Source organism: Pseudophryne corroboree, assembly GCF_028390025.1.
Source record: "Pseudophryne corroboree isolate aPseCor3 chromosome 3 unlocalized genomic scaffold, aPseCor3.hap2 SUPER_3_unloc_87, whole genome shotgun sequence".
Taxonomy (NCBI): Eukaryota; Metazoa; Chordata; class Amphibia; order Anura; family Myobatrachidae; genus Pseudophryne; species Pseudophryne corroboree.
Genome location: NW_026967582.1, coordinates 38,265 through 305,461, shown reverse-complemented (window position 1 = coordinate 305,461; position 267,197 = coordinate 38,265). Strand labels below are relative to the sequence as shown.

Sequence of the window (267,197 nt, the reverse complement as noted above, 5' to 3'; positions counted from 1 at the left end):
GTGTAAAGAGACAGGACAGAACTTGGTTATCACCTATACAGCATGCTGCCTGGATTCCCAATAGAACTGGACATCACATATTATTGTGAAACATTATCCCTCTGTCATATGTGTTTGTGTTTATCAGGGAATAATATGTCTAGCCTGATGTTTTGTACAGAATGCATATGAAGATGTATATATATGAATGTATTGGTTATTGTGTTATAGTTTGTAAAATAATGTCCCCGTCCCCCCGTCCCCATCCCATGTGACTGCTATGTTAACCTGTTTGTTTGGTGTTGGAGATACAGCCAGTCTCAGATGTCAGTCCATACACCCCCCTCATTCTTCCCCACACAATGGATTCCAGGCTACACAATCAGATTAATTAAGGTTCATTTAGTTAACATCTATTGTGTGCTAGAGGACATGCCTGGACATGTTAAAGTAGGTCTATCTGAAAGTGTTCTGTAGTCAGCCCCTTTAATGTAACCCACCCAATACAGAGTCAGAAGGTGTCGCCTTATGGTAGGACAGACAAAGGTTTGAGGATAACAGAGGCTATTGAAACAGAGAGTGCACGGAAGTTCCTGGCCTGAGAGGAGTGATGTGTTTGGCTTCTGAAAGCTACTGGGAAGATAGTGCTGCCAGTGTGCTGAGGCCTAGAAGCATTGTTGGGATCTGCTGGTTTCAAGAGGCTACTGGACGTGCACTGAGGGGGAGATCTACACAGAAGGGGACTTAGTAAGTAGGATACCATCCTGGCATGTAATAGTTACTGTTTTGTGTACTGTGTGTGTATTTTTACAATAAAGGGCATTTGCCACTTTACTAAACTGTTTACCTGAGTGATCTGAGAATCCGTATCTTCACAGAAGCTATGAAGGATATTGGTTTGCTGGGTTCCAAATCCTCAGCTATGGCAATTTTGGCTCGTAGAGCACTGTGGATTCTCCAATGGAATGCAGATGCGGAATCAAAGAGAAATATTGAGGCGCTCCCCTACAATGGTGAGGTCCTCTTTGGCGACAAGCTGGATGCCATGATTTCAACAACTACCTCAGGCAAATCAGCATTTCTCCCTTCTGCAGCAGCAACCGCTAAGAAAGCATATCATTCTCATACGATGCAGTCCTTTCGGCCCAACAGATACAAAAAGGCCAAAAATGCCCGCTTCTCCGCAGGAAGAGGGCGGGGAAGAGGTAGGAAGCCTACCACACCATCAGGCTTGCAGGAGCAGAAATCAACCGCTGCTTCTGCAAAAATCACAGCATGATGCTGGGACTCCCCTGCTGTATTATCAGGTGGGGGCGCGTCTAAAGATCTTCAATCAGGTCTGGGTGCACTCAGATCTGCATCCTTGGATAATACAAATATTATCTCAAGGTTACAAGTAAGAGTATCAAGAGCTCCCCATGCCGATTTTTCAAATCAGCCTTACCAGTTTCTGTTCAAGACAGAGGAAAGGTCCTGGACGCATTACACAAATTATGTCATGACAAAGTCATTTCCTTGGTTCCTGTACTACACCAGGAACAGGGATTTTATTCAAGCCTGTTTGTGGTACCAAAGCCGGACGGCTCGGTCAGACCGATTCTAAACCTAAAATCTCTGAACCTTTTATTTAAGAAGATTCAAATTCAAGATGGAATCCCTGAGAGCGGTGGTCTCCAGTTTGGAGGAGAAGGAATTTATGGTGTCAGTGGACATCAAGGATGCTTATTTGCATGTTCCAATTTACCCTCCACACCAAGCATACCTGAGGTTTGCGGTTCAGGACTGCCACTACCAGTTCTAGATGTTACCTTTCAGGCTCTCCACGGCGCTAAGAATATTCCCGATCTTCAGGAGTTACTGGTAAAAGATCCTTGGCCTCTTCCTCTTCGAGAGGACCTGCTTCAGCAAGGGCCATTGGTTTATCAAGACTTACCGTGGTTGTGTTTGATGGCATGGCTGTTGAGTGCCAGATCCTAGCCCAAAAGGGTATTCCCAATAAAGTAATTCCCACACTTATTCAAGCCAGGAAAGGAGTAATGTCTAGACATTATCATCGCATTTGAAGAAAATGTCTCCTGGTGTGAATCCAAGGAGTTTCAATTAGGGCGTCTTCTCCTATTTCTACAGGCTGGTGTGGATGCAGGTTTAAGATTGAGATCTATCAAGGTCCAGATTTCGGCCTTGTCCATTTTCTTTCAGAGGCAATTGGCTTCACTTCCTGAGGTTCGGACGTTCATAAAGGGGGTTCTGCTCATCCAACTACCATTTGTGCCTCTTGCGGCACCATGGGATCTTAACGTGGTGTTGCAGTTCCTTAAATCTGATTGGTTTGAGCCTCTACAGGAGGTGGAGTTAAAGTTTCTCACTTGGAAAATGGTCATGCTGTTGGCCTTGGCATCAGGCAGAAGGGTGTCTGCGTTAGCGGCTTTGTCTCACAAGAGCCCTTATTTGATCTTTCGTGAAGATAGGGCTGAACTGCGGACGCGTCAGCAATTTCATCCTAAGGTTGTATCTTCCTTCTATGTGAATCAATCTATTGTGGTGCCAGTGGCTTCTGACACCTCAGCTGTTTCTAAGTCCTTGGATGCCATCAAAGCTCTGAGGACTTATGTCACGAGAACAGCTCGTGTAAGGAAAACAGAAGCATTGTTTATCCTCTATGATCCCCACAAGATTAGGTGTCCTGCTTCTAAGCAGACTATTCCACACTGGATCAGAAGTACGATTCAGCATGCTCAGTCCACGGCAGGTTTGTGGTTACCGAGTGCCCAGGGGGTCTCGGCTTTACAGATTTGCAGAGCAGCTACTTGATCAGGGGCAAACACGTTTGCTAAGTTTTACAAGTTTGACACCTTGGCTGCTGACGACCTTCAATTTGTCAGTCAGTTCTGCAGGAACTAACGCACCTTCCCGCCCATACTGGGAGCTTTGTAACATCCCCATGGTACTAAAGTGGACCCCAGCATCCTCTAGGACGTAAGAGAAAATAGGATTTTAATATACCTACCAGTAAATCCTTTTCTCGTAGTCTGTAGAGGATGCTGGGCGCCCGCCCAGTGCTCCTTTTTCTTGCATTATGTTAACATGTGTTGAGTTGTTCTTCAGCAGTTGCTGTTATGTTATTCATGCTCGCTGGCATGTTTTCTGTTGTATGCCATGTTGTGCGGCATGGCTGAACGGTGTGAGCTGGTGTGAATCTCGCCACTCACTTAAATATATCCTTCTCTCGAAGTTGTCCGTCTCCTCGGGCACAGTTCCTATACTGAGGTCTGGAGGAGGGGCAAAGAGGGAGGTGCCAGTTCACACTGTTAAAAAGTCTTAAAGTGCCGAAGGCTCCTACGGACCCGTCTATACCCCATGGTACTAAAATGGACCCCAGCATCCTCTACGGACTACGAGAAAGGATTTTCCGGTAGGTATATTAAAATCCTGTTTTAACTAAGCAAGCCTTTCCTTGTACTCGTGTCTCTAGCCCTTTAATCAATTTAGTAGCCCGCCTTTGAACCCTTTCTAGTTCTCCTATATCTGTTTTATAATATGGTGCCCAGAACTGAACACAATATGCCAGATACAGACGTACCAATGATTTGTACAGTGGCAGGATTACATCCTCGTCCCTTGTCTCAATGCCCCGTTTTATGCATGCGAGCACTTTACTTGCCTTTTTGCAGCATTTTGACATTGTGTACTGTAAGCCTATTATCCATGAGCACCCCCAAATCTTTTTCCACCACAGTTACCCCTATAATTTCCCCATTTAGAGTGTACGATGTTTGTGTGTTTTTTGTCCCAAAATGCATAATTTAGCATTTTTCTATATTGAACCTCATTCCCCATTTAGACGCCCAGGCTTCTAGTTTAAAAAAGTCATTTTGTAGAGACTCCACATCGCTATCTGAATTAATTACCTTACACAGCTTAGTATCATCCACAAAGATTGACACTGTGCTTTCCAGGACTATTCCTAGATTGTTGATAAATATATTGAACAGTAGCGGGCCAAGTACGGACCCTTGTGGTATTCCGCTGACTACTGGTGCCCAGCTGGAGAACATCCCGTTGACCACTACTCGTTGTACTCTGTTATCCAGCCAATTACCTATCCATGTACAAATAGTATATCCTAGACCAAGTTCCCTTAATTTGATGATAAGTCTCCTGTGAGGCACTGTTTCGAAGGCTTTTGCAAAATCTAAATACACCACATCCACTGCTTTTCCCTGATCAATATTCTTGCTCCCTTCCTCGTAGAAGCTAATTAAGTTAATTTGACATGAGCTGTCCCTTACAAACCCATGCTGACATTTGCTAATAATCTTATTAACCTGCAGATAATCCTCTATGCTATCCCTCAAGATACCTTCCAATATTTTGCCCACTGTAGAGGTTAAGCTAACTGGTCTATAGTTACCAGGATTATTTTTAGTTCCCTCTTTAAATAAAGGCACTACCTCTGCTATGCGCCAATCCTTAGGTACCTTGCCTGATCTGATTGAACTGTGGAAAATCAAGTATAGGGGTTTTGCTAGCTAAACTCCATAATAACCCTAAGATGAAAACCATCTGGGCCTGGTGATTTATTAATCTTTATTTTGCTTAGTCTCTCCAGGACAACAAGTATCCAGCCAAGAGTCATTACCTTCACTATATTTATGCACTACTTTCTCCGACTGATCCTCCCTGGTGAATACTGAGGAAAAAATTGTTCAGTATTTCCGCTTTTATTTTATCATCATTTATCAAACCTCCCAATTCATCTTTTAATGGGCCTAAGTTCTCCTTCTTTAACCTTTTACTGTTTATGTATTTATATAACTTTTTAGGATTGCTTTTACTCTCTATAGCAATTTGCTTTTCGTTTACAATTTTTTCTGCGATCATTACTTTTTTGCATTTTTATTGCATTCCTTGTAATGCTGGAATGACTCCTCCCCTCCATTAGATTTAAATGTTTTTAAAGCACGCCTCTTTTTAACCATTGCTTCTTTGACCTCCTTATTAAGCCATATTGGTTTGTTTTTAGTACGCCTGCGTTTACTGTTCATAGGAATGAATTTGTGAATATTGCTATCAAGCAACCCTTTTAAAGCATCCCACATTTCCGTTGTGTCTTTACCATGAACCAAAACTTCCCAATCAATCTCGTTTAGTGCCTGTCTCAGCATATTGAAATTAGCTTTTCTAAGGTTAAATGTTTTAGTTGTTCACTTATAGCTGTTTCTTGAAACTGACGTTGAATGTGATCATATAGTGGTCACTGTTTCCCAATGTCTCCCCAACTTTAGTGTTTAATATAATGTCCACAATATTGGTAATAACTAGGTCCAGAATAGTTTTACCTCTAGTTGGGTCCTCGACTAATTGAGTTAAGCGTTGATCCTTTAATGTATTTAAGAACCTGCTGCTCCTAGTTTTTACACATGAAACGTTACTCCAATTTATATCAGGATAGTTAAAATCCCCTAACACTAGGATGTCCCCCATTCCCGCAGCTTTTTCAATTTGGTGTAAGAGTTGCTCCTCGTCGTGTACACGAATATCTGGTTGCTTGTAGCACGTGCCAATGACTAGTTTCTTTACCTCTGTGCCCCCACTTGTGATCTCACCCCATAGCGACTCCACGTTATCTCCAGCCTCCCCGAAAATACCCTCTATTAAGTTTGGTTTTAGAGATGGTGTAACAAAGAGACATACCCCTCCTCCCCTTTTGGTAGCCCTATCCCTCCTGAAAAGAGAATATCCCTCCAAATTCGCAACCCAGTCATGAGAGTCGTTCCACCATGTTTCCGTAATACCTCTAATATCATACTGAGACTTTGATACAAGCCATACCAATTCCCCCATTTTACCTGATAGGCTTCTTGCGTTCACAAGCATACATCTTAGCTTAGCCTCTCCATTACCTGTTTGTTTTAGTGGTATCTTATCTATATTTACAAGTGTCTTTCTAGACTTACCCATACTGACTGTTAGTCTCCTCCCTCCCTTTCCACCCCATCATGCTTAATACAGCTTTCCTCACTACTATCTCTATCTGACCTATTCAGACTTTCTACCCCCCCTGATGTTAGTATCCTCCCTTATGCTATGCACATTATTTTCTATATACCGTATTGCTGAGCCATATTCGTCATTAGGTAATAAATTGGGAATATCTTGGGCAATACCTGTGTCAGTATTTCCGGTGTCAATACCCATGCAAATACCCTTGCCATCTGATCTTACGCTCCCTCCTTCTCCACCCTCAAATTGTTCACTACCCCCATCCTTACTGCTCTCACTAATTAACCCGCAGCTTCTAGCTAAACCCTCCCCCGGGCTCCTAGTCTAAAAGCTCCTCCAACCTTCTAACCATCCAGCACCGCTGCCCCCTCCTCATTCATGTGCAATCCATAGCGACAAAGATGGCGCCTGACTGATAAGTCCGCCCAGTGTTCCAGGAACACAAACTCCTCCTTCCTACACCAGTCTCTAAGTCACACATTTACCTCTCTAATCTCCCTCTGCCTCCCTGGGCTAGCGTGTGGCACTGGTAATATTTTGGAGATTACCCTAGATGTCCTTGCCTTAAGTTTCTTGCCTAAGTCCCTATAGTCTTTCTTAAGGACATCACACCTACCACTAAGTTTGTCATTGGTGCCAACATGCACCAAGACCGCCGGGTCTTTACCAGCCCTTCCCAACAATCTATCTACCCTGTCCACGATGTGCCGTACCCGAGCACCCAGAAGACAGCAGACTGTACGGCGATCACAGTCACGGTAGTAGATTGCCCTGTCTTCCTGATAATAAAATCCCCTACCACCACAATCTGACTAGGTACCTCACTATCTTTTTCCCATCTGCACCGGAGGGACCGCTCCTCTGTCTCCTCCGGTTCCATCATTTCCTCACTGCCATCCTCAGAATCTTCATCCAATCAGGTGAATTTATTGGGGTTTGGCAGATCGGAGATGTCCTGTCTTCCCCTCCCCCTCTTCTTCCTTCTTACCATGACCCAGCTGTCTACCTGATCTTCCTCATCTACCAGTGATCCCCTCTGCAACTCCTCCACCATTTTATCTAAACTTTGCTCGAGATTGTGAATGCTCCTTAGTCGTGTAACGGTCCGCTCTACATCAGTTACCTGGGCTTCCAAGGCGGCCGTACGCTCACATCTCACACAGATGTACCCACACTCAGACTGTTGTGTCAGGTGCTCATACATCATGCACGACATGCATTGAGTGAGATTCCCAATTAGTGGTAACTCCCTGTTACCTTCAGAAAATCAAAAAGAGGGGGACAATCACTACATAAGGAATATATAAGGAACAATAACTAAAATAAAGGAATAAGGGACAATAAATAAATATATAAATAAATGGATAGGATAAGGATAAATTTGGTACAAATACAGGGACTCAACAATAAAATGCAGTAATGGACAAATGAAGACAATCAGTTATACAACACAGTGAGAAAAGCTAATAGGGAAAGTTAATACTCATCTGCTCCCTGCTCCGCTGATCTGTGCACAGAAGTTTTTCTATCTGGCTGCAGGCTCCCTTCCCCACCGGCTGCTGGCTCCCTCTGGCCGCTGCTTCCTCCTGGCCACTGTCTCTCCCCGGCCGCTGGCTTCCCCCTTGCTGCTTCATCCTCGTGTGCGCACCCAATGTCACTTCCGGTTCCAGTCGCTCAATGCTCTATCAGTAATATGTTTCTCCTACTTACTTGAAATGTATTTGTAGTTGATTATGTGCTCATATTGCTTATTATACTAATGTATAACCTGTGATTGCTGAATTTATTATAATTCTGTCAGTTTTTCTGTCTATTCCGATCTTCAATGCTTGTACAAAGCAGGGTAGGGTCGGATTTTATGTCACTCTAACAAAATTTAAAGTGATTACAGTCACAAATTGTGTAGCACAATGTGCAAGTGTGTGATTATTTATCATGTCTAAGAGCGGCAAGGGTGAGGAAAATACACTCACAGCAGCACCAACACTCATATCATGTCTGTCAAAGCTGGGTTAACCTCTCAGGATCTGGTTCAGAAAAATTGTTTTAGCTTTCACCAAAGTCTCTTGAAAAATCCAAGGAGAACACAGGTGCAAGTTGAACCACCATGGGCTACCTTTGTACAGACATTATCCAGTATAGCTGAGCGGATAATTCCAACTTCTGTACCAGACATAGGTTACACTATTAACCCTTACATGCAGCATTCCACCTGAGGTTTATCAGCAGGGGAAGCAGCAGCCTCTCAACAAAAACAGGCTGAAAGGACAGTGGTAAGTAAAGCACATAGACATGAAACAATATCTTCACAGTCTACACATGCTTCAGATGAGGATTCGTTGGAGAATGAAGACTCATTACACTCTGTTTCTGCATACAAAGCTGAGGAGGAAGGTCTCGGCTCAGGGGACATATCTGAGTTAATTAAGGCAATGAAAGCCATTCTATCCTTAGAAGAATCAGCAGAGCCTGTGTTAAAATCCAAGTCACCTGTGTGTAAATGTCCCAAAACAGTCAGGACTGAGTTTCCTGGGTCAGAACAGCAGAAGGAAATTATGGAAGAGGCTTGGGCTACTCCCAGTAAGAAATTTAGAATTCCAAGGAAATGGAATTCCAATTATCCTCTTCCCCTACAACCACTTTCTGCAACATCACAATGGGATCCCAAAGGGCCTTCAAGCCTTTGATATGAGACACTTTGAGACGAATATTCGAGGTGGGGATATAGATGGCAGTCTCCTTAGGTTTGAGAGCCAAATGATATTCCTAATGGGATGTCAACATCCAAGAGGTCTGAATGAAAACAACAGTTACTTACCTTTTTTGTGAGATTGAACGTACATCAGGAGAAAACATAATCCTGTTGTATACCATTATGAGATCCAGTGTGTATCCAGGAGTTTTTCCTTTTGAGTAAATGATTACCTGCCGGATACGTCCACCTACTCACAAGTAACCTCACCGCTGACCGCAAAGTTCCCACCATTAAAGATAATGGAGCGGCTATGTGCTATGCGTGTCTGACAGCTCAGACGCGCACAGCCAATCAGGAGAGTGCCACGACATGGCGCTCCCTGATTGGCTGAAAGGACCCTCTGTGACAGGAGTCACAGGGGTCTCAGAATTCGGGGAAAGGGGTCCCATGTGTAAACATGGGACCCCTTTCAGTGCGTGGTCCGGGTAAATGCGGTTTGTTTTTTTGCCAAGTACATGGATTACAAAAAAGAAGAGACCAGATGCTACACTGGATTTTGGTGAGTATAATTTTATTTTCAGGTACACCATGGATTCTACGTGGAGAAGGGGACCGAGGCTCGTGTGAACATAGGTAAGTATGTGTGTGTCGGTGTGCATGTATGTAATAAAGTTTTACTTTCACAGTGTGTGTGTACTGTTTTTATTTGGGTATTTTTTTTGTAGTAGAACTACAGGTACCAGCGGGCCCATTTCCCCCTCGCATGCTGGTACTTGTGGTTCTCCAAGTACCAGCTTGCGAGGGGAGGCTTGCTGGGACTTGTAGTTCTGCTACAAAAAACAATATTCTTTCTTTGTGTCAGTTGGCTATCAGCTTCCCATCCACAGCCCATGGATGGGGGGACAGCCTCAGGCTTCACCCCTGGCCCTTGGGTGGCTGGAGGGGGGACCCCTTGATTTAAGGGGTCCCCACTCCTCTGGGGTACTCCGGCCAGGGGTGACTAGTTGGGGACTTAATGCCACGGCCGCAGGGACCTATATAAAAGTGGCCCCCGGATGTGGCATTATCTCTCCAGCTAGTGGAGCCCGGTGCTGGTGTTAAAAATACGGGGGTCCCCTACATCTTTTGTCCCCCGTATTTTTTGCACCATGACCGGACGCAGAGCCCAGTGCTGGATCTAAAAATACGGGGGATCCCCTGTCAATTTTTCCCCCGTATTTTTACAACCAGGACCGACTCAAAGAGCCCGAGGCTGGTTATGCTTTGGAGGGGGGACCCCACACATTTTTTTCTTGATTTTAACCCATTCCCACCCCTTCTCACTGAAAACCATGCTCTCTATTTTAGTCAGTTAAAAAAAAAAATATTCTTTTAAAAAATATATAAATAATACTTGTGGCTCCTAATAGACAAACCAGGTACATAATCCCTTCTAATATAAATAGATATGCTATTAGCAATAAAAAAAAACATGTTTTTAAATTTTTTATTAGATTCCGCCAGCAAAGTGAGGCGGAATGAAATTGACGAAATGACTGTCGAAAAGCACTGTTGTCAAATCGACATTCTTCAATTGAATATACTTTTGTTGAAAAGCCGCATTTTTACCACTGCAGACATGTCGAATTTGACAACTGTCGAATTTCAAAAAGTCGAATCTGAAACGTCCGTTTTTTTTGTCGAAAAGTACTGTATTGCATTGTCGAATTTAAAATACCACGTTTTTTGACATTTGCGGCAATTTGACCACAATTACATATACCCCATCATTACAGTACTGCCAGCAGGAGAACTGCATAGCAACACTGTAACAAATGTGTTACACCGCAGCCTGCTCTCCCTCTGTGAAGGGAAGGATTTAAGCCGTATCAGCTACAATCAATGTCAGAGAATGTAGCAATTGGATAAGCACCAATGTATAAATAAATCGGCTACTGTGAGGTTCTTTTCAATCCACCTTTCAATAACATTTATATTTAAATTTTAATTCATTTATATTTAAACTATCTCACGATTTGAGTCATCCACAAATTAAATGATATGTTAAGGATGACTTATGAGCTGTTTATTTAAACAGTTCAGACAACCAATTAGGTTGAGAACCCCATAATGAGAAATGGTAATATACCCCAATATTAGGAGACTATAGATAACTCCTTGGCTGGATTAATCACTCAATACTGTAAAACACCATACATGAATGTGACGGTCACCCCTTGGTATATATAAAAAAAAATGGTATACCACAGGTGTACCACAAGGGACTAATGATATATTATAATCCAATCCTAAGGGAAGAGATAGAACAGTAAATGTAATATTGTGACACATCCCACAATATTCTATTGAACATAGAACTGCATAGGTGGTACTACTTGTGTCAATTCATATATTAAGTGTGGGATTGTGGGATCATTACTCAAGGGGTTTGGACTTACAGTACATTAATACAACTATAGCTTATATAACAATGATTACAGACATACTGTAAGGGATTTAGGACATATTGTGGGATCCAAATAACTTGCTCAATATTGTGACCTATCCCACAGTAATGTGTTGGACCTAGAATTGTATAGGTGCTATTACCTGAGATAGTTGATATACTACGATTGGGGATGATTAACATTAAAAGTTATATTTTTGTTATGCACACCAGTGCCTGCAGGAATGTACTGGTGTTTGAACAGAGAGGGATGCAAAACAAATGAACTCACAGACAGACTGGGAAATATGACATTACGTACACAGAAGGTGATAGGGTAACAAAATAAACACAAAGTGAACAGAGAAGCCCAGAGGCAAAGAAACTGGGTGTCTCCCTAGTATTAGGAATGCTCAGATGGAAAAAGCAAGATGTTGTGTTTTAATACGTAGAGAACCCGAAATGCTGTTGCTAAGGGCAACAGCAAAACCCTAAAGGGTTACCAACGGGTGTGGCTTGGTCAGGGATGGAATAATAGACACAAAGAGAGTCTCCACAATCCTAATCCTCACTTGCAGGGCACAGGTTCAGCTTACTGCCACTAAACTGACATATGGACGCCCTGCACAGTGAGAGAGGATTAAGCAGGCAGGTCTGAGAGTACAGCCGCAAACCTGCTGGGTTCACAGAATAGCAAAAGAACCTCAGCAGGCTAAACGACTGACTCCAGCCTTACTGCTAGGTCTGGATTGGCAGAGTGTAGTACCAAATCCCCAGGCCTATTTGCAGTAAGCAACAACAAATACAAAGCTACACAGTACTGGCTAACTTTCAGGAACTGACTAACCAACAAAGATTCAGCAGCATCTGCTTAACCTGAGAAGAGGGTTTATAAAGCAGGTGCTGTCCACGCCCCACTCAGACCTCACAGACTGTGATCACAAAAACCAGCACCGGATCCCCTGCCGTGCACAGAGCCTGTAACCACTGCACAGCAAAAGACCCGAACCGGAGTATCAGCTGCGCTCAGGTTACTCCGCTAGCACTTGTCTCCCGGTTGCCATGACGACGTGGCAGCACAGGGCAGGAGACCCTAACAGTACCCCCCCTCTGACGAGGGGTCAAAGAACCCCTACCACCGGGTTTATCGGGGAACTGCGAGAAGAAAGAGCGTATCAGTCTGGGGGTATGAAGATCACAACTCCTCCGGGCCATACCCCTTCCAGTGCACCAAAAATTACAGCCAACCCCGAACCATCTTGGATTCAAGAATCCTTTCAACAACAAACTCCCTCTGGCCACGTATCAGAAGAGGGGAAGGTCTTCCACTGGAAGAAGGATTACTAATCGCCCGTTTTAAAAGGGAACAATGAAATGTTTTATTGATACCCAAAGAACGGGGCAGATCTAACTGAAATGCCACCGGATTGATAATCCTGGTGATCTTATAAGGGCCAATGAACCGGGGGCCTAACTTATGAGATGGCTGTCTCAACTTCAAATTCTTGGTAGACAACCAGACGAAGTCTCCTAATTTGAAGCTGCAGCGTCTTTTCCGCTTATCAAAAACCCTTTTGGTCACTAATGACACAGACACAAGGGCTTTCTTCACTTTCCTCCAAATACCTCTAAGGACCGAAACCACAGAGGAACCACCAGGCGTGGAGTCCAGGGGGTCAAAAGAATTGGCCTTAGGATGATGCCCATACACACAAAGGAAGGGAGAGATCTCTGTAGCAGAGTGAGCCGCGTTGTTATAGGCAAACTCCGCCATGGACAGATGAGCAACCCAGTCAGTCTGACACTTGGAGACATAACACCTGAGGAACTGCTCCAAGGACTGGTTCACCCTTTCAGTCTGCCCATTAGACTGCGGATGGTAGCCTGACGACAAGCTGACAGAAATCTGGAGATCGAAACAAAATGCCCTCCAGAATTTGGCCACAAACTGGGATCCGCGGTCAGAGACCACATCAAGTGCCAACCCATGGAGACGCACAACATGCAGCATAAATAATTCAGACAGGCGTCTGGCCGATGGCAGCCCAACCAGTGGAACGAAGTGCGCCATCTTCGAAAACCTGTCAACGACAACCCAGATGGCTGTCATCCCCGAGGATTTGGGTAAGTCCACCACAAAATCCATTGAAATGTGGGTCCATGGCTTAGATGGAATAGAGAGTGGATGTAATGGGCCAACAGGAACCCCTCTGGGAGCCTTATTTCGGGCACAGATGTCACATGCCCGAACCCACTGATCCACATCCTTAGCCACCGAGGGCCACCACACCGCCCTAGATAGCAACTCCCGAGTTCTGGCAATACCCGGGTGACCTGCCGACTTCTTTGCATGGAATTCCAGGAACACTCACTGTCTTAACCTAGGAGGTACAAACAAAAGACCTACTGGAAGGTCTGGAGGAGCCTGCTCCTGTGCTCTAAGGACTAATGACAAGAGGTCCTGGGTAATGCCCACTTTAGTACATGATGGGGACACAATGGGCAACGGCTCCTCGGTAGTCTCCTGGATTGGAGCAAAACTCCACGAGAGCGCATCAGCCTTGATGTTTTTTGACCCAGGGCGATATGTTATCAAAAAATTAAAGCGAGCAAAAAACAAAGCCCATCGTGCCTGCCTGGCATTGAGACGCTTCGCTGACTTTAAATATGCCAAATTCTTATGGTCGGTGAGAATTGAGACCACAAACTTAGCCCCCTCAAGCCAGTGTCTCCACTCTTCGAGTGCATCCTTAATAGCCAACAATTCCCGGTTACCCACGTCATAATTCATCTCGGCAGGAGAAAATTTACGGGAAAAGTAAGCACAGGGATGAAGGCGATTATCAGACACTCCCATCTGAGAGAGCACTGCCCCAATACCCATCTCAGAGGCATCCACCTCCACCACAAAAGGACGCTCTCGATCTGGGTGTCGCAGCACCTTGGCCAAGACAAATGCCCTTTTGAGACGGGCAAAAGCCGCTTTGGCCTCACGAGACCAGTGAGCAACATCCGCCCCTTTCTTAGTGAGTGCCACCAAGGGCGCCACTATAGACGGAAATCCAGCGATAAATGGTCTATAAAAATTCGCAAAGCCCAGGAAACGCTGAAGCGCCTTCAAACTAGTGGGCTGCACCCAACCCAGGACTGCCTGTACCTTGGAACCCTCCATTTGGAAACCTTCTGGGGAGATAATATATCCTAGAAATGCGATTTGCTGAACTTCAAATTCGCACTTCTCCAGCTTCGCCCCAAGCCGGTGGTCTCTGAGTTTCTGGAGGACTAAGCGTACATGCTTCCGATGTTCCTCCAGGGAATGGGAGAAGATTAGGATGTCATCTAAGTATAGAACTAAGAATCTATCCATATATTCCCTGAGCACATCGTTCATGAAATCCTGGAAGACTGCCGGGGCATTACAGAGCCCAAAAGGCATCACCAAATATTCATAATGCCCTGAGTGGGTATTAAAGGCAGTCTTCCATTCATCCCCCTCTCTTATTCGGATTAGATTGTACGCACCGCGTAGGTCAATCTTAGAAAAAATGGTGGCAGTACGAAGCTGGTCAAACAAGACCGAAATGAGAGGCAGTGGGTATGAGTTTTTAATTGTGATACGGTTCAATTCCCTGAAGTCGATGCAGGGTCGCAACGAACCGTCCTTTTTACCCACAAAGAAGAACCCCGACCCAACTGGAGACTGTGAAGGTCTGATAAATCCCTTAGCCAAGTTCTCCTGAATGTACTCTGCCATAGCCTGAGTCTCAGGATGTGACAGGGAGTACAGCCTGCTCTTGGGAAGCTTAGCATTCGGCAACAAATCAATGACACAGTCATAGGGGCGATGGGGAGGTAGTACCTCTGCAACTTTTTTTGAGAACACGTCCGCAAAATCTGCATAACACCCTGGCAATCCTGGCAAACTTAGCTGCGAGAGCCTGACTGGAAGGCTCAAGCAACTCCTGAAACAATCAGTACCCCAACTAAGAATCTCCCCAGAGACCCAGTCAAATTGAGGATTGTGGGCCCTTAACCTGGGTAACCCCAACACCAATGGGGCAAAAGTACAGACAGTCACATAAAAGGACAATTTTTCAGAGTGTGTTGCTCCAATAAACAAAGAAATCTGGCTAGTGCAAGAGGTAATTTTACCCTGGGATAATGGTTCCCCGTTTAACCCACAAATCTCAATTTCCGACGCGAAGGGTACTAAGGGAACAGAGTGTTTCAGGGCGAATTGGCGGTCCATAAAAACCCCGTCGGCCCCACTGTCCACAAAGGCCTCAGTCTTGACAGTTTGACCGAGGATCTTCAAGGTCAACGGAATGATAAAAGTCTTCTTGGAAAATTCTGACTTCTGGCCTGACAGGATATTTCCCATCACCCTCAGGCCCTGAAGTTTTCCGGCTTTTCTGGGCATGATACTACCACATGACCCTTATTCCCACAGTACAAACACAACCCCTGCTGTCTCCTCTGCGTCTTCTCACGCGAGGAGAGGCGGGTAGCCCCAATCTGCATAGGCTCCTCGGAAAATTCCTCAGAGTCTGAGGTTCCCTTGGGAAAGAAGGAAACCTCGGTCTCCCTTTCAAGCCTACGCTCTCTCAGCCGTCTATCCACCCGGATGGATAACTGCATGAGCTGATCCAAGCTATCAGGCAAGGGATATTGTACCAGTTGGTCTTTTATCTGGTTAGAAAGACCTCTTCGGTACTGGTGTCTCAGGGCTGGGTCATTCCACTGGGTATCATGGGCCAACCTCCGAAACTCCATACTGTAAACCTCAACTGGCCTTCGCCCTTGCTTAAGGATCGAAATCTGAGCCTCGGCTGAGGCCGTCTTGTCAGGGTCATCATACAACATGCCCAGTGCCGTAAAAAAAGCATCAACACTTTTAAGCGATGGACAGTCAGGCTGCAACCCATATGCCCAGACCTGTGGGTCTCCTTGTAGCAAGGAAATCACTATGCCCACCCGCTGAATCTCCGACCCAGAAGACTGAGGCCTAAGCTGGAAATATAGCTTGCAGCTCTCCTTGAAACAAAAGAACTGCGAGCGATCTCCAGAAAAACGATCCAGAAGATTTACTTTCGGCTCCTTAACCCCTGAATGTGCTGCTGCTGCGGGAGCTCCGCCAGCGGCCTGGGAGGTGTGCATTTTAATGGACAAATCATTAAATTGTCGAGTCAGGACCTGCACCTGATCGACCACCTGCTGCAACGTATTTTGAGGGGTATGCTCCATATTCCCACAAAATTTCAACAGGAGTATTGGGCTGCTGAATATGTTATGCACACCACTGCCTGCAGGAATGTACTGGTGTTTGAACAGAGAGGGATGCAAAACAAATGAACTCACAGACAGACTGGGAAATATGACATTACGTACACAGAAGGTGATAGGGTAACAAAATAAACACAAAGTGAACAGAGAAGCCCAGAGGCTAAGAAACTGGGTGTCTCCCTAGTATTAGGAATGCTCAGATGGAAAAAGCAAGATGTTGTGTTTTAATACGTAGAGAACCCGAAATGCTGTTGCTAAGGGCAACAGCAAAACCCTAAAGGGTTACCAACGGGTGTGGCAGTAAACTCCTTGGTCAGAGATGGAATGATAGACACAAGGAGAGTCTCCACAATCCTAATTCTCACTTGCAGTGCACAGGTTCAGCTTACTGCCACTAAACTAACCCCTGACACCTAGCACAGTGAGACAGGATTAGACAGGCAAGTCTTAGAATACAGCCGCAAACTTGCTAAGTTCACAGAGTAGTAACAGAACCCCAGCAAGCTAAACAACTGACTCCAGTCTTACTGCTAGGTCTGGATTGGCAGAGTGCAGTACCAAATCCCCAGGCCTATTTGCAGTAAGCAACAACAAATACAAAGCTACACAGTACTGGCTAACTTTCAGGAACTGACTAACCAACAAAGATTCAGCAGCATCTGCTTAACCTGAGAAGAGGGTTTATAAAGCAGGTGCTGTCCACGCCCCACTCAGACCTCACAGACTGTGAGCACAAAAACCAGCACCGGATCCCCTGCCGTGCACAGAGCCTGTAACCACTGCACAGCAAAAGACCCGAACCGGAGTATCAGCTGCGCTCAGGTTACTCCGCTAGCACTTGTCTCCCGGTTGCCATGACGACGTGGCAGCACAGGGCAGGAGACCCTAACAATTTTATACAAATTAATAATCTTAGTGCGCCAACATAGAGACAATCTTCTCTTTCTTTCCTTTCCCTACACCATGAGCCATAATGGCTTAAGGAAAATAACGTAAACATATAGTATGTTCCCCACACTGACCATGGCATATGAAGATATAATGACACTAGGAATATGTACAAAATGATGTTTTGATAAGATACTGATGAATATGTACTTGAGCAGAAGAAGAAATATATCACTTATCAATTGAGACATGCCTACCAAAAGTATCTATTTATATCCCGTGGTTATAGAGCTAAAATACTATGATTTACAATTAATTTACTGTAAAAAAATACCCTTACTGATATGCCTTTTGGCTTACTATATAGACTTGTGATAGACCTAGGAAGTTTTACTTTTATGGACTAGCTAAAAATATAAAGGCTACAAGCACCTCTATAGGACTCATTAATGAAGAACTGAGAGACATTAGAGAATGTATGATTCAATATCAAGTAGCCATCCATTAGTTACTGCTCAGAGAAGGTAGCGGATGGGAACAATTTAGCAAGAAGAACCTCAACCTATAGCCAGGGTAAAGAAACCACATGTTCTGTCGCTACCTCTTCCATTTCTCTTATCTACACAAGTTTTCGGGAGGGTTGAGGCTTTTCGCATCGATACTCAGTGGACTAGTGCCAGCGATTGTATCCAGAGAACGGGTTTTCCTTATTCTATCTCACATCTCACACTACTCTACTCATCACCAGACAAATCATTTACACATGGTGAGTATTTGATTTATTATATGATAATTGTTTAGAGATTAAACAAAACAGTGGAATGTTGAAGTAACATCAAATATCCTGTATTGTCTCATTAATTGTGCTATGAGTCTTGCTATTATAATGTTCCCTTAAACAGTGTTTTCTTTTAGTATAGAGTTACTATGCACAGAGTAATATTCTCCCACAACCCTTGAGCATCATTTGATTAGGTGTTTACGTGGCTAGCAGCAAGGCCTTTGTGTAGATAACGAGAGCTCAATGATATTGTATGAGACTTTGTGGCAGAACAAGAACATATCATGGAATATCTGATGGACCTTCACTTTAGACAACACGGTATTATGAACAAGAATGACCTTTATGACAACGAAGCCTATTAGAGAACCTAATAGTTATATATAGGAGATTCAAGATTCATGGACAAGTCTGCCATCTTATGGATAAAACCACTCTCTATAATTAGCTAATCTGACCATATTTGGCATTTCCCCTTATTGTTCATCAACCAATGTATCTCCATGATTTAATCTATATGTACGCCTTGTGTGTAAATAAGCTCTGAATAATTGTATAATGTTATGGTATAAATAATGTAAAGTCAGTGTTCTAAAGACACAGGCTCATTGATGAATTCTGTCTTGGTCCACGCTCCTCTGCGCAGAATATTGGGTGTGGTTCCCTCTTTGGTAATAAATTCTATATGCTGAATATCATCACAACGGAGAACTCTTAATTATTTTTATAATTCATCTTTAACGCCAGACTTGTTGTATTAGGACTGTTTCCATCTCCTTTTCCTTTTGTTTTCCCTTGAGACGGAAAGGGCTGAAAAGCTGGAATTTTAGGCTTGAATTTGTATGTGGAAGGAAACTTCACATTTTTGGAGTCTGCTTCTGACTCCAAGATACTGATTCATTCTTTACCAAAAAGAATATCTCCAGTAAAAGGTAAAGACTCCAAAACCTTTTTGGATTCTGAATCAGCTTTCCATGTACATAGCCAAACCACTCTGCGAGCGGCTACTGCTGAAGCTGATGCCTGAGAGGCAATAGTACCCATATCCAAGGCTGCTTCTTCCAAAAACATTGCAGCCTGTTTGATATGTGCTACGTGAGATTTCTGCTCTCTAGATTCAATTGAAAGATCCCCTTCCAATGCATCAGCCCAGGCAGCCACTGCTTTTGCCAGCCAGGCTGAAGCCATGACTGGTCTTACGATTGTCCCAGACAGGCAAAAAATGTTTTTTTTTAGATAACCATCCACTCTCCTATCCATGACATTTAATGATGTTGGAGGCAGAGGTAATATAGATATTCCCGCTAATCGAATGACATGCGTATCTACTTTAGGGGACACCTCCCTCTTTAAACAGTCCTCAGCTGGAAGAGGCTAATTGGAATTCCATTTCACTGGAATTCTTAATTTCTTACTGGGAGTAGCCCAAGCCTCTTTCATAATTTCCTTCAGCTGTTCTGACCCAGAAAACACAGTCCTGTTTTGGGACATTTAAACACAGATGTCTTGGATTTTAACACAGGCTCTGCTGATTCTTCTAAGGATAGAATGGCTTTCATCACATTAATTTACTCAGATATGTCCACTGAGCCGAGACCTTCCTTCCTCATCTTCGTATGCAGAACCAGAGTGTAATGAGTCTTCATTCTCCAACGAATCCTCATCTGAAGCATGTGTAGACTGTGAAGATGTTGTTTCATGTCTATGTGCTTTACTTACCACTAGCCTTTCAGCCTCTTTTTGTTGAGAGGCTGCTGCTTCCCCTGCTGATAAACCTCAGGAGGAATGCTGCATGTAAGGGTTAATACTGTAACCTATCCCTGGTACAGAAGTTGGAAATATCCACTGAGCTATACTGGATAATGTCTGTACAAAGGTAGCCCATGGGGGTTCGACTTGCTCCTATGTCCTCCTTGGATTTTTCAAGAGACTTTGGTGAAAGCTAAAACAATTTTTCTGAACCAGATCCTGAGAGGTTAGCTCAGCTTTGACTAACAGGATATGAGTGTTGGTGCTGCTTTGAGTGTATTTTCCTCACCCTTGTCGCTCTTAGGGGGTAATTCCAAGTTGATTGCAGCAGGAATTTTGTTAGCAGTTGGGCAAAACCATGTGCACTGCAGGGGAGGCAGATATAACATGTGCAGAAAGAGTTAGATTTGGTTGGGTTATTTTGTTTCTGTGCAGGGTAAATACTGGCTGCTTTATTTTTACACTGCAAAAGAGATTGCAGATTTAACACACCCCACCCAAATCTAACTCTCTCTGCACATGTTAAATCTGCCTCCCCTACAGTGCACATGGTTTTGCCCAACTGCTAAAAATTTTCCTGCTGCGATCAACTTGGAATTACCCCCTTAGACATGATAAATAATCAGACACTTGCACAGTGTACTACACAATTTGTGACTGTAATCACTTTAAATTTTGTTAAAGTGACCTAAAATCCGACCCTACCCTGCTTTGCACCAGCATTGAAGATTTAAATAGACAGAAAAAACTGACAGAATTATTATAAATTCATCAGTCACAGGTTATACATTAGTATAATAAGCAATATGAGCACATAATCAACTACAAATACATTTCAAGTAAGTAGGAGAAACCTATTACTGAGAACCAGAAGTGACATTTGGCGCACAGACACGAAGGCGCACACAAGGATGGAGCAGCAAGGTGCTAGAGCCAGAAGCCGGCAGCAAGGGGGAAGCCAGCGGTCGGGGAGAGCCAGTGGCCGGAGGAGAATCTTGCACAGACTGAAATGAGGTGGATTTATAATATGGGCACTCTAGCTCCAAAAGGAAGGGAAAAATAGATACTGGTGCCGGCTGTTTCTCAAAATAAAGAACGTAAACAATTATACCAATTTAAAAAATCTCATATTTAATTAAATCTAAGAAATATGTAAATAGCACATAAATAAAATGATAAATAATAATAATAGCATATGAATAAAATTAGTAGCAATAATATCCTAATGGAAAATTGAGAGTCTCTCTGATGGCTTATTGACCACTTCCGTTTAAGTGGGGCAATATCACTGGTGATCTGGCTAGAGCTCTTGTCCTCCAAGTAATCCTCATGAATAAATGGTTGAAAATATTACCATGGTCTCAGTTGAAGGTCCCCTTGGTTCTCAGTTGCAGATTGAGGTCCAATAGCAGCAGGGGAGCAGATGGAGACGTCTGAAACGGTACCGTTTGAAGAGGTTCTTGAGGATTCGAAAAGAGTCCCAAAGTATTGCCAGAAAATGCCAGGTGAAGATCAGTGTGATGCCCGTGGTCAGATGAGAGTAATAGCTCAACGCGTTTCGCTGGTCTATGTCCACACCAGCTTCCTCAGGAACATACTCTTTGGACTTTGGACTCAAATGGTTTTTATAATAATTTATTGATATATATATTTTATGAAAATCTATTTATATGTTCCTTTAAGGTTACTTTTCATTTCCACCCCTGCCTTCATAATGCTGTATTTGTACACATATTATCAATAAGCATGGGGTTACGAAGACATTCTCAAAATTACTTTCCGGCACTATTTATGGTGTTATTTTCATATAACCTTTTTTTATACCTAAAAATTTTTTTTCATACTACTCATGATTATATTGCTATAAGGGGCCATTTTATTTCTTTTTAGCAAGTTTGTTTGTATTACGTCCTAAATGCAGGTCTGTGGAACGCATAATAACCAAAAATGCGTTCCACGATCGGGGCCTCCGTGAATGGAAATCCTAGATGCAGGTACACTACATCACCACGGCCAATAGCACGGGGTTCCGCGCGGAAATGGAAATCGTGTGCGTTCCAGACCGCGGGAGGAGTAACACAAACTGACAAGCTCGCGCCACAAATAGGAACGAGTAGCGGACGGAAGCGGAAGTCAGGTGTGCGTTCCACAAGTTGGAACGCACACCCAATTACGGTTCTTTTTAATGTTTTCAAGTATTTAAAAATAATTATTTTATGATTTTACCACCAAAGGGGTTGTGAAATATCTACATAAGACCCTCTAAAATAAGCCCTATGAGGTAACATATAGAGGGAGACGTTTACTTGCACTGCACAGTCTAAACCAATCACACCACAGCACTGGGTTTAAATATCCCCAGTTCTCTATTCCACCATACCTTGATAAAGGCTCCTTGTGAGCAGAAACGCGCTGGTATTGTGGGACAGACTGCAGCAGAATAAAGAATCTGTGAAGGTACCCAGGACTGCCATAGCCAGAGGAGAAACAGTGCTGAGTTCCTGGGAGGTACTTATTCACTATCTCACAAGCGCTATAGGGTAACCATCACTGGGGACCCCACTTATTCTGGCATGCAGATTTGCCCCATCAAATGTTGGTGGAATTGTTTTTAATACTATTTTAAATTGTAGGCAGTTTTTTTTAATAAAACTGTACTTCACTATATATTCCTTCATTTTCTGTTCTTTTGAGGGAAAAAAGAGGAATTCTGTTCTAATTTTTAAGGAAGGATTAAAGTAATTGACTATTTCCTACGGAGTTAATATTCAAGCATTAATCCCGTATTACCCCGGGGGTTGCGCACATCTGCATCTTGTGCATTGTTTGGTGGTTTTTTGGAAGTGGGGGTGACCACTTCAGCGGACGTTGCAGCACTGCTGGTTTGAAAAACTTTTCTTTACAACTTCTGTGCACAGATCAGTGGAGCAGATGAGTAGTAAATTTCCCTATTAGCTTTTCCCACTGTGTTGTATAACTGATTGTCTTCCTTTGTCCATTACTGCATTTTATTGTTGAGTCCCTGTCTTTGTACTAAATGTATACTTATCCTATCCCTTTATTTATATATATTTTTATTTATTTATTGTCCCTTATTCCTTTATTTTATTTGTTTATTGTTCCTTATATATTCCTTGTATATTGATTGTCCCCCTCTTTTTGATTTTCTGAAGGTAGCAGGGAGTTAGCACAAATTAAAAAATCGGGGTGGCTGAGATTGGGAATCTCATTCAATGCATGTCGTGCATGATGTATGCGCACCTGACACAACAGTCTGAGTGCGGGTACATCTGTGCGCAATGTGAGCTTATGTCCACCCTGAAAGCCCAGGTAACTGATCTAGAACGGACCGTTACGAGACTAAGGAGCATTCACAATCTCAAGCAAAGTTTAGATAGAATGGTGGAGGAGTTGCAGAGGGGATCATTGGTAGATGAGGAAGATCAGGTAGACAGCTGGGTCATGGTTAGAAGGAAGAAGAGGGGGAGGGGAAGATAGGACATCTCCGATCCCCCAAACCCCAATAAATTTGCCCAATTTGATGAAGGTTCTGAGGATGGCAGGGAGGAAATGATGTAACCGGAGGAAAAAAGATAGGTATCTAGTCAGATTGTGGTGGTAGGGGATTCTATTATCAGGACGACAGGGCAATCTGCTACAGGGACCATGTTCGTCATAGTCTGTTGTCTTCCGGGTGCTCGGGTACAGTACATCGCGGACAGGGTAGATTGTTGGGAGGGGCTGGTAAAGAGCCGGAGATCTTGGTGCATGTTGGCACCAATGACAAAGTTAGTGGTAGGTTGGAAGTCCTTAAGAAAGACTATAGGGACTTAGGCAAGAAACTTAAGGCAAGGATATCTAGGGTAATATTCTCCGAAATATTACCAGTGCCATGCACTAGCCCAGGGAGGCAGAGGGAGATCAGGGAGGTAAATGTGTGGCTTAGAGACTGGTGTAGGAAGGAGGGGTTTGTGTTCCTGGAACCCTGGGTGGACTTCTCAGTCAGGCGGCATCTTTGTCATGATGGATTAGAAGGTTGGAGGAGCTTTTAAACTAGGAGCCTGGGGGAGGGTTTAGCTAGAATCTGCGGGTTAATTAGTGAGAGCAGTAAGGATAGGGGTAGTGAACAATTTGGGTGTGGAGAAGGGGGGAGCGTAAGATCAGATGCAAGGATATTTGCATGGGTATTGACACCGGAAATACTGACACAGGTATTGCCCAAAATATTCCCAATTTATTACCTAATGACGGATATGGCTCAGCAATACGGTATATAGAAAGTAATGTGCTTAGCATAAGGGAGGATACTAACATCAGGGAGGGGGTTTACAAAGTCTTATAGGTCAGATAGAGATAGTAGTGAGGAAGGCTGTATTAAGCATGATGGGGTGGAAAGGGAGGGAGAAGAATAACAGTCAGTAAGGGTAAGTCTAGAAAGGCTCTTGTAAATATAGATAAGATACCACTAAAACAAATGGGCAATGGAGAGGCTAAGCTAAGATGTATGCTTGTGAACACAAGAAGCCTATCGGGTAAAATGGGGGAATTGGAATGGCTTGTATCAAAGTCTCAGTATGATATTATAGGTATTACGGAAACATGGTGGGACGACTCTCACGACTGGGTTGTGAATTTGGAGGGATATTCTCTTTTCAGGAGGGATAGGGCTACCAAAAGGGGAGGAGGGGTATGTCTCTTTGTTACACCATCTCTAAAACCAAACTTAATAGAGGGTATTTTCAGGGAGGCTGGAGATAACGTGGAGTCACTATGGGTTGAGATCACAAGTGGGGGCACAGAGGCAAAGAAACTAGTCATTGGCACGTGCTACAAGCAACCAGATATTAGTGTACATGATGAGGAACAACTCTTACACCAAATTGAAAAAGCTGCGGGAATGGGGGACATCCTAGTGTTAGGGGATTTTAACTATCCTGATATGAATTGGAGTAACGATTCATGTGTAAAAACTAGGAGCAGCAGGTTCTTAAATACATTAAAGGATCAATACTTAACTCAATTAGTCTAGGACCCAACTAGAGGTAAAACTATTCTGGACCTAGTTATTACCAATATTGTGGACATTATATCAAACACTAAAGTTGGGGAGACTTTGGGAAACAGTGATCACTATATGAACACATTTGACATCAGTTTCAAGAAACAGCTATAAGGGAACAACTAAAACATTTAACTTTAGAAAAGCTAACTTCAATATGCTGAGACAGGCACTAAACGAGATTGATTGGGAAGTTTTGTTTCATGGTAAAGACACAACGGAAATGTGGGATGCTTTAAAAGGGTTGCTTGATAGCAATATTCACAAATTAATTCCTATGAACAGTAAACGCAGGAGTACTAAAAACAAACCAATATGGCTTAATACGGAGGTCAAAGAAGCAATGGCTAAAAAGAGGCGTGCTTTCAAAACATTTAAATCTAATGGAGGGGAGGAGTCATTCCAGCATTACAAGGAATGCAAAAAAAATGCAATAAAGTAATAATCGCAGCAAAAGTTGTAAAAGAAAAGCAAATCGCTATAGAGAGTAAAAGCAATCCTAAACAGTTTTATAAATACATAAACAGTAAAAGGTTAAAGAAGGAGAATGTAGGCCCGTTAAAAGATGAATTGGGAGCTTTGATAAACGACAATAAAATAAAAGCGGAAATACTGAACAATTTTTTTCCTCAGTATTCACCAGGGAGGATCAGTCGGAGAAAGTAGTGCATAAAGATAGTGATGGTAATGACTCTTGGCTGAATACTTGTTGTCCTTGAGAGACTAAGCAAAATAAAGATTAATAAATCACCAGGCCCAGATGGTTTTCATCAGAGGGTTATTACGGAGCTTAGGTCATAGCTAGCAAAATCCCTATACTTGATAATCCACAGTTCAAACAGGCAAAGTACCTAAGGATTGGTGCATAGTGGAGGTAGTGCCATTATTAAAAAAGGAAACTAAAAATAATCCTTGTAACTATAGACCAGTTAGCTTAACCTCTATAGTGGGCAAAATATTGGAAGGTTTCTTGAGGGATAGCATAAAGGATTATCTGCAGGTTAATAAGATTATTAGCAAAAGTCAGCATGGGTTTGTAAGGGACAGATCATGTCAAACTAACTTAATTAGCTTCTACGAGGAAGTGAGCGAGAATCTTGATCAGGGAAAAGCAGTGGATGTGGTGTATTTAGATTTTGCAAAAGCCTTCGATACAGTGCCTCACAGGAGACTGATCATCAAATTAATGGATCTTGGTCTAGGATATACTATTTGTACATGGATAAGTAATTGGCTGGATAACAGAGTACAACGAGAAATGGTCAACAGGATGTTCTCCAGCTGGGCACCAGTAGTTAGTGGAATACCACAAGGGTCCGTACTTGGCGTGCAACTGTTCAATATATTTATCAACGATCTAGGAATACGCTTGGAAAGCACAGTGTCAATCTTTGTGGAGGATACTAAGATGTGTAAGGTAATTCAGATAGCGATTTGGAGTCTCTACAAAATGACTTATTTAAACTTGAAGCCTGGGTGTCTAAATGGGGAATGAGGTTCAATATAGAAAAATGCAAACTTATGCATTTTGGGACAAAAAAAACACACAAGCAGCGTACACTCAAAATGGGGAAATAAATAAGAATATACTCACCGGTAATTCTATTTCTCGTAGTCCGTAGTGGATGCTGGGGACTCCGTAAGGACCATGGGGAATAGACGGCTCCGCAGGAGACTGGGCACATCTAAAGAAAGCTTTAGGACTATCTGGTGTGCACTGGCTCCTCCCCCTATGACCCTCCTCCAAGCCTCAGTTAGGACACTGTGCCCGGAAGAGCTGACACAATAAGGAAGGATTTTGAATCCCGGGTAAGACTCATACCAGCCACACCAATCACACCATATAACTCGTGATAGGAACCCCGGTTAACAGTATGATAACAGAGGAACCTCTGAATAGATGGTTCGCAATAACAACCCGATTTGTGTAACAATAACTATTTACGAGTATTGCAGACAATCCGCACTTGGGATGGGTGCCCAGCATCCACTACGGACTACGAGAAATAGAATTACCAGTGAGTAAATTCTTATTTTCTCTAACGTCCTAGTGGATGCTGGGGACTCCGTAAGGACCATGGGGATTATACCAAAGCTCCCAAACGGGCGGGAGAGTGCGGATGACTCTGCAGCACCGAATGAGAGAACTCCAGGTCCTCCTCAGCCAGGGTATCAAATTTATAAAATTTTGCAAACGTGTTTGCCCCTGACCAAGTAGCAGCTCGGCAAAGTTGTAAAGCCGAGACTCCTCGGGCAGCCGCCCAAGATGAGTCCACCTTCCTTGTGGAATGGGCTTTTACAGATTTAGGCTGCGGTAGTCCCACCGCAGAATGCGCCAGCTAAATAGTGCTACAAATCCAGCGCGCGATAGTTTGCTTAGAAGCAGGTGCACCCAGCTTGTTGGGTGCATATAGAATAAATAGCGAGTCGGTTTTCCTGACTCCAGCCGTCCTGGAAATATACATTTTCAGGGCCCTGACTATGTCCAGTAACTTGGAATCCTCCAAATCCCTAGTAGCCGCAGGCACCACAATAGGTTGGTTCAAGTGAAAAGCTGATACCACCTTCGGGAGAAACTGAGGACGAGTCCTCAACTCTGCCCTATCCATATGGAAAATCAGATAAGGGCTTTTACAGGACAAAGCCGCCAATTCTGACACGCGCCTGGCCGAAGCCAGAGCAAACAGCATAACCACTTTCCACGTGAGATATTTCAAATCCACAGTCTTAAGTGGCTCAAACCAATGTGATTTCAGGAACACCAAAACCACATTGAGATCCAAAGGTGCCACTGGGGGCACAAAAGGGGGCTGAATATGCAGAACTCCTTTGACAAATGTCTGAACTTCAGGCAGTGAAGCCAGGTCTTTCTGGAAGAAAATCGACAGGGCCAAAATCTGGACCTTAATGGACCCCAATTTGAAGCCCAACTTCACTCCTGCTTGCAGGAAATGTAGGAATCGACCCAGTTGAAATTCCTTCGTTGGGGCCTTCTTGGCCTCACACCAAGCAACATATTTTCGCCAAATGCGGTGATAATGTTTTGCGGTGACATCCTTCCTGGCTTTGATCAGGGTAGGGATGACTTCTTCCGGAATGCCCTTTTCCTTTAGGATCCCGCGTTCAACCGCCATGCCGTCAAACGCAGCCGCGGTAAGTCTTGGAACAGACAGGGTCCCTACTGCAGCAGGTCTTGTCTGAGCGGCAGAGGCCAAGGGTCCTCTGCAAGCATATCTTGAAGTTCCGGGTACCAAGCTCTTCTTGGCCAATCCGGAAACCACGAGAATAGTTTTCACTCCTCGCCTTATTATTCTCAGTACCTTGGGAATGAGAGGCAGAGGAGGAAACACATAAACCGACTGGTACACCCACGGTGTTACTAGAGCGTCCACAGCGATCGCCTGAGGGTCTCTTGACCTGGTGCAATATCTTTATAGCTTTTTGTTGAGGCGGGACGCCATCAAGTCCACCTGTGGTCTTTCCCAACGGTTTACCAGCATGTGGAAGACTTCTGGATGAAGTCCCCCTTCACCCGGGTGGAGGTCGTGCCTGCTGAGGAAGTCTGCTTCCCAGTTATCCACACCCGGAATGAACACTGCTGTCAGTGCTAACACATTGTCAGATTGTGTTTGGTCTGTGTCCCCGGAGGGGGCGCTAGTGGGTCAGTGGAGGTGGAAGGAAGGAAACGAGGAGGTTGAATAACGTTCCTGCGCATGAGCGCAATGGTATTTTTATTAAGCAGATGTTATAACAGTTATTGCAGCAGAAATAATAATAACAGGTGGAAAAAGTCAATCACTCAGTAATGAATCTGAAAGTCTATGGCAAATGAATGATAAATGAATTGAGAAATAATATCCAGGAATATAAATCAGAGGAACAAATGTCTTATGGAATGGTTCTGGCTTGGAAACCAGTGCAGGGTTAAAACAGGAAACTTAGGCAGTAGATGATATGGCAAACCTGAGCATAAGCAGGAGTCCGACTCACAGTGCAGGTGATGGGGCACTGGCAGCAGCAAGCTGTGTCACAGGTGGAGGAATGAACACACCTGGAGTCAGTCTTCAACTGCAGGCTGAAGCACACGAGATGGTGATGAGTGTGAGGCCTTATGCAGGTTGCAGGTATTGCTGAGCCTTGAAGTTCCACGGAAGAGTGCAGAGTAACCAGGAGTACAACGTTCTTAGCAGAGAACCAGGAACTCAGGAGAGACAGGAAACCGATCCTTTCATGTAGGTCGCAGATAGACACAAAGTCCAGGATGCCTGTGAACCGAACCGGTAGCCTCCTATATACCCCATGGTGCGCAGGGATTGGATGAGTGCAGGAAAGGTGGGTGCGGCCACGCACCGGATTGGCCGCAGCATACTGGCTATTGCAGACTGTCATGGCGGCGCCCACGCCGCGGCCCAGCGGGGACGCGGCGCGCTACACGCCCGCTGTCTCAGCAGTGCTCCCAGGATCCTGATGATGTCCCATGGCAGGAGCATAGGCGACAGGTGACCGCAGGGAGCCAGGACGGAGTCCGCAGCGGCGGACGGATGTCAGCCTGGTAAGTCGATTCCTGACAGTACCCCCTCCTTTAGGGGTGGACACCGAACACCCACGTGGCTTGGAGGGATAAGTGCTGTGGAAAACACGGACCAACCTAGGAGCATGGACATCAGATGAATTCACCCAGCTTCTCTCCTCTGGGCCATAGCCGCACCAATCGACCAGGTACTGGAGACGTCCATACCGGCAACGGGAGTCCAGAATCTTGTTGATCTCAAATTCCACGCCCCGCTGAGTTCGAATCTTGGGACCTGCTGGAAGAGTATTCTGAAAGCGGTTTAGGACTAAAGGTCTGAGGAGAGAAATGTGAAAGGCGTTAGGTATACGAAGTGAAGATGGTAATTTCAACTTGTAAGCCACTGGGTTGATGACACTCTCGATAGGGTAAGGACCAATGAAGCGTGGTGCAAACTTCATGGATGGGACCCTGAGACGAAGGTTGCGGGTTGATAACCAAACCTTGTCCCCAGGTTTCAAATGGGGAACCGCACGTCTCTTGCGGTCGGCAAAGACCTTGTATCGACTGGAGGCTTTTTTGAGGGAAACATGAATTCTTTTCCAAATGGACGAAAACTGGGTCAGAGCAGTAGTGGCAGCAGGAACATCCATATGAGGGAGTTCTTGAAATTCAGGTACTCGGGGATGTTGCCCATATACTGCGAAGAACGGTGTCGTCTCGGTAGCAGTATGGTATCGAAAGTTATGGGCAAACTCAGCCCAAGGAAGCAGATTGAACCAATCATCCTGGGAAGATGACACATATAACCTTAAAAAAGTCTCAAGTTCTTGATTGACTCTCTCTGTCTGCCCATTCGTCTGAGGATGGTATGAAGACGAGAATTTTAATTTAACCTGCATGGCAGAACAGAGGGCCCTCCAAAACCTCGCTACAAACTGTACCCCCCGATCAGATATTATTTCAGAGGGTAAACCATGTAAGCGGAAAATCTCTTGTAAGAAGATTTGGGCAAGTTTCGGGGCAGAAGGGAGACCCTGGAGAGGAACGAAATGAGCCATCTTGGTGAATCTGTCTACTACAACCCAAATGGTATTATGTCCCTGAGAAGGAGGAAGGTCAGTGATAAAATCCATGGATAGGTGAGACCAGGGACGACTAGGGACAGACAAGGGTTGTAACTGACCTGCTGGAGATTGACGAGGAGTCTTGTGCTGCACACATTTAGGACAGGATGCCACGAAATCCTGGATGTCCATTTTCATCTTTGGCCACCAATAAGACGCAGAAAGGAACTTGAACGTCTTCAGGACACCAGGATGACCAGTGAACTTGGATTGATGGGCCCAAGATAGTAACTTGGGACGGAGTTCTGGAGAAACAAAAGTCTTACCCGGAGGAGGAGCTGGGGAGACTTGAGAGGCAGCGAAAACCACGGGACTCAGGATGGAATGTGGCACAGAGTCAGATGTTCCTTCTTCAGATTCCATGGATCGGGATAATGCGTCGGCTTTCACATTCTGTGAACCTGGGCGGAAATGAAGCTTAAAATTAAAACGTGAGAAAAACATAGCCCACCTGGACTGGCGAGGATTAAGGCACTGGGCTGCTTTTAAATAAAGCAGGTTCTTATGATCCGTGAAGATGTTAAACGGATGTTTGGCCCCTTCTAGGAGATATCTCCATTCCTCGAGAGCCAGCTTGATTGCCAGTAACTCTTGATCTCCCACGGAGTAGTTAGCTTCAGCAGGAAGAAACTTGCGAGAATAGAATCCACACGGGTGGACTTTCCCATCAGATCCCTTCTGGGAGAGAACAGCTCCAACCCCAACTGTAGAGGCATCTACCTCCAACTCGAATGGTCTGTCGACATCTGGCTGTGACAGCACTGGAGCAGACATAAAGGCTAGCTTGATTTTCCGGAAGGCTGCCAAGGCTTCTTCTGACCAGTTGGAATGATCTGCCCCTTTCCGAGTCAGGTTGGTAATAGGAGCGATGAGAGTGGAGAATCCTCGAATAAATTTTCTATAGTAGTTGGCGAAACCCAGGAACCGCTGGATAGATTTGAGGGAATTTGGAATGGACCAGTTGGCAATGGCTTCCAATTTCGTCGGGTCCATCTGAAGATCCGATCCGGAAATTATATAACCCAGGAAGGGTATAGAGGGAACTTCAAAGGTGCATTTAGATAGTTTCCCGTAGAGACGGTTCTCACGAAGACGTCGGAGAACTTCACAGACTTGTAGGCGATGAGATGGAAGGTCTTGAGAAAAGATAAGAATATCATCTAAGTAGACAACGAGGTACTTATACAGAACATCTCGAAAAATTTCATTCACAAAGTGTTGGAATACCGCTGGAGCATTACTCAACCCAAATGGCATTACCAGGTATTCATAATGGCCATCTCGAGTGTTGAAAGCTGTTTTCCACTCGTCGCCACTCCGGATTCTGATGAGATTATAGGCACCGCGGAGATCTAACTTGGTGAAGATGCGGGCCCCCTTAACTCTATCAAAAAGTTCGGTAATGAGTGGTAAAGGATAACTGTTCTTGATGGTAATGTCATTGAGACCCCGATAGTCAATGCATGGACGCAGTCCTCCATCCTTCTTTTTGACAAAGAAGAAACCTGCACCAGCGGGTGATGATGACGGACGGATGAATCCTTTCTGAAGATTCTCTCTGATGTAATTACTCATTGCCTCTGTTTCAGGAACAGATAAAGGGTAGGTACGCCCCCTAGGTGGCTTCTTGCCAGGAAGGAGATCGATGGGACAATCCCATTCCCTATGGGGCGGCAGAATATCAGCAGCCTTTTCACAGAAGACGTCTGCGAAGTCTTGATAAGCTGCTGGAAGACTAAGCTGTGACTTTACTTCGGTAGACTTAATGGGACACACTTGGGCTAAGCAGGATTGATGACAGTGTGAACCCCATGAGGTAAGCTGCAACGTTGTCCAGTTGAACTGTGGGTTATGTAGCTGGAGCCAAGGCATGCCCAAGACAATTTCCTGGGTGGCCTGAGGGATGACCAGGAACTTGATCAGTTCTGAATGAAGAAATCCAACTCCCAGAACCACTGGGGTAGTCTGATGTGAAATGTTCCCCTTAGAGATTCTACTACCATCCACAGCAGTAATGTATACAGGACAAGAAAGTTCACAGGTAGACAGACGAAATTTATTTACCGCAGCTTGGGTGATAAAATTTCCTGCAGCACCGCAGTCCACTAATGCTGACGCAGACTGGAGCCCAACGGAAGTTTCTAGCGTCACTGGCAGAATGAGGTCTTGTTGAGAAGGAGCTTGACTGAGAGATCCTAACTTGACTCCTCCCTTACAAGTCAGGATCTGGCGTTTCCCGAACGCATCGTGCAGGAGTTAATTTGATGGCCCGCAGCAGCACAGTATAGGCAAAGCCTCTCACGTATTCTTCTTGCCCGCTCTTCAGGAGATAGGCGGGACCTATTTATCTGCATAGGCTCGTCAGAAGAGGGAGACTGGAACTGTACAGGAGGTATGAACCTAGATCTGCGAGACTCACTCCGAGCGCGTTCATTATTGCATTCGCGAATGCGAGAGTCCAGCTTAATACACAGGGAAATCAAATCAGGCAGTTGAACAGGAATGTCACGGGTTGTTAGTTCGTCCTTGATCCGATCCGAGAGTCCGTGCCAGAAGGCTGCTACCAGAGCTTGGTTGTTCCACTGGATCTCTGCAGCCAACGTCTGGAACTGGATGACATATTGTCCCATGCTTCGGTTACCTTGACGAAGTTGGATCAGGTCTGCCGAAGCTGATGTTGCACGACCAGGCTCGTCAAAGATCCGTCTAAAGGTTGACACGAAGTCTGAGTAGTTGTTGATCAGAGGGTCAGCACGTTCCCACAGAGGAGACACCCAACTCAGAGCAGAACCAGAGAGCAAGGAAATGATGTAGGCAACCTTGGACCTTGGCGTAGGAAAGTTATGTGGCAATAACTCAAACTGTATTTCACACTGATTGAGAAAGCCGCGACATAATTTAGGACTGCCATCATATTTGCTCGGCACGGGCAGGTGCAGACGTGACACTGGAGCTGATGCAGCCGACGTAGAAGAATTTACAGCACTGGCAGGTGCTGGAGTAACTGGAACAGTAGGTGAGAGTACACTAGGCAGGGATTGCTGCAGTGTATCCAATCGGGAGGACATCCCTTGCAGAAAGTGAAGCATCTGCTGCTGCGCAACCTCTTGACCATCCAGACGGGAGACCAGATCTTGCAAGGCCTCTGACCCCACACTCCGTCCACCATCCGAGTCCATCGATCCTGGACTTACTGTCAGATTGTGTTTGGTCTGTGTCCCCGGAGGGGGCGCTAGTGGGTCAGTGGAGGTGGAAGGAAGGAAACGAGGAGGTTGAATAACGTTCCTGCGCATGAGCGCAATGGTATTTTTATTAAGCAGATGTTATAACAGTTATTGCAGCAGAAATAATAATAACAGGTGGAAAAAGTCAATCACTCAGTAATGAATCTGAAAGTCTATGGCAAATGAATGATAAATGAATTGAGAAATAATATCCAGGAATATAAATCAGAGGAACAAATGTCTTATGGAATGGTTCTGGCTTGGAAACCAGTGCAGGGTTAAAACAGGAAACTTAGGCAGTAGATGATATGGCAAACCTGAGCATAAGCAGGAGTCCGACTCACAGTGCAGGTGATGGGGCACTGGCAGCAGCAAGCTGTGTCACAGGTGGAGGAATGAACACACCTGGAGTCAGTCTTCAACTGCAGGCTGAAGCACACGAGATGGTGATGAGTGTGAGGCCTTATGCAGGTTGCAGGTATTGCTGAGCCTTGAAGTTCCACGGAAGAGTGCAGAGTAACCAGGAGTACAACGTTCTTAGCAGAGAACCAGGAACTCAGGAGAGACAGGAAACCGATCCTTTCATGTAGGTCGCAGATAGACACAAAGTCCAGGATGCCTGTGAACCGAACCGGTAGCCTCCTATATACCCCATGGTGCGCAGGGATTGGATGAGTGCAGGAAAGGTGGGTGCGGCCACGCACCGGATTGGCCGCAGCATACTGGCTATTGCAGACTGTCATGGCGGCGCCCACGCCGCGGCCCAGCGGGGACACGGCGCGCTACACGCCCGCTGTCTCAGCAGTGCTCCCAGGATCCTGATGATGTCCCATGGCAGGAGCATAGGCGACAGGTGACCGCAGGGAGCCAGGACGGAGTCCGCAGCGGCGGACGGATGTCAGCCTGGTAAGTCGATTCCTGACAGTACCCCCTCCTTTAGGGGTGGACACCGAACACCCACGTGGCTTGGAGGGATGAGTGCTGTGGAAAACACGGACCAACCTAGGAGCATGGACATCAGATGAATTCACCCAGCTTCTCTCCTCTGGGCCATAGCCGCACCAATCGACCAGGTACTGGAGACGTCCATACCGGCAACGGGAGTCCAGAATCTTGTTGATCTCAAATTCCACGCCCCGCTGAGTTCGAATCTTGGGACCTGCTGGAAGAGTATTCTGAAAGCGGTTTAGGACTAAAGGTCTGAGGAGAGAAATGTGAAAGGCGTTAGGTATACGAAGTGAAGATGGTAATTTCAACTTGTAAGCCACTGGGTTGATGACACTCTCGATAGGGTAAGGACCAATGAAGCGTGGTGCAAACTTCATGGATGGGACCCTGAGACGAAGGTTGCGGGTTGATAACCAAACCTTGTCCCCAGGTTTCAAATGGGGAACCGCACGTCTCTTGCGGTCGGCAAAGACCTTGTATCGACTGGAGGCTTTTTTGAGGGAAACATGAATTCTTTTCCAAATGGACGAAAACTGGGTCAGAGCAGTAGTGGCAGCAGGAACATCCATATGAGGGAGTTCTTGAAATTCAGGTACTCGGGGATGTTGCCCATATACTGCGAAGAACGGTGTCGTCTCGGTAGCAGTATGGTATCGAAAGTTATGGGCAAACTCAGCCCAAGGAAGCAGATTGAACCAATCATCCTGGGAAGATGACACATATAACCTTAAAAAAGTCTCAAGTTCTTGATTGACTCTCTCTGTCTGCCCATTCGTCTGAGGATGGTATGAAGACGAGAATTTTAATTTAACCTGCATGGCAGAACAGAGGGCCCTCCAAAACCTCGCTACAAACTGTACCCCCCGATCAGATATTATTTCAGAGGGTAAACCATGTAAGCGGAAAATCTCTTGTAAGAAGATTTGGGCAAGTTTCGGGGCAGAAGGGAGACCCTGGAGAGGAACGAAATGAGCCATCTTGGTGAATCTGTCTACTACAACCCAAATGGTATTATGTCCCTGAGAAGGAGGAAGGTCAGTGATAAAATCCATGGATAGGTGAGACCAGGGACGACTAGGGACAGACAAGGGTTGTAACTGACCTGCTGGAGATTGACGAGGAGTCTTGTGCTGCACACATTTAGGACAGGATGCCACGAAATCCTGGATGTCCATTTTCATCTTTGGCCACCAATAAGACGCAGAAAGGAACTTGAACGTCTTCAGGACACCAGGATGACCAGTGAACTTGGATTGATGGGCCCAAGATAGTAACTTGGGACGGAGTTCTGGAGAAACAAAAGTCTTACCCGGAGGAGGAGCTGGGGAGACTTGAGAGGCAGCGAAAACCACGGGACTCAGGATGGAATGTGGCACAGAGTCAGATGTTCCTTCTTCAGATTCCATGGATCGGGATAATGCGTCGGCTTTCACATTCTGTGAACCTGGGCGGAAATGAAGCTTAAAATTAAAACGTGAGAAAAACATAGCCCACCTGGACTGGCGAGGATTAAGGCACTGGGCTGCTTTTAAATAAAGCAGGTTCTTATGATCCGTGAAGATGTTAAACGGATGTTTGGCCCCTTCTAGGAGATATCTCCATTCCTCGAGAGCCAGCTTGATTGCCAGTAACTCTTGATCTCCCACGGAGTAGTTAGCTTCAGCAGGAAGAAACTTGCGAGAATAGAATCCACACGGGTGGACTTTCCCATCAGATCCCTTCTGGGAGAGAACAGCTCCAACCCCAACTGTAGAGGCATCTACCTCCAACTCGAATGGTCTGTCGACATCTGGCTGTGACAGCACTGGAGCAGACATAAAGGCTAGCTTGATTTTCCGGAAGGCTGCCAAGGCTTCTTCTGACCAGTTGGAATGATCTGCCCCTTTCCGAGTCAGGTTGGTAATAGGAGCGATGAGAGTGGAGAATCCTCGAATAAATTTTCTATAGTAGTTGGCGAAACCCAGGAACCGCTGGATAGATTTGAGGGAATTTGGAATGGACCAGTTGGCAATGGCTTCCAATTTCGTCGGGTCCATCTGAAGATCCGATCCGGAAATTATATAACCCAGGAAGGGTATAGAGGGAACTTCAAAGGTGCATTTAGATAGTTTCCCGTAGAGACGGTTCTCACGAAGACGTCGGAGAACTTCACAGACTTGTAGGCGATGAGATGGAAGGTCTTGAGAAAAGATAAGAATATCATCTAAGTAGACAACGAGGTACTTATACAGAACATCTCGAAAAATTTCATTCACAAAGTGTTGGAATACCGCTGGAGCATTACTCAACCCAAATGGCATTACCAGGTATTCATAATGGCCATCTCGAGTGTTGAAAGCTGTTTTCCACTCGTCGCCACTCCGGATTCTGATGAGATTATAGGCACCGCGGAGATCTAACTTGGTGAAGATGCGGGCCCCCTTAACTCTATCAAAAAGTTCGGTAATGAGTGGTAAAGGATAACTGTTCTTGATGGTAATGTCATTGAGACCCCGATAGTCAATGCATGGACGCAGTCCTCCATCCTTCTTTTTGACAAAGAAGAAACCTGCACCAGCGGGTGATGATGACGGACGGATGAATCCTTTCTGAAGATTCTCTCTGATGTAATTACTCATTGCCTCTGTTTCAGGAACAGATAAAGGGTAGGTACGCCCCCTAGGTGGCTTCTTGCCAGGAAGGAGATCGATGGGACAATCCCATTCCCTATGGGGCGGCAGAATATCAGCAGCCTTTTCACAGAAGACGTCTGCGAAGTCTTGATAAGCTGCTGGAAGACTAAGCTGTGACTTTACTTCGGTAGACTTAATGGGACACACTTGGGCTAAGCAGGATTGATGACAGTGTGAACCCCATGAGGTAAGCTGCAACGTTGTCCAGTTGAACTGTGGGTTATGTAGCTGGAGCCAAGGCATGCCCAAGACAATTTCCTGGGTGGCCTGAGGGATGACCAGGAACTTGATCAGTTCTGAATGAAGAAATCCAACTCCCAGAACCACTGGGGTAGTCTGATGTGAAATGTTCCCCTTAGAGATTCTACTACCATCCACAGCAGTAATGTATACAGGACAAGAAAGTTCACAGGTAGACAGACGAAATTTATTTACCGCAGCTTGGGTGATAAAATTTCCTGCAGCACCGCAGTCCACTAATGCTGACGCAGACTGGAGCCCAACGGAAGTTTCTAGCGTCACTGGCAGAATGAGGTCTTGTTGAGAAGGAGCTTGACTGAGAGATCCTAACTTGACTCCTCCCTTACAAGTCAGGATCTGGCGTTTCCCGAACGCATCGTGCAGGAGTTAATTTGATGGCCCGCAGCAGCACAGTATAGGCAAAGCCTCTCACGTATTCTTCTTGCCCGCTCTTCAGGAGATAGGCGGGACCTATTTATCTGCATAGGCTCGTCAGAAGAGGGAGACTGGAACTGTACAGGAGGTATGAACCTAGATCTGCGAGACTCACTCCGAGCGCGTTCATTATTGCGTTCGCGAATGCGAGAGTCCAGCTTAATACACAGGGAAATCAAATCAGGCAGTTGAACAGGAATGTCACGGGTTGTTAGTTCGTCCTTGATCCGATCCGAGAGTCCGTGCCAGAAGGCTGCTACCAGAGCTTGGTTGTTCCACTGGATCTCTGCAGCCAACGTCTGGAACTGGATGACATATTGTCCCATGCTTCGGTTACCTTGACGAAGTTGGATCAGGTCTGCCGAAGCTGATGTTGCACGACCAGGCTCGTCAAAGATCCGTCTAAAGGTTGACACGAAGTCTGAGTAGTTGTTGATCAGAGGGTCAGCACGTTCCCACAGAGGAGACACCCAACTCAGAGCAGAACCAGAGAGCAAGGAAATGATGTAGGCAACCTTGGACCTTGGCGTAGGAAAGTTATGTGGCAATAACTCAAACTGTATTTCACACTGATTGAGAAAGCCGCGACATAATTTAGGACTGCCATCATATTTGCTCGGCACGGGCAGGTGCAGACGTGACACTGGAGCTGATGCAGCCGACGTAGAAGAATTTACAGCACTGGCAGGTGCTGGAGTAACTGGAACAGTAGGTGAGAGTACACTAGGCAGGGATTGCTGCAGTGTATCCAATCGGGAGGACATCCCTTGCAGAAAGTGAAGCATCTGCTGCTGCGCAACCTCTTGACCATCCAGACGGGAGACCAGATCTTGCAAGGCCTCTGACCCCACACTCCGTCCACCATCCGAGTCCATCGATCCTGGACTTACTGTCAGATTGTGTTTGGTCTGTGTCCCCGGAGGGGGCGCTAGTGGGTCAGTGGAGGTGGAAGGAAGGAAACGAGGAGGTTGAATAACGTTCCTGCGCATGAGCGCAATGGTATTTTTATTAAGCAGATGTTATAACAGTTATTGCAGCAGAAATAATAATAACAGGTGGAAAAAGTCAATTACTCAGTAATGAATCTGAAAGTCTATGGCAAATGAATGATAAATGAATTGAGAAATAATATCCAGGAATATAAATCAGAGGAACAAATGTCTTATGGAATGGTTCTGGCTTGGAAACCAGTGCAGGGTTAAAACAGGAAACTTAGGCAGTAGATGATATGGCAAACCTGAGCATAAGCAGGAGTCCGACTCACAGTGCAGGTGATGGGGCACTGGCAGCAGCAAGCTGTGTCACAGGTGGAGGAATGAACACACCTGGAGTCAGTCTTCAACTGCAGGCTGAAGCACACGAGATGGTGATGAGTGTGAGGCCTTATGCAGGTTGCAGGTATTGCTGAGCCTTGAAGTTCCACGGAAGAGTGCAGAGTAACCAGGAGTACAACGTTCTTAGCAGAGAACCAGGAACTCAGGAGAGACAGGAAACCGATCCTTTCATGTAGGTCGCAGATAGACACAAAGTCCAGGATGCCTGTGAACCGAACCGGTAGCCTCCTATATACCCCATGGTGCGCAGGGATTGGATGAGTGCAGGAAAGGTGGGTGCGGCCACGCACCGGATTGGCCGCAGCATACTGGCTATTGCAGACTGTCATGGCGGCGCCCACGCCGCGGCCCAGCGGGGACGCGGCGCGCTACACGCCCGCTGTCTCAGCAGTGCTCCCAGGATCCTGATGATGTCCCATGGCAGGAGCATAGGCGACAGGTGACCGCAGGGAGCCAGGACGGAGTCCGCAGCGGCGGACGGATGTCAGCCTGGTAAGTCGATTCCTGACACACATGATTCTCTGCCCAACGGAGAATCTTTGTGGCTTCTGCCATTGCCCTCCTGCTTCTTGTGCCGCCCTGTCTGTTTACATGGGCGACCGCCGTGATGTTGTCTGATTGGATCAGTACCGGCTGGTTCTGAAGCAGGGGCCTTGCTTGGCTTAGGGCATTGTAAATGGCCCTTAGCTCCAGAATATTTATGTGAAGCGAAATCTCCTGATTTGACCACAGCCCTTGGAAATTTCTTCCCTGTGTTACTGCCCCCCAGCCCCGAAGGCTGGCATCCGTGGTCACCAGGACCCAGTCCTGTATTCTGAATCTGCGGCCCTCTAGTAGATGAGCCGTCTGCAGCCACCACAGCAGCGACACCCTGGTTCTTGCCGACAGGGTTATCCGCTGTTGCATCTGGAGATGGGACCCGGACCACTTGTCCAACAGGTCCCACTGGAAAGTCCTTGCGTGGAACCTTCCGAATGGAATTGCTTCGTAGGAAGCTACCATTTTTCCCAGGACTCGAGTGCATTGATGTACCGACACCTGTCCCGGTTTTAGGAGGTTTCTGACTAGAGATGACAACTCCTCGGCTTTTTCCACTGGAAGAAATACTTTTTTCTGGTCTGTGTCCAGAATCATTCCCAGGAACAGAAGACGTGTCGTCGGGACCAGCTGTGATTTTGGAATATTGAGAATCCAGCCGTGCTGTTGCAGCACTTCCTGAGAAAGTGCTGCCCCCACTACCAACTGTTCCTTGGACCTCGCCTTTATCAGGAGATCGTCCAAGTACGGGATAATTAAAACTCCCTTCTTGCAAAGGAGTATCATCATTTCGGCCATTACCTTGGTAAAGACCCTCGGTGCCGTTGATAACCCAAACGGCAGCGTCTGGAACTGATAGTGACAGTCCTGTACCACAAATCTGAGGTACTCCTGGTGAGGAGGGTAAATGGGGACATGTAGGTACGCATCCTTGATGTCCAGGGAGACCATGTAATCCCCCTCGTCCAGGCTCGGGATAATCGCCCTGAGCGATTCCATCTTGAACTTGAACCTTTTGATATAAGTGTTCAAGGATTTTAAATTTAAGATGGGTCTCACCGAAGCGTCCGGTTTCGGTACCACAAACATTGTGGAATAGTAACCTTGCTGAAGGAGGAGTACCTTGACAATCACTTGCTGTGAATGCAGTTTTTGAATAGCCACCAACACCGCCTCCCTGGCAGAGGGAGTTGCCGGTAAGGCAGATTTTAGGAAACGGCAGGGGGGAGACGTCTCGAATTCCAGCCTGTATCCCTGAGATACTACTTGAAGGACCCAGGGATCCACCTGTGAGAGAGCCCACTGTGCGCTGAAATTCCTGAGACGGGCCCCCACCGTACCCGGGTCCGCCTGTGAAGCCCCAGCGTCATGCTGTGGACTTACCGGACGCGGGGGAGGACTTCTGCTCTTGGGAACTGGCTGTGTGCTGCAGCTTTTTCCCTCTACCTTTGCCTCTCGGCAGAAAGAATGAGCCTCTAGCCCTCTTGCTTTTCTGGGGCCGAAAGGACTGTACCTGATAATACGGTGCTTTCTTTTGCTGTGGGGTAGCCTGTGGCAAAAAAGTCGATTTCCCAGCAGTAGCTGTGGACACAAGGTCCGAAAGACCCTCCCCAAACAGTTATACCCCCTTATAGGGCAAAACTTCCATGTGCCGTTTCGAGTCGGCATCGCCTGACCATTGCCGAGTCCATAACCCCCTTCTGGCGGCAATGGACATAGCGCTTATTTTTGATGCCAGCCGGCAAATATCCCTCTGTGCATCATGCATGTTTAAGACAGCGTCTTTTATATGCTCTATTGTCAGCAAAATATTGTACCTATATTTATAGTATCAATATTATCCAACAGGGAATCTGACCACGCAGCAGCAGCACTGCACATCCAAGCTGATGCAATCGCTGGTCGTAATATAATGCCTGTGTGTGTGTATATAGCTTTAAGGGTAGTTTCCTGCTTTCTATCAGCAGGTTCCTTAAGGGCGGCCGTATCCGGAGACGGTAGTGCCACCTTTTTTGATAAGCGTGTCAGCGCTTTATCTACCCTAGGGGGTATTTCCCGACGTGACCTATCCTCTGGCGGGAAAGGGTACGCTGCCAATAACCGTTTAGAAATTATTAATTTCTTATCGGGGGAAGTCCACGCTTCCTCACACACCTCATTTAATTCCTCAGATGCAGGAAAAACTACAGGTAGTTTTTTCTCACCAAACATAATACCCTTTTTTTTTGTGGTACCTGGGGTATTATCAGAAATGTGTAATACATTTTTCATTGCCTCAATCATGTAAAGGGTGGACCTATTGGAGGGTACACTAGTCTCATCGTCGTCGACACTGGAGTCAGTATCCATGTCGACATCTGTGTCTGTCACCTGAGGTAGCGGGCGTTTTAAAGCCCCTGATGACATTTGAGACGCTGGAAAAGGCACAAGCTGAGTAGCCGGCTGTCCTATGTCGTCAAACCTTTTGTGTAAGGAGTTGACACTGTCACGTAATTCCTTCCATAAGTCCATCCACACAGGTGTCGACCCCGCAGGGGGTGACATCACATTCACAGGCATTTGCTCCGCCTCCACATCATTTTCCTCTTCATACATGTCGACACAGCCATACCGACACACAGCAGACACGCAGGGAATGCTCTGACAGAGGACAGGACCCCACAAAGCCCTTTGGGGAGACAGAGGGAGAGTATGCTAGCACACACCAGAGCGCTATATACCACAGGGATATCACCTATAAAGAGTGTTTTCCCCTTATAGCTGCATATATATATAATACTGCGCCTAAATTTGTGCCCCCCCCCCCCCCCCCTCTGTTTTTTACCCTTTCTGTAGTGCAGGACTGCAGGGGAGAGCCAGGGAGCAATCCTTCCAGCGGAGCTGTGAGGGAAAATGGTGCCAGTGTGCTGAGGGAGATGGCTCCGCCCCTTTTTTGGCGGGCTTTCTCCCGCTATTTTAATATATCTGGCAGGGGTTAATATACACCTATATAGCCTCTGGGGTTATATATGGTGTAAGTTTGCCAGCCAAGGTGTTAATATTGCTGCTCAGGGCGCCACCCCCAGCGCCCTGCACCCTCAGTGACCGCAGTGTGTGGTGTGCATGAGGAGCAATGGTGCACAGCTGCAGTGCTGTGCGCTACCTTGGAGAAGACAGAAGTCTTCAGCCGCCGATTTTCCGGACCTTCTTGCTTCTGGCTCTGTAAGGGGGACGGCGGCGCAGCTCCGAGAACGAACGACGAGGTCGGGTCCTGTGTGCGATCCCGCTGGAGCTAATGGTGTCCAGTAGCCTAAGAAGCCCAAGCTAGCTGCAAGCAGGTAGGTTCGCTTCTTCTCCCCTTAGTCCCTCGGTGCAGTGAGCTTGTTGCCAGCAGATCTCACTGTAAAATAAAAACCTATATATACTTTCTTTCTAGGAGCTCAGGAGAGCCCCTAGTGTGCATCCAGCTCGGCCGAGCACAGATTCTAACTGCGGTCTGGAGGAAGGGAATAGAGGGAGGAGCCAGTGCACACCAGGTAGTCCTAAATCTTTCTTTAGATGTGCCCAGTCTCGTCTATTCCCCATGGACGTTAGAGAAATAGGGGTGACTGTGGTGGAAAAAGATTTGGGGGTGCTCATGGATAATAGGCTTACAGTACACAATGTCAAAATGCTGCAAAAAAGGCAAGTAAAGTGCTCGCATGCATAAAACGGGGCATTGAGACCAAGGACAAGGATGTAATCCTGCCACTGTACAAATCATTGGTACGTCTGTATCTGGCATATTGTGTTCAGTTCTGGGCACCATATTATAAAACAGATATAGGAGAACTAGAAAGGGTTCAAAGGCGGGCTACTAAACTGATTAAATGGTTAGAGACACTGGAGTACGAGGAAAGGCTTCCGTATACAGCGTATGGAAGGTTTCTTCACGGTAAGGGCAATAAAAATTTGGAACTTCCTGCCGGAGAAGATAGTAATGGCAGACTCTGTAAATGCATTTGAAAACCGATTAGACAAATTTCTAACTGGAAAGAGTATCCAGGGTTATAGCATTTAACACAGTGACATTAATCTGGGAGTGGTAAGAGTCATTGTTGTCAATTGGTACTAAGCATTACATCAGCATGTACATTATAATATGATCAGCTGATCACAGAATACAGGTTGAACCCGATGGGCATTTTGCCTCTTTTCAACCTCACTAATTATGTAACTATGTGACTATTACCTTATATAGGAGTTTAGCCATATTCAGACGCATAGCAAAAGAAACAACAGTAATAATTATTAGACTCGTATGCATTAGGCACATATCCAACTATTCATACTCAAAAGGTAGTTAGATACTTAGTGCTGTATTACCCAGCTCAGGAGAGTGGGATACGACAAGACTCACCTCACTTCCAGGACCGATCAATACGTTAGCGAATGCTGAGTGGATCCAGACATAATAGTGTACACACTCGCCCCGTGAACCTACAGTGAACACAGACGCCCAAGTGAACAAAGCCGCACCAGTCACACAGCTGCCTATGCTGCGACTGGGTCCTTTTAGATACACAGTGTCTCAGATGGAAGCCGAAAATGGTTCATGGGAGGGGTGAGCAGGGGAGCGTCTGACTCCCCACAGCTGACATCAATCCCAGGGATGGTGGCCTCATACTACCTCTGGAGCCTATGATCCTGAAGGCCTAGCACGGTGCACCCTAGGTGGCAGCAGCATCAGTGACTGGTAGTCTCCTCCAAAACAGTGCGGCTGTGTCCGTGTTCCCCCTCTAAGCAGAACCGATGCCTTACCTTCTCCCCATGCTCCGGTCACAGCCAAGTAACTTCTGCTGGACTTGCTAGTATATCCGATGCAGACTCCCGCCAAAACAGCACTGTACATGTGGGTAAGCGTTGTCATGACTCGGCGGGGCATTGTTGGAGCTACTCTCTCTAAGGTAGGTGTAAGACGCTTTTTAGAAAGATCACTCAAGAAAAAGACTATAAAAAAAAAATAAGAAAGCTTATAGCTGCTAAAAACTAGAAGCCCTCTTGACCATGGACTGGCTCCTGCCACACCAAACAAAAACTGATTTGCCTGAGCCAGGAGGTGGACGGGCCCACTGCATGCTGGGAGGCCAAAAGCTTTGACCATTTGGTGCAAATCCACTGTCGCATCATCATATCCCAATGTTATCCTGTGGATAACCTGTGGACCCTGCAGGAGAAAAAACTGTTACAGCAGCTGGGAGAGTTACATGAAATGAGGAGCTGGTGCAGCTGGTTAATGAGCTCGAGGATATCACAGGAACTATACAGCAGCTGCAGCTTAGATGTGGAAAGCTGTGGAGGTGGCTCTCTAGGAGAAGGTAGATCTGATGGTGGGTGAACAAGTGCCAGATGTGGAAGCTTCTAGGTACACATTGGGGATCTGGTGGTGGCTGTGGTCTCTCAGGGTCTGGTCTAGGATTGGCCATCAACTATTCATGATCAGGAATCATTGATGGTTCATATCTGATAACTAGTTTTACCATCAAAGGCAGAGAGCCAGGTAGTTATCCGCCATCGATAGTAGCTGTGAAGATACTGGGTTCCAAATCACTCAAGCACAGTGGTAGATGAAAAACCAACAGTGGTTTATTGAACAGAATGGGCTATAAACCGCTCAGCACACCTCTGTAATCCAATTCCACATGACAATTCCCACCACAAACTCCTGCTCTCTGGTTAGCTCTACTTATACCCCCAGAAGCTTCATATTACATGGAGTGTGTGTGACTTCTTTGTCTAAGGATCTTACAGCATTGGAATACAATACATATTCTAATCAAGGTGATTACATCAGCCAGAGAGCAACCATGTCTGGTCAGCTCACTGTTGGACAATAGGGAGTAAATAAGAAGGGACAATGGTACCTTATATGACGTATCCTTGAGTGTCCACTGTGGTGGTAGTAAACAATAGAAAACCAGGTCTAACATGAATACATTATCTAAAGTTGTAACAGATAACGTAACACAATTGCATATATTAATATTAAGGTTGATTTAAACACAATATTGGGTGAGCAGTAATGGACATGTTATGGAGAATGAGGAAACAGATGAATGTATAGGGATATGGGGATAAAAAGTACATATCTGACATAAGAAATGAGGCATAGCTATATTGTCACAGACCTCTCATTTCCTCACAGTAGCCATGGGCCAGATGTTATTTCCCATCATTTACAGACTTCTGCGGATGCACCGAGATGCTAGGCTGTCAGCCAGTAGCCCTGCTCCGCTCCGGCTCTTACAAATACTGTGCTGTTCCAGCTGGGAATGGGATGCCCCATCCACCTCACTGATGTGACAGGCTCAGCTGTCAGTCATGCAGCCCCACTGCGCCCACTCTCTCCGTACTCATACATACATGCCTTTCTGGGAGTGTCTCGTCCTGGTTGTCAGTGAGACAGAGTCTCTGGCACAGCTGTGTAATCATGATGTGAGTGTGTGTGCTGAGTAGTGAGTACTGCTAGCAGCAAGTCTCACAGCTTAACTGCAGTGTAGCAGTGTGGTGGTGGTGGGGAGAAGGGGGTTGCTACACCAATGAGTCAAGGAATGGAGTAGTTGGATGGGACTCACACAGCAGGTGGTGAAAAGCTTAAAAATGAGGAGTGGTTGGAAGGGGAAGGAACTGATAGGTTCAGAAGGGATTAGTGAGGGTAAGGACTCTCAAGGGAAATTGGAGTGGGATCCCACAGGTACCAAACTGGGTAAAGAGCAGCTTTTAGGAAGGAAATAGGTGAGCCAGACCCTGTGGTTGTCCCTTCTTTACCTCATGCGGGGTGGATCTTTGGACTCTCCACTTCCTGGGGAGTCTGGGTTCTTCTTGGCCACTGCAAAAGAAAAGAATTACCAGCGCTGGCTGATTATGTATGATTAATAGGTACTATACATCCGAAAGGCTTAGTGAATTAAAAACGACATTTATTCCACATGTAAAAACACATTAAAAAAAATTAAAAAAATTGGGAAATAAATTATTAAAAGTTAGAATATGCCACAATATGCCTGAGTTGATGATTTAGATGTCCACATCAACGGCTAATGACACTCAGAGGACCAATGTCACTGGAAATGTCCATCACTAGCAGTTCATGTGGACATCTAAATCATCAACACAGGCATATTGTGGCATGTTCTAATTTTTAATAATTTATTTCTCAATGTTATTTTTTTTTTTTTTGTGTGTGTTTTTACATGTGGAATAACTGTGGTTTTTAATTCACTAAGCCTTTCGGATGTATAGTACCTATTAATCATACATGATCAGCCAGCGCTGGTAATTCTTTTCTTTTGCTGTATATTTATCCACCAGGGGATTTACCACCCCTCTTACCAGCTGCTATTGACAGCGCTGCCCCTCTCTCTCCTTGGCAACTACCTGGTGGTTCTGTGGTCATCTCAGGCCATGAACCTCCCAGATAAACATGACATGGTCATGGAGATGGGCCTGGGCTCTGTGAAGTAGGTGGAACAAGCAAAGTTGTGTCCCTTCTGAAAGGGCAATGGTGGACATTGTGAATGGTGAAGGGAAGGTTTTTGTCGACAAAGAGGGTTATGCCATATATAGCAGAAGCATGGGTCCTCAGCCTATATGATGTGCCACCATTAATGTGGACACTGTCTTGTCCGACCAAGCTTGATTTATGGGCTTTGTCATTTTTTTAAGCAGGATAAAGGCTGAGTTTTTTTATTTCTGCAGTAGACTAGAATAAGCCCAGATAGTCCACTTCCATTATACCACCTGAATGTGACGGTCAGTGACCACCGTGCCATCACTTACCTGTATGCTTACACAAAACAGAATGATGGAACAGTTACAAGGTTTCTTTACATCTTCTGGGGTCCACTCCGAGATTAGACATTATGGCGTAATTGGAAAAAGATAATTTCTGTGCACCACACCCAGCGCAACAAGCAGACAATGGAGGGCGGCCCTAGGGTCAATTACACCAATGTAAATGCCTCTCCCCAGACACCAAAGTTACAAATAAAAAGGATGGATAGGAATAAGATACCACCAGGCGCCACAAATTTGATAAACAGAATAAGATGGGTATACAATACGTCCCTTATGTAGCTGGATTCAATTTCAGATGACCAGACTTGTCTCCTCATTTATTAATATATTCACATGTGAAATATAAAACAGAAAATACCATCATGTGCAGACAGTATAAAATTTAATAAACATCATGCAAGATGTAAACATGTAATAAGAATAAAAGACGGATGACAGCTACAGTGGAAACACGAAATAATTACCAGATGGTCTGAGAATAACCTCTGCACATCTCACCAGCCAGTCGATCCTGCTTAATAAGGACCAGATTCCTGTTCCCGGCTTCCTGATCCGGGTGGTCGTTGGTGATTTAAGAGCTTGTCTGAGAACTTCTATTGGGTTCTCAGACCATCTGGTAATTATTTCGTGTTTCCACTGTAGCTGTCATCCGTTTTTTATTCTTATTACATGTTTACATCTTGCATGATGTTTATTAAATTTTATACTGTCTGCACATGATGGTATTTTCTGTTTTATATTTCACATGTGAATATATTAATAAATGAGGAGACAAGTCTGGTCATCTGAAATTGAATCCAGCTACATAAGGGACGTATTGTATACCCATCTTATTCTATTTATTAAATTTGTGGCACCCGGTGGTATCTTATTCCTATCCATCCTTTTTATTATGGTGTAATTACTCAGACGGGAATATAAAACAGAATAAAAAATAAAAGCTTTAATGTAATAATTAGATGCAAACAAAAGCTTTTATTATGAAATACAGGGGAGTATCCGCACCATATAGATGTAACATACAACAAACCACCGCAGATGGAACCCGGGTGACTCTAATGCACATGGTAATGTACAGGGTATATATGGACAGGATCTTGTATCAGAAAACACTCGGCACTCCTGATCAAGATGAGTGTCTGCAACAAGTTAGGCAAACTAGAAGTGAAAACACGTTCCTATGGCCGCCATATTGTCGTGCAGCAATACAGATTGTGCAAACTGGTATTAGACATTCACATTTACACAAAGCACAAGATACAAAATAAACAGCAGAAAAAAGACCTAAGCATTTGGGATGTATTATTTAGGAAGTAAATATACAGACGGGTCCTCCGTTATCTTGGCTGGCTGAGGCATTAGTCGCGATCAGGCATACGCAGCGTACCTGGGCGCAAGGAGGCGCACCTAGTCGTAGGAAGGCACACAGAGCGTTTGGCGTTACCTTTGAGTGTAATACCTAAGATCATCCACCAGATGTCGCTTTTATAAATCACCAATGCCCAAGCGTGTGGTCTCCATTAGAATACAATACTAAACTACAGCGTAAGAACTACTTTACTGGTGCATCTCATTACTCTACATTATGCTACAGTATGTCAAAGTCTATGACAGTATATACAGTACAGGTGCAAATAGTACAGCATATACAGATGCAAATTAACGTGTTACAGATACAGTATGGTCTATTGATGTTAGGGATATGCGAGTGTCCAAATTCCGTAGTATTAAGTATAATGGGGAGAGATAAAAGCTCCTCCCTAAGTTTCTGGATGCCAAATCCCTGTGTGTATAGTTTATACAGATGCAAATGAATGTGTTAAAACACTTGTGTATGCAGACACAACTAATGTGTGAAAGGAATAATGTAGCTCATTGACTTTACAGTATGTACAGTGCACAAAATGAGCGTCCGAGTCCCCTAACGGCATAAACAAACACCAATGGGGAGGAATCGCTCTTGGCAGTACTTTTACACATGAACTTGAGAATCTTCCATGCAGTGCTGTGGGCTAGCGATGAAGACTCCGGTCTGCCACGCTGAGTACCGGGTTCGATTCCCAAAGTGTCAATTTTTTTTGTGTTCCAGTGACATTCACTTTATTATTTTTTCTGTGTAATCCATTGTAAAACATTCAACAGAAGGGTACACACAGGTTTCACACAAATCGGGGTAAATCTGCAGGAGTGACTCATTCACTATCTAAAATACACAGCGGTAATGAGCACGTATAGGCATACCAGTAAATATAAATTAGTGTATTCTGACGCAACTAACTGTTCGAGCAACACAGTACTGTAGATCGTCGGCGTTAGAGAATCTGTGTTGTACATTATAAGCTGTTCCTGCTAATTAGTACTCTAATAGAAAAAACTGTACAGAGATACTAAGGACAGTGATTTGGCATCCAGGAACTTAGGGAGGAGCTTTTATTTCTCTCCATTATACATAGAAAGATTAAACTTGCCACTCTACGTTACAAGCTGTTCGTGCTATTTAGTACACTACTAGTGTACTAAATAGCACGAAACCCATCACAACAGTTGCCCAGATCAAGAACACTCTCCAGGAGATAGGTGTATATGTGTCAAAGTAAACAATCAAGAGAAGACTTCACAAGAGTGAATATAGAGGGTTCACCACAAGATGTAAACCATTGGTGAGCAATAAAACAGGAAGACCAGATTAGAGTTTGCAAACAACATCTAAAAAAGCCTTTACAGTTCTGGAACAACATCCTGTGGACAGATGAGACAAATATCAACTTGTACCAGAGTGATGGGAAGAAAAGAGTATGGAGAAGGAAAGGAACTGCTCATGATCCAAAACCTACCAGCTCATCAGTGAAGCATGGTGGTGGTAGTGTCATGGCCTGGGCATGTATGGATGCCAATGGAACTGGTTCCCTTGTATTTATTGATAATGTGACTGCTGATAAAAGCAGCAGGATGAATGCTGAAGTGTTTTGGGCAATTTTATCTGCTCATATTCAGTCAAATGCTTCGGAACTCAGTGGAAGGTGCTTCACAGTGCAGATGGACAATGACCCGACGCATACTGCGAAAGCAACCAAAGCGTTTTTTTAAGGCAAATAAGTGGAATGTTATGCAATGGCCAAGTCAATCACCTGACCTGAATCCGATTGAGCATGCATTTCACTTCATGAAGACAAAACGGAAGAGAAAATGCCCCAAGAATAAGCAGAAACTGAAGACATTTGCAGTAGAGGCCTGGCATAGCATCACCAGGGATGAAAGCCAGCATCTGGTGATGTCTATGCTTTCCAGACTTCAGGCTGTAACTGACAAAAGGATTTGCAACAAAGTATTAAAAAGTAAAAGTTTAATTAAGGATTCTGGAAACAAAGGAAGAAACAAGAGAGCGACTATGGTGTAGTATTTTTCAATCAGTTTTGTCTAGTGATGAGCGGATTCGGTTTTACTCAGATCTCAAAACAGAATCTTATTGGCTATCCAAAACACATGACATCTGTAAGCCAATAAGATGCCGTTTTGAGAACAGAGTAAAACCGAATCCGCTCATCACTAGTTTTGTCACACGCAAGAATATTATAGCGTACGGATTACGGCTTGACACATGGCATATCAGTCCCCCATTCTTTAGTCCAGGTTACTACTGGGATCTAAATGCTGCTAGGAGACACAAAGAATCGCTATATAGCGTAGTATATTTCCGTATCTGGGATTAAATTCAGTTATCACACAAAATTTATATGCGTACCAGATAAATAAATATTTGCATATCAGTATGGATATTGTATCCAGGTCTTCATCTAGGAGATGGTAATCAGATCGCCCTTGGAAAATATGTCAAAGCTCAATTCACGAAAACACTGATCTGGGCTGCGACCACATTAAGTAGTAAAGTACTTTTTGTTGAACTGGACGAGCGCACTGATCTACTGATTTACAATATTTGATTTAGGATTGTTTAGTTTGTACCATTACTTTTGGTCCCTTAAAAAGTGGGAGGCACATAAAAAAACCTTTTAATTCCTACACGATTCACCTGATTTTGATGTATATACCCTCAAATTAAAGCGGAAAGTCTGCAGTTAAAGCACATCTTGTTTGTTTCATTTCAAATCCATTGTGGTGGTGTATAGAGCCCAAAATATGAGAATTGTGTTGATGTCCCAATATATATGGACCAGACTGTATATTGCATGAAGCATAGGAGATAGGATTGACCCTTGAGGAACATTGCATGACAGTGATAATTATACTCCAGAAGATTTAAATGGTTCCGTGCTTGGGTAATGTCTAATATGTTCAACAAGAGCGGATTTATTTCTCTCACAGCATGAAAACGGCTTCTCACCTGTGAAACCGCTGATGTGTAACAAGACCTGATTTCTGTCTAAAACATTTCACACACTCAGAACATGGAAATGGCTCCTCACCAGTGTGACTTCTCTGATGTGTAACAAGATCTGATTTCTGTGGAAAACATTTCATTCACTCAGAACAGGAATACGGCTTCTCACCTGTGTGACTTCTCTGATGTGTAACAAGATATGATTTCGATGCAAAACATTTCCCACACTCAGAACAGGAATACGGCTTCTCACCTGTGTGACTTCTCTGATGTGTAACAAGATTTGATTTATTTGTAAAAAATTTCCCACACTCAGAACATGGAAATGGCTTCTCACCAGTGTGACTTCTCTGATGTCTAACAAGATCTGATTTATATGTAAAACATTTCCCACACTCAGAACAGGAATACGGCTTCTCACCTGTGTGACTTCTCTGATGTTTAACAAGGGCTGATTTCTGTGTGAAACATTTCCCACACTCAGAACAGGAAAATGGCTTCTCACCTGTGTGACTTCTCTGATGTGTAACAAGATCTGATTTCTGTCTAAAACATTTCCAACAGTTAGAACAGGAATACGGCTTCTCACCTGTGTGACTTCTCTGATGTGTAACAAGATTTGATTTCGATGCAAAACATTTCCCACACTCAGAACAGGAATACGGCTTCTCACCTGTGTGACTTCTTTGATGTGTAACAAGATTTGATTTTTTTGTAAAAAATTTCCCACACTCAGAACATGGAAATGGCTCCTCACCAGTGTGACTTCTCTGATGTGTAACAAGATCTGATTTCTGTGGAAAACATTTCATACACTCAGAACAGGAATACGGCTTCTCACCTGTGTGACTTCTCTGATGTGTAACAAGATATGATTTCGATGCAAAACATTTCCCACACTCAGAACAGGAATACGGCTTCTCACCTGTGTGACTTCTCTGATGTATAAAAAGATCCGATTTCTGTGCAAAACATTTCCCACACTCAGAACAGGAATACGGCTTCTCACCTGTGTGACTTCTCTGATGTGTAACAAGATTTGATTTATTTGTAAAAAATTTCCCACACTCAGAACATGGAAATGGCTTCTCACCAGTGTGACTTCTCTGATGTCTAACAAGATCTGATTTATATGTAAAACATTTCCCACACTCAGAACATGGAAATGGCCTCTCACCTGCCTTAGCTGGCTGATGAGTAATACGGTTTGTGTTCTGTGTAAAACATTTGGCATCTGTAGAACAAGGAAACTCTGTATCTAATCTCAGAGCTGTAATAGAGTGATCAGGAGAACATTTCCCAGGATCAGGGGGATCAGCTGATAGAGCTTGATGTATAATTGGGGTAATGGTATTATCTCCTGGAGAATCCTGTCTACTGTCATTATCTGTTATTTCACAATCCAGGGATAACATTAGATGTACTTCTGAGATATTCCTGCTTGTGGGTCCATCTGCTGGAAATAAAATACATTAATATATAAAATGAGCAGACAAGACCCAGGATGTTACAGGATACAATATATAATTCTATAACTGCCATTTTCTTTTACCTGTAATCATTGCTTTTATGTTTATTAAAAAAACAAAAAAGCTAGGATGCTTAGACTGGATCAACATGGAAGGCTCAAGTGGGATTACTAGAGGTGACCTGGACGCTCAAGTGGGATTACTAGAGGTGACACAGACGCTCATATGGGATTACTAGAGGTGACACGGACGCTCATGTGGGATTACTAGAGGTGACGTGGGCGCTCATGTGGGATTACTAGAGGTGACGTGGGCGCTCATGTGGGATAACTAGAGGTGACATGGACGCTCATGTGGGATTATTAGAGGTGACATGGACGCTCATGTGGGATTACTAGGTGGTGACATGGACACTCATGGGGGATTATTAGAGGTGAGATGGACGATCATTTGGGATTACTAGAGGAGACATTGGTGCTCATGTGGGATTATTAGAGGTGACACAGGGACTCATGTGGGATTACTAGAGGTGACATGGATGCTCATGGGGATTATTAGAGGTGACATGGACACTCATGTGGGATTACTAGGTGACATGGGCACTCATGTGGGATTATTAGAGGTGACATGGACGCTCATGTGGGATTACTAGGAGGTGACATGGACGCTCATGTGGGATTACTAGGCGACATGGGCGCTCATGTGGGATTACTAGAGGTGACACAGGCACTCATGTGGGATTACTAGAGGTGACACGGACGCTCGTGGGATTACTAGAGGTGACATGGACGCTCATAGGGGATTATTAGAAGTGACATGGACGCTCATGTGGGATTACTAGTAGGTGACATGGACGCTCATGTGGGATTACTAGAGGTGACACGGACGCTCATGTGGGATTACTAGAGGTGACACGGGCGCTCATGTGGGATTACTAGAGGTGACATGGATGCTCTTGGGGGATTACTAGGAGGTGACATGGACGCTCATGGGGGATTATTAGAGGTGACATGGGCGCTCATGTGGGATTACTAGAGGTGACGTGGGCGCTCATGTGGGATTGCTAGAGGTGACGTGGGCGCTCATGTGGGATTACTAGGAGGTGACGTGGGCGCTCATGTGGGATTACTAGAGGTGACACGGGCGCTCATGTGGGATTACTAGAGGTGACACGGGCGCTCATGTGGGATTATTAGAGGTGACACGGGCGCTCATGTGAGATTACTAGAGGTGACATGGATGCTCATGTGGGATTACTAGAGGTGACATGGACATTGCTATAAAAAAACACCAAAGAAGAGAAAGTGCTGTCCTGTTTGCGCACTAATAAATAATATATAACCTTTATTAAGTACAGTAAAGTATGTAAGATAAATCGTTGAAATATTAAACACAAAGTTAAGTGTATAAAGAGCTGAATAAAGTAATAAATATAAGATTTTACTCACCGATAAATCTATTTCTCGTAGTCCGTAGTGGATGCTGGGACTCCGTAAGGACCATGGGGTATAGCGGCTCCGCAGGAGACTGGGCACATCTAAAGAAAGCTTTAGGACTACCTGGTGTGCACTGGCTCCTTCCACTATGACCCTCCTCCAGACCTCAGTTAGGATACTGTGCCCTGAAGAGCTGACACAATAAGGAAGGATTTTGAATCCCGGGTAAGACTCATACCAGCCACACCAATCACACCGTATAATTCGTTATATTATACCCAGTTAACAGTATGAAATATTAACGGAGCCTCGTAACAGATGGCTCAACAATAACCCTTTAGTTAACAATAACTATATACAAGTATTGCAGACAATCCGCACTTGGGATGGGCGCCCAGCATCCACTACGGACTACGAGAAATAGATTTACCGGTGAGTAAAATCTTATTTTCTCTGACGTCCTAAGTGGATGCTGGGACTTCGTAAGGACCATGATTATACCAAAGCTCCCAAACGGGCGGGAGAGTGCGGATGACACTACAGCACCGAATGAGAGAACTCAAGGTCCTCCTTAGCCAGGGTATCAAATTTGTAGAATTTTGCAAAAGTGTTAGACCCTGACCAAGTAGCAGCTCGGCAAAGTTGTAAAGCCGAGACCCCTCGGGCAGCCGCCCAAGAAGAGCCCACCTTCCTCGTGGAATGGGCTTTTACAGATTTAGGTTGCGGCAGTCCAGCCGCAGAATGCGCAAGCTGAATTGTGCTACAGATCCAGCGAGCAATAGTCTGTTTTGAAGCAGGAGTACCCAGCTTGTTGGGTGCATACAAAATAAACAGCGAGTCAGTTTTCCTGACTCCAGCCGTCCTGGAAACATAGATTTTCAAGGCCCTGACTACGTCCAGTAACTTGGAATACTCCAAGTCCCTAGTAGCCGCAGGCACCACATTAGGTTGGTTCAAATGAAAAGCAGATATCACCTTAGGGAGAAACTGAGGACGAGTCCTCAATTCTGCCCTATCCATATGGAAAATCAGATAAGGGCTTCTACATGACAAAGCCGCCAATTCTGACACACGCCTGGCCGAAGCCAAGGCCAACAGCATGACCACTTTCCACGTGAGATATTTCAAATCCACGGTTTTTAGTGGCTCAAACCAATGTGACTTTAGGAAACCCAACACCACGTTGAGATCCCAAGGTGCCACTGGAGGCACAAAAGGGGGCTGAATACGCAGCACTCCTTTAACAAATGACTGAACTTCAGGCAGTGAAGCCAGTTCTTTCTGAAAGAAAATCGACAGAGCCGAGATCTGGACCTTAATGAAACCCATTTTAGGCCCATAGTCACTCCTGACTGTAGAAAGTGCAGAAATCGACCCAGCTGAAATTCCTCTGTTGGGGACTTCCTGGCCTCACACCAAGCAACATATTTCCACCATATGCGGTGATAATGTTTTGCAGTGACATCTTTCCTGGCTTTAATCAGCGTAGGAATGACTTCCTCCGTAATGCCCTTTTCTTTTAGGATCCGGTGTTCAACCGCCATGCCGTCAAACGCAGACGCGGTAAGTCTTGGAACAGACAGGGCCCCTGCTGCAGCAGGTCCTGTCTGAGCGGCAGAGGCCATGGGTCCTCTGAGATCATTTCTTGAAGTTTCGGATACCAAGCTCTTCTTGGCCAATCCGGAACCACAAGTATAGTCCTTACTCCTCGTCTTCTTATTATTCTCAGTACCCTGGGTATGAGAGGTAGAGGAGGGAACACATAAACCGACTGGTACACTCACGGTGTCACTAGAGCGTCCACAGCTATCGCCTGAGGGTCCCTTGACCTGGCGCAATATCTTTTTAGCTTTTTGTTTAGGCGGGACGCCATCATGTCTACCTGTGGCCTTTCCCAACGGTTTACAATCATTTGGAAAACTTCTGGATGAAGTCCCCACTCTCCCGGGTGGAGGTCGTGCCTGCTGAGGAAGTCTGCTTCCCAGTTGTCCACTCCCGGAATGAACACTGCTGACAGTGCTAACACGTGATTTTCCGCTCATCTGAGAATCTTTGTGGCTTCTGCCATCGCCATCCTGCTTCTTGTGCCGCCCTGTCGGTTTACATGGGTGACCGCCGTGATGTTGTCTGACTGAATCAGTACCGGCTGGTTTTGAAGCAGTGGTCTTGCTTGACTTAGGGCATTGCAAATGGCCCTCAGCTCCAGAACATTTATGTGTAGGGAGATCTCCTGGTTTGACCATAGTCCCTGGAAGTTTCTTCCCTGTGTGACTGCCCCCCAGCCTCGAAGGCTGGCATCCGTGGTCACCAGGACCCAGTCCTGTATGCCGAATCTGCGGCCCTCTTGAAGATGAGCACTCCGCAGCCAACATAATAGAGACACCCTGGTCCTCGGAGACAGGGTTATCAGCCGATGCATCTGAAGATGCGATCCGGACCACTTGTCCAACAGGTCCCACTGAAACGTTCTTGCATGGAACCTGCCGAATGGAATTGCTTCGTATGAAGCTACCATTTTTCCCAGGACTCGCGTGCAGTGATGCACCGACACCTGTTTTGGTTTTAGGAGGCCTCTGACTAGAGATGACAGCTCCTTGGCTTTCTCCTCCGGGAGAAACACTTTTTTCTGGTCTGTGTCCAGAACTATCCCCAAGAACAGTAGGCGTGTGGTAGGAACCAGCTGTGACTTTGGAATGTTTAGAATCCAACCGTGCTGTTGTAGCACTTCCCGAGGTAGTGCTACCCCGACCAACAACTGCACCTTGGACCTCGATTTATCAGGAGATCGTCCAAGTACGGGATAATTAAAACTCCCTTTTTTCGAAGGAGTATCATAATTTCGGCCATTACCTTGGTAAATACCCTCGGTGCTGTGGAGAGACCGAACGGCAGCGTCTGGAATTGGTAATGACAGTCCTGTACCACAAATCTGAGGTACTCCTGGTGAGGATGGTAAATGGGGACATGCAGGTAAGCATCCTTGATGTCCAGAGATACCATGTAATCCCCCACATCCAGGCTTGCAATAACCGCCCTGAGCGATTCCATCTTGAACTTGAATTTTTTTATATATGTGCCCAAGGATTTTAAATTTAAAATGGGTCTCACCCCGAACCGTCCGGTTTCGGTACCACAAACAGTGTGGAATAGTAACCCCATCCTTGTTGAAGTAGGGGTACCTTGATTATCACCTGCTGAGAATACAGCTTGTGAATTGCCTCTAGCACAGCCTCCCTGCCTGAGGGAGTTGTCGGCAAGGCAGATTTGAGGAAACGGCGGGGGGGAACCACCTGTGAGCGAGCCCGCAGATCGCTGAAATTTTTGAGTCGGCCCCCCACCGTACCTGGCTCCGCCTGTGGAGCCCCACCGTCATGCGGTGGACTTGGAGGAAGCGGGGGAGGACTTTTGCTCCTGGGAACTGGCTGTATGCTGCAGCTTTTTTCCCCTACCTCTGCCTCTGGGCAGAAAGGACGCACCTTTTCTGTACCTGATAATACGGTGCTTTCTTTGGCTGTGAGGGAACATGGAGCAAAAACGTTGACTTCCCAGCTGTTGCTGTGGAAACGAGGTCTGAGAGACCATCCCCGAACAACTCCTCACCCTTATAAGGCAAAACTTCCATGTGCCTTTTAGAATCTGCATCCCCTGTCCACTGCCGAGTCCATAACCCTCTCCTGGCAGAAATGGACATTGCACTTATTTTAGATGCCAGCCGGCAAATATCCCTCTGTGCATCTCTCATGTATAAGACTGCGTCTTTAATATGCTCTATGGTTAGCAATATAGTGTCCCTGTCTAGGGTATCAATATTTCCCGACAGGGAATCTGACCATGCAGCTGCAGCACTGCACATCCATGCTGAAGCAATAGCTGGTCTCAGTATAATGCCTGAGTGTGTATACACAAACTTCAGGATAGCCTCCTGCTTTCTATCAGCAGGTTCCTTTAGGGCGGCCGTATCCGGAGACGGTAATACCACCTTTTTTGACAAGCGTGTGAGCGCTTTATCCACCCTAGGGGGTGTTTCCCAACGTGACCTATCCTCTGGCGGGAAAGGGTACGTCATTAGTAACCTTTTAGAAATTACCAGTTTCTTATCGGGGGAAGCCCATGCTTCTTCACACACTTCATTTAATTACTCAGCTGGGGGAAAAACTACTGGTAGTTTTTTCTCCCCAAACATAATACCCCTTTTTGTGGTACCCGGGGTAAGATCAGAAATGTGCAACACATTTTTCATTGCCTCAATCATGTAACGAGTGGCCCTATTGGACATTACATTTGTCTCCTCATCGTCGACACTGGTATCAGTATCCGTGTCGACATCTGTGTCTGCCATCTGAGGTAGCGGGCGTTTCAGAGCCCCTGATGGCCTTTGAGACGGCTGGGCAGGCACGAGCTGAGAAGCCGGCTGTCCCATATTTGGTATGTCGTCAAACCTTTTATGTAAGGAGTTAACACTTTCACGTAATTCCTTCCACAAGTCCATCCACTCAGGTGTCGGCCCCGCAGGGGGTGACATCACATTTATCGGCATCTGCTCCGCCTCCACATAAGCCTCCTCATCAAACATGTCGACACAGCCGTATCGACACACCGCACACACACAGGGAATGCTCTGACTGAGGACAGGACCCCACAAAGAATTTGGGGAGACAGAGAGATAGTATGCCAGCACACACCAGAGTGCTATATAACATAGGGATCCCACTATAACTGAGTGTTTTTTCCCTTATAGCTGCTTACATTATGTATACTGCGCCTAAATTTAGTGCCCCCCCTCTCTTTTTTTTTTTTACGTAAACTGTTTTTTATTGCGACAATGGTTATACAGGTTAAACAACAAAAGAATGACCTTAGAAGACAAAATCCTTGCCAATCAAACAGCAATCAATCACAATTAAGTCCTCTAACATACATGAAAACATTGTCTATTTTTAGTCTCAAACAAACATAGAAATAACCATATGGTAAAACAGCGTAGCATAAGAGGTTAATGTAAGAAAAAAAAAGGGGGGGAAAAGAAGGAAGAGGTGGAGAGAGAGGGGGGGAGGGGGAAGGAAGGTAGCAAGTCGTATGTTTAGAATAGAGGTAATTGTTTAAAAACGTAAAAAACATAAATGAGTCCTAGAATAAGAAAGGCAAGGAGCGTAATCGTCTAGGGGCCTGAGATGAGAGATGAGACGGGAGGATTTCGGGATCACTCCTTTAAGTATATAGTTTAGGTTGATATGTATGTCCTATATACGGATGATTCCTTAAACTCATACCATGGGAACCAAGTGGCTGTGAAGTCTACTGATCTTCCCAATGAGAAGGAAACTAGATCCTCCATGTCTAGAAAATAATCAATCTTATTGAACCATTGTTTAATTGAAGAAGATGAGGATGATCTCCATAGGATTGGTATGACGGCTTTGGCTGCATTATTAAGATGGCGTAATAGTGAACCCTTATAGGAATATGAACCTCTGGGAGTGAGGTTGAGGAGCCAAAACTCCGGGTCTCTGGGAACGGTACCTCCTAGTATCAATTCTGAGCATTTAAAAACTTCCCTCCAAAAGTGCATTATGAGAGGACATTCCCACCATATATGCAGAAAGCTTCCTGGGGCTCCTCTACATCGCCAGCAAAGGCCTGAAAGGGTCGGAAACATCTTATTAAGCGCCAAAGGAGTCCTGTACCACCTATAAATCAGTTTATAAAGAGTTTCCATTGTCGACAAACATAGCGCACTTGCCTGGGTGTTGCGAAATATCAATTCCCAATTAGATTGTGAAGCCAGCATCGGCATTACTTTCTCCCAGGCACTCATGAAAGTAGGGGGTTGAGGAAAGAGGTCCTCTATAATGATCACATAAATCTGGGAAATGGTGTGTGTGGGAGCTTGAGGGGAAACGCACATCTTTTCAAAAGCGGCGAGTTCTCTGGTCATATCAGAGAGATGTTTGGAGGATCTTACAAAGTGATGAACCTGGAGAAATTTCCAAAAATCAGATTTCGTTATTGTCCAGAGGGATTGAATATCTGAAAACGAACGTACCCTACTCGAACTCACCAGCTGACCGACCCTGAAAAGCCCCTTCTCTGCCCATGAGGCGAAGGCCGTTCCTTGGAGACCCGGAGTAAACTCAGAATTAGAGATGAAAGAAGTCAATGGTGACCATTTGGAAGATATGTGACCTCTCAACCTAAGTGAGCTCCACACTTTAAGTGTGGGGGATACTGTGGGATGGGACACCTTTGGGAGGACTGGTAGCCATGGCGTGATTTCTGTATAGTGTGGGAGGCAGCCTTCCTCTAGGAGCACCCATTGTCTACAGTCTTTTGCCCGTGTCCATTCCAGGACTCTATTCAGGTGTATTGCATGATAATAACTGGGGATGTGTGGAAGTTGTTGTCCTCCCTGATGTTTTCTCCGAAATAATATATCGTGCTTAAATCTAGGTGTATTGCTACCCCAGACAAAAGCTCGAATAAGACCTTGGATGTCCCTAAACCATTGGGGGGGGGGGAATGTATATGGGGAGGGTTTGGAGGAAAAACAATATCCTAGGTAAGGCATTCATTTTAACTACGTTAAATTCTACCAAACCAGGATAGTCGCAATTTCCTCCATTTTTGAAAATCTATGCAGAGTTTTTTCAACAAGGGGTCAAAATTTAGGGAAAAACATTTGGACATGTCATTAGATAATATAACCCCTAAGTATTTCAACTTATGGTCATGCCAAGTGAAGGGGAACGAGCACTTCAAGCCCGTTACCACAGTAGGGGAGGTAGTCAAATTTAGTGCTATAGATTTGGAGTAATTAATCTTGAAATTAGAAAGGGCTCCGAACCTATCAAATTCCATCATCAGGTTAGGGAGCGAGGTAACCGGGTTCGAAATCAAAGCTAATAAATCATCTGCATAGAGGGCCAATTTATATTCCCTCCCTCTCACCAGCAGACCAGAAATATTTTGGTTTGCCCGTATACTTCTAGCTAAAGCTTCCATGCACAGAACAAAAAGTAATGGGGATAGTGGACAGCCCTATCTTGTGCCATTCGAGATAGTGAAGGAATCTGATAAGGAGCCATTGATCTTTATTCTAGCAGACGGGGTAGTGTATAGTGATAGGATCCTATGAAGACATGCGTTGCCCAGCCCCAGGTGTTTCAAAATACCAAACAAAAAATCCCAGCCCACCCTATCAAATGCCTTTTCTGCATCAGTGGATAACAGGATCGAGGGGGAAGCGGACTGGTTAGCGTAGTGTATCATATTTAGTACCTTGGATGTGTTATCCCTGGCTTCACGGCCCAAAACAAAACCCGTCTGGTCTCCGTGAATCAACGCCGGCAACAGATGCTTAAGACGGTTAGCTACTAATTTAGCAAAAAGTTTTATATCAATATTCAGCAGCGAAATCGGTCGGTAACTAGCACAAAGACTGGGATCTTTGCCCTCTTTGGGTAGCACTGTAATGTGTGCTTCGAGGGACTGAGAGGAGAAATGGGACGTATCAGAGATAGTGTTGAAGGCTCTCACAAGGAGAGGCGCTAGCCTCTCCCTGAAAGCCTTGTAATAGGCAATAGTAAATCCATCTGGGCCTGGGCTTTTACCATTGGGCGAGGAATCAATAGCTTTCATGACCTCCTCTGCCGAAAAGGGCACGTCCAGGTCATCGGCATCTGCCTTGGACAATGTCGGGAAGTCTAGGGATCTCAAATAAGAAGATATGGCTGCCTGATGGGATATCTTATCTGCCCGCCCAGATGGCCCCGAAAGGTTATATAATGTGGAATAGTATTCCTGAAAGGCTTTAGCAATTTTAATAGTCTCATGTTGGGGGCGACCCTTGTTATCCTTAATTAGGTGAATAAAGGTGAGTGCACGTTGCTCGCGGAGGGCCTTAGCTAACAATTTCCCCGGTTTATTGCCCCATTGGTAATATCTGCTGCGGCACTTCCTATAGGAAAATTTAACCCTGTCAGAGAGCAATTTATTCAAGTCGGCTCGGGCGACCTCAAGGTCATAGTAGTGTTGGGGAGTTTGAGATTTTTTATGAAGGAGTTCTAGAGATTTTATCTTGGATAGCAAGTCCTCTCAAAGTTTTTCCCTCTGTTTTTTACGTACTGAGCCTAGTTGGATACACCCCCCCCCCGCAGGACACATTTGTGTGCCTCCCATACTGAGATTTTAGAGATATCCTCCATGTCGTTAGTGTCAATATAGGAGTCTAGGGCCAATTCCAGTTGCGAACGACAAACTACGTCTTGCAACAGAGTATCATTAAAATGCCATAACCATTGACGTCTCATATATGATGGGAGACGAATAGTAAGATTAACCGGGGCATGGTCTGACCAGACAATTTGTCCTATCGAGGATTCTGAAATCAAATGTAGGTGGCGATGACTTAGAAATAGATAGTCGATTCTGGAATATGTTTGATGGGGATGTGAATAAAAAGAAAAATCTACCTCAGAGGGATGTGTCAGTCTCCATGAGTCAATCAGCTGGTGGTCGAGCAGGGCACGTCGCACTCTCCTATACTCCTTCTCTGGTCGGAGGGCAATCTTCCTAGAGGTGTCATAAAGGGGATCAAGCGTCCAATTTAAATCTCCTCCCATCACCACCACTGCCTCAAGAAGAGGCTCAGCAGTTTCCAACACCGAAGTCAAGAAAGAGGTTTGTTTAGAGTTGGGAGCGTAAACATTTAAAAAGGAAAAGCGTTGGCCATGAATTTCACACTTAACCAACAAACCCCTACCTTCTACCAGTCTATGGGAGGAAACATTTAGGACAGGTAAGTGACGGGCCAAGAGAATAGCTACACCCAACGTCTTCCCATTGGGATTGTTAGCCATGAAAACATGGGGGTAATAGTGACTTTTAAGTGATGGGACGCAACCAATCCTAAAGTGTGTTTCTTGCAGCAGGGCAACATCCAATCTCTCGTCTCTGAGCCACTTAAGGAGTTTAGATCTTTTTTCAGGAATATTCAGGCCCTTTACATTAAGGGTAGTTACCCGTATTGTGTCTGGACCCATTGTGATTGAAGTTGTATCACATTGACAATAAAACCTTCCTACCACAGGGATACAGAGGGAATAGGTAAGGGTATTAAGAACGTTTGTTAGTTTGGAAACCGTGAAAAGTGGAGAAAAGAGAAGCAATGTGGAAAGATACATTGCGAGATGCATTAGTATTAAACTTTGTGAGTAACATCATGAAAATGAAAAATGCTGCAAATGGGGTGGAAGCGGTAGACCGCCGACTCCCAACCCTGGAGAAAAGGGGATGCAGCATGGTGGGGGTCTTACGGGGGGGCCAAGGGCAGCGACCGCCCTTGAATCACAAATGTATTCTTTAAGGAAGAAAAAAAGAGAAACACAAATACGAATAGACAATAATAATAATCACCTAGGGAAAATTACAAGCATCATTCAAAACACTAAACCGTGATAGCTAAATGTTGCGAGAAAACGTGACAAAGAACCTATAAGAAGTAATCTGAACACGTTTCCATTGCAGTAGCAATGGTGAAAAGAAAGAAACCACCTAACTGAAGGAACTTTAAACATTAAACATTTCAGGCCGCACATTTTAGAAACATGGTATATCACGTATTTAAAGAACGACAGATGTGTCAGTAGATATAGGAACTATCATCTCAATGCAGGTAAGGTGTCCTACTCATGGAGGCTTTGAAGAACGTGAACTTGTAGGCGGAGTCTCCCGTCCACGCTGGGATCGTACTTGTTGCCACGCGTCATCTGGAGGAGTCATGATTGGTATAGTGGGCTGGTGATGGTAAGAGTCCCACTCAGGTAATTGGATTGGTGGGACGCCCAGAGTTGCGAAAAAGGCCGGTAGATCAGGTGGTTTGGAGAGCATTGCTATCTTGCCATTGTGGGAGACCTGAAGAGAAAAAGGGAAACCCCATCTGTACTTTAGCTGAAGTTTCCGAAGGGAATCTGTAAGGGGTTTCAGGGTTCTGCGTTGTTGTAGTGTTGACCACGCCAGGTCTGGGAACAACTGAACCTTATCGCCTTGGAAATCTATGTTATCCAGTTGACGGGCCTTTCTCATTATCTCTTCCTTTTGCGCATAGTAATGGAGCCTACAAATCACATCTCTGGGCCTGTCCGATGGTATACCCCGAGGTCGGAGAGCCCGGTGCGCTCTGTCAATCATAATGTCCTCACTCAAATCCAAGTCGATAAGCTCTCCAAATATCTTTGTCAGCGCATTCGCCAGATCAGCCTGTTGGATACTTTCCGAGAGCCCCCTAACCCTGATATTTTTCCGCCTCCCACGATTATCCATATCTTCGACTCTTGACTTAAGGAAGGCTATATCTCTCCTCTGTTGGGAAATCACCTCCTGAAAACCAATTAAAGAGGATAAGCTAGCTGTCTCATGGCGTTCCAAGACATCGACACGGGTTGCTATCTGCGACATATCTTGTTGCAGCGCGGTCACTTCCCGTTTGATGGTAGACCGTAAACGGGTCTCTAAAGCTGAGAAATCCTGTTTCGTAGGAAGTGACTTAACATGTGAAAGTATCTCACCAATATCAGTTGTCAAGGATGCGGACAATGGCGGTTGTGGGGTCGAAGGAGTCGACATGACTTCCGTTTGCGTATTAATGATTGGAGAGTCCGGGAGGGCGTGGGTAGAGGTCGGGCTTGTTATGGGTGTAGTCAAGAATTGACGTAGATCTGAGGAACGGCGGGCTGTCGAGTTTGGAGTCTCATCTGGCCTGGTCTTCGCCTTATTTTTCTTCTTGCCTCTCACCATGACATCGGATTAGAAAGAAAGGTGGTATGATGTGTCACATTTACTTATCCCAGGTGATGTAGAATTATTTGGGCCGTCGCCGTGCAGTAGCCCCCCCACATGGCTCTAAGGAAACATCAGGCCAGCAGTCACATCAGCCGAGCAACTATCTGAGGTTTCACATATTTATGCGTGGAGTTGCGACTTATGAGTGCAGCGGCCTCTCGAGGGGAGGTATAGGTTATGTCAACAAGATGGCCGGCTCTAGTCGGAAGCAGCTGGGGGTTGATTAACAGCACCCGGAGCTGGGTGAAGTATTGCAGTCCCGTAAATACGTTTTATATTTAGGAGCCCGTGAGTCACCAGGGTCCGCTGGGGCCAGTAGCTATGTGTGGGTAGGTATCCGGACTCCAGGTCGACAGCACAAAGGTCGACACACTTTAGGTCGCCGCCAATTGGTCGACACACATTAGGTCGACAGGGTCAAAGGGTCGACATGGTCAAAAGGTCGACAGGAACAAGGTCGACATGGAAAAGGTCGACATGAGTTTTTCGCGATTTTTTTCTTTTTTTGAACCTTTTCATACTTAACGATCCACGTGGACTACGATTGGAACGGTAAAGTGTGCCGAGCGAAGGCACCATGCCCGAAGCATGGCGAGCAAAGCGAGCCATGCGAGGGGACGCGGTGCACTAATTCGGGTTCCCGGTCACTCTACGAAGAAAACGACACCAAAAAAACATAAAAAACTCATGTCGACCTTTTTCCATGTCGACCTTGTTCTTGTCGACCTTTTGACCCTATCGACCCTTTGACCCTGTCGACCTAATGCGTGTCGACCAATTTGTGTCGACCTTTGTGCTGTCGACCCCGAGTCCCAGACCCGTGTGGGTACTAGGGTGCTGAAGCAACGCTCTTGCACAATCTTACCGGGGTGAGCTTCCCAGAGAAGCAGCTCCGACACGCTGACCCCCTGCCCGGTGGTGTAATTCTGCACGATGTGTGCGATCCGCCTCCGGAGGTCCGCGGGCAGCGTGCGTCGTCAAGGTGAGTGCGGGTCTAAGCTCCAAGCCAGGAGCGAGGCTCTCCTCCCGTATGTCTGCCGGGCGCTGCACAGTTCCGGTCCACCGCCGACGGCCCTGGCCGGCCGGATCGCGAGCACAGCCGCCGCTCTTCAGTGTCCACCTCAGGTCAGTTCCAGCGTCTGTTCCGTCTCTCAGAGACAGTGGGGCGATCCGCGGCACAGCCACTCCGGTCCCGGAAGGCCTTCCGGGTTGAGGTGTAAATTGAGGCCCCGGTCTAATGGGTGCCTGCAGGCCGCAATCCGCGGGAGCTCCGGGAGGTGCTCCCCGATTCCGCGGTTCTGGCAGGGATGTTCCCAGTAGGTATAGAAGGGGCTTTGGATCTGCTTAGCTTACTTAGGAAGTGCAGAAATCGACCCAGGTGAAATTCCTCTGTTGGGGCCTTCCTGGCCTTACACCACGCAACATATTTTCGCCAAATACGGTGATAATGGTTTGCAGTTACTTCTTTCCTGGCTTTTATCAGCGTAGGAATGACTTCATCCGGAATGCCCTTTTCCTTTAGGATCCGGTATTCAACCGCCATGCCGTCAAACGCAGCCGCGGTAAGTCTTGGAACAGACAGGGCCCCTGCTGTAGCAGATCCTGTCTGAGCGGTAGAGGCCATGGGTCCTCTGATATCATTTCTTGAAGTTCTGGGTACCAAGCTCTTCTTGGCCAATCCGGAACCACGAGTATCGTTCTTACTCCTCGTCTTCTTATTTTGGTATGAGGCAAAGGAGGGAACACATAAACCGACTGGTACACCCACGGTGTCACTAGGGCGTCCACAGCTATCGCCTGAGGGTTCCTTGACCTTGCGCAATATCTCTCTAGTTTTTTGTTTAGGCGAGACGCCATCATGTCCACCTGTGGCCTTTCCCAACGGTTTACCATCAGTTGGAAGACTTCTGGATGAAGTCCCCACTCTTCCGGGTGTAGGTCGTGTCTGCTGAGAAAGTCTGCTTCCCATTTGTCCACTCCCAGAATGAACACTGCTGACAGTGCTAAGACGTGATTTTCCGCCCATCTGAGAATCTTTGTGGCTTCTGCCATCGCCATCCTGCTTCTTGTGCCGCCCTGTCGGCTTACATGGGCGACTGCCGTGATGTTGTCTGATTGGAACAGAACCGGCTGGTTTTGAAGCAGGGGCCTTGCCTGACTTAGGGCATTATAAATGGCCCTCAGTTCCAGAATATTTATGTGTAGGGACTACTCCTGACTTGACCAAAGTCCTTGGAAATTTCTTCCCTGTGTGACTGGCCCCCGGCCTCGTAGGCTGGCATCCGTGGTCACCAGGACCCAGTCCTGTATGCCGAATCTGCGGCCCTCTATAAGATGAGCCGTCTGCAGCCACCACAGCAGAGATACCCTAGTCCTTGGAGACAGGGTTATCAGCCGATGCATCTGAAGATGCGATCCTGATCACTGGTCCAAGAGGTCCCACTGAAAGGTTCTTGCATGGAACCTGCCGAATGGAATTGCTTCGTAGGAAGCTACCATTTTTCCCAGGACTCGTGTGCAGTGATGCACCGATACCTGTTTTGGTTTCAGGAGGTCTTTGACTAGAGATGACAGCTCCTTGGCCTTCTCCATCGGGAGAAACACTTTTTTCTGTTCTGTGTCCAGAACCATCCCCAAGAACAGTAGGCGTGTGGTAGGAACCAGCTGTGACTTTGGAATGTTTAGAATCCATCCGTGCTGTTATAGCACTTCCCGAGGTAGTGCTACCCTGACCAACAACTGCTCCTTGGACCTCGCCTTTATAAGGAGATCGTCCAAGTACGGGATAATTAAAACTCCCTTTTTTCGAAGGAGTATCATCATTTCTGCCATTACCTTGGTAAACACCCTCGGTGCCGTGGACAGTCCAAACGGCAGCGTCTGGAATTGGTAATGGCAATCCTGTACCACAAATCTGAGGTACTCCTGGTGGAGGATGGTAAATGCGGACATGCAGGTAAGCATCCTTGATGTCCAGAGATACCATGTAATCCCCCACGTCCAGGCTTGCAATAACCGCCCTGAGCGATTCCATCTTGAACTTGATTTTTTTTATGTATGTGTTCAAGGATTTCAAATTTAAAATGGGTCTCACCGAACCGTCCGGTTTCGGTACCACAAACAGTGTGGAATAGTAACCCCGTCCTTGTTGAAGTAGGGGCACCTTGACTATCACCTGCTGGGAATACAGCTTGTGAATTGCCGCTAGCACAGCCTCCCTGCCTGAGGGAGTAATCGGCAAGGCAGATTTGTGGAAACGGCAGGGGGGAGGCGCCTCGAATTCCAGCTTGTACCCCTGAGATACTACTTGGAGGATCCAGGGATCCACCTGTGAGCGAGCCCACTGATCGCTGAAATTTTTGAGGCGGCCCCCCACCGTACCTGGCTCCGCCTGTGAAGCCCCACCGTCATGCGGCGGACTTGGTAGAAGCGGGGGAGGACTTTTGTTCCTGGGAACCTGCTGTTTGTTGCAGCCTTTTTCCCCTACCCGCCTTTTCCCCGCCAGTTTTTCTGGGGTCGAAAGGACTGTACCTGATAAAACGGCGCTTTCTTAGGCTGTGAGGGAACATGGGGCAAAAAAGCTGACTTCCCAGCTGTTGCTGTGGAAACTAGGTCTGAGAGACCATCCCCGAATAACTTCTCACCCTTATAAGGAAAAACTTCTATGTGCCTTTTCGAATCTGCATCCCCTGTCCACTGCCGAGACCATAAGCCTCTCCTAGCAGAAATGGACAATGCACTTATCTTAGATGCCAGCCGGCAGATCTCCCTCTGTGCATCTCTCATGTATAAGACTATATGCTCTATGGTTAGCAGAATAGTGTCCCTGTCTAGGGTGTCAATATTTTCCGACAGGGAATCTGACCACGCAGCTGCAGCGCTGCACATCCATGCCGAAGCAATAGCTGGTCTAAGTATAATGCCTGAGTGTGTATATACAGACTTCAGGATCGCCTCCTGCTTTCTATCAGCAGGCTCCTTCAGGGTGGCCGTATCCGGAGATGGTAGTGCCACCTTTTTTGACAAACGTGTGAGCGCTTTATCCACCCTAGGGGGTGTTTCCCAATGTGACCTATCCTCTGGCGGGAAAGGGTACGCCATCAGTAACTTTTTAGAAATTACCAATTTTTTATCGGGGGAAGCCCACGCTTCTTTACACTTCATTTAATTCTTCAGATGGGGGAAAAACTATTGGTAGTTTTTTCTCCCGAAACATAATACCCTTTTTTGTGGTACCTGGGTTTATATCAGAAATGTGTAATACCTCTTTCATTGCCTCAATCATGCAATGAATGGCCCTAGTGGACATTAAATTTGACTCCTCATCGTCGACACTGGTATCAGTATCCGTGTCGACATCTGTGTCTGCCATCTGAGGTAGCGGGCGCTTTAGAGCCCCTGATGGCCTTTGAGACGCCTGGGCAGGCACGAGCTGAGAAGCCGGCTGTCCCGCATTTAGCATATCGTCAAATTTTTTATGTAAGGAGTCTACACTTGCACGTAATTCCTTCCATAAGTCCATCCACTCAGGTGTCTGCCCCGCAGGGGGTGACATCACATTTATAGGCAACTGCTCCGCCTCCACATAATGTTCCTCATCAAACATGTCGACACAGCCGTACCGACACACCGTACACACACAGGGAATGCTCTAACAGAGGACAGGACCTCACAAAGCCCTTTGGGAAGACAGAGAGAGAGTATGCCAGCACACACCAGAGCGCTATATAATACAGGGACTAACTGAATTATATCCCCTATAGCTGCTATAATCTTTATACTGCGCCTAAATTTAGTGCCCCCCCTCTCTTTTTTACCCTTCTGTAGTGCAGACTGCAGGGGAGAGCCAGGGAGCTTCCTTCCAGCGGATCTGTGAGGGAGAAATGGCGCCAGTGTGCTGAGGGAGATAGCTCCGCCCCTTTTTCGGCAGACTTTTCTCCCGCTTTTTTATGGATTCTGGCAGGGGTAATTATCACATATATAGCCTCTGGGGCTATATATTGTGATTATTTAGCCAGCCAAGGTGTTTTTATTGCTGCTCAGGGCGCCCCCCCCAGCGCCCTGCACCCACCAGTGACCGGAGTGTGAGGTGTGCATGAGGAGCAATGGCTACTTTGGCTACCTTGGTGAAGACTGAAGTCTTCTGCCGCCGATTTTCCGGACCTCTTCTTGCTTCTGGCTCTGTAAGGAGGACGGCGGCGCGGTTCCGGGACCGAACATCAAGGACGGGTCCTGCGGTCGATCCCTCTGGAGCTAATGGTGTCCAGTAGCCTAAGAAGCCCAAGCTAGCTGCAAGCAGGTAGGTTCGCTTCTTCTCCCCTTAGTCCCTCGTTGCAGTGAGCCTGTTGCCAGCAGGTCTCACTGTAAAATAAAAAACCTAAAATATACTATCTTTCTAGGAGCTCAGGAGAGCCCCTAGTGTGCATCCAGCTCGGCCGGGCACAAAAATCTAACTGAGGCTTGGAGGAGGGTCATAGTGGGAGGAGCCAGTGCACACCAGGTAGTCTAAAAGCTTTCTTTTAGTTGTGCCCAGTCTCCTGCGGAGCCGCTATTCCCCATGGTCCTTTCAAAGTTCCCAGCATCCACTAGGACGTCAGAGAAAAACAGTTACAGCTTATACACTACAGACCTAACATTAATAACTAAACAGAACAACATGAAACAAATATAAACAATAGCGAACGATCGTAAACACAAGTACACAGAGTGAGAATGAATGGCATACACAAAAGGTAACAAAGTGGCTACAGAGAACATACCATACGTGGGAATACTCGCATGCGCAACCCGGACCCAGACCTCCGATGTCAAGCAGATGATCGTTGATGAGAGAGAGTACTGGCCGGTCAGGGAACAGTGGCCTTTATATACACACCCTACAGTACAATACAATGGTCCCTACAATCTCATTGTCCATTGTACATTATAACAAAAGGTCATAGGTGGATTCGAACAGGTGGGCTGTGACTATTACAAACTGCTCAGGTGGGAGGTATCCTCAGGCTTCCCGCCGCATGGATAATGAACTGCAAATACAGTAAATGTCTGTAAACTACTTTTATACATAACTATACGCAGCAGCGAACAATCTCTTCCTAACCAACACCGGAATGTTTCTAATAAAATACTCTGCAGATTGATACTAAACACCATCGTTCAACCTTTGTCTGACCCTTCGTATCATGCAAAGAGGAATCCCCATGTCCACGAACCATTTACACTATACATACTCGCAGACATTATTTAGGGGAATATTATCTACAAAACACATTATATTGGTTAAATATGTAGCGATCGAGTCGCTCGCTAGACGCTCACAAACTCCACCGTAAATACACATCTCAATGTGCAGGAGACGTAGGAGCGTCCCCTACGCAACCTGAGGGGATGCGTACGCACGGGGGAGTGGGTGCACGAGCAGCGGGCATGTGCATTGGGGTTAGTACAAGGCATTGTGAATCACAATATTTTTCGACTTTGACAAGAAATAGATTTACCGGTAGGTTTAAAATCTTATTTTCTCTTACATCCTAGAGGGACTCTGTAAGGACCATGGGGATTATACCAAAGCATCCAATCGGGCGTGAGTGCGTATGACTCTGCAGCACCGGCTGAGCAAACGCTAGGTCCTCATCTGCCAGGGTATCAAACTTGTAGAATTTAGCAAAAGTGTTTGACCCCGACCAAGTCGCCGCTCGGCAAAGTTGTAATGCCGAGACGCCTCGGGCAGCCGCCCAAGAAGAGCCCACCTTCCTAGTGGAATGGGCCTTAACCGAATTTGGTACCGGCAATCCAGCCGTAGAATGAGCCTGCTGAATCGTGTCACAAATCCAGCGAGCAATAGTCTGCTTCGAAGCAGGTGTGCCAATCTTATTGGCCACATACAGGACAAACAGGGCCTCTGTTTTCCTAATACTAACCGCCCTGGCTACATAAATCTTTAAGGCCCTGACTACGTCCAGGGATCTGGAATCCTCCAGGTCACTTGTAGCCACAGGCACCACAATAGGTTGATTCACATGGAATGAAAAAACCACCTTAGGCAAAAATTGCGGTCGTGTCCTCAATTCAGCTCGATCCACATGAAAAATCAAGTAGGGGCTTTAGTGTGACAAAGCCGCCAATTCTGATACTCGCCTTGCTGATGCCAAGGCCAACAACATGACCACCTTCCAAGTAAGAAATTTCAACTCAACCTTGTTTAGCGGTTCAAACCAGTGTGATTTTAGGAACTGCAACACTACGTTGAGGTCCCATGGTGGAGGCACAAAAGGGGGCTGGATGTGCAGCACTCCCTTTACAAACATCTGGACTTCTGGAAGAGAAGCCAATTCCTTCTGAAAGAAAATCGAGAGGGCCGAAATCTGAACCTTAACAGAGCCTAATTTCCGGCCCATATCCACTCCTGTTTGTAGAATGTGGAGAAAATGACCCAGATGAAAATCTTCCGTAGGTGCATTCTTGGTCTCACACCAAGACACATACTTTCGCCAGATACGGTGATAATGTTTTACCGTCACCTCCTTCCTAGCCTTTATTAAAGTATGGATGACCTCTTCCGGAATCCCCTTTTTTGCTAGGATTCGGCGTTCAACCGCCATGCCGTCAAACGTAACCGTGGTGAGTCTTGAAATAGACAGGGCCCCTGTTGCAACAGGTCTTCCCTCAGCAGAAGAGGCCAGGGATCTCCTGTGAGCATCTCTTGTAGATCTGAGTACCAGGCCATTCGTGGCCAGTCTGGGACAACGAGTATCGTCTGTACTCTTCTTTGTCTTATGATCCTCAACACTTTTGTGATGAGAGGAAGAGGAGGAAACACGTAGACCAATTTGAACACCCACGGTGTTAACAGAGCGTCTACTGCTACTGCCTGAGGGTCCCGAGACCTGGCACAATACCTCCGAAGTTTTTTGTTGAGGCGTGACGCCATCATGTCTAATTGAGGAGTTCCCCAAAGATGTATTATGTCTGCAGAGACTTCTTGATGAAGTCCCCACTCTCCTGGATGGAGATCGTGTCTGCTGAGGAAATCTGCTTCCCAGTTGTCCACTCCCGGAATGAAGACAGCCGACAGAGCGCTCACGTGATTTTCCGCCCAGCGAAGAATCCTGGTGGCTTCCGCCATCGCGACTCTGCTTCTTGTCCCGCCTTGGCAGTTCACATGAGCCACTGTGGTGGGATTGTCTGACGGAATCATAACCGGTAGGTTTTGAAGAAGACTCTCCGCTTGTCGAAGGCCGTTGTATATGGCCCTGAGTTCCAACACATTGATGTGTAGACATGACTCCTGATCTGACCAAAGTCCCTGAAAATTTCTTCCTTGTGTGACTGCTCCCCATCCTCGGAGGCTCGCGTCCGTGGTAACCAGGATCCAATCCTGAATTTCGAATCTGCGACCCTCCAGTAGATGAGCACTTTGCAACCACCACAGGAGAGACACCCTGGCCCATGGTGACAGAATCATTTTTCGATGTAAGTGTAGATGAGACCCGGACCACTTGTCCAGAAGGTCCCATTGAAAAGTCCTTGCATGGAACCTTCCGAATGGAATGGCCTTGTTGGCCGCCACCATTTTTCCCAGAACTCGAGTGCACTGGTGAACAGATACCCTTTTCGGTTTCAGCAGGTCTCTGACCATGTTCTGGATGTCCTGGGCTTTCTCCATTGGAAGCTAGACCTTCATTTGTTCCGTATCCAGTATCACACCTAGGAACGGTAGTCGAGTTGTCGGAATCAACTGTGACTTCGGTAGATTTAGAATCCAACCGTGTTGCTGGGAGAACTCTCAGAGAGAGCGCCACACTGCTCAGCAATTTGTCCCTTGATCTCGCTTTTATCAGGAGATCGTCCAAGTATGGGATAATTGTGACTCCATGCTTGCGCAGGACCACCATCATTTCCGCCATTATCTTGGTGAAAATCCTCGGGCCGTGGAAGTCCAAACGGCAACGTCTGAAACTGATAATGACAATCCTGTACAGCAAATCTCAGGAATTCTTGATGGGGGGCATATATGGGGACATGAAGGTACGCATCCTTTATGTCCAGAGACACCATAAACTCCCCCTCCTCCATGTTGGCTATTATCGCACTGAGCGATTCCATTTTGAATTTTAATCTTTTTATGTACAGGTTTAGGGATTTCAGATTGAATATAGGTCTGACCGAACCTTCTGGTTTCGAGACCACAAAGAGGGTTGAGTAGTAACCTCTTCCCTGCTGGTTCATGGGAACCCTGATTATCACTTGCTGTATACACAGCGTTTGAATTGCAGCTAACACTACATCCCGTTCCGACGTGGAAACTGGTAGAACCGACTTGAAAAATCGGCGCGGGGGCACCTCTTTGAATTCCAGTTTGTAACTCTGGGAAACTATTTCTAACACCCAGGGATTCAGGCCTGAGCTGACCCAGACCTGGCTGAAAAGTTGAAGACATGCGCCCACCGGCGCGGACTCCCTCAGGGGAGTCCCGGCGTCATGCTGTGGGTTTTGGAGTAGCCGGGGAGGACTTTTGTTCCTGGGCCCCTGCCGAAGCAGGTGCTCTTTTGCCTCTGCCCTTACCTCTGGCAAGGAAGGAGGATCCCCGACCTCTTCTGGACTTGTGCGACCGAAAGGACTGCATCTGATAGGGTGGCATTTTCTTTTGCTGTTGGGGAATATATGGTAAAAAATTTGATTTACCTGCTGTAGCTGTGGAAACCAGGTCCGTCAGCCCATCCCCAAACAATATATCACCCTTATAGGGTAGTACTTCCATATGCTTTTTGGAATCCGCATCACCCGTCCATTGGCGTAAGGATCGTCTCGCTGAGATAGACATGGCATTGGCCCTAGAAGCTAGCAATCCAATGTCTCTTTGAGCATCCCTCATAAATAAGACTGCGTCTTTAATATGGGCTAGAGTTAAGAATATAGTATCCTTATCCATATTTTCAAAATTATCTGTCAGCTCATCTGTCCAAGCTGCAATTGCGCTACACACCCATGCCGACGCAATCGTCGGTCGTAGTACAGCACCCATATGAGAATAAATACACTTTAAAGGTAGTTTCTTGCCTGCGATCTGCAGGGTCCTTAAGGGCAGCTGTGTCAGGAGACGGTAGCGCCACCTTCTTGGACAAGCACGCCAGGGACTTGTCCACAGTGGGAGGTGATTCCCAAATCTCCCTGTCCTGTTTAGGGAAGGGGTATGCCATATAAATTCTTTTGGGGATCTGCAGCCACTTCTACGGAGTCTCCCAAGCTTTTATAAAGAATTCATGTAATTCATGAGATGTGGGAAAATGAATAATCTGTTTCTTTTCCTTAAACATGTGTACCCTTGTGTCGGGGACCGAGGGTTCATCCTCAATATGCAAGACATCCCTAATAGCCACAATCATACACTGAATGGTTTTAGTCACCCTAGGGTGCAATTTTACTTAGTCATAGTCGACACTGGAATCAGAGCCCGTGTCGGTAGTAGTGTCGTGTTAAGGGACGTTTTTGAGACCCCGACAGGCCCTGTGAATCGGTCCAATCCGAGGATTGACCCCCTGATGTTCCCCTTAATTCAGCCTTATCAAGCCTTTCATGTAAAGATGTCACACTTGCATTTAACCTATGCCACATGCTCATCCAATCCTGAGTCGGCACCAGCGATGGGGACACACCACTCATTTGCTCCACCTCCTCCTTGGAGAAGCCTACCGCTTCAGACATGTCGACACACTTACCGACACCCCACACACACAGGGGGTTACCTATAAGGGGATAAATCCCCAACCAGGCCCTTAGGGGAGACAGAGAGAGAGAATGCCAGCACACACCCAGCGCCCAAACACTGGAATATATGACCAGACAGCGCTTTTATATATTTATAAGGTTAATCTCCACTCACTGCGTCGCCAATGTGCCCCCTCCTCTTTTTTCCAGTCTGTGAAGCTCAGCAGGGGAGAGAACAGGGAGCCAGCGTTTTCTCATGCAGCCTCTGCGGAGAAAATGGCGCTGATTAGTGCCGGCGGCGGGCTTTGGTCCCCTCATGATATTGTAAGAAAATGGAAGGGGTCTGTGGATTTACTGTCCCACAGCCTAATCCAACATATTTATGCCCAAATTGAGGTTTATTGCTGCCCAGGGCGCGCCCCCCCCCCCCCCCCCTGCACCCTACAGTGCATCTTGTGTGTGTGTGTGTGTGACTGGGAGCAATGGCGCGCAGCTTACCGCTGCGCGCTTACCTCATGAAGATCTGATGTCTTCTGTCGCCTAAAGTATTTTCCTCAATACTCACCCGGCTTCTATCTTCGGCATCTGTGAGGAGGACGGCGGGGCGGCTCCGGGACGAACCCCAGGTGAGACCTGTGTTCCGACTCCCTCTGGAGCTAATGGTGTCCAGTAGCCTTAGAAGCAGTGCCCAAATCTTCAAAGCCCTGACCACACCTAGTAACTCGGAATCCTCCAAGTCACGAGTAGCCACAGGCACCACAATAGGTTGGTTTATATGGAAAGATGACACCACTTTTGGCAGAAATTGTGGACGGGTCCGCAATTCTGCCCTGTCCATATGGAAAACCAGATAGGGGCTTTTATGACAAGGCCGCTAATTCTGACACACGCCTAGCTGAAGCTAAGGCTAATAGCATGACCACCTTCCACGTGAGAAATTTTTACTCCACGGTTTTAAGTGGCTCAAACCAGTGTGACTTCAGGAAACTCAACACCACGTTAAGATCACAAGGTGCCAATGGAGGCACAAAAGGGGGCTGAATATGCAGCACTCCCTTTACAAACGTCTGAACTTCAGGCAGAGAAGCCAGTTCTTTTTGAAAGAAAATAGAGACAGGGCCAAAATCTGGACCTTAATGGAACCCAATTTTAGTCCCTCCTGTAGGAAGTGAAGGAAACGGCCCAGCTGGAATTCCTCCATGGGGGCATTCCTGGCCTCACACCAAGCAACATATTTTCGCCATATACGGTGATAATGTTTAGCCGTCACGTCCTTCCTAGCCTTTATCAGCGTAGGAATGACCTCATCCGGAATGCCTTTTTCTGCTAGGATCCAGCGTTCAACCGCCATGCCGTCAAACGCAGCCGCGGTAAGTCTGGGAACAGACAGGGCCCCTGTTGCAACAAGTCCTGTCTTAGAGGCAGAGGCCATGGGTCCTCTGAGAGCATTTCTTGCAGGTCTGGATACCAAGTCCATCTTGGCCAATCCGGAACAATGAGTATTGTTCTCACTCCTCTTTTTCTTATGATTCTCAGCACCTTGGGTATGAGAGGAAGAGGAGGGAATACATAAACCAACTGGAACACCCACGGTGTCACTAGTGCATCTACAGCTATTGCCTGAGGGTCTCTTGACCTGGTGCAATACCTTTGTAGCTTTTTGTTGAGGCGGAATGCCATCATGTCCACCTGTGGCAGTTCCCACCGACTTGCAATCTGCGTGAAGACTTCTTGATGAAGTCCCCACTCTCCCGGGGTGGAGGTCGTGCCTGCTGAGGAAGTCTGCTTTCCAGTTGTCCACCCCCGGAATGAACACTGCTGACAGTGCTCTTACGTGATTCTCTGCCCAGCGAAGAATTCTGGTGGCTTCCGCCATTGCCACCCTGCGCCTTGTGCCACCTTGGCGGTTTACATGAGCCACTGCGGTGATGTTGTCCGACTGAATCAGCACGATTGGTCGCGAAGCAGAGTCTCCGCTTGACGTAGGGCGTTGTATATGGCCCTTAGTTCCAGGATATTGATGTGAAGGCAAGTCTCCTGACTTGACCACAGACCTTGGAAATTTCTTCCCTGTGTGACTGGCCCCCACCCTCGGAGGCTTGCATCGGTGGTCACCAGGACCCAGTCCTGAATGCCGAATCTGCGGCCCTCGAGAATGTGAGCACTCTGCAGCCACCACAGGAGAGACACCCTGGCCCTGGGGGATAGGGTGATCAGCCGATGCATCTGTAGATGTGATCCGGACCACTTGTCCAACAGATCTCATTGAAAGGTCCTCGCATGGAACCTGCCAAAGGGAATGGCCTCATATGATGCCACCATCTTTCCCAGGACTCGCGTGCAGTGATGCACAGACACCTGTTTTGGTTTTAATAGGTCTCTGACCAGTGTCATGAGCTCCTGAGCCTTCTCCATCGGGAGATAAACCCTCTTCTGGTCTGTGTCCAGAATCATGCCCAGGAAGGGCAGACGAGTCGTAGGAATCAACTGCGACTTTGGAATATTTAGAATCCAGCCGTGCTGTTGTAACACTTCCCGAGAGCATGCTACGCTGATCAGCAACTGCTCTCTGGACCTCGCCTTTATAAGGAGATCGTCCAAGTATGGGATAATTGTGACCCCTTGCTTTCGCAGGAGCACCACCATTTCCGCCATCACCTTGGTAAATATTCTCGGTGCCGTGGAGAGACCAAACGGCAACGTCTGGAATTGGTAATGACAATCCTGTACCCAAAATCTGAGGTACGCCTGATGAGGTGGATAAATGGGGACATGAAGGTATGCATCCTTTATGTCCAGAGACACCATAAAATCCCCCCCTTCCAGGCTTGCGATGACCGCTCTGAGCGATTCCATTTTGAACTTGAACCTTTTCAGGTATATGTTCAGGGATTTTAAATTCAATATGGGTCTGACCGAACCGTCCGGTTTCGGTACCACAAACATGGTCGAATAATAACCCTTCCCTTGTTGAAGGAGGGGAAGCTTGACCACCACCTGCTGAAGATACAATTTGTGAATTGCAGCTAGCACTATTTCCCTCTTTAAGGGGGAAGCTGGCAGGGCCGATTTGAGGTATCGATGAGGGGGCCTCTCTTCGAATTCCAGCTTGTATCCCTGAGACACAATCTCTATTGCCCATGGATCCACCTGGGAGTAAACCCACTTGTGGCTGAAATTTCGGAGATGCACCCCCACCGGGCCTAGCTCCGCCTGTGGAGCCCCAGCGTCATGCGGTGGATTTAGTGGAAGCCGGGGAGGACTTCTGTTCCTGGGAACTAGCTGTGTTGTGCAGCTTCTTTCCTCTGCCCTTGCCTCTGGCAAGAAAGGATGCACCTCGGACTTTCTTGTGTTTTTGCGATCGAAAGGACTGCATTTGGTAATACGGTGCTTTCTTAGGTTGTGAGGGAACATATGGCAAAAAGTTTGACTTTCCAGCAGTAGCTGTGGAGACCAGGTCTGAGAGACCCTCCCCAAACAACTCATCACCCTTGTAAGGTAAAACCTCCATGTGCCTTTTTGAGTCAGCATCGCCTGTCCATTGCCGAGTCCACAGGACCCTTCTGGCAGAAATCGACATTGCATTTATTCTAGAGCCCAGAAGGCTAATGTCTCTTTGAGCATCTCTCATATATAGGACAGCGTCTTTTATATGCCCCAGGGTCATTAATATAGTATCCTTGTCCAAGGTATCAAGTTCCTCAGATAAGGTATCCGTCCATGCTGCTACAGCACTCTTCTACCGTGAATCTGCAGGGGAGAGCCTGGGGAGCTTCCTCTCAGCGGAGCTGTGGAGAGAAAATGGCGCTGGTGAGTGCTGAGGAAGAAGCCCCGCCCCCTCAGCGGCGGGCTTCTGTCACGCGTTTCTGTACACAATTATGGCGGGGGCTCATGCATATACACAGTGCCCAACTGTATATATGCCCAACTTTTGCCAAGAGGTCCTAATTGCTGCCCAGGGCGCCCCCCCCCCTTCACCCTACAATGACCGGAGTATGTGGGTGTAGTGTGGGAGCAATGGCGCACAGCTGCAGTGCTGTGCGCTACCTCAGTTTGAAGACTGGAGTCTTCTGCCGCCGATTTTGAAGTCTTCTTGCTTCTTTCAGCCGGCTTCTGTCTTCCGGCTCTGCGAAGGGGACGTCGGCGCGGCTTCGGGATCGGACGACAAAGGGTGAGATCCTGTGTACGATCCCTCTGGAGCTAATGGTGTCCAGTAGCCTAAGAAGCAAGACCTATCTGCAGAGAGTAGGGCTGCTTCTCTCCCCTCAGTCCCACGTAGCAGGGAGTCTGTTGCCAGCAGATCTCCCTGAAAATAAAAAACCTAACAAAATACTTTCTTATAGCAAGCTCAGGAGAACTCACTAAACAGCACCCAGCTCGTCTAGGCACAGATTCAAACTGAGGTCTGGAGGAGGGACATAGAGGGAGGAGCCAGAGCACACTAGTATCCAAATTCTTTCTTAAAGTGCCCTGTCTTCTTTACGGAGTCCCCAGCATCCACTAGGACGTTAGAGAAATACGGGGGACCTACGTCTTTTGTCCCCCATATTTTTGGCACCAGGACTAACCCATTCCCACAGAAAAACATGCTCAGATCTCTCCATAATATTTTAGTCAGTTTAAAAACTAAAAATATTTTAAAAAATATATTAAATAATACTTGTGGCTCCTAAATAGACAAACCAAGTAGATAATCCCTTCTAATATAAATAGATATGCTATTACCAATAAAAAAAAAACACCAAAAAAAAAACGTTTTTAAAATTTGAATATACTTTTGTCGAAAAGCCGCAATTTAACCATTGCAGACATGTCGAATTTGACAAATGTCGAATTGCAAAAAGTCGAATCTGAAACGGACGTTTTTTTGTCGAAAAGTACTGTATTGCAATGTTGAATCAGATTTGTCGAAAATGCCCCGTTTTTCGACATTTGCGGCAATTCGACCGCAATTGCATATGGCCCTATATCTATCTCACTGGGGCTCTGCACTCACTATAATAACTAACAATAATAAACAGGGGAGATTTAGTTCACCTACTGACCAATGCATTTAAGCCTGCAGCCCCCAACAAGGGACCCCACTATACTGCAGGCTCTGCTCTATTGCTCAAAATAATTACCAGAAAAACATCTATCACATTAGTGTTACACTTTAGGTATGCTGCTACCTGGTCTAAAGCTCACAGCAACTTACCTTATATAGGTGAGACCGTTCCCTACACACCTAATGTAAAGCACCCAGGAGAACAGCAGACACAATCTATACTTACCTTATATAGGTGAGACCGTTACCTACACACCTAATGTAAAGCACCCAGGAGAACAGCGGACACAATCTATACTTAACTTAAATCAGAGTGCATGAGAGAAGGTGACCACAAAAAGATTAATGAAAAACTAATCTAATAAACAAAAAGAATATATATATATATATATATATATATATATATATATTCATTCTCCTATGTAACCTGTAGATCTGCACACACCAGGAGATAGACATTTATGTATGTGGTAAGACTACTGGGAGACCTTGAATTGAGCAATATTGGATCTGGCCATTACATTCTCTAAAGTCATAACCTCAGATCTGCACAGAGCAGTAACTATTATTCACAAGTAATTAGGAATGTGTTCATCAGGAACAAGTCCACAATTACCGTCTGAAGGTTACACAATCATTTCAAGTCTACACAATTGATATTTGAAGATAACAAGACTTATGGTCGACTTACCAGGGTTAACTCTTTTTCTTTGAGAAAAAAGGTACTACCACCTATACGCGCTATCCAATACAGGCCCTCATTCCGAGTTGATCGCTCTGTAAATTTCTTCGCATCGCAGCGTTTTTCTGCTTAGTACGCATGCGCAATGTTCGCACTGCGACTGCGCCAAGTAATTTTGCTATGAAGATAGGATTTTTACTCACGGCTTTTTCATCGCTCCGGCGATCGTAGTGTGATTGACAGGAAATGGGTGTTACTGGGCGGAAACACAGCGTTTTATGGGCGTGTGGATAAAAACGCTACCGTTTCCGGAAAAAACGCAGGAGTGGCCGGAGAAATGGGGGAGTGTCTGGGCGAACGCTGGGTGTGTTTGTGACGTCAAACCAGGAACGACAAGCACTGAACTGATCGCAGATGCCGAGTAAGTGTGGAGCTACTCAGAAACTGCTAAGTAGTTTGAAATCGCAATATTGCGAATACTTCGTTCGCAATTTTAAGAAGCTAAGATACACTCCCAGTAGGCGGCGGCTTAGCGTGAGCAACTCTGCTAAATTCGCCTTGCGAGCGATCAACTCGGAATGAGGGCCACAATACATAAATGATACAGTGAATGATGTACAAACAATGTAATATCAATGATGGATATCCCAAATGATGTGAAAATATATATAGAAGGACATCTTTTTCTTTGAGGTCCACAGGATCCACAGTCCTTGTATTGGGGTGTAGGTGGTAGGAGTTAACCGAGGACCACACAGTTAAGATTTTAGCTCCCATGATGCACCGGACCTCCTTCTCATATACCCCGCCTCCGGCCTAGGGAAGCTAGTTTTGTTAACAAGTCAAAAGGCAGGAGCTGGATTTCAGGAGAAAAGGAAGACTTGAACATACAAGACACACTATCCTGCAGAGTAGAAAAAATCAAAGGGGGGAAAAAATTGGAATTTAATTAACTGCCGGTAAATCCTTTTCTCGTAGTCCGTAGAGGATACTTGGGTCCACATTAGTTCCATAGGGTATAGACGGGTCCACTAGGAGCCATGGGCACTTTAAGAAATTAATAATGTGGGCTGGCTCCTCCCTCTATGCTCAGTCTACCAGACTCAGTCTAGAAACTGTGCCCGAGTGGACGGACATACTTCAAGAGAAGGATTTAACTGAACAGTAGTGAGATTCGAACCAGCACACACAACCAAGAGGAAAGCCATGCTAACCAAACTTGAAAACGAACAGGAATGGCTGAACCAACTATAAAAATACTTAACCAAGTAACAGTGCAGAAAAATGAAGCACCGGGCGGGTGCCCAGCATCCTCTACGCACTACGAGAAAAGGATTTACTGGTAGGTAATTAAAATCCTATTTTCTCTTACATCATAGAGGATACTGGGGTCCATTTAGTACCATGGGGATGCACCAAAGCTCCCAAAACGGGTGGGAGAGTGCGGAGGTTCCTGCAGAACTGATTGATCAAACTGAAGGTCCTCAGCGGCCAAAGTATCGAACTTGTAGAACTTAGCAAACGTGTTCGACCCTGACCAAGTAGCCGCTCGTCAAAGCTGTAAAGCCGAGACACCCCGGGCAGCTGCCCAGGAAGAAACCACTAACCGAGTAGAGTGGGCCTGAACCGATTTTGGAACCGGCAAGCCTGCCGTAGAATAAGCATGCTGGATAGTAAGCCAGATCCAGCGAGCAATAGACTGCTTTGAAGTCGGGCACCCAATTTTATTGGGATCATAGAAAACAAACAGCGAGTCAGATTTTCTGTGACAAGCCGTCCGCTTCACATACATTTTCAATGCCCTCACAACATCTGAGGACTTTGAAGAAGCAGAGGTGTCGGTAATCACCGGAACCACAATAGGTTGGTTGATGTGAAATGCAGACACCGCCTTAGGAAGAAACTGCTGACGAGTTCTGAGCTCAGCGTGATCCTCATGAAAAATCAAGTAGGGGCCCTTGTGAGACAATGCCCCCCCAGTTCCGACACGCGCCTGGCTGATGCCAGGGCCAACAGTGTAACTGTCTGCCACATAAGAAACTTTACGTCCACTGCCTGTAAATGCTCAAACCAATCCGATTGGAAGAACTGCAACACCACGTTGAGATCCCAAGGTGCCATAGGAGGCCCAAAGGGCAGTTGGATGTGCAGAACACCCTTCAAAAAAGTATGAACCTCAGGAAGAAACACCAATTGCTTCTGGAGGAAAATGGACAAGGCCGAAATCTGGACTTTCAAGGAGCCCAAACGGAGGCCCACATCCACTCCTGCCTGCAGAAAAAGGAGAAACTGTCCCAGCTTAAATTCCGTCGCAGAAATTTTCCTGTTCTCACACTAAGAGACTTATTGCTTCCAAATACGGCGGTAATGTTTAGACGTTACCCCCTTTCTGGCTTGGATCAAGGTTGGAATAACCTTATCCGGAATCCCTTTCTGGGCTAGAATTTGACGCTCAACCTCCATGCCGTCAAACTTAGCCGCGGTAAGTCTTGATAGACGAACGGCCCCTGTTGCAGAAGATCCTCTCGAAGAGGAAGAGGCCACAGGTCCTCCAGGAGCAACTCCAGTAGATCAGCGTATCAGGCCCTTCTTAGCCAGTCCAGAGCAATGAGAAATGCTTGAACCTTTTCCCTTTTTATTCTTCTGAGAATCCTTGGGATTAGCGGAAGTGGTGAAAACACGTAGACCATCTGGTAGACCCACGGAGTCACCAGAGAGTCCGCCTCCACTGCTTGCGGGTCTCTCGACCTGGAACAATATGGCTTGAGCTTCTTGTTGAGACGAGAGGCCCTCATGTCGATTTGGGGAAGTCCCGACGTGCCAGGGACTCAAACACCTGCGGGTGAAGGTCCCACTCTCCTGGATGGACGTCGTGTCTGCCGAGGGAGTTCGCTTCCCAGTTGTCCACTACCGGAATGAAGATTGCCAACAACGCCACCGCATGTCTTTATGCCCAGAGGAGAATCCTTTTTACCTCCAAAATTGCCGCTCTGCTTTTCGTTCCGCCTTGTCGGGTTATGTACGCTACTGCCGTCACATTGTCCGACTGAACTTGTATGGCCTGGTCTTGAAGAAGATGGGATGCCTGTAGAAGGGCGTTGTATATGGCTCTGAGTTCCAGAATGTTGATCGGAAGAATAGATTCTTGACTTGACCATTTTCCTTGGAACTGTTCCCCTTGGGTGACTGCTACCCAACTGAGGCTTGCGTCTGTGGGTAGCAGAATCCAATTTTGAATCCCGAACCTTCGGCCTTCGGTTAGGTGAGAAGTCTGAAGCCACCACAGAAGAGAAATCCTGGCTCTTGGCGACAGACGTATCCTCTGGTGCATGTGGAGATGCGATCCGGACCATTTGTCCAACAGATCCAGCTGGAAGTGCCTTGCATGAAACATTCCATATTGCAGAGATCAGTAAGAGGCCACCATTTTCCCCAAGAGGCGAATGCACAGGTGCACCAAAATTCGGGTCGGCTTTAGAACATCCCGTACCATCAACTGGATCACCAATGCCTTTTCCATTGGGAGGAATACACTCCGCACCTCCGTATCCAGTATCATTCCCAGGAACGAAAGCCTCCGTGTTGGTTCCAGGTGAGATTTAGGCAGGCTTAGAATCCACCCGTGATCCTGGAGTAACATCGTTGAGAGGGCAATGCTGTGTAACAACTTCTCCCTGGACGGTGCTTTGATTAGTAGGTCATCAAGGTACGGTATTATGTTCACTCCCCGCAAGCGGAGGAGCAACATCAACTCTGCTATTACCTTGGTTAACACCCGTGGAGAGTCCAAATGGCAGTGCCTGGAACTGGTAATGGCATTCCTGTAACGCAAACCTGAGATAAGCCTGATGAGGCGGCCAAGTCGGGACATGAAGGTACGCATCCTTGATGTCCAGAGACATCCGGAAATCCCCATCCTCCAGACCTGAGATCACCGCTCTTAGAGACTCCATCTTCAATTTAAACACCTTTAAATATGGGTTCAGAGACTTGAGGTTTAAAATAGGTCATACCAAACCGTCCGGTTTCGGCACTACAAACAGTTTGGAATCATAACCCTTATTTTGTAGGTGAGGTGGAACTGGAACAATGGCCTGAGCCTGTACCAGTTGTTGAATTGCTGCCTGTAAAGTCAAGGTTGCTTCTGCAGAAGCTGGTAAACCGGATTTGAAGAATCTGGGAGGTGGGAGTTCTTGAAATTCCAGTCTTTATCCCTGTGCGATAAGATATTTCACCTAGGTATCTAGGCATGACGTTGCCCAGATGTGAATGAAATAACGTATCCGGGCTCCCACCTGCCTCTCTTCTAGGCAGTGTGGTCCACTGTGATGCTGAAGGCTTTGAGGAAGCAGAACCAGAGGTCTGTTCCTGAGAACCTGCAGCTACGGCTATTCTGGGTTTACCTTTACCGCCTCTGAATGCTATAGAAGAATCCTTGGACTTGTTTTTAAATTTAGCTGTCCGAAAGGACTGCAAAGTCAGAGCAGAGGGTCGCTGCAGAAGGAAGGTATGTAGACTTACACGCAGTGACCTTAGATATCCAAGTATCTAGTTAATCTCCAAACAGAGCCGCGCCCGTGAATGGTAGTCTCTCCACGCCTTTTCTGGAATCTGCATCCGCAGTCCACTAGTGTAGCCACAAGCCCCTGCGTGCTGACACTACCATGGCAGTGGTGCATGCGTTGAGTAAACCAATTTCTTTTATGGCCTCCACCATAAAGTTAGCAGCATCTTGGAGGTGCTGTAGGAGTTAATGTCATCCCTGGTTAGTGAATCTAAATCTTCAATTAGATTATCAGACAATCTTGCAATTGCCCTAGTGATCCATGCACAAGCAATATTGGGTCTCTGGGCTAGCCCAGCCGACAAGTACATAGATTTGAGAGTGGTCTCACTCTTACAGTCAGCCGCGTCCTTTAAGGACACCGCCCCGGGAACCGGTAAGACTATCTTACGTGACATCCTGGACACAGATGCGTCCACTATCGGCGGGTTTTCCCATTTTTTACTATCCTCCAAAGTAAAGGGGAAGGAAGAAATTAACCTTTTTGGGATCTGACATTTTTGGTCAGGGTTCACCCAAGCTTCTTCAAAGAGGACATTTAACTCATTTGAAGCCGGAAAAGTAGCTGAGGATTTCTTTTTTGTATTAAAGTAAGATTCCTCAATTACTTCCTCTGCCCTGACAGGAATATGTAAGACAGTTCTAACCGCCTCTATGAGGGCCTGAATACCCTGTGCCAGGACAGCACACCCCCCCACTGGCATCCATATCATCCGGATACGGATCAGTGTCACCCTGCATAAGTTGGCCAGAGTACGCTTTTGTGGGCAAATGGCGAGGGATTGAGACACACGTATGGGAGCTGAATCTTTGTTGATCAGGTCATCCATAGACTGCCTTAAGAATTGTGTCTCCTTTTCATTATGAGATAGCTTAGTGCAAATATTAGAAATCATCCCTTTAATGGAAGCCAACCACGGGGGTTCAGCCCCACTAGCTGGAGAGGGAGCACAATCGTGGGTGCAGGGTAGTGAGTCCTCAGGGGATGAGAGACATTCTGCAGTACAAGAGACACAGTCCATGGACATGATTGTGAAAGGGACACACACACACACACACACACACACACACACACACACACGTGAAACACAGTATACGTAGGCAGGGTCCTCAGAAATCAGAACCAGACACATAGCGCCCCTTTAGCAAAGTTAAACTGAGCTGGGTCACAAGAACAGGCACTTTAGTAGAGCTTTATAAATTTACCCCCCCCCCCCCCCTTTCACTAAGACCCCCTGGTACCGCTGAGGGGACCTGGAGTCCTTGTGGAGGAGCAGCGCTTCCCTGTGAATGCTTCCTGTATGAGCTGCAGAGGGAAAATGGTGCTGGAGAGCTGTAGGATCCGCTCTGAGTGAAGCCCCGCCCCCTGTAATGGCGACAGCTTCCCGCATTTTTTATACTGGCCTAAGGAACTAAATGTCTAACTAAGTGATTAAAATCCCTGTTAGCACAGTGTGACCATTATAGGAGTCTCAGTGCGGCCCTCGCCGCAGCGTGTGTCCTTCTGAGCCTGAGACACAATATTATCCAATTCTGCACCAAACAGAATGTTTCCAGCGAAAGGCAGAACTTCCAACGCCCTTTTAGACTCTGAATCCGCCATCCAGGAGTGTAGCCAGAGTACACAGCGAGCTACCACTGAAGTAGTCGAGGCCCTGGAAGCCAACAGACTCGTATCCCAGGATGCCTCTTCTATATATCGGGCTGATTTCTTGAGGTTAGCAATAAGAGACAGCTTGTCTATGGAACCATCTAACTTCAGACTGTCCTCTAGTGCCTCAGCCCAATTAATGTGGAGGAGTGCACCAGGCGTGCCACGTGAACATCCACACGAGGGGGAATTTCCCATTTAGCACACTCTCCTTGTGGTAAAGGGTAACGAGATGCTCTTAGGCACCAGGACCTTCTTACTAGGAGCATTCCAAGCTTCCTGAAGGAGTTCAGCATGACACTCAGTGAGGGAACTCAGCCTTAACCACCTTCTGACGCTTAAAGATGATCCTCCTCACCCGACAAAGAGCCAGAGAGAGAGAGGTGTCCAACTCTTCCTCTGAGGACTCCAGAGTCTAACCACTGTGTAGACTGTAAGGATAACAGAGAGAGAGAGAGAGAGAGAGAGAGAGAGAGATGTGTCCAACTCTTCCTCTGAGGACTCCAGAGTCTGACCACTGTCTAGACTGTAAGGATAACAGAGAGAGAGAGGTGTCCAACTCTTCCTCTGAGGACTCCAGAGTCTGACCACTGTCTAGACTGTAAGGATAACAGAGAGCGCTTATGTGCCATACTCATCTGAGGACGGTCTGCTGCAGCAACTGCTGAGAGGTGGCCGACGTGTGGTCTGAGTAGGTCAATAAGTTCATCCATGGAGAATACCCCGGGGAATGCAATGCATGGGGCAATTGCTGCAGAAACCCCACATTAGGCAGCAAAGCAGGAGGCACCAATCGCTCCCCCCAGGGTGGAGCCTGCACAGGGCCTGGTTGGAGCAGCCGTTGTAGGTTTGGCACATAGCATTTATCACAAATGTTCCTGCAAAAGGTCCTGTGAAGATAATGCTGCCGCACAGGCCTTACATGGAACCAGCACAGGTGCATTATCCTCTTTCTTACACTTTGGAAGACCAGAAGCTAAGCACACACAATGTCCAGCTCTAGCAACTGCAGATGTGACGGCCTTCACAAATCACACAGTCATTGTGAGGAACCACAGCCCGGAACACCTGTACTCACATGTAAGGGATAGATACAATGCAGTCACACAGCCCGGAACACCTGCACTCACATGTAAGGGATAGATACAATGCAGTCACACAGCCCGGAACACCTGCACTCACATGTAAGGGATAGATACAATGCAGTCACACAGCCCGGAACACCCGCACTCACATGTAAGGGACAGATACAATGCAGTCACACACCCCGGAACACCTGTACTCACATGTAAGGGATAGATACAATGCAGTCACACAGCCCGGAACACCTGTACTCACATGTAAGGGATAGATACAATGCAGTACCACAACCCGGAACACCCGTACTCACATGTAAGGGATAGATACAATGCAGTCACACAGCCCGGAACACCTGTACTCACATGTAAGGGATAGATATAATGCAGTCACACAGCCCGGAACACCTGTACTCACATGTAAGGGATAGATACAATGCAGTCACACAGCCCGGAACACCTGCACTCACATGTAAGGGAAGATACAATGCAGTCACACAGCCCGGAACACCTGCACTCACATGTAAGGGATAGATACAATGCAGTCACACAGCCCGGAACACCTGCACTAACATGTAAGGGATAGATACAATGCCGTCACACAGCCCGGAACACCTGCACTCACATGTAAGGGATGATACAATGCAGTCACACAGCCCGGAACACCTGCACTCACATGTAAGGGATAGATACAATGCAGTCACACAGCCCGGAACACCTGTACTCACATGTAAGGGACAGATACAATGCAGTATACAATGCAGTCACACAGCCCGGAACACCTGCACTCACATGTAAGGGATAGATACAATGCAGTCACACAGCCCGGAACACCTGCACTCACATGTAAGGGATAGATATAATGCAGTCACACAGCCCGGAACATCTGTACTCACATGTAAGGGATAGATATAATGCAGTCACACAGCCCGGAACATCTGTACTCACATGTAAGGGATAGATACAATGCAGTCACACAGCCCGGAACACCTGTACTCACATGTAAGGGACAGATACAATGCAGTCACACAGCCCGGAACACCTGCACTCACATGTAAGGGATAGATACAATGCAGTCACACAGCCCGGAACATCTGTACTCACATGTAAGGGATAGGTACAATGCAGTCACACAGCCCGGAACACCTGTACTCACATGTAAGGGATAGATACAATGCAGTCACACAGCCCGGAACACCTGCACTCACATGTAAGGGATATATACAATGCAGTCACACAGACCGGAACACCTGCACTCACCTGTAAGGGACAGATACAATGCAGTCACACAGCCCGGAACACCTGCACTCACATGTAAGGGATAGATACAATGCAGTCACACAGCCCGGAACACCTGTACACACATGTAAGGGATAGATACAATGCAGTCACACAGCCCGGAACACCTGTACTCACATGTAAGGGATAGATACAATGCAGTCACACAGCCCGGAACACCTGTACTCACATGTAAGGGATAGATACAATGCAGTCACACAGCCCGGAACACCTGTACTCACATGTAAGGGACAGATACAATGCAGTCACACAGCCCGGAACACCTGTACTCACATGTAAGGGATAGATATAATGCAGTCACACAGCCCGGAACATCTGTACTCACATGTAAGGGATAGATACAATGCAGTCACACAGCCCGGCACACCTGCACTCACATGTAAGGGATAGATACAATGCAGTCACACAGCCCGGAACGTCTGTACTCACATGTAAGGGATAGATACAATGCAGTCACACAGCCCGGAACACCTGCACTCACATGTAAGAGACAGATACAATGCAGTCACACAGCCCGGAAAACCTGCACTCACATGTAAGGGATAGATACAATGCAGTCACACAGCCCGGAACACCTGCACTCACATGTAAGGGACAGATACAATGCAGTCACACAGCCCGGAACACCTGCACTCACATGTAAGGGATAGATACAATGCAGTCACACAGCCCGGAACACCTGTACTCACATGTAAGGGATAGATACAATGCAGTCACACAGCCCGGAACACCTGCACTCACATGTAGGGGATAGATACAATGCAGTCACACAGCCCGGAACACCTGCACTCACATGTAAGGGATAGATACAATGCAGTCACACAGCCCGGAACACCTGCACTCACATGTAAGGGATAGATACAATGCAGTCACACAGCCCGGAACACCTGCACTCACATGTAAGGGATAGATACAATGCAGTCACACAGCCCGGAACACCTGTACTCACATGTAAGGGATAGATACAATGCAGTCACACAGCCCGGAACACCTGCACTCACATGTAAGGGATAGATACAATGCAGTCACACAGCCCGGAACACCTGCACTCACATGTAAGGGATAGATACAATGCAGTCACACAGTCCGGAACACCTGTACTCACATGTAAGGGATAGATACAATGCAGTCACACAGCCCGGAACACCTGTACTCACATGTAAGGGATAGATACAATGCAGTCACACAGCCCGGAACACCTGCACTCACATGTAAGGGATAGATACAATGCAGTCACACAGCAGAGCTAGCACCAGTCACACACAATGCAAGGAAATAACAATTACAATGGGCACTGACGTCATCTCCTCACACCAAATGGTAGGTAGGACTAGTGCATGTATAACCTGGCCACTTCTGGAGACAGAACCCAGCATTCCCAGAGCCTGGCATCACACTCATTCTCATTGGAATGTCACTCAGAGACTCTTATAAGGGAAGCATGTGGGGAAGGGGCAGCCAAGAGGGAATCCCAGCTGTGGAATCTGGCTCTGGGAGAGGACCTACCTCCCCTGGCTGACATCACCCACCAGGCACCCTGGCCTCCATTATCCTATATATGTATTATATGCATGCCCTGGTGGTCTAGTGTAACCCGTAGCAGCAGCCAGGGATCACATTAGAGCCTGCAGAAGCATGGACTACATGTATTGTGGGTCCCACGTGCCAGAGAATGCCTTACCTGTCCTCCGGCTGCAGTCCTGGGTCCTGGATACTGTATTAGCGTGGCGATCAGGAAGTAACCACGCCGGAATCATCAGTCTCTTAGCCTCACTGACGTTGCGGCACCAGCGGGGGATTGTGGGAGCAGCAGCGGCACTCAGAGAGACTCCCAGCGCTGCTCATTCATTCCTCTCCGCTGTGTGACCGGTGCTCCGGCTTCTGCCAGCACCAACACTAAAACTGCCCACTGGCCAGGGGCGGGGTACATGGGGAGGAGGTCCGGAGCATCCTGGGAAATAAAAGCTTAACTGTGTGATGCCCGGTCGACTCCTACCACCTACACCCCGATGTAAGGACTGTGGATCACTATGGACCCTAAAGAAGAAAACGCCCTTAACAGAAAACACCCGATACAAATGTTGCTGCTGACGGGCGCAATATTAGCATTTCAGATCACCACCCCCGGGGGACGTGAGCTGAAATGCGCAAAACTTTTTGTGATTGCGCCCATGATGTTAGTTGGGTTAAGTAGCTTTACAAAGCTAATCCATACTGCTATGGGCGCGATATGACCAAAAATGGGGGACAATTGAATATTGCCCCGCAAACTCCTGTCACTGTAGACAGGAGATCGGGCGCGATATTACAATTGAATATCGCCCCTTGTGTTATAAACACCCAACTAAGAACAGGGCTGATGGTCCTAGACTACATCACTGGGCAGATACATTTCCATCATTAGTCTGTAATAAGAGAGGAGGGTGTAGGATAAGAGATTGCTGTAGTGACTGAGCAATGAGAATATGTGACTTCTATAATAAGTGTTTATTACTCACCTGTGCTGATATCTGTAGGGATCTCCTCCTCCTTACACTGCTGATCTCCCCTCACATACGTCTCTTCTTCTCCCTCTAGATCTTCTGCCTTTATATCAGTCACATACGTCTCTTCTTCTCCCTCTATATCTTCTGCCTTTATATCAGTCACATACGTCTCTTCTTCTCCCTCTATATCTTCTGCCTTTATATCAGTCACATACGTCTCTTCTTCTCCCTCTATATCTTCTGCCTTTATATCAGTCACATACGTCTCTTCTTCTCCCTCTGTATCTTCTGCCTTTATATCAGTCACATATGTCTCTTCTTCTCCCTCTATATCTTCTACCTTCATATCAGTCACATACGTCTCTTCTTCTCCCTCTGCATCTTCTGCCTTTATATCAGTCAGACAGTCATCCTAAATAGCCCACAAAACAATATACATTAATAATAAGAATCTACTTACCGATAATTCTATTTCTCGTAGTCCGTAGTGGATGCTGGGGACTCCGTCAGGACCATGGGGAATAGCGGCTCCGCAGGAGACAGGGCACAAAAAAGTAAGCTTTTAGGATCACATGGTGTGTACTGGCTCCTCCCCCTATGACCCTCCTCCAAGCCTCAGTTAGGTACTGTGCCCGGACGAGCATACATAATAAGGAAGGATCTTGAATCCCGGGTAAGACTCATACCAGCCACACCAATCACACCGTACAACTTGTGATTTGAACCCAGTTAACAGTATGATAACAACGAAGTAGCCTCTAAAAAGATGGCTCACAACAATAATAACCCGATTTTTGTAACAATAACTATGTACAAGTATTGCAGACCATCCGCACTTGGGATGGGCGCCCAGCATCCACTACGGACTACGAGAAATAGAATTATCGGTAAGTAAATTCTTATTTTCTCTAACGTCCTAGTGGATGCTGGGGACTCCGTCAGGACCATGGGGATTATACCAAAGCTCCCAAACGGGCGGGAGAGTGCGGATGACTCTGCAGCACCGAATGAGAAAACTCCAGGTCCTCTTTAGCCAGAGTATCAAATTTGTAAAATTTTACAAACGTGTTCTCCCCTGACCACGTAGCTGCTCGGCAAAGTTGTAATGCCGAGACCCCTCGGGCAGCCGCCCAAGATGAGCCCACCTTCCTTGTGGAGTGGGCATTTACAGATTTAGGCTGTGGCAGGCCTGCCACAGAATGTGCAAGTTGGATTGTGCTACAGATCAAACGAGCAATCGTCTGCTTAGACGCAGGAGCACCCATCTTATTGGGTGCATACAGGATAAACAACGAGTCAGATTTTCTGACTCCAGCCGTCCTGGAAACATATATTTTCAGGGCCCTGACAACATCCAGCAACTTGGAATCCTCCAAGTCGCTAGTAGCCGCAGGCACCACAATAGGTTGGTTCAAGTGAAAAGCCGAAACCACCTTAGGGAGAAAATAGGACGTGTGCGCAGTTCTGCCCTGTCCCAATGGAAAATCAGATATGGGCTTTTGTACGATAAAGCCGCCAATTCTGATACTCTCCTGGCTGAAGCCAGGGCCAGTAGCATGGTTACTTTCCATGTAAGATACTTCAAATCTACCGATTTGAGAGGCTCAAACCAATGGGATTTGAGAAAATCCAAAACTACGTTTAGATCCCACGGTGCCACTGGAGGCACAATCGGGGGCTGTATATGTAGTACACCTTTGACAAAAGTTTGTACTTCAGGCACTGAAGCCAATTCTTTCTGGAAGAAAATCGATAAGGCCGAAATTTGAACCTTAATAGACCCCAATTTGAGGCCCATAGACAATCCTGCCTGCAGGAAATGTAGGAATCGACCCAATTGAAATTCTTCCGTTGGGGCCTTCTTGGCCTCACACCACGCAACATATTTTCTCCAAATGCGGTGATAATGTTGTGCGGTCACTTCCTTCCTGGCTTTAATCAAGGTAGGAATAACTTCCTCTGGAATGCCCTTTTCTTTTAGAATCCGGCGTTCAACCGCCATGCCGTCAAACGCAGTCGCGGTAAGTCTTGGAACATACAAGGTCCCTGCTGAAGCAGATCCCTTCTTAAAGGTAGAGGCCACGGCTCTTCCGTGAGCATCTCTTGAAGTTCCGGGTACCAAGTCCTCCTTGGCCAATCCGGAGCCACGAGTTTTGTTCTTACTCCCCGTAGCCGTATAATTCTCAATACCTTTGGTATGAGTAGCAGAGGAGGAAACACATACACGGACTGGTACACCCACGGTGTTACCAGAGCGTCCACAGCTATTGCCTGAGGGTCTCTTGACCTGGCGCAATATCTGTCCAGTTTCTTGTTGAGGCGAGATGCCATCATGTCCACCTTTGGTTTTTCCCAACGGTTCACAATCATGTGGAAGACTTCTGGATGAAGTCCCCACTCTCCCGGGTGAAGATCGTGTCTGCTGAGGAAGTCTGCTTCCCAGTTGTCCACTCCCGGAATGAACACTGCTGACAGTGCTATGACATGATTTTCCGCCCAGCGAAGAATCCTTGCAGCTTCTGTCATTGCTCTTCTGCTTCTCGTGCCGCCTTGTCTGTTTACGTGGGCGACTGCCGTGATGTTGTCCGACTGGATCAACACCGGCTGACCCTGAAGCAGCGGTTTTGCCAGGCTTAGAGCATTGTAGATCGCTCTTAGCTCCAGTATATTTATGTGAAGAGACGTCTCCAGGTTTGACCACACGCCCTGGAAGTTTCTTCCCTGTGTGACTGCTCCCCAGCCTCGTAGGCTGGCATCCGTAGTCACCAGGACCCAGTCCTGTATGCCGAATCTGCGGCCCTCTAACAGATGGGCACTCTGCAACCACCACAGAAGAGACACCCTTGTTCTTGGTGACAGTGTTATCCGCTGATGCATGTGCAGATGCGATCCGGACCATTTGTCCAGCAGATCCCACTGAAAATAGTCGTGCGTGGAATCTGCCGAATGGAATTGCTTCGTAAGAAGCCACCATCTTTCCCAGGACTCTTGTGCATTGATGTACTGACACATTTCCTGGTTTTAGAAGGTTCCTGACTAGTTCAGATAATTCCCTTGCTTTCTCCTCCGGGAGAAACACCTTTTTCTGAACAGTGTCCAGAATCATTCCCAGGAACAGCAGACGTGTCGTCGGGGTCAATTGAGATTTTGGAAGATTCAGAATCCACCCGTGTTGTTGAAGCACTACTTGAGTTAGTGCTACTCCGACTTCCAGCTGTTCTCTGGACCTTGCCCTTATCAGGAGATCGTCCAAGTAAGGGATAATTAATACGCCTTTTCTTCGTAGAAGAACCATCATTTCGGCCATTACCTTGGTAAAGACCCGAGGTGCCGTGGACAAACCAAACGGCAGCGTTTGAAACTGATAATGACAGTTTTGTATCACGAACCTGAGATACCCTTGGTGTGAAGGGTAAATTGGGACATGCAGATAAGCATCTTTTATGTCCAGGGACACCATGAAGTCCCCTTCTTCCAGATTCGCTATCACTGCTCTGAGTGACTCCATCTTGAACTTGAATTTCTGTATGTACAGGTTCAAGGATTTCAGATTTAGAATAGGTCTTACCGAACCGTCCGGCTTCGGTACCACAAATAGTGTGGAATAATACCCCTCTCCCTGTTGTAGGAGGGGTACCTTGACTATCACCTGCTGAGAATACAGCTTGTAAATGGCTTCCAATACCGTCGCCCTTTCTGAGGGAGACTTTGGTAAAGCAGACTTTAGGAACCGGCGAGGGGGAGACTTTTCGAATTCCAACTTGTAACCCTGAGATACTACTTGTAGGATCCAAGGGTCCACCTGTGAGCGAGCCCACTGTGTGCTGAAAGTCTTTAGTCGACCCCCCACCGCCCCTGAGTCCGCTTGTACAGCCCCAGCGTCATGCTGAGGGCTTTGCAGAAACTGGGGAGGGCTTCTGTTCCTGGGAAGGAGCTGCTTGCTGCCCTCTCTTACCCTTTCCTCTGCCTCGGGGCAGATATGACTGTCCTTTTGCCCGCTTGTTCTTATAGGACCGAAAGGACTGCGGCTGAAAAGACGGTGTCTTTTTCTGTTGGGAGGGGGTCTGAGGTAAAAAGGTGGATTTCCCGGCAGTTGCCGTGGCCACCAGATCTGATAGACCGACGCCAAACAATTCCTCCCCTTTATACGGCAATACTTCCATATGCCGTTTGGAATCCGCATCACCTGACCACTGTCGCGTCCATAAACTTCTTCTGGCAGATATGGACATCGCACTTACTCTCGATGCCAGAGTGCAAATATCCCTCTGAGCATCTCGCATATAAAGAAAAGCATCCTTTAATTGCTCTAAAGTCAATAAAATACTGTCCCTATCCAGGGTATCAATATTTTCAGTCAGGGAATCCGACCACACCACCCCAGCACTGCACATCCAGGCTGAGGCTATTGCTGGTCGCAGTATAACACCAGTATGTGTGTATATACTCTTCAGGGTAGTTTCCAGCCTCCTATCAGCTGGATCCTTGAGGGCGGCCGTATCAGGTGACGGCAACGCCACTTGTTTTGATAAGCGTGTGAGCGCCTTATCCACCCTAGGGGGTGTTTCCCAGCGCGCCCTAACCTCTAGTGGGAAGGGGTATAGTGCCAATAACTTCTTAGAAATTAGCAGTTTTCTATCTGGGTTAACCCACGCTTCATCACACACGTCATTCAATTCCTCTGATTCTGGAAAAACTACAGGTAGTTTTTTTCACACCCCACATAATACCCCTTTTTGAGGTACCTGCAGTATCAGAGATATGCAAGGCCTCTTTCATTGCCGTGATCATATAACGTGTGGCCCTATTGGAAAATACGTTTGTTTCTTCACCGTCGACACTAGATTCATCTGTGTCGGTACCTGTGTCGACTGACTGAGGTAAGGGACGTTTTACAGCCCCTGACGGTGTCTGAGACGCCTGAGCCGGTACTAACTGGTTTTCCGGCCGTCTCATGTCGTCAACTGACTTTTGCAGCGTGCTAACATTATCACGTAATTCCATAATTAAAGCCATCCATTCCGGTGTCGACTCCCTAGGGGGTGACATCACCATTACCGGCAATTGCTCCGCCTCCACACCAACATCGTCCTCATACATGTCGACACACACGTACCGACACACAGCAGACACACAGGGAATGCTCTTATCGAAGACAGGACCCCACTAGCCCTTTGGGGAGACATAGGGAGAGTTTGCCAGCACACACCCAAGCGCTATAATATATATGGTAACAACCTTATATAAGTGTTGTTCCTTATAGCAGCTTAAATATATCAAAATATCGCCAAAAGGTGCCCCCCCTCTCTGTTTTACCCTGTTTCTGTAGTGCAGTGCAGGGGAGAGTCCTGGGAGCCTTCCTCACAGCGGAGCTGAGCAGGAAAATGGCGCCGTGTGCTGAGGAGAATAAGCCCCGCCCCCTTTTCGGCAGGCTTTTCTCCCGGAGTTTTAGATCTCTGGCATGGGTTAAATACATACATATAGCCTCAATGGCTATATGTGATGTATTCTTTTGCCCTAAAGGTATTAAATATTGCTGCCCAGGGCGCCCCCAGCAGCGCCCTGCACCCTCCGTGACCGTTTGGTGTGAAGTGTGTGACAACAATGGCGCACAGCTGCAGTGCTGTGCGCTACCTTCATGAAGACTGAAGAGCCTTCTGCCGCCTGTTTCCGGACCTTCAATCTTCAGCATCTGTAAGGGGGGTCGGCGGCGCGGCTCCGGGACGAACCCCAGGGTGAGACCTGTGTTCCGACTCCCTCTGGAGCTATGTGTCCAGTAGCCTAAGACTCCAATCCATCCTGCACGCAGGTGAGTTGACTTCTCTCCCCTAAGTCCCTCGATGCAGTGAGCCTGTTGCCAGCAGGACTCACTGAAAATAAAAAACCTAAAAACTTTTTCTAAGCAGCTCTTTAGGAGAGCCACCTAGATTGCACCCTGCTCGGACGGGCACAAAAACCTAACTGAGGCTTGGAGGAGGGTCATAGGGGGAGGAGCCAGTACACACCATGTGATCCTAAAAGCTTACTTTTTTGTGCCCTGTCTCCTGCGGAGCCGCTATTCCCCATGGTCCTGACGGAGTCCCCAGCATCCACTAGGACGTTAGAGAAAATATCTTATTTCAGATAGTGTAATATCAGTGTATAAAACACACAGCTTCTCTACAGATCATATCGTGACAGTCACTTTGGTATATGGGTGAGACCCTAGATCCCACCTACCTGATCCTCCTGTGGGGTCCTGTGATTCTCCTCTGTACAATCCTGGGAATACAGAGGATGGGGACATCTCTCTGGGGTATCTCTGTTACTGGGCCCATCTGTAGGAAACACACAGTGACTGAGTACAGTGTATATATGTGATTATCAGGTGATGTGTGTATATAGGGGGCCTCATACCTGCTCTCCCCTGTACAATACATGACAGTCTCCTCTTACCCAGTGATGTGAGGGGCCGGTGATTCTCCATCATCACGTCCTTGTACAGACCCCTGTGTTCCTCTATATACTCCCCCTCCTGCATGGAGACATAGACAGTGACATCCTGACACCTTATAGGAACCTGACACACACAATGATACAGTCATCATCCAGACACATCCCCTGGTGTTACTGTATAATGTACCATTCCCAGCAGTCACCTCTCCAGTCATCACCCAGACACATCCCCTGGTGTTACTGTATAATGCCCCATTCCCAGCAGTCACCTCTCCAGTCATCACCCAGACACATCCCCTGGTGTTACTGTATAATGTCCCATTCCCAGCAGTCACCTCTCCAGTCATCACCCAGACACGTTCCCCGGTGTTACTGTATAATATCCCATTCCCAGCAGTCACCTCTCCAGTCATCACCCAGACACATCCCCTAGTGTTACTGTATAATGCCCCATTCCCAGCAGTCACCTCTCCAGTGATCACCCAGACACATCCCCCGGTGTCATCACCCAGACACATCCCCTGGTGTTACTGTATAATGCCCCATTCCCAGCAGTCACCTCTTTAGTCATCACCCAGACACGTCCCCTGGTGTTACTGTATAATGCCCCATTCCCAGCAGTCACCTCTCCAGTCAGCAGCTGAATGATCTTGTTGGTGAGTTCCAGGATCTTCTGATCATTGTGTCTCTCATGTGTCAGTGACTGAGATGGAGGCACCGTGATGGGGCTCTGGGTCCTGCTCAGTACTACACACAATGTGATGGCTGCTGGGTGTCTCACACTCACTGGAAGTCTTCTTCACTACTGTGTTAACCTGCAAAATGGAGGAGACATGAATATTAATGTGAATGCTCCGAGATCCCTTACCTCTCCAGTCATGTCCCTGTAATATTACTATAGATATAAGTGATGTCACTGTGTCGCTCCCAGATCCCCTCACCTCCCCAGTCATGTCCCTGTATTATTACTATAGAGATAAGTGATGTCATAGGGACACTCCCAGGAGTGTGATATACATTTGCTTCATACTGCCCCAATTATCATCTGTTACACAAGCCAGGGATATTATGGTCTCTGCTTTAATATAATCTAGAATTTTAGCAATATTTTCAATCCCTACAATTACATAATAAATTAATAATAATAATGACACTAATGGCTGCACCCAGTATACAAATAATAACGTGTCTTTAAAAGCAGGACACCTCAGACCATTCCTCCTGTATTGTAGGACATCACCACCACTCCCAATGTATAATAATAATACCAGGACACCACAAGCCGCTGTCCCTGTACAATAACCGTACACAAAAACCTGCTCCCCCTGTATAACACTAATAACAACACACCCCATTCTGCTCTCCTTTATAGTAATAATAAAATGACATTACAGGATGCTCCCCCTGTATAATAATAACAACAGGACACTACAGGCCGCTCCCTCTGTATAATAATAATAATAATAATAATAACAGGACACTACTGGCTGCTCCCCGTGTATAATAACAGGACACTACAGGCCGCTCCCTCTGTATAATAATAATAATAATAATAATAATAACAGGACACTACTGGCTGCTCCCTGTGTATAATAATATTAACAGGACACCACAGGTTGCTTCTCCTGAATAATAACAACAACAAGACACCACAGGCCGCTCCCTTTGTATAATAACACGATATTTAAGGCTGCTCTTCCTGTATAATAATTACAGGACACCACAGTCTGCTCACACTGTATAATAATAGTAACGGGACACCACAGGCTGCTCCCCCTATATAATAATAATAATAACAATAACAGAACACTACAGGCTGCTCCCCCTGTATAATAATAATAATAACAGGACACCACAGGCTGCTCCCCCTGTATAATAATAATAATAACAGGACACTACAGGCTGCTCCCCCTGTATAATAATAATAATAACAGGACACCACAGGCTGCTCCCCCTGTATAATAATAATAATAATAATAATAACAGGACACTACAGGCTGCTCCTCCTGACGCCATTACCTGATGGTAGATGCTAGAACCGCGATTTAGAACCAACCATCACGTGATCTTCCTGTGTGTGGAACGGAATGCAATGACCGGAAGTAAGGTGGAACGCACAGGCCGGAAGTAGGGAATGATTGGCACAGGCTGCTTCCTAGCGTCTGGCCCCTCCCATCCCATGCCCCGCCCTCAACTCCGCCTTCTGTAATCACTATTACCGTACATGTCCTCAGTACAGGAGGCCGGCGGCCATTTTCTTGTAGACCAGTCCGGCATCAGCTGCAGCAGCAGCAATAGGTTCCCTGGCCGTGTTGTGACGTCAGGAGCGGCGGCCATTTTCCCCTGGTCTGAGCTCCGCCTTCCTTCTATCATTCCCACAAGGCAGCAGGAGCAGAGAGCAGCCATTGCTGTGTCTGGCAGCAGGTAATGATATTATTATTATTATTCTATAGGCTGAGCAGCTCTGGTGTCAGGTTCTGTACTACAGGGGGAGCAGCCTCTGGTGCCTTGTTATAGTGCAGCTGGAGCAGCCTCTGGTGCTGCATTATCCCTGTACAGGTGGCTGACACTCTAGTGTCCTATTACTGTAATACAGGTAGCGCAGACCCCGCCGTTACCGTAATACAGGTGGCGCAGACCCCGCCGTTACCGTAATACAAGTAGCGCGGACCCCACCGTTACCGTAATACAGGTGGCGCAGACCCCGCCGTTACCGTAATACAGGTGACGCAGACCCCGCCGTTACCGTAATACAGGTGACGCAGACCCCGCCGTTACCGTAATACAGGGGACGCAGACCCCGCCGTTACCGTAATACAGGTGGCGTAGACCCCTCCGTTACCGTAATACAGGTTGTGCCGACCCCACCGTTACCGTAATACAGGGGACGCAGACCCCGCCGTTACCGTAATACAGGTGGCGTAGACCCCTCCGTTACCGTAATACAGGTGGTGCCGACCCCACCGTTACCGTAATACAGGTGGCGTAGACCCCACCGTTACCGTAATACAGGTGGCGCAGGCCCCGCCGTTACCGTAATACAGGTGGCGCAGACACCAATGTTCCCGTAATACAGGTAGCGCAGACCCCAGTGTTACCGTAATACAGGTAGCGCAGACCCCGCCGTTACCATAATACAGGTGGCGCAGACCCCACCGTTACCGTAATACAGGTGGCGCAGGCCCCGCCGTTACCGTAATACAGGTGGCACAGACCCCGCCGTTACCGTAATACAGGAGGCGCAGAGCCCGCCATTACTGTAATACAGGTGGCGCAGACCCCGTCGTTACTGTAATACAGGTGGCGCGGACCCCGCCGTTACCGTAATACAGGTGGCGCAGACCCCGCCGTTACTGTAATACAGGTGGCGCAGACCCCGCCGTTACCGTTATACATGTGGCGCAGACCCCGCCGTTACCGTTATACATGTGGCGCAGACCCCGCCGTTGCCGTAATACAGGTGGCGCAGACCCCGCCGTTACCATAATACAGGGGGAGCAGACCCCGCCGTTACCGTAATACAGGTGGCGCAGACCCCGCTGTTACTGTAATACAGGTGGCGCAGACCCCTCTCTTACCGTAATACAGGCAGCGGAAACCCCGCTGTTACCGTAATAAAGGCGGCGCAGACCCACCGTTACCGTAACACAGGTGACGCAGACCCCACCGTTGCCGTAATACAGGTGGTGCAGACCCCGCTGTTACCGTAACGCAGGTGGTGCAGACCCCGCTGTTACCGTAATACAGGTGGCGCAGACCCCGCCGATACCGTAATACAGGTGAAGCAGACCCCGCCGTTACCATGATACAGGTGGCGCAGACCACGCCATTACCGTAATACAGGGGGAGCAGCCCCCGCCGTTACTGTAATACAGGTGGTGCAGACCCCGCTGTTACCATAATACAGGTGGCGCAGACCCCGTCGTTACTGTAATACAGGTGGCGCAGACCCCGCCGTTACCGTAATACAGGTGAAGCAGACCCCGCCGTTACCATGATACAGGTGGCGCAGACCACGCCATTACCGTAATACAGGGGGAGCAGACCCCGCCGTTACTGTAATACAGGTGGTGCAGACCCCGCTGTTACCATAATACAGGTGGCGCAGACCCCGTCGTTACTGTAATACAGGTGGCGCAGACCCCGGTGTTACCGTAATACAAGGGTAGCATCCTGTGCTATTATAGTATACAGGAGGAACAGCCTGTGTTGTCATAATATACAGTTGTAGCATCCTGTGCTGTCATGGTATACAGGAGGAGCGGCCTGTTTTGTTATAATATACAGGGGTAGAATCTTGTGCTGTCATAGTGTACAGGTGGGGCGGCCTGTGTTGTCATAATATACAGTTGTAGCATCCTGTGCTGTCATAATATACAGAGGGAGCAGCCTGTGGTGTCCTGTTATTATTATTATTATTATTATTATTATTATTATTATACAGAGGGAGCAGCCTGTGGTATCCTGTTATTATTATTATTATTATACAGGGTGATCAGCCTGAGGTGTGCTGTTATTATTATACAGGGGGAGCAGCCTGTGGTGTCCTGTTGTTGTTATTATTATTATTATTATTATACAGGAGGAGCAGCCTGTGGAATCCTATTATTATTATTATACAGGAGGAGCAGCCTGTGGTGTCCTGTTATTATTTTTATACAAGAGGAGCAGCCTGTGGCATCCAGTTATTTTTATTATACAGGGGGAGCGACTTGTGGTGTCCAATTATTATTCTACAGGAGGAGCAGCCTGTGGTGTCCAGTTATTATTATTATTATTATTTTTATTGTACAGGAGAAGTAGCCTGTGGTGTCCTGTTGTTATTTTTATACAGGGGGAGCGGCCTGTAGTGTCATGTTGTTATTATACAGATGGAGCGGCCTGTGGTGTCCTGTTATTATTATACAGGAGGAGCAGCCTGTGGTGTCCTGTTATTATTATTATTATTATTATACAGGGGGAGCAGCCTGTGGTGTCCTGTTATTATTATTATACATGGGGAGCAGCCTGTGGTGTACTATTATTATTGTTTCTCTAGCATCCATAAGGGATATTGGGGTAATCTAGTATGATGGGGTATAGATGGGATCCAAAGGAGCCAGTGCAATTTAAATCTCTTCCACTGGGTGCACTGGCTCCTCCCCTCTATGCCCCTCCCACAGGCAGTGTAGAAAATGTGCCCTCAGGAGAGGATGCCACTCTGGGGATCCAGAGAGTTTTCTTTAGTTTCTTTTCAATCTTTGTTATTTTCTGTATACTGTATACCGGAGATGGGTAACAGTATACCTGAACCGTGGGCGTTAGGAGGGGGGGAGTGGTCACCGGCCTTGCGAGGTGTCAGAGCCGCTTCCCCGCTGCAGGATCACCATCCTGAGAGGTTGTTGTACAGGAGGCACTGTGCCTTAGCGGTCACAATCGCCGCATCACATCATAATAACTGCCTACAGGGGCGCTGTGTGGCTGGCTCCTTATACTCTGTGACTCTCTGAAGGTACTCTGGGGGAAACTGTGTCTGACATTTTCCTGTCTCTGTGTGTAAATATGTATATCTCACATAATCATATCTAGGGACTCTGAGTCTTGTGCTGCAGAGTGTGTATCTTCTACCGGGGAGTCTATACTATCCTCAAAACTGTACTGATCAGGCTTCTGGGGCAGAACCCCCAGGGGTGGCCTCAGCAAGGTGTACTATACCGTATTTTTATACAAATATATCCCATACTGGGAAGGAGCCACAGCTGTGCCTCTCACCCCAACTCTGTACCCTAGAAAGCGTGGTCTTGCCCAAATAATGCATATGAGGGGTGTAACATATGATTGAGGCTATTAGGGATGAGGAATCTTATTAAAAATAATTTGACTGTCGAATTGTCAAATGTTAAAACGGATCCAACGTTTTTTTGTTGAAAACGTGTTGAATTGTCGAATCCAATTCGACATTGTTTTTTCGTCGAAAGAGCCCCGGTTTCGACAATACGAAGGATTTGACACCAATTGAATACACCCGTATTTCACATCCCTAAAGAGTGTCTAAATTGTCAAAGAGGGTTGTGTTACCTATCCATAAGGTACAACCTCCATAAGGGATTGGGCTGATCGCAGATTGAGACTACTCTCTAATACTGTACATACAGGTGTAACTCAGTAACTTGGTCAGGCTCCTTACTTGATGATTTAGGTTCTAGGTATGACTGTGACATTTCCTTGTTTCTATGTCACATACAGGATTCTACAGACTTCTCGGCTGGTGGCCGTGACGGAGTTTGGCCTGCATTACGCAGGGTCTTCTGTCCTGGCGGCCTAGACATGCAGGGGACGGTGGCGACACCAATGGACTGCGGATACAGAGTAAGGTATGGCGAGTCTGTCCTTCACATGTGAGACCCTGGTGGGGATGTGCTGGATACCTAACTATCCCAGCCGACTGCGGGTAAGTCGACATGTCTTCCTTCAGTACTAACCAGAATATTGTATCCTCTGCATACACTGCACTACATTCGAACCACAAGGGTTACACATAAATCCAAGGGTTCCTCCACTTCCTTTAGAGGACATTGGGGAAAATCCAGAAAACCTGCACCGCCAGGTTCCCAGGGACAGATTCGGGTTCTGCCTTCTCAAAGCCTTCGGTTTGATGGTGGACCTCGCTGCCTGGGGATCAGGCAGGTGGGGGAAATGGTTTCACTCAAACATCACGGTGATATCATGCCTAGGCCGCTAGAATGAGTTAGGTTGCCAAGGGAGTGGACTAGAGTTTCTAGTTTTCCCGCCTCACGGATTCTTCGGGATTACTAGCTTCTCAGGCGAAGGGTACGATACTGCTGGTAGATATTCAAACATTTTACAAACAAATGTCGTTATCCGGTTCCACCTCATGTCCTGTACTGGCTCAACTAGGACTCTAAACTTCAGCAAAGCCAACTTTGACATGATGAAGGAAGCATTAAGGGACATTGAATGGGAAATTCTGTTTCAAGGAAAAAATAGGATTTTAATACCTACCGGTAAATCCTTTTCTCTTAGTCCGTAGAGGATGCTGGGGACATTCAAAGAACCATAGCACCATGGGGTATAGACGGGATCCGCAGGAGACATGGACACTTTAAGACTTTTAAGGGGCGTGAACTGGCTCCTCCCTCTATATCCCTCCTCCAGACCTCAGTTATAGGAACTGTGCCCAGGGTGGCTGCAGACCTCTCACCTACTAGAGGGCCGCAGGTTCGGGATTCAGAATTGGATCCTCCTAACCACGGATGCAAGTCTCAGAGGTTGGGTGAGCAGTCACCCAAGGGGAAAACTTCCAAGGAAAGTGGTCAAGTTCGGAATCCATCCTCCCAATAAACATTCGGGAACTAAGGGCTGTGTACAACGGTCTTCTACAAGCGGCACATCTTCTGAAAGATCAGGCCATTCAGGTTCAGTTGGACAATGTAACGACTGTGGCCTACATAAACCAACAAGGCGGAATGAAGAGCAGAGCTGCAATGTCAGAGGTAACAAGAATCATCCTCTGTGCGGAAAAGCACGAAGTGGCGCTGTCAGCGATCTTCATCCAGGAGAGTGGGGCCTCCACCCAGAGGTGTTCGCAGAGGTGACAAGTCTTTGGGGCATACCTCAAATAGACAAAATGGCCTCCCGCCTCAATAAGAAGCTTGGGAGGTACTGTTCCGGGTCGAGAGACCCACAAGCAGTGGCAGTGGACGCCCTAGTAACTCCGTGGGTGTTCCAGTCAGTGTATGTGTTCCCTCCACTTCCACTCAACCAAAGGATTCTCAAACTAATCAAAAGAACAAGAGTTCAGGCGATCCTCTTGGCTCTGGACTGGCCAAGAAGGGCTTGGTACGTGGATCTTCAGGAGTTACTGCTGGAAGATCCAAGGCCTCTTCCTCTTTGAGAGGACCTTCTGCAACAGAGGCGGTTCGCTTATCAAGACTTACCATGGCTACGTTTGACGGCATATAAATTGAACGCCAGATCTTAGCTCGGAAGGGCATTCCGAACAAGGTTATTCCTACCCTGAAACATGCTAGGAAAAGAGTAACATCTAAACATTACCATCGAATTTGCAAAAAGTACATGTCTTGGTGTGAATCCAAGTAGTTTCCTACGGTGGAGTTTCAACTAGGGCGTTTTCTCCTCTTTCTGCAAGCAGGTGTGGATGTGGGCCTGCGTTTGGGCTACATTAAAGTCCAGATTTCGGCTTTGTCCATTTTCTTCCAGAAACAATTGGCTGTCTTCCCTGAGGTTCAGACTTTCTTGAAAGGGGTTCTGCTCACCCAGCCTCCCTTTGTGCCTCCTACGGCACCTTGGGATCTTAATGTGGTGTTGCAGTTCCTCCAGTCGGATTGGTTCGAACCTTTACAGGAGGTTGGAGTCAAATTTCTCACTTGGAAGGCAGTCACACTTTTGGCATCTGCTAGACGTGTGTTGGGGGCATTGTCCTGCAAGAGCACCTACTTAATTTTTCAGGAAGATAGAGCTGAGCTCAGGATGCGTCAGCAATTTCTGCCGAAGGTTGTGTCTGCTTTTCATATCAACCAACCTATTGTGGTGCCAGTGGCTACTGACTCCTCAATTACTTCAAAATCCTTGGATGTTGTGAGGGCTTTGAAGATTTATGTGAAGAGAACTTCTCGTCACAGAAAGTCGGACGCTCTGTTTGTCCTGTATGATCCCAACAAGATTGAGTGTCCTGCTTCTAAGCAGACGATTTCTCGCTGGATCAGGTTTACTATCCAGTATGCTTATTCTATGGCAGGCTTACAGTGTCCAAAATCTGTTAAGTCCCACTCTACTCGTAAAGTGGGTTCTTCCTGGGCGGCTGCCCGGGGTGTCTCGGCTTAACAACTTTGCAGAGCAGCTACTTGTTCTGGTTCGAACACGTTTACTAAGTTCTACAGTTTCGAATCTTTGGCCTCTGGGGAACTAAAGTTTGGTCAAGCGGTTCTGGAGGAACCTCAGCCCTCTCCCTCCCGTACTGGGAGCTTTGGTACATCCCCATGGTACTAATGTGGACCCCAGCATCTTCTAGGACGTAAGAGAAAATAGGATTTTAATTACCTACCGGTAAATCCTTTTCTCGTAGTCTGTAGAGGATCCTGTGCTTCGTATTGGTTCAGTATTGTTGGTTCAGCCATTGCTGACTTGTTTTAAGATGGTTAACTTGGTTTTTCTGTTGTGATGTGTGAGCTGGTGTGAATCTCACCACTGTCACCACTATATATATTTCCTTCTCTCAAAGTATGTCCGTCTCCTCGGGCACAGTTTCTAGACTGGGTCTGGTAGGAGGGGCCTAGAGGAAGGAGCCAGCCCACACCAATAAACTCTTAAAGTGTCCATGGCTCCCAAGGGACCCGTCTATACCCCATGGTACTAATGTGGACCCCAGCATCCTCTACGGACTAAGAGAAAAGGATTTACCGGTAGGTAATTAAAATCCCATTATTACTATTATTAATTTTATTATATGTAGTTGTGGGGATTGAAAATATTGCTCAAATTCTAGGATATATTAAAGCAGAGACCAAAATATCCATGGCATGTGTAACAGATGATAATTGGAGCAGAATGAAGCAAATGTATATCACACTCCTGGGAGTGTCACTGTGACGTCACTTATATCTATAATAATAATATAGGGACATGACTGGGAAGGTGAGGGGATCTGGGTGTGTCACAGTGGCATCACGTATATCTATAGTCATAGTCCAGGGACATAACTGGGGAGGTGAGGGGATCTGGGAGTGTCACAGTGACATCACATATCTATAGTCATAGTACAGGGACATGACTGGGGAGGTGAGGGTATCTGGGAGTATTTTCAGTGATATTGATGTCTCCCCCATTTCGCAGGATTACACAGTAGTAAGGAATACATCCAGTGAGTGTGAGACACCCAGCAGCCGTCCCTGTGTGTCAGTAGGACTTAGAAGGACACAGAGCCCCATTACGGTGCCTCCATCTCACTCACTGATGAGAGACACAGTGGCAAGAAGATCCTGGAACTCACCAACAAGATCATTCAGCTGCTGACTGGAGAGGTAACTGCTGGGAATGGGGCATTATACAGTAACACCGGGGGATGTGTCTGGGTGATGACTGGAGAGGTTACTGCTGGGAATGGGGCATTATACAATAACACCGGGGGACGTGTCCAGGTGATGACTGGAGAGGTGACTTCTGGGAATTGAGAATTATTTAGTAACACCAGGGGATGTGTCCGGGTGATGACTGGAGAGGTGACTGCCGGGAATGGGACATTATACGGTAACACCAGGGGACGTGTCCGAGTGATGACTGGAGAGGTGACTGCTGGGAATGGGACAATATACAGTAAAATCGGGGTATGTGTCTGGGTGATGACTGGAGAGGTGACTGCTGTGAATGGGAAATTATACAGTAACACCAGGTGACGTGTCTGGGTGATGATTGGAGAGGTGACTGCTGGGAATGGGACATTATACAATAACACCAGGGGACGTGTCTGGGTGATGATTGGAGAGGTGACTGCTGGGAATGGGACATTATACAGTAACACCGGGGGATGTGTCTGGGTGATGACTGGAGAGGTGACTGCTGGGATTGGGACATTACACAGTAACACCGGGGGCGTGTCTGGGTGATGACTGGAGAGGTGACTGCTGGGAATGGGGCATTATACAGTAACACCAGGGGATGTGTCTGGGTGATGACTGGAGAGGTGACTGCTGGGAATGGGACATTATACAGTAACACCAGGGGACGTGTCTGGGTGATGACTGGAGAGGTGACTGCTGGGAATGGGACATTATACAGTAACACCGGGGGATGTGTCTGGGTGATGACTGGAGAGGTGACTGCTGGGAATGGGAAATTATACAGTAACACCAGGTGACGTGTCTGGGTGATGACTGGAGAGTTGACTGTTGGGAATGGGGCATTATACAGTAACACCAGGGGATGTGTCTGGGTGATGACTGGAGAGGTGATTGCTGGGAATGGGACATTATACAGTAACACCAGGGGACGTGTCTGGGTGATGACCGGAGAGGTGACTGCTGGGAATGGGGCATTATACAGTAACACCAGGGGATGTGTCTGGATGATGACTGGAGAGGTGACTGCTGGGAATGGGACATTATACAGTAACACCAGGGGATGTGTCTGGGTGATGACTGGAGAGGTGACTGCTGGGAATGGGACATTTTACAGTAACACCAAGGGACGTGTCTGGGTGATGACCGGAGAGGTGACTGCTGGGAATGGGGCATTATACAGTAACACCAGGGGATGTGTCTGGATGATGACTGGAGAGGTGACTGCTGGGAATGGGACATTATACTGTAACACCAGGGGATGTGTCTGGGTGATGAATGTATCACTGTGGGTGTCAGGTTCCTATAAGGTGTCAGGATGTCACTGTCTATGTCTCCATGCAGGAGGTGGAGTGTATAAAGGAACACAGGGGTCTGTACAAGGCCGTGATGATGGAGAATCACCGGCCCCTCACATCACTGGGTAAGAGGAGACTGTCATGTATTGTACAGGGGAGAGCAGGTATGGGGGCCCCTATATACACACATCATCTGATAATCACAAATATACACTGTACTCAGTCACTGTGTGTCTCCTACAGATGGGCCCAGTAACAGAGATATCCCAGACAGATGTGCCCTTCCTCTGTATTCCCAGGATTGTACAGAGGAGAATCACAGGATCCCACAGGAGGATCAGGTAGGTGGGATTTAGGGTCTCCCCAATATACCAAAGTGACTGTCACTATATGATCTGTAGAAGAGCTGTGTGTCTTATACACTGATATTATACTGTTTCACCTCAGTTTAATCTGACTGTATGCAAATGTCATTATAGTGTTTCTTGTTTTTTTTCAAGGTACAACGTCTGTCTGATATTAAAACAGAAGATGTAGAGGGAGAAGAAGAGACGTATGTGACTGATATAAAGGCAGAAGATATAGAGGGAGAAGAAGAGACGTATGTGACTGATATGAAGGCAGAAGATACAGAGGGAGAAGAAGAGACGTATGTGACTGATATAAAGGCAGAAGATATAGAGGGAGAAGAAGAGACGTATGTGACTGATATAAAGGCTGAAGATATAGAGGGAGAAGAAGAGACGTATGTGACTGATATGAAGGCAGAAGATACAGAGGGAGAAGAAGAGACGTATGTGACTGATATAAAGGCAGAAGATATAGAGGGAGAAGAAGAGACGTATGTGACTGATATAAAGGCAGAAGATACAGAGGGAGAAGAAGAGACGTATGTGACTGATATAAAGGCAGAAGATATAGAGGGAGAAGAAGAGACGTATGTGACTGATATAAAGGCAGAAGATACAGAGGGAGAAGAAGAGACGTATGTGACTGATATAAAGGCAGAAGATATAGAGGGAGAAGAAGAGACGTATGTGACTGATATAAAGGCAGAAGATATAGAGGGAGAAGAAGAGACGTATGTGACTGATATAAAGGCAGAAGATATAGAGGGAGAAGAAGAGACGTATGTGACTGATATAAAGGCAGAAGATATAGAGGGAGAAGAAGAGACGTATGTGACTGATATAAAGGTAGAAGATACAGAGGGAGAAGAAGAGACGTATGTGACTGATATGAAGGCAGAAGATATAGAGGGAGAAGAAGAGACGTATGTGACTGATATAAAGGCAGAAGATATAGAGGGAGAAGAAGAGACGTATGTGACTGATATAAAGGCAGAAGATATAGAGGGAGAAGAAGAGACGTATGTGACTGATATAAAGGTAGAAGATACAGAGGGAGAAGAAGAGACGTATGTGACTGATATGAAGGCAGAAGATATAGAGGGAGAAGAAGAGACGTATGTGACTGATATAAAGGCAGAAGATATAAAGGGAGAAGAAGAGACGTATGTGACTGATATGAAGGCAGAAGATACAAAGGGAGGAGAAGAGACGCATGTGACTGATATAAAGGCAGAAGATACAGAGGGAGAAGAAGAGACGTATGTGAGGGGTGATCAGCAGTGTAAGGAGGAGGAGATCCCTACAGATATCAGCACAGGTGAGTAATAAACACTTAATACAGAAGTCACATATTCTCATTGCTCAGTCACTACAGCAATCTCTTATCCTACACCCTCCCCTGTTCTCAGTTGGGTGTTTCTAACACAAGGCTATCCATGACAAATATCACATGTAGAGAGTTATTACACACAACACTATAATGTTATTAAAAGTAACAAGCAGAAGTTTATTATTAGTGATTATATATAAATGTGTATATATGTATGTATATAATATAATTAGTATTGTTTTTTGTGGAGTGCCTAATTTATATGCATTTTGTTAGATGATGCAGGTATGAAATATTTCCTGCTATACAGTAGACCTGAGGTCACCAAATACAATTTGTATAAGATTCAGAAATAAAATGAAATTTGAATCTAGAACTTCAAGTAAAACAGAGTAAAAGCTTATAACAAGTACATATCTGTATAATCAGAAGACAAGCGTTTTGCACTTGTTGTCACCCTTGCATGGGCGGGCTTGTTCTTATACACTCCAATTCACTCTAAATACAAATTGCGTGTCTTCCAACGCGTTTCGTCAATAGTGACTTCTTCAGGGGTGTTTTCTGTTAAAGGCTTTATCCGCAAATATCAATTGTGTAGACTTGAAATAATTGTGTAACCTTCAGATGGTAATTGTGGACTTTTTCATGAGGAACACATTCCTAATTACTTGTGAATAATAGTTCCTGCTCTGTGCAGTTATGAGGTTATGACTTTAGGGAATGTAATGGCCAGATCCAATATTGCTCAATCTAAGGTCTCGCAGTAGCCTTACTACATACATAAATGTGTCTTGCACTCACTATAATAACTAACAATAATAAACATGTATTGCTCAGTGCATTTAAGCCTGCAGCGCCTGACAAGTGACCCTACTATACTGCAGGTCCTACTCTATTGCTCAAAATAATTACCATAAAAACAGCTATCGCATTAGTGTTAACCTTTAGGTTTGCTCTCAGCAGCGGAACAGTGGCCAAAAGGCTTGGATAGATTTTCGGAGCACCAGTCTGACGTGCCACCAATTCACCAGATCTGGGACTGCTTGGCTGGGTCCGGCATTGTACTGTTGGTGCAGTTCCTGATGCGTTTGGAATGATTGGTTGTTGCTAAGCGCCCTAAATGCCTGTGGTCCCGATTTGTCATGATCTACTTTCACCCACTGTTCCGCCGCTGATATTCTTGGTGTCCATGCTTCTTCCACTGTAGATGGATACTACTCACTGTCTACAAGGGATCACCAACAAACAAAAGCCGGTCTCGGGCAAAACCAATGGCTCGCTTTTGCCAGTTGCATCACGTGCACGACCCATGGTTCCATCTGACAAAGAAACAATGTCTCAACAAATTTGCATTGTATCAATACCTCAGACATTTACAATGATCATCCAGTAGTTTTAGTGTCACCATCTACACGCATGTGCACGTCCCGTGTCATTAATATACCCGGTGGAACTGCCCATGTCGCCATCCGTCGCTCACTCCAGTACATCAAAGTGACGTCACCTGACACATGCTACATCCGGGGACATGGAGAGAACCTCGTCCACGTGACCTATAGTAACCAATGGGGACAAAAGTATCAAGTAACCTGCCATCAAAACAGTGTAACAACACCGATCAAATTCTATCCTCTTAGATATATATATATGTTCCTCTGGCAGGATCCACAGGTTATCCACAGGATAACATTGGGATATGCCGGAGGGACAGCGGAAATAGCACCAAACAGTCACGAGCTTTCTGGCCTCCCAGGATGCATCAGGGCTCTTGCATATAATCCCGCCCACTGACTCAGTCAAATCAGTTTTTTGTTTGGTGCGGCAGGAGCCGGACCATGGTCACAGGGGTGCTGTTAGGGCAGCCCTAAGCTTTTATTATTTTATTTTTATAGTCTGTTTTGAGTGATCTTTCTTAACAGCGTCTTAAACGCATACTAGAAAGAGTCGCTCCAACAACTCTCCACCGGGTCGCAACAATGCTTACCTTCGCGGTACAGTGCTCTCTCGACGGGCGTCTGTGACTGATGTTCTATCAGGTCCAGCAGATGTTACCAGGCTGTGGCCAGACCATGGGGAGAAGGTAGGGCATCGGTTTCCTTTTACTAGGGATTTCCGGACACAGCCGCACTGTATTGGAGGAGACTACAAATAGTGGCTGATGCTACGCTTTAGGGACCATAGGCGCCAGGACTAGGTTGAGGCCGCGACCCCTAGAGTTTATGTCAACAAGGGGAGTCAGGCGCTCTCCTGGTCGCCCCTCCCCCCAGTTCATGACCAGTTTCCGTGCGTCTCCCGCCCATGAACTGATGGCCTCACTTCCATCTCAGACGCTACAACGAGGGTACTCGGTCGCAGCTTAGGCCGCTGCGGTTGTGTACACTAGAGTTTCCGCCTAGACCTGGTCGCACACAGGAGCGTCTGCATACACTTATCGTTCACTGAGCGTCTGTGTCCGTTATTGAGCGTCTGTGTCTCTCATCAGTTACCGGAGCGGTAGTGTACACTAGTAGCGTCTGAATCTACTTAGCGTCTTTCGAGCGTATTGATAGATCATGGAAGTGGGGTGAGTCTCCCTGTATCCCACTCTACTGAGTAAGGGTTATACAGTAATAAGATACCTTCTACTTGTTAGTATGAATTGTTAATTTTGGTACATATTGCATATGAGGCCTGTACACTACTGTTGTTTTCTACAAAAATGTCTGAAAAACTTGTTAAAACATAAATACAGTAATTGTACTCCTACTTGTAAAGTAATTGTTTGTGGTTGATTATATTCTCATATGACAATGTTTAATATATAACATGTGACTGACTGCTAGTATGATTGCTGACTTTTAAATGTTGTCAGTTTTATTCTGAACCTCAATTCAGGTGCACGGTTGTGATCAGATTGATTTCACTTCTATATATATATGTGTGTGTGTGTGTGTGTGTGTGTGTGTGTGTGTGTGTGTGTGTTTCTCAGTCACAAATTGTGTAGTTGGTAAACACTGAAAAATTGACTATGTCTGTGAGCGGCAAAAGTGACGAGGATAATTTATCAGGCACTCCTACATCCTTAACATGTTTATCTTGTAAAATGGGGATTTTAGATGGAATGGAACAGTTTATTACTTATGATGGGTTATGTACAAACTGTTATGCGTATCGGCAAAGTAAAAAGCAGGCTCCGGTTCAACAACCAGTAGAACCACCATGGAGTATGTTCGCGCAAACCTTGTCTGCAATATTGTACAGATTAACTCCTGCAGTTCCACCCCAGGTAATAGGTTACACTATTAACCCATACATGCAGCTCCCTCCTTATGGTTTAGTTCCAGTAGCTTCTACAAGTAGCCAGGCTGTTAGGACCAGGGTAGATACATCCATGTTGCAGACTACACAAGATGATACAACAGATGACTATACAGTGTATTCTAATACCCCATATGATGATCAGTCGGAGGGTTTTAGCTCAGAGGATATAGCTGAGCTTATTGATGCAATGAAGGCTATTCTCTCTTTGGAGGAATCAGCCAAGACAGTGTAAAAATCTAAAGCACCTGTGTTTAAACGAACAAAGACAGTTAGGACTGAATTTCCAGTATCAGAAGATCTGACGGAAATGATGGAAGAACCTTGGGCACCGCCTGGTAAAAAATATAAGATTCCGAAAAAATGGGATTCTTATTATCCTTTTCCAGCTGCGGATTGTTCAAAAAGAGAAGTTCCTCCTAAAGTAGATGCACATGTTGTGCGACTTGTGCGTAAATCTGTTTTACCATTGCCGTCTACTTCACTGACTGATGTTACAGATAGAAGAATAGATGGTTTATTGAAAAATATTTTTTTCTCTCTCGGGGGCTGTAGGAAGGCCAGCTATGGCTTCAGCCTGGATGACGAGAGCGATGGTAGAATGGGCGGAGAAACTAGAAAAAGGCCTCTTCCCTTCCACAGGGGAGGCGGAATCTCTTTTAGGCCGTATAAAACAAGCTGCGCAATATTTGGAAGAAGCAGCACTTGATATGGGTACAATTGCTTCTAAAGCATCAGCCTTGACAGTAGCTGCTCGCAGAGCAGTTTGGCTACGTAATTGGAAAGCGGATGCAGAATCCAAGAAGGTTCTGGAAGCTCTGCCTTTCGCTGGTGATATTCTGTTTGGAAACAATTGACAGATATTCTAGAATCGGAAGCTGAATCCAAGAAGGTCAGATTTCCGGCTAGTTATAACCCTAAGACTAGGGGTTCGAAATTTCGGCCATTTCGATGGCAAGGCAGAGCAAAAGGGAAAGAGGAACCTAAGCAGCCCCAGTTCAATAAGTCAACTAGGGATAGGAAGCAATGGGCCAATAGACGGCCGGCTCCAAGCTAGAACAGAAGCCATCAGTCTGAGGGTACGGGCCTCTGCCTGGAGGTTTCCAGGGTTGGGGGCCGACTCCTTCAATATGCACATATATGACAGCAGTGGACGACAGATGCTTGGGTGCAGAAGTGGTATCTCTCGGTTATGGTTTCCCCTTCAAGAGGTAGCCTCCTCAAAGATTTTTTTGCACCGCTCCGTCTCAAATAGAGTCGAAGGCAGTGCCCTGCAGGAAGCGGTTCAGAAACTGCTTCAGTCTGGTGTAATTATCCCAGTACCCCCGACACAATGGGGACAGTGGTTTTACTCCACAATCTATTTTTGATGCAGAAGCCAAATGGGTCATTCCGACCCATTCTCAATCTCAAAATGTTAAACAAATACATTTGGTTTCCAAGGTTCCACATGGAGACATTACGCTCCATAGTTTTGGCCATGGAACCAGGAGATTACATGGTATCTCTGGATATACAGAATGCTTACCTACATGTGCCTATAGCACAGTCTCATCAGTGTTACCTCCGGTTTGCCATCCTCCAGCAACATTTTCAGTTCCAGGCTTTGCCCTTCGGGCTAGCAACAGCCCCCAGGGTGTTAACCAAAATTATGGTGGTTATGGCAGCTTATCTCCTCAAGCAGGGGATAAGAATATTTCCATACCTTGACAATCTTTTAATCCTGGCACAATCTCAGGAATTACTTTTGAGCCATCTTCAACAGACAATAGTTTGTCTACAAAGACACGGGTGGCTCATAAACTGCGAAAAGTCGTCTGAGTCCGTCACAACGGATGGTTCATTTGGGGGCCATATTGGATTCAGGTCTACAGAGAATTTTGTTACCATGGAAAAAGATATCGAAGGTGCAAGTAATGACTCTGGAGTTGCTGCAGTCAGACTATATCAGTCCATGCAGCAATGATGAGTCTGATGGTGTCTACCTTCGACATGGTGGAATATGCACAATTCCACTCCAGACCTCTACAGCATCTCATTCTGACCCGATGGAACGGAAGACATCAGACAATAAAAAGACAGATGATTAATCTTCCAGTAGACGTAAGAAGGTCTCTAGCTTGGTGGCTACAGACAGACCATCTAAGCAAGGGGAGACCTTTTTTGGGTAACGGATTGGCGAATCCTGACAACAGATGCCAGTCTTCAGGGCTGGGGAGCGGTGTTCGAAAGCCTCTGGTTCCAGGGAAAATGGACCATAAGGGAAAGTCGCCTGCCAATAAATCTGTTGGAAATAAGGGCCATATACATGGCTCTAGTTCAGGCAAAGGACAGTCTGCAAGGAAGACCAGTCCAGATCCGTTCAGACAATGCTACAGCGGTAGCGTACCTCAATCATCAGGGAGGAACTCACAGCAAAAGATTGATGGAGGAAGTAACTCCCATACTAAGGTGTGCAGAACTCCATCTCCCAGCATTGTCAGCAGTGTTTGTTCCAGGTGTACTGAACTGGGAAGCGGATTTTCTCAGTCGACAACCATTCAGGAAACCGAATGGGCATTATACCCAGAAGTATTTCAGACCATAGTAAACAGATGGGGGTTGCCAGAGATAGATCTTCATGGCATCCCATCTGAACAACAAAGTTCCGATATACGGATCAAAAACAAAGGATTCCGGAGCAATCCTTGTAGATGCACTGTCAGTGAATTGGGAGTTTTGTCTAGCATATCTGTTTCCTCCAGTCTCCCTGTTACCCAGGGTAGTGAGGAAAATAAAGCAAGCAAAGGGAGCCATAACTGTAATAGCTCCAGCTTGGCCCAGAAGGCATTGGTACACAGATCTGCTAAGGATGTCCGTGGAAGCTCCAATACTGCTCCCTCAACGTCAAGATCTACTAATGCAGGGTCCTTGTTATCACAGTCATCTGGATTGTCTGTCTTTGACGGCATGGCTGTTGAGACCTCTATCTTAGAAGCAAGAGGATTTTCAAAACAAGTAATTCAAACTATGCTTAGAGCAAGAAAACCTTTTTCAGCTCGTATTTATCATCGAATATGGCAAGCCTATACTCATTGATGTAGCGAAAGAAGTTTGGATCCAAGATCTTTTAAAGTATCCAGGATTTTGGATGGCTTCCTTGAGAGTTCAGGTATCAGCATTAACTTTATGGTTTCAGAAAAAGATTGCTGACTTACAGGATGTGCGTACTTTCTTTCAGGGAGTGATACACATTCAACCACCTTTTGTTCCTCCTGCAGTTCCCTGGGATTTGAATCTGGTTCTTAAAATCCTTCAGGGACCTCCGTTTGAACCTCTTAAGAGAGCAGATCTTAAATGGTTGACGGCTAAACTTCTCTTTCTACTGACAATGGCGTCAGCTAGAAGAGTGTCAGATTTAGGAGCACTATTGTGTAGGTCTCCTTTTCTGATCTTTTTTCCAGATAAAGCAGTTCTCAGAACTAGATCTGGTTATCTTCCGAAGGTGGTCTCAAAATTGAACCTTAGTGAAGAGATTGTAGTCCCAGCTTTTCAGGTATCGAGACTTTCTGCGGGAGAAGCGTCGCTGGACGTGGTCCGTGCGTTAAGAATCTACGTGGATCGTACTAGTGCCATCAGAAAGAAAGATTCTCTCTTCATTCTCTACGGATTTCACAGAAGAGGATGGCCTGCTAGTAAACAGACGCTGGCAAGATGGCTCCGAATGGTAATTTCAGAAGCTTATTCTCGTGCTGATCTCCCTGTTCCGGCCAATGTCTCTGCACACTACACATAAGGTAGGTCCTTCTTGGGCGGCACAACATGGTGCTTCAGCAGAACAGATTTGTAAGGCAACCACATGGTCTTCCATTAACACTTTCATTAGACATTACGCCTTGGATACTTTTGCCTCTCATGACGCTAAATTCGGACGAAAGGTTCTCCTGTCTAATCAGGAGCGTACCCACCACTAAAAATGGCTTTGGGAATCCCAATGTTATCCTGTGCATAACCTGTGGACCCAGCCGGAGAAGTAGACGTTATGGTAAGAACTTACCGTTGATAACAGTGATTTCTCCTATGTCCACAGGAATTCCACCCTGACGCACCTGATTTGAGGATCTTTACAATCACTAAACCTCTTCCCTCTTGTATGGAAGGGTGTGCATGTGTGTTCTTATCGCCTGAACAGGGTTCTACATGATGTTCCTGCCTAAATTGCTGTGGAAACAACTTATTTGACTGAGTCAGTGGGCGGGATTATATGCAAGAGCCCCAATGCATCCTGGGAGGCCATAAAGCTTGTGACTGTTTGGTGCCATTTCCGCTGTCGCTTCGGCATATCCCAATGTTATCCTGTGGATACCTGTGGACATAGGAGAAATCACTTTATCAACGGTAAGTTCTTAGCATAACGTCTATTTTGTTTGGTGCGGCAGGAGCCATAAGTTTTCTTATTTTATTTTTATAGTATTACTAATTTTTTTGAGTGATCTTTCTAAAAAAGCACCTTATACGCACCATAGAGTCGCTCCAACAACTCCCCGCCGGATGGCGACAACGCTTACCCACGTGTACAAGTGAGGCAGGCACAGGTTCTGGTAAACCTTCATGGGCTACTTTTCACAGACATTATCCAATGTGGCTATTCCCTATTAACCCATACATGCAACATTCATTCTGAGGTTTATACACCTAGGGAATTGTCAGCCTCTCAAAACAGCAGGCTGAAAGGCTGGTGGTAAGTAAATCACATAGACATGATACAACATCTTCACAGTCTACACATGTTTTAGATGAGGATTCGTTGGAGGATGAGGACTCATTGCACTTCGGAAGGTCTGGACATACCTGACATACCTGAGCTAATTAGTTCTATGTAAGCCATTCCATCTTTAGAAAAGGCAGCGGAGCCTGTGTTAAAAACTATAAAAACTAAGACAACTGTGTTTAAACATCCAAAAACAGCTGATGGAAATTTTGGGTTACGCCAAGTAGGAAGTTAGAATTCCAAGAAATGGAATTCCAATTATCCTCGTCCAGTTGGGGACTGTTTAAAAAAAAAAAAAAAGAGGTGGCTTCCAAAGTAGATTCGCAGGTCTTAGATTGGTGCGAAAATCTACATTACTTTTGTTTTCAACATCAATAAAAGTTGTCACGGGGGGTGTGGCCTGACTGAAAAGAAAGCAGGATAAAGGAGCACCTGCTTATATAGGTCCTTTCTGCCTTTTACAGCTGTCATACGGGTTCTTCCAGGCCCTTTCTTGCCCCTCTGTGTGTTTTGACACCCCGGTGTGTAGGTTGCGGCGCCGGGGAGCCATTCATTTGGCTTTTGCAGGTTGCGGCCTACACCCGGATCCGAAGCTGCGGACTGAAGTTGTGCAGTGATCCCACCACAGACTGGACCTCAGCGAGGTAGCGCTGCTACTCACCGAGGGCTGTGTGCCCTGTTCACTCTTGTGCCTAGCTGTGCTGTTGGAGCCGTGGGGAGAGGCTGACTGGGAATCAGCGGTGACTGCGGCGGGAGACACTGAGCGGAGCTGCTCTCCTGGCATCTGATGCGGTGCATACTATGGGGATTGGTGGTCTCAGCAGGGACGCGTCAGGTTAGTCAGCTCACCCGCCTGCAGCCTGCCTTCTCCTACTGTCTGGCCATTGAAGCCCTGAGTCGTGGCAGCGGGGAATACATGGAGCGATTGCCTGTCATCACTCCAGCAGTGTCCCGGCATCTCCCCTCTCCTCCTAACCCATGGTGCTACGGGGGAATCTGGCGGAGCTGTGAATTATAGAGGACATACACGTGGGGTTCCTATGCAGCCAGATACGCTACCCTGTGCCACTGCATCCTAGTACCCTCTCCTCTCCTGCCTTATTACTGACCTGGTTCACCCGCCCAGTTTTTTCTGATTTGGGCTTCCCTGCCAGAAGTGGTCATCTTGAAAACTGGCAATTTATCCACATGAAACCAGCCGCTTCTCTGGGAGCTACAGACACTGCCAGCCCATGATCAGTGCCCTTAACTACAGTCTCGGTGATTTCCGACAGGGACTTCTGCCGGTGTGGCCCTACCTGGGCAGTAAGTGGTCGCCTGAACTGCTTTTATTATTATTATTGCCTGGCCTCCACTCCTGCTCTGTCGACTCCCTCTGGTGGCAGACTGTGCTGACTACATCCTCCATACTGTTTGCTGCTGGGGTTTTTTTCCTCCTGCCCCCCTCAATCACCGTAAGATCCAATTAGAGCTTTTGGGGGGCATCAGTATAGCTACGACGTAACAGTCCAGGTGTCCAGGACAGTAGCAGTCTCCAGTTGCTGGCTCCTATAAATTACTTTACCGCTCAAGGATGGCATCTTCATTACCCATAACAACTGACCTCACAATATTCCTGTAACCGATGGCCACTGGGGGTCTATGCTCACTGATGTCTCCCTATTTCCACACTTCAATACTTCTGCTATGTCGCTACTGGCCTCCTGACCTTGTTCTCTAATCTCCATAATGTTATGCTGAAGAATGGGCAGAACTGGAATATCATCTTATAAGAAAGCTAAACCTCGTCCTCAACAGGAATCCTCTCAACCTGACTTGAAACCTTTTCTTCTTCCTAATCAGCTAACATTGAGCCCCAGTCCTGATCATTCAGCCCATCCCGTCTTCTCCTCCAAGTCCTTCCATGATGGCTTAAACCCATTGTTTAAACTCATTGTTTAAACCGATGGCAAGCCAGGTGAGCTCTCTTCTTCTCTCGGTTCTCCTTTAAACTCTTTAACTGCCCAGGAACCTTAAATCAAAGAGCAGATGCACTTTCTCATTCTTTTCAAACGGATGATTCACTCAACTCCTCTGAGAAACAGTTTATTCTGATTCCAGCTTCATTTGCTTCAACACGTACTGTTCCTCTACCTCCTCCGGGGAGAACTTTTGTAGCACCAAAATTTTGCAGGAAATAGCTTACGTGGGCTTATTCTTCATCTTTCATGGGTCATGGCGGTGGTCTTAAGACTCTCAAGTTCATTCAGCGATACTACTGGTGGCCTCATCTTAAAACGGATGTCTTTGAATTTGTAACAGCCTTTTCTAAGTGTGTTCAACATAAAAATCCACAAGCATCTCCCTCAGGTCTTCTTCATCCACTTCCAATACCTCAAAAGCCTTGGACTCACATCACTATGGATTTCATAGTCGATTTGCCGGTCTCCAGAGGGCATAACACCATTTGGGTCATTGTGGAATGGTTTTCAAAGATGGCTCGCTTCATACCCCTCACCGGTCTTCCCTCTGCTCCTCAGCTATCCAAATAGTTTTTCTCATAGATTTTTCATTTGTATGGCCTTCCACGGGAAATAGTTTCTGACCAGGGTCCTTAATTCGTCGCCAAGCTCTAGAAAGCTCTCAGCTCTGTCCTGGAAATCAAGTTGAACTTCTCTTCAGCCTACCATCCCTAGACTGACAGAAAGACTGAAAGAGTCGACCAAGGTCTGGAAACTTTCTTATGGATGTTCATGTCCCCTGCTCAGGAAGACTGGATGGATTACCTCCCATTTGCTGAGTTTGCATACTATAACCTATATCATTATTCTACCAATTCCACTCTTTTCTTCATTAACTATAGTTTTCATCCATGAGTTCCTTCCTTCTAATCTCTAACACCTCTTGAGGTTCCTGCTGCTGAATCCGCATCTTCTTTAGTTCTCTAAGATTTGGAGACAAATTCATAAGGCGCTACTTAAGGCTTCCCAGAAATAAAAGACCTATGCTGATCGGAAACATAGGGCTGTTCCTAGTCTCAAAGTGGGAGATCGTGTTTGGATTGCCACCAGAAACCTCAGACTCAAAGTTCCTACAAAAAGTTTGCTCCAAGATTCATCGGTCCGTATCCTATTAAGAGTGTTGAATCCTGTTTCTTACAGGGTGAAACTGCCTCCCTATTTGAAAATTCCCAATGCCTTTCACATTTCTCTGCTAAACTATCCTGTACTAAATAATATTCGGGCAGCTTTCCCTTAACCTCCGAAGGTTCAAGCTGCTCAAAATGAGGAATTTGAGGTTCATAAGTTTCTTGACTTCCGCAAGAGGTATGGTCATCTCCAGTGTCTCATAGATTGGAGGGGATATGGTCCGGAGGAAAGATCTTGGGTGGCTGCAGAGGATGTTCATGCTCCAAGACTGAGTTGTGCCTTTAATTCCAAGAATCCCACTAAGCAGCGTGGGTGTTCGGAGACCACCCTAAAAAGGGGGGTACTGTCAGCATCTGGTCCCTGCGGCCTTCCTCTTAGCTGGTGTCGCTGCAATGGATAGGAACTACAGCAGCAAGGTCCTCAGGTGCGACTGCCGGGTGTCTGGAGGCCAGGGTCCGGGTCCTGGGGAGCGGAGCATGGCAGCCGGAGGTGTCTGTTTGCAAGTGTCCTGTTGCTGGAGTGCTGCGTCTGAGAGGCTGAGGCCAGAGGTAGTGGCTGTGTGCTGGTTCCACATGTGTCCTCTGTGCAGGGAGCCACCATGTTGGAGATCAATCCAAGACGATAGGTATCCCAGTTCGCGTCCAGCCAATCCGGTACAGGCTTCCCTTATAAAAAGGGGTTGATGCTTAGCTATGTTGCCAGTACTTCAAGTTACTTGCTGCTGTAGGGTGCCCTGAACTCTGTGCTCCCAGGTTAACCCCTGGTATCCTAGTTTAACCACTGGGCCCTCTATCTGGTAGAGGGTCTCCATTTGCTGATGGTGCTCACAGCGATCCTCTCTTGAGCATTGTTTAAAAATCACAAGTCATCTCTTCATTCCATGTTCTTCAGCATCGTTTACAAATCACAAGTTACTTCTTCATTCAGTATTCTTCAGCATCATTTACAAGTCACTAACCTTTCGTCTTTCAGAATTCACTCAGACTTCTCTCCGAGTCGTTGTGTATGATTGAGGTCTCAAAACTGAATTCCTCTTTCTTCAGTGTATCGTTCTCGGTCAGTGTCCTCATTGCCTACCCTTCTACATCTTCGGGCCTAAGTCTTCAATCCATGAGTAAGAACTACATTCTGCCACCTTGTTTCCTTCCTTTGCCAATAGCTGCTCCCTCAGTCAATTATCAGTCGTCAGATCCCCAACTCAAGCCAAGTGTGACATGGAGGAAGGGGAATTCCTGGTTTCTCTGGATATTAAGGATTCGTATCCCAATATGGCCGCCTCTTCAGGCTTACCTCAGGATTGCACTGCAGGACAGTCACTACCAGGTCCAGGCCTTGCCTTTCGGTCTCTCAATGGCACTGACGGTGTTATCAGGGGTGATGGCAGAGATGTTGCTACAACTCCGCAAGCAGGAAGTGAACATCGTTCTATACTTGGACGATCTCCTCATAATGGCTATATTCAGAGCACCGTTGATGGAAAAGATCAGCCTTCCAACACGACTACTTACGGATCATGGGTGGATTCTAAATCTGCAGAAATCCCACCTAGAACCTACGCAGAGGCTTCAGTTCCTGGTAATGATACTGGACACAGTGTCTCAGAAGGTGTTCCTATGGACAAGGCAAAGATAATTCAGACAATGGTACGTTCCATTTTGAAGCTGAACAAAATCTCAGTACATCTTTGCATACGCTTACTGGGAAAGATTACGGCCTCCTACGATGCAATTCGGTACAGAAGATTTCATGCATAACCATTCCAGCTGGATCTGCTGAACAAATGGTCTGGGTCACATCTGCACATGCGCCAGATGATATGCCTTTCACCAAATGCCAGGATTTCCCTCTTATTGTGGTTGCTGATCTTCCTCCTGGAGGATCGACCCTTCGGAATTCAGGATTGGATTCTGTTGACGTCGGATGCAAACCTCCATGGTTGGGGTTCAGTGACCCTATGGGCTCAGTTCCAATGAAGGTGGTCTGATCAAGAGGCTTCCCTTCCGATAAATGTTTTGGAACTCAGGGCGATTTACAATGCTCTTCTGCTGACCTCTTTATATCCTTCAGTATCAGGTCATACAGGTATGGTCGGAAAATGCACCAACTTTGGCGTACATAAACCAACAAGGAGGTCCAAACAGCAGAGCTGCAATGAGGGAGGTGTCACAGATACTCCTCTGGGTGGAGTGGAATCCCAAGGCAAATTCTGCCATATTAATTCCGGGAGTAGACAATTGGTGAGCAGACTTCCTCAGTAGACACTATCTGCACCTGGGGGGAATGGGGCCTCTACCTGCAAGTGTTTCAGCAGATATTTAATCGGTGGGGCTACCCGTAAATCGACCTGTTGGTTTCTCAGCTTACCAAGAAGCTTCTTCGTTACTGTTCTGGGACGAGGGATCCACAGGCCGCAGCAGTGGACGCTCTGGCGACACCGTGGATTTACCGGTTGGTGTACTTGTTTCCTCCAGTTCCTCTAATTCCAAGAGTTCTCAAAGGACTTAAAGGGACAGGGTTCAGGCAATTCTGTTTGCCCCAGACTTGCCCCGCAGGGCCTGGTATGTATACATTCTAGCCTTATTACTCGTAGGCCCCTGGCCTCTGCCAATTCAGGATGATCGTCTTACGCAAGAGCCGTTCGTCTATCCAGACTTACCACGGCTATGTTTGATGCAATGGAAGTATATTGTGAGGATTTTTTCCAGGAAAGAGATTCCCGGCAAGGTTATCTCTACTATGCTCCAAGCCGGCCAGATGGTCGCATCGAAACAGTACCATCGCATATGGAAGAAATGTGTCTCTTGGTGTGAGGGTCATCAGTATTCTGCTGTGGATTTTCATCTGAGACATTTCTTGCACTTCCTTTAGGCTGTTGTGGATGTGGGCCTACATTTAGGCTCCATAAAAGTTCAAATCTCAGCCTTGTCTTTTTTTTCCAGGAAACAATTGGCTGTTCTCCCAGTGGTCCAGATGTTCTTGACAGTTGTCCTTCATATTCGACCACCCTTTGTGCCTCCCACAGCGCTGTGAGTTCTCAATTTGATTCTGGCCTTTCTCCAGTCGGTTTGATTGAACCTTTCCACAAGGTGGACATGGAGTATTTGACATGGCAGGCTATCTTGTTGTTGGCCTTGGCCTCAGTGAGGCTTGTTTTGGAATTAGCGGTCTTATCATGTAAGAGTCCTTATCTGGTGTTTCATGAGGATAGAGTGGTGCTTAAAACTCGCTAGACATTCTTGCCTAAGGTGGTGTCGGCATTTCATATCAATTGGCCGATGGTGGTTCTGGTTGTCACTGGGACGTCTGTTACACCAATGCCCTTAGACGTGGTTCGGGCTTTGGAGATATATGTCAGCTCTTCTCAGAAAATCAGAGTCGCTTTTTGTTCTCTATGATGCTTCAAAGATTGGTTGTCCTGCTCCGAAGCAGTCTATTGTGTGTTGGATCAGGCTTACGATCCAATAGGCTCACTCTTAGTTGGCTTTGCCGCTGCCGAGGTCTGTTCAGGCCCACTCCACACCGTCAGTGGGTTCTTCCTAGGTGACTGCCCAGGGTGTCTCGGCTTTGCAGTTATGCTGGGCAGCTACTTGGTTGGGTTCGAACACGCTGTAAAGTTTTAAAGGTTTATTACCTTTGCTATTGAGCACCTTCAGTTTGGTCAATCAATTTTGATGGGGTCTCAGCACTCTCCCACCCAGTTTGGAGTTTTGGAACTTCCCCATGGTACTAAGACCATCCCGGTATCCCCTTGGACATTAGTGAAAATAGGATTTTAATACCTACCGGTAAATCCTTTTCTCATAGTCCATAGGGGATACTTGGCACCAGCCTCTGTGCTTTGATATTTTCCAGCAAGAGTTGTTCTTGTGTGTTGTAGTTTGGGTCTGCTTTTGCTGTCCCTTATTTCAAGTTGTGGTTAGTGTTGCTATCCTCTTGTTATGTTGTGTGCTGGTTCCTTCTCACCACTTTCTTGTCTCTCTTCCTCCTTTCAAAGTATGTCCATCTCCTCGGGCACAGTTTTGCTAGACTGAGTCTACAGGAGGGGCATAGAGGGGAGGAGCCAGCACACTCTGAAGTTTTAAAGTGCCAGGCTCCAGTGGATCCCATCTATACCCCATGGTACTAAGACCATCCCAGTATTCCCTACGGACTACGAGATAAGGATTTACTGGTAGGTATTAAAATCCTATGTTTTCAGAATAGCAGGGCCATCCTCGGGTGAAGGTATCACTGCGAAGGCGCTGTCTCCAGGCAAATGCTGCAATTTAGGGTTGTGACCCTGGTCCAGCCGTCAGGACACTTATTTATATTAAACCTTATTGAAGGCAGAAGGCAAAGCATGCAATGGCCGGGCACCAGGATCCAAAATCTCACAGCCATCTCACTTCCCAATATCAACGCCGGGCTCCGGTGACTGTGGGCATCCTGTTCTGTCCTCAGCAGTAGCGGGAGCTGCGCCTCCAAGTCAGGTGTCTGGAGCGTGCAGGAAAGACTGGGCGCACATAGCCCCAGAATACAGCCCGTGGCTTCATAGGCGTCACCAAGCTGCGGCAGTGAATGGTGCCCGGAGGGAGTGGCTTTAGGGCAGGAGGAGTGGGGGACTTAATAGATTGGGACTTGGTCCCACTGGCGGCTGAGAGTTATCAGGTAAGGTAGATAAGAAGCCACTTAGTGAGGAGAGCTCCAGAAAACAGGTCTGGATGGACCACGCCCCTCTTATTTATTATTTTATATACTAACAGAGGTGACAGGTGTGGTACATCCCTGCAAAGGCAGATCCAATCTCTTTCTCATCAGACTCTGCTGTCTTCCCTGCTCTCTCACTCAGATGTTCACTGCTGCCAGTAGCACACGTATGAGAAGCAGAAGTATGGCTGCAGCTGTATAGATTCTGATATGTAAATCTCTATATCATACTTACCGTACACACATCATCCTTATTACTATTGAGAATATAGAGGTAAGACACTGATGATGGGAATGTAAAAATAGGATTTTAATGACCTACCGGTAAATCCTTTTCTCGTAGTCTGTAGAGGATGCTGGGGTCCATTTAGTACCATGGGGTATAGACGGGTGCTTTAGGAGCCACTGTCACTTTAAGAGTTTAATAGTGTGGGCTGGTTTCCGTCTATGCCCCTCCTACCAGACTCAGTCTAGAAACTGTGCCCAAGGAAACGGACATACTTTGAGAGAAGAAAATACACAGATAGTGGTGAGATTCACACCAGCTCACACATAACAAAAAGGAAAGCCAAACTAACCAACTTGGAACAATTCAGCAACGGCTGAACCAACAATACTGAACCAAGTAACAATGCAGTAATACAAAGCACAGGGCCGGCGCTCAGCATCCGCTATGGACTACAAGAAAAGGATTTACCAGTGGGTAATTAAAATCCTATTTTCTCTTAAGTCCTAGAGGATGCTGGGGTCCATTTAGTACAATGGGGATGTACAAAAGTTCCCAGTACAGGAGAGAGAGTGCTGGGCTTCCTGCAGAACTGATTGACCAAACTTGAGGTCCTCAGAGGCCAAAGTATAGGACTTGTAAAACTAAGCAAACGTGTTCAACCCTGACCAAGTAGCTGCTCGGCATAGCTGAATAGCCGAGACACCCCAGGCAGCTGCCCAGGAAGAATCCACTTTACGGGTAGAGTGGGCCTGAACAGATTTTGGAATTGCCAATCCCGCCATGGAATAAGCATGCTGGATAGTAAGCCTGATCCAGCCTGAAATTGTCTGCTTAGAAGCAGGACACCCAATCTTGTTGGTATCATAAAGTACAAATAGTGCGTCCGACTTCCTGTGACGAGTAGTTCTTTTCACATAGATTTTCAAAGCCAGCACGACATCCAAGGACTTTGAGGTAATTGAGGTGTCAGCAGCCACTGGCACCATAATAGGTTGGTTGATGTGAAAAGTTGACACAACCTTAGGGAGAAATTGCTGACGCGTTCTGAGCTCAGCTCTATCCTCATGGAAAATCAAGTAGGGGCTCTTGTGTGACAATGCCCCCAATTCTGACACACGTCTGTCAGAAGCCAAGGCCAACAACGTGACCGCCTTCCAAGTAAGAAACTTTACATCCACCTCCTGTAAAGGTTCGAAGCAATCCGATTACAGGAACTGCAGCAGCACATTAAGATCCCAAGGTGTCGTAGGAGGCACAAAGGGTGGTTGGATGTGCAGAACCCCTTTCAAGAAAGTCTGAACCTCAGGGATAGCAGCCAATTGTTTCTGGAAGAAAATAGACAAGGCTGAAATCTGGACCCAAGCTCAAGCGTAGGCCAACATCCACACCTGCTTTCAGAAAGAAGAGAAAATGTCCCAGTTGAAACTCCACCGTAGAAAACTTCTTGGATTCACACCAAGACACATACTTTTTCCAAATCCGATGGTAATGCTTAGACGTTACTCCCTTCCTAGCTTGGATCAGAGTAGGAATAACCATTTTCAGAATGCCCTTCTGAGCTAAGATTTGTCGTTCAACCTCCATGCCGTCAAACATAGCCGTGGTAAGTCTTGATAGGCAAACAGCCCCTGCAGTAGAAGGGCCTCGCGAAGAGGAAGGGGCCTCGGATCCTCCAGCAGTAATGCCAGAAGAGCCGCATATGAAGCCCGCCTTGGCCTGTCCAGAGCAATGAGGATCGCCGGAACTCTTGATCTTTTTATTAGTTTGAGAATCCTTGGGATCAGTGGAAGTGGACGGAACACATACACTGACTGGAACACCCACAGAGTCACCAAGGCGTCCACCACCACTGCCTGTGGATCTTGTGAACTGGAACAGTACCTCCGAAGCTTCTTGTTGAGAGGAGAGGCCATCATGTCTATCTGAGGTACACCCCATCGGCGTGTTACCTTTGAATACCTCTGGGTATTCTTCTGGGTGGAGATTGTGTCTGCTGAGGAAGTCCGCTTCCCAGTTGTCCACTCCCGGAATGAAGATCGCCGATAGCGCCAGCGCGTGTCTTTCTGCCCAGAGGAGGATTCTTGTTACCTATGACATTGCAGCCCTGCTCTTCGTTCCACCCTGCCTGTTTATGTAGGACACAGCTGTGACATTGTCTGACTAAACCTGAATGGCTCGATCTTGCAGAAGATGAGCGCTTGTAGAAGGCCATTGAATATGGTCCTTAGTGCCAAAATGTTTATTGGAAGGACCGATTCCTGTCTTGACCACTTTCCTTGGAAGTTTTCTCCCTGGGTGACTACTCCCCAACCTTTGAGGCTTGCATCTGTGGTTAGAAGAATCCAATTCTGAATCCCGAACCTGCGGCCCTGGAGCACGTGAGAAGTTTGCAGCCACCACAGTAGTTAAATTCTTGCTTTCAGCTGCAGGCATATCCGCTGGTGCATGTGAAGATGCGATCCCGACCACTTGTCCAGGAGATCCAGCTGGAAGAAACGTACATGGAATCTGCCATATTGTAGAGCCTCGTAGGAGGCTACCATCTTCCCCAGAAGGTGAATGCACTGATGAACAGATACAGAGCCGTCTTAACAGCAGTGTAGACCCCGGGGCACAGCAATGCACTAGGGCCCCTACCCATCCTCCAGCAGTAGGGGTGGGAGTGCTGTCAGCGGCAGCTTTGATGTCCAGCGGGCGATATGGGGTGTTCTATCTTTCGCTCAGCATGTAGGACCTGGAGAAATAATTTCTGCTAATTAATCCTTTACTGCACAGATGGGGCAGGAATGAGAACACTAAACTGTAGAAGGGGACATTGGGCTAAATGAAGGGGCCCTGGTACATGACTTTCAGGTTGGTAGGGAATGTTTAATACGTAGGGGAGGGGTCGATAGTGGAGTGGGCTTTAATATTCATAATTTTCTGGTGGGAGGGTAGCTTGCTTGATTGCAGATATCTCCATTTCCTGGAAATAGATTTCTTAACTTTTATGGGTGCAAAAAACTAGAGAGTCCCACCTTTCAAGAGGTAATGGGAACTTGGGGATCAAAGTTCAGAGCAATCCACCAACAAAAATATAAAACTGCATACCAAGCGTCTGGAGCTGGAGCAGAGACAAGCTGCTTGAAAGCTGATATCCCTCAGAAAAACTCTAAGTCAGACAGAACCCGAGATATCTAGCTGGTAAGGACAATTAACAGGCTTGGGTGGGGACCACTGTTTTGAAGTCGGATATCTCAGGGACGATTTTCAAAAATCTGGTACCCCTGGAAAGAGGGGACCCTCAGCTATCAGCCTAGGGCCCTTTTACTCCTGGGGCCCTTGGGCAAGAGCTATTGAGACCATACGAAAAGATGGCGCTGAACAGATACCCGGGGTTGTTTCAAGACAACCTTGACCATTGATTGGATCACCAACGCTTTCTCCACCGGTAGAAACACCCTCTGCACTTCCGTGTCGAGTATCATCCCCAGGAAGGGCAGTCTCCTTGTCGGTTCAAAATGTGACTTTGTAAGGTTCAGGATCCACCCATGATCCCAGATTAGTTGAGTTCAAAGCGCAATACCCTGCAACAGCTTCTCCTTAGAAGATGCCTCTATCAGCAGATAATCCAGATATGGAATTTTGTTCACTCCCTGTTTGCGAAGGAGGAGCATGATCTCTGCCATGACCTTGGTGAACACCCTCGGTGCTGTGGAGAGGCCAAATGGCAATGTCTGGAACTGATAGTGACAGTCCTGTAGTGCAAACCGTAGATAGGCCTGGTGAGGCGGCCAGAGCAAAATGTGAAGGTACGCATCCTTGATATCCAGGGATACTAGGATTTCCCCCTCCTCCAGACCTGAGATCACCGCTCTCAGAGGCTCCATCTTGAATGGGAAAACCCTCAAGCCCTCAAGTTAGGGGTTCAACGACTTCAGGTTTAATATAGGCCTTACTGAACCGTCCGGTTTTGGTACCACAAACAGGTTTGAGTAATAACCCTTGGTTTTTGGGTGAGGTGGAACTGGAACAATAACATTTGTTTGTACCAGTTTTTGAATGGCTTCCTGTAGGATAGCACTTTCTGTCAGCGAAGCTGGTAAGCCTGATTTAAAGAATCTGTGAGGTGAGAGTTCCTGAAACTCCAGTCTGTACCCCTGGGTAACAATATCCGTCACCCAGGGGTCTAGGCATGATGACGCCCAGACGTGACTGAAATCTTTTAGTCTTGTTCCCACCTGCCTGATCTCCAGGCTGAGAGGTACACAGTCATTCTGAGTATTTGAAGGAAGCAGAACCTGGTTTCTGTTCCTGGGAACCTGTTGGTGAGGTTTTTTAGATCTTCCCCAACCTCCTCTAAAGAAGGTGGGAGGGGGTTTGGATTTTTTACATTTTGTGGTCCAAAAGGACTGCAGTGTAGGTGTAGGATAAGATTTCCTAGCTGGGTCTGCTGTGGAGTGAAGAAATGTCGAATTACCCGCAGTTGCCGTGGAAATCCATGCATCCCCAAATAGTGCCTGACCTGTGAATGGCAGGTTCTCCACACTTTTCCTCTGCGTGCAGAGACAGCCATGGAAGTAGCAGGCCAGTGTCCTTCATGGCCTCCACCATGAAACCTGCAGAATCCTGTATGTGACGTAAAGATAATTAAATGTCATTCCTATCCATAGTATCGCAGTCCTCTAGTAAGGTGCCTGACCACTTTACTATGGCTTCAGAAATCCATGCACAAGCAATAGTGGGCCTTAAAGCCACGCCTGTAGCAGTGTATAGTGATTTGAGCGTAGTTTCAATCTTGCGATCAGCCAGCTTCTTTAAGGCGGTTGAACCAGGGACAGGTAAAACTACCTTTATAGACAGCCTAGGTACAGAAGCGTCTACTATAGGTGGGTTTTCCCACTTCTTTCTATCCTCTTCAGGGAAAGGGAAAGCAATGATAATTCTTTTAGGGATCTTGAATATTTTCTCTGGGTTTTCCCAGGATTTTTCAAACAAGGAGTTTAACTTTTTAGAAGCAGGGAAGGTAAGCGAGGACTTCTTATTTACTGTAAAATAAGATTCCTCTACTTGTTCCGGAACCTTCTCAGAAATATGCAAAACATCCCTAATGGCTTCAATCATTAGCTGCGCCCCTTTAGCAATGGATGCATCCCCCCCTGCATATCCCCATCACCGTCCCCTGTATCAGAGTCGGTACCAGTGTTATCTGGGCAAGTGTACGTGTTTTGGGGTATGTAGGTGGGGTTTTAGATGAAGTAGTGGGAGCTGAATACTTCAAACCCACCACAGATTGTCTCAAAACCTGCGTCTCTTTCTCAGTATGTGACATCCTTGTTGAAATCTGGGATATCATTCCCCTTAAAGAATCCACCCATGGGGGTTCGGATTCAGAAGGCTGAGACAGCACATTGCAGTCCTGAGTACATGGAATAGACTCCACAGGAGAAGATACACACTCTGCAGCACAGGACACAGAGTCCTTAGACATGGTAATGTGGATATACACACTTACACACACCGGAAAATGTCAGACACAGTTTCCCCCAGAGTACCTTCAGAGAGTCACAGAGTATAAGGAGCCAGCCACACAGCGCCCCTGTAGGCAGTTATTATGATAAAAGCCCGGCGCTGACTAACTAACCTTAATAGGGAGGGCAGCGCTCCCTGTCAGTGTCCTAGTTCCTATGATCTGCAAGGAGAAAATGGCGCTGGTGAGTGCTGAATCCGCTCTGAAAGGAAGCCCCACCCCTTGTAATGGCGCCCGGCTTCCCGCACTAATTGTTTATATTGGCCTGAGGATTTTAGTGCTAACAGGAGCACCCTCATGAGAACCATTAACTCTTCTGGAAGTTGGTTCCTATTCCCGACCCCCCCTAAGTCCCACAAAGCAGGGAGGCTGTTGCCAGCAGCCTTCCTGTAACCTAACTAACTCTAGAAAATAAAAAAGTAAGAAAACTCCTCGTAGTTTCCCTAGCTGTGACCGGCTCCCCCGGGCACATTTTCTAAACTGAGTCTGGTAGGAGGGGCATAGAGGGAGGGGCCAGCCCACACTATTAAACTCTTAAAGTGCCAGTGGCTCCCAAAGGGCCCGTCTATACCCCATGGTACTAAATGTACCCCAGCATCCTCTAGGACGTAAGAGAAAGTAGATTATAACCTAGCAGATGATGATTACAGGATATCATATGGTGTATTGCATGTAAAGTACCTTGTTCCACACCTACTCTGCTGTAGCAATATATCTTATATAAGGGTGAGTAACACATGTACAGGCTTACCAGCGTATGAGCACACACATAAAGGAATACTACCTTACCAATGCTTCCAGGAGTAACGTTAGGAGACATTTCTCTGATCCATCAGCTCATATGACTGATGTTATTGTTCATCTAGAATCTCATACGATATGTTCCCCATCCATTGTTTTACATTGGTGCTGACATAGGACTTGGCGAGTGACTACATCTCCATTTATACTTCATGGTTAGTTACCAGTACAAGAGAGAGATATATCTAAGTCTTAATTATAATTTCTCTAACGTCCTAGTGGATGCTGGGGACTCCGTAAGGACCATGGGGAATAGACGGGCTCCGCAGGAGACTGGGCACTCTAAGAAAGATTTAGTACTACTGGTGTGCACTGGCTCCTCCCTCTATGCCCCTCCTCCAGACCTCAGTTAGAATCTGTGCCCGGCCAGAGCTGGGTGCTCCTAGTGGGCTCTCCTGAGCTTGCTAATAAGAAAGTATTTATTAGGTTTTTTATTTTCAGAGAGCTTCTGCTGGCAACAGACTCTCTGCTACGAAGGACTGAGGGGAGAGAAGCAAACCTACTAACTGCGGCTAGGTTGTGCTTCTTAGGCTACTGGACACCATTATCTCCAGAGGGATCGAACACAGGAACCTAACCTTGGTCGTCCATTCCCGGAGCCGAGCCGCCGTCCCCCTCGCAGAGCCAGAAGACAGAAGCCGGTGGGTTGAAACAAGAAGACGTCAAAATTGGCGGCAGAAGACTCCTATCTTCACTGAGGTAGCGCACAGCACTGCAGCTGTGCGCCATTGCGCCCACACTAACCCACACACTCCGGTCACTGTAGGGTGCAGGGCGCAGGGGGGGGGGGGGGGGGGCGCCCTGGGCAGCAATTGATTACCTCCTGGCAAAAGCAGCATATATACAGCTGGGCACTGTAATATGCATGAGCCCCTGCCATTAATTTTACACAAAATCGCGGGACAGAAGCCCGCCGCTGAGGGGGCGGGGCCTTCTTTCTCAGCACTCACCAGCGCCATTTTCTCTCCACAGCTCCGCTGAGAGGAAGCTCCCCAGGCTCTCCCCTGCAGACTCACGGTAGAAAAGAGAGGGGGGGCACATAAATTTAGCGCTTTAATCATATATACAGCAGCTACTGGGTACACAATAAGTTACTGTGTGATTCCTGGGTCATATAGCGCTGGGGTGTGTGCTGGCATACTCTCTCTCTGTCTCTCCAAAAGGCCTTGTGGGGGAACTGTTTTCAAATAGAGCATCCCCTGTGTATGTGGTGTGTTGGTACGCGTGTGTCGACATGTTTGACGAGGGCTATGTGGAGGCAGAGTAAGTGCAGATGAATGACGTGTCTCCGCCGACGGCGCCGACACCCGATTGGATGGATATGTGGAAGGTGTTAAATGATAATGTAAGCTCCTTGCATAAAAGGTTGGATAAAGCTGATGCTTTGGGGCAATCAGGGTCTCATCCTATGCCTGATCCTACAGCTCAGAGGCCGTCAAGGTCTCAGAAGCGCCCACTATCCCAGATGGTTGACACAGATATCGACACGGATTCTGACTCCAGTGTCGATGACGATGATGCTAAGTTGCAGCCTAAAATGACTAAAGCCATCCGCTACATGATTATAGCAATGAAGGATGTATTGCACATATCAGAGGGAAACCCTGTCCCTGACAAGAGGGTTTATATGTATGGGGAGAAAAAGCAAGAAGTGACTTTTCCCCCTTCACATGAGTTAAATGAGTTATGTGAAAAAGCGTGGGATTCCCCCGATAGGAAAGTGCTGATTTCCAGAAGGTTACTTATGGCGTACCCTTTCTCGCCAACAGACAGGATGCGCTGGGAATCCTCCCCTAGGGTAGATAAAGCTCTGACACGCTTATCTAAGAAGGTGGCCCTGCCGTCACAGGATACGGCCGCCCTAAAGGATCCTGCGGATAGGAAGCAGGAAAGTATCCTGAAATCTGTTTATACACATTCAGGTACTCTACTGAGGCTGGCGATTGCGTCGGCCTGGATGTGTAGTGCTGTAGTAGCATGGACAGATAATCTGTCTGAGGAGCTGGATACCTTAGACAAGGATACCATTTTACTGACCCTGGGGCATATAAAAGACACTGTCCTATATATGAGGGATGCCCAGAGGGACATTTGCCTACTGAGCTCTAGAATAAATGCAATGTCAATTTCTGCCAGAAGGGTCCTGTGGACTCAGCAATGGACAGGTGATGCCGACTCCAAAAAGCACATGGAGGTTTTGCCTTACAAGGGTGAGGAATTGTTTGGGGACGGTCTCTCAAACCTGGTTTCCACAGCTACAGCTGGGAAGTCAAATTTTTTGCCATATATTCCCTCACAGCCTAAGAAAGCACCGTATTACCAAATGCAGTCCTTTCAATCACAAAGAAGCAAGAAGGTCAGAGGTGCGTCCTTTCTTGCCAGAGGCAGGGGTAGAGGAAAGAAGCTGCACCATACAGCTAGTTCCCAGGAGCAGAAGTCCTCCCCAGCTTCCACTAAATCCACCGCATGATGCTGGGGCTCCACAGGTGGAGCCAGGAGCGGTGGGGGCGCGTCTCCGACATTTTAGCCACCAGTGGGTTCACTCACAGGTGGATCCCTGGGCTATACAGATTGTGTTTCAGGGATACAAGCTGGAATTCGAAGTTGTGCCCCCTCACAGTTACCTCAAATCGCCCCTGCCAGCTTCCCCCATAGAAAGGGAAGTAGTGTTAGCGGCAATTCACAAGTTATATCTCCAGCAGGTGGTGGTAAAGGTTCCCCTCCTTCAACAGGGAAGGGCATACTATTCCACAATGTTTGTGGTACCGAAACCGGACAGTTCAGTCAGACCCATATTGAATTTAAAGTCCCTGAACATTTATCTGGAAAGATTCAAGTTCAAAATGGAATCGCTCAGAGTGGTCATTGCAAGCCTGGAAGAGGGGGATTTTATGGTGTCTCTGGACATCAAGGATGCTTACTTGCATGTCCCCATTTATCCATCTCATCAGGAGTACCTCAGATTTGTGGTAGAGGACTGTCATTACCAACTCCAGACGTTGCCGTTTGGGCTCTCCACGGCACCGAGAATATTTACCAAGGTAATGGCAGAAATGATGGTGATCCTGAGAAAACAAGGAGTCACAGTTATCCCATACTTAGACGATCTCCTCATAAAGGCGAGATCCAGGGAGCAGTTGCTGATCAGCGTAACACACTCTCAGGAAGTGTTGTGACAGCACGGCTGGATTCTGAATATCCCAAAGTCGCAGCTGATTCCTACGACGCGTCTGCCCTTTCTGGGCATGATTCTGGACACAGACCAGAAGAAGGTGTTTCTCCTGACGGAGAAGGCTCAGGAGCTTGTGACTCTAGTCAGAGACCTCTTAAAACCGAAACAGGTGAGTCCTGGGAAAGATGGTGGCGTCATACGAAGCCATCCCCTTCGGCAGGTTCCATGCAAGGATTTTTCAGTGGGATTTGTTGGACAAGTGGTCCGGATGTTAGGGTCTCCTGCCCTGTGCTGCCACGTCGTCATGGCAACCGGGAGGCAAGTGCTAGCGGAGTAACCTGAGCGCAGCTGATACTCCGGTTCGGGTCTTTTGCTGTGCAGTGGTTACAGGCCTTGTGCACGGCAGGGGATCCGGTGCTGGTTTTTGTGCTCACAGTCTGTGAGGTCTGAGTGGGGCGTGGACAGCACCTGCTATATAAATCCTCTTCTCAGGTTAAGCAGATGCTGCTGAATCTTTGTTGGTTAGTCAGTTCCTGAAAGTTAGCCAGTACTGTGTAACTTTGTATTTGTTTGTTGCTTACTGCAAATAGGCCTTGGGATTTGGTACTACACTCTGCCAATCCAGACCTAGCAGTAAGACTGGAGTCAGTCGTTTAACTTGCTGGGGTTCTTTTGGTACTCTGTGAACTTAGCAAGTTTGCGGCTGTATTCTCAGACTTGCCTGCCAAAATCCTTTCTCACTGTGCAAGGTGTTCAGGTGTCAGTTTAGTGGCAGTAAGCTGAACCAGTGCACTGCAAGTGAGGACTAGGATTGTGGAGACTCTCCTTGTGTCTATTATTCCATCTCTGACCAAGGAGTTTCTGCCACACCCGTTGGTAACCCTTTAGGGTTTTGCTGTTGCCCTTAGCAACAGCATTTCGGGTTCTCTACGTATTAAAACACAACATCTCGCTTCTTTCCATCTGAGCATTCGTAATACTAGGGAGACACCCAGTTTCTTAGCCTCTGGGCTTCTCTGTTCACTTTGTGTTTATTTTGTTACCCTATCACCTTCTGTGTACGTAATGTCATATTCCCCAGTCTGTCAGTGAGTTCATTTGTTTTGCATCCCTCTCCGTTCAGACACCAGTACATTCCTGCAGGCACTGGTGTGCATAACACCGGATCGCATCTTCAGATGCATCGGCTGATCACTCTATCCCCCAGAGCCAGGGTGTCTCTTCTGTGGTGGCTGCAGAGTGCTCACCTTCTCGAGGGCCGCAGGTTCGACATACAGGACTGGGTCCTGGTGACCACGGATGCGAGCCTCCGAGGATGGGGGGCAGTCACTCAGGGAAGAAACTTCCAAGGGTTGTGGTCAAGTCAGGAGGCTTGTCTGTACATAAATATCCTGGAACTAAGGGCCATATACAACGCCCTGAGTCAAGCGGAACCTCTGCTTCGTAACCAACCGGTGCTGATTCAGTCAGACAACATCACCGCAGTGGCTCATGTAAACCGCCAGGGCGGCACAAGAAGCCGGGTAGCGATGGCGGAAGCCACCAGGATTCTTCGTTGGACAGAGAATCACGTGCAAGCACTGTCAGCAGTGTTCATTCTGGGAGTGGACAACTGGGAAGCAGACTTCCTCAGCAGGCACGACCTCCACCCGGGAGAATTAGGACTTCATCAAGAAGTCTTCAACCAGATTACAAATCAATAGGAACTGCCACAGGTGGACATGATGGCATCCCGTCTCAACAAAAAGCTACAAAAGTATTGCGCCAGGTCAAGAGACCCTCAGGCGATAGCTGTGGACTCACTAGTAACACTGTGGGTGTTCCAGTCGGTCTATGTGTTTCCTCCTCTTCCTCTCATACCCAAGGTGCTATGAATCGTAAGAAAAAGAGGAGTGAGAACAATTGTTCTCATTGGCCCTCATTCCGAGTTGTTCGCTCGCAAGCTGCTTATAGCAGCATTGCACACACTAAGCCGCCGCCTACTGGGAGTGAATCTTAGCATCTTTACATTTCAAATGAAAGATTCGCAATATTGCGAAAAGACATCTCTGTGCAGTTACATAGAAACATAGAAACATAGAATTTGTCGGCAGATAAGAACCACTTGGCCCATCTAGTCTGCCTATTTTTTATTTTTTTTTAATATTATTTTTTATCACTAACCTTTTTTTATCCTTATTTCTTTGTAAGGATATCCTTATGTCTATCCCATGCATGTTTAAATTGCTCTACTGTCTTAGCCTCTACCACCTCTGATGGGAGGCTATTCCACTTGTCCACTACCCTTTCTGTGAAATAATTTTTCCGCAAATTTCCCCTGAACCCCCCCCCCCCCCCCCCTCCAGTCTCAGTGCATGTCCTCGTGTCCTATTGCTTCTCTTCATTTGGAGAATGTTTCCCTCCTGGACTTTGTTAAAACCCTTCATATATTTGAAAGTTTCTATCATGTCCCCCCTTTCCCTTCTCTGCTCCAAACTATACATATTGAGATTTCTTAGTCTTTCTGGTTCTGGGTATGTTTTGTGATGTAGGCCATGCACCATTTTAGTTGCCCTCCTTTGTACAGTTTCTAATGTATTAATATCGTTTTGAAGATATGGCCTCCAGAACTGAATACAGTATTCTAGATGAGGCCGTACCAATGACCTATACAGTGGCATTATTACTTCTTTTTTTCTGCTGCTGATTCCTCTCCCAATGCAGCCAAGCATCTGACTAGCCTTCCTCATTGCCTTGTTACATTGCTTACCTGCTTTTAAGTCATCTGAAATAGTGACTCCTAGATCCCTTTCCTCCTCAGTAGTTTCCAGTATAGTGCCATTAATACTGTGTCAGGAATCCGCAGTCTCCATTGCATCACTTCCAGTGAACAGGGCTCTCCTGGCTTCAGCCCTCTGTCCTCAGAGTATCCCCTGTGAATTGGACCTGTGGAACTACAGGTCCCAGCAGTTCCAGTTCTGTTCCAGTCTTCAGTCTCCTGCAGCCCACAGCTCACCGTGCTCCACCTAACCAGTTCAGTTCTGTTCCAGTTCTAGTTTTCAGTCCTCTGCAGCCTGGAATGCTTCAGCTAACTCACAGCTGATCTGGACACCTAATCCAGCTAGTATCTCTGCCTGCAGTTTGTGTCCAATCACTGCTGGGCAGGAGGTATAACTTCCAGTTTGTGGCTCTCTCACATCGCCTTGGACAACACGTCACATCCCGTGAACAGGTGGCTCCTGTTTGCAATCCTCTGTCTACAGAGATATCCTTGTGTAGTGGACCTGTGGAACAACAGGTCCCAGCTGTTCCAGTTTCCAGCTGTTCCTGTGTTCCTGTGGAACTACAAGTTCCAGCAACCCCTCCAGCTCTCCTGCTGCATTCAGTGTGTAAGTTCCTGTGTTCCAGTCTCCAGATCCCTGTGTTCCTGGTTACCTGCTTGTTACTCCGTGTTCCTGGTTATCCTACTACAGCTCCGTGGAACTACAAGCATCAGCAATTCCTGCATTCCTTTACAGGCTTCACACCAATCTCCAACACAGTGTGCTTCAGCCTCAGCTGTAGAGACTCCATCTCCAGGTGCAGCTCATCACCTCACCTGTGAATCAGCTTGCAAGCTGCCTGTGCTTTCCAATAGCACTGTGAACCCTGCATCAAGTCTTCTGCATCTGCTACCAGGTTTGCTACCATTATCATCACCTCTGCTGGCTCCACGTGTTTATCATCTCTGGTTCCCATACCAGCATATTGCCATAGACTCTCACTGTTTTGCCATAGACTTTCAGCTTCCACGCTGCATCATACCCATTGCATTTATTATTGTTTATTTCTCCAAGTATTCCTGCTGTCATATTGTTTTATCTTTCTGCTTAAATAAACAACATTGCGCAAATGCGCAGGAATCCAATCCAGTATCCTCACTTCTTCCATCCTTCCTCCACTGACCCACTAGCGCCCCCTCCGGGGACACAAACCAGACCGAACCTGACAGTTTGTCCAAGGCCCATGGACTCGGATGGTGGTCAGAATGTGGGGTCAGGGGCCTTACAAAATCTGGTCTCCCGTTTGGATGGTCAAGAGGCTGCGCAGCAGCAGATGTTCCAGTTTCTACAGGGAATGTCTATCCGTTTGGATACCTTGCAGCAATCCCTTCCAAGTTCTGTTGTTTCTCCAGTTCCTGTTCAAGTCACTCCTGCTCCAGTCATTTCAACTTTCCCTGCACAATCCGTTCCTGTGGATGGATCTTGCTCAAGTCAGTCCTATGGCAGTCCCTTCACAGCTAACTCTCCTGAGAGAGCGACTTCCTCCTTTGAAAGCTTCAAGACTCCTTTGTTGTCTGCTGTGAACTCTGAACCAATAAGCACTCTTTATCATCTATTGGAACAACTTCAAAGTCTCCTAACAAAAATCATTCCAATGATGCCAGAAATCCTGGGTGGTGCTTTAAACGCAGTGAAGAGTACTGCTCAAAGTATTGAGACTAGTGCGACCTCCGTGTCAACTTTTCTTCAAGCTAAAGTCTCTTCTCCTATGCAGAGAGAGGGCAGATTCCAGAGCTACCCGCGCTCCAAACTCACGGAAGCTGAACGCCGGCATCGCAAGCAGCTTCACCTCTGCTTTTACTGTGGGAGTTCTTGTCATCTTATTAAGGACTGTTCCTTCCGTAACTCAAAAGTTGGTGACAGGTCCCAGCATCACAGTGTTTTCACCTGCAAACCTTCCAACGTATCCTCTACAGTTTCAAGTTCCTTTACCCCGGACAGGAGTGTCCAAAAAGTATACGATTGGGGTCCTGTGACAAATAGACCCAATCCCAAGTTCAGAAATCAACAGAGACTATCTATGTTACCCATAACTAAAGTAGTTTCTGTGCCTACAGCCCGAGAAGGGGCATCTGTGCCTACAGCCCGAGAAGGGGCATCCGTGCCTACAGCCCGAGAAGGGGCGTCCGTGCCTACAGCCCGAGAAGGGGTGTCCGTGCCTACAGCCCGAGAAGGGGCGTCCGTGCCTACAGCCCGAGAAGGGGCGTCCGTGCCTACAGCCCGAGAAGGGGCGTCTGTGATTACAGCCCCAGGTGGGGCATCTGATGTTGTGACCCCAGTAGGGGTATCTGATGTTCAGGTTCCAGAAGTGGCATCCGGGCATGCAACTCAAAGAAGTGTGTCTGATCTATTAACCCCAGGAGGGGTCTTTAGAGTTTCAGCCTCAAGTGAGGAATCCAGGGCCAAGATCCCAGGAGGAATTCTTAAAGTCACAGATACAGACATGAACTTTTGTTTGCCAACTTCAGAGAGTGCTACCAGCTCAGTACCACTCCAAGAGGGATCATTAGAACATCCGGATTCTGTCTATACAGAATCAAGTGTCAATGGACCTAGCCCGGTTCCAGCCGTCGGTCCAAAGTCTCCACTGGTTCCAGCCAGCCTGAGTGGCGCCAATGATGGGCTACCTCCTTCGGTTCCAGCCGATTCCAGAATCCTCGGAGCAAATCCGGTCCTATCCGTCAGTCCGAGGACTCCACCGGTTCCTACCGCTTCAAGCTCTTCTGGACCCAATCCGGTCCCATCCGTCTGTCCGGATCAGCCTCCTCTGGTTCCAGCCAGCCCGAGTAGCTCTGTTTCCAATGCTGAGCTACCTCCTTCGGTTCCAGCCGATTCCAGCATCCTCGGATCAAATCCGGTCCTATCCGTCACTCCGAGGACTCCTTCGGTTCCAGCCGATTCCAGTCTCTTCATATCAAATCCGGTTCCAGCCGGTTCATGCTTATCTGGACCCAATCCGGTCCCATCCGTCTGTCCAGATCAGCCTCCTCTGGTTCCAGCCAGCCCGAGTAGCTCTGTTTCCAATGCTGAGCTACCTCCTTCGGTTCCAGCCGATTCCAGCATCCTCGGATCAAATCCGGTCCTATCCGTCAGTCCGAGGACTCCTTCGGTTCCAGCCGGTTCAAGCTTATCTGGACCCAATCCGGTCCCATCCATCTGTCCAGATCAGCCTCTTACGGTTCAAGTCAATTCAAGTAGTCCTGGACAAATCCCTGTTCCATCCGTTTGTCCAAAGTTGTCGTCGGTTCCTGCCGATTCCAGTTCCTCTGAACCCGGTGTGGTTCTCTCCAGTGTTTCAAGTAAGCAACTCCTGTCGCTATGTCCAGAGTCTACAGTTCTTGCAGATATTGCAGTTGCCTCAACCCAGATGGAGGCTCTACGCATCTCACCCCAAGATGAAGCTTCTAGCGTTCTGTCAACCTCAGCAGAGAATTCCCGTCAGTCAATCCAGGAGATGACGTCCTCTCTCCACCCTCGAGCATTTCAAGTTGATTCTACTCCTGCTTCTGAATGCTTATTCCAGTCCTCAACTCTCAAGTGTCCTACATTGTCTTCCGAGACTTCAACTGACATTCAGCATTCTAAGTGTCCACTAGATACACAAGCTCCAGTCTACTTTGATGGTGACTATGCTCAGTTTCGTGCAGTGGCGAGCCAATACCTCGCTTTTACTGAGTCGGAACCTTCAGTGACTATTTCTCCAGCCAATGCAATCAGATACTTCCTCCTGTTCTTCAAAGGTAGAGCACTGGACTGGGCGAATCCTCTCATTGAATCTAAAGATCCGCTACTGAATGATCTTCCCGCTTTCTGCGAAGCCGTAAAACAGGAGTTTGCTCCAAAGTTTATGTATTCAGAGTCATCTGGGCATTCTGGCCAATTTGTCAACAGTTTGTCTACTGCTAAATCCTCTCCAACATCTCTGTCTGTGCAAGATCAGGATACATTAGACCAAGCTATTAAAGATTTCCAAGCTGTAAAGTCAAGACAAGGTTCTCAGACTTCAGATTTGAAAGTTGCATATACTCCCGTGTCTCCATCCTACAGCAACACTTCTGAAAGTATTGACTCCCCGGATTCAACATCTGATCAGTCTTCCAGTTCTCAGTTTTTCGACTCAACTCCTTCCAAACATGAACAGGTTCTGTTGAATCAATGTATCAGAGATTTCAAGAATTACAGGAATTGGAGAGCTCCAGAACCAGTTCAAAGTCTACCATCTGTTGACGTAAGTGTTGGCTATGCTGCCGTAAACCCTAGTCCTGGTGTCTCATATAGCTTCAAATCTACTGGTCCACAGGTTGTCTCAGATACTGTTATTCCTAAACAAAAGGCGCCCATGACCACACTAGACCTGGACTCTGACTCTGAAAGTGAGTTTGTTGATGACGACTCAAGTTACATTATGGGGGGTTCTATCCTTCCGAGTTATGCCTTCTTCCAGGAAGTAAAACCTGTCTCAAATGACCATGAATGGTCTACTTGTTCTGACGAGGAAAATCTGTCTTCTGAAGATGAAAGTTGGGAAGACTTTTGAGGACCTCTGCTTTTGTGTATTCCTAAGTTCTTTTTCAAGGATCCTCCAAGTTCCTTCGTGGGTGTTCGGTGCCCACCCATAAAAGGGGGGGTACTGTCAGGAATCCGCAGTCTCCATTGCATCACTTCCAGTGAACAGGGCTCTCCTGGCTTCAGCCCTCTGTCCTCAGAGTATCCCCTGTGAATTGGACCTGTGGAACTACAGGTCCCAGCAGTTCCAGTTCTGTTCCAGTCTTCAGTCTCCTGCAGCCCACAGCTCACCGTGCTCCACCTAACCAGTTCAGTTCTGTTCCAGTTCTAGTTTTCAGTCCTCTGCAGCCTGGAATGCTTCAGCTAACTCACAGCTGATCTGGACACCTAATCCAGCTAGTATCTCTGCCTGCAGTTTGTGTCCAATCACTGCTGGGCAGGAGGTATAACTTCCAGTTTGTGGCTCTCTCACATCGCCTTGGACAACACGTCACATCCCGTGAACAGGTGGCTCCTGTTTGCAATCCTCTGTCTACAGAGATATCCTTGTGTAGTGGACCTGTGGAACAACAGGTCCCAGCTGTTCCAGTTCCCAGCTGTTCCTGTGGAACTACAAGTTCCAGCAACCCCTCCAGCTCTCCTGCTGCATTCAGTGTGTAAGTTCCCGTGTTCCAGTCTCCAGATCCCCGTGTTCCTGGTTACCTGCTTGTTACTCCGTGTTCCTGATTATCCTACTACAGCTCCGTGGAACTACAAGCATCAGCAATTCCTGCATTCCTTTACAGGCTTCACACCAATCTCCAACACAGTGTGCTTCAGCCTCAGCTGTAGAGACTCCATCTCCAGGTGCAGCTCATCACCTCACCTGTGAATCAGCTTGCAAGCTGCCTGTGCTTTTCAATAGCACTGTGAACCCTGCATCAAGTCTTCTGCATCTGCTACCAGGTTTGCTACCATTATCATCACCTCTGCTGGCTCCACGTGTTTATCATCTCTGGTTCCCATACCAGCATATTGCCATAGACTCTCACTGTTTTGCCATAGACTTTCAGCTTCCACGCTGCATCATACCCATTGCATTTATTATTGTTTATTTCTCCAAGTATTCCTGCTGTCATATTGTTTTATCTTTCTGCTTAAATAAACAACATTGCGCACATGCGCAGGAATCCAATCCAGTATCCTCACTTCTTCCATCCTACCTCTGACCCACTAGCGCCCCCTCCGGGGACACAAACCAGACCGAACCTGACATACTGTATTTAGCTTTATGATTTTTGAGACCCAAGTGCATGATTTTGCATTTTTTGGCATTAAACTGTAATTGCCAGACTCTTGACCATTCCTCTAGTCTACCTAGATCCTCAATCATTTGTTTTACCCCACCTGGTGTGTCTACCCTGTTGCATACCTTTGTGTCATCTGCAAAAAGGCATACTTTCCCTTTAATGCCATTTGCAATGTCACCAATAAAGATATTAAAAAGCACTGGTCCAAGTACAGATCCCTGGGGTACTCCACTGGTAACATTTCCCTCCTGTGAATGCACTCCATTTACCACAACTCTCTGTTTTCTATCCTTCAACCAAGATCTTATCCATTCAATAATCCTAATATCTAATCCCAAACTTTCAAGTTTATTTAGCAGTCTGCGATGTGGAACTGTGTCAAAAGCCTTACTAAAGTCTAGATAAGCTATATCCATGGCTCCACCTTTATCCATCACTTTAGTCACACAATCAAAAAAGTCAATAAGATTTGTTTGACATGATCTCCCCCCAGTGAATCCATGCTGTTTGGGATCCAGTAAATTGCCGGATTTGAGATAATCTACAACTCTTTCTTTTAAGAGTGTTTCCATCAATTTCCCCACTACTGATGTAAGACTCACTGGTCTGTAGTTGTTTGCCTCTTCCTTGCTTCCACTTTTGTGCAGTGGGACTACGTTTGCTCTTTTCCAGTCCCCTGGAATTTCTCCTGTAGCTAATGACTGGTTGAATAATTCTGTCAATGGTGCTACCAGCACCTCTTTAAGTTCTTTTAGTATCCTTGGATGTATCCCATCTGGCCCCATAGATTTGTCCACTTTCAGCTTTGAGAGTTCTGTTAGGACCTTCTCCTCTGTAAATGTACTTGTTTAATTTTCCTGAATATCCCTGCAACTTAACTGTGGCCCCTTCCCCTCTCTTTCAGTAGTAAATACTAAGCAAAAATAATCATTAAGATGATCTGCTATTAAATTGTCTCCTTCAACAAGACTCCCAGTGTCCGTCTTTAGTTTTATAATTCCGCCTTTTGTTTTTCTCTTTTCGCTTATATACCTATAAAAAGTTTTGCCTCCTTTACCCACTGACTGGGCCATTTTCTCCTCAGCTTGTGCCTTTGCACATCTGATTACCTTCTTTGTCTCCTTCTGTCTAACAAGATATATCTTTTTGTCTTCATTATTTTGTGTCTGCTTATATTTCCTAAAAGCCATCTTTTTTGCTCTCACAATATTTGCTACTTCTTTTGCAAACCACACTGGCTTCCTTTTCCTTGTGTTTTTCCTAACAGTTTTGATACAAAGGTCTGTTGCCTTCAATATTGCACATTTGAATGTTTCCCACCTCTCCTGCACTGTTTCCAAGTTCCTCCACTCTGCCAAAGAATCGCTTACACATTTTCCCATCCCTACAAAATCAGCCTTCCTAAAATCCAACACCTTTGTTTTTGTATGGGACGAGTCAGTCTCTGTCTCAATGCTGAAATATACTGCAGTTTCTGAGTAGCTCGAGACTTACTCTGCCAGTGCGATCAGTTCAGTCAGTGTCGTTCCTGGTTTGACGTCACAAACACACCCAGCGTTCGCCCAGACACTCCTACGTTTCTCCAGCCACTCCCGCATTTTTCCCAGAAACGGTAGCGTTTTTTCACACACACCCATAAAACGGCCAGTTTCCGCCCAGAAACACCCACTTCCTGTCAATCACACTCCGATCACCAGAATGTAGAAAAAACCTCGTAATGCCGTGAGTAAAATTCCTAACTGCATAGCAAATTTACTTGGCGCAGTCACAGTGCGAACATTGCGCATGCGCAATAAACAGAAAATCGCTGCGATGCGAAGAAAATTACAGAGCGAACAACTCGGAATGACCACCATTGTTCCGGATTATCCAAGAAGGACTTGGTACCCGGAACTGCAAGAAATGCTCACAGAGGACCCATGGCCTCTGCCTCTCAGACAGGACCTGCTGCAACAGGGGCCCTGTCTGTTCCAAGACGTACCGCAGCTGCTTTTGACGGCATGGCGGTTGAACGCAGGATCCTAGCGGAAAAAGGCATTCCGGATGAAGTTATTCCTACGCTGATAAAGGCTAGGAAGGACGTGACGGCAAAACACTATCACCGCATATGGCGAAAATATGTTGCCTGGTGTGAGGCCAGGAAGGCCCCTATAGAGGAATTCCAGCTGGGCTGGTTCCTGCACTTCCTACAGTCTGGAGTGACTATGTGCTTGAAGTTGGGCTCTATTAAGGTCCAGATTCGGCTCTATCCATTTTCTTTCAAAAGGAACTGGCTTCTCTTCCTGAGGTTCAGATGTTTGTTAAGGGAGTGCTGCATATTCAGCCCCCTTTTGTGCCACCAGTGGCACCTTGGGATCTCAACGTGGTGTTGGGTTTCCTGAAATCCCACTGGTTTGAGCCACTTAAGACCGTGGAGCTGAAGTATCTCACGTGGAAAGTGGTCATGCTTATTGGCCTTAGCTTCGGCTAGGCGTGTGTCAGAATTGGCGGCTTTGTCATGTAAAAGCCCCTATCTGGTTTTCCATATGGACAGGGCAGACTTTCGGACTCGTCCGCAATTTCTGCTGAAGGTGGTGTCATATTTTCATTTGAACCAACCCATTGTGGTGCCTGCGGCTACTCGTGACTTGGAGGATTCCAAGTTGCTTGATGTAGTCAGGGCTTTGAAGATCTATGTAACCAGGACGGCTGGAGTCAGGAAAACTGACTCGCTGTTTATCCTGTATGCATCCAACAAGCTGGGTGCTCCGGCTTCAAAGCAAACCATTGCTCGCTGGATCTGTAACACGATTCAGCAGGCTCATTCTGCGGCTGGATTGCCACATCCAAAATCTGTGAAAGCCCACTCCACAAGAAAAGTGGGCTCTTCTTGGGCGGCTGCCCGAGGGGTCTCGGCATTACAGCTTTGCCCCCCAGCTACTTGGTCGGGTTAAAACACATTTGCTAAGTTCTACAAGTTTGATACCCTGGCTGAGGAGGACCTTGTGTTTGCCCATTCGGTGCTGCAGAGTCATCCACACTCTCCCGTCCGTTTGGGAGCTTTGGTAAAATCCCCATGGTCCTTACGGAGTCCCCAGCATCCACTAGGACGTTAGAGAAAATAAGATTTTACTCACCAGTAAATCTATTTTTTATAGTCCGTAGTAGACGCTGGGCGCCCGTCACAAGTGCGGACTTTCTGCAAAACGTGTATATAGTTATTGCTTAATAAAGGGTTATGTTATGTTGGCATCCATTGTTTGATGCTCTGTTGTTGTTCATACTGTTGACTGGGTAAGTTTATCACAAGTTATACGGTGTGATTGGTGTGGCTGGTATGAGTCTTACCCTGGATTCCAAAATCCTTTCCTCGTAATGTCAGCTCTTCCGGGCACAGTTTCCTTAACTGAGGTCTGGAGGAGGGGCATAGAGGGAGGAGCCAGTGCACACCAGGTAGTACTAAATCTTTCTTTAGAGTGCGCAGTCTCCTGCGGAGCCCGTCTATTCCCCATGGTCCTTACGGAGTCCCCAGCATCCACTACGGACTACGAGAAATAGATTTACCGGTGAGTAAAATCTTATTATTACATTTGTTATTGTGAGTGTTCTCAGGAGGGTGGACACAATGATAGTCTGAGACACAGTATTATAAAGCCTTCATTAAAAGTTATGTTTTATTATACACACACATTTATAATTAAGTGTCCCAGAGAGTCGTCTTCTCCTATTGTTTACAAGATTAATATTGTTACAGAAAATGTCACATTTCCATAATGTATTTTATTTCCAGCAGATGGACACACAAGCAGGAATATCTCAGAAGGACATCTAATGTTATCCCCGGATTGTGACATAAAAGATAATGGCAGTAGACAGGATTCTCGAGGAGATAACCCCATTACCCCAATCATACATCCAGCTCTATCAGCTGATCCCCCTGATCCTGGTGAATGTTCTCCTGATCACTCTGATATTGGTGCATCTGTTACAGCTCTGACAGTAGATACAGTGTTTCCGTGTTCTGTAGATGCCAAATGTTTTACACAGAACACAAAGCGTATTAACCCACACACAGGTAAGGTAGGTGAAAGGCCACTGATATGTCCGGAGTGTGAGAAATGTTTTACATACAAATCAGATCTTGTTATACATCAGAAAAGTCACATAGGTGAGAAGGCATTTCCATGTTCTGAGTGTGGGAAATGCTTTGCACGGAAATCATGTCTTGTTAGACATCAGAGAAGTCACACAGGTGAGAAGCCATTTCCATGTTCTGAGTGTGGGAAATGTTTTACACATAAATCAGATCTTGTTAAACATCAGAGAAGTCACACAGGTGATAAGCCATTTCCATGTTCTGAGTGTGGGAAATGTTTTACACGGAAATCAGATCTTGTTATACATCACAGAACTCACACAGGTGAGAGGCCATTTCCATGTTCTGAGTGTGGGAAATGTTTTACACGGAAATCAGATCTTGTTATACATCACAGAACTCACACAGGTGAGAAGCCATTTCCATGTTCTGAGTGTGGGATATGTTTTGCACACATATCAAATCTTGTTATACATGAGAGAAGTCACACACGTGAGAAGCCATTTTCTTGCTCTGAGTGCAGGAAAAGTTTTACCTGGAAATCCCTACTTGTTATACATCAGAGAAGTCACACAGATGAGAAGCCTTTTCCATGTTCTGAGTGTGGGAAATGTTTTGCAAACAAATCAGATCTTGTTAAGCATCAGAGAAGTCACACAGGTGAGAGGCCATTTCCATGTTCTGAGTGTGGGAAATGTTTTGCACACAAATCAGATCTTGTTAGACATAACAGAAGTCACACAGGTGAGAAGCCATTTCCATGTTCTGAGTGTGGAAAATGTTTTACACAGAAATCACAACTTGTTATACATCAGAGAATTCACACAGGTGAGAAGCCTTTTCCATGTTCTGAGTGTGGGAAATGTTTTGCACACAAAACCGTTCTTGTTAGACATAACAGAAGTCACACAGGTGAGAAGCCATTTCCATGTTCTGAGTGTGGGAAATGTTTTACACGAAAATCAGTTTGTGTTATACATCAGAGAAGTCACACAGGTGAGAGGCCATTTCTATACTCTGAGAAATAAACCAGCTCTTGTTGCACACAATGGCCCTCATTCCGAGTTGTTCGCTCAGAGTTTTTCATCGCATCGCAGTGAAATTCCGCTTAGAGCGCATGCGCAATGTTCGCACTGCGACTGCGCCAAGTAACTTTACTAAGAAGATAGTATTTTTACTCACGGCTTTTTCATCGCTCCGGCGATCGCATTGTGATTGACAGGAAATGGGTGTTACTGGGCGGAAACACGGCGTTTTAGGGGCGTGTGGCTGAAAACGCTACCGTTTCCGGAAAAAACGCAGGAGTGGCCGGGGAAACGGTGGGAGTGCCTGGGCGAACGCTGGGTGTGTTTATGACGTCAGCCAGGAACGAAAAGCACTGAACTGATCGCACAGGCAGAGTAAGTCTGAAGCTACTCTAAAACTGCTACGAGCTTGGTGATCGCAATATTGCGTATACATCGGTCGCACATTTAAGAAGCTAAGATACACTCCCAGTAGGCGTAGGCTTAGCGTGTGTAACTCTGCTACATTCGCCTTGCGAGCGATCAACTCGGAATGAGGGCCAATAGACATAACTCAGGTGAAGAACCATTTTAATCTTCTGGAGTATACTCATCATTGCCATGCGTTGTTTTTCAAGGTTCTTATCCTATCTCCTATGCTTTTTGCAATATACATGCTACCACTGGGTATAATAATCAGATGTCATGTCCTCATCTACCACTGCTATGCAGATGACCTGTCTTTTGCTCTGGTTACTGAGAACCCAGTACCAATCCTAAATGGTTGTCTAGCTGAGCTCCAGGTGTGGGTGATGCCAGTTGGTGAAACAGGTCCTTGTGATAGAAGCTCACCAACAAAGGACAGGGCTACAGCTCAGCTTTGCCTACCAAGCAGAATTACGCTTGGGGGTTCAGAATTACAAAATGCTGATCATGGGGGTGATTCCGAGTTGTTCGCTCGCTAGCTGATTGTAGCAGCATTGCACACGCTAGGCCGCCGCCCTCTGGGAGTGTATCTTCGCTTAGCAGAATTGTGAACGAAAGATTAGCAGAATAGCGAATAGAAAATTCTTAGCAGTTTCTGAGTAGCTCCAGACCTACTCCAACACTAAGATCAGCTCAGGCCGTTTAGTTCCTGTTTGACGTCATAAACATGCCCTGCGTTCAGCCAGGCACTCCCCCGTTCTCCTGACACTCCTGCGTTTTATCCTGGCATGCCTGCGTTTTTCTGCACACTTCCAGGAAACGGTCAGTTTTCGGCCAGAAACACCCACTTCCTGTCAATCACACTCCGATCACTTCAACGATGGAAATTCTTTGTTCTGCCGTGATTAAATCTACAAAGTTTGAGCTAAAATACTTAGCGCACTGTGTAGCATGCGCATGCGCATTTTCGCATTAATTGCTCCGTTGCCAAAATCGGCAACGAGCGAACAACTCGGAATGACCCCCCATATGCGGAATCTTGGTGTCCTGGATGGTGGAGTGACACTTAGACATCAGGTATCAGCCACAATCAGATCCTCATCTGAGGAACAGAGCCAGACTCCAGCACTTTATTCCCTCAGAAGATCTACCTACAGTCATACATGCACTTGTATCATCACACATAGACTACTGCAATGTCCTCTACCTGGGTCTCCCAGCAAAAGAATTGCACCGCTTGTAGCTTGTACAGAATGCAGCAGCCAGGCTGTTACCTAACCAGCCCGTTCCTGCCACATAACACCCATTCTCTACCTCCTCCGGCTGCCTGTAAGATGGTGACTATTACATAATCTTACTGACTCTCCCAGCCCTATATTACCAGGGTCTATGGTACCAGAAGCAGCTTCTGCCTCATTACTGCCCTGCTTGTTTACTTCCATCTGCAGATAAAGGACTGTTACCAGCAGTACCAAGAATCCCCAAGCAGTGCTGAGATGTCAGAGGGGGAGACAGGGTGGTGGCACTAGTGCTGTAGCGGGGGCTGACGGAGGCACTGTCTGTGGGTAATATTGTCCCCAAGCAGTGCTAAGGTGTCAGAAGGGGAGACAGGGCAGTGGCAGTAGTAGGGGGAGATAGGGCAGGTGACAGCAGGCGGGGGACAGGGTGGATGGTCACAGTGCAGTACCAGGGGCTGCTGGAGGTAGTAACGAGGTGTATGGGTCCTGCACAGAACCAGTTGATAATTAGACTTAATGATTATTCTTCCTTATTTCTAATGAATCCCTTATATGTGTTCCTGTTATTTGCTGTGTCAGCCTTTATGTGTGTTCTGTGTAATAATCCTGAAAGTAGTGCTGCCACCGATCTCATATCATTTGTAGTAACTTGGAAAAGATGAGATATGAGGTGCACTCTGGAAGCTTATAGGGGGTTAATCAGAGATGAACGCATCCCCTGGAAAATGGTCCTGGCCCGCCCTCATTCACCCCTCAGGGATGCGGCCACAATGCGTGTGTCTGCAGCCTCTGCACGTGCATTTTGTCACCACCAGTAAACTGCTGCGGGCCACTATTGCGGCTGGGTCTGAATGACCCCCATAGGGTTTTGGCTCTCCTGATATGAATCTGTTTTACTTACGTGCAATACTATAATGTAACTTGAATTGTTTCTGTGCTTTAAAGGATATTTTATCCATGTTGTGCAGAGTAAAGTATTTTTTAAGTTTAAAATATAGAGAAAAATCTGTTTATTAAAGATATGAAATAAAGTTTTTTTAAAACAAAAGATTTCCGTTGAGTCTTTTTATGTGTCTGTGTATTATCTTATTTCCAGATAATTGTCGCTATGGTGACAGAAACAATTTCCTGTTAATGTGTCACTTGTATTGTTACTTTTGTGTCCAGCGGGTGGGCTCGGAAATGTTATCCTTTTCCTCGCAGCCCCAGTTGCTGGAGAAAATGAAGGAGTAGCTGGTGACGGGTCACGTTCCGCGTGAGTTGACAATTTTCTCACCAGCAGGTCTTTCCACCTCTACAGACTTGTGTCCGGAAAGAGAGATATAATGTAGGCTTTACACCTAGGATCGAGCACGGTGGCCAAAATGTAGTGCTCTGATTTCAACAGATTGACCACCCTTGAATCCTGGCAAAGCGAATGAAGGGCTCCATCCACCAGTATTTCCAGGGAAGACGTTACGTCTGAGGGACTATGCACAGGCCCAAATGATAATTGTTTTATGATCCTTCTATGTATGAACCAACGGATAGAGGGAATAATCCGAAAGTGTTAATACCAAAGATTAGCTAATCTGGTTGGAGGTGCGACATTAAGCAAATTGCAATGACTGGTTAGGGGGTTTAGAAAAAACACTAGTGGGCTTATATCTAAAGAAGCCTTAATGTGTGGCGCACTCTTTTTTCTTTACGTTTCATGAATAAATGAAAGCATAACTTTTATTATTTTTATTTAAGAATGATTTTTCAATAGACATGACATAAGGCAATTGATTGTCAGCCTGGAAAGACAAGAAATAAATGAAAGATATAAAATAATGTATATACCAGCACTACCTATGTATGGGTATATGGGTAGAGCAATAATTGATATAAGCAAGTGAAATATAAAAGGAATTTAAACACAGGTTTTATTTATCAAATGTATGAGATCCTTTCACGACGGGATTGTGATCTAAAAAAAACAACTGTTTTACAGCTGCGCCCTGCAGAGCGTTACTACTGCATACAATATTAGTGCTCCCTGCAGAGCGTTACTACTGCATACAATATAAGTGCTCCCTGCAGAGCGTTACTACTGCATACAGCCTAAGTGCTCCCTGCAGAGCGTTACTACTGCATACAACCTAAGTTCTCCCTGCAGAGCATTATTACTGTATACAAGCTAAGTGCTCCCTGCAGAGCATTACTACTGCATACAACCTAAGTGCTCCCTGCAGAGCGTACTACTGCATACAACCTAAGTGCTCCCTGCAGAGGGTTACTACTGCATACAATATTAGTGCTCCCTGCAGAGCGTTACTACTGCATACAATATTAGTGCTCCCTGCAGAGCGTTACTACTGCATACAATATTAGTGCTCCCTGCAGAGCGTTACTACTGCATACAATATAAGTGCTCCCTGCAGAGCGTTACTACTGCATACAGCCTAAGTGCTCCCTGCAGAGCGTTACTACTGCATACAACCTAAGTTCTCCCTGCAGAGCATTATTACTGCATACAAGCTAAGTGCTCCCTGCAGAGCATTACTACTGCATACAACCTAAGTGCTCCCTGCAGAGCGTTACTACTGCATACAACCTAAGTGCTCCCTGCAGAGCGTACTACTGCATACAACCTAAGTGCTCCATGCAGAGCATTACTACTGCATACAACCTAAGTTCTCCCTGCAGAGCATTACTACTGTATACAAGCTAAGTGCTCCCTGCAGAGCGTTACTACTGCATACAACCTAAGTGCTCCCTGCAGAGCGTTACATACTGCAAAAATATATCTTGTTAGACAGAAGGAGGCAAAGAAGGTAATCAGATGTGCAAAGGCACAAGCTGAGGAGAAAATGGCCCAGTCAGTGGGTAAAGGAGGCAAAACTTTTTTTAGGTATATAAGCGAAAAGAGAAAAACAAAAGGCGGAATTATAAAACTAAAGACGGACACTGGGAGTCTTGTTGAAGGAGACAATTTAATAGCAGATCATCTTAATGATTATTTTTGCTCAGTGTTTACTACTGAAAGAGAGGGGAAGGGGCCACAGTTAAGTTGCAGGGATATTCAGGAAAATGAAACAAGTACATTTACAGAGGAGAAGGTCCTAACAGAACTCTCAAAGCTGAAAGTGGACAAATCTATGGGGCCAGATGGGATACATCCAAGGATACTAAAAGAACTTAAAGAGGTGCTTGTAGCACCATTGACAGAATTATTCAACCAGTCATTAGCTACAGGAGAAATTCCAGGGGACTGGAAAAGAGCAAACGTAGTCCCACTGCACAAAAGTGGAAGCAAGGAAGAGGCAAACAACTACAGACCAGTGAGTCTTACATCAGTAGTAGGAAAATTGATGGAAACACTCTTAAAAGAAAGAGTTGTAGATCATCTCAAATCTGGCAATTTACTGGATCCCAAACAGCATGGATTCACTGGGGGGAGATCATGTCAAACAAATCTTATTGACTTTTTTGATTGTGTGACTAAAGTGATGGATAATGGTGGAGCCATGGATATAGCTTATCTAGACTTTAGTAAGGCTTTTGATACAGTTCCACATCGCAGACTGCTAAATAAACTTGAAAGTTTGGGATTGGATATTAGGATTATTGAATGGATAAGATCTTGGTTGAAGGATAGAAAACAGAGAGTTGTGGTAAATGGAGTGCATTCACAGGAGGGAAATGTTACCAGTGGAGTACCCCAGGGATCTGTACTTGGACCAGTGCTTTTTAATATCTTTATTGGTGACATTGCAAATGGCATTAAAGGGAAAGTATGCCTTTTTGCAGATGACACAAAGGTATGCAACAGGGTAGACACACCAGGTGGGGTAAAACAAATGATTGAGGATCTAAGTAGACTAGAGGAATGGTCAAGAGTCTGGCAATTACAGTTTAATGCCCAAAAATGCAAAATCATGCACTTGGGTCTCAAAAATCCTAAAGCTAAATACAGTATTAATGGCACTATACTGAAAACTACTGAGGAGGAAAGGGATCTAGGAGTCACTATTTCAGATGACTTAAAAGCAGGTAAGCAATGTAACAAGGCAATGAGGAAGGCTAGTCAGATGCTTGGCTGCATTGGGAGAGGAATCAGCAGCAGAAAGAAAGAAGTAATAATGCCACTGTATAGGTCATTGGTACGGCCTCATCTAGAATACTGTATTCAGTTCTGGAGGCCATATCTTCAAAAGGATATTAATACATTAGAAACTGTACAAAGGAGGGCAACTAAAATGGTGCATGGCCTACATCACAAAACATACCCAGAAAGACTAAGAAATCTCAATATGTATAGTTTGGAGCAGAGAAGGGAAAGAGGGGACATGATAGAAACTTTCAAATATATGAAGGGTTTTAACAAAGTCCAGGAGGGAAACATTCTCCAAATGAAGAGAAGCAATAGGACACGAGGACATGCACTGAGACTGGAGAGGTTCAGGGGAAATTTGCGGAAAAATTATTTCACAGAAAGGGTAGTGGACAAGTGGAATAGCCTCCCATCAGAGGTGGTAGAGGCTAAGACAGTAGAGCAATTTAAACATGCATGGGATAGACATAAGGATATCCTTACAAAGAAATAAGGATCAAATAAGGTTAGTGATAAAAAAAAATAATATAAAAAAAAAAAAAGGGGGCAGACTAGATGGGCCAAGTGGTTCTTATCTGCCGACAAATTCTATGTTTCTATGTTTCTATACAACCTAAGTGCTCCCTGCAGAGCGTTACTACTGCATACAACCTAAGTGCTCCCTGCAGAGGGTTACTACTGCATACAACCTAAGTGCTCCCTGCAGAGGGTTACTACTGCATACAACCTAAGTGCTCCATGCAGAGCATTACTACTGCATACAACCTAAGTTCTCCCTGCAGAGCATTATTACTGCATACAAGCTAAGTGCTCCCTGCAGAGCGTTACTACTGCATACAACCTAAGTGCTCCCTGCAGAGCGTTACTACTGCATACAACCTAAGTGCTCCCTGCAGAGCATTACCACTGCATACAACCTAAGTGCTCCCTGCAGAGCATTACTTCTGCATACAACCTAAGTGCTCAATGCAGAGCATTACTACTGCATACAATCTAAGTGCTCGCTGCAGAGCGTTACTACTGCATACAACCTAAGTGCTCCCTGCAGAGCATTACTATTGCATACAACCTAAGTGCTCCCTGCAGAGCGTCACTACTGCATACAACCTAAGTGCTCCCTGCAGAGCGTTATTACTGCATGCAAGCTAAGTGCTCCCTGCAGAGCGTTACTACTGCATACAACCTAAGTGCTCCCTGCAGAGCGTTATTACTGCATACAACCTAAGTGCTCCCTGCAGAGTGTTACTACTGCATACAACCTAAGTGGCCTTTTCTGGTAACCACTATGTCTTACAATGACCACTTTGTTACTACCCGTAGCGTATCACACAATAAGACAGTGTTACTACCTATAATGTATAACAGTGGCATCGTTCTCACAGGCACAAAGAAACATATATGTACAATTCAGCACATATGTAATAATATTGGTATTGAGAGGGAAATGTTTTCCTATAACCAAGTATATCATTGTAAAACCCTGTACCAGAGCAGAATCCTCAATCACATGTGTTACCCATTCAGTACATATATAAATTGATAACTGACCACGTCACAAAGATCTGCACATGGAATAAAACAATATTGTTGGTAATAAAAGATGTTCTCCTGTGACTGAGCATATCATGTGTAACCCTGTAACACAGCACAGTTCTCTAAGGCATGCATATCCAATTCTACACATTTGTATCACTTCTGTGACAATATTGTTATTGAGAAGGGATATTCCCTGTAACAAGGGGGGTAATTCCAAGTTGATCGCAGCAGGACATTTTTTAGCAGTTGGACAAAACCATGTGCACTGCAGGGGAGGCAGATAAAACATTTGCAGAGAGATAATTAGATCTGGGTGGGTTATTTTATTTCTGTGCAGGGTAAATACTGTCTGCTTTATTTTTACACTGCAAATTAGATTGCAGATTGAACACACCACACCCAAATCTAACTCTCTCTGCACATGTTATATCTGCCTCCCCTGCAGTGCACATGGTTTTGCCCAATTGCTAACAGAATTCCTGCTGCGATCAACTTGGAATTACCCCCATGGTATACAATATGAAACCCTGTCACAGAGCGAGGTATACATTATATTATCCCAAGGTTAGTACATAGGCCCTCATTCCGAGTTGATCGCTCGCAAGGCGATTTTAGCAGAGTTACACACGCTAAGCCGCCGCCTACTGGGAGTGAATCTAAACTTCTTAAATGTGCGACCGATGTATTCGCAATATTGCAATCACAAACGAGTTAGCAGTTTTTGAGTAGCTTCAGACTTACTCTGCCTGTGCGATCAGTTCAGTGCTTTTCGGTCCCGCCTGACGTCATAAACACACCCAGCGTTCGCCCAGGCACTCCCACCGTTTCTCCGGACACGCCTGCGTTTTTTCCGGAAACGGTAGCGTTTTCAGCCACACGCCCCTAAAACGCCGTGTTTCCGCCCAGTAACACCCATTTCCTGTCAATCACATTACGATCGCCGGAGCGATGAAAACGCCGTGAGTAAAAATACTTTCTTCTTAGCAAAGTTACTTTGGCGCAGTCGCAGTGCGAACTTTGCGCATGCGCTCTAAGCGGAATTTCACTGCGATGCGATGTAAAACTCCGAGCGAACAACTCGGAATGAGGGCCATAGATAATATCCAGCTTTCTGCCTGTTTCATTCCAAAGGCCCAGGGGCGGAACTCTGGGAGGCAGTGGAGTCGGCTGCCGCCGGGCTCCTGGCCTCAAGGGGGCGCATCTCCTCCACTGTCCCCAGTGCCGCTCACCGCGCTGCTGCTGCTGTCTGTGAGGGGAGGGGAGCGCAGCGTGCGCCCCCCCTGCCCCTCACTCTCCGGCGGCGGCGCGCTTCAATTCAGCGCCGGACCGCGAGCTTTAATTGGCTCATGGTCCGGTGCATAATTGAAGAGGGACACAGCCGCCGGAGAGTGAGGGGCAGGGGAGGCGCACGCTGCGCTCCCCCCCCTCCCACAGGCAGCAGCAGCGCGGTGAGCAGCACAAGGGATGGGTTGGAGGGTCATCTATATGTGGCACTGGGGGCATTGCTGGCACTGTGGGGACCTGTATACCTGGCACTGGGGGTCATATCTGGCACTGTGGGGACACTGGCATTGGGGGCATAGCTGGCACTGTGGGGACCTGTATACCTGGCACTGGGGGTCATATCTGGCACTGTGGGGACACTGGCATTGGGGGCATAGCTGGCACTGTGGGGACATATATATCTGGCACTGGGGGCATATCTGGCACTGGGGGCATGGCTGGCACTTTGGGGACATATATATCTGGCACAGGGGCATAGCTGGCACTGGGGGGACACTGCACTGGGGGCATAGCTGGCACTTTGGGCACATATATATCTGGCACTAGGGGCATAGCTGGCACTGTGGGGACACTGGCATTGGGGGCATATCTGGCACTGGGGGGACAAGTATATCTGGCACTGGGGGTCATGTGTATCTGGCACTGTGAGGCATATATGTATCTGGCACTGTGGGGACATATGTTTCTGGCAGTGGGGAAGCACCCATTTTTGACATTTTTATATGTATGTGGCACTGTACAGGGGCATTATGGGTGGTCTTCAGGTTGCCAACTGTCGGGATCCCGGCGCACAGTATACCGTCGCCGGAATCCCGACAGCCGGCATACCGACAGTTTTTCTCCCTCATGGGGGTCCACGACCTCCCCCTGGAGGGAGAATAAATAGCGTGGCGTGCGTAGCGAGCCCGCAAGGGGCTCATTTGCGCTCGCCACGCTGTCGGTATGCCGGCGATATGTAGGGGGGGCACCAACATTTATCATGCCTCCGGGCGACTGGGGCGAACTTACGCCACTGCAAAGGCCTGCTAAGTTGTCCCAACATGCATCTACACAATACTATTGCCAATCACTGAGTGACGCCTGATATAAATAAGATTTTACTCACCGGTAATTCTATTTCTCGTAGTCCGTAGTGGATGCTGGGGACTCCGTAAGGACCATGGGGAATAGACGGCTCCGCAGGAGACTGGGCACAATTAAAGAAAGATTCAGGACTATCTGGTGTGCACTGGCTCCTCCCCCTATGACCCTCCTCCAGACCCCAGTTAGATTTTTGTGCCTGGCCGAGCTGGATGCACACTAGGAAGCTCTCCTGAGCTCCTAGAAAGAAAGTATATTTTAGGTTTTTTATTTTACAGTGAGACCTGCTGGCAACAGGCTCACTGCACCGAGGGACTAAGGGGAGAAGAAGCGAACCTACCTAACTGGTGGTAGCTTGGGCTTCTTAGGCTACTGGACACCATTAGCTCCAGAGGGATCCCACACAGGACCTGACCTCGTCGTCCGGTCCCGGAGCCGCGCCGCCGTCCCCTTTAGAGCCAGAAGCAAGAAGTGTCCTGAAAATTGGCGGCTGAAGACTTCTTCCTCATGCACACTTCACACTGCGGTCACTGATGGGTGCAGGGCGCTGGATGGGGGGGGGGCTCCCTGAGCAGCAGTATTAACACCTTGGCTGGCAAAACTGACACCATATATAGCCCTAGAGGTTATATAGGTGTAAATTACCCCTGCCAGATTTACACAAACAGCGGGAGAAAGCCTGCCGAAAAAGGGGCGGAGCCATCTTCCTCAGCACACTGGCGCCATTTTCCCTCACAGCTCCGCTGGAAGGATCGCTCCCTGGCTCTCCCCTGCAGTCCTGCACTACAGAAAGGGTAAAAAAGAGAGGGGGGCAATACATTTAGGCGCAGTATATATAGTATAAGCAGCTATAGGGGAAAACACTCTGTATAGTGATATCCCTGTCTTATATAGCGCTCTGGTGTGTGCTGGCATACTCTCCCTCTGTCTCCCCAAAGGGCTTTGTGGGGTCCTGTCCTCTGTCAGAGCATTCCCTGTGTGTGTGCTGTGTGTCGGTACTGCTGTGTCGACATGTATGATGAGGAATATGACGTGGAGGCGGAGCAAATGCCTTATGAATGTGATGTCACCCCCTGCGGGGTCGACACCTGTGTGGATGGACTTATGGAAGGAATTACGTGACAGTGTCAGCTCCTTACATAAAAGGTTTGACGACATAGGACAGCCGGCTACTCAGCTTGTGCCTGTCCAAGCGTCTCAAATGTCATCAGGGGATCTAAAGCGCCCGCTACCTCAGATGGCAGACACAGATGTTGACACGGATACCGACTCCAGTGTCGACGACGATGAGACTAGTGTACCTTCCAATAGGTCCACCCGTTACATGATTGAGGCAATGAAAAATGTATTACACATTTCAGTAGTTTTTCCTGCATCTGAGGAATTAAATGAGGTGTGTGAGGAAGCGTGGACTTCCCCCGATAAGAAATTGATAATTCTAAACGGTTATTGGCAGCGTACCCTTTCCCGCAAGAGGATAGGTCACGTTAGGAAACACCCCCTAGGGTAGATAAAGCGCTTACACGTTTATCAAAAAAGGTGGCACTACCGTCTCCGGGGACGGACGCCCTAAAGGAACCTGCTGATAGAAAGCAGGAGACTACCCTTAAAGCTATATATACACACACGGGCATTATATTGCGACCAGCGATTGCATCGGCATGGATGTGCAGTGCTGCTGCTGCGTGGTCAGATTCCCTGTCGGATAATATTGATACTCTGGATAGAGACAATATTTTGCTGACAATAGAGCATATAAAAGACGCTGTCTTATACATGCGTGGTGCACAGAGGGATATTTGCCGGCTGGCATCAAAAATAAGCACAATGTCCATTGCCGCCAGAAGGGGTTTATGGACTCGGCAGTGGTCAGGTGATGCCGATTCAAAAAGGCACATGGAAGTTTTGCCTTATAAGGGGGTGGAACTGTTTGGGGATGGTCTTTCAGATCTCGTTTCCACAGCTACAGCTGGGAAATCGACATTTTTGCCACAGGCTACCCCACAGCAAAAGAAAGCACCGTATTATCAAGTACAGTCCTTTCGGCCCCATAAAAACAAGAGGGCTAGAGGCGCATCCTTTCTGCCGAGAGGAAAAGGTAGAGGGAAAAAGCTGCAGCATACAGCCAGTTCCCAAGAGCAGAAGTCCTCCCCCACGTCCGGTAAGTCCACAGCATGACGCTGGGGCTTCACAGGCGGACCCGGGTACGGTGGGGGCCCGTCTCAGAAATGTCAGCGCACAGTGGGCTCTCTCACAGGTGGATCCCTGGATCCTTCAAGTAGTATCTCAGGGGTACAGGCTGGAATTCGTGACGTCTCCCCCCCGCCGTTTCCTAAAATCTGCCTTACCAGCAACTCCCTCTGCCAGGGAGGCAGTGTTGGTGGCTATCCAAAAACTGTATTCACAGCAAGTGATTGTCAAGGTACCCCTCCTTCAACAAGGAAAGGGTTACTATTCCACAATGTTTGTGGTACCGAAACCGGACGGTTCGGTGAGACCCATCTTAAATTTAAATTCCTTGAACACATATATCAAAAGATTCAAGTTCAAGATGGAATCGCTCAGGGCGGTTATTGCAAGCCTGGACGAGGGGGATTACATGGTCTCCCTGGACATCAAGGATGCCTACCTGCATGTCCCCATTTACCCTCCTCACCAGGAGTACCTCAGGTTTGTGGCACAGGACTGTCACTATCAGTTCCAGACGCTGCCGTTTGGGTTATCCACGCCACCGAGGGTCTTTACCAAGGTAATGGCCGAAATGATGATACTCCTTCGGAAGAAGGGGGTTTTAATTATCCCGTACTTGGACAATCTCCTGATAAAGGCGAGGTCCAAGGAACAGTTGTTAGTGGGGGTAGCACTTTCTCGGGAAGTGCTGCAGCAGCACGGCTGGATTCTCAATATCCCAAAGTCACAGCTGGTCTCGACGACACGTCTTCTGTTCCTGGGAATGATTCTGGACACAGACCAGAAAAAAGTGTTTCTTCCAGTGGAAAAAGCAGAGGAGTTGTCATCTCTAGTCAGAAACCTCCTAAAACCAGGACAGGTGTCGGTACATCAATGCACGCGAGTCCTGGGAAAAATGGTAGCTTCGTACGAAGCAATTCCATTCGGAAGGTTCCATGCAAGGATTTTCCAGTGGGACCTGTTGGACCAATGGTCCGGGTCGCATCTCCAGATGCAGCAGCGGATAACCCTGTCAGCAAGGACCAGGGTGTCACTACTGTGGTGGCTGCAGAGGGCTCATCTCCTAGAGGGCCGCAGATTCGGAATACAGGACTGGGTCCTGGTGATCACGGATGCCAGCCTTCGGGGCTGGGGAGCATTCACACAGAGAAGAAATTTCCAAGGGCTGTGGTCAAATCAGGAGATTTCACTACACATAAATATCCTGGAGCTAAGAGCCATTTACAATGCCCTATGCCAAGCAGGTCCCCTGCTTCAAAACAAACCGGTTCTGAGCCAATCAGACAACATCACGGTGGTCGCCCATGTAAACAGACAGGGCGGCACAAGAAGCAGGAGGGCAATGGCAGAAGCCACAAGGATTCTCCGGTGGGTGGAAAATCACGTGCTAGCACTGTCAGCAGTGTTCATTCCGGGTGTGGACAACTGGGAAGCAGACTTCCTCAGCAGACACGACCTTCACCCGGGAGAGTGGGGGCTTCATCCAGAAGTCTTCCAATTGATTGTAAACCGTTGGGAAAGACCACAGGTGGATATGATGGCGTCCCGCCTCAACAAAAAGCTAAAAAGATATTGCGCCAGGTCAAGGGACCCTCAGGCAATAGCTGTGGACGCTCTAGTGACACCGTGGGTGTACCAGTCGGTTTACGTGTTTCCCCCTCTGCCTCCTATTCCCAAGGTGCTGAGAATAATACGAAGGGGAAGAGTGAGAACTATACTCGTGGTTCCGGATTGGCCAAGAAGAACTTGGTACCCGGAACTTCAAGAGATGCTCTCAGAGGACCCATGGCCTCTACCACTAAGGCAGGACCTGCTGCACCAGGGGCCCTGCCTGTTCCAAGACTTACCGCGGCTGCGTTTGACGGCATGGCGGTTGAACGCCGGATCCTGAAGGAAAAAGGTATTCCGGAGGAAGTCATTCCTACCCTGATCAAGGCCAGGAAGGATGTGACTGCAACCCACTATCACCGCATTTGGCGAAAATATGTGGCTTGGTGTGAGGCCATGAAGGCCCCAACGGAGGAATTTCTACTGGGTCGTTTCCTGCATTTCCTGCAAGGAGGGGTGACAATGGGCCTCAAATTGGGGTCCATTAAGGTCCAGATTTCGGCTCTGTCGATTTTCTTTCAAAAGGAACTGGCTTTGTTGCCTGAAGTTCAGACTTTTGTTAAGGGAGTTCTGCATATTCAACCTCCTTACGTGCCTCCAGTGGCAACTTGGGATCTCAATGTGGTTTTGGGATTCCTGAAGTCACATTGGTTCAAGCCACTTAAAAACGTGGATTTGAAATATCTTACGTGGAAAGTGGTCATGTTGTTGGCCCTGGCTTCGGCCAGGCGTGTATCAGAATTGGCAGCTTTGTCGTGCAAAAGCCCTTATCTGATTTTCCATTTGGATAGGGCAGAGTTGAGGACTCGTCCTCAGTTTCTCCCGAAGGTGGTATCAGCGTTTCACTTGAACCAACCTATTGTGGTGCCTGCGGCTACTAGGGACTTGGAGGATTCCAAGTTGCTGGACGTAGTCAGGGCCCTGAAAATTTATGTTTCCAGGACGGCTGGAGTCAGGAAAACTGATTCGCTGTTTATCCTGTATGCACCCAATAAGCTGGGTGCTCCTGCTTCTAAGCAGACCATTGCTCGCTGGATTTGTAACACTATTCAGCTTGCGCATTCTACGGTTGGACTACCGCAGCCAAAATCAGTAAAAGCCCACTCCACAAGGAAGGTGGGTTCATCTTGGGCGGCTGCCCGAGGGGTCTCGGCACTGCAACTTTGCTGAGCGGCTACTTGGTCAGAGTCTAACACTTTTGCTAAATTTTACAAATTTGATACCCTGGCTGAGGAGGACATTGAGTTTGCTCATTCGGTGCTACAGAGTCATCCGCACTCTCCCGCCCGTTTGGGAGCTTTGGTATAATCCCCATGGTCCTTACGGAGTCCCCAGCATCCACTAGGACGTCAGAGAAAATAAGAATTTACTCACCGGTAATTCTATTTCTCGTAGTCCGTAGTGGATGCTGGGCGCCCATCCCAAGTGCGGATTGTCTGCAATACTTGTAAATAGTTATTGTTCCACAAATCGGGTTGTTATTGTGAGCCATCTATGCAGAGGCTCCATTGTTATCATACTGTTAACCGAGGTTCATATCACGAGTTGTACGGTGTGATTGGTGTGGCTGGTATGAGTCTTACCCAGGATTCAAAATCCTTCCTTATTGTGTCAGCTCTTCCGGGCACAGTATCCTAACTGAGGTCTGGAGGAGGGTCATAGGGGGAGGAGCCAGTGCACACCAGATAGTCCTGAATCTTTCTTTAATTGTGCCCAGTCTCCTGCAGAGCCGTCTATTCCCTGTGGTCCTTACGGAGTCCCCAGCATCCACTAGGACGTCAGAGAAAATATAAATCAGTCAGATAACGAGTAGTAACCAGTGACTAGTAATGACGTCTGTATGCAATGAGTCCACAAATCAGGAGAACCACCTTTCTGTATCTCCAGCACCCGCTACAGAAATATAACATCTGAAGAATGAATGAGGCTGGGGAGAGAGTAGCAGCCTGTAATAATGATAATATATGCTGTTATATAAACAGTGCTATAACCATTCTTCTGGTAGAGATCCTTCCTCTGATAGATATAAAGAAGCTCTGGTGTATATAGGCTGAATCCCTCTTCTACTTTTATCCCATGTGACGCGGGGCAGTGACTGGGAACAATGAGAGCAGGGAAAGCACCAGCACCAGAGCAGAAGGAAAGATAAAGTGCAGCAGCTTCTGTCCCCGGGATCAGTCGCTCCCTCCCCTGTTGCGGGTACACATTGCAGAGGAGGTGAGCGGTGTCCCGGGAATGAGAGAGCCGCTCTGAGTACCTGCCCGAAATGGTGGCTGCAGTGTCAATGCCGCTGGGAATCTGTAGCGCTGTGCAGAGAGCGGTGTCAGTACCACTAGGAGACCTGTAACGCTGCACTGGGAGCCGCTCGAGAGCACAGATGCCGGGTCGGGTTTGAAATCCACGCACCCGGAGACAGTGTACGTCTGAGCTTCCGATGACGTACGTTTCATGTTTGCTTGATCACATTGGTGCCTGGGTTTTACAATGATATACTTGTTATAGGAAAACATTTCCTCTCAATACCAATATTATTACATATGTGCTGAATTGTACATATATGTTTCTTTGTGCCTGTGAGAGCGATCCCACTGTTATACATTATAGGTAGTAACACAGTCTTAACGTGTGATACGCTAAGGGTAGTAACAAAGTGGTCATTGTAAGACATAGTGGTTACCAGAAAAGGCCACTTAGGTTGTATGCAGTAGTAACGCTCTGCAGGGAGCACTTAGGTTGTATACAGTAGTAACGCTCTGCAGGGAGCACTCTTAGGTTGTATGCAGTAGTAACGCTCTGCAGGGAGCACTTAGGTTGTATGCAGTAGTAATGCTCTGCAGAGAGCACTTAGGTTGTATGCAGTAGAAAAAATCTGCAGGGAGCACTTAGGTTGTATGCAGTAGTAACGCTCTGCAGGGAGCACTTAGGTTGTATGCAGTAGTAACGCTCTGCAGGGAGTACTTAGGTTGTATGCAGTAGTAACGCTCTGCAGGAAGCAGCTTTAAATGAGTTTTTTTCTGAGATCACAATCCTGTTGTGAAAGGATCTCATAAATTTGATAAATAAAACCTGTGTTTAAATCCCTTTTATATTTCACTTGCTTATATCAATTCTTGCTCTACCTAGTGGTGGTATATAAATTATTTTATATCTTTCATTAATTCTTTGTCTTTCCCGGCTGACAATCAATTACCTTATGTCATGCCTATTGAAAAATCTATCTTAAATAAGAATAAAAGTTATGTTTTCATTTATTCATGAAACAAAAAAGAGTGCGCCACACATTAAGGCTTCTTTAGATATAAACCCTCCAACTACAATTCCCACATACTTAATGGAATCGCTCCGTATTAGCTCCTCCTTCAATTTCTCCAGCTGCTTCTGCAAAAGCCTGATATGGGGAATGACCTGACTTAAGCTGGCAGTGTCTGAACTGACTTCACGTGTGGCAAGTGTGAAGGTTTGGAGAACCGTGCAAAACACGGAAATCATTCTCCATTGCACTTGAGTCAGGTGTATTCCCTCTCCTTTGCCTGTATCGTAGGTGGACATATAGGCTTGAATGGCCTTTTGTTGCTCCTCCATCTTCTGAAGCATATAGAGTGTTGAATTCCCCTCGTTACCACCTCTTGCTTCAGCTGATGGCAGGGCATGTTCACGAGTGTTTGCTGGCGCTCCAGTCTTTGGCACACAGTGTCTGAATGTCGAAAGTGCCCCACAATTTTTTGGGCCACCAACAGCATCTCCTACATGCCCCTGTCGTTTTTCAAAAAATTCTGCACCACCAAATTAATTGTATGTGCAAAACATGGGACGTGCTGGAATTTGCCCAGATGTAATGCACGCACAATATTGGCGGCGTTGTCCGATATCACAAATCCCCAGGAGAGTCTAAGTGGTGTAAGCCATTGTGCGATGATGTCCCTCAGTTTCTGAAAAAGCTGTGTGCCTCTTATGGGTAGCCTGCCTAGGAACGAGTTGGCATTTGTGAGATGCTGCTGCTGGTGCCGCCGCTGCTGTTGCTGTGGGAGGCCATACATCTACCCAGTGGGCTGTCACAGTCATGCAGTCCTTAGTCTGCCCTGTTCCACTTGTCCACATGTCCGTGGTTAAGTGGACACTGGGTACAACCACATTTTTAAGGACACTGAGTACACTTTCTTAATGTCCCTGTACAGTCCGGGAATCGCTTGTCTAGTGAAGTGGAATCTAGACGGAATTTGGTATCGGGGACACAGAATGTCCATCAGCTATCTAAATCCCACTGCACTAATGGAGGATACCGGACGCACGTCTAACACCAGCATAGTTGTTATGGCCTCAGTTATCCGCTTTACAGCAGGATGACTGCTGTCATATTTCATCTTCCTCGCAAAGGACTGTGGACAGTCAATTGCTTAGTTGAAGCAGTACAAGTGGTCTTCTGACTTCCCCTCTGGGATGATGATCGACTCCAGCAGCAACAACAGCAGTGGCAGCAGCAGTAGTAGGCATAACACTCAAGGATCCTCCAGAGGAATCACGATTAGGGGAGGACTTGTCAGTCATGGCAGTGACATGGCCTGCAGGACTACTGACGTTCCTGACTGAGGAGGAAATTTGACAATGACTTCTGATGAATGTGCTGCAGGTGACGTATAAGGGAGGATGTTCCTAGGTGGTTAACAGCCTTACTCCTACTTATTACAGATTGACAAAGGCAACATATGGCTTGACAGCTGTTGTCCACATTTGTGGAGAAATAATTCCCCACCGAAGAGGTGACTTTCTTGTATTGTGTCCAGGCATGTCAATGTGCTTTCTCCTCTAATGGACAACAGCTGTCTCCACTGGTGCCTTATTCAAACCAACCACATCTCCATCAGAATCCTGATCATAAACTTCCTCCTCAGTGCCAGCTACACCAATATCCTGCTCATCCTGGTGTACGTCTACAGTGACATCCTCAATCTCAATATCAGCAACTGGACTGGTGGTGCTCCTTCCAGCACTTGCAGGGGGCGTGCAAATGGTGGTAGGAGCCTCCTTTTTCCATACAGTCTTGGGAAGGTCAGGCCTGGACATCGCAACCGCGGACACACTACGACTCTCCTTGGGGATTTGCGATATCTCTGTATGCACAGATGTTTAACAAGCTTCATTTTATTCGAGAGGCTGGAGGGCTTCCATCCTCATGAGAAGCTGAGCCACCAATTATGAACATAGGCCAAGACCTTAGCCTTACCTTGCCACTTCGTGTCGTGAATGGCCTATTGCCAATTTTGCCAATTTTATGTTTCTCGTCAGATAGTTTATTTTTTTCTGATTATTAATTTTTGCTTCTTGGATTTTACACGCCCTCTATGACATTGGGCATCGGCCTTAGCAGAGAAAGTTGATGGAATGAAATCGTTAATGTCATGACTGGTGGCAGCAGCAGCTTCAGCACTAGGAACTGGAAGTGGTTCCAGATCTTGCACAATTTTTTCCTCCAAATTGTTGTTCTCCATTTCACAGGACAGCACCCTTTATTATTACAGGACACAAACAGTGCCCCTTTATTTTCACAGCACCCCTGTATACTTACACCATAGAGGGCCAATGTAATGTTATTTGAACAGCAACACTCCTATATTTTACAGTATACAGAAGTGTGCTTTTAATTTTTAACAACTGCACCCCTGAATTTTTATGACACACAGGACCGGTGTAATGTTATTTGAACAGCAGCACCCCTATATTTTCCAGCATACAGGAGGACAGTGCCCCTGCACCCTGTACAACACAGTGACAGCCAGGACAGCAACACCCATGTACAGCTGCAGCACATGAAACACCAGTGACAGGACAGCACCCCTAACACCGCACAGGTACACCACAGTGACTGCAGCAGCACCCCTACAGAGCACACACTGACCCCACCCAATGCCACCACCCACAGAGAGAGACAGAGGTCTGTCTCCCTCACTCTCCAAGTCTGGGGTGAAAATGGCGGAGATGCGTGGCTGTTTATATGGAAATCCAGCTAGAATCCGACAGTGGGATGATGACGTTTTGCCTCGTTCTGGTTTCCAAGTCTGGCAAGTAGTCCAGAGCTGGACTCGGATCTGGGCTCAGAGCGTGAAGTTCGGGGGGTCCAGTTCTCAGGGAACTGAACCCGCTCATATCTAATAATAATGTGTAATGGGCATTACGGTGTGTAATAATGTGTAATGGGCATTATAATGTGTAATAATGTGTAAGGGGCATTACAGTGTGTAATAATGTGTAATGGGCATTACGGTGTGTAATAATGTGTAATGGGCATTACGGTGTGTAATAATGTGTAATGGGCATTATGGTGTGTAATAATGTGTAATGGGCATTAGTGTGTATTGTGTAATGGGCATTACGGTGTGTAATAATGTGTAATGGGGATTACGGTGTGTTATAATGTGTAACGGTGCTGGAGATGGGTTTCTATTTTCCGCTGGGTGCTCATAATTCAAGTTGCTGTTTGTGCGTTACTATACAGGTTGTATGACACAGGTGTGTACATTACACTAGTGCTTTGTAGTTAAATTGTGTTTAATATTTTTCCCACAGATGTTTCAGCAGAGGAAAATCACAAATTCTGGTCTGGATTCATTGAATTGTATCACGAGAACGAGTGCCTGTGGTGTGTAATAAGTGCGGACTATGCCAACAGGACACAGAGGAATCAGGCATATGACCTGCTGATCAGATACAGTAGAGCCCGGAACAGTGAACAGTGTTTTTATAGGAGCACAAGAAGTACATGGAATCGCAACGTTCAGGAGCAGGGATGGGAGAGGTTTAGAAGCCAACACTTTGATATTATGACCTCACGAAAATCACTTTGGAGCAAGAGCCAAGGATAAGGCCACAGTGTAATCTGGATCCGGATTCTCCCACTCTTGTGGAAGAGGAGGCATCGGAGAGTCTGGATCTGGTAAGTACACACACATTTGTATTGTATTGTACACACACATTTTTACATAGAGTTCATTTTTGTTTTATATTGCAGGATATTACACCGAAGCTGGAAGTGAAGCCTTGCATGAGTGAGACAACCGAAGTGGACCACCGAACCCAACAGCCACGACCCCTGAAACAGTGGAGGTCATCCGGAAGCCCACTTCTGCCTAGCCAAGCTCACAACAGTTTTTTACTCTCACCGAGGAGGTTCTTAATAGGTTCCCAGACTTGGAGCAATCGTTTGGCAATTACATCATGGCGGAAATGCGACTGATGAAGGAGGATCAAAAGAAGATCTACAAGAGTCTGGTTCTTGATGCTACCTCATTCACAAATGACGACTCTCTTGTTGAGGCGTGTGAGATAATACTTGGGATAAGGTTGGTTGGTATCCGTTCAGATGGTCGACCATGTTATGGTCGACAGTCATTAGGTCGACACTATTGGTCGACATTGACATGGTCGACATGGACACATGGTCGACACATGAAAGGTCGACACATGAAAAGGTCGACATGAGTTTTTTTCCTTTTTTTCCTTTTTGGGGAACTTTTCCATACTTTATGATCCACGTGGACTACGATTGGAATGGTAATCTGTGCCGAGCGAAGCGAAGGCACCATGCCCGAAGCATGACGAGCAAAGCGAGCCATGCGAGGGGACGCGGTGCACTAATTGGGGTTCCCCGTCACTTTACGCAAAAAACACCAAAAAGTTTAAAAACTCATGTCGACCTTTTCATGTTTCAACCTTTCATGTGCCGACCATTCTCATGTGTCGACCATGTGTCCATGTCAATATAGACCAATAGTGGTCGACCTAATGACTGTCGACCATAACATGGTCGACCATTCATACCGGAACCAGGTTGGTTTATTAATCTAACTGTGCTATCGCCCCTCGGTGTCTGATGCCGGTAGTCTGGCTTGTTAAAGCCTTTGTTGTGTAATGATTGACATCTGCCAATGAAATGCAATATCCTGAACCGGTTCTGGAACCTTTACTTATGATTATATGATATGGAGTATGCATACATATACAGTGCATTAATGCAGAAATCAAGATTGTATGAATAAAATATATAAAGTACCGTGGTGCAAAAATCATTCAGTTCATGTGAAAGTTCCGTGCACTCAGCATCTAATGCGGAGATGAATGAGATATCCAATGATCACTATCGGTGGTAAAGACCGGAGACCCGTGTCTCTACAGTGGCTACAAGTCTTTGTAGTCTTGAGTGCTACCATTGCGGCCGTTCATCTTAAACGGTGGGACTCGGGCATTGTTCAGGATGAACACAGGGGTTACGGGCTGACTCCGCTCTGGCTGACATGCCTGCATCCTCGGTTGGTCTTGTTCCAGACTTCCCCGGGAGCTAGCGTCCTGCACCTGACTCCTCGTTGCCTGGGGAGGGAATGTACCGGCTCGGTCTCTGCAGAACCTCTTGCAGACACCCCCCCTCACTTGCAGAGACTCACCTTTTGTTCTCCTTTGGACACCACCCATCTGTCCTTTCCGCTTGCGATGTTCCTTGCTGTCATGGTTCCATTTTTATACACCAGGCACCGGGGCTTCTTTGGAGTATCAGTGTCCTTAATATCCGTTCTTCTGGGTGACTTTGTGTCTGTATCGCCAACGCGTTTCAGCTTGCTGGCCTTCCTCTGGGAGTCTGTGTGATTCACTGTTCTCTGGCATAAGTGAGGTTAAGTAGCCATCTTGTGGGTGGGAGCATTTACTGTTGGTAGTTCCTACTTAGATTGTGATTGGCTTTTCTAGATATCAATCAATAATTCTTCTGTGGATTTGTTATTCATACTTGGATTGTGATTGGTTATTCTAGATGTCAATCAATGGTTCTACTGTGGATTGGTTATTACTACTTGGATTGTTATTGGTTTTTCTAGATGGCAATCAATGGTTCTTCTGTGGATTGGTTGTTCAGTTACTGTTTAGTGTTGCACATTTCTTGATACAAGTAAATGACTTAAACTGTTTGCTACTAGATGTCACATGTTACACATAAATCCCTGGTGCTCTTGCAGTCTGGGTTGAACATTGCATGTGACTACGTAACAGAAGACTATATTATGTTTCTCCAATAAGTGTGAATTGAATAAAATAGTCTCATCTTGTGCCTGTATTCTGTATAAATGTATTATTCCTATCAGAAAGGTGTTACCTGGTTGTTATAAATATATAGTTACTTGGATACTAGTGGGCTTATAGAAAGTGTTTGATCCCAGGATGTAAATATATTATCTTCATATACAAATTATGGATCGTACTTCATTGTCCTGGTTAAGGCCTTTGGGTGTTTGGGTCCCCAAGTGAATTATCATACGCAGTTCCTCCCTGTTGATGGTGTGTATGTAGTCACCCCCTCTCCAGTTTTTCTTAACCTTCTTCAGCCCTGTGACCTTGAGTAGTGTGGGATCTGATTCATGATGTTCTTTGTAATGTAAGGAAAGTGGATGAATCTTCCGAAACTTTTTTTAATATTCCGTATGTGTTCATTTATTCTCATGTTGAGTGGTCGTATAGTCCTTCCTATGTATTGTTGCGGACAAGGACATTCTAACATATATATGATACGCTTGCTGTGGCATGGTAAGTTGTCCTGTGTGTTACATTTTGTGGAATGTGAAACAGACGTTACTGTTTGGGTAGGTGTGGTGCTTCTAGCTTTTGTTGTCTTGCAGCCCATGCAGGTCCCATAGTGCTAGAAGCCCCTTTTTATGTGTTCTGTCTATAGTAGTTTGTGGGTTTTTTTTTTGATGGGATGTGGGATGTGTGCCAGCTTCTTCTTAATGTCTGGTGCTTTCAGGAACACTACTTTTAGTTTTGGAGGTATGATATCTGCTAGTGTGTCATCTTGAAGTATCGGCCAATGTTTGTTTATGATCTTTTTAATCTGATTTGCTTGTTTTGTGTATTGTGTTATGAAAAGGATCTCTTTGTCTGTTTTCTGTTCTGGTCTCTTTTTGTATTGTAGGGGGGAGGCCTATCATTTCCCTTACCCATGGTATATGCTGTCTGTACCTTTTCTGTATCGTACTGTTTCTCTCTAAATTTTAAACTTAGTTCTTGTCCTTGTGTCTCATAATCGCTGACTCTGGAGCAGTTCTTCCTGAGTCTTTTGAATTGGCCTACTGGGATACTGTTCAGCCAGTTTGGGTGGTGGCAGCTGGAGGTTAATATGAAGCTACGGACGTCCACTGGTTTGTTGAACGTGTTGGTATGCATTTCGTTATCTGTGATGAATATGTAAATATGTAATTAGTACCAGTGTTGGATTCTTGACCTCATTGTCCTGGACTTTCGATCATTGTGATCTATGCACTTATGTTCCTTCTAAAAGCACTGTTCAGAAATCTGCACTTTATCTTCTCTCCCCAATGTATGGTGGCAGCGCTGATATTCTGTGGGATACGCCTGATTCCTCTACTGGTTACTGTTGGCATAGTCCTTGCTAAAAAGACACTTGTTCTCATGATAGAGTCACTGAATCCAGACCAGAATTGGCGATTTTCTTCTATTTTTGTTATATATATAAAGTTTTTTTTTAAAAAGTGTTTTTCTTGTTTAATTAATGTTTGTTAATGCAAATGTCATTTTGTGTAACATATGTTTGTAAGAATCACAGGTCAGCGAGACGTTATGGAGCAAATGTATCATTTAATATTTGCTACTAATTCCCCCAAAACAACTGGACCTCCCAAATGTAAGTAGAAGGGACTGCAGCAGGTATCTCCCATACCTTCATACATGGACATTTCCAGGTAAGGGTCAGGTAAGTTTATTTTTCCAAATACAACAACCCTGATTCCCCTACAAGTAAAAAAACAACATTTGAACAGACATAATTTATTTAAAACTAACAAATAAAACCATTTCTTTACACAGAAAGTGACCCCCCCTTCCCTCCCGTAATATCATCCCACTATTCAAATGATTTGTCAAGATGGGACACAGCCAAAATCACACCAGAAATCTTTTGCTTTTAAACTACTTTATTTCATATCTTTAATTCACATATTTTTGTCTATGTATATTTGAAACTTAAAAAATACTTCACTCAGCAGTTTGCTGGTGGTGGCAAAATGCACATGCGCAGCGGCCGCGTGGACACACACATTGTGGCGGCATCCCTGAGGGGCGAAAGCGGGTGGGCTGGGACCATTTTCCAGGGGCTGCGTGATGTCACATCTGCGTTCATCTCTGATTAACCCCCTATAAGCTTCCAGAGTGCACCTCATATCTCATCTTTTCCAAGTTACTACAAATGATATGAGATCGGCAGCAGCACTACTTTCAGGATTATTACACAGAACACACATAAAGGCTGACACAGCAAATAACAGTAACACATACAAGGGATTAATTAGAAATAAGGAAGCATAATCATAATTAGGTCTAATTATCAACTGGTTCTGTGCGGGACCCATACACCTCTTTACTGCCACCAGCAGCCCCTGGTACTGCACTGTGGCCATCCGCCCTGTCTCCCCCCACTACTGCTATCTGCCCTGTCTTCCCCCACTACGGCCAACGCCCTGTCTCCCCCCACTACTGCCATCTGCCCTGTCTCCCCCCACTACTGCCATCTGCCCTGTCTCCCCCCACTACTGCCACCCACCCTGTCTCCCCCCACTACTGCCATTTGCCCTGTCTTCCCCCACTACGGCCACTGCCCTGTCTCCCCACACAACTGCCACCCGCCCCATCTCCAACCACTACTGCCACCACCATCTCCCCCCCCTACTGTCATCCACCATCTCTTTGCTACTACTGCCACCCACCCTCTCTCCCTCCACTACTGCCACCAGCCCAGTCTTCCTCCACTACTGCCACCTGCCCCATCTCCCTCCATTGTTGCCACCCACCCTGTCTCCCCCCACTACTGTCACCTGCCTTGTCTCCCCCCCACTGCTGCCACCCACCCTGTCTCCCACTACTGCCACTCGGCCTGTCTCCCCCCGCTACTGTCACACACTCTGTCTCCTCCCACTACTGCCACCGCGCTGTCACCCCCCCACTACTGCCACCCATCCCGTCTCCTTCCACAACCTGTCCCCCCCTGCTTCCACCCACCATCTCCTTCCACTACTGCCATCCACCCTGTCTCCCCACACTACTGCCACCACCCAGTCGCATTCCACTACTGCCACCCACCATCTCTCCCCCACTATTGCCATCGCCCTGACTCTCCCCACTACCACCCACCTGTCTCCCTGACATCCAAACACTAGTTGGGGATTTATGGTACTAACAGTCGTTCATCAACAGATGGAAGTAACCAGGACAGTAAGGAAGCAGAAGCTGCTTCTGGTACATTGACCCTGGTCATGTAGGACTGGGAGAGTCAGTAAGATTATGTAATAGGGGCCTACAGTTAGTCAGTAAGGAGGCAGAAGCTGCTTTTGGTACATGGACCCTGGTCATGTAGGGCTGGGAGAGTCAGTAAGATTATGTAATAGGGGCCTACAGTAAGTCAGTAAGGAGGCAGAAGCTGCTTCTGGTACATGGACCCTGGTCATGTAGGGCTGGGAGAGTCAGTAAGATTATGTAAGAGGTGCCTACAGTAAGTCAGTAAGGAGGCAGAAGCTGCTTCTGGTACATGGACCCTGGTCATGTAGGGCTGGGAGAGTCAGTAAGATTGTGTAATAGGGGCCTACAGTAAGTTAGTAAGGAGGCAGAAGCTGCTTCTGGTACATGGACCCTGGTCATGTAGGACTGGGAGAGTCAGTAAAATTATTTAATAGGTGACTACAGTAAGTCAGTAAGGAGGCAGAAGCTGCTTCTGATACATGGACCCTGGTCATGTAGGGCTGGGAGAGTCAGTAAGATTGTGTAATAGGGAACTACAGTAAGTCAGTAAGGAGGTAGATGTTGCTTCTGGTACATGGACCCTGGTCATGTAGGGCTGGGAGAGTCAGTAAGATTATGTAATAGGGGCCTACAGTAAGTCAGTAAGGAGGCAGAAGCTGCTTCTGGTACATGGACCCTGGTCATGTAGGGCTGGGAGAGTCAGTAAGATTCTGTAATAGGGGCCTACAGTAAGTCAGTAAGGAGGCAGAAGCTGCTTCTGGTACATGGACCCTGGACATGTAGGGCTAGGAGAGTCAGTAAGATTGTGTAATAGGGGCCTACAGTAAGTCAGTAAGGAGGCAGAAGCTGCTTCTGGTACATGGACCCTGGTCATGTAGGGCTGGGAGAGTCAGTAAGATTATGTAATAGGGGCCTACAGTAAGTCAGTAAGGAGGCAGAAGCTGCTTCTGGTACATGGACCCTGATAATGTAGGGCTGGGAGAGTCAGTAAGATTGTGTAATAGGGGACTACAGTAAGTCAGTAAGGAGGCAGAAGCTGCTTCTGGTACATGGACCCTGGTCATGTAGGGCTGGGAGAGTCAGTAAGATTCTGTAATAAGACCCTACAGTAAGTCAGTAAGGAGGCAGAAGCTGCTTCTGGTACATGGACCCTGGTCATGTAGGGCTGGGAGAGTCAGTAAGATTATGTAATAGGGGCCTACAGTAAGTCAGTAAAGAGGTAGAAGCTGCTTCTGGTACATGGACCCTGGTCATGTAGGGCTGGGAGAGTCAGTAAGATTGTGTAATAGGGGCCTACAGTAAGTCAGTAAGGAGGCAGAAGCTGCTTCTGGTACATGGACCCTGGTCATGTAGGGCTGGGAGAGTCAGTAAGATTATGTAATAGGGGCCTACAGTAAGTCAGTAAGGAGGCAGAAGCTGCTTCTGGTACATGGACCCTGGTCATGTAGGGCTGGGAGAGTCAGTAAGATTATGTAATAGGGTGCCTACAGTAAGTCAGTAAGGAGGCAGATGCTGCTTCTGGTACATGGACCCTGGTCATGTAGGGCTGGGAGAGTCAGTAAGATTATGTAATAGGGGCCTACAGTAAGTCAGTAAGGAGACAAAAGCTGCTTCTGGTACATGGACCCTGGTCATGTAGGGCTGGGAGAGTCAGTAAGATTATGTAATAGGGGCCTACAGTAAGTCAGTAAGGAGGCAGAAGCTGCTTCTGGTACATGGACCCTGGTCATGTAGGGCGGGGAGAGTCAGTAACATTATGTAATATGGGCCTACAGTAAGGATAGCAGATGCTGCTAATTAGCAATCCTTTTTCTATCGTGCTGGGGGCTGTCCATCGCAGGGCGAGGCAGCCTAGTATGCAGACCGGCGCCTCCCCCCTTGATGAAGCAGAAATTGCGATCTCTCCACAATTTCTGCTTCATCTTAGAAACTAGTGAAGCATCCTGCCAGCTTAGCTGCACCCGCAGGATCCCCACAGCGTTCTTCTAGATTGCGATGGCTGCGTGTGATGTCATGCAGCCACAGTGAACATGCCCGTTTGTCCGCCTCCCTTTCTCGCAACACAGCACTTGCAACGCTCCATCTTCTTACTGGAAACGGAGCTTTACCCCCCACCCCGTGACTGCCTCTGCCTGATTAACAAGAAGCAATCACATTTCCTACAGCCACCTGTAGAGAATGCAGGTGCATACGCAGGACAAGCGCTGCGCATGCGTCCGCAACTTTTTCTCAATAATTCCGTTTGGATCACACACTGTAGTCTAACCTGAATTAGGTCCAGAGTCACCATCTTACAGGCAGCCGGTGGAGGGAGCAGAGAATGGGTGTTATGTGGCAGGAACGGGCTGGTTAGATAACAGCCTGTTTGCTGCATTCTGTACAAGCTACAAGCCGTGTAATTCTTTTGCTGGGAGACCCAGGTAGAGGACATTGCAGTAGTCTATGTGTGATGATACAAATGCATGTATGACTGTAGGTAGATCTTCTGAGGGAATAAAGTGCTGGAGTCTGGCTATGTTCCTCAGATGAGGATCTGATTGTGGCTGATACCTCCACCATCCAGGACACTAAGATTCTGCACATGACCAGCATTTTGTAAACCTGAACCCCCAAGTGTAAGTCTGGTTGGTAACAAAGCAGAGCTGTAGTCCTGTCCTTTGTTGGCGAACTAGCATAAGGACCTGTTTCACCAGGATTGAGTCACAGCCAACTGGCATCACCCACACCTGGAGCTCAGCGAGACATTTAGAATTGGTACTGGGTTCTCAGTACCCAGAGCAAAAGACAGATCATCTGCATAGCAGTGTGTTATGATTCCAGTACTTCTGACCAGAGGAGATCGTATGGCTGAGGTCAGAGTACTGGGAAGATATGCTGGTTGTGGGAGCAGGAAAGCCTAGTAACCCCTGGCGCCCTAACTCCGTTGTCTCGCCCGTGTTATCAGAAATCCCCTGCGAGACTATGGTTGCTTGAGCCCATGGCAGCCGCGTTCGAAGGGCGGATTATGTCTGCCCAACCCCGATGCCCCCTCAGGTCTTAATGGGAGACAAAGGGAAATCCGAGACAGGGTGATAACAAGGGGCCCTCTGACTAAGCAACCAGGCCAGGGGTTACAAGCTAACTAACTAAATCAAAAGGTATGTGCGGACTAGCCGCCAGGGAAAAGGACAACCAAAGATCCACTGATCCGTTACTCCTATCCAGCACCGCTGGATACCAGAGTGGATCAGGGAGAGCGGAATCCTCCGCAAAAGCTCCAGGACACAAATATACTAAATAATAAACAGTAAGCGGACAAGCCGCAACACACGGCTGCGCTGTGACTCACGAACACCACAGGATGTTAAAGGTGCTCAGTCAGACTCCAGGAAAAGATGACAAATCTCTGAGTACAGGACCACTGAGGACAGGAACAACCGGCTTGAGCAGGACTGGATACTTTCTGCAACTGACATAGGCAAACAGGAAGCTGCCGACACCGACTTTCAGAACTGGAGGACAGGCAGAATCCACTGGAACTCAGGGTAGAACACGGGATCAGACACAGGGACTGACACAGGAATCAACACAGGGACTGACACAGGAATCCACACAGGGACTGACACAGGAATCCACACAGGGACTGACACAGGAATCCACACAGGGACTGACAGGAACCAGCTCAAACTTAAAGCAGACTGCAACCCAAGGAATATCATCAGCATCTGCTAACTGCAGTGAGCCAGCATATATCAGAGAGGCCTAATTAATTATCTCTTGCAGCTGGCCTGCTGCACGACTAAGCTGACAAGATGCAATCAGCAGCCAGATGAGGCTGAACACATGGGAACAAGCTGCAATTGCACAGACTCACCAGCGGCAGCAGACAAGAGTAATCCAAAACAGAGCAATGGGAAATCCTGGCATGCAAGACAACTAAATAAACATAAAATAGGAATGAACCACTACCTGTGGTTCATAACAGTATCCCCTCCTTAAGGGTGAGCTCCGAGCACCCCATGACACCCACGGGGAACATAAACAGAAGTATAACATGAAATACAGAACAAAACTGCAAAACAGGAATGAGCCACAGCCGTGGCTCATAACAGTACCCCCCCCTTGAGGAGGGGTCAAAAGACCCCAAAATTCAGACTATCCAGAACAAGGGATACAAAAAAAAAAACCTGACACATTGGTCTAACAGACACGAAAACAGAAACAAGCTGCAACCACAGCTTGTAACAGTGCCCTCCCCTTGATGGTGGCCACTGGACACAAGACAAGGGAAAAAAAATCTTTTTTTTTTTTTTTTATATCAAGGCAAGAGTCAAAAAATTATTTCTTTTTCTTCTTCTTCTTTTTACAAAGCTCTTTAGGTCTGACCAAGGTAATTCCCCAAACATTGTCTGAACTGATGGTACCACCCAGCAAGGCTGCGTTCAAATCAGAGACAGGTCTCTTACCCTTGGGAGCTGAACTTTCTGGTAAAGTACTATTATTAGAAGAAGTAGTCAGAAAAGCACATCCTGCAGTCACAACAACGGGCTGAGACTCCTGTGCCGAGTTTACAGTATTTTGTGGACTCTCAGCAGACAAGACGGGTGACTTAGAGGAACCTGAACCAATTTCTTTGGAACCATATCTTTTAATAATTGCATCACTGAATGCTGGGGGATCCTGAAGAATGGGATCTTCAGCTTTCATTAGGCTGGTCGCCCACTCAAAAGGCTCTCCTCTAAAAGAATAAATAAGATAGAGCACAAGGTTCTCTGGAGTGATGCCCAGAAATGGTCTAGACAACATAATAATGTAATAGTGTTTGTAAAGCGCCAGAAATTGGGCTAAGTCCCCATCAAAGATTATGGATGTTGAGATATCAGAGTCAGGATCTGTTTCCTTCTCATCTGACTGACTGGAGTGCTTTGCTAGGACCTGGTCACTATTGACCTTACTCGAGGCTGAGACTCTCTGAACCCCACCCGGGGCTGAGACTCTCTGAACCCCACCCGGGGCTGAGACTTTCTGAACCCCACCCGGGGCAGTGACTTTCTGAACCCCACCCGGGGCAGTGACTTTCTGAACCCCACCCGGGGCAGTGACTTTCTGAACCCCACCCGGGGCAGTGACTTTCTGAACCCCACCCGGGGCAGTGACTTTCTGAACCCCACCCGGGGCAGTGACTTTCTGAACCCCACCCGGGGCAGTGACTTTCTGAACCCCACCCGGGGCAGTGGCCTCCGGGAACCCCGCTGGGGCAGTGGCCTCCGGGAACCCCGCTGGGGCAGTGGCCTCCGGGAACCCCGCTGGGGCAGTGGCCTCCGGGAACCCCGCTGGGGCAGTGGCCTCCGGGAACCCCGCTGGGGCCAGCACCTCGGATTCTTTTACTGGGACCGGGTCGTTGGCCTCCCTGACTGGGATCGGGCCATCGGCCTCCCTCTCTGAGTCGATAATAATCGAAAGTTCTCCCGGGACTATGACTTCCGGGACTTTTGCTGAAGCAATAACGTTCAGATCCTCCACTAATGCTATGCTTCTTAAGTTCTTTCCTGGGGAAGCGACTTCTAGACCCTTCTTTGGGGCTGCGTCTCTCGAGACCCCACTTGGGGATATTACTTCAAAGATCCCTTCTGGGGTTTTGCTTCTCGAGTTCCCTTCAAGAACTATGGTTTTAGATACCCTTTCTGAGGTTGCGCTCCCCAAGTCCCTACCTGGGGTAACAGCTTCTGAGACCCCTTCTGGTATGGAAACCTGAGCTACAATATTTGATGTCCCTCTATAAGCTTGGGCATCGGGTACCGCTCCAGCACTCTGGGCATCGGGTACCGCTCCAGCACTCTGGGCATCGGGTACCGCTCCAGCACTCTGGGCATCGGGTACCGCTCCAGCACTCTGGGCATCGGGTACCGCTCCAGCACTCTGGGCATCGGGCACCACTCCAGGACCCTGGGCTACGGGCACCACTCCAGGACCCTGGGCTACGGGCACCACTCCAGGACCCTGGGCTACGGGCACCACTCCAGGACCCTGGGCTACGGGCACCACTCCAGGACCCTGGGCTACGGGCACCACTCCAGGACCCTGGGCTACGGGCACCACTCCAGGACCCTGGGCTACGGGCACCACTCCAGGGACTTGCAACTCCGCTTCCACAGGAACCTCAAGAGAGGAGAGAAACATTCTCTTTTGATTCCTGAATCTATAATGGGGCTCCCTTGCCCAAGGACCCCAATTATAGGACAGAGAGCTTTTTTGTGTGGGTTGTGTGACAAGTACCTCTGCCACAGTAGAGACAGGAGTAGGTCTAGTATCATGACTCAACTTGGCCAGAGGGCAAGACTCGTCACCACACTTTGGCTTGCGCAACTCACAGGTCTGCAGATAATGGCCTAAACCCCCACAATATAGGCATAAGTTTAAGTTTCTGCGACGCAGACGCTCCTCTTCTGAGAGCCTGGGCCGCAGAAAACTTTTAAACTTTTTCTCTTCAATTAAACCAGAGGATTCTCTTGTCACCATACTGTGAACAAGAGTCTCTTTAGAGATAGATGTACTCTCAACGACTTCTGGCAAAATAAGCAAGATTTTAGTCAGAAGGTTTTGCAGTTGCTTTAGGGATTGCTGCAAAACTTCTAGTCGCTCTGGTCTCAAAGCACTGAATACAGAGTTCAGGGCTGCGAGAGATGCCTGCAGGGCTTGCATAGTAGACATAGGAGGATTTAAAACTAGACAAGACAAGACAAGGCAAGACAAGGCAAGGCAAGGCAAGACAAGGCAAGGCAAGACAAGGCAAGGCAAGACAAGGCAAGGCAAGACAAGGCAAGACTAAATTTTGCTAAACAAAACAAGACTTTTTTTTTTTTTTTTTTTTTTTTAAACACCGGACTGGATTCTAAACACCGGACTGGATTCTAAACACCGGACTGGATTCTAAACACCGGACTGGATTCTAAACACCGGACTGGATTCTAAACACCGGATTGGATTCTAAACACCGGACTGGATTGGATTCTAAACACCGGACTGGATTGGATTCTAAACACCGGACTGGATTGGATTCTAAACACCGGACTGGATACAGCACACTGAATTCTAGACAGGACTGGATTCTAGACTAGACACTGGACTGGGCCAAAAAAGAAAAAAAAAGTTTTATTTCTTTTTTGTGGTATGGCTGATGATAATGTTATGATTCCAGTACTTCTGACCAGAGGAGATCGTATGGCTGAGGTCAGAGTACTGGGAAGATATGCTGGTTGTGGGAGCAGGAAAGCCTAGTAACCCCTGGCGCCCTAACTCCGTTGTCTCGCCCGTGTTATCAGAAATCCCCTGCGAGACTATGGTTGCTTGAGCCCATGGCAGCCGCGTTCGAAGGGCGGATTATGTCTGCCCAACCCCGATGCCCCCTCAGGTCTTAATGGGAGACAAAGGGAAATCCGAGACAGGGTGATAACAAGGGGCCCTCTGACTAAGCAACCAGGCCAGGGGTTACAAGCTAACTAACTAAATCAAAAGGTATGTGCGGACTAGCCGCCAGGGAAAAGGACAACCAAAGATCCACTGATCCGTTACTCCTATCCAGCACCGCTGGATACCAGAGTGGATCAGGGAGAGCGGAATCCTCCGCAAAAGCTCCAGGACACAAATATACTAAATAATAAACAGTAAGCGGACAAGCCGCAACACACGGCTGCGCTGTGACTCACGAACACCACAGGATGTTAAAGGTGCTCAGTCAGACTCCAGGAAAAGATGACAAATCTCTGAGTACAGGACCACTGAGGACAGGAACAACCGGCTTGAGCAGGACTGGATACTTTCTGCAACTGACATAGGCAAACAGGAAGCTGCCGACACCGACTTTCAGAACTGGAGGACAGGCAGAATCCACTGGAACTCAGGGTAGAACACGGGATCAGACACAGGGACTGACACAGGAATCAACACAGGGACTGACACAGGAATCCACACAGGGACTGACACAGGAATCCACACAGGGACTGACACAGGAATCCACACAGGGACTGACAGGAACCAGCTCAAACTTAAAGCAGACTGCAACCCAAGGAATATCATCAGCATCTGCTAACTGCAGTGAGCCAGCATATATCAGAGAGGCCTAATTAATTATCTCTTGCAGCTGGCCTGCTGCACGACTAAGCTGACAAGATGCAATCAGCAGCCAGATGAGGCTGAACACATGGGAACAAGCTGCAATTGCACAGACTCACCAGCGGCAGCAGACAAGAGTAATCCAAAACAGAGCAATGGGAAATCCTGGCATGCAAGACAACTAAATAAACATAAAATAGGAATGAACCACTACCTGTGGTTCATAACACAGTGGTAGATGAGGGCATGACATCTGATTATTTCACCCAGTGATAGCATGTATATTGCAAAAAGCACAGGACATAAGATAAGAATAAGAACCTTGAAGAACAACGCATGGCAATGATAAGTATACTCCAGAAGATTAAAATGGCTTCTCACCTGTGTGACTTCTCTGGTGTGTAACAAGATATGATTTCTGTGTAAAACATTTCCCACACTCAGAACATGGAAATGGCTTCTCACCTGTGTGACTTCTGTGATGTATAACAAGACATGATTTCTGTGTAAAACATTTCCCACACTCAGAGCAAGAAAATGGCTTCTCACCTGTGTGACTTCTCTGATGTTTAACAAGATCTGATATCTGTGTAAAACATTTCCCACACTCAGAACAGGAATATGGCTTCTCACCTGTGTGACTTCTCTGATGTTTAACAAGATCTGATTTCCGGGCAAAACATTTCCCACACTCAGAACATGGAAATGGCTTCTCACCTGTGTGACTTAGCTGATGTCTAACAAGTTGTGATTTCCGTGAAAAACATTTCTCACACTCAGAGCAAGAAAATGGCTTCTCACCTGTGTGACTTCTCTGATGTCTAACAAGCTCTATTTTGTCTGCAAAACATTTCCCACACTCAGAACATGGAAATGGCTTCTCACCTGTGTGACTTAGCTGATGTCTAACAAGTTGTGATTTCCGGGCAAAACATTTCCCACACTCAGAACATGGAAATGGCTTCTCATCTGTGTGACTTCTGTGATGTATAACAAGATATGATTTCTGTGTAAAACATTTCCCACACTCAGAGCAAGAAAATGGCTTCTCACCTGTGTGACTTCTCTGATGTTTAACAAGATCTGATTTCCGGGCAAAACATTTCCCACACTCAGAACATGGAAATGGCTTCTCACCTGTGTGACTTAGCTGATGTGTAACAAGTTGTGATTTCCAGATAAAACATTTCCCACACTCAGAACATGGAAATGGCCTCTCACCTGTGTGACTTCTCTGATGTCTAGCAAGTTGTGATTTATGTGCAAAATGTTTCCCACACTCAGAACATGGAAATGGTGATGTACCTGTGTGACTACTCTTATGTGCATCAAGAGTTGATTTGTATGTAAAACATTTCCCACACTCAGAACAGGAATATGGTTTTTCACTTGTATGCAATCTCTTATGTATTAGAAGTGATTTGTATGTAAAACAGTTCCCGCACTCAGAACATGGAAATGGATTCTCACCTGTGTGACTTCGCTGATGTGTAACAAGTTGTGAGTTCCGGGTAAAACATTTCCCGCACGCAGAGCATGAAAATGGCCGCTCACCTGTGTGTCTTCCCTGATGTGTAACAAGAGCTGACTTGTATGTAAAACATTTTCCACACTCAGAACATGGAAATGGCCTCTCACCTGCCTTAGCTGGCTGATGAGTAATAAGGTTTGTGTTCTGTGTAAAACATATGGCATCTATAGAACAGGGAAACACTGTATCTACTCTCAGAGCTGTAACAGATGCACCAATATCAGAGTCATCAGGAGAACATTTCCCAGGATCAGAGGGATCAGCTGATAGAGCTGGATGTATAATTGGGGTAATGGGGTTATCTCCTGGGGAATCCTGTCTACTGTCATTATCTTTTATGTCACAATCCGGGGATAACATTAGATGTCCTTCTGAGATATTCCTGCTTGTGTGTCCACCTGCTGGAAATAAAATACATTATAGAAATACAAAAATGAGAACACACAATAACAAATGTAATATTATAATAAGACTTAGATATATCTCTCTCTTGTACTGGTAACTAACCATGAAGTATAAATGGAGATGTAGTCACTCGCTAAGTCCTATGTCAGCACCAATGTAAAACAATGGATGGGGAACATATCGTATGAATTGGAGATTCTAGATGAACAATAACATCAGTCATATGAGCTGATGGATCAGAGAAATGTCTCCTAACGTTACTCCTGGAAGCATTGGTAAGGTAGCATTCCTTTATGTGTGTGCTCATACGCTGGTAAGCCTGTACATGTGTTACTCACACTTATATAAGATATATTGCTACAGCAGAGTAGGTGTGGAACAAGGTACTTTACATGCAATACACCATATGATATCCTGTAATCATCATCATCTGCTAGGTTATAATCCACTGTTACACCCCCATCATCAGTGTCTTACCTCTATATTCTCAATAGTAATAAGGATGATGTGTGTACGGTAAGTATGATATAGAGAATTACATATCAGGATCTATACAGCTGCCGCCATACTTCTGCTTCTCATACGTGTGCTACTGGCAGCAGTGAACATCTGAGTGAGAGTGCAGGGAAGACAGCAGAGTCTGATGAGAAAGAGATTAGATCTGCCTTTGCAGGGATGTACCACACCTGTCACCCCTGCTAGCATATAAAATAATAAATAAGAGGGGCCTGAGTCCATCCAGAGGTGCTTTCTGGAGCTCTCCTCACTAAGTGGCTTCTTATCTACCCTACCTGATAGCTCTCAGCTGCCGCTGGGACTAAGACCCAATCTATTATCACTCCAGCAGATAAATAACACTTAACTGGGCCATTTGCAAACCGCACTTTTTTTTACCTCACTTCCGGGGGGGGGGATTCCCCCGTTTTTTAACAATTGTTCAATAAAGTTTTTTATAAATAACAAGATAGGCTAAACCAGTGATATCCTCGATAAAGGGCGTGCAGCCCGAAACGTGTTGGAAGCATTCACACGGTCCGTGCACTCTCAGCCACACAGAGCGCACATAAGAAGATATCCTCCGTCCGTCCCTACAAGCCGGGATCCCGAGCGTCTGCAGCCGCACAGCTCGGCACACAGGAGACGCGGCTAAAACAAACAGCTGTTTGCGGAGAAATAACAGCCAGGAGTGAAGATCCCGTTCCACCTCCGCCAAGTACAAGGTGGGTAGTATAGGGACAGATAGGTTTTTCTTGCCATCCTGCACAGAGACATTAACGGAGCTACGAGCCGGTAATACAGATATCCAGCAGGACCAATAAAAAATACAAAAGGGGCTGTAAACATTTACTAATCCTTTTTATTATTACAGGTATTGCACTGCAGTATTGCAACAATTATTTGTTGCAATACACTTTATACACTGTTACAAGCGCCTTGTTCTTAAACACATTACCATTTTCACTCTGCTGTAAACATCTTGCTGTATTGGTGTTGCCACTAGCAATAGGGAACAGTCTTTTTTTAAGACTGGGTGAATAAACATCTGCCTCAAGATGACCGCTGCAATACACTTTATACACTGTTACAAGCGCCTTGTTCTTAAACACATTGTCAGTATCCTTTTTTTTGCTCAGGGCTGCTCAGACACAAAAAATCCCAGTAACAGCGCGGTTTCTCTTATTTTTAAGAGTGAAAATGGTATAATACCTCTGGAGGCTCACAGCCCTCCTCTTTTTATCTTACTCCAATACACATACCACAGGGGGTAAGTCCACCGTGCTGTTCTCAACCAATCAATGTTTATCCATGTGATGTGCATGCCTTGGCGACATGCACAGCTAACATTGTTCTCTATGGACGGTAGGGAGTAGTCACTCTCCTTTGACCGTCCCATCCTGGAGGATTGGTATCCGCCCTGGTGACGCTCAGTCTAGGCTGGGGGAAGTTTTCCCATCTAAACTACTTCCAGGAATCTGCCCGGGTACCCAGCTCACCATCTGCAGCCTAAAATTGGGCTCCAGAAATGGTCAGCCTAAATCCCCGGTCATGCTTTCCTGCCCACCGAGGGTGATCCCTACGGAGCTCCAGAAAACCACTCAGCTTGTTTTAAAGCTGAGCTGCTCCTCTCTCTCCCTATGATACCTCCATGTGGGAGGCTAGAGAGGAAGGCATTCCATTTTGGGGGTAAAGTACTGGGGGAATCCACCAGCCTACACCAGGCATGTCCAAATTGCGGCCCTCCAGCTGTTGTGAAACTACATATCCCAGCAAGCCCTGACAGTTTTGCTGTCATAGAATGCTAAAGCTGTGTCAGGGCATGCTGGGATGTATAGTTTCTCAACAGCTGGAGGGCAGCAGTTTGGACATGCCTGGCCTACACAGTAATGGATTCCCCCCTCCTGGGACACACAACCAAGTGCATTCCACCTTAAATACAATTCAAATACACTATACACATTGGCCCTCATTTCGAGTTGTTCATTCGCTAGCTGTTTTTAGCAGCCGTGCAAACGCTAAGCCGCCACTCTCTGGGAGTTTATGTTAGCTTAGCAGAAGTGCGATCGAAAGGATCGCAGCGCGGCTACAATATTTTTTTGTGCAGCTTCAGGGTAGCTTCAGACACTACTCCTAGCTTGCGATCACTTCAGACTGTTCAGTTTTTGTTTTGATGTCACAAACACGCCCTGCGTTCGGCCAGCTACACCTGCATTTTTCCTGGCACGCCTGCGTTTTTTTGAACACTCCCTGAAAATGGTCAGTTGACACCCAGTAATGCCCTCTTTCTGTCAATCACTCTGCGGCCAGCAGTGCGACTGAAAAGCGTCGCTATACCTTGTGTGAAACTACATCGATCGTTGTAAAAGAACGCCGTGCGTGCGCATTGCGCATGCGCAGAAGTGCCGTTTTTTTTGCCTGATCGCTGCGCAACGAACGAAAGCTGCTTGCGAACTCGGAATGACCCACATTGTTGCTTAATATATATATATATATATATATATATATATATATACACACACACACATATACATACACACACACACACAGTGTACGCAAATACGTGTTATAGCGTGTATTTTACCCAGATCTGAGGACGGGGACTCACTTTTCAAAAACGTGTGGGTCCCCGAGGACGCGCTCCGCTGCAGCCAATTCCTGGCTCTCAATTGACTGCGCTTCCTGCCTGTAAAAGAGGAGGTGGAGCCTTACCACTACCAGTCCTCTGGCGGTGCCTCCCCCTCCTAGTCACATGCAGCCGCGGATTCACACAGGGGCCGGGCAGAAAGTGAAGACGGCTCCACGGCTGCTCTACGCTGTGCTGAAGGTGTGAGGTGAACGCCGGAGACAGCGTAAGTGCTGTGGTGTAGGGTAAGTAGCCTAGGAGCGGGTGGCTGAACTTGGGTGGTGGCTTTCCTTGCATGCCTTGTGTGTCTTCTGGGAGTGTCATGGGCTTGTAGCCCGACCTCAGTGGTTGTTTCAGGCATCCACTACAGTAAGTTTCCCTGATATTCCCAGCGCCATTCACAAATAGACCAAGCTAAGGATCTATGAGAATATAACATGAATCAATTGTGCAGGCACTGCTGCTACCTGTGGTGCACCCGTTACTTCTGGGATCATCCAGTCAAGCTGCCTAAAACGTCTGCTTCCGTCAAAAGTATTTATACAAGTGATCTGAGCCCGGGCTACATCATATAAGGCTAGAAATGAGAAACCACACCGGCATCCTAAATCGCAGCACTGCCTACGTCTAACCCTCCCACACACAGCCTAACCCTAACCTCCCCCCAGCAGTGCCTAAACCTAACCCCCTTACCCACAGCCTAAGCCTAACCCTAACCTCCCCCCAGCAGTGCCTAAACCTAACCCCCCTTACCCACAGCCTAACCCTAACCTCCCCCCAGCAGTGCCTAAACCTAACCCCCTTACCCACAGCCTAACCCTAACCTCCCCCCAGCAGTGCCTAAACCTAACCCCCCTTACCCACAGCCTAACCCTAACCTCCCCCCAGCAGTGCCTAAACCTAACCCCCCTTACCCACAGCCTAACCCTAACCTCCCCCCAGCAGTGCCTAAACCTAACCCCCTTACCCACAGCCTAACCCTAACCCCCCCCCAGCAGTGCCTAAACCTAACCCCCCTTACCCACAGCCTAAACCTAACCTCCCCCCAGCAGTGCCTAAACCTACCCCCTTACCCACAGCCTAAACCTAACCTCCCCCCAGCAGTGCATAAACATAACCCTCCTTACCCACAGCCTAAACCTAACCTACCCCAGCAGTGCCTAAACCTAACCCTCCTTATCCACAGCCTAAACCTAACCTCCCCCCAGCAGTGACTAAATCTACCCCCCCTTACTCACAGCCTAAACATATCCTCCCCCAGCATTGCCTAAACCTAACCCCCCCTTACCCACAGCCTAACCCTAACCCCCCTTACTCACAGCCTAAACCTAACCTCCCCCCAGCAGTGCCTAAACCTAACCCTCCTTATCCACAGCCTAAACCTAACCTCCCCCCAGCAGTGACTAAACCTACCCCCCCCTTACCCACAGCCTAAACCTAACCCCCCTTACTCACAGCCTAAACCTAACCTCCCCCCAGCAGTGCCTAAACCTAACCCTCCTTATCCACAGCCTAAACCTAACCTCCCCCCAGCAGTGACTAAACCTACCCCCCCTTACTCACAGCCTAAACATATCCTCCCCCAGCATTGCCTAAACCTAACCCCCCCTTACCCACAGCCTAACCCTAACTTCCCCCCAGCAATGCTTAAACCTAGCCCCCCCTTACCCACAGACTAACCCTAACCTCCCCCCAGCAGTGCCTAAACCTAACCCCCCTTACCCACAGCCTAAACCTAACCTCCCCCCAGCAGTGCCTAAACCTAAGCCCCCCTTACCCACAGCCTAACCCTAACCTCCACCCAACAGTGCCTAAACCTAACCACCCTTACCCACAGCCTAACCCTAACCTCCACCCAACAGTGCCTAAACCTAACCACCCTTACCCACAGCCTAACCGAACCTCTCCCCAGCAGTGCCTAAACCTAACCCCCCTTACCCACAGCCTAACCCTAACCTCCCCCCAGCAGTGCCTAAACTTAACCCCCCTTACCCACAACCTAACCCTAACCTCCATTAGAACACTGGAGTGATGGTTGCTGGAAATGGGCCTCTATACAACTCTGTAGATATTCCATTAAAAACCATACGTTTGCAGCTAGTACAGTGATTTACCACATCAACAATGTATAGAGTGTATTTCTGATTAATTTAATGTTATCTTCATTGAAAAAAACAGTGCTTTTCCTTAAAAAAAAAAAAAAAAAAAAAAAAGGACATTTCTAAGTGACCCCAAACTTTTGAACGGTAATGTATGATCCGGGGTATCTGAAGATGTGAACCGGACCATTAGCTCAGGAGATCCAATTAAAATGTTCTGGCATGGAACCTTCCATACTGGATCGCCTCGTATGAGGCTTAGATCTTTACCAACAATCTTATGCAAAGATGGATGGAGATCCGATTCAGTCGTAGAACCGCTCGGACCACATCCTGGAGCGTCCTTGCCTTGTCCTCTAGGAGGAATACTTTCTGAGCCACTGCATTGAGAAACATTCCCAGTAATAGGAGCTGCTGAGTAGGCTCCAGGTGGGATCCACCTATGATGTGACAGAAGCTGAATAGTGCGGCCTATATTGAGCAACAGAAGCTCCCTGGATCTAGCCTTTATCAAGAGCTCGTCTAGGTAAGGGACAATACTGATCCCCTAGACTCAGAGCTGGAACATTATCTCTGCCATCACCTTTGTGAAGACCCTCAGAGCTGTGGACAGGCCGAAGGGTAGCGCCTGGAACTGGTAGTGATCGTTCAGCAGGGCAAACCGTAGGTAAGCCTGGTGAGGCGGCCAAATCGGGATATGGAGATAAGCGTCCTCTATATCCATGAACTCCTGTTCTTCCAGATCCGCAATCACTGCTCACAAGGATTCCATCTTGAACTTGAAAACCTTTAGATAAGGGTTCAAGGATTTTAGATTCAAAATGGGCTTTACTGAACCATCCGGTTTTGGTACCACAAACAGGTTGGAGTAGTAACCCTTTCCCTGTTGTAGTGGCACTGGAACAATGACTTGGGACTGGGCCTACTTTAGCATGGCCTGTTGCAGCGTAACTCATGTATCTTCCTAAACTGGTAAGCTTGATTTGAAAAATCGTTGGGGAGGAGAACTGTTTAACTCCAGCTTGTAGTCCTGAGAAATGGGATCACTTTATCCAGGCATCCTGGCAGGAGCTTTCCCAGATGCGGTTGAAGTAATGCATTCGAACTCCCACCTCGAGATCCCATCAGGATGGGGGGTCACCATCATGCTGAGGCCCTAGTGGAAACTGAACTGGTGCTTTGTTCCCAAGAACCTGCGGAAGCTGTTTTTTTTTTTGTCTTACCTCTAGTGCCTCTCGCCGCGTTTCAGGTGCATCTGGCTCTTGATCTGAACCTGGCAGTCCGAAAGGACTGGGTAGAAAGCCCTGGGTAGGAACGCTTAGCCGGCAGAGCCCCAGAGGGGAGAAACGTGGATTTCTCCGCAGTAACCTTTGAAATTCACGTATCCAAATCAACCCCGAATGGCCACTCCCCTGAAAAAGGAAGAGACTCCACACTGCGCTTGGTATCTACGTCTGCTATCCACTGACACAGCCACAAAGCTCTGCGCGTCGACACTGCCATGGCAGTAGTCCTAGTGTTAATAGCACCTATCTCCTTGAGAGAGTCACACAGGATGCGTGCACTGTCCTGATTGTGCTTTATGAGAGTCACTGTAGTTACCAGGGAAATATCTCCTGCAAGGACCTCTTGAATTTGACCCGCCCATGTGTGAATGGCATGTGTCATCCAGCAACCCGCTTTCACAGGTCTTTGTGATACACCAGCTGCTGTGTAAAATAGGATTTTAATTACCTACCGGTAAATCCTTTTCTCGTAGTCCGTAGAGGATGCTGGGGTCCATTTCATTCCATGGGGTAAAGACGGGTCCACTAGGAGCCAAGGGCACTTAAAGAATTTAATAGTGTGGGCTGGCTCCTCCTTCTATGCCCCTCCTACCAGACTCAGTCTAGAAACTGTGCCGGGGGAGACAGACATACTTCGAGAGAAGGATATACAAGGACAGTGGTGAGATTGGAACCAGCACACACATAACAAGAGGAAAGCCATGCTAAGCAAACTTGAACAGGAACAGCAACAGCTGAACCAACAATACTTAACCTAGTAAATATGCAGGAAAACACAAAGCACTGGGCGGGCGCCCAGCATTCTCTACGGATTACGAGAAAAGGATTTACCGGTAGGTAATTAAAATCCTATTTTCTCTTACATCCTAGAGGATACTGGGGTTCCATTTAGTACCATGGGGATGTACCAAAGCTCCCAAACCGGGTGAGAGAGTGCTGAGGTTCCTGTAGAACACACTGACCAAACTAAAGGTCCTCAGAGGCCAAAGTATCGAACTTGTAGAACTTCGCAAACGTGTTCGAACCTGACCAGGTAGCCGCTCGGCAAAGTTGTAAAGTCAAGACACCCCAGGCAGCCGCCCAGGAAGAACCCACTGAATGAGTAGAGTGGGCCTGTACAGATCTTAAAACCGGCAATCCTGCCATGGAATAAGCATGCTGGATAGTAAGCCTGATCCAGCGAGCAATTGTCTGCTTAGACACACAATCTTATTGGGATCATAAAGCACAAATAGCGCATCCGATTTCCTGTGATGAGCTGTCCGCTTTACATACACCTTCAAGGCCCTCACAACATCCAAGGCCCATGAAGTAGCCGAGGTGTCAGTAGCCACTGACAATAAGTTGGTTGATATGAAAAGCCGACACAACCTTAGGAATAAATTGCTGACGCGTTCTGAGTTTAGCTCTATCCTCATGGAATATTAAGTAGGGGCTCTTATGAGACAACGCCCCCAATTTCGACACACCACTTGCTGACACGAAGGCCAACACCACCTGTAAAGGCTCAAACCAATCTGATTGCAGGAACTGCAACACCACATTAAGATCCCAAGGTGCTGTAGGAGGCACAAAGAGCGGTTGGATGTGCAGAACCCCTTTTTAAGAACGTCTGAACGTCAGGGAGGGCAGCCAATTGTTTCTGGAAGAAAATGGACGAGGCCGAAATCTGGACTTTTATAGAGCCCAGGTGAAGGCCCACATCCACACCTGCTTCCAGAAGAGAAGTAAACATCTCAGTTGAAACTCCACCGCAGGAAACTGCTTGGATTCACACCAAGACACATTATTTCCAAATATGATGGTAATGCTTAGACATTACTCCCTTCCTGGGTTGGAATTACCTTGTCCAGGATCCTTTTTCCGGGCTAGAATCTCACGCTCAACTTCCATGCCGTCAAAAGTAGCTGTGGTAAGTCTTGGTAGATGAACGGCCCCTGTTGCAGAAGGTCCTCGCAAAGAGGCCACGGATCCTCTAGGAGCAACTCCTGAATCCTTGTCTTTTTGATTATTTTGAGAATTTTTGGGAAGAGCAGAAGTGGAGGGAACACATACACTGTCTGGTAAACCCACTGAGTCACCAGCGCGTCCACCGACACTGCTTGTGGGTCTCTCGACCTGGAACAATACCACCTGAGCTTCTTGCTGAGATGAGAGGCCATCATGTCGATCTGAGGAATTCCCCACCGACTTGTCACATCACCGAACACCTCTGGGTGGAGGCCCCACCGTCTTTGGTGGAGGTCACTTCTGCTGAGGAAGTCTGCTTTCCAGTTATCTACTCCCAGAATGAAGATTGCCGACAATGACACAGCGTGTTTTTCTGCCCAGAGGAGAATTCTTGTTACCTCTAACATTGCAGCTCTGCTCTTTGTTCCACCCTGCTGGTTTATGTACGACACCGCCGTCAAATTCGAGGCCAGTCCGGGACAACGAGTATCGTCTGTACTTTTCTTTGCCTTATGATCCTCAACACTTTTGTGATGAGAGGAAGAGGAAACACGTAGACCGATTTGAACACCCACGGTGTTATTAGAGCGTCTACAGCCAATGCCTGACGGTCCCGAGACCTTGCACAATACCTCCGAAGTTTTTTGTTGAGGCATGACGCCATCATGTCTATTTGAGGAGTTCCCCAAAGACGTGTTATATCTGCAAAGACTTCTTGATGAAGTCCCCACTCTCCTGGATGGAGATCGTGTCTGCTGAGGAAGTCTGCTTCCCAGTTGTCCACTCCCGGAATGAAGACAGCCGACAGAGCGCTTACATGATTTTCCGCCCAGCGAAGAATCCTGGTGGTTTCCGCCATCGCGACTCTGCTTCTTGTCCCGCCTTGGCAGTTCACATGAGCCACTGCTGTGACATTGTCTGATTGAATCAGAACCGGTAGGTTTTGAAGAAGACTCTCCGCTTGTCGATGGCCGTTGTGAAGGGCCCTGAGTTCCAACACATTGATGTGTAGACAGGACTCCTGGTCTCACCAAAGTCCCTGAAAATTTTTTCCTTGTGTGACCGCTCCCCATCCCCGGAGGCTCGCGTCCGTGGTAACCAGGATCCAATCCTGAATTCCGAACCTGCGACCCTCCAGCAGGTGAGCACTTTGCAACCACCACAGGAGAGACACTCTGGCTCCTGGGGACAGAGTTATTTTCCGATGTAAGTGCAGATGGGACCCGGACCACTTGTCCAGAAGGTCCCATTGAAAAGTCCTCGCATGGAACCTTCCGAAGGGAATGGCCTCGTAGGCCGCCACCATTTTTCCCAGAACTCGAGTGCATTGGTGAACTGACACCCTTTTTGGTTTTAGCAGCTGTCTGACCATGTTCTGGATGTCCTGGGCTTTCTCTATTGGAAGGAAGACTTTCATTTGTTCCGTATCCAGTATCATACTTAGGAACGGTAGTCGAGTTGTCGGAATCAACTGCGACTTCGGTAGATTTAGAATCCAATCGTGTTGCTGGAGCACTCTCAGAGAGAGCGCCACACTGCTCAGCAATTTCTCTCTTGATCTCGCTTTTATCAGGAGATCGTCCAAGTATGGGATAATTGTGAATCCATGCTTGCGCAGGACCACCATCATTTCCGCCATTATCTTGGTGAAAATCCTCGGGGCCGTGGAAAGTCCAAACGACAACGTCTGAAATTGGTAATGACAATCCTGTACAGCGAATCTCAGGTATTCCTGATGGGAGGCATATATGGGGACATGAAGGTACGCATCCTTTATGTCCAGAGACACCATAAACTCCCCCTCCTCTATGTTGGCTATTATCACTCTGAGAGATTCTATTTTGAATTTGAATCTTTTTATGAACAGGTTTAGGGATTTCAGATTCAAAATAGGTCTGACTGAACCGTCCGGTTTCGGGACCACAAATAGGGTTGAGTAGTAACCTCTTCCCTGCTGGTGCAGGGGAACCTTGATTATCACTTGCTGTATACACAGCGTTTGAATTGCAGCTAACACTACATCCCTTTCCGATGTGGAAGCTGGTAGGGCCGATTTGAAAAATCAGCGCGGGGGCACCTCCTCGAATTCCAGTTTGTAACCCTGGGAAACTATTTCCAACACCCAGGGATTCAGGTCTGATCTGACCCAGGCCTGACTGAAAAGTCGAAGACGTGCCCCCACCGGTGAGGACTCCCTCAGGAGAGCCCCAGCGTCATGCTGTGGCTTTTGGAGCAGCCGGGAAGGACTTTTGTTCCTGGGCACCTGCCGAAACAGGTGCTCTTTTGCCTCTGCCCTTACCTCTGGCAAGGAAAGAGGATCCCCGACCTCTTCTGGACTTGTGCGACCGAAAGGACTGCATCTGATAGGGTTGTACTTTCTTTTACTGTTGGGGAATATATGGTAAAAAATTTGATTTACCTGCTGTAGCTGTGGAAACCAGGTCCGTCAGCCCATCCCCAAACAATACATTTCCCTTATAGGGTAGTACTTCCATATGTTTTTTGGAATCTGCATCACCCGTCCATTGGCGAGTCCATAAGGATCTTCTCGCAGAGATAGACATGGTATTGGCCCTAGAAGCTAGCAATCCAATGTCCCTTTGAGCATCCCTCATAAATAAGACTGTTTCTTTTATATGGGCTAGAGTTAAGAATATAGTATCCTTATCCATATTATCAAAGTGATCTGTCAGCTCATCTGTCCAAGCTGCAATTGCGCTACACACCCATGCCGACGCAATTGTCGGTCTTGGCACAGCACCTGTATGAGAATAAATACACTTTAAGGTAGTTTCTTGCCTGCGATCTGCAGGGTCCTTAAGGGCCGCTGTGTCAGGAGACGATAGCGCCACTTTCTTGGACAAGCGCGTCAGGGCCTTGTCCACAGTGGGGGGTGATTCCCAAATCTCCCTGTCCTGTTTAGGGAAGGGGTATGCCATATAAATAATTTTGGGGATCTGCGGTCTCTTTTCCGGAGTCTCCCAAGCTTTCCCAAAGAAATCATTTCATTCATGAGATGTGGGAAAGTTAATAATCTGTTTCTTTCCCTTAAACATGTGTACCCTTGTGTCGGGGACCGAAGGTTCATCCTCAATATGCAACACATCCCTTATGGCCACAATCATACACTGAATGGTTTTAGTCACCCTAGGGTGCAATTTAACTTCGTCATAATCGACACTGGAATCAGAATCTGTGTCGGTAGTAGTGTCTTGTGTTAAGGGACGCTTTTGAGACCCCGACGGGTCCTGTGAGTCGGTCCAATCCGAGGATTGACCCCGATGTCCCCCCTAATTCAGCCTTATCAAGCCTTTTATGTAAAGATGCCACACTTGCATTCAACATATGCCACATGTCCATCCAATCCTGAGTCAGCACAACCAACGGGGGGACACCACTCATTTGCTCCACCTCCTCCTTGGAGAAGCCTTCCGCCTCAGACATGTCGACACACACGTACCGACACCCCACACACACAGGGATTATCCTATAACGGGACAAAACCCTAACCAGGCCCTTAGGAGAGACAGAGAGAGAGAATGCCAGCACACACCCAGCTCCCAAACACTGGAATATATATACCAGATAGCGCTTTTTATATATACAGGTTGAGTATCCCATATCCAAATATTCAGAAATATGGAATATTCAGAAATACGGACTTTTTGGAGTGAGAGTGAGATAGTGAAACCTTTGTTTTTTGATGGCTCAATGTACAATAACTTTGTTTAATACACAAAGTTATTAAAAATATTGTATTAAATGACCTTCAGGCTGTGTGTACAAGGTGTATATGAAACATAAATGTATTCTGTGCTTAGATTTAGGTCCCAACACCATGATATCTCACTATGGTATGCAATTATTCCAAAATACGGAAAAATCCCTTATCCAAAATACCTCTGGTCCCAAGCATTTTGGATAAGGGATACTCAACCTGTATAACCTTAATTCCCACTCACTGCGTCGCCAATGTGCCCCCTCCTCTTTTTTCCAGCCTGTGAAGTTCAGCAGGGGAGAGATCAGGGAGCCAGCGTATCTCATGCAGTTTCTGTGGAGAAAATGGCGCTGGTTAGTGCTGAGGATCAAGCCCCACCCACCCGACGGCGGGCTTCGGTCCCAGTAATTCTATATAAAAAATGGCGGGGGATTTTAGAATTTACTGTCCCACAGCCTAATCCTGCTTTATATTGCCAAAAAATGAGGAAACTTGCTGCCCAAGACGCCCCCCCCTGCGCCCTGCACCCTTCAGTGCCTGCTTGTGTGTGTGTACTGGGAGCAATGTCTTACCTCATGAAGATCTGATGTCTTCTGCCGCCTGATGTCTTCTTTGCCTTCTCATACTCACCTGGCTTCTATATTCGGCATCTGTGAGGAGGACGGTGACGCGGCTCCGGGACGAACCCCAGGTGAGACCTGTGTTCCGACTCCCTCTGGAGCTAATGGTGCCCAGTAGCCTTAGAAACAGTGCCCAACTTGAGAAGCCAGCTCTGCTTCTCTCTCCTGAGTCCCACGATGCAGGGAGCCTGTTGCCAACAGGACTCCCTGAAAATAAAAAACCTAACAAAATTCTTCAAAACAGAAAACTCAGGAGAGCTCTCTGCATTGTACATTTTCTCCTCTGGGCACAGAATCTAACTGAGGTCTGAAGGAGGGGCATAGAGGGAGGAGCCAGTGCACACCCATAGTCAAAGTTCTTTTAGGTGCCCTATCTCCTGCGGAGCCCGTCTATACCCCATGGTCCTTACAGAGTCCCCAGCATCCTCTAGGACGTAAGAGAAATAACCCTTGTTCTGTAGCCGAGGTGGAACTGGGACAATGACCTGTGTCTGAACCAACTTTTGAATTGCCTGTTGCAGGATTGTACTTGCTTCCTGAGTAGCTGGTAAGCCTGATTTGAAGAATCTGTGAGGTGGGAGTTCTTGAAACTCCAGTCTGTATCCATGGGCAATAAGATCTTTGACCCAGGGATTTAAGCATGATGTTCCCCAGATATGACTGAAATCCTTTAAACGTTCTCCCACCTGCCTGTTCTTCAGGCAGTGTGGTCCACCGTCATGCTGAAGACTTTCAGGAAGCAGAACCTGAGCTCTGTTCTTGAGAACCTGTAGTTGCAGGTTTTCTGGATTTTCCTCGACCACCTCTAAAGGCAGTGGAGGAACCTTTGGATCTGTTTTTAAAATGTTGCTGCCCGAAAGGACTGCAACGTAGGGGCAGAATATGATTTTCTAGCTGGGGTTGCTGCGGAAGGAAGATATGTCGACTTACCCGCAGTCGCCTTGAATATCCAGGTATCCAGTTCATCTCCGAACAAGGCCTCACCTGTGAAGGGCAGGCTCTCCACGCTTCTCCTGGAATCCGCATCCGTAGTCTATTGGCGTAGCCATAAGCCTCTGCGTGCGGACACTGACACGTGCGTTGAGCAGGCCAATTTCCTCCATGGCCTTCACCATAACGTTTGCAGAGTCCTGAATGTGATGCAAGAGTAATTCAATATCACTCCTATGTAGAGAATCTAAATCATCAATTAGTTTACCTGACCATTTTGCAATGGCCCTAGATATCCACGCACAAGCAATAGTGGGTCTTTGAGCCACCCCAGCAGCTGTGTACAGAGATTTGAGTGTGGTCTCAATTCCGCGTATCCTTTAAGGAGGCTGCGCCTGGGACAGGTAAATAATTTTACGTGACAATCTAGATACAGAGGCGTCCACTATCGGTGGATTTTCCCATTTCTTCCTATCATCCTGAGGGAAAGGAAATGAGGTGAGCAATCTTTTAGGGATTTTAAACTTTTTCTCTGGATTTACCCAAGTTTCTGCAAAAAGAGAACTTAACTCTTTTGACGCAGGGAAAGTAACTGAGGAATTCTTTTTTACATTAAAATAAGATTCTTCCTCTTCTACTGTTACTTTTTCTGAGATCTGCAATACATCCCTAATGGCCTCTGTCAGAGCCTGCACCCCTTGAGCAAGAGCTGCACATCCCCCCCCCCAGATACACCTCACCGTCCCCTGTATCTGAGCATCGACATCAGTGTCAGCCTGCAATATCTGGGCCAGTGTACGCTTCTGTGGATAAATGGGAGAGGTTTGAGGCGCAGGTGTGGGAGCTGACTCTTTATTCATCAGGTTCTCCACAGACTCTCTCAAATACTGCGTCTCCTTCTCAGTATGGGAGAGTTTATTAGAAATATTAGTAATCATCCCCTTTATGGAGTCCAACCAAGGAGGTTCAGACCCAGTAGCCTGAGAATGTGTACTGTCCTGAGTACACTGTAGTGATCCCCCTGGGGAGGAAAAACATTCTGCTGTACAGAAAACACACTCCTTGGGCATTGTAATGTGAGGTACACACACACACACACACACACACACACACACACACACACACACACACACACAGAATATGCAGTAAGCACAATTCCACACAGAGCCCTTTAGAGATACACAGAGGAATGAGGACACCAGCCACAAAGAGCCCCTTCAGCTAACAAATAACTTAGCCAGGTGCAGACTAAATGCCCTTAGTAGGGTATTAGTAAGGATATAACTGCTGCCCCCCCCCCTCCCCTCTATAACCCCCTGGTACCGCCGAGGTAGTCTGGAGTTGTGATGGAGGGGCAGCGCTTCCCTGCCAGCGTTTTCTGTGTGAGCTGCAGAGAGAAAATTGCGCTGGTGAGCTGCTGAATACGCGCACGGTCTTCCCGCATTTTATACTGGCCTGAGGTACTTTTTATGCTTACACGATGGGTAAGACCCCTGTAAGGCTGTATCTGCCAGTGTCCTGGGTATTGTGACTATTAGCTCGCCCCGCAGCGCGATCACACCTCAGTGTGTACTGAAAGCCTCAGATTCTGAGAGTAAATCAGGCAGCCCACGCTTATGTGGCCCTGAACTAGGGAGAGGGGGCTGTTTATCATCTGCCCTTGCAGCTAGGTCTGCTACAGCCTGCTGCAGTAGTTGTGTCTTTTGCTTATTAGCAGTGAGCTGGGATGACATGTCTGTCATCATGATTTTTATGGCACTGAGCCAGGATGGCTCCTGACCCTCCCCCTCCAGTCTAACTAACTTGGGAAGACTGGCTGCATTGTTCACATGAGAGGGAACCCAACGCAGAGGGAGAGAATCTGGTGTGACATACACTGCATAATTGGTGTTTTACCATGTTTACAGTAGACAACAATCAATCACACAAACAGACAAGTATATTAAATAGCAAGCCTGCCCAGACTGGTATGTGAGGAGACGCAGAGAGAGGAACAGCACATCCAAGCCCAGCAGTCTCAGTAAGACTGCAGGATGTCTGTATCACGGTGTAACACCGGAGCCTTGTCCTTTTCAGGACAGTAAAGCGTGTATAATAGCGGCTCTCCCCTTATTTACACCCCTGTACCAGTTTCCTGTGTATCCTGAGTGTCTGCAGGAGCTGTGTGTCCTTGCTGCTGCAGCTGTAAGCAGAGGAAGACGCCAAAACGCCAATGGTCCCCCTCTGAGGAAGCTCCGCCCCCTGTAATGGCGTCGGAGGTCTACAGATATTTATACTGGCAAATGTCTCCAAACAGGTGTAAAAAGTAACATAAATGCCTGTTTCCAACAACGCTGCCAGTGTACACAGGGGGCTATAGCGGATCCCCCTGTAGAGCGTCCGTATGCCGCCCCTGCGATAGCGCCCTTGTGGGTCCCCTGGTTTGTACTCACCACTCTTCTCACCTCCCGGCATTGTTAGGGGTGTGCGGCGTGCTGCGATTGCATTTGCTAATGCGCAATCCCCTGTGGTACCAACAACCTTTCAGGACTGTGGTCCTGCAGCGGGGAAGCGGCTCTGACGCCTGAAGAGACCGGTGACCATCCCCCCCAACTCCCTTTGTGCAGGTATACTGTTATACTGTCGCCCAAACAGCATACCGACAACAACAACGTTTAAAATAAACTGAAGAAAAATCCTCTGGAGCTCCAGAGCGGCATCCTCTCCTGAGGGCACATTTTACTAAACTGGATGTAGGAGGGGGCATAGAGGGGAGGAGCCAGCACACCCAGGGGAAGAACTTTAAAGTGCACCGGCTCCTTTGGACACCATCTATACCCCACCGTACAAAGTCCCCAGTATCCCTTATGGATGTTAGAGAAAAAGGAGTGGTTTATATATAGACCGGCATGTGCTAATAGAGACACTCTCATTGAAAACCTGGCATGTAATACTATAGGCAGAGGTACTGCTAGCACACAGTATGGCTGCTGGTAACACAGAGTGACATGATGTGAGGGGAGAGCAGGAGTATAATAGGGGCTGATGGCTCCTGATGTATGAGATACACCAGAGAGTGTGGGGAGGAGACTGGTCAGATCTCTGGGCTGGTAACACACAGTGACATGATGTGAGGGGGAGAGCAGGAGTATAATAGGGGCTGATGGCTCCTGATGTATGAGATACACCAGAGAGTGTGGGGAGGAGACTGGTCAGATCTCTGGGCTGGTAACACACAGTGACATGATGTGAGGGGGAGAGCAGGAGTATAATAGGGGCAGATGGCTCCTGATGTATGAGATACACCAGAGAGTGTGAGGAGGAGACTGGTCAGATCTCTGGGCTGGTAACACACAGTGACATGATGTGAGGGGGAGAGCAGGAGTATAATAGGGGCTGATGGCTCCTGATGTATGAGATACACCAGAGAGTGTGGGGAGGAGACTGGTCAGATCTCTGGGCTGGTAACACACAGTGACATGATGTGAGGGGAGAGCAGGAGTATAATAGGGGCTGATGTCTCCTGATGTATGAGATACACCAGAGTGTGGGGAGGAGACTGGTCAGGTCTCTGGGCTGGTAACACACAGTGACATGATGTGAGGGGGAGAGCAGGAGTATAATAGGTGCTGATGTCTCCTGATGTATGAGATATACCAGAGAGTGTGGGGAGGAGACTGGTCAGATCTCTGGGCTGGTAACACAGTGACATAATGTGAGGGGGAGAGCAAGAGTATAATAGGGGCTGATGGCTCCTGATGTATGAGATACACCAGAGAGTGTGGGGAGGAGACTGGTCAGATCTCTGGGCTGGTAACACACAGTGACATGATGTGAGGAGAGAGAGCAGGAGTATAATAGGGGCTGATGGCTCCTGATGTATGAGATACACCAGAGAGTGTGGGGAGGAGACTGGTCAGATCTCTGGGCTGGTAACACATAGTGACATGATGTGAGGGGGAGAGCAGGAGTATAATAGGGGCTGATGGCTCCTGATGTATGAGATACACCAGAGAGTGTGAGGAGGAGACTGGTCAGATCTCTGGGCTGGTAACACACAGTGACATGATGTGAGGGGGAGGCAGGAGTATAATAGGGGCTGATGGCTCCTGATGTATGAGATACACCAGAGAGTGTGGGGAGGAGACTGGTCAGATCTCTGGGCTGGTAACACACAGTGACATGATGTGAGGAGAGCAGGAGTATAATAGGGGCTGATGGCTCCTAATGTATGAGATACACCAGAGAGTGTGGGGAGGAGACTGGTCAGATCTCTGGGCTGGTAACACACAGTGACATGATGTGAGGGGAGAGCAGGAGTATAATAGGGGCTGATGGCTCCTGATGTATGAGATACACCAGAGAGTGTGGGGAGGAGACTGGTCAGATCTCTGGGCTGGTAACACACAGTGACATGATGTGAGGGGGAGAGCAGGAGTATAATAGGGGCTGATGGCTCCTGATGTATGAGATACACCAGAGAGTGTGGGGAGGAGACTGGTCAGATCTCTGGGCTGGTAACACACAGTGACATGATGTGAGGGGGAGAGCAGGAGTATAATAGGGGCTGATGGCTCCTGATGTATGAGATACACCAGAGAGTGTGGGGAGGAGACTGGTCAGATCTCTGGGCTGGTAACACACAGTGACATGATGTGAGGGGAGAGCAGGAGTATAATAGGGGCTGATGTCTCCTGATGTATGAGATACACCAGAGTGTGGGGAGGAGACTGGTCAGGTCTCTGGGCTGGTAACACACAGTGACATGATGTGAGGGGGAGAGCAGGAGTATAATAGGTGCTGATGTCTCCTGATGTATGAGATATACCAGAGAGTGTGGGGAGGAGACTGGTCAGATCTCTGGGCTGGTAACACAGTGACATAATGTGAGGGGGAGAGCAAGAGTATAATAGGGGCTGATGGCTCCTGATGTATGAGATACACCAGAGAGTGTGGGGAGGAGACTGGTCAGATCTCTGGGCTGGTAACACACAGTGACATGATGTGAGGAGAGAGAGCAGGAGTATAATAGGGGCTGATGGCTCCTGATGTATGAGATACACCAGAGAGTGTGGGGAGGAGACTGGTCAGATCTCTGGGCTGGTAACACATAGTGACATGATGTGAGGGGGAGAGCAGGAGTATAATAGGGGCTGATGGCTCCTGATGTATGAGATACACCAGAGAGTGTGAGGAGGAGACTGGTCAGATCTCTGGGCTGGTAACACACAGTGACATGATGTGAGGGGGAGGCAGGAGTATAATAGGGGCTGATGGCTCCTGATGTATGAGATACACCAGAGAGTGTGGGGAGGAGACTGGTCAGATCTCTGGGCTGGTAACACACAGTGACATGATGTGAGGAGAGCAGGAGTATAATAGGGGCTGATGGCTCCTAATGTATGAGATACACCAGAGAGTGTGGGGAGGAGACTGGTCAGATCTCTGGGCTGGTAACACACAGTGACATGATGTGAGGGGAGAGCAGGAGTATAATAGGGGCTGATGTCTCCTGATGTATGAGATACACCAGAGTGTGGGGAGGAGACTGGTCAGGTCTCTGGGCTGGTAACACACAGTGACATGATGTGAGGGGGAGAGCAGGAGTATAATAGGTGCTGATGTCTCCTGATGTATGAGATATACCAGAGAGTGTGGGGAGGAGACTGGTCAGATCTCTGGGCTGGTAACACAGTGACATAATGTGAGGGGGAGAGCAAGAGTATAATAGGGGCTGATGGCTCCTGATGTATGAGATACACCAGAGAGTGTGGGGAGGAGACTGGTCAGATCTCTGGGCTGGTAACACACAGTGACATGATGTGAGGAGAGAGAGCAGGAGTATAATAGGGGCTGATGGCTCCTGATGTATGAGATACACCAGAGAGTGTGGGGAGGAGACTGGTCAGATCTCTGGGCTGGTAACACACAGTGACATGATGTGAGGGGGAGAGCAGGAGTATAATAGGGGCTGATGGCTCCTGATGTATGAGATACACCAGAGAGTGTGGGGAGGAGACTGGTCAGATCTCTGGGCTGGTAACACATAGTGACATGATGTGAGGAGGAGAGCGGGAGTATAATAGGGGCTGATGGCTCCTGATGTATGAGATACACCAGAGAGTGTGGGGAGGAGACTGGTCAGATCTCTGGACTGGTAACACACAGTGACATGATGTAAGGGGGAGAGCAGGAGTATAATAGGGGCTGATGGCTCCTGATGTATGAGATACACCAGAGAGAGTGGGGAGGAGACTGGTCAGATCTCTGGGCTGGAAACACACAGTGACATGATGTGAGGGGGAGAGCAGGAGTATAATAGGGGCTGATGGCTCCTGATGTATGAGATACACCAGAGAGAGTGGGGAGAAGACTGGTCAGATATCTGGGCTGGTGACACAGAGTGACATGATGTGAGAGGAGAGCAGGAGAATAATAGGGGCTGATGGCTCCTGATGTACGAGATACACCAGAGAGTGTGGGGAGGACACTGGTCAGATCTCTGGGCTGGTGACACACAGTGACATAATGTGAGGGGGAGAGCAGAAGTATAATAGGGGCTGATGGCTCCTGATGTATGAGATACACCAGAGAGTGTGGGGAGGAGACTGGTCAGATCTCTGGGCTGGTGACACACAGTGACATGATGTGAGGAGGAGAGCAGGAGTATAATAGGGGCTGATGTCTCCTGATGTATGAGATACACCAGAGAGTGTGGGGAGGAGACTGGTCAGATATCTGGGCTGGTAACACAGTGACATGATGTGAGGGGGAGAGCAGGAGTATAATAGGGGCTGATGGCTCCTGATGTATGAGATACACCAGAGAGTGTGGGGAGGAGACTGGTCAGATCTCTGGGATGGTAACACACAGTGACATGATATGAGGAGGAGAGCAGGAGTATAATAGGGGCTGATGGCTCCTGATGTATGAGATACACCAGAGAGCGTGGGGAGGAGACTGGTCAGATCTCTGGGCTGGTAACACATAGTGACATGATGTGAGGAGGAGAGCGGGAGTATAATAGGGGCTGATGGCTCCTGATGTATGAGATACACCAGAGAGTGTGGGGAGGAGACTGGTCAGATCTCTGGACTGGTAACACACAGTGACATGATGTAAGGGGGAGAGCAGGAGTATAATAGGGGCTGATGGCTCCTGATGTATGAGATACACCAGAGAGAGTGGGGAGGAGACTGGTCAGATCTCTGGGCTGGAAACACACAGTGACATGATGTGAGGGGGAGAGCAGGAGTATAATAGGGGCTGATGGCTCCTGATGTATGAGATACACCAGAGAGAGTGGGGAGAAGACTGGTCAGATATCTGGGCTGGTGACACAGAGTGACATGATGTGAGAGGAGAGCAGGAGAATAATAGGGGCTGATGGCTCCTGATGTACGAGATACACCAGAGAGTGTGGGGAGGACACTGGTCAGATCTCTGGGCTGGTAACACACAGTGACATGATGTGAGGAGAGAGAGCAGGAGTATAATAGGGGCTGATGGCTCCTGATGTATGAGATACACCAGAGAGTGTGGGGAGGAGACTGGTCAGATCTCTGGGCTGGTAACACACAGTGACATGATGTGAGGGGGAGAGCAGGAGTATAATAGGGGCTGATGGCTCCTGATGTATGAGATACACCAGAGAGTGTGGGGAGGAGACTGGTCAGATCTCTGGGCTGGTAACACATAGTGACATGATGTGAGGAGGAGAGCGGGAGTATAATAGGGGCTGATGGCTCCTGATGTATGAGATACACCAGAGAGTGTGGGGAGGAGACTGGTCAGATCTCTGGACTGGTAACACACAGTGACATGATGTAAGGGGGAGAGCAGGAGTATAATAGGGGCTGATGGCTCCTGATGTATGAGATACACCAGAGAGAGTGGGGAGGAGACTGGTCAGATCTCTGGGCTGGAAACACACAGTGACATGATGTGAGGGGGAGAGCAGGAGTATAATAGGGGCTGATGGCTCCTGATGTATGAGATACACCAGAGAGAGTGGGGAGAAGACTGGTCAGATATCTGGGCTGGTGACACAGAGTGACATGATGTGAGAGGAGAGCAGGAGAATAATAGGGGCTGATGGCTCCTGATGTACGAGATACACCAGAGAGTGTGGGGAGGACACTGGTCAGATCTCTGGGCTGGTGACACACAGTGACATAATGTGAGGGGGAGAGCAGAAGTATAATAGGGGCTGATGGCTCCTGATGTATGAGATACACCAGAGAGTGTGGGGAGGAGACTGGTCAGATCTCTGGGCTGGTGACACACAGTGACATGATGTGAGGAGGAGAGCAGGAGTATAATAGGGGCTGATGTCTCCTGATGTATGAGATACACCAGAGAGTGTGGGGAGGAGACTGGTCAGATATCTGGGCTGGTAACACAGTGACATGATGTGAGGGGGAGAGCAGGAGTATAATAGGGGCTGATGGCTCCTGATGTATGAGATACACCAGAGAGTGTGGGGAGGAGACTGGTCAGATCTCTGGGATGGTAACACACAGTGACATGATATGAGGAGGAGAGCAGGAGTATAATAGGGGCTGATGGCTCCTGATGTATGAGATACACCAGAGAGTGTGGGGAGGAGACTGGTCAGATCTCTGGGCTGGTAACACATAGTGACATGATGTGAGGAGGAGAGCGGGAGTATAATAGGGGCTGATGGCTCCTGATGTATGAGATACACCAGAGAGTGTGGGGAGGAGACTGGTCAGATCTCTGGACTGGTAACACACAGTGACATGATGTAAGGGGGAGAGCAGGAGTATAATAGGGGCTGATGGCTCCTGATGTATGAGATACACCAGAGAGAGTGGGGAGGAGACTGGTCAGATCTCTGGGCTGGAAACACACAGTGACATGATGTGAGGGGGAGAGCAGGAGTATAATAGGGGCTGATGGCTCCTGATGTATGAGATACACCAGAGAGAGTGGGGAGAAGACTGGTCAGATATCTGGGCTGGTGACACAGAGTGACATGATGTGAGAGGAGAGCAGGAGAATAATAGGGGCTGATGGCTCCTGATGTACGAGATACACCAGAGAGTGTGGGGAGGACACTGGTCAGATCTCTGGGCTGGTGACACACAGTGACATAATGTGAGGGGGAGAGCAGAAGTATAATAGGGGCTGATGGCTCCTGATGTATGAGATACACCAGAGAGTGTGGGGAGGAGACTGGTCAGATCTCTGGGCTGGTGACACACAGTGACATGATGTGAGGAGGAGAGCAGGAGTATAATAGGGGCTGATGTCTCCTGATGTATGAGATACACCAGAGAGTGTGGGGAGGAGACTGGTCAGATATCTGGGCTGGTAACACAGTGACATGATGTGAGGGGGAGAGCAGGAGTATAATAGGGGCTGATGGCTCCTGATGTATGAGATACACCAGAGAGTGTGGGGAGGAGACTGGTCAGATCTCTGGGCTGGTAACACACAGTGACATGATGTGAGGGGGAGAGCAGGAGTATAATAGGAGCTGATGGCTCCTGATGTATGAGATATACCAGAGAGTGTGGGGAGGAGACTGGTCGGATCTCTAGGCTGGTAACACACAGTGACATGATGCGAGAGGAGAGCAGGAGTACAATAGGGGCTGATGTCTCCTGATGTATGAGATACACCAGAGAGTGTGGGGAGGAGACTGGTCAGATCTCTGGGCTGGTAACACACAGTGACATGATGTGAGAGGAGAGCAGGAGTATAATAGGGGCTGATGGCTCCTGACTCCACCACTGGGAAAATACAGAGGAGGCTGTAGGATAAGAGATTGCTGTAGTGACTGAGCAAGGAGAATATGTGACTCTTTTCTGTAATAAGTGTTTATTACTCACCTGTGCTGATATATGTAGGGATCTCCTCCTCCTTACACTGCTGATCACCCCTCACATACGTCTCTTCTTCTCCCTCTATATCTTCTGCCTTTATATCAGTCACATACGTCTCTTCTTCTCCCTCTGTATCTTCTGCCTTTATATCAGTCACATACGTCTCTTCTTCTCCCTCTGTATCTTCTGCCTTCATATCAGTCACATACGTCTCTTCTTCTCCCTCTATATCTTCTGCCTTTATATCAGTCACATACGTCTCTTCTTCTCCCTCTGTATCTTCTGCCTTCATATCAGTCACATACGTCTCTTCTTCTCCCTTTATATCTTCTGCCTTTATATCAGTCACATACGTCTCTTCTTCTCCCTCTATATCTTCTGCCTTCATATCAGTCACATACGTCTCTTCTTCTCCCTCTATATCTTCTGCCTTCATATCAGTCATGTACTATAATGACATTTGCAAACAGATTAAACTGAGGTGAAACAGTATAATATCAGTGTATAATACACACAGCTCCTCTACAGATCATATAGTGACAGTCACTTTGGTATATTGGCGAGACCCTAAATCCCACCTACCTGATCCTCCTGTGGGGTCCTGTGATTCTCCTCTGTACAATCCTGGGAATACAGAGGACGGGGACATCTCTCTGGGGTATCTCTGTTACTGGGCCCATCTGTAGGAGACACACAGTGACTGAGTACAGTGTATATATGTGATTATCAGGTGATGTGAGTATATAGGGGCCCCCATACCTGCTCTCCCCTGTACAATACATGACAGTCTCCTCTTACCCAGTGATGTGAGGGGCTGGTGATTCTCCATCATCACGTCCTTGTACAGACCCCTGTGTTCCTCTATATACTCCCCCTCCTGCATGGAGACATAGACAGTGACATCCTGACACCTTATAGGAACCTGACACACACAGTGATACAGTCATCACCCAGACACATCCCCTGGTGTTACTGTATAATGTCCCATTCCCAGCAGTCACCTCTCCAGTCATCACCCAGACACGTACCCTCGTGTTACTGTATAATGTCCCATTCACGGCAGTCACCTCTCCAGTCATCAACTAGACACATCCCCTGGTGTTACTGTATAATGTCCCATTCCCAGCAGTCACCTCTCCAGTCATCACTCGGACACGTCCCCTGGTGTTACCGTATAATGTCCCATTCCCGGCAGTCTCCTCTCCAGTCATCACCCGGACACATCCCCTGGTGTTACTAAATAATTCCCCATTCCCAGCAGTCACCTCTCCAGTCATTACCTGGACACATCCCCCGGTGTTACTGTATAATGCCCCATTCCCAGCAGTAACCTCTCCAGTCATCACCCAGACACGTCCCCCTGGTGTTACTGTATAATGCCCCATTCCCAGCAGTCACCTCTCCAGTCAGCAGCTGAATGATCTTGTTGGTGAGTTTCAGGATCTTCTGGTCATTGTGTCTCTTATGTATCAGTGAGTCAGTAAGTGAGGTGGAGGCACTGTGATGGGGCTCTAAGTCCTGCTTAGTCCACCTGCAACACGAGGATGGTTGCTGGGGGTCTCAAGCTCACTAATGTCTTCTTCACTATGGTGTAATCCTGCTAAATGGGGGAGACATCAATATCACTGTAAATACTCCCAGATCTCCTCACCTCCCCAGTCATGTCCCTGTATTATTATTATAGATATAAGTAATGTCATAGTGACATTCCCAGATCCCCTCACCTCCGCAGTCATGTCCCTGTATTATTACTATAGATATAAGTGGCGTCACTGTGAAGCTCCCAGATCCCCTCACCTCCCCAGTCACATCCCTGTATTATCACTATAGTTAAAAGTGATGTAAATGTGATGCTCCCAGATCACCCTCACCCCCAGTCATGTCCCTGTATTATTACTATAGATGTAATTGATGTCACTGTGACATTCTCAGATCCCCTCACCTCCCAGTCATGTCCCTGTATTATTACTATAGATATAAGTGATGTCACTGAGATGCTCCCAGATCCCCCTCACCTCCCCAGTCATGTCCCTGTATTATTACTATAGATATAAGTGAAATCACTGTGACATCACCACCACTCCAAATGTATAATAATAATAATAATAATAATAATAATAATAATAAGACACCACAAGCTGCTGTCCCTGTATAATAATAACCATACACAAAAACCTGCTCCCCCGTATTATAATAATAACAACAGGACACCCCATTCAGCTCTCCATTTATAGTTATAATAAAATGACACCACAGGCTGCTCCCTCTGCAAAAAAATAATAATAATAGAACACAACAGGCTACTACCTTCTGTATAATAATAACAACAGGACACCACAGCCTGCTTCCCCTGTATAATAATAATGACAGGACACCACAGGCTGCTGCTCCTGCATAATAATAATAATAATAATAATAATAATAATAATAAGTGGACACCACTAGCTACTCCTTCTTTATAATATTAATAATAGGACAACATAGGCTGCTCCTCCTGTATAATAATAATAATAATAACAACAGGATGCCACAGGCTGATCCCCTGTATAAAAATAATAACAACAACAACAACAACAACAACAACAACTGCACACCACAGGCTACTCCCCCTGTATAATAGGATTTTAATACCTACAGGTAAATCCTTTTCTCTTAGTTCGTAGAGGATGCTGGGGTCATCATTAGAACCATGGGGTATAGACGGGATCCGCAGGAGATTTGGGCACTTTAAGACTTTGAAAGGGTGTGAACTGGCTCCTCCCTCTATGCCCCTCCTCCAGACTCCCATTATAGGAACTGTGCCCAGGGAGACGGACATTTCGAAGAAAGGATTTATTGTTAAACTAAGGTGAGATCCATACCAGCTCACACCGCAACCATACCGCAGAACATGGCATTCAACAGAAAACAGGCCAACGGCATGAACAATTGCAGCAACAGGCTGACGAAACGTAACACTATGCTGAGGGAAGAGAGATGCAGATGCACACTTTATTAATAGGATGTGCAATCTAGGTTCCCCCCTTTTTTTCCACTATATTTGTGTATATATTGTACACTGGTAGGCCGGCTTCCTTCCTCTGGATTTGCACTCCTCCCATTCACCCTCAGGTGTTTTAATTGGCTGGGTTCCTGCATCTCAGATCACACATTGATAAGGCCCTATTTAGAGGTAAGTCCTGTATACATTTATAGAATGTGATAATATTAGGGATGTTAGGGACCAATGTGATGAAGTCACCTGGCCGCGGTACATGGGCCCGCATATTTGCGCAAATGTGTGCTAAGAACTTCAATTATACTACATAGTGGTCATTCCGAGTTGTTCGCTCGGTAAATTTCTTCGCATCGCAGCGATTTTCCGCTTAGTGCGCATGCGCAATGTCCACACTGCGACTGCGAAAAGTAAATGTGCTAAGAAGTTTGGTATTTTACTCACGGTATTACGAGGTATTTTCTTCGTTCTGGTGATTGGAGTGTGATTGACAGGAAGTGGGTGTTTCTGGGCGGAAACAGGCCGTTTTATGGGTGTGTGTGGAAAAACGCTACAGTTTCTGGGAAAAACGCTGGAGTGGCTGGAGAAACGGAGAAGTGTCTGGGCGAACGCTGGGTGTGTTTGTGACGTCAAACCAGGAACGACAAGCACTGAACTGATCGCAGATGCCGAGTAAGTCTGGAGCAACTCAGAAACTGCTGAGAAGTGTCTATTCGCAATTTTGAGAATCTTTCGTTCACAATTCTACTATGCTAAGATTCACTCCCAGTAGGCGGCGGCTTAGCGTGTGCAATGCTGCTAAAAGCAGCTTGCGAGCGAACAACTCAGAATGAGGGCCCATGTTAATTGTAAGGGTTTATTTAACTTATTTTTATTATCAGTGTTCTTAGTGCTAAGAGTGTGCATCTGCATCTCTCTTCCCCCAGCATAGTAGTAGAAGCCTCAGCATGATAGCACCTCTTGATATCTTTAGTAATAGGATGTGCAATCCAGGTTCCCCCCTTAAGAAACGTAACACAGCATATGTGTAACCATAACTATTAACTGCAGATACAGTACGCACTGGGACGGGCGCCAAGCATCCTCCACGGACTAAGAGAAAAGGATTTACCGGTAAGTATTAAAATCCTATTTTCTCATACGTCCTAGAGGATGCTGGGGTCACCATTAGAACCATGGGATTATACCAAAGCTCTAGAACGGATGGGAGAGTGCGGACGACTCTGCAGCCCCCATTGACCAAACTTAAGGTCTCCATCGGCCAAGGTGTCAAACTTATAGAACTGTGCAAAAGTGTTTGGCCCCGACCAAGTAGCTGCTCGGCAAAGTTGCAATGCCGAGACCCCCCGGGCAGCCACCCAGGATGAGCCCACCTTCCTAGTGGAATGGGCCTTCACTGATTCCGGTTATGGCAATCCAGCAGTGGAATAGGCCTGCTGAATCGTGTTACAGATACAGCGCGCAATGGTCTGCTTGAAAGCAGGACACCCAACCTTGTTGGGAGCATACAGGACAAATAGAGCTTCTGTTTTTCTGAAGTGAGCCGTTCTGGTGACATAAATCTTTAAAGCTCTGACCACATCCAGAGATTTTGAATCAACGAAGGCATCAGTAGCCACAGGTACCACGATAGGTTGGTTATGTGGAAAGAGGAAACCACCTTTGGGAAAAATTGCTGACGTGTCCTCAATTCAGCTCTATCTTCATGGAAGATCATATAAGGGCTCTTGTGAGACAAGGCCGCCAACTCAGACACCCACCTTGCAGATGCCAAGGCCAACAGGATGACCACTTTCCAAGTGAGGAATTTCAACACCACCTTCCATAAAGGTTCAAACCAATGTGATTGAAGGAACTGCAACACCACATTAAGATCCCATGGTGCCAATGGAGGTTGGATGTGCAATACGCCCTTCAGGAAAGTCTGAACTTCTGGAAGGGAGGCCAATTGTTTCTGAAAGAAAATCGATAAGGCTGAAATCTGAACCTTGATTGAGCCCAATTTTGGCGCGCATCCACACCTGCTTGTAGAAAATGGGGAAACCTTCCTAGCTGAAACTCTTCCGTAGGAGCCTTCTTGGATTCACACCAAGACACATATTTTCTCCAAATATGGTGGTAATGTATAGACGTTACCCCTTTTCTGGCCTGAATAAGTGTGGGAATGACTTCACTGAGAATAACCTTACGTGCTAGGATTTTGCGTTCAACTGCCACGCCGTCAAACGTAGCCGCGGTAAGTCCTAATACACGCACAGAGGCCAGGGATCTCCGATGAGTAAGTCCTGAAGATCTGGATACCAAGCCCTCCTTGGCCAGTCTGGAACTATGAGGATCGCTCGGATCTTTGTTCTTCTTATGATCTTTAGAACTTTTGGAATGAGAGGAAGTGAAGGCAATACATACACCGACTGAAACACCCACGGTGTCACGAGAGCATCCACTGCAATCGCTTGAGGGTCCCTTGACATGGAACAATATCTCTGAAGCTTCTTTTTGAGACGAGAAGCCATCATGTCTACTTGAGGAGTTCCCCAATGACCTGTCACCTCTGCGAAGACTTCTTGGTGGAGGCCCCACTCTCTTGGATGGAGATCGTGTCTGCTGAGGAAGTCTGCTTCCCAGATGTCCACTCCTGGAATGAAGATTGCTGACAGAGCGCTTGTATGCTTTTCCGCCCAGCGAAAAAGCCTTGTGGCTTCTGCCATCGCCGCTCTGTTTTTCGTTCCGCCCTGACGGTTTATGTACGCTACTGCTGTTACATTGTCTCACTGGATCAGTACAGGTAGATCTCGAAGAAGATGTTCCACTTGTAGGAGGCCATTGTAAATTTCCCTTAGCTCCAGAACATTTATGTGGAGACAAGTCTCCTGACTTGACCATCTTCCTTGGAAGTTTTCTCCCATGGTGACTGCCCCCCAGCCTCGGAGGCTTGCATCCGTGGTCACTAGGATCCAGTCCTGTATCCCGAACCTGTGCCTTTCTAGGAGGTGAGAGCTGTGCAGCCACCACAGGAGTGATACCCTCGTCTTGGAAGACAGGATTATCTTCTGGTGCATGTGTAGATGGGACCCGGACCACTTGTTCAAGAGGTCGCGCTGGAACACTCTAGCATGTAACCTGCCAAACTGAATGGCCTCGTAGGCCACAACCCTCTTCCCCAGCAACCGAATGCATTGATGGATTGACACTCTTGGTGGTTTCAGAATTTGTTTGACCAGACTCTGAAGTTCCAGAGCCTTTTCCACAGGAAGAAAGACTCTCTGTAGTTCTGTGTCCAATATCATTCCCAAAAATGACAACCGCATCGTCTGAATCAACTGTGATTTTGGCAAGTTTAGGAGCCAACCATGTTGTTGAAGAACTGTCATGGAGAGTGCAACGTTCCGGACCAACTGGTCCCTGGATCTCGCCTTTATCAGGAGATCGTTCAAGTATGGGATAATTGTGACTCCTTGCTTGCGAAGGAGAACAATCATCTCCGCCATTAATTTGGTGAAAATCCTCGGAGCCGTGGATGGACCAAACGGCAACTTTTGAATTGGTAATGACACTCCTGAATTGCAAATCTCAGGTAAGCCTGGTGTGGAGAATAAATGGGAACATGTAAGTAGGCATCTTTTATATCCACCGACACCATAAAATCCCCTTCCTCCAGGCTGGAGATCACTGCTTGGTGATCACTGCTCGGTGAGACATCTTGAATTTGAATCTCATTAGGTAGAAATTCAGAGATTTCATGTTATAGGATTGGTCTGACCGAGACGTCCGGCTTCGGGACCACAAACAGGCTAGAAAAAAACCTTCTCCCTGTTGTGACTGGGGAACCTTAATGATAACTTGATTTTTGTATTGCGTCACAAATTACCTCCCTGTCCGGAAGAAAAGCTGGTAAGGCCGATTTGAAAAAACGGCGAGGGGGGACGTCTTGAAACTCCAGCTAGTACCCTTGGGATACTATTTGTAAAATCCACGGGTCTAGGTTCGAACGAACCCAAAACTGACTTAAAAATTTGAGACGGGCCCCCACCAGTGCGGACTCCCGCATAGGAGCCCCGACGTCATGCGGTGGAATTGGCAGAAGCCTGGGAGAACTTCTGCTCCTGGGAGCCTGACAAGGCTGGAGATCGTTTACCTCTTCCCCTTCCTCTAGTAGCAAGGAAGGAAGAACCTCGGCCATTTCTGAATTTATTGGGCCGAAAGGATTGCATCTGATAATGGTACGTTTTCTTTTGTTGTGGAGGAACATAAGGTAAAAAGAATGAATTACCCGCGGTAGCCTAGACTCCAAATCATCAAGGCCGTCTCCAAATAAGGTCTTACTTTTATATGGTAGAGATTCTGTACTTTTCTTGGAGTCAGCATCAGCATTCCATTGGTGAATCCACAATGCACGCCTAGCTGAGACAGCCATGGCATTGGCCTTTGATCCCAAAAGACCAATATCTCTCGCAGCTTCATTAAGGTATGCTGCAGCGTCCTTGATATAACCCAGTGTCAAGAGGATACTATCCCTATCTAGGGTATCTATATCAGATGACAAATTATCTGCCCACTTTTCGATAGCACTACTTACCCACGCAGACTCAATGACAGGTCGGAGTAGTGTACCCGTGGTCACATAAATGGACTTCAATGTAGTTTCTTGTTTACGATCCGCAGGATCCTTATGGGCCGCCGTGTCAGGTGACGGGAGAGCCACCTCTTCAGACAAATGAGACAAGGCCTTGTCCACAGTGGGGGGTGACTCTCACTTTTCCCTATCCGTCGAGGGAAACGGATAAGCTGCCATAATTCTTTTGGGAATCTGAAACTTTTTGTCAGGACCGTCCCAAACTTTTTCAAATAGCGTGTTCAGTTCATGAGAGGGATGAAACGATATCTCAGGTTTCCTTTGTTTATACATACAGACCCTTTTTTCAGGGACAGCCAGGTCCTCCATGATATGTAATACATCTTTAACCACCACAATCATGTACTGAATGCTTTTTGCCAATTTTGGGTCTAACCTGGAATCGCTATAGTCAACACTGGAATCAGTGTCCGTGTCGGTATCAGTGTCTGCCAACTGGGCCAACGTACGTTTTTGTGACCCTGAGGGGACCTGACTTTGGAATAACATATCCCTCACAGATTTCTTCCATGCCTGGGTCTGAGACTCAGACTTATCTAGCCTCTTACTAATAAGAGGAACACATTTACCCAATCAGGAGTCGGCGGTGCCGACTGGGTCACCCACGCAGCCGTTTGTGTCCCTAATACAGCCTCCTCCAGGGAAGAGCCTTCAGCCTCAGACATGTCGACGCACGTGCACCAAACACCCACAGACACACCGGGCATATAGGGGACAGACCCACAGTAGAGTCTGTCAGAGAGACCCAGAGGAAGTTTGCCAGCTCACAACCCAGCGCCAAATCACCGGTTCTGAAACACTAAAGAATGCCCCAGACCTGCAGCGCTTTATATTAAATAGATATATATACACATATATTGCACCAATATTTCTGTGCCCCCCCCCCCACCGTTTTGCACCCTGATACTTATTCAGAAGTGTGAGGAAGGACCAGCGTCTCTGCAGCCTGTGTAGAGGAAAATGGCGCTGAGCGAGCTGTGAAGACGAAGCTCCACCCCTTAATGGCGCGGTTCGGTCCCGCTTTTTTTAAATATATATTTATACTGGCGGGGGTTAGGACAGTACCTAGGCACTTATGTCCCCTTTTGCTAGTTTATTTTGAGGCTTTTCTGCTGCCCAGGGCACCCCCTGCCCCCCTCCCCTGCACTGTTGTGTGGGTGCATGGCGCGCAGCGTGCGATCGCTGTGCGGTACCTCAGAAGCAGTCACTGAGGTCTTCTTGATCTTCTTCTACTCACCTGTCTTCTGACTTCTGGCTCTGTAAAGGGGGGTGACGGCCGGCTCTGGGAACGAGCATCTAGGCGTACCTAGCGATCAGACCCTCAGGAGCTAATGGCGTCCTGTCAGCCAGAAGCAGAGCCATTGAACTCACAGAAGTAGGTCCTGCTTCTCTCACCTCAGTCCCACGATGCAGGGAGACTATTGCCAGCAGTCCTCCCTGAAAATAAAAAACCTAACATAAGTTTTTCCGGGAAACTCAGTAGAGCTCCCTGTAGTGCGTCCAGTCTCACTGGGCACAATTCTAAAACTGGAGTCTGGAGGAGGGGCATAGAGGGAGGAGCCAGTTCACACCCTTTCAAAGTCTTAAAGTGCCCATGTCTCCTGCGGATCCCGTCTATACCCCATGGTACTAATGGTGACCCCAGCATCCTCTAGGACGTATGAGAAAATAATAATAATAATAATAATAATGCTGACACTGTATAATGATAACAGGACACCACAGGCTGCTCCTCCTGTATAATACCAGGACACTACAGGCTGCTCCTACTGTATAATAACAGGACACCACAGGCTGCTCCCCCTGTATAATAATAATAATAATAATAATAATAATAGGACACCAATGGCCGCTCCCCCTGTTTAATAATAGCACACCACAGGCTGCTCCTCCTGTATAATAATAATAACAGGACACCACAGGCTGATCCTCCCGTATTATAATAATAACAACAGGACACCACAGGCTGCTCCTCCTGTATAATACCAGGACACTACAGGCTGCTCCTACTGTATAATAATAATAATAATAGGACACCAATGGCTGCTCCCCCTGTTTAATAATAGCACACCACAGGCTGCTCCTCCTGTATAATAATAACAGGACACCACAGGCTGATCCTCCCGTATTATAATAATAACAACAACAACAACAGGACACCGCAGGCTGCTCCTCCTGTCTATTATGACAACACAGGATGCTGCCCCTGTACATTATTGCAACACAGGCAGCTCCTCCTGTATACTATGACAACACAAGTTGTTACCCCTGTATACTATGACTACACAGGCCACTCCCCCTGTATACTATGACAACACAAGTTGTTACCCCTGTATACTATGACTACACAGGCCACTCCCCCTGTATACTATGACAACACAAGTTGTTACCCCTGTATATTATAGCAACACAGGCCGCTCCCCCTGTATACTATGACAACACAGGATGCTACCCCTGTATATTATAACAACAAAGGCCACTCCTTCTGTATACTATGACAACATAGGCAGCTCCCCCTGTACAGCACAATGCCACAGCTCCTGCAATGTCCCGTGTATAAATTACGATAACGGCGGGGTCTGCGTCACCTGAATTACGGTAACGGCGGGGTCTGCGTCACCTGTATTACGGTAACGGTGGTGTCTGCGCCACCTGTATTATGGTAACGGCGGGGTCTGCTCCACCTGTATTACGGTAACGGCAGGGTCTGCTCCACCTGTATTACGGTAATGGCGGGGTCTGCTCCACCTGTATTACGGTAACGGCGGGGTCTGCGCCACCTGTATTACAGTAATAGGACACTAGAGTGTCAGCCACCTGTACAGGGATAATGCAGCACCAGAGGCTGCTCCAGCTGCACTATAACAAGGCACCAGAGGCTGCTCCCCCTGTAGTACAGAACCTGACACCAGAGCTGCTCAGCCTATAGAATAATAATAATAATATCATTACCTGCTGCCAGACACAGCAATGGCTGCTCTCTGCTCCTGCTGCCTTGTGGGAATGATAGAAGGAAGGCGGAGCTCAGACCAGGGGGAAATGGCCGCCGCTCCTGACGTCACTACACGGCCAGGGAACCTATTGCTGCTGCCGGACTGATCTACAAGAAAATGGCCGCCGGCCTCCTGCACTGAGGACATGTATCTTAATAGTTATTACAGAGTGCTGGGCTTTGGGCGGGGTGGAGGAGGGGAGGGGCCAGTAACCAGGTAGCAGCCGTTGCCAATCATACCCTACTTCCTGCCTGTGCGTTCCACCTTACTTCCGGACTGTGCGTTCCACATGCAGGAAGTGAGTTTTCATCGACTTGTGCAGCCTCCCAGTGTCCGTGGATATCAGGTAATGGCGTCTTACTATACAGGGGGAGCAGCCTGTGGTGTCCTGATATTATTACTATACAGGGGAAGCAGGCTGTGGTGTCCTGTTATTATTACTATACAGGGGAAGCAGGCTGTGGTGTCCTGTTATTATTACTATACAGGAGGAGCAGCCTGTGGTGTCCTGATATTATTATTATACAGGAGGAGCAGCCTGTGGTGTCCTGATATTATTATTATTATACAGCAGGAGCAGCCTGTGGTGTCTTATTATTATACAGGATGAGCAGCCTGTGGTGTCCTATTTTTATTATTATTATTATTATACAGGGGGAGCAGCCTGTTGTCTCTTGTTGTTGTTATTGTTATTATTACAATACAGGAGTAGCAGTGTGTGGTGTCCTGTTATTATTATTACTATTATTATTATACAAAGGGAGCAGCTTGTGGTGTCCTGTAATTATTATTATTATACAGGAGGAGCAGCTTGTGCTGTCCTGTTATTATTATACAGGGGGAGTAGCCTGTGGTGTCCTTTTATTATTATTATTATACTGGAGGAGCAACCTGTGGTGTCCTGTTAATAAAGACATATGTTATTATGTTTATGCTGGGGTGCAGCCTTTAGTGTCGTTGTTATTATTATTATGAATTTTATTATATGAAATTGTGGGGATTGAAAATATTGCTCAAATTCTCGGATATATTAAAGCAGAGACCATAATATCCCTGGCATGTGTAACAGATGATAATTGAAGCAGTATAAAGCAAATGTATATCACACACCTGGGAGCGTCACTGTGACATCACTTATACCTATAGTAATAATACAAGGACATGACTGCGGAGGTGAGGGAGTCTGTGAGTGTCACTTTGACATCACATATCTATAGTAATAATACAGGGACATGACTGTAGAGGTGAGGAGATCTTGGAGCGTCACTGTTATGTAATTTATATCTATAGTAATAATACAGGGACATGACTGAGGAGGTAAGGGGATCTGGGAGTGTCACAGTGACGTCACTTATTTCTATAGTAATAATACAGGGACATGACTGGGGAGGTGAGGGGATCTGGGAGTGTATATATTGATATTTGATGTCTCCACCATTACACAGGATTACACAATAGTGAAGAAGACATCCAATGAGTGTGAGATAACCAGCAGCCATCCCTGTGTGTCTGGAGGACTGAGTAGAACCCAGAGCCCCATCACGGTGCCTCCACCTCACTCACTGACACATGAAAGACACAATGACCAGAAAATCCTGAAACTCACCAACAAGATCATTCAGTTGCTGACTGGAGAGGTAACTGCTGGGAATGGGGCATTATATAGTAACACCAGAGGATGTGTCTGGGTGATGACTGGATAGGTGACTACTGGGAATGGGGCATTATACAGTAACACCAGGGGACGTATCTGGGTGATGACTGGAGAGGTGACTGCTGGGAATAGGACATTATACAGTAACATCGGGGGACTTGTCTGGGTGATGACTGGAGAGGTGACTGCTGGAAATGGGACATTATACAGTTACACCGGGGTATGTGTCTGGGTGATGACTGGAGAGGTGACTTCTGGGAATGGGGCATTGTACAGTAACACCAGGGAAAGTGTCTGGGTGATGACTGGAGAGGTGACTGCTGGGAATGGGACATTATACAGTAACACCAGGGGATGTGTCTGGGTGATGACTGCTGGGAATGGGGCATTATACAGTAACACCGGGGGATGTGTCTGGGTGGTGACTGCTGGGAATGGGGCATTATACAGTAACACCGGGGGATGTGTCTGGGTGATAACTGGAGAGGTGACTGCTGGGAATGGGACATTATACAGTAACACCAGGAGATGTGTCTGGGTGATGACTGGAGAGGTGACTGCTGGGAATGGGACATTATACAGTAACACCAGGGGACGTGTCTGGGTGATGACTCGAGAGGTGACTGCTGGGAATGGGGCATTATACAGTAACACCAGGGGATGTGTCTGGGTGATGACTGGAGAGGCGACTGCTGGGAATGGGACATTATACAGTAACACCAGGGGATGTGTCTGGGTGATGACTGGAGAGGTGACTGCTGGGAATGGGACATTATACAGTAACACCAGGGGATATGTCTGGGTGATGACTGGAGAGGTGACTGCTCGGAATGGGACATTATACAGTAACACCAGGGGATGTGTCTGGATGATGACTGTATCACTGTGTGTGTCAGGTTCCTATAAGGTGTCAGGATGTCACTGTCTATGTCTCCATGCAGGAGGGGGAGTATATAGAGGAACACAGGGGTCTGTACAAGGACGTGATGATGGAGAATCACCAGCCCCTCACATCACTGGGTAAGAGGAGACTGTCATGTATTGTACAGGGGAGAGCAGGTATGGGGGCCCCTATATACACACATCATCTGATAATCAAATATATACACTGTACTCAGTCACTGTGTGTCTCCTACAGATGGGCCCAGTAACAGAGATACCCCAGAGAGATGTCCCCGTCCTCTGTATTCCCAGGACTGTACAGAGGAGAATCACAGGATCCCACAGGAGGATCAGGTAGGTGGGATTTAGTGTCTCGCCAATATACCAAAGTGACTGTCACTATATAATGTGTAGAGCAGCTGTGTGTGTCAATAAATTTGTATTGTTTAATCTATTACTGAAATCAACAATTATTACAGTCTTCTTTTATTGATGGTTTACATAGGGTGAAGCCCAAATAAATAATGTTAAAGTCAAAGATACAGAGGGAGAAGAAGAGACGTATGTGACTGATATAAAGGCAGAAGATACAGAGGGAGAAGAAGAGATGTATGTGACTGATATAAAGGTAGAAGATATAGAGGGAGAAGAAGAGACGTATGTGACTGATATGAAAGCTGAAGATATAGAGGGAGAAGAAGAGACGTATGTGACTGATATAAAGGCAGAAGATATAGAGGGAGAAGAAGAGACATATGTGAGGGGTGATCAGCAGTGTAAGGAGGAGGAGATCCCTACAGATATCAGCACAGGTGAGTAATAAATATTTATTACAGAACAGAGTTACATATTCTCCTTGCTCAGTCACTACAGCAATCTCTTATCCTACACCCTCCTCTGTCAGTACAAATTAGGGAACTTTATTTGCCCAGTGTGGATTCAGGAGCCATCAGCCCCTATAATACTCCTGCTCTCCCCCTCACATCATGTCACTGTGTTACCAGCCCAGAGATCTGACCAGTCTCCTCCCCACACTCTAAGGTGTATCTCATACATCAGGAGACATCAGCCCCTATTATACTCCTGCTCTCCCCCTCACATCATGAGACTGTGTGTTACCAGCCCAGAGATCTGACCAGTCTCCTCCCCACACTCTCTGGTGTATCTCATATATCAGGAGCCATCAGCCCCTATTATACTCCTGCTCTCCTACTCACATCATGTCACTGTGTGTTACCAGCCCAGAGATCTGACCAGTCTCCTCCCCACACACTCTGGTGTATCTCATACATCAGGAGCCATCAGCCCCTATTATACTCCTGCTCTCCCCCTCACATCATGTCACTGTGTGTTACCAGCCCAGAGATCTGACCAGTCTCCTCCCTACACTCTCTGGTGTATCTCATACATCAGGAGACATCAGCCCCTATTTTACTCCTGCTCTCCCCCTCACATCATGTCACTGTGTGTTACCAGCCCAGAGATCTGACCAGTCTCCTCCCCACACTCTCTGGTGTATCTCATACATCAGGAGACATCAGCCCCTATTATACTCCTGCTCTCCCCCTCACATCATGTCACTGTGTGTTACCAGCCCAGAGATCTGACCAGTCTCTTCCCCACACTCTCTGGTGTATCTCATACATCAGGAACCATCAGCCCCTATTATATTTCTGCTCCCCCCCTCACATCATGTCACTATGTGTTACCAGCCCAGAGTTCTGACCAGTCTCCTCCCCACACTCTCTAGTGTATCTCATACATCAGGAGCCATCAGCACCTATTATACTCCTGCTCTCCCCCTCACATCATGTCACTGTGTGTTACCAGCCCAGAGTTCTGACCAGTCTCCTCCCCACTCTCTGGTGTATCTCATACATCAGGAGACATCAGCCCCTATTATACTCCTGCTTTCCCCTCACATCATGTCACTGTGTGTTACCAGCCCAGAGATCTGACCAGTCTCCTCCCCACACTCTCTGGTGTATCTCATATATCAGGAGCCATCAGCCCCTATTACACTCTTATCCTACACCCTCCTCTGTCAGTACAAATTAGGGAACTTTATTTGCCCAGTGTGGATTCAGGAGCCATCAGCCCCTATTATACTCCTGCTCTCCTACTCATATCATGTCACTGTGTGTTACCAGCCCAGAGATCTGACCAGTCTCCTCCCCACACACTCTGGTGTATCTCATACATCAGGAGCCATCAGCCCCTATTATACTCCTGCTCTCCCCCTCACATCATGTCACTGTGTGTTACCAGCCCAGAGATCTGACCAGTCTCCTCCCCACACTCTCTGGTGTATCTCATACATCAGGAGACATCAGCCCCTATTATACTCCTGCTCTCCCCCTCACATCATGTCACTGTGTGTTACCAGCCCAGAGATCTGACCAGTCTCCTCCCCACACTCTCTGGTGTATCTCATACATCAGGAGACATCAGCCCCTATTATACTCCTGCTCTCCCCCTCACATCATGTCACTGTGTGTTACCAGCCCAGAGATCTGACCAGTCTCCTCCCACACTCTCTGGTGTATCTCATACATCAGGAGACATCAGCCCCTATTATACTCCTGCTCTCCCCTCACATCATGTCACTGTGTGTTACCAGCCCAGAGTTCTGACCAGTCTCCTCCCCACTCGCTCTGGTGTATCTCATACATCAGCAGCCATCAGCCCCTATTATACTCTTGCTCTACTACTTACATCATGTCACTGTGTGTTACCAGCCCAGAGATCTGACCAGTCTTCTCCCCACTCTCTCTGGTGTATTTCATATATCAGGTTCCATCAGCCCCTATTATACTCCTGCTCTCCCCTCACATCATGTCACTGTGTGTTACCATCCCAGAGATCTGACCAGTCTCCTCCCCACACTCTCTGGTGTATCTCATACATCAGGAGCCATCAGCCCCTATTATACTTCTGCTCTCCCCTCACATCATGTCACTGTGTGTTACCAGCCCAGAGATCTGACCAGTCTCTTCCCTACACTCTCTGGTGTATCTCATACATCAGGAGCCATCAGCCCCTATTATATTCCTGCTCCCCCCCTCACATCATGTCACTATGTGTTACCAGCCCAGAGTTCTGACCAGACTCCTCCCCACACTCTCTAGTGTATCTCATACATCAGGAGCCATCAGCACCTATTATACTCCTGCTCCTCCCTCACATCATGTCACTGTGTGTTACCAGCCCAGAGATCTGACCAGTCTCCACCCCACACTCTCTGGTGTATCTCATACATCAGGAGCCATCAGCCCCTATTATACTCCTGCTCTCCCCCTCACATCATGTCACTGTGTGTTACCAGCCCAGAGACCTGATCAGTCTCCTCCCCACACTCTCTGGTGTATCTCATACATCAGGAGCCATCAGCCCCTATTATGCTCCTGCTCTCCCCCTCACATCATGTCACTGTGTGTTACCAGCCCAGAGATCTGACCAGTCTCCTCACCACACTCTCTGGTGTATCTCATACATCAGGAGCCATCAGCCCCTATTATACTCCTGCTCTCCCCCTCACATCATGTCACCGTGCGTTACCAGCCCAGAGATCTGACCAGTCTCCTCCCCACACTCTCTGGTGTATCTCATACATCAGGAGCCATCAGCCCCTATTATACTCCTGCTCTCCCCCTCACATCATGTCACTGTGTGTTACCAGCCCAGAGACCTGATCAGTCTCCTCCCCACACTCTCTGGTGTATCTCATACATCAGGAGCCATCAGCCCCTATTATACTCCTGCTCTCCCCCTCACATCATGTCACTGTGTGTTACCAGCCCAGAGATCAGACCAGTCTCCTCCCCACACTCTCTGGTGTATCTCATACATCAGGAGCCATCAGCCCCTATTATACTCCTGCTCTCCCCCTCACATCATGTCACCGTGCGTTACCAGCCCAGAGATCTGACCAGTCTCCTCCCCACACTCTCTGGTGTATCTCATACATCAGGAACCATCAGCCCCTATTATATTTCTGCTCCCCCCTCACATCATGTCACTGTGTGTTACCAGCCCAGAGATCTGACCAGTCTTCTCCCCACTCTCTCTGGTGTATCTCATATATCAGGAGCCATCAGCCCTTATTATACTCCTGCTCTCCCCTCACATCATGTCACTGTGTGTTACCAGCCCAGAGATCTGACCAGTCTCCTCCCCACACTCTCTGGTGTATCTCATACATCAGGAGCCATCAGCCCCTATTATACTTCTGCTCTCCCCTCACATTATGTCACTGTGTGTTACCAGCCCAGAGATCTGACCAGTCTCTTCCCCACACTCTCTGGTGTATCTCATACATCAGGAGCCATCAGCCCCTATTATATTGCTGCTCCCCCCCTCACATCATGTCACTATGTGTTACCAGCCCAGCGTTCTGACCAGTCTCCTCCCCACACTCTCTGGTGTATCTCATACATCAGGAACCATCAGCACCTATTATACTCCTGCTCCTCCCTCACATCATGTCACTGTGTGTTACCAGCCCAGACATCTGACCAGTCTCCTCCCGACACTCTCTGGTGTATCTCATACATCAGGAACCATCAGCCCCTATTATATTTCTGCTCCCCCCCTCACATCATGTCACTATGTGTTACCAGCCCAGAGTTCTGACCAGTCTCCTCCCCACACTCTCTAGTGTATCTCATACATCAGGAGCCATCAGCACCTATTATACTCCTGCTCTCCCCCTCACATCATGTCACTGTGTGTTACCAGCCCAGAGTTCTGACCAGTCTCCTCCCCACTCTCTGGTGTATCTCATACATCAGGAGACATCAGCCCCTATTATACTCCTGCTTTCCCCTCACATCATGTCACTGTGTGTTACCAGCCCAGAGATCTGACCAGTCTCCTCCCCACACTCTCTGGTGTATCTCATATATCAGGAGCCATCAGCCCCTATTACACTCTTATCCTACACCCTCCTCTGTCAGTACAAATTAGGGAACTTTATTTGCCCAGTGTGGATTCAGGAGCCATCAGCCCCTATTATACTCCTGCTCTCCTACTCACATCATGTCACTGTGTGTTACCAGCCCAGAGATCTGACCAGTCTCCTCCCCACACACTCTGGTGTATCTCATACATCAGGAGCCATCAGCCCCTATTATACTCCTGCTCTCCCCCTCACATCATGTCACTGTGTGTTACCAGCCCAGAGATCTGACCAGTCTCCTCCCCACACTCTCTTGTGTATCTCATACATCAGGAGACATCAGCCCCTATTATACTCCTGCTCTCACCCTCACATCATGTCACTGTGTGTTACCAGCCCAGAGATCTGACCAGTCTCCTCCCCACACTCTCTGGTGTATCTCATACATCATGAGACATCAGCCCCTATTATACTCCTGCTCTCCCCCTCACATCATGTCACTGTGTGTTACCAGCCCAGAGATCTGACCAGTCTCCTCCCACACTCTCTGGTGTATCTCATACATCAGGAGACATCAGCCCCTATTATACTCCTGCTCTCCCCTCACATCATGTCACTGTGTGTTACCAGCCCAGAGTTCTGACCAGTCTCCTCCCCACTCGCTCTGGTGTATCTCATACATCAGGAGACATCAGCCCCTATTATACTCCTGCTTTCCCCTCACATCATGTCACTGTGTGTTACCAGCCCAGAGATCTGACCAGTCTCCTCCCCACACTCTCTGGTGTATCTCATATATCAGGAGCCATCAGCCCCTATTATACTTCTGCTCTCCCCTCACATCATGTCACTGTGTGTTACCAGCCCAGAGATCTGACCAGTCTCTTCCCCACACTCTCTGGTGTATCTCATACATCAGGAGCCATCAGCCCCTATTATATTCCTGCTCCCCCCCTCACATCATGTCACTATGTGTTACCAGCCCAGAGTTCTGACCAGACTCCTCCCCGCACTCTCTAGTGTATCTCATACATCAGGAGCCATCAGCACCTATTATACTCCTGCTCTCCCCCTCACATCATGTCACCGTGTGTTACCAGCCCAGAGATCTGACCAGTCTCCTCCCCACACTCTCTGGTGTATCTCATACATCAGGAGCCATTAGCCCCTATTATACTCCTGCTCTCCCCCTCACATCATGTCACTGTATGTCACCATCCCAGAGATCTGACCAGTCTCCTCCCCACACTCTCTGGTGTATCTCATACATCAGGAGCCATCAGCCCCTATTATACTCCTGCCTCCCCCTCACATCATGTCACTGTGTGTTACCAGCCCAGAGTTCTGACCAGTCTCCTCCCCACTCTCTCTGGTGTATCTCATACATCAGCAGCCATCAGCCCCTATTATACTCCTGCTCTCCCCCTCACATCATGTCACTGTGTGTTACCAGCCCAGAGATCTGACCAGTCTTCTCCCCACTCTCTCTGGTGTATCTCATATATCAGGAGCCATTAGCCCCTATTATACTCCTGCTCTCCCCTCACATCATGTCACTGTGTGTTACCATCCCAGAGATCTGACCAGTCTCCTCCCCACACTCTCTGGTGTATATCATACATCAGGAGCCATCAGCCCCTATTATACTCCTGCCTCCCCCTCACATCATGTCACTGTGTGTTACCAGCCCAGAGATCTGACCAGTCTCCTCCCCACACTCTCTGGTGTATCTCATACATCAGGAGCCATCAGCCCCTATTATACTCCTGCTCTCCCCCTCACATCATGTCACTGTGTGTTACCAGCCCAGAGATCTGACCAGTCTCCTCCCACACTCTCTGGTGTATCTCATACATCAGGAGCCATCAGCCCCTATTATACTCCTGCTCTCCCCCTCACATCATGTCACTGTGTGTTACCATCCCAGAGATCTGACCAGTCTCCTCCCCACACTCTCTGGTGTATCTCATACATCAGGAGCCATCAGCCCCTATTATACTCCTGCTCTCCCCCTCACATCATGTCACTGTGTGTTACCAGCCCAGAGATCTGACCAGTCTCCTCCCACACTCTCTGGTGTATCTCATACATCAGGAGCCATCAGCCCCTATTATACTCCTGCTCTCCCCCTCACATCATGTCACTGTGTGTTACCAGCCCAGAGATCTGACCAGTCTCTTCCCCACACTCTCTGGTGTATCTCATACATCAGGAGCCATCAGCCCCTATTATATTGCTGCTCCCCCCCTCACATCATGTCACTATGTGTTACCAGCCCAGCGTTCTGACCAGTCTCCTCCCCACACTCTCTGGTGTATCTCATACATCAGGAACCATCAGCACCTATTATACTCCTGCTCCTCCCTCACATCATGTCACTGTGTGTTACCAGCCCAGACATCTGACCAGTCTCCTCCCGACACTCTCTGGTGTATCTCATACATCAGGAACCATCAGCCCCTATTATATTTCTGCTCCCCCCCTCACATCATGTCACTATGTGTTACCAGCCCAGAGTTCTGACCAGTCTCCTCCCCACACTCTCTAGTGTATCTCATACATCAGGAGCCATCAGCACCTATTATACTCCTGCTCTCCCCCTCACATCATGTCACTGTGTGTTACCAGCCCAGAGTTCTGACCAGTCTCCTCCCCACTCTCTGGTGTATCTCATACATCAGGAGACATCAGCCCCTATTATACTCCTGCTTTCCCCTCACATCATGTCACTGTGTGTTACCAGCCCAGAGATCTGACCAGTCTCCTCCCCACACTCTCTGGTGTATCTCATATATCAGGAGCCATCAGCCCCTATTACACTCTTATCCTACACCCTCCTCTGTCAGTACAAATTAGGGAACTTTATTTGCCCAGTGTGGATTCAGGAGCCATCAGCCCCTATTATACTCCTGCTCTCCTACTCACATCATGTCACTGTGTGTTACCAGCCCAGAGATCTGACCAGTCTCCTCCCCACACACTCTGGTGTATCTCATACATCAGGAGCCATCAGCCCCTATTATACTCCTGCTCTCCCCCTCACATCATGTCACTGTGTGTTACCAGCCCAGAGATCTGACCAGTCTCCTCCCCACACTCTCTTGTGTATCTCATACATCAGGAGACATCAGCCCCTATTATACTCCTGCTCTCACCCTCACATCATGTCACTGTGTGTTACCAGCCCAGAGATCTGACCAGTCTCCTCCCCACACTCTCTGGTGTATCTCATACATCATGAGACATCAGCCCCTATTATACTCCTGCTCTCCCCCTCACATCATGTCACTGTGTGTTACCAGCCCAGAGATCTGACCAGTCTCCTCCCACACTCTCTGGTGTATCTCATACATCAGGAGACATCAGCCCCTATTATACTCCTGCTCTCCCCTCACATCATGTCACTGTGTGTTACCAGCCCAGAGTTCTGACCAGTCTCCTCCCCACTCGCTCTGGTGTATCTCATACATCAGGAGACATCAGCCCCTATTATACTCCTGCTTTCCCCTCACATCATGTCACTGTGTGTTACCAGCCCAGAGATCTGACCAGTCTCCTCCCCACACTCTCTGGTGTATCTCATATATCAGGAGCCATCAGCCCCTATTATACTTCTGCTCTCCCCTCACATCATGTCACTGTGTGTTACCAGCCCAGAGATCTGACCAGTCTCTTCCCCACACTCTCTGGTGTATCTCATACATCAGGAGCCATCAGCCCCTATTATATTCCTGCTCCCCCCCTCACATCATGTCACTATGTGTTACCAGCCCAGAGTTCTGACCAGACTCCTCCCCGCACTCTCTAGTGTATCTCATACATCAGGAGCCATCAGCACCTATTATACTCCTGCTCTCCCCCTCACATCATGTCACCGTGTGTTACCAGCCCAGAGATCTGACCAGTCTCCTCCCCACACTCTCTGGTGTATCTCATACATCAGGAGCCATTAGCCCCTATTATACTCCTGCTCTCCCCCTCACATCATGTCACTGTATGTCACCATCCCAGAGATCTGACCAGTCTCCTCCCCACACTCTCTGGTGTATCTCATACATCAGGAGCCATCAGCCCCTATTATACTCCTGCCTCCCCCTCACATCATGTCACTGTGTGTTACCAGCCCAGAGTTCTGACCAGTCTCCTCCCCACTCTCTCTGGTGTATCTCATACATCAGCAGCCATCAGCCCCTATTATACTCCTGCTCTCCCCCTCACATCATGTCACTGTGTGTTACCAGCCCAGAGATCTGACCAGTCTTCTCCCCACTCTCTCTGGTGTATCTCATATATCAGGAGCCATTAGCCCCTATTATACTCCTGCTCTCCCCTCACATCATGTCACTGTGTGTTACCATCCCAGAGATCTGACCAGTCTCCTCCCCACACTCTCTGGTGTATATCATACATCAGGAGCCATCAGCCCCTATTATACTCCTGCCTCCCCCTCACATCATGTCACTGTGTGTTACCAGCCCAGAGATCTGACCAGTCTCCTCCCCACACTCTCTGGTGTATCTCATACATCAGGAGCCATCAGCCCCTATTATACTCCTGCTCTCCCCCTCACATCATGTCACTGTGTGTTACCAGCCCAGAGATCTGACCAGTCTCCTCCCACACTCTCTGGTGTATCTCATACATCAGGAGCCATCAGCCCCTATTATACTCCTGCTCTCCCCCTCACATCATGTCACTGTGTGTTACCAGCCCAGAGATCTGACCAGTCTCCTCCCCACACTCTCTGGTGTATCTCATACATCAGGAGCCATCAGCCCCTATTATACTCCTGCTCTCCCCCTCACATCATGTCACCGTGCGTTACCAGCCCAGAGATCTGACCAGTCTCCTCCCCACACTCTCTGGTGTATCTCATACATCAGGAACCATCAGCCCCTATTATATTTCTGCTCCCCCCTCACATCATGTCACTATGTGTTACCAGCCCAGAGTTCTGACCAGTCTCCTCCCCACTCTCTCTGGTGTATCTCATACACCAGCAGCCATCAGCCCCTATTATACTCCTGCTCTCCCCCTCACATCATGTCACTGTGTGTTACCAGCCCAGAGATCTGACCAGTCTTCTCCCCACTCTCTCTGGTGTATCTCATATATCAGGAGCCATCAGCCCTTATTATACTCCTGCTCTCCCCTCACATCATGTCACTGTGTGTTACCAGCCCAGAGATCTGACCAGTCTCCTCCCCACACTCTCTGGTGTATATCATACATCAGGAGCCATCAGCCCCTATTATACTCCTGCCTCCCCCTCACATCATGTCACTGTGTGTTACCAGCCCAGAGATCTGACCAGTCTCCTCCCCACACTCTCTGGTGTATCTCATACATCAGGAGCCATCAGCCCCTATTATACTTCTGCTCTCCCCTCACATTATGTCACTGTGTGTTACCAGCCCAGAGATCTGACCAGTCTCTTCCCCACACTCTCTGGTGTATCTCATACATCAGGAGCCATCAGCCCCTATTATATTACTGCTCCCCCCCTCACATCATGTCACTATGTGTTACCAGCCCAGCGTTCTGACCAGTCTCCTCCCCACACTCTCTGGTGTATCTCATACATCAGGAACCATCAGCACCTATTATACTCCTGCTCCTCCCTCACATCATGTCACTGTGTGTTACCAGCCCAGAGATCTGACCAGTCTCCTCCCGACACTCTCTGGTGTATCTCATACATCAGGAGCCATCAGCCCCTATTATACTCCTGCTCTCCCCCTCACATCATGTCACCCTGTGTTACCAGCCCAGAGATCTGACCAGTCTCCTCCCCACACTCTCTGGTGTATCTCATACATCAGGAGCCATTAGCCCCTATTATACTCCTGCTCTCCCCCTCACATCATGTCACTGTATGTCACCATCCCAGAGATCTGACCAGTCTCTTCCCCACACTCTCTGGTGTATCTCATACATCAGGAACCATCAGCCCCTATTATATTTCTGCTCCCCCCCTCACATCATGTCACTATGTGTTACCAGCCCAGAGTTCTGACCAGTCTCCTCCCCACACTCTCTAGTGTATCTCATACATCAGGAGCCATCAGCACCTATTATACTCCTGCTCTCCCCCTCACATCATGTCACTGTGTGTTACCAGCCCAGAGTTCTGACCAGTCTCCTCCCCACTCTCTGGTGTATCTCATACATCAGGAGACATCAGCCCCTATTATACTCCTGCTTTCCCCTCACATCATGTCACTGTGTGTTACCAGCCCAGAGATCTGACCAGTCTCCTCCCCACACTCTCTGGTGTATCTCATATATCAGGAGCCATCAGCCCCTATTACACTCTTATCCTACACCCTCCTCTGTCAGTACAAATTAGGGAACTTTATTTGCCCAGTGTGGATTCAGGAGCCATCAGCCCCTATTATACTCCTGCTCTCCTACTTACATCATGTCACTGTGTGTTACCAGCCCAGAGATCTGACCAGTCTCCTCCCCACACACTCTGGTGTATCTCATACATCAGGAGCCATCAGCCCCTATTATACTCCTGCTCTCCCCCTCACATCATGTCACTGTGTGTTACCAGCCCAGAGATCTGACCAGTCTCCTCCCCACACTCTCTGGTGTATCTCATACATCAGGAGACATCAGCCCCTATTATACTCCTGCTCTCACCCTCACATCATGTCACTGTGTGTTTCCAGCCCAGAGATCTGACCAGTCTCCTCCCCACACTCTCTGGTGTATCTCATACATCAGGAGACATCAGCCCCTATTATACTCCTGCTCTCCCCCTCACATCATGTCACTGTGTGTTACCAGCCCAGAGATCTGACCAGTCTCCTCCCACACTCTCTGGTGTATCTCATACATCAGGAGACATCAGCCCCTATTATACTCCTGCTCTCCCCTCACATCATGTCACTGTGTGTTACCAGCCCAGAGTTCTGACCAGTCTCCTCCCCACTCGCTCTGGTGTATCTCATACATCAGGAGACATCAGCCCCTATTATACTCCTGCTTTCCCCTCACATCATGTCACTGTGTGTTACCAGCCCAGAGATCTGACCAGTCTCCTCCCCACACTCTCTGGTGTATCTCATACATCAGGAGACATCAGCCCCTATTATACTCCTGCTCTCATCCTCACATCATGTCACTGTGTGTTACCAGCCTAGAGATCTGACCAGTCTCCTCCCCACACTCTCTGGTGTATCTCATATATCAGGAGCCATCAGCCCCTATTATACTTCTGCTCTCCCCTCACATCATGTCACTGTGTGTTACCAGCCCAGAGATCTGACCAGTCTCTTCCCCACACTCTCTGGTGTATCTCATACATCAGGAGCCATCAGCCCCTATTATATTCCTGCTCCCCCCCTCACATCATGTCACTATGTGTTACCAGCCCAGAGTTCTGACCAGACTCCTCCCCACACTCTCTAGTGTATCTCATACATCAGGAGCCATCAGCACCTATTATACTCCTGCTCTCCCCCTCACATCATGTCACCGTGTGTTACCAGCCCAGAGATCTGACCAGTCTCCTCCCCACACTCTCTGGTGTATATCATACATCAGGAGCCATTAGCCCCTATTATACTCCTGCTCTCCCCCTCACATCATGTCACTGTATGTCACCATCCCAGAGATCTGACCAGTCTCCTCCCCACACTCTCTGGTGTATCTCATATATCAGGAGCCATCAGCCCCTATTATACTTCTGCTCTCCCCTCACATCATGTCACTGTGTGTTACCAGCCCAGAGATCTGACCAGTCTCCTCCCCACACTCTCTGGTGTATCTCATACATCAGGAGCCATTAGCCCCTATTATACTCCTGCTCTCCCCCTCACATCATGTCACTGTATGTCACCATCCCAGAGATCTGATCAGTCTCTTCCCCACACTCTCTGGTGTATCTCATACATCAGGAACCATCAGCCCCTATTATATTTCTGCTCCCCCCCTCACATCATGTCACTATGTGTTACCAGCCCAGAGTTCTGACCAGTCTCCTCCCCACACTCTCTAGTGTATCTCATACATCAGGAGCCATCAGCACCTATTATACTCCTGCTCTCCCCCTCACATCATGTCACTGTGTGTTACCAGCCCAGAGTTCTGACCAGTCTCCTCCCCACTCTCTGGTGTATCTCATACATCAGGAGACATCAGCCCCTATTATACTCCTGCTTTCCCCTCACATCATGTCACTGTGTGTTACCAGCCCAGAGATCTGACCAGTCTCCTCCCCACACTCTCTGGTGTATCTCATATATCAGGAGCCATCAGCCCCTATTACACTCTTATCCTACACCCTCCTCTGTCAGTACAAATTAGGGAACTTTATTTGCCCAGTGTGGATTCAGGAGCCATCAGCCCCTATTATACTCCTGCTCTCCTACTCACATCATGTCACTGTGTGTTACCAGCCCAGAGATCTGACCAGTCTCCTCCCCACACACTCTAATGTATCTCATACATCAGGAGCCATCAGCCCCTATTATACTCCTGCTCTCCCCCTCACATCATGTCACTGTGTGTTACCAGCCCAGAGATCTGACCAGTCTCCTCCCCACACTCTCTGGTGTATCTCATACATCAGGAGACATCAGCCCCTATTATACTCCTGCTCTCACCCTCACATCATGTCACTGTGTGTTTCCAGCCCAGAGATCTGACCAGTCTCCTCCCCACACTCTCTGGTGTATCTCATACATCAGGAGACATCAGCCCCTATTATACTCCTGCTCTCCCCCTCACATCATGTCACTGTGTGTTACCAGCCCAGAGATCTGACCAGTCTCCTCCCACACTCTCTGGTGTATCTCATACATCAGGAGACATCAGCCCCTATTATACTCCTGCTCTCCCCTCACATCATGTCACTGTGTGTTACCAGCCCAGAGTTCTGACCAGTCTCCTCCCCACTCGCTCTGGTGTATCTCATACATCAGGAGACATCAGCCCCTATTATACTCCTGCTTTCCCCTCACATCATGTCACTGTGTGTTACCAGCCCAGAGATCTGACCAGTCTCCTCCCCACACTCTCTGGTGTATCTCATACATCAGGAGACATCAGCCCCTATTATACTCCTGCTCTCATCCTCACATCATGTCACTGTGTGTTACCAGCCTAGAGATCTGACCAGTCTCCTCCCCACACTCTCTGGTGTATCTCATATATCAGGAGCCATCAGCCCCTATTATACTTCTGCTCTCCCCTCACATCATGTCACTGTGTGTTACCAGCCCAGAGATCTGACCAGTCTCTTCCCCACACTCTCTGGTGTATCTCATACATCAGGAGCCATCAGCCCCTATTATATTCCTGCTCCCCCCCTCACATCATGTCACTATGTGTTACCAGCCCAGAGTTCTGACCAGACTCCTCCCCACACTCTCTAGTGTATCTCATACATCAGGAGCCATCAGCACCTATTATACTCCTGCTCTCCCCCTCACATCATGTCACCGTGTGTTACCAGCCCAGAGATCTGACCAGTCTCCTCCCCACACTCTCTGGTGTATATCACACATCAGGAGCCATTAGCCCCTATTATACTCCTGCTCTCCCCCTCACATCATGTCACTGTATGTCACCATCCCAGAGATCTGACCAGTCTCCTCCCCACACTCTCTGGTGTATCTCATATATCAGGAGCCATCAGCCCCTATTATACTTCTGCTCTCCCCTCACATCATGTCACTGTGTGTTACCAGCCCAGAGATCTGACCAGTCTCCTCCCCACACTCTCTGGTGTATCTCATACATCAGGAGCCATTAGCCCCTATTATACTCCTGCTCTCCCCCTCACATCATGTCACTGTATGTCACCATCCCAGAGATCTGATCAGTCTCTTCCCCACACTCTCTGGTGTATCTCATACATCAGGAACCATCAGCCCCTATTATATTTCTGCTCCCCCCCTCACATCATGTCACTATGTGTTACCAGCCCAGAGTTCTGACCAGTCTCCTCCCCACACTCTCTAGTGTATCTCATACATCAGGAGCCATCAGCACCTATTATACTCCTGCTCTCCCCCTCACATCATGTCACTGTGTGTTACCAGCCCAGAGTTCTGACCAGTCTCCTCCCCACTCTCTGGTGTATCTCATACATCAGGAGACATCAGCCCCTATTATACTCCTGCTTTCCCCTCACATCATGTCACTGTGTGTTACCAGCCCAGAGATCTGACCAGTCTCCTCCCCACACTCTCTGGTGTATCTCATATATCAGGAGCCATCAGCCCCTATTACACTCTTATCCTACACCCTCCTCTGTCAGTACAAATTAGGGAACTTTATTTGCCCAGTGTGGATTCAGGAGCCATCAGCCCCTATTATACTCCTGCTCTCCTACTCACATCATGTCACTGTGTGTTACCAGCCCAGAGATCTGACCAGTCTCCTCCCCACACACTCTGGTGTATCTCATACATCAGGAGCCATCAGCCCCTATTATACTCCTGCTCTCCCCCTCACATCATGTCACTGTGTGTTACCAGCCCAGAGATCTGACCAGTCTCCTCCCCACACTCTCTGGTGTATCTCATACATCAGGAGACATCAGCCCCTATTATACTCCTGCTCTCACCCTCACATCATGTCACTGTGTGTTACCAGCCCAGAGATCTGACCAGTCTCCTCCCCACACTCTCTGGTGTATCTCATACATCAGGAGACATCAGCCCCTATTATACTCCTGCTCTCCCCCTCACATCATGTCACTGTGTGTTACCAGCCCAGAGATCTGACCAGTCTCCTCCCACACTCTCTGGTGTATCTCATACATCAGGAGACATCAGCCCCTATTATACTCCTGCTCTCCCCTCACATCATGTCACTGTGTGTTACCAGCCCAGAGTTCTGACCAGTCTCCTCCCCACACTCTCTGGTGTATCTCATACATCAGGAGCCATCAGCCCCTATTATACTTCTGCTCTCCCCTCACATCATGTCACTGTGTGTTACCAGCCCAGAGATCTGACCAGTCTCCTCCCCACACTCTCTGGTGTATATCATACATCAGGAGCCATCAGCCCCTATTATACTCCTGCCTCCCCCTCACATCATGTCACTGTGTGTTACCAGCCCAGAGATCTGACCAGTCTCCTCCCCACACTCTCTGGTGTATCTCATACATCAGGAGCCATCAGCCCCTATTATACTTCTGCTCTCCCCTCACATCATGTCACTGTGTGTTACCAGCCCAGAGTTCTGACCAGACTCCTCCCCACACTCTCTAGTGTATCTCATACATCAGGAGCCATCAGCCCCTATTATACTCCTGCTCTCCCCCTCACATCATGTCACTGTGTGTTACCAGCCCAGAGATCTGACCAGTCTCCTCCCCACACTCTCTGGTGTATCTCATACATCAGGAGCCATTAGCCCCTATTATACTCCTGCTCTCCCCTCACATCATGTCACTGTGTGTTACCATCCCAGAGATCTGACCAGTCTCCTCCCCACACTCTCTGGTGTATATCATACATCAGGAGCCATCAGCCCCTATTATACTCCTGCCTCCCCCTCACATCATGTCACTGTGTGTTACCAGCCCAGAGATCTGACCAGTCTCCTCCCCACACTCTCTGGTGTATCTCATACATCAGGAGCCATCAGCCCCTATTATACTTCTGCTCTCCCCTCACATCATGTCACTGTGTGTTACCAGCCCAGAGATCTGACCAGTCTCTTCCCCACACTCTCTGGTGTATCTCATACATCAGGAGCCATCAGCCCCTATTATATTTCTGCTTTCCCCCTCACATCATGTCACTGTGTGTTACCAGCCCAGAGTTCTGACCAGTCTCCTCCCCACACTCTCTAGTGTATCTCATACATCAGGAGCCATCAGCACCTATTATACTCCTGCTCTCCCCCTCACATCATGTCACTGTGTGTTACCAGCCCAGAGTTCTGACCAGTCTCCTCCCCACTCTCTCTGGTGTATCTCATACATCAGCAGCCATCAGCCCCTATTATACTCCTGCTCTCCCCCTCACATCATGTCACTGTGTTTTACCAGCCCAGAGATCTGACCAGTCTCCTCCCGACACTCTCTGGTGTATCTCATACATCAGGAGCCATCAGCCCCTATTATACTCCTGCTCTCCCCCTCACATCATGTCACTGTGTGTTACCAGCCCAGAGATCTGACCAGTGTCCTCCCCACACTCTCTGGTTTATCTCATACATCAGGAGCCATCAGCCCCTATTATACTCCTGCTCTCCCCCTCACATCATGTCACTGTGTGTTACCAGCCCAGAGATCTGACCAGTCTCCTCCCACACTCTCTGGTGTATCTCATACATCAGGAGCCATCAGCCCCTATTATACTCCTGCTCTCCCCCTCACATCATGTCACTGTGTGTTACCAGCCCAGAGATCTGACCAGTCTCCTCCCCACACTCTCTGGTGTATCTCATACATCAGGAGCCATTAGCCCCTATTATACTCCTGCTCTCCCCTCACATCATGTCACTGTGTGTTACCATCCCAGAGATCTGACCAGTCTCCTCCCCACACTCTCTGGTGTATATCATACATCAGGAGCCATCAGCCCCTATTATGCTCCTGCCTCCCCCTCACATCATGTCACTGTGTGTTACCAGCCCAGAGATCTGACCAGTCTCCTCCCCACACTCTCTGGTGTATCTCATACATCAGGAGCCATCAGCCCCTATTATACTTCTGCTCTCCCCTCACATCATGTCACTGTGTGTTACCAGCCCAGAGATCTGACCAGTCTCTTCCCCACACTCTCTGGTGTATCTCATACATCAGGAGCCATCAGCCCCTATTATATTTCTGCTCTCCCCCTCACATCATGTCACTGTGTGTTACCAGCCCAGAGTTCTGACCAGTCTCCTCCCCACACTCTCTAGTGTATCTCATACATCAGGAGCCATCAGCACCTATTATACTCCTGCTCTCCCCCTCACATCATGTCACTGTGTGTTACCAGCCCAGAGTTCTGACCAGTCTCCTCCCCACTCTCTCTGGTGTATCTCATACATCAGCAGCCATCAGCCCCTATTATACTCCTGCTCTCCCCCTCACATCATGTCACTGTGTTTTACCAGCCCAGAGATCTGACCAGTCTCCTCCCGACACTCTCTGGTGTATCTCATACATCAGGAGCCATCAGCCCCTATTATACTCCTGCTCTCCCCCTCACATCATGTCACTGTGTGTTACCAGCCCAGAGATCTGACCAGTGTCCTCCCCACACTCTCTGGTTTATCTCATACATCAGGAGCCATCAGCCCCTATTATACTCCTGCTCTCCCCCTCACATCATGTCACTGTGTGTTACCAGCCCAGAGATCTGACCAGTCTCCTCCCACACTCTCTGGTGTATCTCATACATCAGGAGCCATCAGCCCCTATTATACTCCTGCTCTCCCCCTCACATCATGTCACTGTGTGTTACCAGCCCAGAGATCTGACCAGTCTCCTCCCCACACTCTCTGGTGTATCTCATACATCAGGAGCCATTAGCCCCTATTATACTCCTGCTCTCCCCTCACATCATGTCACTGTGTGTTACCATCCCAGAGATCTGACCAGTCTCCTCCCCACACTCTCTGGTGTATATCATACATCAGGAGCCATCAGCCCCTATTATGCTCCTGCCTCCCCCTCACATCATGTCACTGTGTGTTACCAGCCCAGAGATCTGACCAGTCTCCTCCCCACACTCTCTGGTGTATCTCATACATCAGGAGCCATCAGCCCCTATTATACTTCTGCTCTCCCCTCACATCATGTCACTGTGTGTTACCAGCCCAGAGATCTGACCAGTCTCTTCCCCACACTCTCTGGTGTATCTCATACATCAGGAGCCATCAGCCCCTATTATATTTCTGCTCCCCCCCTCACATCATGTCACTGTGTGTTACCAGCCCAGAGTTCTGACCAGTCTCCTCCCCACACTCTCTAGTGTATCTCATACATCAGGAGCCATCAGCACCTATTATACTCCTGCTCTCCCCCTCACATCATGTCACTGTGTGTTACCAGCCCAGAGTTCTGACCAGTCTCCTCCCCACTCTCTCTGGTGTATCTCATACATCAGCAGCCATCAGCCCCTATTATACTCCTGCTCTCCCCCTCACATCATCTCACTGTGTTTTACCAGCCCAGAGATCTGACCAGTCTCCTCCCGACACTCTCTGGTGTATCTCATACATCAGGAGCCATCAGCCCCTATTATACTCCTGCTCTCCCCCTCACATCATGTCACTGTGTGTTACCAGCCCAGGGATCTGACCAGTCTCCTCCCCACACTCTCTGGTGTATCTCATACATCAGGAGCCATCAGCCCCTATTATACTTCTGCTCTCCCCTCACATCATGTCACTGTGTGTTACCAGCCCAGAGATCTGACCAGTCTCCTCCCCACACTCTCTGGTGTATCTCATACATCAGGAGCCATCAGCCCGTATTATACTCCTGCTCTCCTTCTCACATCATGTCACTGTGTGTTACCAGCCCAGAGATCTGACCAATCTCCTCCCCACACTCTCTGGTGTATCTCATACATCAGGAGCCATCAGCCCCTATTATACTTCTGCTCTCCCCTCACATCATGTCACTGTGTGTTACCAGCCCAGAGATCTGACCAGTCTCCTCCCCACACTCTCTGGTGTATCTCATACATCAGGAGGCATCAGCCCCTATTATACTCCTGCTCTCCCCCTCACATCATGTCACTGTGTGTTACCAGCCCAGAGATCTGACCAGTCTCCTCCCCACACTCTCTGGTGTATCTCATACATCAGGAGCCATCAGCCCGTATTATACTCCTGCTCTCCTTCTCACATCATGTCACTGTGTGTTACCAGCCCAGAGATTTGACCAATCTCCTCCCCACACTCTCTGGTGTATCTCATACATCAGGAGCCATCAGCCCCTATTATACTCCTGCTCTCCCCTCACATCATGTCACTGTGTGTTACCAGCCCAGAGATCTGACCAGTCTCCTCCCCACACTCTCTGGTGTATCTCATACATCAGGAGCCATCAGCCCCTATTATACTCCTGCTCTCCCCTCACATCATGTCACTGTGTGTTACCAGCCCAGAGATCTGACCAGTCTCCTCCCCACACTCTCTGGTGTATCTCATACATCAGGAGCCATCAGCCCCCATTATACCCCTGCTCTCCCCTCACATCATGTTACTGTGTTACCAGCCCAGAGATCTGACCAGCCTCCTCCCCACACTCTCTGGTGTATCTCATACATCAGGAGACATCAGCCCCTATTATACTCCTGCTCTCCCCCTCACATCATGTCACTGTGTGTTACCAGCCCAGAGATCTGACCAGTCTCCTCCCCACACTCTCTGGTGTATCTCATACATCAGGAGCCATCAGCCCCTATTATACTCCTGCTCTCCCCCTCACATCATGTCACTGTGTGTTACCATCCCATTACTTTTGTGCCCAGTCTCCTGCGGAGCCGCTATTCCCCATGGTCCTTACGGAGTCCCCAGCATCCACTACGGACTACGAGAAATAGAATTATCGGTAAGTAAATTCTTATTTTTTTGAGAAGAAAAGTGAAGACTTCAAGGGCTGCAGCAGTGTTAGATGTCAGTAGACATTCTCTGCTGCAGCTCCATCTCTCCCCAGCGGCGCTGTACTCTCCCGTGTCTTGGTTGCTGGGTGACTACAGCAGGAGGCTCCGGGTTTCTTCCTTGGTCAGTCACACACGGCTGGGGCTCTCCGGGATCGCGTGGCCGTGCTTCGGGAGGTGGTAAGTGGGTCCCATTCGCGGGACCCGTTCTTTATTGCAATCCGGCGCGGTCCGTGGGAGGAGGGCCGCGCACGCCGGTGGTGGACACTGTGGCAGTACAGGCGATCCCAGGTCAGGTTTTCTCTAAAAGCCATTTTATTAGCAACCCGCAGTACCCAGTGATTTTGCCAGCAGAGGGGATAAGGCTTAGACCTGGAGCCCCTCCCCCAGCCCCAGGGCACCATTTACAGTAAATGTTCCTACCCTGGAGCTGCATCTCTGTCTCTCCCTCACTCCCTGGCAGTGTTTGGGCGCCATTTCTCTCCCAATCCTCCTGTGTAAAGCCGCCTGATAGTCAGCGCTGTGCCTTTACATGACACTTACGTATTCTACATGTCTTTTAGGCAGTGATAGTTAAGAAAAAGTGCATTTAGTCAGGGTGATTTAGTACAAGTATCCTGTGATATACATCCAGTATAGTACTGTGCAGTGTTATATCTCCTGATTACATAGCTATATAAGCTAGTCCAGTGCAGTATTATTGTCAGTAATAACCTCTGCATTGTACAGACTGTGACTATCTGTGTGTGCATTAGACTGCTGTGTGTTTTCTCCTTTGTGTCTCTCACTCAGCTTGCTGTCCCTATATTCTGTAACCTGTGGGGGCTTGGTGCGTCAGGTTATCATAGTGTAATATAAGATATTCACAATATATACATTCGTTGTATTTTTCTCTGTGATTCTAGTCACCGTATCTCTCCTGAATCCCTGTTGGTGCTGACTACACTGCGCAGGGGCTTGGGTTAGGTATTGTGCTGCTGACATATTGTACTGTGTTACCTTATACTGCACGTTACATAACATGTCTGCTGATGAGGGTAACGGTTCTGGGGCTGATTACACTGCGCAGGGGCTTGGGTGAGGTATTGTGCTGCTGACATATTGTACTGTGTTACCTTATACTGCACGTTACATAACATGTGTTACGATTCCTGTACTCCAGACTGGAGAAGATCTTATGGCAGGGATCTGAGTACAGGAACCATATACAGGTTGTGGGAGCTGGAGAGCCTAGTAACCCCTGGCGCCCTAACTCCGTTGTCTCGCCCGTGTTATCAGAAATCCCCTGCGAGACTATGGTTGCTTGAGCCCATGGCAGCCGCGTTCGAAGGGCGGATTATGTCTGCCCAACCCCGATGCCCCCGCAGGTCTTAATGGGAGACAAGGGGAAGTCCGAGACAGGGTGATAACAAGGGGCCCTCTGACTAAGCAACCAAGCCAGGGGTTACAAGCTAACTTAACTAAATCAAAAGGTATGTGCGGACTAGCCGCCAGGGAAAAGGACAACCAAAGATCCACTGATCCGACACTCCTATCCGGCACCGCTGGACACCAGAGTGGATCTTGTGGAAGCGGAATCCTCCGCAAAGCTCCAGAACACAATATAAACAAAATAATAAATAATAGCGGACAAGCCGCAACACACGGCTGCGCCGCGACTCACGAACACCACCAGATGTTAAAGGTGCTCGGTCAGACTCCAGGAATAGATGGTAACTTCCGAGTACAGGATCACTGATAACAGGAACAAACGGATAGACCGGGACTGGGAACTTTCTCTGCAGCAGACACAGGCAAACAGGAAGCTATCACCGGCGTCTGTGAGAAGTCCTGGGAGTGCTTATATTTGAGAGCCCTCCAATCCTGATCCAGACAGGGTAATTACATGATGATGCCGTGCAGCTGCATGCTGCATGGCCAGAACACACAGGCACTGATTAATTAAGACCCAGCAACAGGGAATGCAGTCTGACCGTGGCGTTCCTGTTGCTAGGATCTGAGCGGCTCCGTGCGCCCGGCGTCTCTGGTTGCTAGGCGCCGGGCCGCACGGCCGCGCGGACCCCGGCGCCTAACAGTACCCCCCCCTTGAGGAGGGGTCAAGGAACCCCTAAATCTGGGTTTCTGAGGAAATTCTTGAAAAAATGCCCTTTTGAGTCTTGGGGCATGAAGGTCCTCATCTAGGACCCACGACCTTTCCTCAGGACCATAACCTCTCCAATGCACCAAAAAATAGAGCCGACCCCGGGACAACTTGGAATCGAGAACCTTCTCAACCACGAACTCCTGCTGACCCTGTACATTAACTGGTGATCTCCCCTGAGGTTTTTTACGAGGAAATCTGCTAGATGAAACATATGGTTTGAGCAAAGAGCAATGGAAGGTATTTCCGATCCGTAAAGTTTTTGGTAGCTGTAACCGGAAAGCAACTGGATTGACTCTTTTGATAATGAGAAATGGTCCAATAAATCTAGGACCCAATCTGGCTGAGGTTTGTCGAAGTTTGATATTGCGAGTCGACAGCCACACCCTGTCTCCTACTTTAAAAGTGCACGGCCGCCGGAGCCTGTCAGAAAATTTTTTTTCCCTGAAAGCTGCTTTTCTGAGAGCAATGTGCACTCTTTTCCAAATAAGTTTAAGATGAGAGGTCAGGGCCAGAGAGGAGACAGAGGAATGTTGGAAAAATGAATTAGCTCTGGGGTGGAAACCAAAAACTGCAAAAAATGGAGATACATTGGTGGAGGAATGACAGGCATTATTATAAGCAAACTCTGCCAATGGAAGAAACTCAGACCAGTCATTTTGGAGTTTGGCCGAGTACAAACGTAAATATTGTTTTAGGGATTGGTTCACTCGCTCAGTCTGTCCATTAGATTGTGGATGATAACCGGAGGTTAATGATAATTTCATCTTTAACGAAGCACAAAAAGACTTCCAAAATTGTGCAATGAATTGTGGACCCCTGTCAGAAACAATATCAGTGGGTAACCCATGGAGTCTGAAAACATGACGGAGGAACAAGACTGCCAATCCCTGGGCAGATGGCAATCGGGGAAGACCAACAAAATGAGCCATCTTACTAAAACGGTCCACTACCACCCATATGACTGTGCATCCAGCTGACAGAGGGAGATCCACCACAAAATCCATGGAGATATGCGACCATGGTCTAAGAGGAACATTCAATGGCATAAGTTGACCAATAGGTAAAGAGCGAGGAACTTTATGCTGTGCACAGACCTGACACGAAAAAACAAATTCTTTAATGTCTTTAGAAAGACCAGGCCACCACACTGAGCGGGATACCAATTCCAAAGTTTTAGCGACTCCCAGATGCCCTGCAACTTTGCTATCATGAAATTCCTCCAAAACAGTTGCTCTCAAAAACTCAGGAACAAAAAGACGACCAGCAGGAGTATTTCCCGGAGCTTGATGTTGAAGCAGCTTCAATTGAGAGAAAACATCCTGTGTGAGACCTGCCTGAATGACTGAAGGCGGAAGTATGGGAGTAACAGGACTGTTGTCTTGAACGGGAAGAAAACTGCGTGAGAGGGCATCTGCCTTGGTATTCTTGGAACCAGGTCTGAAGGTGATAATGAATTTGAAACGAGTAAAAAATAAAGCCCAACGAGCCTGTCGGGCATTCAGTCGCTTAGCTGATTCAATGTATTGAAGATTTTTGTGATCCGTCAAAACTGAAATGGTATGGGTCGCTCCTTCAAGCCAATGTCTCCACTCCTCAAAAGCCCATTTAATAGCCAGCAACTCCCGATTACCAACATCGTAGTTGGATTCAGCAGACGAGAATTTCCTGGACATAAAGGCACAAGGATGTAACTCAAGGGAATCTGGATCCTTCTGAGAAAGGATAGCCCCTACACCAACCTCCGAGGCATCTACCTCAACGATGAAAGGCAATTCTGGGTTGGGATGTCTAAGGACAGGGGCTGAGACAAAGGCTTGTTTCAAGGCCTGAAAAGATGCTTTAGCTTCACATGACCAATTGGTAGGATCCGCTCCCTTCTTAGTGAGCGCCACAATGGGAGCAACTAGGTCAGAGAAAGAGTGAATAAACCTTCTATAGTAGTTTGCAAACCCTAAAAAGCGCTGAATTGCTTTTAAGTTAGTGGGTTGCGCCCAACTCAGGATGGCTTGGAGCTTCTTAGGTTCCATTCGGAATCCCCGAGGGGAAATAATGTACCCTAAAAAGGATACCTCCGTGACGTGAAATTCACACTTCTCCGGTTTGGCATACAAGTGATTTTCACGTAATTTCTTAAGCACCTGACGCACCTGGGTAAGATGTTGTTCTACAGAGTCAGAATATATCAAAATGTCGTCTAAATAGACCACGACGAATCTTCCCAGAAACTCACGGAGCACATCATTAATGAGATCCTGAAAGACTGCCGGAGCGTTAGATAGGCCGAATGGCATGACCAGATACTCATAGTGGCCTGATTGAGTACTGAATGCCGTTTTCCACTCATCCCCTGACCTGATTCTAATGAGATTATATGCTCCTCTCAGGTCAATCTTAGAAAAAATAACAGCCGAACGTAGCTGATCAAAGAGGACAGAGATCAGCGGCAGGGGGTAAGTATTTTTTACTGAGATCTTATTCAAGGCTCGAAAGTCAATGCAGGGTCTGAGGGAACCATCCTTCTTCTCTACGAAGAAGAAACCTGCACTTAAAGGGGATTTAGATGGCCTGATAAACCCTTTCTCAAGACTTTCTTTCACATACTCATTCATGGCCACCGTTTCAGGACCAGACAACGCATATAACCTTCCCTTAGGCAACGTGGCACCAGGAATTAACTCAATGGTACAATCATAAGGCCTATGGGGAGGCAAAATATCAGCATTGCCCTTGGAAAACACATCCAAAAAATCCTGGTATTCTCCAGGAATATGTGCGGAGCTGGCAGCAGCTACTCGAATGGGAAGTGTAATACATTCTTTATCACAGATGGTACCCCATTGTAGGATCTCCCCAGACTGCCAATCAATGATGGGATTATGAAAGGCCAGCCAAGGGTGACCCAGAACCACAGGAACTGCTGGACAATGGGTAAGAAAAAACTCAATCTTTTCAGAATGTAGAGCTCCCACCGAGAGCAAAACTGGAGGTGTACATAGAGAAATAACCCCATTGGATAAGGGACTCCCATCTAAACCATGCATGGTGATACACCTACCTAAGGTTAGCTGAGGAATACCTAAGGCCTTGGCCCATGTTAAGTCCATAAAGTTTCCTGCAGCTCCACTGTCCACAAAAGCAGAGACCGAGGAACAGAGGCTGTCATAAGAAACTTTAGCAGGAACCAACAGTGAATTATTTGAGGAGATGAGCTGTAGACCAAAGTGAACCCCCTCACTATTCACTTGGTCAGGAAGTTTCCCGACTTGTTTGGGCAACTACGGGCAAAATGTCCCTTACCTCCGCAGTACAAACACAGACCAGAATTTTGCCTCCTGGTTCTTTCTTCCGGAGACAATTTGGAGAGACCAATCTGCATAGGCTCCCCCATGTCTACAGGAACGGAAGGAACACAGGGAAAAGAAACTACAGATGCCCCTTTTTCAGTCCTCCGCTCTCTGAGCCGACGATCTATTTTAATAGAGAGCTCCATGAGTTTATCAAGGGTCTCAGGAGCGGGATACTGAAGGAGGCTGTCTTTTATAGATTCAGATAAGCCGAGGCGAAACTGACTGCGCAGGGCAGGGTCATTCCAGCCACAGTCGTTCGACCAACGGCGAAACTCCGTACAATAATTCTCTGCAGGATTCCTACCCTGTCTTAGAGCACGCAACTGACTTTCTGCGGACGCCTCTCTATCAGGGTCGTCATACAATAGCCCTAATGATTTTAAAAAGGCGTCTACAGACGATAAGGCCGGATCGTCTGTCTTTAAACCAAAAGCCCAGGTCTGAGGATCCCCCTGAAGCAGAGAAATTATAATTCCAACCCGCTGAGCCTCCGTACCTGAGGAGACTGGTCTTAAACGAAAATACAGTTTACAAGACTCTTTAAAATTAAAAAACTGTTTTCTATCCCCAGAAAAACGGTCAGGCAGATGCATTTTTGGTTCAGGGATGACCCTCGGGGAAGTCCGTAACAGATCTTCCTGTGAGCTCACCCGGAGGGACAGATCCTGAACCATCTGGGTAAGTTCCTGAATCTGACTAACCAGAAACTGGCCAGGATTTGGCCCAACACCGGTGGGATTCATGAGGCCGACAAAATTCTCCCAACTGGATAAGTGAAAAAATTAACTCCTGTTGAAATTTTTTTTTTTTTGTCTGGCCGGTGATAATGTTACGATTCCTGTACTCCAGACTGGAGAAGATCTTATGGCAGGGATCTGAGTACAGGAACCATATACAGGTTGTGGGAGCTGGAGAGCCTAGTAACCCCTGGCGCCCTAACTCCGTTGTCTCGTCCGTGTTATCAGAAATCCCCTGCGAGACTATGGTTGCTTGAGCCCATGGCAGCCGCGTTCGAAGGGCGGATTATGTCTGCCCAACCCCGATGCCCCCGCAGGTCTTAATGGGAGACAAGGGGAAGTCCGAGACAGGGTGATAACAAGGGGCCCTCTGACTAAGCAACCAAGCCAGGGGTTACAAGCTAACTTAACTAAATCAAAAGGTATGTGCGGACTAGCCGCCAGGGAAAAGGACAACCAAAGATCCACTGATCCGACACTCCTATCCGGCACCGCTGGACACCAGAGTGGATCTTGTGGAAGCGGAATCCTCCGCAAAGCTCCAGAACACAATATAAACAAAATAATAAATAATAGCGGACAAGCCGCAACACACGGCTGCGCCGCGACTCACGAACACCACCAGATGTTAAAGGTGCTCGGTCAGACTCCAGGAATAGATGGTAACTTCCGAGTACAGGATCACTGAGAACAGGAACAAACGGATAGACCGGGACTGGGAACTTTCTCTGCAGCAGACACAGGCAAACAGGAAGCTATCACCGGCGTCTGTGAGAAGTCCTGGGAGTGCTTATATTTGAGAGCCCTCCAATCCTGATCCAGACAGGGTAATTACATGATGATGCCGTGCAGCTGCATGCTGCATGGCCAGAACACACAGGCACTGATTAATTAAGACCCAGCAACAGGGAATGCAGTCTGACTGTGGCGTTCCTGTTGCTAGGATCTGAGCGGCTCCGTGCGCCCGGCGTCTCTGGTTGCTAGGCGCCGGGCCGCACGGCCGCGCGGACCCCGGCGCCTAACAACATGTCTGCTGATGAGGGTAACGGTTCTGGGGCGGAACACGCTGCCAGTTGTGCTGAAGCCACAGATACCTTTGAGGAAAACATAGCAGCCGAGGGCTCTGGTTCTGGGGGTTCCCTGCCCCCAGTGGAACCGTGGCAACGGGGGTACACAAAGTACCCCTTTATGCCAGCCTTTATGAGGTAAATGCTGCCCAGGCCCCCCCCCCAGCGCCCTGCACCCTGCGGTGGTGGTAAGTGTGGAGCATGGCGCGCACAGTGCTTCCGTCGCTGCGCGGTACCTCAGAATGCCGTCACTGGAGAAGATATCTTCTTTTCTTCTACTCACCTGTCTTCTGACTTCTGGCTCTGGAAGGGGGTGACGGCAGGCTGTGGGAGTGAGCATCCGAGCGTACCCGGCGATCAGCACCCTCAGGTAGGTGACCTGGTGGCCAGAAACAGGGCCCTGGAACTCACAGAAGTGGGACCTGAATCTCTCCCCTCAGTCCCATGATGCAGGGAGCCTGTAGCCAGCAGCTTCCCTGAAAATAAAAAACCTAACATAAGTCTTTTCAGAGAAACTCAGTAGAGCTCCCCTAGAGTGTGACCAGTCTGCCTGGGCACAGAATCTAACTGAAGTCTGGAGGAGGGATATAGAGGGAGGAGCCAGTTCACACCCCTTAAAAGTCTTCAAGTGCCCATGTCTCCAGTGGATCCCGTCTATACCCCATGGTTCTTTGAGTGACCCCAGCATCATCTACGGACTAAGAGAAAAGGATTTACCGGTAGGTATTAAAATCCTATTATATTATTCATTGTATAAGAGTTTCATATTAGAGTGTGTTTTTTTTCATACTGAACGCGGAGTGTACCTCTACAGGCTTCCCTAAAGGTCTGTCCCCTATAGATCCTGTGTGTAAGGGGGTCTGTGTGTGTGCGGGTGTACACTTGTGTAACATGTCAGCTTCCCTATAGGTCTGTCCCCTATAGATCCCGTGTGTAAGGGGGTCTGTGTGTGTGTGTGCGGGTGTACACTTGTGTAACATGTCAGCTTCCCTATAGGTCTGTCCCCTATAGATCCCGTGTGTAAGGGGGTCTGTGTGTGTGTGTGCGGGTGTACACTTGTGTAACATGTCAGCTTCCCTATAGGTCTGTCCCCTATAGATCCCGTGTGTAAGGGGGTCTGTGTGTGTGCGGGTGTACACTTGTGTAACATGTCAGCTTCCCTATAGGTCTGTCCCCTATAGATCCCGTGTGTAAGGGGGTCTGTGTGTGTGCGGGTGTACACTTGTGTAACATGTCAGCTTCCCTATAGGTCTGTCCCCTATAGATCCCGTGTGTAAGGGGGTCTGTGTGTGTGCGGGTGTACACTTGTGTAACATGTCAGCTTCCCTATAGGTCTGTCCCCTATAGATCCCGTGTGTAAGGGGGTCTGTGTGTGTGCGGGTGTACACTTGTGTAACATGTCAGCTTCCCTATAGGTCTGTCCCCTATAGATCCCGTGTGTAAGGGGGTCTGTGTGTGTGCGGGTGTACACTTGTGTAACATGTCAGCTTCCCTATAGGTCTGTCCCCTATAGATCCCGTGTGTAAGGGGGTCTGTGTGTGTGTGTGCGGGTGTACACTTGTGTAACATGTCAGCTTCCCTATAGGTCTGTCCCCTATAGATCCCGTGTGTAAGGGGGTCTGTGTGTGTGTGTGCGGGTGTACACTTGTGTAACATGTCAGCTTCCCTATAGGTCTGTCCCCTATAGATCCCGTGTGTAAGGGGGTCTGTGTGTGTGCGGGTGTACACTTGTGTAACATGTCAGCTTCCCTATAGGTCTGTCCCCTATAGATCCCGTGTGTAAGGGGGTCTGTGTGTGTGCGGGTGTACACTTGTGTAACATGTCAGCTTCCCTATAGGTCTGTCCCCTATAGATCCCGTGTGTAAGGGGGTCTGTGTGTGTGCGGGTGTACACTTGTGTAACATGTGAACCCCCCCCCACTCTAGTCTCAGTGCATGTCCCCGTGTTCTATTGCTTCTCTTCATTTGGAGAATGGACTTTGTTAAAACCCTTGATATATTTGAAAGTTTCTATCATGTCCCCCCTTTCCCTTCTCTGCTCCAAACTATACATATTGAGATTTCCTAGTCTTTCTGGGTATGCTTTGTGATGTAGGCCATGCACCATTTTAGTTGCCCTCCTTTGTACAGTTTCTAATGTATTAATATCCTTTTGAAGATATGGCCTCCAGAATTGAACACTGTATTCTAGATGAGGCCGTACCAATGACCTATACAGTGGTATTATTACTTCTTTCTTTCTGCTGCTGATTCCTCTCCCAATGCAGCCAAGCATCTGACTAGCCTTCCTCATTGCTTTGTTACATTGCTTACCTGCCTATAAGTCATCTGAAATAGTGACTCCTAGATCTCTTTCCTCCTCAGTAGTTTCCAGTATAGTGCCATTACTACTATATTTAGCCTTTGGATTTTTGAGACCCAAGTGCATGATTTTGCATTTGTCTCCTAAGGTACTCCCACATGAGCGTCCATGTCACATCTAGTAATCCCACATGAGCGTTCAGTGTTGATTAAGCTCCAATCTACGCATCCTAGCTTTTTTTGTTTTTTAATAAACATAAAAGCAATGATTTCAGGAAAAATTGTCAGTTTATAGAATTATATATTGTGTCCTGTAACACCCTGGGTCTTGTCTATTCATTTTATATATTAATGTAATTTATTTCCAGCAGATGGACACACAAGCAGGAACATCTCAGAAGGACATCTAATGTTATCCCTGGATTCTGAAATAACCGATAACGACAGTAGACAGGATTTTCCAGGAGCCAACCCCATTATCCCAATTATATATCCAGCTCTATCAGCTGATCCCACTGATCCTGGGGAATGTTCTCCTGATCACTCTGATATTGGTGCATCTGTTACAGCTCTGACAGTAGATACAGTGTTTCCCTGTTCTATAGATGCCAAATGTTTTACACAGAACACAAAGCGTATTACCAATCAGCCAGCTAAGGCAGGTGAGAGTCCATTTCCATGTTCTGAGTGTAGGAAATGTTTTGCACAGAAATCGGCTCTTGTTACACATCAGAGAAGTCACACAGGTGAGAAGCCATATTCCTGTTCTGAGTGTAGGAAATGTTTTGCAACAAAATCATTTCTTGCTACACATCAGAGAAATCACACAGGTGAGAAGCCGTATTCCTGTTCTGAGTGTGGAAAATGTTTTGCACATAGATCACATTTTGTTATTCATCAGCATGCTCACACAGGTGAGATGCCATTTTCCTGTTCTGAGTGTGGGAAATGTTTTCCACGGAAATCACATCTTGTTCCACATCAGAGAAGTCACACAAGTGAGAAGCCATATTCCTGTTCTGAGTGTGGGAAATGTTTTGCACAGAAATCAACTCTTGTTATACATCAGAGAAGTCACACAGGTGAGAAGCCATATTCCTGTTCTGAGTGTGGGAAATGTTTTGCACTGAAATCAAATCTTGTTCCACATCAGAGAAGTCACACAGGTGAGAAGCCATATTCCTGTTCTGAGTGTGGGAAATGTTTTGCACAGAAATCAACTCTTGTTATACATCAGAGAAGTCATACAGATGAGAAGCCGTATTCCTGTTTTGAGTGTAGGAAATGTTTCACACAGAAATCAGCTCTTGTTATACATCAGAGAAGTCACACAGGTGAGAAGCCATTTTCCTGTTCTGAGTGTGGGAAATGTTTTGTATGGAAATCACATCTTGTCACACATCAGAGAAGTCACACAGGTGAGAAGCCATATTCCTGTTTTGAGTGTAGTAAATGTTTCACACAGAAATCAGCTCTTGTTATACATCAGAGAAGTCATACAGGTGAGAAGCCGTATTCCTGTTCTGAGTGTGGGAAATGTTTTGTATGGAAAACACATCTTGTTTTACATCAGAGAAGTCACACAGCTGAGAAGCCATATTTCTGTTTTGAGTGTGGGAAATGTTTTGCACAGAAATCAGCTCTTGTTATACATCAGAGAAGTCATACAGATGAGAAGCCGTATTCCTGTTTTGAGTGTAGGAAATGTTTCACACAGAAATCAGCTCTTGTTATACATCAGAGAAGTCACACAGGTGAGAAGCCATTTTCCTGTTCTGAGTGTGGGAAATGTTTTGTACGGAAATCAAATCTTGTGTTACATCAGAGAAGTCACACAGGTGAGAAGCCATTTTCCTGTTCTGTGTGTGGGAAATGTTTTGCACAGAAATCACATCTTGTTTTACATCAGAGAAGTCACACAGGTGAGAAGCCATTTTCCTGTTCTGAGTGTGGGAAATGTTTTGTACGGAAATCAGATCTTGTCACACATCAGAGAAGTCACACAGGTGAGAAGCCATTTTCATGCCGTGAGAGAAATAAATCCGCTCTTGTTGAACATATTAGACATTACCCAAGTACGGAACCATTTAAATCTTCTGGAGTATAATTATCACTGTCATCCAATGTTCCTCAAGGGTGAATCCTATCTCCTATGCTTTATAAAATATACATGCTACCACTGGGTGATATAATCAGACGTCATGGCCTGGTCTACCACTGCTATGCTGATTACCTGCTTTTTGCTCCATGTACTGAGAACCAAATACCAATCCTAAATGGTTGTCTAGCTTAGCGCCAGGGGTGGATGATGCCAGTTGGCTGTGACTCAGTCTTTGTGAAACATAATAGAAGCTCCCCAACAAAGGACAAGACTACAGCTTTACCAACCATCTGGATTTATGCTTTGGTGTTCAGAATTGAAAATACTGAACATGTGCTGAATCTTTGTGTTGTCCTGGTATGTGGCTGACACAGACATCAGGTATCTGCCACATACAAATCCTCATTCTTCCATCTGTGGACCATAGCCAGAATCAAGCTCTTGATTCCCTCAGAAGTTCATAGACTACTGCAATGCCATCTACCTGGGTCTACCAGCAAAAGAATTACAGAGCTTGCAGCTAGTACAGAATGCAGCAGCCAAGCTGTTACCTAACCAGCCCGTTCCTGCCGCATAACACCCATTCTCTACTCCCTTCACCGGCTGCCTGTAAGATGACAAATCTATTTCATAATTGGCTAACTGACCTTCGCAGCCCAACATTACATGGTCCAAGGTACTAGAAGCAGCTTCTGCCTCCTTACTGCCCCGCTTGATTATTTCTACAGATGGACTGTTACCAGCAGTACCAAGAATCTCCTGTCATTCATTTATAGGTTGAATGTTTAGCTTTGCAGCCCTGACCATGGAACTCACTGCCTTGCACAGTCCAAGAGGCCTCCACTCTAGAGACCTTCACAAGCAGACTGATGACTGTTACTCACGCTTTTCATTAATGTACCTCTATTTACTTCCTAAATAATACATCCCAAATGCTTATGTCTTTTTTCTGTTGTTTATTTTGTATCTTGTGCATTGTGTAAATGTGAATGTCTAATACCAGTTTGCACAATCTGTATTGTTGCACAACAATATGGCGGCCATTGGAACGTGTTTTCACTTCTAGTTTGCCTAACTTGTTGCAGACACTCATCTTGATCAGGAGTGCTGAGTGTTTTCAGATACAAGATCCTGTCCATATATACCCTGTACATTATCATGTGCATTAGAGTCACCCGGGTTCCATCTGCGGTGGTTTGTTGTATGTTACATCTATATGGTGCGGATACTCCCCTGTATTTCATAATAAAAGCTTTTGTTTGCATCTAATTATTACATTAAGCTTTTATTTTTTTAATCTGTTTTATATTCCCGTCTGAGTAATTACGCCATAATGTCTAATCTCGGAGTGGACACCAGAAGAAACCTTCTGGTGTTCCATCATTCTGTTTCGTGTAAGCATACAGGTAAGTGATGGCACGGTGGTCACTGACCGTCACATTCAGGTGGTATAATGGAAGTGGACTGTCTGGACTTATTCTAGTCTACTGCAGAAATAAAAAAAATCAGCCTTTATCCTGCTTAAAAAAATTAAAAAGCCCATAAATCAAGCTTGGTCGGACAAGACAGAGGCCACATTAATTGTGGCACATCATATAGGCTGAGGACCCATGCTTCTGGGATATATGGCATAACTCCCTCTTCACCCACAAAAACCTTCCCTTCACCATTCACAATGTCCACCATTGCCCCTTCAGAAGGGACACAACTTTCCTTTGCTTTTTCCACCTCCTCCTTCACAGAGCCCAGGACCACCTTCATGACCATTTCATGTTTATCTGGGAGGTTCATGGCCTGAGATGACCACAGAACCACTAGGTAGTGGGCAAGAAGAATCCACAGCCTCCTGATGAACTGGAGAGTCCAAGGATCCACCCGACATGAGGCAGAGAATGGTCAACCACAGGGTCTGGCTCACCAATTTCCTTCCTAAAAGCTGCTCTTTACCCAGTTTGGAACCTGTGGGCTCCCACTCCAATTTCCCTTGAGAGTCCTTACCCTCACTAATCCCTTCTACACCTACCAGTTCCTTCCCCTTCCAACCACTCCTCCTTTTTAAGCTTTTCACCACCTGCTGTGTGAGTCCCATCCAACTACTCCATTCCTTGACTCATTGGTGTAGCAACCCCCTTCTCCCCCCCCACACCCCACTGCTACACTGCAGTTAAGCTGTGAGGCTTGCTGCTAGCAGTACTCACTACTCAGCACACACACTCACATCATGATTACACAGCTGTGCCAGAGATACTGTCTCACTGACAACCAGGACGAGACACTCCCAGAAAGGCATGTATGTATGAGTACGGAGAGAGTGGGCGCAGTGGGTCTGCATGACTGACAGCTGAGCCTGTCACGTCAGTAAGGTGACAAAATGCAAGATATAATTACCTAGCTAAATCAGGTGCTAATGCAATGCTACATGTATTAAATGAGCACCAAATATATTGATTATTAGATAGCAGCTCTTATGCGGCAACTGGATGCCTTAGACGATATAGATTGTATCTCACAAAGTAGACGTGATTCCGCACCAGTTTTCTGAAGGTACAGAAAAAATAGTGATAACAATAATGATAGAGTACCAGAATAACATATGATATGTACGAATGATTCGTATTTTGATTGATAAGTCTGGTGGTGCTCCCAGAGTCAGAAACAACCTGGAAGAAAAGGATTTACAGAAGACTCTTGTGTGGGTGCACTCTTGTTTATATTTGTTAGTATGAAGATATTAAAACATAACTTTTATTAACTCATAACTCTAAGAAAAAAATCCACACTTATATAGTCCACCACAATTATTAAAATTAAGGAAATGTAGACATTTTTTAGAAAATTGGAAATGTTCTGGTTAGTCTATATTAGTAGACTTCAGGAGGGATGTAGACACTCTGGCTCTACATCCTAATCCTATCCCACCAGCACAAGCTCAGCTTGTATTAATAAGACCTCCAAGGGTCATTGAACCGAATTATAGTAAAAAATGTAGATCCTGATTAGTATTGACCAACTTTGGATCTATAATGAATAAAGGGAAACGGTACACAGATCAGAAGAATAAGCAAAAGAAATGATTCAGGGAGAATGTGGTGATCCTGCTGTTGGCTAAGAGTCGAGGAGGTCAAGAATTACAACACCGGGTATCAGTGGCGTGCGGTGAGGTCAGTGGCTGGTGAGGCACTGCAGCCATAATGTACGCTGAGGCCCACCGATGACCCCTACCACCGCTGAGCTGATGTCTTCTATTGCCCCACAAGCCAATACCCACTGCTGCTGCTGCTAATGGCTGCTGCCTATGCCAATCTACTACAAAATTGCCGCCATCAACCGTCCTGGCCCCCCTGCCACTAATTTGCATCTCAGTCCGATGCAGCCACTGCCAAACTTGTGATGAGCAGGCGGCTAATATATTGTAAATTTGGTAATATAAATAATAAATATTAAGGGGGGAGGGTGATGCCAGGGAGAGGGTGGCAGCAGTGGGTGACAGAGAGGGTGACGCTGACAGCATTGGGAGACAGGGAGAGGGTGATGCCAGGGAGAGGGTGACAGAAGTGGGTGCCAGAGAGAAGGTGACACTGACAGCATTGGGAGACAGAGAGGGTGACACCAGGGAAAGGATGACAGCATTGGGTGACAGAGAGAAGGTGACACCAGGGAGAGGGTGACAGAAGTGGGTGCCAGAGAGAAGGTGACACTGACAGCATTGGGAGACAGGGAGAGGGTGATCAAGAGAAAAGTACTGGCGCCGGCTGAGATCGAGTGTGAGATAAATAACTCAATTAATAAAATTAAATTTAAAACATGTTGTTATATTTAATAAACATTATCACATATGAAGATATAAAAACAAAAGCAATTGCTATAAACAAATGATGAAAAGCACTTGGTAGGATCCCACTAAATTAGCTCATTTAAAGATGATGTCCACAAATCCTGGCTAGGACACTATTCCACATTTGCCCACAAGTTCAATTAGATGTAAGATAATTTACCAGACTTGATTCCAGTTAAGTCCCCTAGGTCTCTTTAGCAATGGAGAACCAAATGGCAGTGAGGAGATGAATCCAAGTCAGATGAAGAACTTGTGTCGGAATTTCATCCTAGTGGAAGTTTGAAAGGTCCAAAAATATGCCAGGAGGTGGATGGCAGTGCTGATATTTGTGGTCCTACAGGCTGAAGCTCAACGCGTTTCGCTGGTCTTAATGGGTGCCAGCTTCCTCAGGAGCATAAGTCAGGAATCCAAACAGTGGGTTTTATATACCCTTATTCATTAGGGTTGATTGGAAAACATCTGTTGGTCCTACCAATTTTTTGTTTATATGCATTTCACAAAACAATTAAAAAGATACATCAGAAGGCAATCATTTTAGAAACACACCTAAAGCATATTGTATTTATTAAAAACGAGTACTGAAAAGATTTAAAAAACATAAAAGAATATATCAATGTATTGTATCATGTGATCGTGATCAATCACATGAGAGAGATCCGCCAATTGGGACCCAGATGGAAGATTTGTATGATCCCGCCCGAGATCACGTGACCGGACTCGATCACGTGATCGCGGAAGTGGATCGTGCGGTTCACTGATACGGAAGAGTTTTTTTGTCCCGCCCAAGATCACGTGACAAAACCCGATCACGTGACCGTGGAGATGAATTATGCGGTTCACAGATACGGAAGAGTTTGTTATTCTGCTGGAGCGCATACATGTGGCAAATATCAAACGAGATAGTATCTCTAAATGTAATATGCATTTGAATCAGAAAATGATTTATCATGACAGGTAAAGCACAATCCTAACGATATTAATAAACAACACAATTCATAAACCAAAAGAAATCTCCAAACCAAAGAAATAAATATGTATATATTAATCGGAACATTGGTATGAAATCTACATTTTTCATTTGTTCACAAGACTGATTGTGATTCATTCAAATAATATATATATATATAGTACATATATGTATATATATTTAAAAATCCACTAGTGATACTTATATATTATATAATGGATGTTAATATGGTGGATATTTCTAGTGGGATAAAGCGAGATGGTCCTAATTACACTTATTAAAGAAGAGATAGGGGGGGAGAGAGATCAGTTTGTACTACACATGGGTAGGAAAAGTAAAAACACATATATATACATAAAAAAGGATAATTATAATCAACTTCTTCTAGTATTCATATATATTCTCTCATTGGGAAATAATTATTTAAAAGACATATATACATGGTATAATAACCCTAATTTAATTTATATGTCATAAAATTAAACATATAGTATAAGCAAAGAAGAGAACGAAAAAATATGTTATATATAAGATGACAATCTCTAGGCACCAATGTTTTGTATATATATATGTATCTATATTTCCTCCAGTGATAATACTGGGAGCCCAATTATGAGTTATCGTATTGTGTTTAACTCTATGTTCTCATTGAGTCCATCAGGGTATAAGGAACCAAATTTCAGAATCCAAAAGACTTCCCTGGAACAAAGTTTGGTGAACCTGTCCCCTCCCCTTGGTGTGGGGGTGACGTGTTCAACACAAATGACCGACAGGCTACTCGGGTTTCCCATGTGTGCTTGTGTGAAATGTCGGGATATACTATGTTTCTCATATTTCTTAATGATGTTCCTGCGATGCTCCATGAACCTAACATGCATGGGTCTCGTAGTTCTTCCCACATAATTAAGGCCACAGCCGCATGTTAAAAGATATATAACGTAATTTGAATTACAATTCATAAAGGTTTTTAATTGATATTGTTCGTTATTACCGGGTAGGGTGAGTGAGCATGTCTTTTTGGGCATATGGGTACATGTGGTACATCGAGTTTTCCCACAGTTATAACACCCTGTGGGTTTAGTCGGTAACCACATGCATCCCATAGGATTCTCCTTTGTTGATTTCATAGGATCCAAAAAGGTAGGTGCTAGAATGGTCTTTAGGGACTGATTCTTCTTAAAGACTACTCGAGGTTTGGCGGGAAGAATCTGATTAAGAGTACGATCTTGTTTTAGGACTCTGTAATTTTTAGCAATAATGGATCGAATATCATGAGCTGCATTATTGTATTTACAGACAAAGGCTAATTGTCGTTCATTGGTAATATCATGTTCTTGTTGGTTTTCAGAGGCTTTATCCTTAATTTTAGGATTAAGGAGTTTGATCCTATCCATATTATATACCTCACTGTAGGCTTGTTGAAGAAGACTTTCAGGGTATTTTCTTTGTCTCAGAGAATTCATTAATTCGTTAGCCTGTTTAGAAAAAGTATCAATGTTCGAGCAATTACGTCTGAGTCGCATCATTTGCCCCTTGGGGATGTTATGTTTCCAAGGGGCAAAATGGGCGCTCTCATAATGCAAATACGATAGAGTATTTACAGGCTTAATGAAATTTGATGTGATAATTTTGTTATCAACAATCTCGAGGGTCACATCCAGGAAATCAATACGTTCTCTACTGTGTTCAGAAGTGAAGGATAAATTATATGTGTTGTGGTTGAGATGTGAAACGAAGGAAAAAATGCTAGATAGATCCCCATCCCAAATAATAAAGAGATCATCTATGTAACGGCCATAGAAGACCAGGTTCCCCTCCCAGCTGCTGCCCCAAATGAGGGAGTCCTCAAGGTCACCCATGTACAGGTTAGCATAGCTGGGGGCGAACCTGGTCCCCATGGCCGTTCCCATCACCTGTAAATAATACGTGGATAAAAATAAAAAATAATTGTGAGAAAGAATGAAGGATATGGCCTGAAGAATGAAAGATTGGTGGTCAGGACTGAGGTCTCCATCCAAAGACAGTTTTCTGCAAATAACATCAAGTCCTTCTGAGTGGGGAATGTGTGTATATAAAGATTGCACATCTAGTGTTAAAAAGTAATAATTAGCTTTCCATTGTATATTGGATATTTTATTGAGAAAATCGGTGGTGTCTTTAATGTAAGACCTCAGTACTGAAACACGTGACTGAAGGAAGGAATCTACATAAAAGGAAAGGTTGGAAGTGATGGAGCCTATTCCCGAAATGATGGGTCTCCCTGGAGGTGAAGTGAGGGACTTGTGAATTTTAGGTAAAAAATAAAAAGTGGGGGAAACAGGAAATTGAGGTAGTAGGAAACCATATTCTTCCCTGGATATGACCCCCGAAAAAAGAGCCAGATCCAACATATTTTTAATCTCCCTCAAAAAAGTCTCAGTGGGATTTTTTTCCAAAATGTGATAGAAATTCCTATCATTTAATTGTCGATTGGCTTCACCGATATAGTCCGCCCTATTCATGACCACAAGACCCCCACCCTTGTCTGCTTCTTTTATGACAAGGGTGTTGTCTTGGGTCAGTTTCTTAAGGGCTCTTTTCTCCTCCCTGGTTAAATTAGATGAGAAATTATTTTTACTCTGTTTCTGTCCTACCAGTTCTTTAAAGTCTTCTAATGTTATTTTATAGAAAGACTCTATTGAACTGCTTTTAGCGTATATGGGAAAAAACTCAGATTTTCTCTTAAAGAGCATGGATTCTTTTCCATGATCGTAAATTTTTAGTTGTTGTGGAGAATCGCCCTCTACATGGTTTTGTTCCCATAGTTCCTCTAGGGAAGCCAAAAGAATGTCATCATTAGTGTCTAAAACCACTGGGATGGAGGTGTCAGTATTTTTGGCCAATTTTTTATTTGCAAAATATTTCTTTCTGCACATAGTGCGGACATATCGGTTTAATTCCACAAAAAGATCAAACATGTTGGGTCCATTTGTAGGAGCAAATTTTAGGCCCCTTTCCAATAAGGAAAGTTCAGAACTGCTAAGTTCTTTTGAAGACAAGTTAAACACACATTGTCTTTTGTTGGATATATTATAAGTTATATCTAGATTCTTCTTGGATTTTTCCTTTCTTTTTCTACATCTACCCGCTCTTCTTCCTCTTGGTTTGAATCTCGTCTCCTTTTTGGAGTCCCCCAGGTGTTGTTTTTTGTTGAATCCCAAAATTTTGTCTTTGGGCGTGCTCCTAAAAAATGTTCCCCAGAACCATTTCTCTCTCTACCCTTTGGACTATCCCGATATTCACTGTTATAATGGGGTCTTTTGGAATATTGATTTCTAGCCCACCTAGTTTCTCCTCGTGTTTGTTGATCTGGAAATCTTTCATTTCTGCGTGTATTGGAATGATCCCGTCTATAGTTTTTCCCCCAATTTTTCTTCCCTGAATTATTCGAAAATTCCCGTTTTTCCCCTATTGCTCCAGAAGGTTGTCTCCTCCTATCCCTAAAAGTTCTAACTTGATCATTCTCATAATCTAATAAATCTCTTCTAAATTTTTTCTGTTTGGTTTCCATGATGTTGCGCTCATATTTAATAACCCTGTCATTAATGGTTTTATCTTTCTCTTCTAATCTTTTATCGCTTCTATCCATGGTTCTTTTTATTTCTTCTATCTCTTTTTCTATTATTTGTACCTTTGATGTTCTGTACCTGATTATTAAACCCATTAGTGCAAAGGAACAGTTGTCCAAAAGATGGTCCCATTCTTTTTGATATTCCACATCATTTTGGAATATGGAGGGTTTAAATAACCTAAGGCCCCTAGGGATCATTTTTTTATCTAGGTATTGTTGGAGATTAATACTATCCAACCAATTCCTTGATTCTGCCTTAAGCATATCCTCTAATTTAAATAATTTTTTATAAAAATCAGTGTCATCAGATACAGTCATATCTACTTGTGGTTCATCTAAGTGAGACCAAAATGATTGCCTTCTGTTGTTACGTTCACTCAAATTCGAAAAACAGCTCATGACTGCTGCACTTCGTGACCAAAATGGTAAAAGAAAGAAAATATACAAATGAAGTGCGCTGTCAGCGGCAGCCTGTACAGGGAAGGTCAATTCCCTAAAATATACAGGTAAACAAGAGAAAAGTACTGGCGCCGGCTGAGATCGAGTGTGAGATAAATAACTCAATTAATAAAATTAAATTTAAAACATGTTGTTATATTTAATAAACATTATCACATATGAAGATATAAAAACAAAAGCAATTGCTATAAACAAATGATGAAAAGCACTTGGTAGGATCCCACTAAATTAGCTCATTTAAAGATGATGTCCACAAATCCTGGCTAGGACACTATTCCACATTTGCCCACAAGTTCAATTAGATGTAAGATAATTTACCAGACTTGATTCCAGTTAAGTCCCCTAGGTCTCTTTAGCAATGGAGAACCAAATGGCAGTGAGGAGATGAATCCAAGTCAGATGAAGAACTTGTGTCGGAATTTCATCCTAGTGGAAGTTTGAAAGGTCCAAAAATATGCCAGGAGGTGGATGGCAGTGCTGATATTTGTGGTCCTACAGGCTGAAGCTCAACGCGTTTCGCTGGTCTTAATGGGTGCCAGCTTCCTCAGGAGCATAAGTCAGGAATCCAAACAGTGGGTTTTATATACCCTTATTCATTAGGGTTGATTGGAAAACATCTGTTGGTCCTACCAATTTTTTGTTTATATGCATTTCACAAAACAATTAAAAAGATACATCAGAAGGCAATCATTTTAGAAACACACCTAAAGCATATTGTATTTATTAAAAACGAGTACTGAAAAGATTTAAAAAACATAAAAGAATATATCAATGTATTGTATCATGTGATCGTGATCAATCACATGAGAGAGATCCGCCAATTGGGACCCAGATGGAAGATTTGTATGATCCCGCCCGAGATCACGTGACCGGACTCGATCACGTGATCGCGGGAGAGGGTGATGCCAGGGAGAGGGTGACAGCAGTGGGTGCCAGAGAGAAGGTGACACTGACAGCATTGGGAGACAGGGAGAGGGTGACAGAAGTGGGTGCCAGAGAGAAGGTGACACTGACAGCATTGGGAGACAGGGAGAGGGTGACACCAGGGAGAGGGTGACAGAAGTGGGTGCCAGAGAGAAGGTGACACTGACAGCATTGGGAGACAGGGAGAGGGTGACAGAAGTGGGTGCCAGAGAGAAGGTGACACTGACAGCATTGGGAGACAGGGAGAGGGTGACACCAGGGAGAGGGTGACAGAAGTGGGTGCCAGAGAGAAGGTGACACTGACAGCATTGGGAGACAGGGAGAGGGTGACACCAGGGAGAGGGTGACAGAAGTGGGTGCCAGAGAGAAGGTGACACTGACAGCATTGGGAGACAGGGAGAGGGTGACACCAGGGAGAGGGTGACAGAAGTGGGTGCCAGGGAGAGGGTGATGCTGTGGATAGGATGACAGCAGTGGGTTACACGGAGAGGGTGACACTAGGTATAGCACAATATAAAATACAACATAAACAGTACATCCCGGGGTCCGTGGAACAGCACGGGTGAGCTCACACAATGTCACACTGAAAATATACTTTTTGGGGGGCACGCTTGAAAATGTCCACAGGGATGTAAATGCACACATTTTTTTCTGGTCCTGCTCTTATCAGCGATCGTGAAAGGCACACGGAAAATCTTTTTAGTATCAGGGTGACCCGTTCCCCCTAACGCAGACAGCAGAAGGG

At 47.1% G+C, this 267,197-nt stretch overlaps 2 protein-coding genes and 1 pseudogene across 6 annotated transcripts; 2 read left to right on the top strand and 1 right to left on the bottom strand.

Annotated features, from left to right (window-relative positions):
* Positions 1–48,659: 48,659 nt before the first annotated feature.
* On the bottom strand, positions 48,660–212,902 carry LOC134984851 (zinc finger protein 585A-like; annotated as a pseudogene).
* LOC134984848 (zinc finger protein 260-like) lies at positions 102,095–257,926 on the top strand. 5 transcript variants are annotated; one of them, XM_063950328.1, is made up of 7 exons: positions 102,111–102,155; positions 105,957–106,084; positions 109,584–109,771; positions 111,149–111,227; positions 224,746–224,843; positions 224,995–225,301; positions 254,925–257,926. In XM_063950328.1, exons 4-7 carry the CDS (start codon positions 111,194–111,196, stop codon positions 256,661–256,663), a joined length of 2,178 nt encoding a protein of 725 aa, XP_063806398.1. In that variant the 5' UTR covers positions 102,111–102,155; positions 105,957–106,084; positions 109,584–109,771; positions 111,149–111,193; the 3' UTR covers positions 256,664–257,926. The 5 variants fall into 5 exon arrangements, with proteins under 5 accessions (XP_063806397.1, XP_063806398.1, XP_063806396.1 ...); XM_063950326.1 differs by having other exon boundaries at positions 105,957–106,161; XM_063950327.1 differs by lacking the exon at positions 105,957–106,084 and having other exon boundaries at positions 102,095–102,155.
* On the top strand, positions 112,423–154,711 carry LOC134984850 (gastrula zinc finger protein XlCGF26.1-like). Its single transcript, XM_063950329.1, has 2 exons — positions 112,423–112,770; positions 150,723–154,711. The coding sequence occupies exons 1-2, from the start codon at positions 112,533–112,535 to the stop codon at positions 152,051–152,053; spliced, it is 1,569 nt and encodes a 522-aa protein (XP_063806399.1). The 5' UTR covers positions 112,423–112,532; the 3' UTR covers positions 152,054–154,711.
* Positions 257,927–267,197: the final 9,271 nt, after the last annotated feature.

What these genes read in the sequence shown, in the direction of transcription:
- LOC134984850 (XM_063950329.1), top strand. Translation starts at nt 112,533, where the DNA reads ATGAAGGCAGAAGATATAGAGGGAGAAGAAGAGACGTATGTGACTGAT. An exon ending in CCCTACAGATATCAGCACAG is followed by an intron (nt 112,771 to 150,722) that starts GTGAGTAATAAA and finishes TATTTCCAGCAG; the next exon opens with ATGGACACACAAGCAGGAAT.
- LOC134984848 (XM_063950324.1), top strand. Translation starts at nt 222,243, where the DNA reads ATGCAGGAAGTGAGTTTTCATCGACTTGTGCAGCCTCCCAGTGTCCGT. An exon ending in CCAGTGTCCGTGGATATCAG is followed by an intron (nt 222,300 to 223,398) that starts GTAATGGCGTCT and finishes ACCATTACACAG; the next exon opens with GATTACACAATAGTGAAGAA. An exon ending in TTCAGTTGCTGACTGGAGAG is followed by an intron (nt 223,591 to 224,548) that starts GTAACTGCTGGG and finishes GTCTCCATGCAG; the next exon opens with GAGGGGGAGTATATAGAGGA.